Source organism: Podarcis gaigeae, assembly GCF_964106915.1.
Source record: "Podarcis gaigeae genome assembly, chromosome: 1".
In the NCBI taxonomy this organism is placed as follows: domain Eukaryota; kingdom Metazoa; phylum Chordata; class Lepidosauria; order Squamata; family Lacertidae; genus Podarcis; species Podarcis gaigeae.
Window position 1 is genome coordinate 106747027 of NC_139678.1, and position 286612 is coordinate 107033638.

General features: G+C 40.8%; 3 protein-coding genes and 1 long non-coding RNA gene across 11 annotated transcripts in view; 1 reads left to right on the forward strand and 3 right to left on the reverse strand.

Annotated features, from left to right (window-relative positions):
* Positions 1–10888: 10888 nt before the first annotated feature.
* PLA2R1 (phospholipase A2 receptor 1) lies at positions 10889–70206 on the reverse strand. The gene is made up of 30 exons (XM_083715722.1): positions 69384–70206; positions 66396–66779; positions 64561–64734; positions 62833–63006; positions 61139–61252; positions 60091–60234; positions 56972–57160; positions 55304–55461; positions 54183–54290; positions 47383–47492; positions 43375–43544; positions 40916–41133; positions 39727–39872; positions 38885–38969; positions 37197–37329; positions 36164–36199; positions 35538–35695; positions 33758–33822; positions 32912–33015; positions 28743–28885; positions 25907–26024; positions 23679–23803; positions 20353–20497; positions 18113–18351; positions 17337–17505; positions 16595–16735; positions 14852–14968; positions 13014–13190; positions 11484–11513; positions 10889–11372 (listed from the first exon to the last, which is right to left on the reverse strand). The coding sequence occupies exons 1-30, from the start codon at positions 69502–69504 to the stop codon at positions 11152–11154; spliced, it is 4416 nt and encodes a 1471-aa protein (XP_083571848.1). The 5' UTR covers positions 69505–70206; the 3' UTR covers positions 10889–11151.
* A 5137-nt stretch (positions 70207–75343) lies between these two features.
* On the reverse strand, positions 75344–143847 carry ITGB6 (integrin subunit beta 6). 5 transcript variants are annotated; one of them, XM_083707416.1, is made up of 18 exons: positions 142598–142772; positions 140526–140664; positions 118435–118506; positions 117878–117954; positions 117099–117178; positions 107814–108018; positions 105168–105414; positions 102186–102351; positions 101038–101199; positions 99922–100017; positions 93269–93358; positions 88463–88597; positions 86845–87265; positions 85364–85586; positions 82776–82873; positions 79554–79673; positions 78426–78592; positions 75344–76933 (listed from the first exon to the last, which is right to left on the reverse strand). In XM_083707416.1, the coding sequence occupies exons 4-18, from the start codon at positions 117936–117938 to the stop codon at positions 76835–76837; spliced, it is 2370 nt and encodes a 789-aa protein (XP_083563542.1). In that variant the 5' UTR covers positions 117939–117954; positions 118435–118506; positions 140526–140664; positions 142598–142772; the 3' UTR covers positions 75344–76834. The 5 variants fall into 5 exon arrangements, with proteins under 5 accessions (XP_083563542.1, XP_083563541.1, XP_083563540.1 ...); XM_083707415.1 differs by lacking the exon at positions 142598–142772 and adding an exon at positions 141992–142293; XM_083707414.1 differs by lacking the exon at positions 142598–142772 and adding an exon at positions 140772–141052.
* Positions 143848–153973: 10126 nt separating this feature from the next.
* On the reverse strand, positions 153974–272307 carry RBMS1 (RNA binding motif single stranded interacting protein 1). 4 transcript variants are annotated; one of them, XM_083711126.1, is made up of 14 exons: positions 271511–272307; positions 204040–204215; positions 189256–189314; positions 185535–185626; positions 176280–176437; positions 174882–174961; positions 167274–167380; positions 165705–165754; positions 165531–165624; positions 163079–163123; positions 159883–159993; positions 158541–158621; positions 158152–158236; positions 153974–156649 (listed from the first exon to the last, which is right to left on the reverse strand). In XM_083711126.1, exons 1-13 carry the CDS (start codon positions 271583–271585, stop codon positions 158159–158161), a joined length of 1206 nt encoding a protein of 401 aa, XP_083567252.1. In that variant the 5' UTR covers positions 271586–272307; the 3' UTR covers positions 153974–156649; positions 158152–158158. The 4 variants fall into 4 exon arrangements, with proteins under 4 accessions (XP_083567252.1, XP_083567253.1, XP_083567251.1 ...); XM_083711127.1 differs by having other exon boundaries at positions 167265–167380; positions 271511–272187; XM_083711125.1 differs by lacking the exon at positions 271511–272307 and adding an exon at positions 226892–228243.
* Positions 272308–285048: 12741 nt separating this feature from the next.
* Positions 285049–286612, forward strand: part of LOC310833997 — a 10637-nt gene continuing 9073 nt past the window's right edge. The window contains exons 1-2 of the long non-coding RNA XR_014559038.1: positions 285049–285090; positions 285209–285281. This is a non-coding gene — a long non-coding RNA (uncharacterized lncRNA). The remainder of the gene's footprint in view (positions 285091–285208; positions 285282–286612) is intronic.

Below are 286612 nucleotides of genomic sequence, written 5' to 3' on the forward strand. Positions count from 1 at the left end.
GTGGGGTCACTTTTGTATTCTGGTTTAATGGATCAATCTTAACTGTACAGTGGTACCTCAGGTTACCTACACTTCAGGTTACAGACTCCGCTAACCCAGAAATAGTGCTTCAGGTTAAGAACTTTTCTTCAGGATAAGAACAGAAATCGGGCTCCAGCGGCGCGGAAGCAGCGGGAGGCCCCATTAGCTAAAGTGGTGCTTCAGGTTAAGAACAGTTTCAGGTTAAGTACGGACCTCCGGAAGGAATTAAGTACTTAACCTGAGGTACCACTGTATAATCAGAGGTAAGTGCTGCTGAATTCAGTGGGGCTTGCTTCCAAGGAAGTGGAACCTAACTAGGATAATTTCCAAAATTAATTACAGAATTGCAGCATGCACAGTTCCAAGCTTGCCATCCGTTTCCCTATTTCAAGGGCAAGTTCAGTATTCAGCAGATACTAAACTTAAAAACAGCAGGGAGGAAACCTAGTGCAGCTTTTGTCTAATTTCCAGGCCAAGGTATGGGTTTCCTATGAAAGTACCATTACAGAGGGAGAATTCCTTCTTTGATTATTCCTCCACATCAGATTCTTCCCATGCATAGCCAGGTAGCATGGTCAAGAGTGAAGCATAAGGGTTGCCCCTTGTTTGGATAGTCAGAAGCCACAGGCCACATGGGAGGAACCCAACCAATAGTTTATCCTCACATTTGTAACACACCTTCCGGAAACTGAAATTCCTCACACACCCTCAGTGGTAATGCCAAAGTGGGCTATTATGGCTGGCCTACCAATAGTTCAGAATGTGGGGACGGCATTCTGGTCTTTTTACTGTTTTAATGACCCCTAGCATGGGGTTGGCCTTTTCCAAAGCTGCCACAAACTGAGTCCACACTGGGTCAATATATTCAGTGAGCTATCCACTACAACCCCAAGGTCTTGTTCCTGCTCAGTCACCACCAGTTTATATCCCATGGATCATTTTACACTTGCTTACACTGAGTTTCATTTGCCATTTTATGGCACATTCACTCCGTTTGGAGAAGCACCTTAAAGACCAACTAAGTTAGTTCTTGGTATGAGCTTTCGTGTGCATGCACACTTCTGTATCTGAAGAAGTGTGCATGCACACGAAAGCTCATACCAAGAACTAACTTAGTTGGTCTTTAAGGTTCTACTGGAAGGAATTTTTTTTGTTTTGACTATGGCAGACCAACACGGCTACCTATCTGTAACTCAGTTTGGAGAGTAAAGGCATTACCTGGGGGTACGTCTCCTTGAGCACACCACAGTGGGACCTTCTGAGTAAACATGCATAGGATTGCATTAAAATAGTATGGCTGCAACTGAGTAACTTGTTTGATCAAAGATTAACCTTTTGAGCAACTTATAAAGATGGTCATGATTATTTGGATAACTTGCATATGTGTGCGGGTGTGTACTTTTTTTGAGAGGGGGATAATATAAGTATAGGCTTAGATAAATGCCAGGTGACAGGTGTCATTTTGGTAAAAAAGACTCTTGTAGAGAGAAGGGCTTTGCTGTTCCAAGATGTAGCACATTCATTAATCATCTAAAAACAAAAAAGCGCAATATTCTACATGTCCACTCAAAAGTAAGGCTATATAACATTTACCAGCTTGAAATACAGCTAGGCCGTTCAATTTGGATCAAAGCTGGTTTTGGGGGAAGTGCATCAAAACACAGTATTTCATAAGAAATTACAGGATAGATACAGTCTATATATGGATTGTGGCTAATGCCATGTGTACAACTGCCATCCAAAACAGTGGTGGGAATACAATGGATGTACAGTGGTGCCTCGCAAGACGAAATTAATTCGTTCCGCAAGTCTTTTCGTCTTGTGAGTTTTTCGTCTTGCGAAGCACGGTTTCCCATAGGAATGCATTGAAAATCAATCAATGCGTTCCTATGGAAACCTCCTTCAGACCAGGTCCGGGGACAGTCTGTCCCCCGACCTCTTCTGAAGGCCGGCGGTGGGCGAAAGTCTTTGCTTCCCTCCCCCGCCTGCCTTCCCGGGACAGCGGAGACTTCTCCGCTGTCCTGGGCGATCTTAAAATGCTGGCGGGTGGCAGCGAAGGCTTCGCTGCTGTCCCCCAGCATTTTAAAATCGCCCCGGGACAGCGGAGGAATTCTCCGCTGTCCCGGGGCGATTTAAAAGCCCCCGGGAAGGCAGGCAGGGGGGACAAAGACTTTTGCCCCCTGCCCGCCTTCAGAAGAGGTCCTGGAGTCTTTGCTCCCCCCTGCCTGTCTTCCCGGGAGAGCGGAGAAACGCAGCGCGTCTCTCCGCTGTCCCGGACGGCTTTTGAAGGCAGGCGGGGGGGGCAAAGACTTTTCTCCCCCCCGCCTGCCTTCAAAAGCCATCCGGGATAGCGGGAAGCGCTTCCCTGCTATCCCGGACTGCTTTTAAAATGCTGGCGGTGGGGAGCAAAGCCTTTCGGCCCCCGCCGGCCTTCCTGGACCTCTTCTGAAGGCCGGAGGGGGGGAAAGGCTTTGCTCCCCACCGCCAGCATTTAAAAGAGGTCCCCGGAGATTTCCCTATGGGCTTTCTTCTTGCGAAGCAAGCCCATAGGGAAATTCGTTTTGTGAAGCGCCTCCAAAACGGAAAACCCTTTCGTCTTGCGAGGCGTTCGTCTTGTGGGGCACCACTGTACAGTAAACAGGACTGTGTATGCAGCTGCTATGTGTACACACTACTGCTTCCCAAAACCATGGATGGAGCCCACTGGGTGCAAAGCCAAAAGGGGTGTGTACAAAGCCTAAATCGCATTGAACAGTGGAGCTTACTCCCAGGTAAATGGACATTGTATTGCCATTTTAAGTTTCTTTACCCACTTACCCGAGAGTAAACATTATTGAACTCCGTGGGACTTCTGAATAGACATGTATTTAAAGCTATTGATTTTTTCATGTTCATATTTGTATAGTATTAGTCGGTTAATTTATTAAATGGATTGATTAATCATTTAATTGTTTTATCGATCAAAACAATTAAATCAACCGTGATTTCTGTAACAGGTTGAAGCCCTAACTGGAAGCTGTGCACCTTAAGAGGCAAGTCTAAATGTGCCAGGACTTTAGAATATGTTGGGTAATAATATTTTGGATAAAATGTCCCTTTTATGTCTCATAATTAGGGGTTGATAGCGAGACGGAAAAGAAGAACCCAGTCATTATATCTTTGTATCTAATAGGACAAACATTCTCCTCTGTGTGGAGCTCATAATAAGATAAAGCCCTGGAAACAGCTAGTTGCAGTGCTGTAAAATTGAATTACAGTAGGAGGGACTGTGGAGCACAAGGCTTGTTTACAGCATGCAGGGGATAATATTAAATATCTCTGCAAGGAACTAGATGACCATTTCCTAGGAAAACAGAGCTGTAATGAACAACTATTGTTGAACAGCAGGGCAAACAATCAAACTGAATGTAATTAGCAGCTCATATATGTGATATATAGAGCAATACGCAACATCATTCCAGCAGATGCAACAGGACTTTCTATTACTTACCTCCTGCAGCCCCCTAGAACTTTTCCTGTGGATTATTGGAATAAAAAGCTGGCTGCAACATACTAGATCTTCTGGTTTGACTGCGGCTTCTTAAATACACTTTGGAGTAAAGCATACCATCCTAAACAGGTTCCCTATATATTTCCCTATATATACTATTGCAAAAGCCTATCATTAGGGCTTAATTAGCAAACGTAGGAGTACTGGTGCTGAAGCTGGTCATTTTTTCTTAAATGGAAGCCCTGCTGCATAATCCAATCTATGCAAAACCTGGTTGTAGTTACGCAGTGGGGGGACTGGGCCCCCTTTACATGCTCAGTGTAATTCTTTTTGTTATTATTTTTCAAGCTCTAAAGTTGATGCTTGGCACCAAAAATTAGGTTGCTTGGGTGAGCCCTGGCTCACATTACTCCTTGCCTTTTACCTCTGTGTTCTGCTTAGCCTCATTTAACCTCAGTTCATCAGTGTCAACAGTATTATTAAAGCTCACTGTAGTATTGGTATGGTTTACAGTATGTCTCATCAAATCAAAGAAGGAAAAAGAACCATTTTTGTATTACTGAGATGACTTAGATGTAATTGCTCCAGTCCATCATCACTAATTGCTGTTGTCAGACACTACAGAGGAGCACAACAGGGGTAAGGAGGGAGAACTTATGCCTGAAGAAAGGAAAGGATGAAAATGAGATGACATTCAAAATATCAAGCATGAACGTGCAAGGAACTCAGGAATAAAGGAGACACTCTCTCTTTGGGAGTGATCGTGGGGAGTTTCTGCAACATTTTCCAGCAAGTCTTAACCTTACTAAGATATATATATACACAGAGGGAGACTTTTTATTTTTTCTTATGGCATTCAGTTCAGTTTTATTTATTTGAGCTATTGGACATAAGCAAAAATAAAATAAGATATGGAATTTAATCTAGCATCTACTAAATTCATAAAAAGAAACTGGGCAAAATGCCATTATTCATTTTACAAGCAATCAACTCCTATTCGGATACTGTGCAAAAAATAAATTATGTGATTTCCTAGAGACCATTAAATTACAGAACACAATAACCAATCTCAAATTTATTCATTTGCTTAAAACACTGTGCTTATTTAAATTACTGCTGCTATGTGCTTCGCATGAACAGGTATCTCTCTTTTGCAGCTGGTGACTCAGTTGGTTGAAAATAAATAAATAAGCAAATTCCAGTAGTAATTTAATTTAAAATGCATTTTTGATTTTCCATGGAATTTTATTTTCGTTTAATAATAATAATAATAATTTATTTATTTATTCATACCCCGCCCATAAAACCTACAGATAAGAAAATACATGTCCATCAATACAACAAGATACATAGTCACCTCTCTCTTTTTTTTGTTTTAACATTCATTTTAATCCCTGGAAAACATATCAAGAAAATTAGGCTTCCCAGATTATCTGTAATTTGCATATAATTTTGGAAATAAGTGATATGTGAAGTTTTGAAAGGGCAATTCAAAATTTTATTTCCCCCAAAGTAAAGCAATAAAACTTCACAGCTGAAGGACAGGACTATGTTTTTCCTATTCCCTTTGTTTTAAACGAGGCAGACAGTGCTGAAAAGAACTGAACCATTTATTGTAGCTTATTATTATACCTGTTTCACAATTACTGTACATTCTTTCTCTCTCTCCCACACCCACACCCACCCCATAGACTCACAGACACACAGAGCTAAACAAATCAGAGCCTGCATCTTTACAGACTAAATGTCCTCACCCTCTTGAATTTCATCAAGGCTTTCTGAAACAAAGGCTTTAAACAAATGATTTCATCTGCAGGGAGGCTCTTGAGAAGAGGCACCCTTGTGTATGCAACGCTACAACCAAGCTTTGCTATTTGCCCTTGGACATGGATTTTGTTGCTGCTGCAGTGAAGAGTTTTTATGGTAATGGTCAGGACCTTTGCACAAACACACAGAAAACCTTTTGATAAGAATTAATAGAAGCTAACTGTATAATCCTGATTTGCTTGCACAAAGTTTACAGTGATGTTAGATTATATCCGGTCTTTATTGAGCATACATGTTCTTAATCATTCATTCCAACCCATACTTTTCAATTAATTTCCATGTCATCTTCCAAAATGCAAAAGATCTGGCCTATTAAAGGTGCCTGGTTTATGTGTTTTACTGGTTTTTATGTTATGCCCAGTGTGGCAGAAATAGTCACACTGTCCTAAATCCACCACTGTTGCCGAGTGGAGCAAGCAGGGGAAGGAACCCCTGCCCCCAGTGTAAATATATATATATTCATATCTATACTTTTAGTACCAAGTACTCACATTCTCCCATTTGAGTTTTCTGGCAATGGCATCTTAACATTTCATTTATCTGCCTTGGTCATGCTGGTTGATGATCTCTCAGAGGCCTTTGACACCATCGACCATAACATCCTTCTGGACCGTTTAGAGGGGCTGGGAGCTGGGGGCACTGTTATACAGTGGTTCCGCTCCTTCCTCCTGGGTTGTGTCCAGAAAGTGGTGGTGGGGGGATGAGTGTTCAGACCCCTGGGCCCTCACTTGTGGGGTGCCTCAGGGCTCCGTCCTCTCTCCCATGCTTTTTAACATCTATATGAAGCTGCTGGGAGAGATCATCAGGGGGTTTGGATGGGTGTCCATCAATATGCAGATGATACCCAGCTCTACCTCTTTTAAATCAGAACCAGTGAAGGCGGTGAAGGTCCTGTGTGAGTGCCTGGAGGCAGTTGGAGGATGGATGGCGGCTAATGGATTGAGGTTGAATCCTGACAAGACAGAAGTACTGTTCTTGGGGGACAGGGGGTGGGCTGGTGTGGAGAACTCCCTGGTCCTGAATGGGTAGTTGTGCCCCTGAAGGACGAGGTGTGCAGCCTGGGAGTCATTTTGGACTCACAGCTGTCCATGGAGGCACAGGTCAATTCTGTATCCAGGGCAGCTGTCTACCAGCTCCATCTGGTATGCAGGCTGAGACCCTACCTGCCTGTAGACTGTCTCGCCAGAGTGGTGCATGCTGTAGTTATCTTCCACTTGGACTACTGCAATGTGCTCAATGTGGGGCTACCTTTGAAGGCGACCTGGAAACTACAACTGATCAGTAGCTACAACTGATGCAGTAGCTAGACTGGTGACTGGGGGCGGCCGCCGAGACCACATAACACCGATCTTGAAAGACCTACAGCTCCCAGCCCGTTTCTGAGCACAATTCGAAGTGTTGGTGTTGACCTTTAAACAGCCTCGGCCCAGTATACCTGAAGGAACACCTCCACCCCCATCGTTCTGCCCGGACGCTGAGGTCCAGCACCGAGGGCCTTCTGGCGGTTCCCTCACTGTGAGAAGCAAAGCTACAGGGAACCAGGCAGAGGGCCTTCTTGGTAGTGGCGCCCACCCTGTGAAACGCCTTCCCATCAGATGTCAAAGAGATAAACAACTACCTGACATTTAGAAGACATCTAAGGGAAATTTTTAATGTGTGATATTTTAATGTATTTTAAATCTTTGTTGGAAGCCACCCAGAGTGGCTGGGGAAACCCAGCCAGATGGGCGGGGTACAAATTATTATTATTATTATTATTATTAATCTTTAATTGTTCTTTTTGTATGCAGTTTTTCCTATGAACATTTGTTTCTATATACTCAGTTGCATGTTTAACTCAACCACGATTATGAAGACCTGAAGCTTTGCCATCAACGCTGCACAAGGATGGGATGCAATGCCTTTTGTGTATGAAAAGTGCTATGGAAATTATGACTAATTATGCTATGGAAATTATGACTAATTATGACTATTGAACAAACCTGTGATGTGGCTGTGGAAATAGGCAGGCATTTCTAACCTAAGTGTTTAAGAAATTCATGTTCCATCACATGTCAGTGTTAGTTGTGGAGGCTTCAGCTTGGTAGTGTGTTTGATGCTCAGTCAAGCATGACAGCATCAAGCCATTCAAAACGAAGAGCAGAAAAAACATCATTGAAATCTATATGTGAAGCGACGCTGATTACAGAATGCATCTTTTCTTTAGTTCACGAAGTCAGCATTTGTGGGGGACTCTCATAGCATCTGAAGCTCAATGACGTACCATAACATCCTAGTTTTCTGAATCTCAGTTCTGTTAGAATCTCCCAACTTTAACCTATGAAGAATGATCAGGTTCCCATCTAGGAAAATAAAAGGAAGAAAACGTGTTGATTTTTGCCTTGGGGCACTGGTTGTGTGTGTACAACTGCTGGGCACTTAAACTTCTGTTCTACAAATCAAAGCATCCCTTAACTAGAATTTTAATAACCATAGTCTTCTGGACTAAATATGAAGAAAAATAAAATTACACTTAGCCTTTCATCATCATCATCAAAACCTGTGCTATATTATGAAAATCATGGGTCCTGTATGAGGCAGCAGAGAGGGCCCTCATTAATTGGTAAATTTTCAGGGGGGGCAATAGTACACTGCCCCTGTGCTATATTATAAAAACCAAGGGCTCCAGGAGAGTGGTTTATTTTTTAGCCTATTTGGTCTGCAAACAATAAGTAGACAACTACTTCATTTTTGGCCAACTGTTAAGCACCTATTTGGACCAGCCATAAGTAGCTTCCGATATAGTCTGTTGTCATTACTCAATAAAATATTTGCCTTTCTATTCTGTCTTTAATAGAAATTAAGCTTTACTGAAAGCCTGAGACTCCACTTTTAATAAAAGTACATGGAGTTTTGAAGGTTTCATTCCCTAATAAGTCTTCTGCCTCTGTCCAACCACCTAGTTGCACACAGTGCAAGTAACTGCACTTTTTGCAACACAACATGTGAGCAAAATATCAACAAGTCAGTACACTGAAGGCCTGAATATAATCCAAGCAGTTTGCTCTGCCACTTTGGGGTGGAAAATACTCCAAACCTGCCCACCAAAAGTCAATGCAAAAAGGAGATAACATGGGCTGAAAAGGCGTAACACATAACTCCTTATACGCTGCAGCGTAAAGTGCCCCAAACTGTCAAAACATATAATAAATAAAACAATCAAAGAAGCCTGAAAGAGAGATGATGAAATCTTGTAAAGTGTAGTATATAGTGTAGCAGTCTTTATTTTTCAAATTAAACAACTTGCATACAAGTACATCATTGGTACAAGTCTGACATAAAAAATGGTTTTGGCAGGCATCTTAGTAAAAAGAGAAGAAGCTACTGTGCAATTTGGGTAAGAGCAAGGTGAAGAGAATATTTGTTATCGTTCAAGAGGAAATGCTTAGCTTTACAAGGCTTTTTAAAACCCTCAGTTTTGCATGTAGACAAAAAGCATTAAAGAACTCTGCTAGATCAGGCTAAAGTCCCATCTAGTCCAACATCCTGTTCTTACAGTGGCCAGAAGCCCATAAGTTGGATGTGTGACATAAAAGGTAAAGGTAAAGGGAGCCCTGACCATTAGGTTCAGTCGTGACTGACTCTGGGGTTGTGGTGCTCATCTCGTTTTATTGGCGGAGGGAGCCGGCGTACAGCTTCTGGGTCATGACTAAGCCGCTTCTGGCGAACCAGAGCAGCGCAGGGAAACACCTTTTACCTTACCAGCAGAGCGGTACCTATTTATCTACTTGCACTTTGACATGCTTTCGAACTGCTGGCTGGCAGGAGCAGGGACTGCTGAGCAACGGGAGCTCACCCCGTTGCGGGGATTTGAACTGCCAACCTTCTGATCGGCAAGGCCTAGGCTCTGTGGTTTAGATCACAGCGCCACCCACGTCCCATGTGTGACATAATTAATACTTATTATACAGAGGCATACTGCCTCCAGCAGTGGAGGCAGCATCCTCTATGAATTTGTCTAATCTGCTTTTGAAGCCATCTACATGGATAGCCATCAGTACATATTGGAGAGAGTTAAAGTACTTCTTCACATAACTCATAGTTATCTTCTCTGCCCTTGAACTTCCAATGGCCTTTGCGATTTGAGTACAATACAAGCATGTATAAACAACTAAGCAGGTGAAATCACCAATCTCAATTAAAATTTAAGAACTATACAATTTAAAACTCAATGCATTGTTGTGGCCCTTATTTTAGTTGGGGTTTCTAAAGAATTTTGCAGTTTTTGCTGTCGGGCTTGTTTTGGTTTCCAGTGAGAAAAGTCACATAATAATCAGCTGGACACTCTGACTGAGACAATAATAATGGAATGATTAACTCTTTATGTAAATCTCTGTATAAGGAGCAAGACAAAAGCACATCAACCAGTTTTAGCTCTGCCGCCTCCGCATGAAGACTTCTTCAGCTTCATTAGATGGTCCCAAGTTCTAGTATTATGAAAAAGGCTTATCCACTTTTCCCATACCACTCAAAGTTATATATGTCTATCATGAGCCCCGCCTTACTCACTTTCTTCCTCCAAAGAGCCCCGAAAGTTCACTTAGTAGATGCTAAGTCTTTGCCAACCTGCTGCTCTACAGATATTTTAGACTTCAACTCCCATCAGCCCTAGCCATGGTTTGTAGTCCCAAACATCTGGATTTATAGTCCAAAACACATGGAAGGCTGTGTGAACAGAGATTGAAGATCTGGGCATGTGAATACACGCTGTATAACAATAACATCTGCTTCCTTGTGAAAACACTGAATGACAAATATCTGTGGGTCCTATTGGATGTCACTGTGTCCTGAGATTTTAGCATTTGTGAAACTGACTTATGTGTAATCGATGTAGTCTTGAAATGATTCCTTCTCCTGCCAAACACATTAGTCAGTCTCTCCACAAAGGAAGTGGTAGTCAAGCAACATGCTTTAGAAGCAGCTTATCCAATATTTACTATACTTCTTATCTGATGAAATAGCAACACTTAAGTTGACCAGAAGAACAGCTTGGTCTGCAGTGGTTTCTTTCTTTTGCTTTCCCCCTCTTCCCTCTTGATGCAAACTTTTCTGCCTGGAGGACCCACTTCATTAGTACTTTACCACTAAAGCACAGGACATTAATTTCATGCGACATGCTGCTTAAGTGTTCTCATTTCCCATCTGGCTAGAACAATTATTATTCTGACTTGGAAGGCTATGTCTGTGACACATCTTCCTTAACTTGGGAATGTATAGTTCTCTGAGGAGAACAAATAAGAATGGAGCCCTTTAACCCCAGCGGTGTTATTTTTCGGGGTGGGAATGAGGAACTGTATTATATGAGAACAAGCTTTAGCAACCCAACTCTCTTGTTACAGTAGTCGCTTTGCAGTTTCAGAACTAATCAGTTTTTACAATTTCTGTTGAAATGGGCTAACCTTCTCCTCTTTCCTTCCTTGGAAGAAAGTGCCTCACTTCTCTAAAACCAAAAAGATAACTTGCTTTTGTATTGGTTTCTTTAGCTCAAGACATGTTTTCACACACATTATTATCAATAGCATCGTATCTGCTTCAAGTCTATGCACTACTTCCCCGAGTTTTCAGCCCCTATATAGGAATGAGCATATAACATGGTGTAGGCTGTAGCAGGTCCCTTCCATTCTTGATCAGTCAAAAGCTGATTACAAAAGGGTATAGGAACACAATGATCTGATCTTACATTGTGATAAGAACACGAAATTGATTTTACTTGTACAGGCTGAATATATAATATTTTGTATTAAATGAATGTGTTCTAGGTCCTTATTGCAGTATCACTGAATTTCATCGTTCTTCCCAAGATTGCAAATGAGGATGCTTTCTTCAATGGCTGGAGTGTCAGAGTTCGCTTCTTCTGGGCAAGCACTTCTCAGCTGCAGCATGCTTCTGAAGAGATGGGTGGGTTTGTTCAAGCACCGCCAACATGCAATTATAGCACTGGCGGCTATCACAAATGTCAATAATACCACCAAGACCAAAATTCTACGGTACGGTACTGGGAAAGGTGAAGAAGGAAAGAGGAGAAAACATCAAGTGAAATAACACTACGTTTTGTTTTAGCTTCAATTTCTCTGACTCAGATATAGCAAAGTTATTACAAACATACCTTTAACGGGCTGTACTGAAATTTCATAAGCTGAAAAATAATAACCCAGAATTGAACAGTGTACAAGAGTGGGCTTGCACAATTAACTGCTTAGTTATACACAGAAGATATTAGTCTGTAGTCATCAAGTCAAGTCTCACATTTAATAAATTCATCTACATGAAAAAAGAATTTGAGAACCAAGAAGCAAATCTGGCCAGGCAATAACATCAATACCTTAACTAAAAATGGTCCAGCTAAAGAACATTTTATCAACAATTAACGATTCATTCTTCTAGCAACAAAAATGCTTTTGATTTTTATTCACCTGTACATAAAGGGTTTAACCAACTAGCAATGCAGTTCTAATATTTACTTAGAATAGAAGTAATCACAACTGGGGGGACGCAGGTGGCGCTGTGGGTTAAAGCCTCAGCACCTAGGACTTGCCGATCGAAAGGTCGGCAGTTCGAATCCCTGCGGCGGGGTGCGCGCCCGCTGCTCGGTCCCAGCGCCTGCCAACCTAGCAGTTCGAAAGCACCTCCGGGTGCAAGTAGATAAATAGGGACCGCTTACCAGCGGGAAGGTAAACGGCGTTTCCGTGTGCGGCTCTGGCTCGCCAGATGCAGCTTTGTCACGCTGGCCACGTGACCCGGAAGTGTCTCCGGACAGCGCTGGCCCCTGGCCTCTTGAGTGAGATGGGCGCACAACCCCAGAGTCTGTCAAGACTGGCCCGTACGGGCAGGGGTACCTTTACCTTTACCTTTAATCACAACTGATTCAGTGGAAGTAATTGAAAGGGAATCCCACAGGAAAGTGATGAAGTAGTATGTTTCTTGCTCACTAACGGGAATCAATTTTCAGTATCCAACCAAGTGACGGAACCCCCCCCCCCCCACTCAAGGTATGTGATGGGATCAACAAAACTGATGCTGTGGGAAGCCGGGCTGCTGATGTGGCGGCGGCTCTGCCACTCCATAGAGCCCTGCTGACAGGAGGTGGGATTTTTACTGGTGCCAGTAATCTGATAACTGACAAAGTGTACGTTGGAAGGCTAGAATTTGAAGAGGAACTGACAGTGCCCTCAAACATCTCCTTTGGCAACCCCGCCTCCAGCTCTCTCAATTTTGTATTTTGAAATTTTTGTTTAGATCAGGGGTTGTTAACCTGGTCCCTACCACCCACTAGTGAGCGTTTCAGGATTCTAGGTGGGCAGTAGGGGGTTCTACAGCACAAGCTGAATCCTCTTCCCATCAAGCACTGGTGGGCAGTAAGGAAATTTTACCACCAAGTAAGATGCATTAGTGGGTGGTAGGTATAAAAAGGTTGACTACTCCTGGTTTAGATAGATGTGTTACTTGATTTGTTTGCTTTTTTTGTATGTGTGTACAGTTGGCTTGGCTTGTGGGGGTGGGGGTGGGGAATGGTCTGAGCATCACCTGTTTTTCTTCTGCAAAATGGGCCTTGACAGCTTTGCAGATTTCAAGTGCATTCCCCCAGGCCCAAAAAGATTGGGGACCCGCATATGTTGTTTTCAATGTGGAGTCATACCTGTGCTTCTTTTGCATACAAATCCTTTTTTATCTTGGCAGGTTGATGATTGCCAGACTCCATCTGTGGTCCTTAAGGCAACACAAACGTTTCCTGCCAGCTGACCTAGATCAGGTTCTTGGATGCCCCAGTTTGAATATTGAATGGGGGAACCATTAAACCACGTCATTGTATTGTCTATGGGCAAAAAAAATGTGGAAATCATTATACAGCTGTGCAGAGCAGAATGCAATTCTAGTTGTCACATTCCTTCCCAAATATTTGCTTACATCAGAACTGAATTTTTTTTTTGGGGGGGGTGTTTCTAAGAGCATCTGTGAGCAGAATACCATATTTCTGTTGCTTCCTGTATAAAAACTAAGCAGTTTTTTGGGGTCTGCAGTGGTGAGGGTAAGTTCCATCTAGCTTTAGCCGCCTCCAAGCAAGAATAAGAAGGTGTCCTCCTTGCCACAGAAGTTAAGCTATTTTGGAGGTGTTCATGGAATATTTATGAAAAATCAATTTCTTTGGGGATCTACCCTTATTTTTAAAAATGCAATATGTTGTTTATTTATTTATTTTAAAAAATATTGGTTTTTAAGTGTCTGCTGCTTACAGCCTTTGGGATGGAGTGGCTTACAACCCCAAAAAATAAAGTTATTTGTTTATTTCATAAACTTCATACATCACTTGATTGTAAAAATACAAAAAAAACCTCAAAGCAATTTACAAACGATCAAACAGTAAAACCAAAAAAAGTTCACAACTGTACTTGAAATAATAAACAAAATGAAGTGTTTCCTCTAAGTCCAAATGCATGTTTAATTCAGCTGCAGTACCATTACTGTGTGTTCTTCCAAAACTATTTTGGAATCATCCCACAAACCTTTAACAAGCCTATAAGAGCAGTTCAGCAGAAAGAAATTTCTAAATAAGATTTGTCAGTGTGCAAAACAGAAATGTTTCTGGGCTCTATGGTAATGGTACCTATAAGAATTCCAATTCATGTTAGGAACATTTAAGAACTTCGGCATAGGAACACTGACCCCACAAGACCCTTAAAATTGTATGTACTGATTATTACTCTTTCAAATTTGTAAATTTTATGACATTGTAACTTCCTCCCAGATTAGTCACAATGGAGTGTCAATTTTAAATAAATAAATAAATAAATAAATAAATAAATAAATAAATCCACAAATATGCCTTGACTTGTATTTCCTTCCCTTTTTAGTACTGGGAAGAAGGGTTGATCAGAATAGCTTATAGCAGGATGTGCTTCCTAGTCACTTCTGGATAAGATGTAATAATAATAACAACTCTGGGCGGCTTCCAACACATATAAAAACATAATAAAACACCAAAGACCTCCCGATACAGAGCTACCTTCTTCTAAAAGACATCTCCTTGACATCTGATGGGAGGGTGTTCCACAGGGAGAGCGCTACTGCCGAGAAGGCCCTTGGGGCTAGACCTCAGTGCCAGGGCTGAACAATGTGGGTGGAGATGCTCCTTCAGATATGGCAAGAAAAAGCCCAAGATGGAAGGAACAGCATTGACCAAGAGGTGTGGCAGGGTGTGTGTGGGGAAAACCCCTGGAGGAAACAACAACTCGTTTTCCTGCCAGACCATCCGTATTTCAAACACAGAGACATACTTATTAGTAGGTATTCAGACTGAGGAATTAGCTCATTACATAAGAAGAAATGCAACAGAAGCAAAGTGATCATGTAGCCAGAATGTGGCAGAGTGTCTTACCGATTACAGCGTATATGTTAACTAATGAGCCAAGCAACTTGCCCTGTAAAGACAGCTATACAGAAACGGATGGATGTATCTGATCAATTCCTTTTACTTACTCTCAGCAGCAAACTGGATATTCAGCCAAATCGTTTCAACTGAAGGCCCAGAAGAATGCAATTCTTCCAGAAGAAAAGCATTTTCATGTTCATCTTCAATAGTTAGAAGATTAGAACCTGAGGATGAAAGCCGAGAGAAAGAGAGAGATTCAGATTTACGCATGGTTTGCTTAAAAACCAACACTCTCTCACAACGCTATCTGAACTCTACGCATTGCTATCAAATGCAATGAGCAGACCATGCCAGTACATTGCCAGTTGCAATAGTTTCTAGTTTGTTTCCAGGCTCAATTCTTTGAAGTGCTAGTTTTTACTTTTAAAGTTAAGACCTGAGTGCCTAAAGGAATGCTTGCCCTCACATGTGCCTCATTGGAACCTAAGATCTTAACCAGAGACCTTCTCCGATTGGTCCCCACCAAGTGAAGTACAATGGGAGGTTACTAGTAATCAGCCCTTCATCCACTGAGGACAGACTCCCTGTGTGATGCTCACATTATGGAGGTTTGCCTATCTTAATGTCAGTCCAGCAGCAGGCAAAGACTTTCTTTTAAAACTTTCCATGTTTTAGCTTCAAATCTATGTTTTGTTTCTGTGTGCGCGCAAGCAAGTTAACACTTGCAAGTTAACACTTGTTTTATTGTTTTGTTTTTGTATTTCTTGACTACGTAAACTGCCCTGATAAGTCACTGAACGGTAGGGCATTAATACTCAAATATGAATGGCAGTACCCCCCCCCCCAATAAATCCTCAGCTACCTTCCATGATACTCGGAATCATTACTCAATATAATGGGTGCATCCTTAGATCAAGAAACAATGTCATATTAATTTAAGATGAGCAAGGCTGTAGAGTAGAGATGAGCAAGGCTGCACAATAATCCAAAGAGAAAGTTGCACGGGTCTGTTTCATTGCAATTTTCTCTTGCAGGCATGTGAAATTGTCAGGAATTTTTCCCTCCTTAGTAGCTTTGGGACCCGCGCACCAACAAAAAAGCCTAGCAAAAAAATTCCAAGCTAGGCCTTCTGATGATGTACTCTGGTATGGAAAAAAAACAAAATTACATGCACAGATTACATACTTCCTCATTCCAAAGCAGCACCAATAACCTTTCCATAGCTGTTTCCATAAATACAATGGTTCAGGTGTGCCCCGCTAGGCCAAACTGGAACTGGGCAGGTATAGCAGTAGACTATCCCTCCTAATCTCAGAAACAAACCACCTCCAGAAACGGAATAGTTTTTGTGTCTATACTAGTCATAACAATACTAACCAGATTCCCCCCCCCCCCCCGTAAGAGGAAATCTGCAGTAACAAGCAGGGGGTGGGGTGCAGAATTTTGGATGCATTCAACTCAAACATGATGCTGTGGATGGCTCCCCCCACCCACCCACCCACCTCAAAAAAGAGTGCTGAGACACTGCACAACCCATAAATTTGCTGGCACGGTATGGAAGTGCCCAATGTGCTGTTGCATGTAAATTGCCTAGTTAATTTTTATTTAAAAAATATTCAGAGTACAATGAATTAATAACATACATTAATGTGTGAAGTGGCCATGGACTCACTGCTTTGGCAGTACCAGAGATTTATCTAGCTTTTTCTGGACTGCATCCGCTATGCTGAACAACATCAAAACAGATCAATAGTCTTTGAAATAACTTCTCTGAAACTTTGAAAAGAACACTGACGATTAGGCGATGCAAGGCCATAAATCCTCTGCCAATTTTTCCACCAACAGATTACCTTGCTTTTTGCAGAATTCAAATGCTTCATCAAAGTCTGAGTTCTCTAAAACTGTGGAAAAGCTGTAGCAGCTCCTTTCAAATTTTATCCAAGGGACAGGTTTTTCATCACACAGTCCCTTATATTCAGTTGGCTTCTCCTCTGTGACAGAAGGAATAGTTTAGCCACAACAGAAAGGCAGAATTTGCTCTCCAGAGATCTAACAAATTCTGCAATAGCCTATTGAGACAAATATATTACATCAGCACCAGTCCTTTGTCTGTAGAAGAGTACTTGTGTACCTTATGCCTAGGGTACGTACATTACCAAAAACTGGAAGGAAATGGGGCAACTCTCTGCTTTTAAGTAATCTTTTGCTTTTTTTTAAAGGAACTTCCCCCAAGAACCATGAAGCATGCTGTGGGCTCATGACATAATATTTTCTACTCCTTCACTGTACTCTCTTATTTTTTTTATCAGCTTAGCCCCAGGCAGCCGAATCATCCCCTCACAAAGAACCAGCTCAACTGAGCAAACTGGTTGCACTTCTCATCGTATTTGGGGAAAGCTGTCTTCTTTCCTTAGGCAGACATGTTATTACAAAGTCTGACTATTTACAACACAAGTGAAATACATCTCAACATGGAGCATTTTAAACAAGGCCCTTTCCTCATTTTAACTTCCTTAAGAAGATGCCCAGAGGCCAGAATGGGCTCTTTGCTGAGAGGGTTTCAGTGTTTAATGTGAGAGAGAACCAGCTTACGGGGTGGAATATGGCAAACTGCCCCATTCAGAAGTCTCTCACAGTCAGTGCTCCTCCAGCGTCCGTCAATATCAATGTAGACACAGCTTCCAGAGGTCTGTGATTCCTCATCTCTCCAGAAAGTATGCGGAGGCTTGGTACCATCTGACCATTCAAAATTAAGGCCGTTCTGGGGGGGAAAATGTTTGCTTACCTCTGGCAGTTCACAAACTGATTTTTATTTTTTAACTCTTTCTTACAAAATTGCAGCCCATCCTCTCTCAGACAGACGTCTCTCCCAGTCCCAACTAGAGATGCCAGGGATGGAAGAAGAAGAGTTTGGATTTAATATCCCGCTTTATCACTACCCGAAGGAGTCTCAAAGCGGCTAACATTCTCCTTTCCCTTCCTCCCCCACAACAAACACTCTGTGAGGTGAGTGGGGCTGAGAGACTTCAGAGAAGTGTGACTGGCCCAAGGTCACCCAGCAGCTGCTTGTGGAGGAGCAGGGAATCGAACCCGGTTCCCCAGATTACGAGTCTATCGCTCTTAACCACTACACCACACTGGCTCTCAGTCCGAGGATAGACCCTCGGACCCTCATGCAATACAGGTGTTCTACCACTGAACTGCAGCCTCTCCCAGTATTTTTTAAAAAGGTACTTTTAGAGGCAAATGGTAATAAAGACACACAGAGTTTTATTTACAAACTCACTTAACATGTTCAGCCACTGAAAGGGTAAATTTTAACGTACTTGCTAAATCACAGCAAATGAGCAAATATTTTAAATACCTACATCTGAAGTGAATAATCCAATCCAATGGGCAAAGCCCAGTCGATTTACAATTACAGTGAGGAAGGCTTGGTGATAGTGGTCTGAAATGCTGACCAATTCAGCCCCATTTTCCTTGCAGGTTTTTAAAGCCATGTACCAAGTCATATTCCCACGGATTAATGTATATGTCTTGTTTGCATACTCTAAAGTATTTGGTACTGGGTACATCACGGAAGAGTGTATGACATTTCTAGACATATCTGTGAGAAAAATAAAATGAAAAATGAAGAGTTACCTGGAACGCCGTAGAAAACCTTTTCAGTTTAATGTATGCTATTAAGAAACTTACATTTTCAAACAGGATATAGCCATGTGTGAAAGTAATATAAATTAATCTATTAAAAGCAGCAAGGAAAAAACCCAAACAAAATAGATATTAGAGGATATTATGGTACATAATACTATTACCAGAACTTGTTTAAAATTCAGCCACTGGAGGAGTAAATAATAAAATTACATTTTTTGTTGGCTCAGTATTTGAAAACCTTGAAAGCACCAATCACTGCACAGACATGGACCAGAACTGAATAGTAGCATAAAGGAACCAGTTGTGCCTTTTCACTGACACTAGCACTGAGTGCTCACTGGAAGGACAGATCCTTGTAAGCATAATTAAAAGGCATAAGCCCCATACTAGCACACCACAGCTCAAGCTGTAAGTACTTTGAACACGCCTTGGAAGTCGAACATGCCATGCATGTTCCGTATTGAGTTTTCGGTTTTCAAACGTTTTGGAACTCGAACAGTCTTCTGGAATGGATTATGTTCGAAAACCAAGGTACCACTGTAAGGACAAGAGTTCTCCTTTGGTCTAGGGTGACATCTGCTACTAGTAAAAAATAAAACAAAATCATATGATGAAGCTTGAAGCAGTCTTGGGAAATGGGAAGAGTGAAAAGCTCAACCACTAATCTTAGCCAGTAGGACTGTAACATGCCCAAACATTCACTAGAGAGAAAACATTTCATGTTTCATTTCCAAAGAAGAGAGCAGAGATACAAATGTACCATTGCAGCTGGATGATCATAGGCCATTTTTGTCTCATAATACTGTTGTGTCTACTATTTCTTAAATTACTTACTAAAATTAACTCAGAGTAATTTATGACTCATATGGTATCTTAAAATATCATTTGCTTGTATTTTCTTTAAGATAACTCACTGGGGATTGACAGAACTGGGAGAAAAAAGGCACAGAAAGGAAAAAGAAGAGGTTCTATTTTTTGGCAGACCTTTAAAACCCCACTATGCCATTTGTTTAAAACCAAACCCTGTACATTCTCTCTTGATTGTAAGATAAAGCACTGGCGGAGGAAGAGGCGTCGGGGGAGCACACCATCCCTGGCAGCGTGATCCTGGCAGGGTGCCATCGCGGCTGTCCCCCTCCCACACTGGGCATCACGCCCCTATGGGCGGCACACCATGCTCCCAGGATGCGTGCCACGCCCCTACGGGCAGCGTGCCATGCCCCCAGGACTAGCACTGCCCCCGCCTGCTCTCCACCCCCGCCCCCGGTGCCGGAGCATGAATCTTCGCTACTGAGAAAAAGATCAGTCCCATGTCAAAAACTGCACCCCCTGAAAAGTAGCTCCACTCCAGGAGTCAACAGAGCCAAGAGAGATGTGTGGAAAGAGCAGCACCAACTAGCAGTTTATACTTTGCAGAATGGGAAGGGTGCTGGTCCATTCTCTTCCTGCTTCTCAGCCTTCTAAAATCCAATTACTAATTGTAGCAGTAAGCACTGAGGGTAGGGAAAATGCTTTCTGTGTTTTGCACAGTGCCAGGAACACTGTTGGAGCAAAATAATGTTAAATGTTAAATAGTACGCTAAATCCCATACTATGACTATTATACCCCCTGAAGTGCTAATATGTCTTGGAAATTTTCTTACACAGAAAACAAACAGAACATACATGCTTACAAAAACAAATGTTACATGATTTATGGTACTTCTTTTTTTTGCCTCTGAGGAGCACATGTGCAGCAATGGGTGTGTGCTCAGGACCTGCCCCCCACCACAAACACAAACACACCCTCGCTCAACAGATGTGCATATACTCATTCAACACACACAATAGTTTTTCAATCCTTTATCTACTTATCTGAGAGTAACCCCTGTAAATTCAGTAAGACTTAATTTGGAGTAGACATATATAAGTGCCTTTTTAGGGGTGGGTAAGTAGGAAAAAAATATTTTTTTACCTTGAGCCTTTTGGCAGATAAACCCATTACTTTTTCCACAGTTTTCTAGGTGCCATTTTCCCATTAAACTGAAGCTAGGTTTATTTAATATGGAAGCACATAGCGGAGCTTTTTCTTGGATTTCAGTACTGTGATCATGGTGATTCTGTAAACAATATGTTATGATGGAAATCATTGTGAGAACAAGACACACACATATACATATACATGCACACACACACACACACACACACACACACACATATGTGCCATATTAACAAAATGATCATCAGAAAAAATAGAGAAGATTACTCGGTAGATACAGTAATGAAAACACCCTGAACCTTTTATGAAAGAGCAATAGATTTCCCGGTACTTAAAAAATAAAAAGTTTAACCAACCAACTTTTGCAAAGTTGGTTGCTTGATAGGCAGCTATAAGGTATCTTCAAAGAGGACAATAAGAAAGTCTTTCTTTACATGGTTTCTAAATTCCAAAAGGAAGTAATAGAAGAGAACTCAAAATTACTAAAAAAGATGTACAATATTCTCACTGGTGAAATTGGCCAAAACATAAAAAAAATATTAAAATATATTAAAATGAACAGAGGGAGTGTTGGAGGTATAAAAAGGTTGAAGGGACCTTTTACCATATGTGGTGGGATTGTAAAAGTGTTAAGGTATATAGGGAAATTATATATAATGAATTAAAAAAAATGTTTAAAATAACATTTGTTAAGCAGCCAGAAGCCTTCCTGTTGGGTATTTTAGGACAAGATCTGCCGAAAGAGAAAAGAACACTATGTATGCTACGACAGCGGCAAGAATATTGACAGCACAGAACTGGGAGACTGGAGAAATTCCAACAAAAGAACAATGGCAAGAAAAACTGATGAATTACCGTATTTTTCGCTCTATAACACGCACCTGACCATAACACGCACATTGTTTTTAGAGGAGGAAAACAAGGGAAAAAACATTCTGAATGAAACAGTGGATGTATCATTTTTGGGCTTCATGCTGTGGCCACAGACATGTGATCTGATGGTGAATTTGGGGTGACCCAATGCCAAAATCCTGAGAATTCCTGTGGATCCATGCTTTGTAACCACGTTTTTGCACCATTGCAGCCCCAGGCAACAGTGGGTGCGTGATTTTGGGGGGGCAGGCTGTAGCCATGGACATGCTATGTGATCTGATGGTGAATTTGGGATGACCCAATGCAAAGATCCTGAGGATCCATGTGGATCCATGCTTTTTAACCACGTTTTTGCACCATTGCAGCCCCAGGCAACAGTGGGTGCGTGATTTTGGGGGGGCAGGCTGTAGCCATGGACATGCTATGTGATCTGATGGTGAATTTGGGGTGACCCAATGCAAAGATCCTGAGGATCTATGTGGATCTATGCTTTGTAACCACATTTTAAGTGGGGAGCGAAGGAAAAACAAAGAAGGGATATTAGAGGGGTGTGCAGAGAAGCAGCTGGCTAAGAATGCAGGAGAGGGATTTAACGAGTTGGAGAAAAGAAAGGCAAAAGTTTTCCCCCACCCAAGCCAGCCAGCCAGCCATCTCTCTCTCTCTCTCTCTCTCTCTCTCTCTCTCTCTCTCTCTCTCCCTCCCTCCCTCCCTCCCTCCCTCCCCCCCTCTCTCTCCCTCCCCCTCTCTCTCTCCCTTCCCCCCTCTCTCTCCCTCTACCCCAGCAGCAACGGAGCTTGCCTGGAGGGGAGGGGCTTTCCTTGCTCTTTGTTCCGTTTCAGCAAACACAGCAACGAAACAGAGGAGGGTGGGCAGTAAGACCCTGAGGCAGAATGCAGGAAAGCAGCCGCTTCCTCTTTTCAGTTTTCCCTTCTCCGTGAAGCGCCGCGATTTGATTTTTGCCTGGCGATTTGATTTTTGCCTGATTTTTCGGCTCCAGGGACCACACATTCGCTCTATAACACACACAGACATTTCCCCTTCCTTTTTAGGAGAAAAAATCTGCGTGTTATAGAGGGAAAAATACGGTATGTGGAGTTGGCGAAGCTGACAGACTTCGGGAAAAGGGCAATAGGGATTTTGAAAAAGATTGGGAACCTTTTATATTACATTTGCAGAAGCAAATAAAGAATATTGACCTGATGGTAGAATTTAAAAAACATCCACAACTTTATGGATAGGGAACAAATAATGTAATTAAAGGGAAAATATATTTGTAGAAAACAGCAGAATGAGGATAATAAGTCAGGAATGGAAGTTGAGGGAAGTCCAAAGGGGGGAAGGGAGAGGTGCTATGTAAATTGTATGCTATAAGTATATTTGTAATGAGAAAAAAGAAAATCAATAATTTTTTTTAAAAAAAACTTTAATGAAAATGCAGAGTAATAGTGAATATATGAAGGCCATGTTGAATCAGGCCAAAGGCAACTTATTCTATCATTGGCCCATGGGAAGCCAGCAAGCAGTATCCAAGAGCAACAGCACTCTTCTCACTTTTGATTCCCAGCAATGGGCATTCAGAGGCAGGCTGAATTTGATAGTGCAGGTAGAGCATAACCACTATGGCTAGTAGCCATTAATAGCCTTAACCCCCCTGTGCAATCCTGTCTACCAGCTGTCTACCAGCTCCATCTGGTATGCAGGCTGAGACCCTACCTGCCCACAGACTGCCTCGCCAGAGTGATGCATGCTCTAGTTATCTCCCGCTTGGACTACTACAATGAACTTTACATGGGGCTACCTCTGAAGGTAACCTGGAAACTTCAACTAATCTAGAACACAGCAGTCAGACTGGTGAGTGGGAGTGGCCGCCGAGACCATATAACACAGGTCCTGAAAGACCAACGTTGGCTCCCAGTACATTTCCGAGCACAATTCAAAGTGTTGGTGCTGCCCTTTAAAGCTCTAAACAGCCTCGGCCCAGTATACCTGAAGGAGCATCTCCACCCCCACAGTTCAGCCCAGATACTGAAGTCCAGCTCCAAGGGTCTTCTGGCAGTTTCCTCACTATGAGAAGTGAGGTTACAGGGAACCAGGCAGAGGGCCTTCTCGGTAGTGGCGCCAGCCTTGTGGAATGCCCTCCCATCAGATGTCAAGGAAATAAACAACGATCTGACATTTAGAAGACATCTGAAGGCAGCCCTGTTTAGGGAAGTTTCATCTTTTATTGTTCTTTTAATATTCTGCTGGAAGCCTCCCAGAGTGACTGGGGAAACCCAGCCAGATGGGCAGGGTATAAGTAATAAATTATTATTATCATTATGACAATGTTTATTAGAAAGGACTGAAAAGGAGGATACAAGAAAAAGCCAATGTCAAAAAACGCACAAACAAAAACTCCACACAAAGCTACTTTTAACACTTCCCTGCACTGCTTCTGCTGGATACCAGTTGGAATATTCCACCTCTTTCCCATTGGCCCATCTTTGGTAATCAGTACTCTGCAGACCAATCCAGACATTTGATTTATGCCCAAACAGATTCATTGTTATGAAAGCTAAACAAGGAAATCACAGTTAGAAATGAATCACCTGTAGGTATAAATCAAGCAATTGAAGATGACAGACTTTTTTTAACTCATTAAGAACAGAAGCAAAACAATTAAGTTAGTCTCTACTCAGTGGCACTTTACAGAGGCTGAAGTCACATGGAAGTGAGAAACGAAAAAACTACTGATTAAGTCAGTGGGAAATGACCTGATGTAATGCTCTGTTTTCTTTCCCCACCTACTCTGTGTTGTATTTTGACTCTTGTGCGTGCTACAACAGAGGCTAACACAGCTTGATCTATGCCTATTTACTCGAAAATAAGTCCTGGTGAATTAATTGAGCCTTAATTCTAGGTAACTGTTCCCACAATTGTGACCACCCACTTGAAGCTTTCTTTGGAAGGGAAATGAAGAAGTAGCTACAGCATTCTTCACCGCAGTCTAGTCCTCAGTTGTTCCACTATCTTTCCAAAAAGGTCATTTGCTCTGGCGGAAGCCAGAACAATAAATGCAGTCAAAACAATAGAACAAGAAATGAGGGCCCAATACGCGACAGACACAGACAACAGCAGCTTGTCATGCCAGGCACAGTTACATGGGAATAACTCAGGCTTACTTTCAAGTAACCTCCCTATATAGCTCTCTGTACCTCTGTCTCCTTCGTACTGTCAGTTTCCAAGTTTATTTGCAAAGGCTGAATGCAGTAGAATACTTTACTAATGCAAACACAATACAAGACTGGGTGATAGTGATAGTGTTTAGATCTGGCACCTTACCCTAGCAAGCACTGGCACTAGTTAGTTATCAGTATTTTGAAATGGGAAGTTTTTACTCGGTGCTATTTTTGCTCTTTTCAATATCAGGTTAGAACCCACCTCCTGTGAACAGAAGGCAGGTCTAAGGCCATTTCCTGTGTGAGGCAGGAATCCTTGATCCTCAAGTAATCAACGTTTAATTCTGGAGGAGGTTACGAGGGCAGCAACAAATGACATCCTCTTAAGGCCATGTTTTAGGCATCTGAAGATGTCTGAGATGGAGGAACGCCCATTTGCCCACATGGATGAAGTCCACAAGGCCATACAAAATCTATGCAGTGGTATGTTTCACTTCTTTTAGTGTGAGAGGTGACAGCAAGTCATCAGAACCCATGGACAGGATAACTTTAGCTACAGAACATGTTTTTAGGGAAGTCATACGGTCTTTGGAGAATATATGGGACAGATTTCAATCAAATCAGAAGAGGCTGGTATGCTTTCCTCCAAAACACTTCTGAGAGCTACGTATATCTATTTCTTAATGACATATTTATTCTCTTGGCCCCTGGCTGTTCCCAGGTGGAGAGAGTGAAGTGTCTGCCAGTCTGTGCAGTGTTAGGTTAGTACGTTTTCAGATACTACCCTAAGCCACATACTCCCAAACCTTCCCTTCCTATCTGGCTTAAAGGGAGGAAGTGCTGAAGCCGTTGGGTGTCTGCAGATTGTCTTTCTGATATTGTTTTGACATTGCCTTTTGATTTTTGCAGTTCTTAAAGAGCTCAGCAGGAATCTTGTTTTGCTGTCTGAGGCAGGAAGACAAATAGTCATCAAGTGTGTGTGTGTCCGTCCCAAATGCCAGAAAACAGTTTTAGCCCTGCTTTCTTTTCCCAAGAGATGGGACCTTTCCCAGAATGGAATGACTTCCAGTGTATGAAATGAGAATATCTTTTGACATCATTACTCCCCCCCCCCCCCGAAAATACATTTCTCCTCTTTTAACTACAGACTTCAAAGTACAGCTGGAAGAGAAGATCTGTAGTGGTAACTAAATGATGTGCAGTAGTATTTTACAGCCATAGTAGAAAACAACAAATATTTGAATCCAGCACAGAAAACTCACTCAGGTCATATTATTTTTAGTGTTGAAGGAATTGTATTTGGATCCTCTCAGTACCAATACTTAAGAATAGCTACTGAAGCTGTTACAACTCACTTGTGGTTTTATTTAAGGTGCACAGGTTATCTGTTGGTTAGGCCAACATAAAACAAACATAAAACATAAACATAAAACAAACATAAAACATAAAACAAACAAAAAATCTTTATAGTGCCGTTATGAAATGGTTCACTATTATACCTTGTTCAACTTCATTTTCAATTGAAACAAGCGATCCATCATAGTGACTGCAGAATGCTTGTGCAGAATTCCAGCTCTTCAGGAGGCCTGGGTCCTTTGGAATCTGCACCAGAAAGCACTGCTCAAAAAGGGAAATAGTTATTTAAATGGAGCCGTAACTCTTAATGGAGGGGAAGGGTATACTTTGACCTACTTTCTCACCTAGACCTTACTCTCTAGGGCAACCCATACATAATAATAGCCAACAACTCAGTGCTGTGGAAACAGTGGGTAGATAGAGGGATCACACAGCTCCCAACACAGAACAGCACATTTTAAACCTTGGCTACATTCCAGGAGGCGTTTAAGGTCCCCTCTGCTCTTGGTAGGAACTTGGCAATTTCCGCAACACAGTAGAAAGGGAAAATTTGGATCAGATGCACTAATGCAGGGATACACCAGACCTATTACTCATGGCACGTTCCTTGGCACTCTGCAGAAAACTTAACAAATGCTTCTGTTCCTTAGTATGTAATGCACTAAGCCCAGTCGTGAACTGAACCAGACAAAACTGGAACACATAACTGGAGACTTGCCTAGCAACAGCACAATGGACAAAAAGCTTTGTGCAGCGTTAAGGCAAGCCACCTGCGATATTAGACTGAGACTAATTCAACAACAACCACAACAAAAACACTGCATCGAGCCTACTGGACACCAGCACGCTTTCAACGCCTGGGCATTTTGCCCACAGACAAATGCTTCTCTGGCAGCCAAACGAAAAATTCATCATCACTGGAAATCCTGAGTCACACCAGTTATGGATGGTTGGATGCAGGACTTTTTTTTACAATTAGCGGCTCATGAGAAAATCTTGTTTTGCAAACAACATAAAAACCCATTCTTTCAAGAGATTTGGAGTGACTTTCTGCAGCTCTTCACCAAGTAGCTCACATCTTGCCACGAAAAGTGGGAGGCTTAGCATAGAAACAGCAGCCTTACCAATCTGCCATCTGCTTCACTGATAACGCAACAAAAGGTTGTTGCGTATTGATTTTGATCTTTACTTAATTCACTGCCCAGAACACATTTAACCACGAAATGATTGAAGAGATTAAGGAGTCAAATGGAGGGTGGAGAGGGAAAGACCAAACTATGCTATGGGAAAAGTGGGGGAACCCTAATAAACTGTCCATTAACCCCCACCCCCAAAAGTAAACTTGCACCATTAAAGACAAAGACAGATCACATGTGTTTTGGCCCTGAATAACCCATATAGGATTTGAGTTGCATGGCCTAGACAAGAGGAAGTTTGGAAAGAATGAAGAAAGGAAAATGAACAGGAGTGGCTGACGTATGTGTGTGTGTGTGTGCGCGCGCGCGCAGAGACCACCCTTCCAAATGTTGTGCTGTTCCACTTACCAGGATGGGGCAAGATTTAGGGCTAAGCAGGCACACTGGCAGGAGCCCCACAATGCTGGCCACTTCTGAAAACAAGTACATACTCTTGAGCGTATTAAGGTGGGGGAGGAAATACAAAAGAAACCCCACATTAGGAAAATAGATGAATAAGGAAGAATTAAGTGTACTTGGAAACAGAAAGCCACAAGGGAGAGAAATCTGACAGGGAAAAAAAGTGAAGTGATGAGCAACATTGGCTAGCGAGGCAGCTTGCCAAGGGAAACTGCTGACGGTGACTGTGTGAAGATTAGGTCAAGACAAAGGAGAATTAAAGTGCGTGTCTGTGTGGAAATTCCCACTATTACTTTTGGGTGCTAGGAGGAAGTGTTAGAGGCAGGAGAAATCTCAGCCAAAAAAACTCAGCCAAGTGCATAGTTGCAGCCTGAATGGTTGCTCCAGGTATGAGCTGCTGATTTTCCATGGTTCTGCCTGAGGTAACTCACCAAGGGCACATAAGAACAGCCTTTCTGGATCAGGCCAAAGGCCAATCTAGTCTAGCATTCTGTTCTCACAATGGCCAGTCAGATGTTCTATGGGAAGCCCATAAGCAGAATCTGAGTTTAACAGTGATTCTATAGCTGGGTTTAGAGTATCCTTCCATTTTGGAAATGCATGTCTTTTTGCTATGGAGGCTGTCCAGATTCACAGGCACAGTGTAAATCCAATTTCCAGGTTCTGCTGAATTAACTAGTTAGTTTCGCACTACAGTGGTATCTCAGGTTACATATGCTTCAGGTTACATACACGTCAGGTTACAGACTCCGCTAACCCAGAAATAGTGCTTCAGGTTAAGAACTTTGCTTCAGGATGAGAACAGAAATTGTGCTTCGGCAGCGTGGTGGCAGCGGGAGGCCCCATTAGCTAAAGTGGTGCTTCAGATTAAGAACAGTTTCAGGTTAAGTACGAACCTCCAGAACGAATTAAGTACTTAACCCGAGGTACCACTGTACTATGTTGACAGGGGTGCTTGCCACCTTCAGGAAGGTGGCCATTATTAGCTATAGCTGTAACGTATGATATCAAGGCCTCCCAGTTGTTTCATCTGCTCTCAACATTTGTCTTCCTTCTGACGAAATGGTCAGATTTTCCAATAAATCAGTAGTCATCAATATTTAGGGACAAACTGTAGAAACTGTACTTCTATTGGCTGCAAAATAATGCTTAATTCAAGCCTAATTTCAATGGGGAAGGGGAGAGAGAACCTGTGAGTATCAGGCAAAGCACGTATGCTTCTGCGGCTGACAAGTTGGTGAACTCTGCTACAAATCAATGGGAACAAATTATATATGAAAAACTTTCCTCTTAAACACTAGCAGCATCCAAATGCGCATTTATTTTTAAAAGTGTAGGTTAATATGCTCTGGCTTTTGTTGATTCAAACAAAGCAAGAAAGTACCTTGAATGCAAAATAAAGCCATCCTTTGGGGCAGACTCCTTGATTAGGCTGCTCCTTTTGTATTTCTCTCTCAATAATCCATATCTTTTTACGTTTGCAGATACAAGGTAGAGAATTGGTACAGCTTGCAAATCCCCACAACCCTAAGATAAAAATAAATAAATCAGAATACCTATTAATACTAAACTTACTGTGTAAACACAGATATAAAAACACTGGCTGTAAATTTGTTTTATACGTTATGATTTATGGGCAATGGTTATTGAGACTTATGTCCCTTCCAGAAGAACACTTATTTAATCCCAACTTATTTAATCAAACTATATTGCCATAAACAGCTGCTGATGCAACACTAAAAACGCATGAATAGTATTTACGTACTTCTGTTTTTGTTGAAAACTCAGTGTAAGAAACACAACAGGCTTGACTTTGTTCCAGAATCCTCTTTCTTGCAGCTAGTAATTACAAGGACAAAAAATGTAACATCTCCATGTCTGAAGCCTTGATTTTCACAAATGAAGCAACTTTGCTCTAAGCTCAATAATGTGGGAGCAAAAACTGGAAAAGGCCATTTCACAGTGCTCAAAACTTTCTCCAATATTAGGGCTTGTGGTTTTTTTTCCAAGGTTTAGTGTGGACCAACAACAATCATTGCTGGGATGAAAGAAGCTGCCATATGGTTTGTGGGGATGTTTCCTGAGCTCCCCAAGATTAGACTGTAAACTTTCTATTGTAGAAATAGTGATTCATTGTAGCAACAGTGTAATGCCATAGGTAAAACTGTAGGTTACAACATTATGTTTGCTGACTGGGAAAAGTTATGGACCACCGGTATGAAGTTTACGGCATGTAATGTCCTGAAAGAAAACATTATGAAAATGATATATAGGTGGTACATGACCCCAGTCAAGCTTGCAAAGATATACCATTTGCCTGATAATAAATGTTGGAAGTGTAAAGATGCTGAAGGATCATTCTTTCACCTCTGGTGGACTTGCCCTAGAGTGAAGGCCTTCTGGGAAATGATATATAATGAGATGAAAAAGGTATTTAACTATACCTTCCTTAAGAAACCAGAGGCCTTTCTCCTGGGCATTGTCGGCCAGAGTGTGCAAAAGAAGGATCGAACCTTTTTTATGTACGCCACAACAGCAGCAAGGATACTCATTGCTAAAAGCTGGAAAACTCAAGATTTGCCCACACTGGAAGACTGGCGGCTGCAACTGATGGACTATATGGAACTGGCTGAGATGACTGGCAGAATCCGAGACCTGGGAGAAGAACTGGTAGAGGAGGACTGGAAGAAATTTAAGGATTATCTACAAAAATATTGTAAATTGTATGAATGTTAAGAAAGATGTAAGATCTGTAACAATACGGCTCCAACAAATTGGTAATAAGGAACACAAATTTGAACCTAACTGAAAGAAAAGACAAATTTTGGATTAACAGTATTTTATAATTTATTTATATAATTAAATAATTATAATTATATAATTTATTTTATAATTAAGCTTCAATAAGAGAGTGGTTAAATTTCAAAATTTGAGATATTAATATTGGAAAATTTTATTATATAAATTAAAATAAGTTAATAATTTGCTGGCAAAATTTATGAGTTTAGAAAGCAGGAACAAGAGTCGTGAGGAAGTCCAAGGAGGTGTATGAAATGTGGATACCGGAAAATGTTATGCTACTATATGTCTTTATTGTTAAACAAAAATTTAATAAATATTATCATAGGTAAAACTGTAGAAGGGCAATGGCAGAAAGCAGTGGCGTAGCGTGGGTTGTCAGCACCCGGGGCAAGGCAAGTAATTTGCACCCCCTAACCCGTGGATTTGCACCCCCTAACCCTAACCCCCAGATGTTGCGCCCGGTGCGGCCGGCCCCCCTGCACCCCCCACGCTACGCCACTGGCAGAAAGAAGCACTTGGATCACGTCATTTGGGTTGTACTCTTAAGGCTGTGATCCTATGCGCATTTTCTTGAGCCTTAGGGCTCATCCACACTTCTGCTTGTACTGTGCCTAGACAGTATGGGTCCGAGTGGTTTTCTCCTTGCCCCACTCCTTTCCAGGGGAAAGGAACAAATAGATAGGAACAAAGGGCAATCCAGGCAAAACCCAAATTGCTGTTTGTTCTGACTGAGCAGTAAAGAGCAGCTTCCACCAGGGAAACGAAGTGATACAAGAGCAAGTGTGGATAAGTCCTATTGAGCACAGAAAGAGGCACTGTGGCAGCACTTACTATCATTCACATAAGTGCCATGCTAAGTAACTTTTGCTAATAGGGTGTTTCATCTGTTAGTAAAATGCCAATTTTTTGCTTGCTTGCTCACTTAAATTGGGCTGCAGAGCAACTGATTCCATACAGGAAAAGATTAAAAGAACAGGTATACAAAGAGAAAAGGGAGAAACAAAACAAAAGCATATGGCTTCTCGAGGATTTGCAGTCTGGATGACAAACACAGCACCTGTGGCCAGAAACACATCCTCAACACAGCTCTGGCCAGAAAAACAGATTTTTATATATTTTTGTTATGAAATGCATATGCATAATTTATCATGGAGGAAAAACCTGGCAGAAATGATATATCTACTGTGTTATCTGAGAATATATTGGGCTGGATCCAACCTAAATTAGACTGCATTCCTATTCCCCTACAATAAATTATGTAACAGAAATAGCTTCCTAAATATTTATTTTGCAGGAAACAGGTGTTTTCAACGAGACTTGCTTCAAAATGATGTGTTTTAGGATTTGTTTTGGGATACCAGTGATCAAAAGATAATACACACCCCATTTTTCTTTGCAAGTTACTTTGAAATGTGTGTTGTATAAAAGAGTTCTTTTTTCTCTAACCACATATGACTCAGTTTGATCTTGTATGTTATTCAGTAGCTTAGCCTTGAACTCCCAACCCAGCTTAAGTCATGTGCAGCTGCATATGACTGGTTGCACTAAAATGTAGATGATAATTCACACCTAGTATAAAGTAATACACAACATCAGAATTTGCATATGCACCTAATTTATGCATTATTGAACAAACAGTTGATATGCATACAGAAGCCTGCTTCCATGAGCAAATCTCCTTCAGTGCAATCTCATTTCAATGACTCACTGATGACTAGAAGCCCAAAGCTTAAGACAGGCTGTCAACATTTAAAGGCCAAGCATGGGGCATACAAACCCTGGGACACGGGAAACAGCAATACGTTGTTCAAATTATTAAATTATAAATTATAATTATCACCAGCTTTAACAGGAACAGATATTTTGGAACAGAATGAAAGCTACTTCAAAGAAAAGTTTCATTAAATATTAGAAATACACGAAATACAATCAATCCATCTCCTTTATTGACATAGGATAAAGTGCACCGTATACATGGATCAGAACACAACACAGTTAACGAAACATAGTAGGAGATACTTTAGGATAAAACTGTCCAGACACCGTGATGTACGAAAATGGCTCTTAGGACCTATGGTGATGTAATTTCATAGCGTCACTCGAAAATCTTGCCACATTCTCCACAATGTCATTACTACAATTGAAGATAAGGCACCCTGGGAGAGTCTGTGCGATAAATCGCCTCCTTCAATAAGGAGGTCAGATACTTATCGTATATTTTTGTACAAAATAGGCAATAAAATGAAATGTGTGTGATGGATTCCAGCTGTTTTGTGCCACAAAGGCAGTATCTTTCAGAGTATGGCATTTTCAAGAACCTACCTTGCAAAACTGCAGATGGTAAGATGTTAAAACTTGCGAGGGAAAGAGCTCTGCATAGTTGGGAATTGTAAAGCTGGTATAAATAAATAGTGTCCTGGCCAAATGTGGGTGGAATTCTCAACCTCAATGGGGAACAGATTTTGTTAGCTGCACTGCAAAGGGTTTGGAATTCAATCTCTAGGATTCTGCACTTGATTGTCTGGAGTGCTTCCAACTGTGGGAGCATAACCAGCGACTCAAGTGATAGGCCACACGTTCTGATTTTGCTCTAAATGCAAGCTAGCCATTTGGAGTGGTGGGATTCTGCCAGCATGAGGAAAGTTAAAGAAGACAGATTGGACATGAAATGTAGGCGGAGCCAGAATTTTATAGCAGTGAGCCACTATATATATATATATATATATATATATATATATATATATATTGTACCTGTTTGGGAAGAAATAAAACCACATTTCTCTCCTTCCGCATTCATAGGTCTTTCTTCATCTCCTCCCCAGTTTTCGTATAATAATGGTGAGCCGTCTGCCCATCTGTGTAGACATTTTAAGTATTTAGTTCTTTCACTGCAAATGACTGTCAAAAAACCCTTTATTCTAAATCTAGGGCATAGGCAGTCTGAAGGCAAGTTGAATCAATCTTGAGAAGCTAAGCATATGGATGGGAAACCACCCTGGAATTCCACTGAAGAAAGGGGAGAAATGACTGGAAAATATAATGCATTTTCTAGAACAATGACTTTGAATTCATTGATTTGCTTATCAATTAGTGGATTAAGATGTAATTAAATATATCTTTTTTTTTTTTAATAATAAAAATCCATGACTGAATGATTATTCAATACAAGTGTTAAAATGAGGGACAGGACCAGAGGAATCCAACTCTGTAACAGTCAAAGAAGCTGCAGCACTTGAAGATAATAGATTACCAGCATATTCTACAGTACAAATATTCCACCCCCCCGAATCTGTAACAAAGATCTAATCTAAAACAGGAGTTCTGTAAATTCAAAATAGAACAGATGACAGAAAAAGAATCCTTTCACCAGAAGCCAACTATAAGAAGACAGAAATAATTTGTTTAGGCTTTTTTGCGGGGGGGGGGGGTGTTCCTTCCCATCTCCCTCAAGAAGTCATACGAAAAAACCGTATTACACTTATATTTATAATCCAGAAGATATTATTGTAAGGGAAATGTCTTGAAGTCCAGATCTCTCTCCCTTGGTGTCAAATCTAAGCGTATTTTGTAAAATTGGACATAATAATTCAGTCTTACCGAAATCCTCCAGTAGCTATTTCTGAATGTAATGCAATCCACCAATCATTATTCATTTTTGATACCTGTAATTTTTTTTAAAAAAAACAATTAAAAAACAAAAACAAATGTTAGATGAATTTCTTGTTTGCTGGTATACAGATTTATCCAACTCCGTCTTACGTTATTTATGTTATACCAGTTCATTAAAATGAAAATATGGGAAACATTAAAATGAACGGCAGAAATAATGTATCAGCTCCAACTACCGCACAGTTGCACTCATTTCACACACTAGCAAGGTTATGTTTAAAATTCTACAAGGCAGGCTTAAGCAGTATGTGGACCAAGAACTCCCAGAAGTGCAAGCTGGATTTCGACGGGGCAGAGGAACCAGAGACCAAACTGCAAACATGCGCTGGATTATGGAGAAAGCTAGAGAGTTCCAGAAAAACATCTACTTCTGCTTCATTGACTATGCAAAAGCCTTTGACTGTGTCGACCACAGCAAACTATGGCAAATTCTTAAAGAAATGGGAGTGCCTGATCACCTCATCTGTCTCCTGAGAAATCTCTATGTTAGAACTGGATATGGAACAACTGATTGGTTCAAAATTGGGAAAGGAGTACAACATGGCTGTATATTGTATCCCTGTTTATTTAACTTATATGCAGAATTTATCATGCGAAAGGCTGGGCTGGATGAATCCCAAATTGGAATTAAGATTGCCGGAAGAAATATCAACAACTTCAGATATGCAGATGACACAACCTTGATGGCAGAAAGTGAGGAGGAATTAAAGAATCTTGGGCTCCATGATCACTGCAGATGGTGACAGCAGTCACGAAATTAAAAGATGCCTGCTTCTTGGGAGAAAAGCAATGACAAACCTAGACAGCATCTTAAAAAGCAGAGACATCACCTTGCCGACAAAGGTCTGTATAGTTAAAGCTATGGTTTTCCCAGTAGTGATGTATGGAAATGAGAGCTGGAGGAGCTGGAGGAGACTCTTGAGAGTCCCCTGGAGTGCAAGAAGATCAAACCTATCCATTCTTAAGTAAATCAGCCCTGAGTGCTCACTGGAAGGACAGATCCTGAAGTTGAGGCTCCAATACTTTGGCCACCTCATGAGAAGAGAAGACTCCTTGGAAAAGACCCTGATGTTGGGAAAGATGGAGGGCACAAGGAGAAGGGGACGACAGAGGACAAGATGGCTGGATAGTGTTCTTGAAGCTACAAACATGAGTTTAACCAAGCTGCAGGAGGCAGTGGAAGACAGGAGCGCCTGGTGTGCTCTGGTCCATGGGGTCATGGAGAGTCGGACACGACTAAATGACTAAACAACAGCAACAGCACCACCTCACAGTCGCCTCTGGCTTGACTTAACCGTCCAGGGACCCTTTACCTTTACATAGCGGTAGTAAGAACCTTTGGCCTGTGGGCCAAGTTAGGCTTGTCAGTCTTCCCATTTGATGCAGCCCAGCCACACCACCTACCCAGCCATTTGTCAAGAGAAGATACACAACAACAGCATTACAGCTGTCTTTTTCAGAGAGCACCTACACCATTAACTTGCCTCAGTCTCTGAAGAGAAAAGAAACTGCATTTCACTAGTTTGGAGTTACTATATATTTACATTTGTCACTATTATGTAGAGATGGCTACTATAAGAGTTGAACTATAAATGTCTTTCAAATATTTTAAAGTGTCTAATCCCCAGGTTGGTTTTTTTGGTAAGATGGAGGAGGCAGGGATAAATGCTGTTCCCTGAAAATGTAGAAAAATAACTGGTTATGTTACCTTTTTTATTCTGCTGTGGATAAATTCCTGTTCGTTGGAAGAATGTATTGTTGCTATATTACCACGGAGCCAGCCACAAACAAACTGAAAAGTGGACCAGTCTGAGGCGCTGTCATAAAAAAGGTACTCTGCTCCTTGATAATAAAACCACGATGGCTCTAAAAAATCAAGTTAAATATTATCTATTTGAATATGTACGTGGTGTACATATTTTATAGTTAATTCAGTTTTATTGCAGTGGAGCTGATGTTCCACAAAAGAAGCAAAATCCTTCTAGATCAGAACTTGCAGCATGTTTGGATAAAGATACACCCCTAGTGGTAAGATGTTGCTAAAACTGTTTAATTTGGGAGATGCTGCTGCAAGTACATTTTCAGATTACATACAAGACTTGTTTTTGTTTTGTTTTTTGAAGACATTTTGGTAATCCAAGGAAAATTTAAGTTAATACAACTGACTGATTTTATTCATGTCATTCAGAAACCTTTTTAAAATTATGTTCATTAATATGTATACAGTATTTCATAAAATGATACTGTTGCAGCATGTGTGGAATAAAACAAACAAACAAACAAACAAACAAACAAACAAACAAACAAACAAACCCTCCCCTCCCCACCTCATACCATGTATATACCACTGCGGAATCCTTGGTTTCACACCTGTAACAGAAACAATGAACAATTTGTGCCACTCATGCAATGGGCTTTCGCAGAAATTATTTAACTATAACCCTCCCTTTCTTAAGTATCTTTTGCTAGGATTTCATTACCAAATGCTCATCAACAAAGAAAACTTCCAACAAATGAACAATACAAGCAAGCTAAATATACTGCCTTGAAATCTTCAAATCCTGGTAACTGTGATTATGTTCTGCTGGTGCTACGAGTGAGGATGGATCCTGCCTGAGGACAAGATTAAGATTAAGGGGAAAAGGTAAAGGACCCCTGGATGGTTAAATCCAGTCAAAGATGGTTATGGGATTGCGGCGCTCATCTCGCTTTTCAGGCCGAGGGAGCCGGCGTTTGTCCACAGACAGCTTTCTGGGTCATGTCACCAGCAGGATTAAACTGCTGCTGGCGCAACGGAACACTGTGAGCCAGAGTGCACAGAAACGCCGTTTACTTTCCCACTGCAGTGGCACCTATTTATCTACTCACACTGGTATGCTTTCAAACTGCTGGGTTGGCAGAAGCTGGGATACAGCAACGGGAGCTCACCCCGTCACGCGGATTCGAACTGCTAACCTTCTGATTGGCAGGCCCAAGAGGCTCAGCGCCACCCGCATCCCTTAGCTCATCTAACCCAGTATTCTCTACTCTGTCAAGCAGTGTCTTTCCAGGATCGCAGGCATGTCTTTTCTTATACCTTGCTACCTCACCCTTTTGTATCTAGAGATTCTGGGGACTGAACCCAGGTCCTTCTGCCAGTAGGAACTGGTGAGGCAGGTCTGTTCACCTGCGTTCCTGGTGTCACACTCTGGATTGGATCCCCACTGACTTGCCGCCCATAGTGCATGACACTGGGAAGCCAGGGGAGCAGCTCAAATGTATTCTGCATGCAAGGTATGCGCTCTATACTGAGTCATCACCCCTCTTCTTTATAAAATAGTCATAGCCACATATAGTGAAATATAATTATTAAGCTAGGTTTTTTTACCTTTCGGTATTTTGCATATCCATTCACGCTCAGAACTACAGTGTAGCGGCAAGACTGTTCCATTAACTGTATACGCAGCACAGCTCCTCACATTATCTTCAATGTAATTGTTTTCTAAAAAAGCAGATGCAACCTGCCACAGAACAGTGCATTAAACTGAGTTATGATACACAGACAAAGATTAATACAATTAGTAAGGAAAAGACTTTTGGACAGGTTATGGTCCTTCTTTTTTTATGTATGGACCGTATTTGTTTATGGTCACCCTAAAGGACACGTCTCAAAGTGCACTGTACACTTGGCCACAGACACATGGATTGTGTCAGATAAGATGAGCATGTGTGTATAATAACATTATCTTTAAACTACATGGAAGCAGCAAGCAGGTAGAAATGAGTTTCCCACCTGTGTGATCCCTAAATATGAACAGCAACAAAAGCTGCGTGGTTTGTAATTCATCGTTGGTATATAGAGCAAGGGGTCCTCAACTTTTTTGGGCCCAGGGAAACATTTGGACAAGTGGGAAACGGTTGTGGTATAACAAAATATCAATTTAAAAGAAGAAAAATTGGGACAGGGTACTGAGGATGCTCAGAAACAACCCCCAAAGCAGGAAAAAACATCCCCATTCCCCAAACAAAACACAAACCCCATCAAAAGGCAGGCATCTCAACCAAATACCAAAAATCTCTCTTTTTAAAAAAACAACACACCAAACAAACCACAGGGGCAGGTACGTACCCAAGATGCTGAAGCATTTATGTCCCCAATGATACACCATGACCCTTATGTTTATTATTTTATAGTAGTCCAGTCATCTTAGTAGCCCTACGATAGTTTCCCGCTATCACTTTCATTCTGACTCTGCCATTTTAATTTCCCTTTGATTACATTATTTAAAATCACTTTCCTTAAGATATGATGTATCAAGGCAAGGGCTTGCCAATGTTTAAAGTGTAGTAAAAGATATAGGCTGCATTTGCGTGCAACACCAAATTCAAATGCATGAACATGCTGGCTCCCCTGGATGAGAACAGTTGCTTTGCTTTCTGCCAATCCTTTAAGCTCAGCAGGGCATGGCAGTTAGCCAAGGTTTGCCCTACCATTACAGTTTGTGGTGAGGAGGTAGCTTAACCACAATCTCATGTTTGGATGACACAGTAAGCTAAACCTTGGCTTAGCTGCCATTCTGAGCTAAAAGGACCAGGGAGGGGCAAAGTGAGTGTCAGCTCCTCTCTGGGAATCAGCAAATTTGTATGGACCATGTAAACTGTGGCTTGACTTACTGTGATGTGTGACCCAGACCACAGACTGAATCTTGTTTTAAATGGTCAGGAAGTTTATCAATTGGTGAAGCAGGCAGGTGTTCAGGAAAAACAAGTTGTACCTAATGGTAATTTTGACTTAGTGGAAAACTTTTCCTCTCATGCAACTCAGGCCATCCAACTTTCACTGATCCCACCTACCTTCTATAGCTTTTCTCCGATTCTATTCCATTGGATACTAGAACCTTTAGAACAGGGTTTTTTAGAGGTTGAATTGGTAAGATGGGTTAATGAAAATTGGTTTCCCTGCCTTGCATGAGCAGGAATGCTTTTTCATACAGCAAAGCCACCACTGGAAACAATCTAATTTGTTTTCTACTATTTAAAGCCCATTTCAATGTAATGAGGGGAAAAAATATTTACAGGCGTTCCATCAGACCATTCCCAGGATCCTCCGGCTAATGGGTTCCTTTTGTTGAGTCCAATCCAGAACTGTCTTTCTTCATCACTATGATTAAAAAACAAACAAACCCCAGAAGACAGATGAACACTGTTAGCCACTATTGTACCTTTGCACACATCAGAATAGGATGTGTGAACGGAGCTGAGGAAAATTGACTGAATTGTTTGATTCACTCCTGAGTTTTCTGAAAGGGTGACCCAATTCCTGACCTTTTGAAAACAGGAAGCAAACAGCATGCTACAAGCACATAGAGAAGCCTTAATTGGTTTTAAGGAAAAGAAGTTGCAATTTTTATTAGAGGAGCTTGTGAGTAAAGAAAGGCAGTGCTTCCTGATATTTTTACTATAAATCAGGAGTGGGAAATTTTGGCCCTCCAAATGTTGTTGGACTACAGTTTCCATCAGCCTTAGGCCATGCTAGCTGAGACTGATAGGAGTTGTAGTTCAGTAACATCTATCTGGAGGGCCAAAGGTTTTCCCATCTTTGCTCTACATATTACACCCAATCAGCTTTTCTTGGCATTATTTGTGGGCTGAAGTCGATTTTCTCAGATGCATGTGGTGTCATCCTTACTCAGTGTGCCAAAAGACCACAAAATGAGGAAGGTAAAGTCTTCCGGGTGAACGTTATTTTCTACAACTTACACACACTGTATGATTACAGCAGAAATATTCTAGTTTATTCTTAGATTAAATTCCAAGTTCAAAAGATCTGTATCTGAAAAGAAATCGAAGGAACAAACACTCATCTTATTTCCCCTCTCTTCTGCAGAAGAATCTTTGATAGTCAACGGAAGACTTACACATGAAACATGGTGTTCAAAAGTTTGCTCAAGAAATCCTCTTCAAAGGCATGTGTAAAACTAGCAAGATGTGCTCCAAAATCTTGACACAATGCTTCGGCTTCATCCCAAGCCCTTTTCATCAGTACTTTTTCACTGTGAAATACCTGTGCAATAAAACAAATACCCCCCAAATAGTTTAATTTGCACATTGTCAAAATACTATGGAGGGAAGAGAATACAGTGATACCTCATGATAAATACGCTTCAGGTTGAGCGCTTTTGGGTTGTGCTCTGCGATGACCTGGAAGTAACGGAGCGCGGTACTTCCAGGTTTCACCGCTTGCGCATGCGCAGATGGTCAAAATGACATCACGGGCATGCGCGGAAGCTGCGAAATGCGACCCGCGCATGCGCAGGCGTGCTGTCGCGTCTTATGTTCCATTCGGGATGCGAATGGGACTCTGGAACGGACCCCGTTCGCATCCCGAGGTACCACTGTATACAACATATACTAAAAAAAACTACAAGCCTGTTCTAGAATAAATAAATTTCTATCCTTTTGTTATCTACAAATATATCACTCCATGCTTTCCAACATTCCAAAACTGAAAAAGAGATGTGTGTATAAAATCTCCTGTCAAGTGTCACTGCCTGAGCTTGCCCCAACTATTATATGTGGCTAAAGGGTCTACTTTGCTTGCTGCATGTTGTATTCATTTACCCACTCTGCAATAGTATTGTCTAAAAGCTTAGGTGTTATTTGTTCTTTTTGGTAAAAGATACAGTATTAAAAAAACTCAAACTGCCTGACAATATTCTATCAAACTTCAAATATATATCTCAGCTTCTGCAGCACGTGTAACAGCAGGTTCTCCACTGCATAGTGCTTTAGCATTTATACCTATGTATTTAAATGCACATGAAACAAGTTGCATCGTTCCCAACTGAAGCCCTGGAGGGGTAGTTTGTTCCTGGAGAATGGCAACTTGAGCAATTCAAACTTACAGCACTTTAATAAGGCATCTCAGAAGTAAAAAATAGGAAGAATGTGTGGATGTTGTTTTCCCAGGAAAACCAGAACTGTCCATACTAAGTAGGGCCACTTGAACTTTGGGTCTGGCATATATTATACTGTTTATTACCCCATCATGGATTCCTAAGTTCATTTCATTTGAGTTTTCAGTGAGAAATTTGTCTCCCTTTTCACCTTATAACAGCTGAGCAGATTGTGGTCCGATTCCCATCCAAACATGCAAGAATTAAAAGTCTTCTCAAAATGTGATTCTTCATTAGGGTCATTTTCTCTTTGGTATTTAGCTTTTTGCTTACATAGTGACATAGCCTTGAAGCTTGTACAGTTTTTCACTTCCCAAACACCAAGAGGTCCCTTCTGTCGTTGCATAACAACACACCCTCCAGAATGCCCTATAGTGGGGTGGGGGTGGGGGTGGGGAGAGAAAGACATTTTAGCGTTGAGTATCATTTTTTTCTTTCCAAATGTGGAAAATTTTTTGTTGGTAGGTTTTTCCTTTCCAAAAGACAGAAGCAGAAGGAAGCCATTTTCAAATGCCATGCTTTTACTGTTACCAAATGTGATGTTTACATAGTATGACCACTTTTAATTTTAATAGCCATAAAATAAATACATAAATTTTGCTTTTTGTTACACCGGTTCTGAGTGATACCTAAGGCTTATTTCATTACATCAAACATTCAGTGGTACCTAAATAAATTTTGGAAATTTGAGCTTTATTACCTATTAAGTAAAAACACAAATTGTGGTGGGCAGGGAAAGAAAATTATTACTAATCCCTAATTGTAGCCATTAACTTATGATTCCCAAAATAATATCTAAATACCATAGTTTCACAAAAGGGAACAAAAATTGTTTTAGGAGTCCTAGAGGATAAGGATCAATACTTTCCTCCCCTATGCTTGGGAAAGTATCTAACCTTGTTATGCTTTGAGGGTTTGTCTGCATAACTGCTATAATTTAAGGCTGCAATCCTGTGCATGCTTAATATGAGAGACAGACAGAGAATTACTTTATACAATGGAACTCTTTTTAGATAAACTTACAGAATTACACTGAATGTCAGCAGTAAACTAATCTACAACACAATCTACACAATGCCTATGCATAAATAAGTCCTTTTGCATTAAATGTGGCTTACTCCCAGAGTAATGGAGTCACAATTGCAACCTTATTCAACAGTTTCATCTATAGTACATACACTGAAAACAACATCTGGGAACTGAAGTAGTCACCACTAGAACCAGATGGTTTAAGTTCTTATGCTACAAAAATATGCCAACTCATCCAAATAACTCAGTACCTGGCCATTATCAAGGCAGTGTGCCTTTTTGCCCTCCCCTACCTTTCCCTCTACTATCTCTGTCTGCTACAGACCTGATCCTGTTTTCCACTGGATTCAAGATTGATGTCTGAAACAGTGTTTGAGATATATTGTTTGGAGGTTCTGCAAGGTGCGCATGAAACTCAGAAATAACAACTTGCCCCCAAAGCAATTCCCTCTTGAGAAACCATAATATAGACAGCAGCTTTAGTTATCTGGGGGAAAGGATATAAGAAACACCAAATAACTAGGCTTTTGAAGTCTCTGAATATATTTCGCTATAGTCAACCAGCAGAGGTCACTGTTGAAGGACAAGAAGAACCCTCCTTCATAATAAACTAGGCAATGCTTGTCCTTCCGGCTATAAGAAATGAGTAAGTAAATGAAACTACAGAATGATGCAACTTTAAATCACTGTGCATTACTAAATGGGGACTGAGTACAAAGAGAGAGATGTTCGAAGGTCTGTCTCAAGTGGATAAATAGCAGCTTGGCAGATAACTTCAAAAGCCTACCAGCACAAAATATAGTTTTCAAGCCTTTTAGTTCTGCAAGTACTTACAAGGCAATTTTAATGGTGAAGCTGCTAGCAGACTATTTGCCCACAAGAGATTGCTAATCAGGTTAAGTGTATGAGCAGCTAGCTGTAAGAATGGAATCTGGAAATTAAGGCTGCAATTCTAAACACACTTTCGAGCCATGTGTTTTAAATGTCGGCTAGGACATTGTCTTCCAGATGCTGTCCTCCATTATGGGGACTGTAGTATGACGGAAGACCAGCCGTCATTAAATGGCGTTTAACATAGAAAAAAGACACAGAGAGGCAGCAGTAATCTCAGAATGGAGGGGCAGCTCCTTCGACTTCCCTCTTGTCCGGTAATTTTTATTCTCCTTTGTCTCTCTCAGCCTGCATGGCCGTCTGCCAATGTCTCACGTTACATCATCCGGTCATGGCTTTTACTACACCCATCACCATATAAGGTCAATGCATTCTATACATTGCAAGGCACAGAAATGCGGGTCACCGAGGTCAGGAGGCACCCTGCAGTATTACAAGCCTCTGCCGTGGCTTTATGACTCCCACAGTAGTACAGCAGCTGGAAGATACCATGAAGGCCATCCCTGGTATCTATCAGGCTATCAAACCCTTAGTTTGTTGTACTTGCAGGTTCCATTATCTTGAGGTAAATTTTAATGTTATACTCTGGCCCAAATTAAGAGAGCCTGGTAATAAGTGGAAAGTGAGGAAAAGTGGCACGTTTGCTTCAAGAATCAAATATTAACAATAGCTATAAAAGTTATAACTCACTAGGTTGATATTTTCCCCAGTTTGTATAGGTCAGACGATGAGGCTTCCCATCTGTATTTAGCCAAGTGTATTCTCCTGTATTGTTGAGGTCTTGCAGTGCTATCCAAAAATAAAGGTTATCCGTTTTCACCATGTTGTGAATCATACTGTTGAGAAAACCCTGTTCAAACCTTGAAAAAATATGAAATAAAAACAAGGTATTAGATTCCTTACATCGCAGTTCAAGAGGCACCCCCTAGTCATCCTTTTGAGCAATACAGAAAGAAGTATAGAATCCTGTTGAAAGTGAACAAATTACCGTACATAAGAACAGCAAGTGAAGCACATTAGGAGTCTGGTTTTTAATACTTCACTGGGGGCAAATGGTGGGCTGTGATGCAGAGGCAAGCCCCGCTAGAGGAAACTTGTAAGTTACTTCAAGAAAAACAATATGCCCGATCTCACCGGCTTAGATCTCTTGGAATGTACCGTAAGTTCAAACGGCCGCTTGCTCAGGACATGCCTCTTCTAACTGGCATCCTGCTCATGCCATGAGCATGCCGGCTTTCAGCTCTACAGTTCTACATGGAATCACAGAATCATAGAGTTGGAAGGGATCCCAAGGATCATCTAGTCCAACCCCCTGCAATGTAGGAATATGCAGCTGTCCCATATGGGGATAGAATCTGCAACCTTGGTGTCATCAGCACCATGCTGTAACCAACTGAGCTATCCATGACTTGGGCAACACACATTAAGAGGGCATCTCTTTCCCCAACTACAGTTATTCTTTTAAAGGTACAGAAGAGGGTTCTTTCAGTTGGCACGATTGGTGCATCATTCAAATAAGACTCTGCAGAAAGCCATCCCTGGTGGTTGTTCTACATCTCTGTAACATGCTCCCTACATAGGTTTGTGTTTACATGTGTGGAACATCTACCAGAAACAGTGCAAGACTATTTTTTAAAAAGAGATCTTGTCCTGCGACCTTGTGAGGCATGGAAAACAGAAATGTAAGATTGGCCCTTCTCCGTAAAGGTAAAGGTAAAGGTACCCCTGCCCGTACGGGCCAGTCTTGACAGACTCTGGGGTTGTGCGCCCATCTCACTTAAGAGGCCAGGGGCCAGCGCTGTCCGGAGACACTTCCGGGTCACGTGGCCAGCGTGACATCGCTGCTCTGGTGAGCCAGAGCCGCACACGGAAACGCCGTTTACCTTCCCGCTGGTAAGCGGTCCCTATTTATCTACTTGCACCCGGAGGTACTTTCGAACTGCTAGGTTGGCAGGCGCTGGGACCGAGCAGCGGGAGCGCACTCCGCCGCGGGGATTTGAACCGCCGACCTTTCGATCGGCAAGTCCTAGGCGCTGAGGCTTTTACCCACAGTGCCACCTGCATCCCGCCCTTCTCCGTAGTACTGCCTAAATTATTACTATGGAATTCACCACCCGGGGAGGTCAAGGGAGCCTCTGTACTTTGTGCACTTAGGTAGCAAGTTGAGGCCTGAACTAGACACAATGTTAAATGCATCCTTACATTTGCACCTGTTGTGGGAGCTGATAATTATTGGGATCTAAGCAGACAGGGGCAGGGAGGGGAAAGGATGGAACTCTTTCTTCCACCGGCTGCATTCCTGATGAAAAGCATTCCTTCAAAGCTGGTATTTGTGCTGGGAAGAAATTCTCAGTTGAGATCAATGGGGGAAGCAGGTTTCTTCCAGTGCAAATAATAGCTTCAAAGTAGAGTTGTTGGTTTTTTTAATTAAAAAAAAAAAAATCAGAACAGCAGCAGGGGAGGGAAGGGTTAAACTCTCCCTCCCCACCTGCTATGAATTACAGTGGTACCTTGGGTTACATACGCTTCAGGTTATATACGCTTCAGGTTACAGTCTCCGCTAACCCAGAAATAGTACTTCGGGTTAAGAACTTTGCTTCAGGATGAGAACAGAAATCACGTGGCGGCGGTGCGGCAGCAGTGGGAGACCCCATTAGCTAAAGTGGTATCTCAGGTTAAGAACAGTTTCAGGTTAAGAATGGACCTCCAGAATGAATTAAGTATGTAAGCAGAGGTACCACTGTAAACCTATGCACATTAAAAGCACAGAGCTTATACTGTATAAAAACGAGTTATCATAATCAACATAATGTTGATTCAGATGGACAAACAATGACCAGCCTGATGCCTCCAGAAAAGTTGCAACTGTTGGGGAAATTTTAAAGACTGGAGGCACTGGCAGAGGAAGAGGGGGGCGGGGGGAGCGCACCTCCCCTGGCACCATGATCCCGGTGGGGGGCCATCATGGCTGGCCCCCCATGCTGGGTGCCATGCCCCCAGGATGCACGCCAGCCATGCCACCATCTGCTCTCCACCCCCGGTGCCAGAGCATGAAGCTCTGCCACTGACTGGAGGTATCCCTCCCAGAGACCCAAAAGAAAAAGATGCAGACTGCAAGTGAAAAGATAGATTTTAACTGAATACAAACGTACGTAGGGTCAGCCTCCTGAAAAACCTGAGAGAGGCTGCAAAGAACCACATCCAAAGCAATGTTTCTTATATTGTTCCTATTCCTTTCCTATAGAGATTCCAACCCATAATCTTCATTCTAAACCAAGCAGAGATCCTTATGCTCTTTTGACTAGCTCACTCCAAGCTTGTCGTGATAATAATATGTAATCACACACTTCCATCCTTCAATGTTTGATTTAATTAATTACTGATTAATTATGCTATTCTTTACCTGTCTACAAACGCCTATTCTTAATAACTCATGATTAATATATCCATTCTCTACATTAACCTAAATTCAATGATACAGTCCCGCCTAGCCAATCACATTTCATGTATTCTCAACTTTTCATTCTTTTATGTTAGAATACGATATGTTTTCACATCAGAATGCATGATATGATTGAAATATACTGGGGTGTGTGTGTGCATTTCTATTAGGAGAGGTTGTTGAGAATTCATACATGGATGGCTAAGCAGCACTGCTAATGTCAAATGCGGAGTTTTAACAAGCAAAATGGAATCCTAACAGAGATAAAGGGAGTTGGGACATTATCCTTCACAAGCAGGGCATGAGGCCAGAATTCCTCCTCCAACTGGTATTCAAATGAACACCTCTGTTCCTAGAGGCTCAATTTAGCTACAATGGGGAACACGCACTGAAAATATCCTGTCTATAATTTTGTCAAAGCCACAAATATAACTAAGGCTGCAATCTTATACACACTTTCCAGGGAGTAAGTCCAAATGAACTTCATAGGACTCACTTCTGAGCAGACAGATTAAATTGAGTTGCCTTCAATGTAGTACTAAGGCAAACATTAAGTCTGTGAAAGGATTTCTCATTGCACACCAGTATACCCCCCCCCCCCGTTCCACCCATGTACCCTCTAGATCTGTTCTGGAGCAGATTTCAGGACAGCACAGGGCATGTGTGGGAGGAGGGCATGCAGGGGGGGCAAATCCCACTGTCCCAGCGCTAAACCCTGCAATAGTGTAAGTATTTAATTGAATACCTCTCATTGCCTGGGGTTTACTTCAATTTGAGAATAAAGAGTAACGAAGAAGAGTAAATCGCATCATCTAAGTAACCAGAGAAAACCTGTTACTGGTGTTATACATTTATTTTTTTTCTTATTGTTTCCATATGGCAAAACTGGGTTATTAAAACGAAGCGAACAATGTGAATAGTTTGCATCAAATAGCTGCATGTGAGCAAATGAGTATATATTTGTCAGGATTGTTAGCAAACACTCCCCGGCTTCCTGTAATAAAGATGGTGTAAATCAACCCTGAAGGAATTAAAATGTCAGAATTCTTGCATGCATGTCACTGAACATTTCAATCTAGCAAGTAACTGATTAATTCTATCCAGTTTTCATTTTGACTCGAGCAATAACAATCAGAACATTTTATTTCCGTCAGTTTTAGCTATTGATCCAGCATGGTTCTTCCACTTTCTTCTCCAGTGTCATAAGAGAATTAAAATACTGTTGTTGTTTTAAATTGTATGGTAGAATTAGGTACCTGTTCAATATTGTTGCAAGTGAAGGACAGTAATAGCCACTGGAGGAGTGTTCAAAGCTTCGAGGGGTTTTGTCCACATGGTAGCAATATCCACCGTGCCTTTCCCATCCCTTCAAAAACAAACGTTGGTTATTGTAACATATGGCATATTATATACTTGAAATTTATCTATACATAATTCTGGGATGCTACCCAAGTAGGTACCAGAGAGACTACTGAGGAAGGGAAGGAACATTGGAGAACCAATGACAGTCAGAGTAGGCAAGAATAGTCAACACCATGCCCTGCCGATGTCATTGGAAAATACCTCAGCTGGCAGAGCATGAGACTCTTAATCTCAAGGTCATGGGTTCGAGCCTCATGTTCGAGAAAAGATTCCTTCATTGCAGAGGTTGGACTAGATGACACTCATGGTCCCTTCCAAATCTACAATTCTATGATTCTATGACTACAACTCTAACTATCCCTGACTATTAGACATGCTGTACTAGGACAGATAGGGAGTTTACAACATCTGGAGTGCACCATGTTGGCGATCCCTAGAGTAGGTGATGCTAGCCTAGATGGGTAAAAAGTTTGAGCTGGCAAAATCGGCTTCTTTTGTTCCCTTTCTATACATGCATTTTACCCACTCATCATGCAAATATAATTCACACACACACACACACAGAGAGAGAGAGAGAGAGAGAGAGAGAGAGAGAGAGAGAACAGAATCCATGCATAGTGAAATCTATTCAGGATACAGTAATTTCAAGGGGAGAGTTAAGCAGAGCCTAGTGGAGAAATGATATACGCATTTAATCAGAAATAAGACTGACAGTTCAATGCGGCATGCTTTCGGGAAAATGTACATAGGATTGCAATGAAGTGTTTAACATTGACAGGATTGTGACCACACTGCACCTTGAGAAGAAAGTGTCAAGATTCAATGCAAATATCAGGATGATAAAGATGGGTATAAAGAGTGTGTGAGAAAGGTAGAAAATTGAGAGTTATTTAAAGAAGTTTGGCTGCTTAAAGCATTGAGAGCTGCTGAAGAATGTCAGGTCAGGGGATAAGTGTTTCATTATTTTATTTAATCACTCATTTAAACAATTTATATACCACTTAACTACAATAGTTTCTAAATGGTGAATAACAACAACAGCAGCAGCAGAAACAACAAAATATGCTACCCACCTGACTGGGTTGCCCCAGCCACTCTGGGCGGTTTCTAACAAATTAAAACATTAAGCGCAGTAAAACATCAAACATTAAAATCTTCTCTATACAGAAATATATTGAATCTGCTTACTGAACATCATGCTGGCTCAGTCTGTTATTACGGAAACCTATCCCAATCAAGGATTGGTGTGAACCTAACCCAAATGAGCTCTCTAGGTTTTCAGGTTCAGAATCAGGCTCAACTAAAGGAGCAAGGAGGGTGTATCAGTGTACCACCTCTCTGTTAGCAACACAGTCAATGGCTAACTTTGAGTGTGCTGGGCTTTCAAGACAGAATAAGGATTTAGTTTGGTGAAGACCTGTGGCTCAATGTTACAGCATCTGCTTTGCACACAGAAAGTCTGAGTCCACAGCATCTCCTAAATCCCTGGACAGCCTCTGGACCAGTGGACCAGCAGTTTCCTATATTCCTGTGATGTAAGTGTACTGACTAACTCACTGCCTAATAGTCTCTCTACCTGAGCTGATGGGAGTGGTTTTCAGTGTGGCGTTGAAGGCCCCAAGTCCTGCATTTTAATTCTCAGCTGGACATGGAATTATTGCTGGATTTATTAATGTTGTGGATATATGGGATGTTTTGTATTTAAAAAAAACTATTATCGCTGTTTAAAGTTGTGTTTTTATTTGTGTGTAAGCCAGCTGGAGAGCGTTCTTGCTCATAAAGATAAGCCTCTAAATTAGTTTAAATAAATAAATAAGCATCCCGGGAAGATTGCCATCCCAGCATACCCTGTCAGTGTCATGACCTCATTCACTAACAAGCCCTATAATTTGAAACAGCCTACAGCCAAACACTTAAGCATTATTAATTGTATCAAATGCATACTGAAATGTTATAGAAACTCGGTGAATTAGGGTAGACTTTACATAGGAACTGTGTTCAGTGCAGTAGGCTGTCAACCTCACACTGAAATAACAAGAAAACTATTATTGAATTAAATACTAGCCTTTGTATATTTTGAGAGAGAGAGATGGAGACCATTTTAAATTAAGGAAGGTAGAATTTACATCTGGCTGAACTATTTCTCTGAGTATTTTAAACTGAAACAACTAGAATTGCCAATGTAAGATTATACAGTAATTTCCCAATAATTCTGGTACCTCTGCCCAATTAGATAAACTTGCAGATAAAGGTCATTTTTTATGTGGATTGTAATACCGTCAAATTCTTATTATTCATTGCACAAATTTACCTTAACTCATCAAAGAGTAGTTCCATATTAACTTAATTTAATGTTACTAAACCTCCTTCTCCAATACTTAAATTAAATTATGTTTTGAATACTTACCTGCCTTTGATGATTTGTATGGATGAGGTCCTAGAAGGCTTTTATCCATGCTATTCTTTTACGTTTCTTACCAAACTTCACAACAGGTACCCCATTTCTTCAATGACTCTGGCAGGAAATTGTTAGTTTATGTGTTGCCTAGAAGGCTCTTCAATACTAAGAATCAGGACCCCAGTCTCTTATAGAAGTTGAAAGGCCTAAATCATTGCTTCCCAGTGACTGCAGTGAATGCTTCCCTGCTGTGAAAGAGAATGATAAAGCAATGCCCAAGTGGTAGTCCACATGTCTGGAGCCACTGAACTGTTAAGTCACTGGAGCTTGCTTCCAGTAATATGTTCGGTATAGTAATATTAAAGCAGCTTAACTAAACTTGGCTGAGGAATCACATTAGAAGGGACTGGTATTTTATTTAAGTTCTGGTGAGACAAAACTGTCTATCAATTATTTATTTCAGCTTACTTCTTTTAGATGAACTTCAAGGGTAATTCCAATTTTTGTTTGCAAATAATATCAATATTTTCTGACTTAAGGAAATAATCTTTCTTTAACTAAGTATGGGGCTGTATCTACTGTTGTCTTTGCTCTGGTAACCTCTAGGTTAGATTACTGCAATGTGTTATATGTAGGGCTGCCTCTAAAGACGTTTCAGAAACTTCAGCTGGTACAGAATTTGGCAGCCAGGTTGCTCACCAGGGCAAGATGGTTAGAGCATATTATACTGATCCTGGCCCAACTACACTGACTGCAATTAGTTTCCAGGCCCAATTCAAAGTGCTGGTTTTGACCTACAGCCTTAAATGGCTCAGGGCTGCAATATTTCAAGGACCACCTCTCTCCTTAGGAACCTATCCAGACCCTGCCCTGAGTTAATCATCTGAGGCCCTTATTGTGCACCTCCTTTATGAGAGCTCCGGACGATGGCAACATGAGAATGGCTTTTCTTCAGTGGCTCCCCTCTCTGTGGAATGGTCTCCCCAGGAGGTCCATCTGGAGCCTTCATTATACACCTTTAGTTGCCAGGCAAAAATGTTCCCCTGCAACCAGGGCTTTGGCTGATTAACATCTTATACCCCTTTTAAATGTGTTTGTGGGAGGAGGTGTGGGGAGGGGGTTTATTGGTTTGTGGTTTTCTTGTTCTTGTTTTTATTATATATTTTGTGTTTTTTATATTGTGATTTTATGTTGTGAACTGCCCTGAGATCTATGGATGAAGGGTGGCATATAAATTTTAACAACAACATCATATGTATTGGGGATTATGTAGAACCTTTATCTCAGTCATACTGTTATCATGAAACCACATCTAAAAGGTTTGTGCCTGTGAGTCCTACATTTTTCACAAAATATTTGATCCACAAAAGATAAAGGCATATACCGGTATCTGTTGTTACAAGAACTGATGATTCTTTATTTGCAGGTGTGGGTTACTTTCCAGCCACACCTGCAATTGAACATTTTTTCTCTTCCAGCACAGCTTGACTTCAAGCCAGGAATGCAAAGGAAAAATTTGGAGTGCAAGTTTGAGTGTGCTCTCAATTCTTCTTACATTTAGCAGCAGCATGAAGTTTCAAGCCACAGCTTGAACTTTCCTGCGCCTGACATTATATATGTCAGACCAGGGAAAGTTGGGTGTGGTTTGCCCCAAACAGACTAGTAAACCAACCTCCAAGGTCTGGTGGGCTGACGATTACCCACCAGTCAACTACTGGTGGACCTTATAAGAAACTGATCTGTTTAAGAGCCATTTACGATTCTGAATATTCCAAGTCACAGAATAGAGACACATGATGGTTGTACAACAACTAATTGTGTGAATCATCACCAAGTTATAAGTTTATCAGCTCAGTTCAATCAACTAATTCCTTTCCCTGGAATTCAATGGACCAAACTGGATTAACTGGTTACAGCATTGGCTACTTACATGAAATTCTGACATTTCAAATTGTAAGTATTGTGACCCTAGTTTAACCCAAATGTTGTCAGCTTCAAAAAGCAACATTTCTTCCTTTCTTCCTTGTCAAGCATCTGACAGCTCCATGATGCCATTCCAAAAGTTGGCTTAGGGAAAGTGCCTAGATAATCACTGCTTTAGTGTTTAGACAGCTAGCTTAAGGAATTTGACCTCAGTAACAAAACATTTGCCCTCTGTTAGCAGTTTATAGATTAGGAGAAGGGGGGAACAGTTTGTTGAATTAGTAATAAAATCACATGGCATATGGCCAACTGAGCAATGAGCACTTTGCTGCAGTGTCTAAGAAATATATAGAATCATCAATTTGTCAGAAATATCAAAATGATTTAAAAAAAAAACCCAACCAAAGCAAATAAGCAGGATAGTCTTCCAAGCACATATGCCTGAAGCCAAGAACAAATGACGGCACCGATGGGTTACGAACTTAGAGATACTGACATGTATCTCATAGTCACAAATGAAAACAAAATGGATCTGGATCTGGATCCTCCAATTTTTACTCTAAAATGTCAACTAAACTCCTGGCTAGCTGTGCATCGACATTAGAATTGAAGAAGGCGTTTCAGATTGGAATGGCGACATTCAGTATTATGAATGACAAATGGAGGCAGAGTTTTCAATAAGACATTCAGCCCAAAGGCTGCTTGTGAATGCAGGAGTTCTGGTACTCAAATGGGAGTTCATGCCAATGAATGGCTTCTCCCATTCAATGAAGTAACAGGGAAAGGCCCACATCCTCATTATGCACACAGAGCTGTCCAAATATTGCAGCAAATTAGAAAGAACATGCATGCTGGCAGACCTGTGCGCATGGCAGACCACCCGCAAGCAGGAAAATGAATGGGGTGTTGCTCCAAACGGTCTCACAAAGTTAGCAGCTAACTTCCAGAATGTTAAACTTTATCATCCCATTCAAAAATATATGTGACCCTTTACATTAACTTTATATTCAAAGACTAGGCAGAGGGCATATCAGCATATATGAAAATGAAGGTGAGAAATCAACTATTTATACCACTATGAGGGCTACCTGTGTTTCACTGGGTACTTCTAAGAGCCTCAGTTGTCTTGAATTTCAATATTTCAATATATTAAATGGTCACTGAATAACAACACTGATATATTTATAGACATCTTTCACATACACACCCCAAAGTAGAGAAAGCAAATGATATAAACTAATAATTTTCAAAAGAGGAAATTTAATAGCCAATTAATCCTAGTGCCCATGTATGGATAGAAGGTTAACACAACCTTCTGTGTTAAAGAAATAGTTGTTTTCAATCCTGTCATTCCTCTAGAAACAGTATAAAAGCCAGAGGCAAGATGAAACATCATAGAGCAGTTGTTATTTGTACAGATGGTCGACCAAAGTGCCGTGCCTTTTGATGTAGAAAGTTAGAAGAACTGCATTCAAAATCGCTGACAGAGCAAGTGACCCACAAAAGGAAAACTTCATGACCTCAATCCATAAGCGCTCCAACATGCTTACAGAGATTCTGCTTCAAAGTGCATGGAAAAGCCTGCCAATCAGGTGATCAGTGGTGCCTGCAAACCTGTTTTTGACTCAGACATGACTTTACCTGCCCTCCACCTGACGTCATATAGGATGATGTCATATATGACGATTTAGGGCAGGTGGCCATGGCTTGGCCAAACGGGGAGGCAAACCAGAGGCTGCCCACCCCTGGTGTATAGCAACACAACTTGTTTTTGAAACAGGAATTTTGTTAATGAAGCAGTGCTATGCATTATTAAAGGTAAAGGTAAAGGTACCCCTGCCCGTACGGGCCAGTCTTGACAGACTCTGGGGTTGTGCGCCCATCTCACTTAAGAGGCCAGGGGCCAGCGCTGTCCAGAGACACTTCCGGGTCACGTGGCCAGCGTGACATCGCTGCTCTGGTGAGCCAGAGCCGCACACGGAAACGCCGTTTACCTTCCCGCCAGTAAGCGGTCCCTATTTATCTACTTGCACTTTGAGGTGCTTTCGAACTGCTAGGTTGGCAGGCGCTGGGACCGAGCAGCGGGAGCGCACCCTGCCGCAGGGATTCGAACCGCCGACCTTTCGATCGGCAAGTCCTAGGCGCTGAGGCTTTAACCCACAGCGCCACCTGCGTCCCTGAAACATTATTACCTGAAAGTAAATCCCATTGGTCTCCGTAGGATTTGTTTCTGAACAAACATACATAAGATTAGACTGCAAATTGGGAAAAGGTGTGAAATTCTAAATATGCTTGAATTCCTATCCAGATATATTCAAACACTTCCAATATTTACTATTTTAAATGAGGCATAACTGTTTGGTTTAGACTTACTTCTGGGCAGCCTGATTCTTCCTCTGTAATGAGATTTCCAACAGTTCCTGCTCTTTTACAAATATAAAAATATATGTCTTTACAACTTTTAACTTTCCATCGTCCCTCCTAGTTAAAAACAAACAGGAAGAATTAATGAAGCTTAATATGTCATTATTTCAGGGGTGGTATTAGCTCAATGGGCTTATTCATAACATGGGAAGGAAAACTGGTGGTGGTGGTTTGTTTTTTTGTGTTTTTTAGAATATTAAAATACTTCGATTACAAGTAGAAGTTGTGCATTCTGCTAGTGTTTTTAGATCCCCCATAGAGTTTCATACTGTTAAGTGCATAAGTAGTCTCTACTTGACTAAGCAAATGTTCGTTAGATGTGACCTTAATCTGTATGTGTGTGTGTATGCACACACACATTAATAATAAATGTATTAAATAAAATACGATAAATTCATGTCAAGGCATTCGTATTTTAGCTTTCACTGCTTGTTTATTCTACCTATTTGCCTCTGGAATTGTCTCAAGGGCTTGATGAGCTATTCTGAAGTGTCAGAGTATTTCCCGATATTGTAACGGGTCAAAGCCAAACAGTGAAGAATTGTGTTTTTGCAAAATGTTTATCTCGGAGGACATTTCATCTACAGCCTGAGGACAGGGAAAAACTGAGTGGCCAAGTGTAAGGTTATGAGACTAGGAGAGGAGAATAGAAACCTAAAGGACAGGAAATATGAAATAGGAATAATGATTCTGAAAAAAAGAATAGGTAGAGCACTCAAAGCCCTGAGATAGTGCAGGAGGGGAAAGAATGGAACTGAAAAACCAGTGGGCCTACAGGGGAAGAAGGTTTAGCAAACAGCCTAAGGAGAGGAGAGCTGTGCCTTATTAACACACATTTGGACTGGAAAGACAAGGTAACTGTGGACGCATATTGTTCCATTATGATTTGCTGTGTGCATGAGAGCAGTCATTATATTACTTGAGAATCATCAAGCAAATTGAGCTCTCAGAATATTCTACTTCTGAGGCATTGCACACATAATGCAGCAAAACAAAACACACACAAACAGAAACATTTACAAAATATTATTATTTTTATATATAAAAAAGAGAATATAAATAAAACATACATATTGCTCAGCTGAAACACAAAGTTGATTTCCCCCCTGGTGGACATTTGGCTCTTGTTTGTGCCAGTAAGTGAAGGTTACCGGAGATCCATCAGACCATTCAAACTCAACTGGGGTCTTATGACTGCTCAGTCCAAGCCAAGTTTCTGTCACATTTTCTGTAGTATACAATTAAGTGCATTTTAAGATGATTTGGACATACCAGGTCATTTTCGACAGCACAATAAAAACACACACACAAAGTTGTCTCCATTTTAAGATGATTTGGACATACCAGGTCATTTTTGACAGCACAATAAAAACACACACACAAAGTTGTCTCCATATTTTAGTCTACTCTTTTGCAACCTAGACAGGCCCCTAATTTGATGCCCTGTCCTAACATGCAGGTGAACTAATGTTTCGAGGGCTGCCGTACGTCCGGAATTTCCCAGACACAGCTGGAATACGGCAGTCAGAAACAGTGCCTGGGCAGAAATTGCTGATCAGGCCAATCTAGTGTAGCATCCTCTGTTTGCCACAGAGGTCAATGGGGATGGCCTTTGGGAATATGAGGGCAATGCCACTCTTGCCATTGTTGCTCCCCAACAACTGGTGTTCAAAGGCACTGGAAATTCCTCATCCTGCTTTGAACTCAGCACATCAGCCTGGAACAAGGGCAGGGGAACATCTCAGCCTGAGGGCCACATTCACACCTGAGTAACCTTCCAAGGCTCACCTGCCAGCAGTGGGTGTGGGCAAAGGTAAAGGAGGCGGGATCAAAGTCACATACATACGCCAATCACACACCTCCCTCTACACATACATATCAGGATTTCCCTAAGGGGTAATTCAGTTTTGCTGATGTATTGCTCTGTGATTTATTTTGTGCTTGTTTTGTGAATGTAATTTAAACGGATTATATTATGCAGTTTACTGATATAATATTTTTAAATATATCTAGAGAGAGAGAGAGCACAAATAAAAATAAATAAATAATAAATGTCCCTTCCCTTTCTCTTTGTCTATCTTCTTCTTCTTTTCAATTTTTATTTGCATTTTCAAAAACATGCAAACAGAGAGCATATTTAACCCTCCTCCCCTTCCCCTGTGCCACTAACAGCTTCATACCAAATACAGCATGCATATATATACCATATGACTTCCCTTCCACACTTTCCTGGTTCCTTTGCTTTTCTACTACTCCATGTAATCCACATCTTTTTAACCATCCAATTTGTTATCTATTAAATACTCTATCTATTTCAACTCTGTTGGATTTACTGAAGACCTGCTAAGCTATGTATTCGTCTATACTGGTTCTTAAAATATTCAATAAACATTGTCCATTCTTCCTTATATTCCTTATCTCCATTTTCTCTTATCCTGTTCGTCAGATCAGCCTCTTCAGCATATTTGAACATTTTACGCTGCTATTCTTCCTTACACTGATATTGCTCCTGAGCTGCAGGTTAGAGGTTAGCGCAGGTATGCCCTCTTGGGGCTCCAAGCCTTTAGTAACTTCCTGATGATGCCAACTTCTGACACTGGCCTCCAATGGGTTTTTTCTATTGACTTTGGGTTGGATTGTCACACTTGACAGAAAGGAATTCAGAGTGGCTGCCTTTAAAAGGAAAATTGTCTGTACCTTAAACCAATGTTTAGTGCACATTAACTATGAGAACTCACCATATTCAAGAAGATTAATGAGCATCTCTGCATCAGCCAAAGAGGTTATGCTAATGAGTGTGCTATTATCATCCTGGCAGGAAAGCAAAGCTTCATTCCAGTTTTTTCCTTCTTTATAAAGTTTATAGCAGTAACGATTATATGGATACCAATTATAGTCACAGTCGGTAGGATAAAATTTCCATGAATCTTTTCAATTAAAATGTACAGAAACAAGGCTATATTAACCAAATGAATTCTTTCCTAGTCCTCATAAATCTATTTATGCAATATACATGCACATATATAATAGCTCTTTTCACTATTTCTTTTTTTTATGAAAAGAGAACACATTTGCCTAGCAAGAACTAGCCACAGTGCAAAAATGTGTTATATGAATATGTTTATGCATGCATAAGCACCCCCCACACACAAAGAAAGAAAATAAAATTGCCCTAAGAATGTTCAAGAAGTTCAGTCTTTGTGAATTCTGACATAATCTGACCCAAACCACACCTTCCAGCCTAATACGCAGATTGGAACATACGCTACAATCCTAACTCCATTTATTTCCAAGTAGACATAGTAAAGACTTTTTTTGCAAACCACTTTGAGGTTCTTTTACAGTCAAGTGGCATCTAAATTTTATGAATACATAAATAAAGAAAGACTGCCACCACAGTTACCCATCAACCTTTGAGCTTCCTGAACATTCCAATGCAGTTCTCACTCAATAAAAATATCAAAATGATTTAAAAACGCATGAGTTAAAAAAATAAATAAATTGGATTTTCATACAGATTTTTTTAAAACTTCAGGTTAATGTAGACTTATGGGTCAAACAGAACAGAAACAGACTGATTTACCTATACTGTTACCTTTCACTGAATGTACAGTAGTACCTCGGGTTACATACGCTTCAAGTTACATACGCTTCAGGTTACAGACTCCGCTAACCCAGAAATATTACCTCAGGTTAAGAACTTTGCTTCAGGATGAGAACATAAATCGTGCTCCAGCGGCGCAGCAGCAGCAGGAGGCCCCATTAGCTAAAGTGGTGATTCAGGTTAAGAACAGTTTCAGGTTAAGAACGGACCTCCGGAAAAAATTAAGTACTTAACCCGAGGTACCACTGTAATAGGGCATACTTCTGAATACTTTGTGTAAATAGTGTTCATTAACAACCAATGCATTACTAACAACATACAGGTCTCAGCTGTATTTGTCTATATTCTGGAGCAAGATCCTAACAGAAGGGTGGAGGACGTTTGGACCTCCAAATGCTGCTGACTCCCGCCAGCCCCAGCCAAAACGTCCAGTGGTCAGGGGTGATGTGAGTTATAATTCGGCCACATTTGGAGGGCCACAGGTTGCCCACCTCTGCCCTAACAGAATAAAGAAAATGTTGCTGAAATTAACATCTATTCTAAAATTATAAACCTATGTATGCTTTCACATTTTGGGTTCCATTAAAACTCCAGGGAAAGCTTTGTTAGTTTTAGAAAGCTTAAAGCATTGTAAAGGCTCACAAATTCTTTCAGAAGGGGAGAAAAAAAATCTGTTTGCTTGTTTGCATACAAAAACAACCTTCTCCGGAATCTGCATCAATAAGAGATACAGTGGTACCTCGGGTTAAGAATTTAATTTGTTCTGGAGGTTCGTTCTTAACCTGAAACTGTTCTTAACCTGAGGTAAAGTAAAGGTAAAGGGACCCCTGACCATTAGGTCCAGTCGTGACCAACTGTGGGGTTGCGGTGCTCATCTCGCTTTACTGGCTAGCATGACTAAGCCGCTTCAGGCGAACCAGAGCAGCGCACGGAAATGCTGTTTACCTTCCCGCCGGAGCGGTACCTATTTATCTACTAGCACTTTGACGTGCTTTCGAACTGCTAGGAGCAGGGACCAAGCAATGGGAGTTCACCCCGTTGCGAGGATTCGAACCGCCGACTTTCCGATCGGCAAGTTCTAGGCTCTGTGGTTTAACCCACAGCACCACCCACACTTTAGCTAATGGGGCCTCCAGCTGCCGCCACACAATTTCTTTTCTCATCCTGAGATAAAGTTCTTAACCCGAGGTACTACTTCCTGGTTACGAGTCTGTAACCCGAGGTACTACTGTAGTTGGCTCCCATTAGGGCTGGGCAGGGAAGAGAAACTGCAATGAGTATATCCCTTCTAATTTTGTGTTCTGCCATGCTCCCCACTGCAGCCATTTGGTGACTGGTGGTGGCTGCAGTACTCTCTCAAAAGTCTAACTGTACCTACTAGTCCAAAAAGCCTGGCGATCCTTGGACTATAATCTATAATAACACCACCTTGACAGGGCTGGGGAACTGCATCTGGCCAACTGGCTGTATCCTTATTGCCAAATCTTCCCCTGCAGGCCAAATCTGACAGGTAGGCAAAACTGCCCCCCCCGCATCAATCACGTGACATCACAATGCTGTTGCAATGTGACCTGATTCAGCCTGTACAGTTCAAAGTCAAACTGTGAGCAAAACAGTCTGCAAAGCACAGAAGATCAATTGGTTCATCAGCACTTGTGAAGCCCAACATCGGCACAATGTGCTTCCCAAGTGCCACTCAGTTGATTGTCGGTGCTTGAGAAGCCCAGTGGAGGGACCTTTGCCAACATTGCTGATCAGTTGTATTATGTATTATTTTATCAGGTGTAGGTGAAAGGAGAAGGCCGGGGGACGATGACGACGACTAACTTAGGCCTGCAGACTGGAGGTTTCCCACTCCTGCACAATGAAATGATAAAAAAATGAATAAATGGGATTCTATTCTCCACTACATGCAGAAAATGTTCTTCTGAAGAGCTAATTTCTCCTCTTTAAAATCTAATGAAATAGGTACTCTTTTTGCCCTCAGAATGGTAAAAGTGGGATTGTTAAGTGTTCGATTGCCTTCAAAGCTTATATGCCAATTTACAAACAAAGGGACCCTGAACAATGATTTATACTTGAAACTACCTTTCTCCTGAATTCAATTGGCATACTTACCACATCTTGTAATTCCCAAACACTCAAACTGCTTGAAGCCCGAGATGTGGAAAGTACATATGTCCCCCTTATTAAAAGTAGAAAGAGATATAAAAAGCCTCACAGATCAAATTACATTGCTGGTTAGAGACTCACCAAATGCTTCGTGTTCAGTAGCATTTAAATATTTTTTGCATACATATGGTAATCCAGATTCACATGGGTAACTTTGCCAGTCCTGCTGTATTTTTGAGTTAAACACTTTGCAGCGATGTTGCCCAAGAGAGCTGTCAGAAGGATCTGCAAACAGAATATTATTTTAGCACCATGTGTACAGTACAATACAATATGCAGTGGGTATTTTATATATATCTCTGTATCTAAAAACCTGACATTCTGCCCAATCAGCAAGATTCTCCAAGTCCAGAATGAGGACCAAGGAACAGAACCACATCTGGGCAGGCATGATTCTCAATGGCTTTCGTTTAGAAGCTATCAGGCAAGTTTAGCCTTCCATCTAAATGGTGTCCTGAAGTGCACCACTTACTTTATCCCATATTTTATTTTTAATTGTATTGTTTTATTTTTTAAAATAGAATTTACGTCCAACTGTTTTCCTCCAAGGAGCTCAAGGTGGTTCTTCCCCATCTTATTTAATCCCCACAATAACCCTGCGAGGCTTCATGGCCAAGTGTGGATTTGAACCCTGGACTCTCCCAGGTCCTAGTCTGAAACTGGCTCTTTTCAGTTTGGTGGCTGAAAAATTCTGTTCTTGGCAACTCTGAGGTCAGTGGATTAAATAACATTTTTAACTGTAACTGTTTTAAAAAGCTTTTTAAAAAAATTGTGGATGTGTTTGCCACTCTGGGTTCCTTCGAGAGAAAGGACAGGATATAAATTCAATCCATCTATTCATCCATCTATCCCGTAGTTTGTCCATTGCCAAACTACTGGATAGATGGGTGAATAGATGGATAGAATTTAAGCATTCTAAAACAGTTAAAACAGCATTCTAAAACAGTAATTTATTGCATGTGTATTAACTTCTTGCATCTACCAGTAATCAGGGGAACAGAAAACTCAGAACCTGGTCTTTCTAATGTTTATATTGGAACATACTATTGCCAGCTCGTATTTTGAGTTCAATAGCAATAGCCATAGAATCCTGGTGTTATAACAGAGCCAAGGATGAGGATCTGCGTACCTGATCGCCAGTTCACAAATGCCAAGGGTGCTCCATCTGACCATTGCCAGCCAGCGGCTCCATCCAGCTGATTTAAACCTGTCCACATCAGAACTTCCTTTGTGCCCACCTGTTCTGCAGTGTAACAAGAGATCTAGCTTGACATTCAGGTACCAGTTCAGCATTGCCCAATTTATACAGGAATTGCATCTCCAAGTTGGTGGGTTACTTTCTCCACCTTCCACTAGGGAGAATGAGACATCAGCAGGAGGTACAGGTAACAGCATTCTGCATTCATTACTGCCAGAGGAAACAAGAATCACTTTCAACTCCATTGGACATGCCCAGGTACCTCAAGATGCCAAGCAGTGTAACAGGGATGAGCCCATTGATTTCAAACACTTGGATGGAGCCTCCTTGCAGTGCCTGCTTGAAGTTAAAATCCCTATGCCCCCCTCGCAAATTATCTCCTATTATGTTTTTGCAATTTTCTTTCAAGATCAAATCAATATTATTTTGATTCATTATCCTGGGGCTCCTAAAAGGTGTGGGGCCAATAGGCCCGTGCCTGCTCTGCCTGTTTGATAATATGGCACTGCCTCCTTGCCTACGTGGGACAAGTGTAGTTCCTTCTTCCTCTCACCACTCCAGTTGAACATGTACTGCTAACCTCTCTCCTGGTATTAGTAAGTTTAGCTGCTGTCAGCCTTCCCCCCTTAGCCTCTCCCAACCAAGGAAAGGAAAAGAGTGCGCAGGGTGAGGGTGGGGAGATTAACCGTGGAAGGGGAAGTAGGAGCAGTCATATTGAAACTTTTAATATTATTTCATCACAAACTATAGATCCTCTTGCACACTAATGAATGTCTTCTGCCAAGTGCATGGGCTCATTCCTATTACCGTGCCCCCAACATATAGGAAGGCCAGGACACATCCAGTGCAGTAGACAAGGAGCAAGATGATCCCTATGTCCTATGATAGCCACCCACATGGATGAGCACAAAGTTCCTCGTGGGTTTACCTGCTGAACAAGGTTGTAGGAGAAGGGAATCTGGAAGGTAGGTGCAATTTAGGGTGTTTGGGGAGACGGTAGGATGGTTGAAAAAGTTTGAGAAGCACAGCTATGCCTCTTTGTGAATCACCTGTCATTCAGGATTACAATGACACGTTGCACACATAATGCTAAACCATAGTTTAGTGCTATGTAAATGAACAACAGTGATTTTCAAGCTTGTGTACTCCCTCATCCCCTAACAAGAGATTGAAAGCATCTCTTTTCTGTCACAAGCTAATTGTGGTTTTTCTTTATGGCTGAAAAGGACAAACTGTGGCTACTTTAAACTATGCACTGTTGAAACAAAACAGGATCAAGTTGTGATTTATGACGCTGGCTTGATTCAATAAACCATGTTAAATTAATCAGAATTCTCAGTTAAGACATAACAGAAACTCCAGTTACATGAAAACAGGAAGAGGAAGGGTTGTGCAATGGTTGAACATGGAAAAGAGGGGAGGGAGTATGTGAGCCCAAGGTTTGTTGCTGCTCTTTCATGTAGTGTTAAACTATGGTTTCACATTACATGTGAACTGGACCAATGAATTTTGCACAAATGGGGCTAGAGCAACTAGGATGAAATGTGAAATGGACAGCTCTCCTATTCTAGCCGCTGACAGAGTCAAATGAAAGGTTTCACTCACAAATATGGTTTCAAACCTACCACGTGGACCACTAATATACTTCTGTTCTGCCATATCTGTGATGCTTAGCAAATCTGCTCCTTGTCTCTGACATGCAACACGTGCCTCATTCCAAGAGAGAACAGAAAGAAGATTGAATTGGTAACAGATCTGAGTGTCTGCGTTCATCTCCCAAAAAATGTCACAGCCAGTCTCTGTGTGAAAAAAGAGAAAGAAATCAGTTAAAAACAGCATGATATTACAAAGCAATTAAGAAAGATAACACTCTGAGATAACAATCTAGCTTAATTAACACCAAATGAACAAATGGAACTGCTAGGACGCTATTATTACAAATTCGCTTTCAATGTTCTGGTGTCAAAACTATATCAGGAAGTAGGATGCACTCTGAAATTTAAAAGGAAAAGGAAAATCAACTTCACACATAGGACTGAATTCCTCCTGTCTTGATAATGTCAGTGAGTAATACAAGTTTTGACAATTAAGGAAACAGTCACTTGAATTGGTGAGCAGCATCTAATGAAACATTTACTTCCCCATCTTTCCTTTCTCACTGTCCATTTATTGGTCTGATCTCCACTGACCAATAGACACATAAATAGAGTTAGTAGACAGAGGTGCATATTAAGTAACATTTCTTTTGTTTAGAAGTGAATTGCTACATCATGCGGCAACTGCAGCTATGGACAATTAAACCCTCAGATTAGTAAGAACTGCAACAATAGATAAATTGATAAAAATTGCAAGTACTGTAGCAGGGGACACTGTTCAAAGGCAACATTTGTTTTCCTAGGGCATTTATATCCGAGGTGCACTTCAAAGCTTCTTCACTTCTTAAAAATCCTCCCCTTTCTTCTATCTTCTAGATTAAGACAGGAAAGAGACAAGATTCCTGCTGCATTTGCACATAAGGAAAACATGCTTGGTTCTTTAAAAACAACAAGTGGGAATTCCTTTTCAAAAGTTGTATCTTTCTTGCTAGGTGGTTATGGGGCTGCTAAATACTTGAACCTAAGATGTAAGGAATCGCTCTTATGTTTGCATATTGATGGAACTGGCTGAGGAAATAACAAATCTCATACAAAGATAACAACAACTTCTCTCCATGATGTCAGGAAGACTTTAATGAATTATTGGGGGGAGGAAGAGGAATAGAATCTGATCTGATGGAGTCAAAAGTTTATATTTTCATGTAGAATTATGGAAAACGTTTAATGAAATGAGCATGTAGTGTTGCATCGGAAGTCCATCTCCCTTGCTATGATAACAATTGAAAATATTGTATCAGCAAAAGGAAAAAGTACACATTGACACTTGAAAATCTTACTGATTTCAGTGGGGGAAGTGTGCACTTTTGTTTTCTTCCAGTGAAATCAATGGGATGTGCAAGTGTTTAACTTTGGCTGGATCATGTGTGAATGTTGTTCTTGCAAGCATAGTGTACTCCAATACTTTCTTTGAAAGTGGCCAACTAGAGAGAGGGAGAGAAAGAAAGCAGATGAATGCTGGCAAAATTTCTCACTTGGTTTTATGATAGTACAAGGCAGCTTTTACTAACCTGGTGCCCTTCAGTTGTTCATCCTAGCCAACAAAGCCATTGGTCATGAATAATAGGAACTGGAGTCCAAAAAGATCTGGAAGGCACCAAGTAGGCAATCCCTGCTATAAGGTATGGGACATACTGAATGTAGCATGTAAGATGTGACTATCTTGTTATTCATTAACTGTTGAAGAACACGAGCACATACCAGAATCTGGGCAAAGTCCCCATTTTTCATCTTGCTCATACTGACTTGTTGTGGCACACCAGGGATAGTCATCTTCTCTGGAATCTCTGATGCACTCATAGTGCCATTGATTGTTGTATTTAAATGGAAAAACACAAGGCGAGCCATGGGAATTTCCCAACAGGGTATATGTCTCTGCATGAAATAAAATACCGAGGATAAATCACTTAGAAAAAAATATATAGAAAGCAATAGGAAACCCTCTAATTTGTACTCCCCCAAATCTGGTATCACAACGGTCCTTTGATTTGGAATAGTAATCATACTTACATGAAAGGAAGTTCCTTTGAAATCAGTAGTACTTCAGAATAAATGCATTTGGGATTAGGATCGAATGTCAATAATGAAATATTTTCAACACCAAGGCTGTGAGTTACTGTAACTATATTTGTTTTTTCCATTCTTCTTGATATTATAATGTAGTAGAACAGCAGAAGTGACAATGAACTGCTTCAAAAATGCATCCATTTACAATCAGAAAAGATTTTCAACTGCTGTCATTATTTTAGTTTCATGGTTTTTAATTTTCAATAATAGCAAGACAAAATCGTAGAAGAATTATTATGTAGGTGTCATGGACAAAGAATGCCAGAGTTAGCTTACTTAAACCAGGACACCCACTCATATTTTTATTTGGTAGCAGTAGACTTGGCCTTTTAAAACGCATTACTACAACCATCATAGGATAACTAAGGATTAGAGATTACTCCACAAGACATCAAATCCAAATGATGCAATTGTGTCAGGATGTCATATACAGTACTTATACCAGTGTAAATTCATACAGCCTCCAAATTTAATGTATTTTAACATTAAAAAATAAGGGCCATATATTTGCATTGTTTCCCTATCAAATTCATACTTCTCCCCTCCGCCCTCAAACTTTTGGTATGGATTATGTCTTGATAGTAACAACTTGATTTGCAACAGAACATAGGAGGCAGCCTTACACAGACTCAGACCATAAGTACTGTCTTCACTGATCAGCAGTGCCTCTCTAAGGTTTCAGACAGGGGTCTAACCCAAGCCCCACCTGGAGAACTGAAGAGCTTATGGACACAAACCAAATGCTCCACCACCGAGCTATGATATTACAGTATTTTTATTTGGCCATTCATCTAGTTATAATGCATTGCAAATAGCTAATGGCTGCACCCCAAGACAAACAGTATATATTTATTGTAAAACTTATATTCACAGGTGGTCTTTCTGCAACATCAGAACACGTGGTGTATATTGAGCACAAAACTGTGCAGATCATTGATTCATAAATAGGTTTGTAATTGTGAATGCAGAATTGCAGGCTTCACACAGGAGCACGACTGGAACAAGTATCACGTAAGCCCAGTAATTGTTGGGCTTAGCCATGTGAAATAGATTGAGAATTAGGAGCATAAGCACATAGAAACTGGTGACTGTGGGAGTGCTTTGAAATTAGCAAGCTAAACAATATTTTTAAGAGCACAGCCACTTTTTTGAACTGAATTAATATTTGAGAAAGGTATCACACTGATAGCCTAGAGAGAGATCGAAGCCCTTTGCGGCAAATCAAACTCATGGCATGCATAACACACAAGAAACAGTCTTTGGAGTGCTTCTCCACGTAATGTGGGAATAGTTGGCTCAAGGTGTGTTTGCTTGCAAGCCACACACAACAAATGGCTTTCCTTAACCCATGTGATTGGATCCTGTTTCTGTTTGTTTTAGTCACTTGTAAAATGCTGTTTTGGGAAAAAAAAAACCTATTACCAGTAATATTAATGGAAGCATGGAAAGAAAGCAAATATTTATTTTACCTTTGAATGCATGTTCACAAAGATCCCCATCAAGAGACAGGAATTGTTTCCATCCATATGTTGAATTTCTTTTTGCCACAACAAATTTGCCACTCTCAAGTGCTAATTTGTACTGCGATGCACCAATCAACCCTTTTCCAAGGCAGCTCCACCACAGTGAGTGCTGAGCTGAATTGCATTCAGCCATGACCAATGGCTGCTCTTGGTTGCTGATACTGAGTCCTAGACAAGTGCTTAGGCCGATGTTGAAAAGATGCTGTTTAGAACCCCATTTCCATAACATGTATTTCGAAAGCTGAGTGCAGTCTTCAAGGATGAGCTTCGATGTCTCAGCTTTAACACATGTGTTGAGGGAATCACTTTGGATAATAAATATCCCTTTTTCTAGAACAAAAAAAGCTCAATTTCAGTTCATTACAATGACTGGGTTATTATCAATAACAGTGATAAGACATTCACAATGCAATCCCATGAATATCTACTCAGTAGTAAGCAGCACAGGAGTGCAACGGGTCTTACTCCCAGTTAATTATATATAGATTGAATGATTGCATGAAAATCCTTTGCTCATTCAAACTTACAACCAAACTTGCCCAGGAATGGCTTTTCCAAGCCTACTGAGTTTTCAGATAACCTTGGGTTTGAATCTGGTTACCCATTAATTTGAAAATCAAATTAATTAATTTTCCTACAAATTGATAGTCATGATTATTAATGAATTTATTATTAAGTACTGCAAAGTAAACTATGTCATACATTTATTACCTCAATATTCCAGGAGGAATGTCCTAACCTCCGAGACTATGTTTCCCCTGGTTCCCAGGTTACCTCTCTGTGGCAAATGGTAGGAGCAGGGATTGCCGCAGGACAAGAATCAGGCTTGTCAATATTTGTACGTTTTGTAGCATTTAAAAACATCTAGGCAAGTGCTCCTGCCAGAGAAGTCACCTCAGAACTATAACTTTAAAATTTAAAACTTTAAAAAAGGTGTTCCAGTTGTTAAAGATGTGTTGGGGAAGTACGCAAGTCCTTACCACTACAATCACACAGGTGCTAGCCAATAGGCACCTATGATTCTTGTGCAACGAGAGTGCACATATTTGTCAGAACTTGGATGCCTGCTAAAGTGAAAGTGTGGCATGTCTCGGCTACGCTGTCCTCTGTCTCAGAACAAGACAAGGAAAATGCTATTTCCTCACAACAGACATTTACCTGAGGGGGAAATATTAGGATTACTAGCTCTTCGTAAGCTAAAAACAGTGCATAAACCACATAATGAAATGATTGATTAGTGAGGCCCTCTAGTGAATGGCTAAGGGTGCTTCCAGTTGACCTGTTTATTGAACATTCATCCTGTTTTGTTTGCAGGGAGGTTAGGTGACAGAGCATCAAAGCAAGTGCTATCCCACACTTTCCACTGCATTTTTCCTGTCACTTTCCTTATTGCAAAAAGTCTCACCTTTTAAGGAAGCAGGTTTGAAGCACAAGGCCTCCCAATCAATTTTATCAGCACAACCTAACTTTGATAGTATACAATTGGATCCCACCTGAAAACGACATCCGTCTGGAATCACCCATACTATGCATTCCTAAGCTTGCTTATTCTGAAATCAGTTCTATAGAGGATTTCTTATTATTATTATCCTAACACTTAATGCAAAAATAATCTTCTAAGCAATTTACAAAGGCTAAGAACCACTACACAGGTGTAAAAATCTAAAAGGTAAAGGTAAAGGACCCCTGACAGTTAAGTCGCGAATGACTCTGGGATTGCGGCGCTCATCTCGCTTTACAGGTCGAGGCAGCAGGCGTTTGTCCTCAGACAGTTTTTCCGAGTCATGTGACCAGCATGACTAAGCCGCTTCTGGCAAAACCATAGCAGCGAATGGAAAGTAAAAATCTAAACAGCCATAATTTAAATACACAACGTAACAAAACAATTACAACTATACAGCTATTAAATAGGAGACTCAATGGTGCTTCCTGACTACTTAGGAATGCCTCCAGGCTATCACTATTTTGCAGGAGGGATTCAAACACATATCAGAACTTTGGATTTGTGCAATTAAAGTAAATTAAACACAGCTAATGTGGCGCTGTGGTCTAAACCACAGAGCCTAGGGCTTGCCAACTGGAAGGTCGGCGGTTCGAATCCCTGCGACGGGGTGAGCTCCCGTTGCTTGGTCCCAGCTCCTGCCAACCTAGCAGTTCGAAAGCACTTCAAAAACGGTGTTTCCACGTGCTGCTCTGGTTTCGCCAGAAGCGGCTTAGTCATGCTGGCCACATGACCCGGAAAAACTGTCTGAGGACAAACGCCTGCTGCCTCGACCTGTAAAGCGAGATGAGCGCCGCAATCCCAGAGTCATTCGCGACTTAACTGTCAGGGGTCCTTTACCTTTACCTTTTTTAAACACAGCAAACCCACTTAAAAAGACAAAGAACTTTTTGCGTTTCGGGAAGTGATGTGGGGAAATGCATTGAAAAGTGTGGGTTTAACAAACGATTAGCGGGCCAGGTGCTTCAGTCACCCCACAAACAAATCGGACTTAATGCTCACTGGAAACTAGATATACTCTAATCATCAGTGCACAAAGTAGTCAGGATGAATGAATGAATGTTGCTTGGAGGAGCCCTAAGCCTGTTTAGGATTGCAGGCCAACAGCACAACCCTACTCAGAAGTAAGCCCTGTCGAATTCAGTGAGTTTACTCCTAGGTTGGGCTGCAGTGCAGCCCAAGTTATTTGGAGTGACAGTGCCACTTAAGCACGATGCCAAGCGAGCGTGCAGCGGCCCCCCTGGACTGGAAGATTAACGCCGGGGGAACTTGACGGCTGACTCACTGTGATAATAGCTGGAAGGGAATCAAAGGGGAGAGGAGAGAGAGAGAGAGGAGACGCGCAGAAAAGAGCCGCCGCTTTCCATTCAGCGCCGTCCAAGGCAACTGCACTTTCCGAACAAAACCCCGGCCGCTCCGTCCAGCTGACTTACTCCAAAAGTAGGGCACTTGGTCGCGCGTCAAAGCGCCGAGCTCCTCTTCAGCCAAGCTGGAGCGAACTATCAGCATGGAGCAAGCCCAGACGAGCTGCAGCAGGGACTTGGCACGGGACATTTCCGCCGCGTTTTAAGAGAGGGGAAAACCTTCCCGCGGAGTTGGCAGGAGGAGGACAGCCCCCGTCCGGGAGCGCATGAATGGGGAGCGAGGGGAGGGAGAGCAGCTGCTTCTGTGGGGGTTTGCTGAGCAAGGCGGGAGGCGCTTCCCGCCCTTTCCGCCCGAGGGAGAAAAAACGCCGCAATTTCTTCTCTCTCGTTGCTGCAAGTTCCTCCCTCCCCTCCTGAGGGGAGGCGGATGTCAAGGAACCAGGCCGTGACCACGGCAGAAAGAAACAGGCAGGCCCTGCGGGGCGCTAAATAAATAAGCCACCTTTACGTTGGCAGAAGTAGCTAGAAAAATGGGGGACAGGCCACTCTGGTTGGCGGTGTTTTCCAGACGACGTGCTCCTCCTGGTTGGGTTGTGGGGAGGTTGCACTCGGACACGCAGTTCATTGCGGCTTTGGCGCTGCTGGCGCGCGCAAGAGTTTGGCATGCAAGTAGCAACGGGAGTTTGCTGAAACCACAACGGACTGGTGACGTGATGGAACGTAGGCTCAGCAGCTTCTCATTTGCAAAGCTAGCCCAGGGAGCAAGAGACAAGCATCTGAGCAAGAATCCTGCCCCACAACCATCTCCGGCGAAATTCCAGCTCCATAGGCGGAGATTGCTGCGTAAACAAAGGGCAACTTGCTTTGGCTCTTCTTATACAGCTTTAGTATCACTGGCGCCAACTAGTGACATTAACTAGGAACTCGCTCCTACTTGAAAAGCTACCAGATCACATGTACAGTATTCCTGGTTCCACATTCAGGGGCTGTTTTTTAAAATTTATTTGTCAGATTTATAGATTCCTCATTTCAAGGCGGATAATTGTGTTTCCTAGAAACGTTGGAAGCTGCCGTATAACTGGCCCATGCCATGGCTCTTCCTATCCAAGTCTCTGGCTAGTGGCATTTTGTATAGTTTGTAGCAGAATCGTAACAAAATTAAATCCTATTGAATTTCATGGGGCTTACTGTCAAGACAAGCCCCTAAGATTGCAGCCAGGTAAATTGCTAGGTGGCACTGGACTTAGTAACTAGGTGGAGTCAGGAGTTTCCATCTACTGTTCTCGAATACTGATGTGCATTCTATGGGCACTTCCAGATTTGTATTTTTTGGGTGGGATTCAACCGCATCCCTGAACATTGGTCATTTTTAAAATAAAAAAAATTATTAAAGATTTTCATGAAATACAAAAGAACATGCAATCTCACTTTTTTCTGTTCAGATTGTATAGTCTTTTGGTTACATTCAGTGTAGGCCATGTTGACGTGGTAGTTGGAGTCCTATAAACCTGGAGATCTCTGTCATGGGTGGCTTTTACTTATTATTGTTTATAAATTTATATACTAATGGCATTATAAGCAAGTTTCTGCAAATAACTTTCCCAGATATATTAATGTTTATATATACATCTCAGTATTAATAAATTAAAACTGCAGCACTAATAAACATGTATATGTTTGGGCTGTGAAGTGGTAAAGGTAAAGGTACCCCTGACTGTTAGGTCCAGTCGTGGACGACTCGGGTTGCGGCACTCATTTCGCTTTACTGGCTGAGGGAGCTGGTGTTTGTCCGCAGACAGCTTCCGGGTCATGTGGCCAGCATGACTAAGCCGCTTCTGGCAAACTAGAGCAGTGTGGTAAAAGGTAAAGGTAAAGGTACCCCTGCCCGTACGGGCCAGTCTTGACAGACTCTGGGGTTGTGCGCCCATCTCACTCAAGAGGCCAGGGGCCAGCGCTGTCCGGAGACACTTCCGGGTCACGTGGCCAGCGTGACATCGCTGCTCTGGCCAGAGCCAGATCCAGAGCCAGAGCCAGAGCCGCACACGGAAACGCCGTTTACCTTCCCGCTAGTAAGCGGTCCCTATGCGCTGTGGGTAAAAGCCTCAGCGCCTAGGGCTTGCCGATCGAAAGGTTGGCGGTTCGAATCCCCGCAGCGGGGTGCGCTCCCGTTGCTCGGTCCCAGCGCCTGCCAACCGAGCAATGTGGTAGCCTTGTGCAAATACATATAGATGAAGCTCTGGGTTTTTTATGGGTCTTCCAAGCAGGGAGGACTACAATTAACCCCTTGCTCCTTTCATATGCTCCTTCCATTCTCTCTCACACCTGCTCACACAGACAGATAACTGAGACTGACCTTAACTATTGACTTATGGTTGACTCTGATGGTTGGAAGGTTGGGCACGCATAAGGTTACAGAACATGTAGCAAGCGGACTGCCATGCTAGTCTGGTTCCCCTACAGATGCCAGATTCACATGTCATTGATTTCAGTGGGGTTAGACTTGCAGCGTGGAACAACCACTGACAATGGGGTTTGAGACACGTTTACACTGACTTTAACAGGGCTTACTGTACATGGATGAATGGGCAGCAAGGTGTAAGTGGATTATTCAACGGCTAGGGAAATTACAGGGAAAAACTGCTTCTATGTTTAGTCCAAATGATATTTGAGAGCTACCCAGAATTGATTCTTGGAAAGCAAAAATTATAAAAGATGTGTATTAGCATTTCTCACAGGTATGCTTAGGATCACAGCCAGGAAGCCCCCAATGTTTTGTGCCACAACAGTTAAAGCATTTTCATTACTTGGCAAGTTGTACAGGGATAGATTTCATTTGATTCACGTACCAGACCCATCTGCTTCCAGTGATAATTGCAGCTAAGAAGGGTATTTCACCCTCCCCCTAGCAAAATGGACCACATTGTTGGAAATATATTTGCTGACCACACGTCACCATGAAGAACTAGTTCTAGTCCACATATATTATTAAAAAAAATGGCAACATTCTGAAAAGTAGTGTTCTAAATAATAGAACAGATAATAATATATATTTTTTATTTATATCCCTCCCTCCCCAGCCAAAACTAGGCTCAGAGCTCTAGATACAACTTGCATAGCATAGCAGGAGCTTTCTGTGTTCATAATAATTTATTACTATCAATGTCATTTGAACAATGGGGTCTCATAAAAAGAAAGATATAATAAACACAATATACAGAAGTGCTTGGAATTATAACAAGGAAAACCACAAAACTAAAAATAGACTTGTGCCTAAGGGAGCTTGCTACAATTTAGAGATTACATCCATGGAGACAGAAGCAACCAAATCCCCACTCTCACTAAAATGCCAGGTTTTAGAGGCCCACCCAGAACCTTTTGAACTTTCCATAAAGCTTTGTGAGAGATGCATCCAGCAACCAGAGGTGGATTTAGGGCAGTGTGAGTGTTGCACTGGGCATGCAAAGCCTAATAAGCACTTGCCCAGCTTCTGGAAGGTGGTGTGGGGGTTCTGATAGGGTCCTCCTGCCTCATTTTCAAAGCTGGCCAAGTGCTTATTAGGCTTTGCATGCCCAGTGCAACACTCACACTGTCCTAAATCAATAACTCTTGCAGTAAAATATTTTAAAGTGATTTTTTTAAAGAGAGAGGGAGGGAGGGTGGGAGAAGATTGTTGTGGGAGGATATAAGAGAGCCAGCCAAAGTTGCAACTTTTATAACCAGGAACTTTGACTCTGTGGGAAACAACCCAGTGACGATATCCAATGTTAGGCCTTATCAAAGTAGACCTTTTGAATGTGGATTTAATTCTATCAGTTTCAATTGGTTTACTCTAAGTATGATAAACATTGGCTACCACCCTATGTAAGTAATCCAAAACAATGCACATTTTTTCTGACTCTGACTATACTGTGCAATAAAGGAAGACTCCTTGATCCATGTGGGTTATGTTCCATCCTTGCAGATAAAAAAATGTATCTGAGTAGGCTTCATAGCTTAGAAGCACACTCCAATACAATTTTTTTTTAAAAAAAAACAACTGTAAGGGTGAAACAAGCCCACACAGATCAAGGATTCTTCCCTTACCGCTCAGTATAGTCATAGTTAGAAAAAAAATCCAAATTTGTGAAAGCTTTTGGCAAGCTTTTGCTTTTTTATTATGCCTGGCATGTATAATCATGGTTCTTCTAAAGATATGTATCCATCTTTGCCAATTGGTGACAAAATGTTAAGACAGTGGAAAGATTTCAAAGTATGGACCATTTTCTGGAAATATAGAAAATGAAGATTTAGAGAGAGGTTGATTGTAGGTAGGTTCTGCTATAAATTACAGACCACGGATAGCCACTATAGAGCTAAATCAATTCCAGCTTTCATACCCCACTGTGAAATATAAGCAGACATTCCCATGGTGTGCTTGAGAAGTATGATAGAGTGGCAATATAGCTCCTGTCAAAGACAGAGAAGGAATGTGCTCTTCATCACAGCAGGATATTAGCAAGAAGGATAAATATATATATATATGAATTTATATTAGGGAAGGAAAATGAGAACCAACAGAGAAAAACCCTGCAATTTCTCCAATATTTTACAACAGTGTATATGAAAAATAATTATAATGCATATGTCTTCTCTATCCAACAATTACACATAATTGTGTAATAACCTGGAAAAGCAAGTTGACTACAAAAGACTACATTTATTTGAAAGTTCTTCATAAAGCAGATGCAAAAATGAGCAGCAATGCTTGAGTTAGAGCAATGTTTTAGGAAGTTGCAACATCATCATCTATGTCCAGAATTTGACCTGGGGTTATATAGGTATTATTATTGATATTTCCCAAAGTAATCAATAATGTAACCTCTTGGACAAAATAGGTTGGGGGAAGAAAAGAAAAGCAAAAACACTGTAGGAAAGCAAATGGAGGTCTATGGGGATTGCTGGGGATAACTGAACTCTTTAAAGCAATTTGAGAACTTCCAGAATTGGCAGTATTTGTAGAAAACCTAAGCATTGTAAAATAATGCAATCTTGCCTCTTCACAAAATGTTTAAGAAACTTGCATCTGCAAATAAGATGGAGTGACTTTACTTGAAAGGGAGTAGAGGGGTAATTAGTATCTCATATAAACTTTTTAATATTATGCTTATGTGGCAAAAATATCTGGTCTGAACCAGATAGCCTGAGCTGTGATACTCTATGTGTGATGGGATACCAGAGTATGCATCCAGAATGGTCATGTAATAAGGTTGTCCCTTGTAGAGAACTATATGCCTGAAATCCTGATTTGTGCAATCTTTTTATCCATGTTTGAGGGGAAAGAATAATGCAGACCTGTTTGCCCCATGTACAAGGCTCAACATTGGGCACCTTCAGCATTTGCATTGCAGAGTGTATGGGTACATGCCCACTCTTCTGTAGAGGTGACACAAGTCATTTTGATTTATATCTGATTAAGTCAGAGGTTCCAAAACTGTGGTCCATGGACTAGCTTAATTCAGGTGTTCTGTGGTGTAGTTCATGACTAAATGCCACTGACAGACTTGCCTTCTGTGAATCTGTCTAATCCCCATCATTTTAGACCACTGGCCATCACCACATCCTATGGTGAAGAATTCCTTATATTATGTGTCGTGGAAATTATGATATGCTTTTCCATGCTTCAGGAAAATCCAGGTGGCCATGTGAATTCAAGTGATGGTGGCGATACACACATGTAATTAAATATATATGTTAGATACTGCATAGGGATCCAAAGCCCTTTCTCGAACGTCAGTGTGATATGTGGTGGCCCTGAGATAAACATTGTGAAATTGTGACACACCCACACCCAAGTTACTTACAAAACAGCAGGAATCAGTACCAAATGTTGTGGCACATGGTGCACACAAATTATAATCTTTATGGGTCATAACCATGCTCAGGATATTTGACTTGTTATAGAATCTGAAAACCTGTGCAAAAGTGCTTGATTAGAAAAATTCTACTTACATATTAACATTTTAAAAAGGAAAGAAAAACTACTTAAAATGTCAGGTTTTAATTTTTTATTTATTTAATGCATGCCATTCACACAATATTTACATATTTAAAAAACCGTGTAACAAAATGCCCAAGGGAATCCAATGAATAAAATGTAGTTTTAGCCTCATTTAAGGTCCAGCCTTGGGTCAAAACTATTTCAGGAAACATAACTGTTCAGACATTTCCAGTGTCTTCACCAAGTACATTCATACTATGAATAACATAGTGAAAGTTTGCTCTGGGAGAAAAAAAAATCAAATACCACTTCATGGTAAAAAAAAAAAAAAAAAGACACCCCGCTTACAAGCCAGCTAAACCCTCCATCTTTTCTCTCACCTTCTAAAATGCAAGAGGCACTCTGCAAAAAGACTTCTTTTTTGTATAACTACATATACAAAACAACATTTTAAAGCAAATGTAAGTTCTATTTTGTGCAACAGGATTTACATCCTAGTAGCAGGGCAATCCTATACATATTTATATGCAGTAAGTGAGGCTTCCTTCTGAGTAGAGATATATAGGATTGCACTGTAAGTCTATTTAAAATTGCAGCCTTAGTTGTGGGGAATTTTATTAGCCAAACACAGAAACCTTTCCTAAGTCTGATTACTTTTAGTACTGGAATCTTTCACCATGTCAGAGCTTTAACGTTCACATCAGAGAAAGAAATTCAAGAGGTTTTGAAAGCAGTAGTGTTAAAATCTTGAGTTTATGTCATGTGGCTATTAACAGCATAGGAATCATGCCTCAAAAAAGTGGCAACTAACATCTTCCATGACTATTACTGCTTATGAGTAAAGCTACATTCTGTTTTGTCATTTGGACACAAATGCAATGATTAATGAACATGCAGCATTTTATTGAGATGGCTCACGTGTATTTTTTATAATGATCTGCTTTCTGAAGTGATTTGCAAAGGAATGAACATAGCTGCCATCTTTGTTGAGGTGAGTACGGAAGTTTCCATATGCACAATCTCTGTGTGTACACCTCAGAACACAGTGCATCCTAAGAGAGGTTTGGTTTCAGGCAGTGACACCAGTTTACTCTTGACAGGTCTCTCCAGCGTCTGGCTATGATGTTTCTGGCTGCTGAGAGTAGGTGGGTTTATAGTGCGCATGGGAATTATTATCTTGGAAGATGTTTAGTAGGGCCAGTTCTGGGATGACTCCTAATAGCTGTTTAGTTACTTTGCTTATTTGTTGTAGGACTGTTGTCCAGAAGGGTTGGATTGTGGGACATTCCCGCCACATGTGGAAGTATGTGCGTCTTCAGCATTTGGTTACTTCACATCCAGTTCTGAATTCTGATACAGAAAATGAGTTCTCATAGATCAAATTAAGCTATGACTACGGGTCTTCCAACCATGAAAAGCACATATTCTGTCATCCTAAACTATTGTACCACTATAGCATATTAATAATAAATTTTGAACAAATTTAGTAAATGTAACATTTTTTCAAACTATTCCCCTTCCGCCCCCAAAATCATCCAGGGTGCTAAAATATATCCGCAGCAGATCCAGGTTGTCTTTCCTTTTGCCTGTATGTAACATTTTTAAATGTTGTTGTTGAGCCTCTGTACAATGGGTTTATTCCCTAGAAAAGAGCGGGAAAATTGTATTCAGTAAACTACTTCATATTTGATTCTGTGGCTTTTTACTGCATTTGGTTTTTCAACAAAAACAGTTAATAAATAGATCTGTACTTAAATCTGATGTTAAATGAAAAATGCAAACAACTGAAGTAAAATATTTTGTATATTTCCCAAGAAATAACTTAGGCCGTCGAAGGGTCATGGTGATCCTATTTAGTTTCTATTTCTGCAGAAGTATAACAGAACAAGTTAGTCTATTTCACATAGAATTAGTAGTATACTATATTAGTTGTCCTGTGCTAAAAAATGCAATCTTTAACTAAATTTGTGCTTGTATATAACAAAGTAACTCCACTGAATGGGATTGTGGTGTCAAGCAATTCATTCCTCCTGCTCTTAATTGCTTGTTCGTGGAGCATCAATGATAAAACAAATTACAAGCTCTTCCTATTAATGGCAATTTAATTTGATATTGCTACAAGCATTGTTCTTCCTGGTGGAAAAGGCTTTTCACATGTCATACTTCACTATGTTTTATACGTGCATTGTTCCTTTTACCTCATAAACCCTATCTAGCTTCTAGCATCACAAGACATAGCCTCTCTTATAGATTGTGGGGCTTAGGTAGAGAAAAGCTCAGCATAGGTTGTTGGCTATCCAGTGTGATACTGGGCTTTAAAATTTAATTGTTACCTCAAAGCCAATTAGTAAGATGCACACACTGGAATTCCTTGCATGAGGAGGACGCCATTAAGCAGGGATAGAGAACCTCCATCAGCCCCAGTCAGCATGGCCAATGGTCAGGGATGGTGAGAGTGCAACAACATCTGGAGGAGTGGAGGCAGAGGGGTGGAACACAGATTCTCCATATGAAGCTGCTAGGGTTTGGGGTGAGGGCTGAATCTCCTCAGCCATAATGCCATTGCCACTTGCCCTTAGCAGTTTGGCCAGGGAGAGCCTGCCTCTACACACTCAAGAAATGGGCAGGGAAGTTTTCCAGTAAGCTGCAACACAGAGCTAGAGAAACTGTATGTGCTTCTGTCCCTCTCAGATATGGTGGTACAATTCCATTGGGAAGTAAACTCAGGAGGAGTCAGACATCTACTGGGTTGAAAGCAGCACATGCCTTTGTTGCATGCTGCCTTCTATATAGATGTTAATAAGTTCTGCCTGGGTCAAATTGATCTTCAGTTTAATAAATATTTATTAAAAAAAACAAAACAAATTGATCTTCAGATGTGAATACCGGTATATTTACTCCTTACTTTAGATACTTTCAGGAAAGAACTATGATGTTTCCTTGCGTATTCTGAAATATCCTTATTTTAGACATTTCAACAATTTTAATGCCACTATGTTCAGGTATGTCTTGGTGAGTCAGTGGAGTACACTGCAGAACATTCAGTTTTTCTTGAAACACAAAACCTACCCAAAACATGTGGCAGCTGCCATTTTGCAACTGAATAAAGTAAAGAACTATGGAATTTTACGTACTGTTTGCCATTTGGCCTTCGATCTCTCTGCTTCAAAATTAGCAACTTCTTTGCGGTCATGAAATGAAACAAACAGTTTCCATATGCAAAGCAAGACAACCCCAGTGAGGGAGATAGCAATCGAAAGACCCAGCACAATCATTGTAATATTTGGAGGTTGTGGACAGGCTGTAAAAAGAAAGGAAAACCCACATATATGGTTACGAATTAGGCTACACATTTGAAAAGATGCCCTGAGTGGTTTAGTTCTGTATGCTTTTCATGTAAAGACTGGCATCCTAACCCAGATCCCAGTGAAACAACAAGGGATGTTATGTATGCTGGCTGCCTCATTCACTTCATTTCATGAGGAAATTCTGCATGCATGAAGGAATGCACATGTGGAGCGCCACCTACCATTCAAATGAATAGGACAAACTTTGGGAGCATCCACAGTAAATCAGATGATACATAGCTGAAAATAAACTTAGCATTGTCAGCCAGGCTGGTTTCTTTTCCATATTGCTTCTTATCAATGGTTGTGTAAGAAACGAATATCTTAGGTGCACTTTCTTAGCTCATTGAAGAACAGTCTCTCTATAACTTATTGGCTTCGAGACTGAAAACTGGACCTCCTCTTCAGCTCCCTGTACCCCTGAAAAGCTTCTTTGGTTGGGGGTCAGTGGATTCTCCTGAACGCTGTGGAAATTTCAGAGGCAGTTTTAGGGCACTGCGACTGGTGTGGTGACACTACTACAACAGAACATGAGAGGTGGAGTACACTGATTTTTTTGCGTTGCACAAGGTGCCACTGAAATTTGAGAGCCCCAAGTCTTCCACTGGTGGAATGGAGCATTTCCAGAGAGTGTTACCCAAAATATGGTTGAGCTCCACTTGCACATGATGCAACTGTTCAATTTTGGCCAATTTGCTCTCCACTGCCCCCAACCTCAGCATAGGAAAATGTGAGAGCATTTTCAGGTAGATAGTAGAAAGGATAGGAATGGAAAATGGTAAAAACCCCTTCTGAGAGCGTCCTCCTCCCTGCAGTTCTCAGGATCCAATCCAAATTTCCAGGCCAACTTTTAAAAGTATATATACTTGTTAGTAGTGTATGTAAGAAATTATTTACCAAACCCAGGTTGCCTACCTTTTTGATTTATGCTACGAATGGTTGTTTTCCCCTGTTCATCAGCTGCCATTTGAAATGTGATAGCACATTCATTTTCTCCAAGTAACAAACAAGGAACAAATTTATCTTCCATGATATCTGTGGGGGAAAACACTTTTTTTCAGGTCAAAAACCATTCATCATGCAGTAACCATGCAGATTAAAGGATTTATATCACAAGGCTGTTTTCAACAGGCACTAAGGAAGGAAGCTAAAATACTTAAAAGAATTTCACACAATACTTCTACCACTAAAAGGGTTCCCCCCTCCCCGTTTTTGTTACACTTTGCACTTAGGTTTCAGTTGAGAAGGTCCAGGTGTTGTCAATCTGCATTGACCATCAAGAGCACCCAACAAGTCTGCTGTAATTTGAAATTCAATGAATTGGAAATACTTCCAAGAGAGATGTCACAGCTATTTAGGGAATATAATAGCCCTGATTATAGTACAAAGTAAATAATATGTTCTCTTTGTTTTATTGCTACTGGTTGTATGTCTAGACTGTGTTTCAATGCATAGCATGTTCACTTCTCAGAAAAAGAAAGGAAGGATACTGATCCTTTTCAAAGGAGCTGCCGCATATTGCTTCCAGAATGTTGTTATAAAGATTAAGGTAAAGTGCATTTCAATAGTGATTAAATCAAAATATTATGAAAAGAACTGAAGCTTTTGGAGAATTCTAATGTTGCTCACTGAAAAATAGATAAAAATGAATCTAAAATTAACCTAAGATTTTCCTATTTGTATTTGCCTCTGTGCATTTAATATGATTCTGCAAAAAAATGTTTTCACCTAAATAGGAAAACGTTTATGCCCCTTCAAGAGCCTAGAAGGCATGGGTTTTGTGTGAAGAACTGTGACTGACCACGAAAAGGAAGAACAATGGAATATGAATCAGTTCACTTTAATGTACCTACAGGTGCTAAATGTCAAGTCTACAATCCACAAACTATTTTCAAAAAAGCAGTAATAATGGTCCTCATGGAAGTTCCTCTGAAATCTACAGCCACACCATGTAAAGTACCATATTGGTGTAATTGGCAGAAACAAACAGTTTGCTGAAAGATTCCGCTTGCCCTCCAAACAACCTTATTTATAAGTACTTATTTCGTAGTAACTTCCATTGAACTTCAATGGGTTTGCTTCCAAGTAAAATGCATATAATTGCTGTGCATATCTTGACAGTGGGGCAGAGGATAGAAGGAGGGAAGGACAAGTCAAAGATAACAAGGTGGGTATAATTGTAACTGAAAACACTACAACTTTGAAAAAGTTGAATGCCCATGTATGACCATTCTCTGGGCCTAAATGAGGCCTAAGTGAAGACAGGCTCTTCCCATACCAATGCAGAAAAATGGCAGGAGAATGCTTCTCCCCACAAGCGTCATGAGTTAGGTTGTGCATATGCACTTCCCTCATCATAGCACTGGAATAGCATGTTAGCTATTAGTCTTGCTGAAATTGTGGTGGATTCATGGAAAGTAAGCAGAGTTTTCGTTCCACTAAGGCTGCATACCCAGCACACTGAAAGCACATGGCTTCCCCTAAAGAATCTTTGAACTGTAGTGTAAGGGTGCACACTTAAACTACAGTTCTCAGGATTCTTTAGGGGAAGCCATGTGCCTTCAATGTATGTAAAAGAAATCCTCTGCACAAATTCTCACATGTATAGGGATCCTTTTACAGTGCTTTGCTTTGCTTCCCTTCACCCAATTCTCTGCTACCAAGAAATATACTGTTGCCTTTTTTAAAAAAAAATTATAATAATGATGTTGGTACAGAATGTAAACATCAGTTTATTGTTTCTATCTGAAAAGCCTTTCATTTGTTCCTAGCAATTTGGGGCAACCATCGTCAAGATGCTGGTCTACTAAAAACACCTCATTTAGGCGTTTGACCTAATTATTATATCTGTGAGGTTATGTCTGTGAAGTGTTTACAGCACCCCAGATGATCTTACTTGATCTCAAGAACTACAGTTTTGTCTGTTATTCATATTTGTTGTGGGTGAGAATAGAGTTGACAAATGACTTCATGTCACCCCTGCTTTTAGAGAAGCTCTACTTCTTGGTCAGCTATTTGACATCAGTTCTGCCGCTGGGGTCAACAATGAGTCTGGGTTGTAAACCGGAAAGAGAAATTGCCTCTCTTCCTGCTTTAAAGAATTTAACAATTCCTATCCAAGTTTGAGGATGAAAGGTGAAAATTCTTTCAAGAAGGGCCCTTCTCCTGTACCTTTAACAAATTTAGCAGGCGAAACTTTTTGTAGCACAGAAATCATTGTGTGAGATAAAGAAGTCCCAGAATATTGTCTGTAGGCACCTTCTGCTGCTAAACAGTTCTGGATAAGGGGCAGTCTCCTGCCTCAGAGCAAAATAATTTTTAAAAGCTTCATGTGGTTAATTTCCCTGCATCAAGTTGCAGTTAAAAGAAAGGCACAGGAGTACCTGCTAAAACATTGCCAGCCCTGAACCTGAAATTGTTGTAGCTCTTTTTTGTTTGACTAGTGCTAGTGTCAGGGAGCTCATCTATTGTCAGCATTTCTTTATTTTGCAAACAAAGCCCATAAACATCTACTCTTTTCATCTTCCTTCACATTGGATCACATTGCTGTAAACTGAGATAATCAGTTCTGTTGTCAGCATAATGAATTTGTTGCATACATTTAGTTGCGTAAACATTTGACCTTGAACACCAGAATTTACTCTCTGCACACTAAATCAGGTAGACATATAAGTCATATGCCTGATGTATTTATCCTATGTATACGTCTAAAATATTATATATTTAATGCTAAGATTTCTGACATGAATTCTTAGAGCAAGATGCAATAGAATAAAATAACCAAATACATATTAACAGTTAAAAACATACAATCCAATCTATACTTTATATTGAATAAGCTACCCCCACTTCCTGAAGGAAGACCTTAGATCAGGGATGAGCAACCTGAGGCCCTCCAGACGTTGTTGGACTATAACTCCCATCACTCCTGCCCACTGGCCATGCTGGCTAAGGCTGATGGAAGCTGAAGTCCCACAACATGTGGAGGGTCACAGAGATTCTTCACTTCTACAATAAAATAACAGAATGACTTGAAAAATACAAGCAGCAGCATGTAATAAATACTACTGGGGATAAATAAGCCTACAACCAACGGTGCCTAAGCAATACATTTAAATAAATAAATGTACTACATACCTTCTCCACTACTGACAGTCGCATCAACCAATTTACATTTCTCAGCGCACTCTTCCTGAGACTGATCATTAGACGCTAAATAGCATTCTACGCAGCTCCTGAGAAAAAATGATTCAACAGCTCATCAATCTCTGTCAGTTACAAGGCACCAGGAACAAAAGGGAATACATATGTAGTGTTCATTTTCAAAAGTAACTTACAAAAGATCTACATGGGTATAATAAGTAGTACTTAGCAGTGTTATGTGTATTGCATTTAAAAACTCTGAAGAAATATCCTGCAGTTAAGTCTTTTCCTGCACTTCCCCCTTCCTTCTTCAAGCTCTCATTGGATATAAAACACAAGAGGGCAACATTATCCATGTATAGCAGCTTTCAAACTGTGTGTTGCGACACATTAGTGTGTTGGCTGCAGTGTGTAGATGTGTCACGCAAGCACTCCCCACACTCCTCCCAGGGCTGGAAAAGGGTTAGCTTAACATGAAGAGCTCTGATGTACAACATCAATGAAAACCTTGAGTAAACCTGAGGCTTGATTAGCATTATGTGCTCTCTACAGAGCTTTCCTTAGGCTTAGTCCAGAGGCTGCAGCTGAATGTGGTGGCAAGATTGCTAACTGGAGTGATTGATTGTTGACACATAACAGTTGTGTTATGGGATCAGCACTGGCCGCTATGAGGCCAGTTGCAGCTATTGGTCTATAAAGCCCAAGGGCATACCCAGGCTGTCACCTGCCAAGGGCACAGACTCGGGGGTTGCAAAAATCATGCCTCTCCACTCCGACCTGGAGTGACTAGGAGCTCACCTGCCCACCCACATGCTTCCTTGCTGCTCTTCTGCTGCTCTGGGTGGAAGGGTGAGGCATGTAGTCTCTTCTGGGCACCTCCACAGCAGGGCTCCAAGAGTGCAAGTGGTGGGAAGGGCATCGATACAGCTCCTTGCCAAGGGTGCAAGGGAGCCTAGGTATGCCTCTGATAAAGCCCTTAACAACTTGAGACCATGGCACCCAAGAAATAAATAGTTACTAAAAAATGCCTTGGTTTTGATTATGGTTTTTTGGAGTTTTTTGCTTGTTTACACGGACTATTGTTGTAGAACAGAAATTTGCTCTAGAATGGGATATATAATTTCGATTTGACATATAGATAAAGGCTGCAGGTGCAATGTATAATTTTAACTACTTAAACCTCATTAAAATCCAAGGGACTAAAGTGTGCCTGACTTTGGGTCGGGTATGGCCTATGACTTTAGCCTTTAGTCATAATCAAAACTGGGTTCCTAATAGACCCTCCCCAAGTGTAGCATCATGATAAAAGGGAAGAAAGAAAAAGAAACCCTGTTTCTTCTCTTAACGGAAGTCGCTAGCATATTAGTCACATTTCTTAAAAGGTACAAATGAAAATATTAGTTAAAATTAAATGTGTTTGTTGATTTAACTGATGGCTAGAAATGACATAATTAAATTCATTGAAGAATTATGCGCAAAGAAAAAACGTATCTGAATTGATCTAACACCCACACAAGTTAGTGGAAAGGTTGTTAATTATTCATCTGCAATTGAAGCCAGGTCTGAGCTTCCTAGTTAAAGAACGTAATGAATGACGTTCATGAAAGAAATTTACATGTATTTTCATACAACCTACCAGAAAAATGACTAATCTAACGATAATTTGAACTGGAGTTCAAGGAGTGCAACTTAGTCCTATGAGTAATTCTGCCAGCAAATATGTGTTTCATACAGGTCACAATGATCACTCTGCTTGCAAAAGCCATTATATGGGGCATTGCCTTGATGTTGCAATCCAAACCATGGCACAGCAACAGTAGTGACTAATTTTTATTTTAATAGTTGTTTTCCCCACTTTGGTGTTTGCCACCCTGGGCTCCTTTGGGAGGACTGGTGGGATAGAAATTGAATAATAATAACCAGTGCTTTGGGGGGGGGGAGTAAAAAGCTAGAAGTGCTGGTACTCTTTACCAGTGAATACCAGCATAAAAAGCAGCAGCAGCAGCAGCAACAACAACAACGGGACATTGAAAGTAAGAAAAATAGATCAGGAAATAAAAGGTAACAGGTAAAGGTAAAGGACCCCAAACAGTTAAGTCCAGTCAAAGGCGACTATGGGGTGTGGCTCTCATCTCGCTTCAGGCCGAGGGAGCCGTCGTTTGTCCACAGACAGGTTTCCGGGTCATGTGGCCAGCATAACTAAACCACTTCTGGCATGATGGAACACTATGACAGAAGCCAGAGTGCAGGGAAATGCTGTTTACCTTCCTGCCACAGTGGTACCTATTTATCTACTTGCATAGGCGTGCTTTCGAACTGCTAGGTTGGCAGAAGCTGGGACAAAGCAACGGGAGCTCACCCCATCGTGCGGATTCGAACTGCCAACCCTCCGATCAGCAAGCCCAAGAGGCTCAGTGGTTTAGACCACAGCACCACCTGCTCCTTTTATATCAGGAAATACAGTAAATACACCAGACACAGCTGGAATGGTAAACAAAACTCAGCACCCTTGAAATATTGCTATACTTTTGGACATGCGACAGAAAAAGACATTTCCAGACATTTAAAGGCGTATAATTTACCGTTTAGAAGTGCAAGGGTCGGCATAGGGTGAGTATTTTTCACACGTGCTTCCTGAAACCCCGGGATTTGTGCACACACATTTTCCACACATGCATTCACCTCTCCCACTGCAGATTGTGCCGTCAGCAGAAGCACAGCTATTGGTGTCAGTGGTGCAGTTACAGTATTCACCCGTCCAGCCACTGTGGCATCTACACTGACCACAGTCACAGTTGCCGTTGCCTAAGGAAAGTCATGGAGGTTAGTTCTTGTTTTGATTTCTGTTCTCCCCCAAGCCAAGGTCTCAAAGCCCAGAATAATTTGATCAATCATTATGCCCCTCAAATATCTCTGTAATTTGCAACCTTTCCCTCTTAATCCCCACAAAGCTGCCTCAAATGTTGACCGTGGAGTTTGGGGATGATAAATCCAAGAATTAATATAATTTGAAGAAATTCAGATAGCTGCTACAGTATTATAGCACTTTCATTAAAGGTAAAGGTAAAGGTACCCCTGCCCGTACGGGCCAGTCTTGACAGACTCTAGGGTTGTGTGCTCATCTCACTCTAGAGGCCAGGAGCCAGTGCTGTTCGCAGACACTTCCGGGTCACGTGGCCAGCGTGACGAAGCTGCTCCAGCGAACAGACACCAGAGCAGCACATGGAAACGCCGTTTACCTTCCCGCTATACAGCGGTACCTATTTATCTACTTGCACGTAAGGGTGCTTTCGAACTGCTAGGTGGGCAGGAGCTGGGACCGAACAACGGGATTCGAACCGCCGACCATGCGATCGGCAAGCCCTAGGCACTGAGGTTTTACCCCTCAGCGCCACCCGCGTCCCTAGCAACTTTCATTAGGACCAGCTAAAATGGCAAAGTACTGAGCTAGATTTTTAGGTTCGAAGGGTTGATGTTTCACAGACAAACTCCCTGACAATACCAATCCTATTGTGTTTATTCAGAAGTATGTCACATGGGGCTTAGGGTACATCTTAGTAAATGTGTTTAGGTCATAGGGTTGCGATATTTTGAAGAGCAAAAAAGAGGATGCTATGATGACTCTCATTTTAAATACCCCTACTATAGGGAGGTTATAGAAGCTGTGATATATTGCTGAGGGGGGCAGGAGAAGAGAAGAGGAAAGCAAGTCTTCAACCAGCAGTTATGTCTATGTCTCAACCAGAAAGTATAGTCAGAGACATTTTGGCATTTTTTTTATAAAAACGACCCAGACAGAAATGTTACCCCTGAAAAAGAGGGTGTGTCCTGGAAAAAGAGGACACATGACAACCCTAGTTTAGGACTGCAGCAGTAGTCTGCAAGAGCTCCTTGAACCATGTTAAGAACAATCAATATGAATTTTTAAATGGATACTGTTTTAAACTTGAATACTGCTTATACTTGAATACTGTTTTTGAAATAGAGCATATATTCAATTTTCAACTTCTATTCTATTTTATTATTTATAATTTTTAAAAATGGCAGTATGCAGTGGACTTACCTGCACATAGCAGTCCTCTAAATCTCCCACAAGAGAAACTGTCACATTCACAAAATGACCCATAAATATGTCCATATGCCGATGGGTGGCAAATGCACTGTCCACAAAAGCAGTCACCTCTTCCACTACAAGAGGTCTCCTCTGGAGAACTTTTGCAGGAACCTGTACTCAGTGAGTCTTTTTCACCACATTCACAGTGAGGACCCATGTAGCCTGGGTTGCAGGTGCACACCCCACATTCAAAATAACCGTGTCCGCCATTGCACTTGAAGCTGTTCATTTCAGCTTCCTTCTGACAATTGCAGCTGCATTCTGACTGGATCTCAATTTCCAGAGCTTCATTCAAGCCCACCGGCTTTATTATGACGTTCTTTGGACTTTTCCCACAAGCAGATAGGCTTAAAGTCACATTGAAACTGACCTAGGAAAGGAGGAGGGGCATCTGTATTTAACCATTCATTGCTGCAGTGTACAAAAACGCAAAAGAACAAATATTAAAAATATAAGCTAACAAAATCATCAAAGTCTAAGTATTCAAGAGAGCAGTTCCATTAGTGCAAGGATTTTTGTTCATGTAACAGAACTTCCCTTTCCTCTCCTTTCCCTATGTGTTCCCATGCCCTACCTAAATTTGCTTTGGAGCGTTTTCGGGAATTCCAGAACAGATTTAGGAAATTGGAGTGGTACGTGGAGAGAGGGGAAGTTGTATTGTGCAGTCAAACATCTTTGAACTAACAGAACTATTTTATTGGATATCACTCTAACATTTTATTAGAGCACGAGTTTACACAGATTAGAATCCACCACCCCCACCAAATGCAGCTGATGGGAAGCAGAAAGAGAATGAAATCCCTGACTAAAGATGTTTTACCATGTGATGCTGTCTTTGGCTTGGGGAAAATTCATTGTTTTATTGCATTGTAATGTAGTTTCTTTGGTTTTATTGTTCGTTATTATATACATGTTGTATTTGTTATTTTGTAAACTGCTTAGAAACTGGCTTAAGTATTAAGCAGTATATAAATTTAAATAATAACAACAACAGTACAAACTTTGGCATGTCTACTTCGAAGTAAGCCCCATACAACACAATCATAAGCACATATTTTTACAAGGAATAAGCAATTGCTTAGGGACTTACATCTGAGCAAACATGCATAAACATTGCACTGCACACAATGGAAAACACAAGAAGGAAGCATTCGCTTTTATGCAATTTTAAAATCAATTTAACATAATATCCAGTAGGAGAACTCTTTTTTCTTTTTCTTTTTTTAAAAAGAAGAAAACTATAATTGGAAGCAAAGAAAAGAAAATTCTGTTACAGCATTAAGTCAATTCCAGCTCAATCCATTGTCGGAATTCTCTGACACTGAGCTCCGAGGACTGTGCAAAACATTCTGCATGCAGGAACTTCACAGGGAACTCTGTGAATTGCAGCTCTGTGAGGGGAATAGGGGCTTCATAACAACTTTCAGCTGATTTGAGTTGTAGCCCACAACATCTGGAAGGCACCAAGTTGGGGAAGGCTGCTACACACCTTGACTGCTCCTTAGAATAAAGGTTATAATCAGATTTACAATGAGAAACATGATTTATGAAATCAGAACCTACTTACCACCTCTCCCACTTGAATGTGAGAGCATTTCCTTTGGTGTGGAAAAGCAGTGTTGTTGTTACAAATGGCAGTGAAAGCAAGGTTTACCCCATCTGTGTCTCCCAACACCTCCAGCTCGATTTCTGACCGGAGTGCCTTAAAGGACATAATGATTGGAACAATGTCATTTCATTTGGGAAACTAACATCCTGGGAGGCCGTTTCCAAGTTGCCCTGCCAAGTGAAGTTCAGCAGGTGGTTGTGGAAGAGAGGGTCTTCTCAGTATGTGGAATGCCTTCCACAGAGAGGAGCTCACATGGAACTTCATTTGACTTCATTTAAGTACCCACTGAATATCTTTTTTATTTTCCCAGGACTTTTAAAACACATTTAAGTTTTTCGCAAGCAGGATTTGAACTATGAGCAACAGAAGGGATTGAAGATTACAGTGGTTTTGTTAAGGTTTAAGAGATAGAAGACAGTGTGCAGCAGAGGGAGAGAAACAGAAACACAATGAAAAAAGGGGTGGGAAGTAAAAAAAAAAGTTTTTGTTATGTATTGAAATTTATGTATGAAATTTTGGAAAATTTAATAAAAAAAAACTTCAGAAACGAATTAAAACCCATTTAAGTTTTAAGATGGTATTAATCTCTCTCACTCACGTTTTTATGCTGTACAGTATTATGTTTTTAATTATTTATGTACCGTTTTTTTCCTAGACTGCCTTTTGTCCCAAAGGATCTCAGGGCAGTGCACAACACGTCTAAAAAACATTGAAAATCAAAATGCCAATAAAAACAACTTTGCAACTAAGATATTTCAGCTGCAATTTAAAATAAACTCAAGCAACCTGCAGTGCTCACCCAAATGCTTGTAAAAAGAGATGTTTTCAGTTGCCTTGTAAAAATTATTAGTGAACGGGGTAGGCATGAAGTTTTATTTTTCTAAATGGGGTTCAAATTTGGGCCTGTACCAAACTGGGCAGCCTCAAAGTGCTTGAGGCTGGGCTATTTTCAGAAGTACAAAATCAAAGTCTGAACCAAATTTTCTGATTGGTACCCTCATTCCCTTACAGACATTTGCAGGAAAATGGGTAGGTTGCAGGTGATGAATCCCTTGTCTGTTGCTTCTGTATGAATGAATGACTGAAAAGAGCTTTGGATTAGGTAGGAGGATATCTATTAATTTAGTCTGAAAGAGTAATGATTGTGAAAATAGCTTGAGGTGTGCAATGGCATCTTCCGCTTGAGAAATGCTCTGGAGGGTAGGACTCAAACCAATGGCTTCAAGTTACAAGAAAGGAGATTCTGACTAAAAGTTAGGAAAAACGTTCTGACAATAAGAGTTGTTCGACAGTAGAACAGTCTCTCTGGGAGGTTGTGGACTCTCTTCCTTGGAGGTTTTTAAGCAGAGGTTGAATGACCATCTGTCATGGGTGCTTTAGCAGAGTGAGATTCCTGCATTGCAGGGGGCTGGAGTAGATGACCCTTAGGGTCTCTTCCAACTCAGCAATTCTCTGAAATAAAGATTGATAATACAATTTTTTCAGTGTCTGAAATCTGGGTGATTCTAATCACAGGCTGATCTGTTATACCTTTATCTTTATAAAGAATTTTCTTCTAGCCCTGGTCACATTGCAAACATTCAGAGTGGGCAAAGTTAACTTCCAAATGTAATTTATTTGGTGTTACAGTGAGAAAAGACAATGGATGAACACTAGGTTGAATTTAAATGAATTATGCCTGAATGATCTTAGTGACCCTCAGGTGAAAGCCTTGAAGGTTTCTAAGATACATGAGCAAGCATGCAATAGGAAAATGTTGCTCAGCGAGTCTTGCAACATTTCATTTTATAGCTGAAATATGCAAAACCTGTGTTTGCAGTTTAACTTACTTCTCTTCAGTCTTATATATATTAACTGCTAAAGAGAGTCAACTGCTGGTAAAGTGGTTTCCGTGTGGTCTTATTTAATAGCTTTGTGTTCCAGTGCCAGTCTTTACTTCACATAGACTTTGACTAAAATGTCTGCTTTGAAGACACAAAACATCACTTCAGATTTTTGTGTGTGCAGTTTTTAACCTCTCAAGGCACGTACTGACATGCTCGCTGGAGGCTGTGACTTACGTTGGAAGGGAATAGGAGAACGTCTTACAACAAATATTTTGACAGCTCTCTCATATGCTCACTTCCTCTGAAGAATTTAAAAGCCAACACATCTGTGAATAATAATAACTTAGAGCTTTCCACTTTAAAATTGTGGCAGAAATCCAAGGACTCAAGAAACTTCAGCATGATTATCCTTCTGAGGGCAAATGACAATTATGATTCCTTCCCCACCCCCCTTTGAGCACACTGAGGCGGAATGGTGAAGTTATTTTTCTTGGGACAAATACATTACTGAATTACATAGTACTGCTGGTGACAGGGGGTTGCAGAATGGGGGCAGGGGAAAAAGCACCAATATTTTTGTAGTAAGAATTACATTTGGCAGTGAAGTGAAATTAAATATATTATCCTGTTGTGATGGAAGCACCGCACAGTCAGGCAATCAAGAGCAAGCACCCCATGGGTTCATACAGTATCGTCCTCCTTCCTTCTTATGGTACCATTGCCTTTTCCATTAACACTATGATTGGCATAGGAGCCAACTCCTAGGGACCGAGTTCCCTATGGCCACCCTAAATTGTGTGTGTGTGCCATGTCATGTGATCAGTTATGTGGGTGGGGCTTACCTGCCCCATAACATTTAATTCAGGTTGCCATCCCTGATATTTGGTATTACACCAGGATCGGCATTTTCACTAACCATAGTTAAACCAAACTACACTTTGCAAACCCACTTCTAACCACAGTTGCAAATTTTCTATTTTATTTTACTTTTATAAAACAGATCTGGTATAGAAATAATTGCTTATATACCTTTATGAACAGAATCCTATGTAAGTATTTTCTCACAGCAGAGTTGGTGTGATCTGATCATTCAAAGTAGTGATTCCTAAAGTCACATTTACATACTCTAGGCCATGGGATGGCAAACTAAGGCCCGGGGGCCGGATCCAGCCCAATCACCTTCTAAATCCGGCCTGCGGACGGTCCGGGAATCAGCGTGTTTTTACATGAGTAGAATTTGTCATGTTATTTAAAATGCATCTCTGGGTTATTTGTGGGGCCTACCTGGTGTTTTTACACAAGTATAATGTGTACTTTTATTTAAAATGCATCTCTGGGTTATTTGTGGGGTATAGGAATTTGTTTGTTGTTGTTGCTGTTTTTCAAAATACAGTCCAGCCCCACACAAGGTCTGAGGGACAGTGGACCGGCCCCCTGCTGAAACAGTTTGCTGACCCCTGCCTAGGCTTCTAAAAATTGTTACACTTTTCTGTCAGGGATGGAGTAAAGATAAAAAAATACTTGTTTCTTATTTTAAAGGCCTTTTGGTTGGAGGTACATGGGTTTATTATTTGGTAGGAACTGAGTTTTAAGGCTGTATTTTAGGGGAAGGAATGAAGCTCATACAGTGGTACCTCGCAAGACGAAATTAATTCATTCTGCAAGTTTATTCATCTTGCGAATTTTTCGTCTTGCGAAGCAAAAAAAAGTTTTTTTAAAAAAGTTTAAAAATCACCAAAGTGTACAGTACTGTACATACATTTTCTAAGTCAAGTCGCAACTGCACCTCTTCAAGCAATGCACCCTGGGTATTAACGGTTTTAAGAAAAAGGAAACAAACTTGCAAGACGTTTTCGTCTTGCGAAGCAAGCCCATAGGGAAATTCGTCTTGCGAAGCAACTCAAAAAACGAAAAACTCTTTCGTCTTGCGAGTTTTTCGTCTTACGAGGTATTCGTCTTGCGAGGTACCACTGTAATTTGTATTAGGTCCATTTCCTGGCATGTGCAGGTAGGGTAGGGCTAGGAGAGACTCTTGCCTGAACCCTTCAAGAGCCACTGACAGTAAATGTCAACAATACTGAGCTAGATGAAACAATGGTTTGACTTGGTATAAGGCAGATTCCTACATTCCTGTCATGCATATCAGTTGCCATGCACACCTCTACTTGTTTTGATATACATCTGTACATAATGGGTATTACGAAAAACACCACAAGTACTTTCTGCTCCAAAGGAAAGTGATCTCATAAGTTGCTTGGAACTTTCCATTTCCCAGGAAAGTGTGGAATTTGAAATGAAATAAGATTATTCAAAGTTGCAAGTAGCTGAATAAAGAATAGTAACCGAAAGCACATGTTTATAGATGGAGCTATGAACTGTGCCTATAATCTAAGCAAATGACTCTGACTGTTTGCAATATATGTTTTTCCAGTTTTATCTTTCTCACTGGCTAAATGTGGACAGAAACAAAGGGAAAGCTACACCATTAAAACACACACACCCTAAAAACACTATTACTGTGTTTTAATTACTTTATTGTACACTGCTTTGAGAGCATTGGGGGCATCAGTCAAATAGGAGCTTATATATTTGACAAATATTGTCAAAACCATAATTTACTGACTGCATTCTACTTCTTAAGAAGTCTTGGGTGGCAGTAGGGGGCATAATAATCACATAGCTAAAGCAAGGCAAACTGTTCATCAATAATATAATTCTTGCATTTATCTATTACATCTTTTTTGATTCTGGAACTTTTCTCTGTGTGGTTTCTTTGTTTGACATCTGTGCATAACAAATGTTTCACACACCAAAAAAAGAGTGTGACCAAATTTTTATTTGCACCAAATCACTATGTTTCCACAGGCATTCAGAACTACTACTACTACTACTAGTGCCACTATTATTATTCCTGATAAGCATTCATATATATTCATACCTTATATGCATCAATGATCAACTGAAGAACATTTCCAGAATCCATCTGGAGTTTTCCAACAGTAGCTCCAGGAATAAGATTAGCATAGTTCTGCAAAACACAATTATGGTCACAAAAATTATAATAAGGTAATCTATAATTGGTGAAAACGAACATGTTTCTTGAATGCTTTTCATGAAACCCCTTTTGACTTCCCCTTTCCTGCCTCCAGCTTCCTGTAAAACCCCAGAATCTGCTCCAAACCTTCTGGAGCAGATTGGTGTGAGTGTGTGTGTATGTGCAGAAAACTGGATGGGGAGGTTCGGAAGGTGTGTTGTGTGAGCATAAGTGGGATATTGTCTTATATGTTTCAATAGGATTATCAATTTACAGGTTAAAGCAAAAGGCAAGTATAATGTAGGATTCTCCATCGATGGGTTACCACTCTGCAGTATTTTCTCTCCACCCCACTGCCACCATCCTTCTCTCCTTAGTTGGGTGCTGATGCTGGAGAAAGTGCTTGGCGTTGCAAGGAAGTGAGACAACATAAGGAGAAGAGCTTTTTCTTTTTAAAGTCCAGAGTGTATGTTGGCCATTATAGGATTTACCGTATATCTGCACATTACAGATACAGTGGTACCTCAGGTTAAGTACTTAATTCATTCTGGAGGTCCGTTCTTAACCCGAAACTGTTCTTAACCTGAAGCACCACTTTAGCTAATGGGGCCTCCCACTGCTGCCACCACGCTCCCAAAGCAAGATTTCTGTTCTCATCCTGAAGCAAAGTTCTTAACCCAAGGTACTATTTCTGGGTTAGTGGAGTCTGTAACCTGAAGCGTATGTAACCTGAAGCGTATGTAACCTGTGGTACCACTGGACAGGAAATGCAGAAAGCATCTGTGTAGTGTCATGTGTAAAGCTGCCCTAAATGTATCTAAGAACTCTGACCATTTGATTTATTCATACTTCTCTTGTGCTCTGTACTGCTGAGAGCATTATGATCCTGCTGACCTACCATAACATTTTAGCAATGCAACGGAAATATTTCATGCCTTATGTTTACAGTGCAAAGTCAGCAGGATTAAATATATTTCACATTCTAGCAGGCAGATGCAGTTGACAAATACTTGTGCCCAGGTACTCTGGAAGATGATTCTTAGAGTGTATTGGCATTACATTTCAGGAAAAAAAGACAGTTCATAGATTGTAAGTCAGAAATTGTGAAGTCAGACTCTGAAATAGTGCAGTCTTTTCCTGGCACATTGCCAAACTACAGCATGACATAACTCATTAGGGATCACTTTATTTCCATCAGTGCAATCTCACTGAATAGAAATCCATTACTGGAAGAAATAATATTGGAATATATTCAAAGCTATTTAAGAAAATGGGACAGGTGGAAAAAGAATCATGTTGTAATAGGCCTGTTTTTAATATTTTGTTTTGCTACATCCTGGTTCACCCATAACACAAAACCGTGATTTGTTTAGCCAAAGTGTGGCTTGTTTGGATGTCCAAACTGAACCCAGCGGATTAAATGTGGTTTGCTTTATGGCAACTAATCACCATATGAATCATGTCTTTTAAAGACAATCTTTTACTATTGTATCCAAACTCAATAAACTTGTTTAACCACGGTTTGGCCACCCCACCTTGGACACTTGCCAAACTACAGGCATAAATAAGGCAGCAGCACTAAGAGCACAAACCAAGCTTTGGAGAAACCAATACAGTCGTACCTTACAAGTCGAACATTTTGGCTCCTGAAAGCCTCAAACCCGGAAGTGAGTGTTCCGGTTTGCGAACATTCTTTGGAACCTGAATGTTCAACACAGCTTCCATGGCTTCCGATTGGATGCAGGCGCTTCCTGCAGCCAATCAGAAGCCGCGCCTTGGTTTCCGAATGTTTTGGAAGTTGAACGGACTTCCAGAATGGATTCCGTTCAACTTCCGATATATGACTGTAATGGCTTCTTTGCTTTTCTGTGAGACCACATGTGATTAATAGAACAAACCACGTTTTAAAGAAACCATGGCTTGGCCTTATGTTCAAACACAGCTATTATGTGTGACTCTAGTGTCCAGGATCCAAAGAAATGCACAACTAATTTCACCTGCCTAGGAGATGTTAAATTAGTTTCTTTGAACAGGGGCCCCACTGGTTGCATCTGGAAATTCACTTTTGAAATTGAGGGGAACTTCAAAAGCAGAGTATGATATATTAGACAGACCCAGGGTTTAAGGAGTAAAACACAAAGTGTCTTTTGGAACATGCATCCCCTTGGACATATCTAAAACTGCAATCTCAGCTCTAAATGAAATTATTTCTGAATAAGCATACATAGGATCAGGCTGTATCTCTTTACATCTTGGCCAATATAGGTATATGTCACTCCAGATAATTACCAGTCTCAGAATATACCGCTGGTATTTGTTATTTCTCTTTAAAACAGAGTACACATTGTTGCTGAATGACATTTCAACTAAAACACAACAAAGAACATAATGTCTAAAAGCAACTAAGTAACAGTAAGAGGATACAGTACAACTTGAATAACCAACCTACATAGAGCAGAAAGAAAGCGGGGGGCGGGGGGAGGAATCATGCCACTCACACAACTGAAGCAATGAGCAGGTAAATAATTAGAGTTTGAGCAAGCACAGTGAATTCAGGAAGCTGTAATTACCAGTAGATTTTTAAACTAGCACACCCCAATACACAATTAGAGAACAGTGAAACAGGATAACTGAATCTAAGTGTATAAATAAATAGAGCTGATTTGAACAAGTTTGTAACATGCCTGGAATGCAATGCTTTTGATTTAAATGACAGAACAGAACTTCCAGGATGAATTAATGATAGATTCAAGCCCTGCTATGCTGGATAAGTGGAAGTTGTAATAATTATGTGGACTACTGCAATGTGGGTTAGATGGGACTGCTTTTGAGGGTGGTCCAGAAACTTCATTTCATTAAGACCATAGCTGCAAGATTGCTAATTGGGCTTGGGGAGGGAAGGGGGAAATGAGCATATTAATCGCTGTTTGCCAGCTCACTGGCTCACTGTGTTTCCAAATCAATTCAGGCTCAGGGTTTTGACCGTTAAGGCTACAGTGGTACCTCTGGATACGAACGGGATCCGTTCCGGAGCCTTGTTCGCATCCAGAAGCAAACGTAAGTAGCGATGGCACGTCTGCGCACACGCGTGTTGCTTTTCGCCACTTCTGCACATGCGAGTGTGACGTCATTTTGAGCATCTGTTCATGCGCAAGCGGCGAAACCCGGAAGTAATGTGCTCCGTTACTTCTGGGTTGCTGCGGAGCGCAACCTGAACGCGCTCAACCCGAAGCGCATTCAACCCGAGGTATGACTGTATTCACGACTTGGGAACAGGGTACTTCTAGGATCACTTGTTTCCATATGCACATATGCAGATCTTAAGATCTTCTTCTGAGACTGCTTCTTCAGGTGAGGTGCTATTGGACAGAGGATCTTTTTAGTGGTGGCACCTTGGTTATGTAACATTCTCTCCAGAAAGGCTTGTCTCGTACCTACCTTGATGCCATTTTGGCACTATAAAAATACTTCATTCTTTTGTTTTTAAAAATTCTCCTAGACCTTTAAATCTGTTCCAACTTAAAATTAATTTTTCCTGGGCTGTGCATTTTAAAAATGTTGTTCTTGGTGGTTTTATGGATTTATGTTTGCATTTCAGATTTGTTTTTACTATATAGCTATAAACCCCTCTGAGAACATGTTTATAGATTGCATATACATATTTTAAAAATACTAATTTTATAATATCTATCTATCTAAATAGTATATATTTTAATGCAAACAAATGAAAAGGATTTCTGTTAACTGTAGCATAACACCACTCTCAGTCATTCCACAGAAAACATAACCCTCTATTTGTGATGCCAGTTATTTCAAGCTGTTAGATCTAATCTTGGGGGCTTTTACCATACTTGTATTCCAGTCTATTTGTACGGGAGATTTGTATGAGAAGGGGGCTGCAGCTTAGACCAGCATTCTCTCTAAAGATGCCCTTCTTTATATGTATGGAAATCTTGTCTGTGTGCAATACTAATTGACTGACACTTGCTGGAAACTGAGCTTTTGGAGGTAGACATTCCTGTTTGTATTCATACATGGTGGTCCAAATCTGTTCACATAGATACAGTGAGGGCTTCCATTGTGTATCTCCACATATGGAGTGACATCTAGGGTCAAACTGCACCTGCAATTGTGTCTAACTAAATAATGAGTCCCTTGTTCAGCAAAAAATCTTAATTCTAATGATACACGAATTGCAGAGTTCAGTTTCTTACAGGGCAAGCCTACTATTCATATATGGGTTGCTGGGACAAAGAATAGGCATGGGCATAGGGGCACTAGCAGTGGGCATGGGGTGCCAGGTGAGATTTGATGGTGGAACAACCACCAAAGCTATTGTTATGCTGTTTCACTGTGGGCCGGGGAGGTTTTGGGGGCAGCTTTAATTACCCACTGGGATAGCTCAGTCAGTAGAGTATAGGACTCTTTATCTCAGGGTCATGCTTAATCTCAGGGTCATGGGTTTGAGCCCCATACTGGGCAAAAAGATGCCTTCATTGCAGGAGGGTGGCCCAGATGACCCTTGTGGTCCCTTCCAACTCTACAGTTCTATGATTCTACACCAGCCCTTGGACTAACATAAGAGTCCTACCATTTATGCAGGTATGCTGGGGAAATTACAGTGCTTTGGATGCGGCATCTTTATGCCTGCCCACAACACATCTCATTTTCACCCACCCCACTAGTGGAGCTTTCCTTTAGTGTGTCTGGGGGCTTCCAGCTAAGAAAGTGTTGGCTCTCCACAGTGCACCTCTGTCTCTGTTGGTGGAGCAGCACTTAGCCTTACTTCCTGAAGCCTCTCAGCTGCACAAGTTCAGGCTCAATAACCTGCAGCTTTGAGGCGACTGGAGTCATTTGTCTCCTGGTTTAAAGTAACAAGTTTGTCTTTATGCTTATGGTTTATTGAAACAAGCCAGGATCAGAAACCATGGTTTGATCTTGTGGCTCCAGTAATCCATAGTTTAACTACAGTTTGTGATTTGGAAACAACACCTCATAGTTTGAGTCAAGAAGCAGATACAGTGGTACCTCGGGTTACATACGCTTCAGGTTACAGACTCCTCTAACCCAGAAATAGTACCTCGGGTTAAGAACTTTGCTCCAGGATGAGAACAGAAATTGTGCTCTGGCGGTGCGGCGGCAGCAGGAGGCCCAATTAGCTAAAGTGGTGCTTCAGGTTAAGAACAGTTTCAGGTTAAGAACAGACCTCTGGAACGAATTAAGTACTTAACCTGAGGTACCACTGTACTTACGATCTCCTTCTCCAGGTTGCACAGAAGCGAGGAGCATTCAAGCTCAAAGTTTCAGAAGCCTTATTCCTCTAAGGCGGGAGATACTTGCAATGTTTGAGGGACAGATCTGGTCCCTGCTCTTCTTCCCTCCCCTCCTCAGTCATCAGATCATTCAGAATGCCTCTCCTCAGGTGATCTGCACAGGTTAACTGAGAAGGGGGCTGTGTGTACACAAGTGTGTGCACACCCACCACTGGCACGCACACACATATTCTCCCTCTCTCACACACATTAAAATGTCATTATATAAATAATATAAATGTATCTTCTTGTGCCTCCTCCACGTGAGGTCCAGAGGGTGGCAACATGAGAATGGGCCTTTTCTGTAGTGGCTCCCCGTTTGTGGAACGCTCTCCCCCAGGGAGGTTCGCCTGGTGCCTTCATTATATATTTTTAGGCGACAGGCGACAACATTCCTCTTCAACCAGGCCTTTGGCTGATTAATATTTTACAGTCTTTTAAATGTGTTTGCGGGAGGGAGGGATAAAATAAAATATGGTACATAATCTGCAACAGAAGCTATAATGTCTTTGGTACAGGGATATTAGTGCTGTGAGACAAGGGGAAGCCTTCTAAGCCACACATGACATTATTATGGAGCAGAAATGTGGTCTGGACTGTGTTGTTCAGAAAGCATTCATTGCTTGGGCTGAGCATTATATCCAGGGGAACACAGGACTTTCAGAACTGAAGGGAAAATATTGAGTGGATATGTTTTTAGATAAGGAGTCCCTGGCTTCCGTTCAGTCTCTGCAGTATTATTTCATCCTGAAACACTAACCACCTCTCAATGACGGCAAAATTCCATTTTCCTTTGGAATGCTACATCCCTCACTATCTGAGTGGGCTACCACTCTTGTTATAAAAAGCATCACGTTTCAGAATCTCTTCATCAGTTTTATCCTTGTATCAGAGTTCTCAAGTGACTTCCTCTGTTCATTGGGAACATTATACCAAGTTTTATAATGTATGAACCCCTATTCTATTGTTATACTTTCTATGGCATTTTTGTTCCCCTCTTCTTAAAAACACTACCTCTATTTTTTGTGTCTTGTAGAGCATGCAGTTCTTCTGCTAAATAAGTCTTGGTTCCATATTTTTAGTGTCGAATTAGACTAAGTGCCTATGTGTGCTGAATCTATGCTACTATAAAAGAGATTAGGAACCTTAATTAGAGGATGTTGGAAGCTTTACAGTGCTTTTTGTACTGATGTGCCATCTTAACACACATGAAAAGGAGGATCAAGTAAGAAATATGTCTCTTACCTTATACAAAGGAACCTGTTCCTTTGTCACTGCAAAAATTAATAAAATGTTGTTTTGCACAATCTTGTCTATCAATTGTCCCAAACTTGGATATTCCTGAAGACAAACATAAAGAAAAATAAATCAAGCAAAAGTTAAACTTTAAATCAAAAACATGGCTTTGCTGTCTTTTGGCTTATCAAAAGAAGATGGTAGCACAGAAGAGTCTAGAAACTGAGGCCTCTGTGTGCTCATCTCTGGATTAGTTGGACCTATGTATATTCTTAATACATGCCTCTGGTGAAAAGTTGCATTTGTTTTATTTTACAGTCCTGCACATGGCTCTTCAACACCAGGCCAACGCATGCTAATATATCCAGTGATGTGTTGCCAAACATGTATCTACAGGCATTCAAAAAAACAACAAAAAACTTCACGTGTTAAAAATGTCTTTGTGTTGAAGTCCTAATAAAAAAAACTACAGAAACCATGCCTGTAATAAAACAGGTGACAACTCAAAACTCAAGTAGCACATCTTATTATATGAGTTGCTACAGAGCTGCCCTAATGGGATTAATACAGTGCCATTTACCAAAGAAATCCAGGGCTCTGCATATTTAAAAAAGGGCTGATACACTGATGTGAAGAGAGGTGGTTGCTTTCCACACTCCTGAAAAGGAATGTGTGTTCCGTGGTATAGTCTGAAGTCAGGTGAGACCACCACCTTCCTGAAGTGAAGTAGGACTGGGTCTGGTCAGTGTCTGGATGGGTGATCACATGCATGCTGCCTTAGATTCCACAACAGTAGAGAGGTGGGATAACAGGCAGGCAGGCAGGCAGGCAGGCAGGCAGGCAAAAAATAAAATAAATTAAAATAAAATAAATAAAATAAATAAAATAAATAAAATAAATAAAATAAATAAAATAAAATAAAATAAAATAAAATAAAAGTTTTAGTTCTCAGATGGATTCCTGCCCCTCCCCCCGGCATTCTATGATCTAAGTATCTCCGATAGTGTTATTCAAATTCAGTTGGGAATGGCCCCAATAGTCCTTTCATTTGTTTTCTCTGAATGTGCACATTGCACATACAATTTATTTATAGAAGAGTAAAGTGTAAAACCTGAAGCATATTACCAAAACAGTTGACATGGAATACTCATTATTATGATCCAAGTGGCATTCTCCATCATTTGGAATTACAATTCCTGCCAGTTTGCTATCCATCCCGAAATGGGAATCGGCATCACTCACAAAGACCAACAGATGCAATGAGTCGTTCCTCCACCCAATTTTTTCCTGCAATAAAAATGTAAACAGATTATGGTAGCAGATACATTGCTAATGTATGAGTACAGCACTTCTGTATCATTGTCTTGCTTCATAACAGTCTATGCTCTAGTGACCTTCCATCTGGGCTATACAAACACACTATGTGGGGTTGCCCTTAAGCTGTAGCTAGTGCAGAATGCAGCTGCCAGATGAGTGAGTGGTATGGGGCAGCCCAATGGGATCATGTATGACCAGTCCTGAATGTACTGTGCTGGCTGCTGGCAAGCTATCAAGCCCATTTCAGAGTTTTAGTACTAGCTGGGATGGGCAAATCTGTCAATTTTGTTTCTTTTTTTCCTAGTAAGCTTTTCACATAAACCTGTGTTGTTGTTGTATTAATGCCCTCATGAAAATTCATCGGAATTATAGTGCGGATATCTTCCAATACACACATTTTTGCAAATAAATCTTGCCGAATATAATGCATTTTGAATGCTATTTGTATTCATATATGCACTTATATGCACACTTTACCCTAGTATTGGCATTTTTGTATATATTACTTGAGTGGAGAACTGCAACGCAACATTCAGAGAAGTGGAAATTTTGAAGGATGGCTGTGTTTCAGTTCACATATTGTTTCGGAAAGTACAAAATTTGCAGTTTCTCCTTTAAATGCAAACTGAATCAAATTTCTTCTCCATCCCTAGTACTAGCATGTGGAATCCTAAACAGCTTGGGACCCAAATACCCAAAAGGTCTTCTCCCTAATACTAACCATTTCAGGCCTTACAGTACAGTCAGCATCAGAGGCCCTCTTGATGGTACCACCTGCTACCAGATGCTGCTGAGAGGACTTTCTTGGCACCTTGAATTCATCAGCGTTTATAAAGTGGAAGTTAAGATTTCAGTCCTGCTCATGTTAGTTAAACTTGGACTCTGTGGGAAGTGGTTTACTATGGTGAACACAGCAACAGAACTTACCTAAAGAGTTTTGATTTAGATTTCCTTACCTTACACACAGCTGCCTGCATAATTGCATCAAATCCTCCCTCTGGAGTATCTATATTAGCACTGATTTTCTGTTCTTTCACAATTTCGTTGAACCTTTCAGCATCATTTGTCAATGACAGAATGTGCTTGTATCCAAATGTTGGAGAGCAGTCATGTGGGACACTTCTGCAGATACAGACACACAATTAATGCAGCAGATCACATGAAAATTCTTATTAATGAAAGATACAGCATGGCACTTTGCTATTTACAATGTTCTACTGTGGAACTTTATTTACCCGCAAATGCTTAGAGCAGTGTTTCCCAACCTTGTGCCTCCAGATGTTTTTGGCCTACAACTCCCATCATCCCTGACCACTGGTCTTGCTAGCTAGGGATGATGGGAGTTGTAGGCCAAAAACATCTGGAGGCACAAGGTTGGGAAACACTGGCTTAGAGATTGGCATACACTCAGTAATAGCTTAAAAAAGGCTTGTAGTCTTTGTAAAGATGCTTTCAGCTTCTACACTCTAGCTATATGACAAAAACAGATCTTTTAAATGTTCTTACGGTGTTTATTTGATCAGAAGTGAAATGTATAATGATCCCATAAAGCAGGGTGCTACAGAGACTTCACAAGACTTGACTGTTACAGAGTCTCAGTATTCTACAACTGCAGTGGGATTTAAATTCATCTGTTCCAGACCAACACATCAATTATCCATCAGCCCAAAAACATCCCCCCAGCCTTATAATTTGTTAAAGCTCTCATAATTCACAACTAATGCTATAAAAATGATCACTACCTCCAACTGAGGCAAAATATGCTCAAAAATGTTCAAGAATTAACATCCAAACCAGATTGTACCAAATTCAGGTACGGACAGATTCCAAATAGCAGGGAGAAAGGGGTCAAAACTATGAAAGCAGTGAAACAAATCTACTCAGGTTATGTTAAAAGCAGAAAATGTAGTTGGTATCAGTGGAATTGCTTCTAGAGAGACAAGGGGTAAAAGTCTAACTCAAGAAGGAGGAGGCAACACACAGATGTGAGGCAACCAACACATTGCATCAAATCCCCCAGATTCCCAACAAAAATGGAAATGGCTGCAGAAATTGCAGGCCTTCACTTATTCATCCCATGTCTGGAACGGAGATCAATCCAGTGAATATGATCAGTATTCACTGTTGTGACTTTCAGACTGTGAATAATACATATAAGATTACGTTTTCCCCCCCATTATTTTTGCTCTGCACTAAAATAAATGGGGTGGAATAACATAATAGTTACATTTGGCCATATTCATTTAAGGCACTGCACAAGCAGAAGCCAGTATAAAGATGATGATGATTTATTAGATTTATATACCTCCCTTCATCATAAGATTTCAGGGTGGTTCACAGAATAAAATACAAGATAAAAACAAGCAAATAATTAAAAACAAAACAGCGAAACAATACCCACCCTCCCCACAGACACATTTAAAAGGCTCTAGAATATGAATTAGCCCAAGGCCTAGTTGAAGAAGAATGTTTCCATCTGGCACCTAAAAATAGACACTAAAGGCACCAGGTGAACCGCCATGGGGAGAGCATCCCACAAACAGGGAGCCACAACAGAGAAGGCCTGTTCTCATGTTGCTACCCTCTGGGCCTCATGTGGAGGAGACACACCAAGAAGGGCCTCAGATGATGAATGCAGAGTCTGAGTCAGTTTATATGGGGGAGAGGTGGTCCTTGAGGTATTGCGGTCTTGATTCTTGCAAGTGTAATGGGACTTCCCCACACCTCTGCTCTTCCTATGAGCCCCCATGCCCTTCCCAAATCTGTTCTAGAGGATCATGAGAACACTCAGAATAGTTTAGGGGGTGGGGAGGAGAGAGAAGATAGTTCTATCAGGCTAGCAGAAATTTTTGTGCTGATGGAACAATCTCCTTAGCGGTATGCTGAACACAAACCATAATCAAATAAATAAATAAATAAATACCTAAGTTACAAAATTTTGCTACAGTGGACAGCAAGACAAATAACATGATTTTTGGCAGAAGCTGATCTACAGGGTAATGGAAACAGTGCTGCATGTGATGAATACAGGGAGGAACGAAAAATGGTGCCTTCCTATATCCTAACGTCTCTGTCTGTCTGTCTAGTTTTATTTTATTCTTTTAAGTGTCATATTTAACAAATAAAAAGATAGATTAGAAAATGGCTGAAAAAATATGCACACTGTCACCTCACATTGAGAACAAAATAGCCACCAGTTCTTCCTTCTAAAATTAAACAAACAGTATGATCAAAGTCCTCCAAATGCCCAAGTAGGTATCCACATGAAATTGGCATGCATAAAAATACGTTCAAATGTAACAAAGGTGGTAAGGTCCTCAAATCACTGTGCAATGGACGGTGGGTATTTATCCTTCCAGGATTGAAGTATAAGTCTATTGGCAAACATAAGGGCTCACAACATCTACTTTTGTTCTATCTGTCTATCTGTCTGTCTACACACAAATACATATTCATGTATAATTGTTTGATTAAAATTTAAAAAATAAAAGTAATCTGAAAGATAATTTTTTCAGGTGTCAATCCAATGGTCCTTAGGAAGGCCTCTAAGAAACTACAGGATGTTTCAGAGACTGTCTCTCCAAGGTTAGAGACAGAGACTTACCTGTGGAGACTTTGCTCACCACCATGGAAACCTCAGCAGCCTTTGCTTTACTGAGCTAAGGGTTTAGGAAAATAAGGTTCATCTGCCTTTGGTTCTCCTTCCTCCCACACTTTTAGATTGCTCTGCCCACATTTTTATTGTTTTCAATTCATGTAACACAAGTAAAAGGTGAAATACTGATACCCCAAGAAAATAGCAACTAAAGAGACTGGAGCCCCCTTGAAAATGAAGGTAACTGGCTACCCTGCCTCCTAGACCCAAATTAAATTCTACCCCTGAAAAGGACAGAAATCTGATCCAAAATGTATTTGAATTAGATGTTTTTGCTACTCACTGGCAAGGATTCTTGATTTCTTCTGGCACGGTGTTAATGAATGGTGAAACTGGTTTTTCTACAAAAGACCCAAAACCCAGCTGAAAGTTACTTGTCAGTTTAGACATTTCTTTTGACAAGGTAGAACCCAGTTCCTTAATGGTTTCCAGATCATCATGCATGGAAGCTGAAAGATCCATGAGGTAGTAGAGGTCAACTGGATAATCTTCAGTCTGACGAACATTGATTTGTATCGTTTCTTCATTTCCTTGTGAAACCACAGGGGAAACAGAAAAGAAATTAACACAGCTGTCGTTAGAGAGTGAAAAGGGAAATGCAATATTGACTGGAACTGTTGATTCTTGTTGCCTCACAGTATTCTTTTTCTGGTCCTTTGTAACAAAGAAGTGTTCCCAGCAGTATTACTAGCCATCACAATGTGCTAAAAGACATACTTACAGTGTGATTCTAATGGTGTCTACACAAGAATAAGCCCAAATAATTCAACAGGTCTACTCCCAGATAAGTGGAGATTGCAGCCTAAGTCTTGATTCACACATTATGCTTGTTGTATAGGATGTTCCTGGGCATGGATAAAATCATCTCAAGCAACATGGGTGCTGCTTTATACAAGCCACAAACACAAAAGTCAATGTACTTTGGGTTCACTGTGGCAACCATGTCATAAGAAAAACATTTTATGTTGGAAGTGTAGAAAGCCGATTGTTAATTACCAGCATTCATGTAAACTTCTTAATAAAACATGGGGGAATAGCCTTGGGAACTTTGGAAAAATCATTTGACGGGATGCATTCCTGACATTGCCCTCATATAGAACCTCCTACTCATCAGTTTCTGTACCCTTTCTATCTCTGGACACATCTGAGATGAGCTGAGGAGTTTTACATTCTGAAATTCAGAAGCTCATAATGAGCCCCTACAGCCACATTTCCAAGCAGAGTTCTTACCAACCCCCCTAAGAAGGCTCCAAAAATGCAAGCAGATGTGTTGATTCATCATATGTGCATTACATTTACACCACACATTTCAGTTTCTGATTACTTTGTAAATGGGAAGCTGTGTTAGAAAGGCGGTTCTCACTGCCACATCAAGATTTTAACTGAATTAGCACCCAGTTTTTCTTCTTTCCGATGTAAAACTTTAAATCCCATTTCAAAATATTATCCTCTTATAGTAGGAACACTCACCTTCCGTGGTGGGTAGTGTTGCGGCCGGGCATCCAGACCCTTGCGGTGATCTGGCTTGGGGGCAAGGGATTGATGCCCCCTTGCGCCAACCCCGGCCACGTCACCCCCACCTGATTGTAGCTCTCACAAAGAATAAAAAATGCGTTGGCTCCTCTTGTGTTAGCTGCAGGGCTGGCCTGTCAATGAGGCAGACTGGGGGAGCACCTCAGGTGGCAGAATCCAAGGGGCACCTCTATAGGCACCTCGACAGGTATGCCCCCTAGTGCCAGACAAGTGAGGAGAAGTGGTTGTGGTGGCTTCTGGGTTCCGGCAAGATCTTGCAAGAGCCCTTTGTGTGATCTTGCTAGGCTCTCTTGTGATCTTGTCAGAAGCCACAGCCACACGACCCCACTAAGTGAAGCTTCGGTGGGGACAGAGTGTGGTGCCATGCACACTGATAGTGCTACATGAATTATAAAAGAAAATATTGAGATCTGGCCTGATTCCATATTTATGGTAATTTAAGAAAGTTGACAAAGCAGTATAAGAGCCACGTGTGAAAAGCATAGATAGGAAAACTGTCTGAGTAGGCAAAAGCCAACAAAAAGAAGCATGTTGGTTATGCTAATTTCTCAATGGGAGGAATTCAAGCAAATTTCAGGGGGCTCATGGGAGGAAAGCTCCACTGAGCAAGCCAAAATCTATGCGTGTTTTCTGCTGATGGGACTCATTAGTTGAATCCCACCGATCATTATCCTGGAGATTCATCTGAAGCCTGTGAATAGTGTGAGGCAGTTACATATGAAGGTTGGTTTATGTGATCTCAGCTACAGCTTTCACCAACTGCCACTGCTGCTGTGGAGTACAATTACCAAATTTATTTATAAAATGTGCTGTGATCATTTCCAAGCTTTTAGGAAACAAACAAACAATTGACCTGTATCTGTAACAATCTTACAAATGTTGGGGAGATATGATTTTAGGTGATATCGGTGGAAATTCTTAATTCTTTATATTTCTTACCTATCCTTCATCGTTAGTTCCCAGGGCTGATTACAGCAATTTAAAAGCACAATTTAAAAATTAGTTAAAATAATTTGCAATCAGAAAAATAGGGCGAGTCCTTAAAAAAATGCTGGTTTTGTGCCATGTGAATGTTGCAGTAGAAGAAATACAAGGAAATAAATCTTCCCCTGCACAGATGCTTGGCGGGGGTGGGGCAGGGGCGGGACTTCCCAGAAGCTCATCCACCTTACACATCTTTATGTGTTCTTTCATAACTTCCATTTTTAAGAAGCCTAAATATGTTTCCTCAGAAGTAAATTCCTCTAAGTTCAGCGCAACTCTGGTAAGCAAGTTTAGGATTGCAACCTAAATATGTCACATCTCACATCCTGATATTTAATATGAACAAATGGAAGCTATCTACAAAGCTACAAAATGATTTTAAAAAATAGCATTTATGAACAATACAACTTACCTGGCCGCAATAGGATCGTTAGCTTTTGAGGAGAAATCTGTGTAACATCTGAGTTGTTTTCCTGCGGCCCTTCACTAAGAGGCTTGTTTTTGTGAATTAGCACTTCAGAAGTAGGAAATTCAATGAAATTCAGTTGGCATCCTTTCGAAATAAGCTCTTCAGGAGTGCCACACCTTCTAAGAATTTCAGATGGATCAGTAAAATTCTATAAGAAACAAAGAGTGCAAGAACAGAGTGCAATGCAACACTATATGATACCAATTCTGCAAATGACTGAAGGCATAGCATAATATTTTTTATATAAGTTATGTCACAAATCCCTATTTGTAAGTGGGGATACACAGGACACAGTGCAATTATGACTTACTTTGAAACTTTTGTGTGCAAAAGGGGTGTACTTATAATTGACTTTTTCAATAGATTAGTCTCTTTCTCCTGCACTTTAGCCTTCCAGCAACAAGGATGCACACTTATTAAGCAGGGGGAAAAAATCAATGCAATAGAGTCATTGCTTATAATGTCATAGTCATACATTCCATTACACCCATCACCAATATTTTCAGCAGTATATAATTTAATACACATTACAGAGAATAGAATTTGTGGTCAGGGAGTCTCTGCCCAAAATGATGATGTGCATCTAGTTCTCAAGATATGCAAAAATTCTGATTGCCAGAAACTGCAAGTCAAAACTAAGGATGGGTCATTGAACAAACATTGTGTGTTGAGTGCATTTTGAGGCATCATAACTAAAGAAGGCATTTTGGAATAGATGAAAATATGAGCCAGTATAGCATTCCAAATGCCTTTCCAGTACGGTACTTGCATTCAAAAACTGCTGTTTACCCAAGGGGGAAGTTTTGAAATCATTTAAAAATGTATTTTTTCGCTGTCTTATAAAGCCTTGACACACAATGGTGTCTTTTGCAAATAAACTGAAGATGTCAGAAGAAGCTGTTTCCCCTTGCAAGTCCCTTTCAAATGCCACCCAGAGTATGATGGGGTTATCCTAGTACAAAAATATTTTTAACAACTACTTTGTTACATGCATTGGGACGCAGGTGGCGCTGTGGGTTAAAGCCTCAGCGCCTAGGACTTGCCAATCGAAAGGTCGGCGGTTCGAATCCCTGCGGCGGGGTGCGCTCCCGCTGCTCGGTCCCAGCGCCTGCCAACCTAGCAGTTCGAAAGCACCTCCGGGTGCAAGTAGATAAATAGGGACCGCTTACCAGCGGGAAGGTAAACGGCGTTTCCGTGTGCGGCTCTGGCTCGCCAGAGCAGCGATGTCACGCTGGCCACGTGACCCGGAAGTGTCTCCGGACAGCGCTGGCCCCTGGCCTCTTGAGTGAGATGGGCGCACAACCCCAGAGTCTGTCAAGACTGGCCCATACGGGCAGGGGTACCTTTACCTTTACCTTGTTACATGCAAAATGTCAAAGGGACCAGTTACAATTAGACTCAATAATAATTCTATTGGGTGAACTAAGGGAAACAAATGAAATCAGTTGGGTAACATTAGTGACGTCGACCTTCTGGATTTCCTTACAAAATTTCAGATTATATGTCTACAGGAGACATGGTGTTTAGATCTCCATGTTCCTTTTCTTCAGGGATACGATGCCTTTGCTACCCCTGCGATAAAACCAAATCTCCGAGGCCGACCTAGTGGTGGCTTAGTCACTTTTGTTTCCATCAAGCTAAAGTGCAAGGTCCGGCAACAGCAGTGGGCGAAGAGTAACAACCTACAAATCCTACTTATCTCTAGCAGTGAAGGAGGTGACTTCCTCTGCTTTAATATATATATCCCTCCCATAGGTACCCCTTCCCAGTCGTCACAAATCTGGGAAGATTTAGAGCTATGTTTGGAGAAGGCTGAACTAGAATTCCCTGGCATGGATATCCTGCCGGCAGGTGATTTCAACGCCAGGAGAGGAAACGACTTTAATACGTACTGTTCTAAATCTCAGTTACTGCCAGAGGCAGATTGGTTTATTCCCTGGTCCTCTGACGATAAGGTCTTGAATAAGGAAGGCATTACATTAATGGAGATTGCCTTCAAACATAATTTGTTTAATTTGCATGGTACCCATATGGATAGGTCAGGGGGTTTCTTTTCTTTCCTTGGGCCTAGAGGTGCGAGCGTTATTGATTATATCCTGGTCTCCCCAAAACTTTTGGAGAGGTCACAGGGCTTTAGGACTTTCAACAGAACTGAGAGTGATCACCTCCCTATCTCAATCTCACTAATCCCCCGCGGTTTGGAGGATCCGCAATACCGTAATCACTGTGCAGACCCACCTCCAACTCTGGCCCTTCGTAGGCGTAAATGGAACAGCGACCTGGAACTCAAAATCAAACTACACCTGCATTCACCTGACTTATTGGCCTTGAGAGACCAATGCATTTTATCAAATTCTGACCCATTTTTAACATTTCAGCAGGTCTCAGAGTCGCTCCTCCCACTACTTACGAACTCCAACCCTCCCAAACAACAAAATAACTCGAGGGCCTGGTTCGACAAAGACTGTAGGAATATAAGATCTTTGCTTAGGAAATTACAAAATAAGGTAAAACAGGAAGGGACCCTGTCCTCAGTGGAAAACCTGCACAGGTGGCGCTCTCATTATAAAAATACTCTAAAATTTAAGAAATCCCTCTATAGAAAGGAATAATGGGAGGCTCTCGACAAGGCGATCAAATCGCGGGACGATAAAAAGTTCTGGGAAATAATTGCTCAGGGAGTCTCACCCAAAGGGAAAATTGTAACCAATAGTATCTCATCTAACTTATGGTACCAACACTTTTCCCGGCTATACACAGCTCCAAACATTGCTAAACCGAGCCAGTTTCCTCCTATTAAAAACGATCTATTAATGGGCTGGGAACCTGTTACCGAATCAGAATGCTTACAGCTAATTAATACACTCAAGAATGGCAAAGCTCCCGGTGAAGATATGATTCCTCCTGAGGTGCTTAAACTAAATGCCCAGTGGTGGGCTGCTTTTTTGGCCCAACTTTTCACGGCAATAAATGATACATGCAAAATCCCAGAAAATTGGAAACTGAGCCTGGTAGCCCCCATCTATAAGAAGGGAGACCCCCAAGACCCCTCAAATTATCGCCCCATAAGTCTCCTGGACATTGTGTATAAACTTTATACTCGCCACCTGCTAAACAAATTGGTTGATTGGGCTGACCACTCTAACTTGTTTAATCCGGAATAGGCAGGGTTTAGAAAGGGCCATAGTACAATAGGCCACTGTTTGGTATTACAGACAATGATAGATAAGTATACAAAGACATATAAGAGCAAACTTTTTGTGGCTTTCGTAGATCTCACATCCGCTTTTGACTCAATCTGTAGGGACAAATTATGGCAAAAACTATATGGCACAGATATTGATAGACGACTCCTCAAAATACTTAGAGAGTTACATTCAGACACCACAGTTAAAATTAGAACTGGGATGTCAGGCAACTATACTGACCCTCTGCCACTGGGGAAAGGGGTTAAACAGGGCTGTTTGTTAGCACCGTTCCTTTTTAATTTTTATATAAATGACATTGTTCAACATATGGCAAAGTATAAGTCATCAGCTCCTGCCCTGGAAGGCAAACACCTGAACATACTGCTATATGCTGATGACATGGCGGTCATGGCACTCACTCGAAGGGGCCTACTCAGCATGCTGGAGGGGCTCGCAGCTTATTGTTCTCAAAACTCTCTAAAGATAAACTATGATAAAACAAAAATTGTGGTGTTTACTAGAGCTCGACATACATTTAGATGGTCTCTAGATGAACACAAAATTGAACAATGTCTCCTCTTTAAATATCTTGGTATCACCTTCCAAGCCACATCTAGCTGGCTTGCCCACTTCAAGACTGTAGCCCTTCTAACACGTAGAACAACTGGTGCTCTGCTCAGCTTTTTTTATTCGAGGGGAGGGCAACTGGTGATCCCGGCACTAAAAATTTTTGTTGGAAAAGTGATTCCACAGATGTTATACGGAGTAGAACTCTGGGGTTGGAATCAGAAGCTGTTAGAACGGCTTGAAATCTTCCAAAATTTTTATCTCAGAAGAATTCTAGGCCTCCCTCAGAGTACTCCGGCAGCTCTCCTAAGAGTGGAAGTAGGATTACCTTCTGTGTCTGCCAGGGCACACTTAAGATTCCTGCGTTTTTTTACCAACCTCATAGATGCCCCGAACACCTTATTGGCTAAACAAGCCTTTGTATCATTACAAAATAACACTACTTGGCATAAAAGTCTATCAGACATTCTATCCAGATACAACCTACCTGAGTTAAATACTCTCAAATTGTGGAGCGCTGATAAAGTTCGGGAATGGATCTTTGAAAAAGACGCCTTTATGGACTCCACCAAGATAAAGAACTCTGGGTTTTCCTACTGGCTCCCCCAAGTAAAAGCAGTCAAAATCTGTGCCAACTACTTGGTCGAGATCACTGACCCCACCCTTCGGAGAGCTTTTACTATGGCACGGTTTCAAACATTGCCAACTGCCTACCTGACCGGTAGATACACAAAAACCCCAGTAGAACATCGTCTATGTCCTTGCCTTATGAGAATTAAAGAGGACCTTACACATTATTTCCTCTATTGCCCCATTTATTCGGGCTTTAGAGATGCATTGCTGCAAATTATACCCAACTCTATAACCAGTCCTGAAGATAGAGTAAAATTTTTGTTAGTTGATGCAAACCCACGCATTACCCATGTGGTAGCGGTCTTTGTGATGAAGGCCATGAAAGCCAGGGAAAGATTTATGAACGACAATGTAAAGACCCCTCCATCGTCTGTTTGACTCGCTGCTCATTTTCCCTCCTTTTCTATTTTGTGGGAAGAAGGTTTTGTCGGCATAGTATGTAATGAATTTTAACAATTTTTAACTACTGTAGTGTTGATTTTTGTGCACAGGCATGGTCCTCACAATAAACGAATTTGTTGTTGTTGTTGTATTATTGATTATTTGTTGTTTCTTATTACCAGTGAGACTTTGGGTAATTGGGAAGTGTCTTATATACCCTTTATCTCAGAATGGATAAATAGCTTATGGCTAAATTAGGAGGAAAAAAAGATGTGATAATTAGAAAAAGATAATTTGACAAAATTAATAACTTTCACATATTATGGTTTCCTTTTTTGTGAAATATCGCATGACGTATAATAATGTAAGTAAGCTGGAAATAGATCTGAAATGATAAGCATGCAATCATTTCAAAAATAGTTTGTCCAGTTATGTCATCAGTTTAGGATTTTTTGAAGGATCTGATAGTAAGCATTAGTGTGACCCAGCAGTCCACTTACAGGCCTCTTCTAGAAAAGTCACTGGAAAAAAACCAATTCTGATATAACCTCTTCCATGTTGGGAAGGGTGAGTTGGGGTACTGTATATTCTCAGGAATCATTCTAAAGAAGGAGGAATACATTTTTTGTAACATATTTTTATCCTTGTAATTTTTAAAGTAAATTGTATAAGTGTTTCAAAATTCAGAGATAATAATAATAACAACAAAAAAAGAGTGTGCTAAGTGCAAATAAGTGCAATTCCTGTGTTAATGTTAGGTGAGGTGATGGTGCTTCTAGAGACTACCATCTCTAAACTTCCATTAGCTTTTACTCTTCTAGTTGCTGATGTGAAAATGAAAAGCATGTAGAGTGTGATTGTGGGAGTTGCACATCTGACCCAGTTCCCTGATGTAAGACTCACCCTCCCCACCAAGTCTCACCCCTGCCATCCATGTGTTAGCATGGGCATCTATGTCAGGGATGCCTTTGCACTTTTACCCCTTTATGCAAAGGTTTCCATGGATCTTGAGCCAACTGCCTGAAGGTTTGCCTGCCTCAGATAGCTATTCTAACACATGTATGGTGGTGGCTGGGCTGGGGAATCATGTGCCATAGTGGGTGGGTCAAAAGTGCAGCCCACAGTCCCTCTATATTCACTTTTCCTCTTTATTCAAGTAACTTACAAAGAGGGCTTCTGAGTGGGCCATTTTTGTTCCACTGCCCAAATGAAAGTTCTGGATTGGACAAGTCTCTGTGATTGCCATATATCTGTCAACCATTAAAAAAACCAAAACTGTCTTAAGCACATTTGCCCCCTCAAGTCATGCAATTTCAGATAGGCAACTGAATAAATAATAGAGCATGGCTATTTTAAATCTACAAATATAAGATCTGCCTTTGCAGTCCTCCCTGAGAATATACCATAACAGTATCAATACAGACTTTTCAGTGCTTCCGTCTTCAACATAATTTCTCGAAAGATTGCTATTCCTCATATTTCCATGAAAACCAAACTTAGTTTATTAATATATTCAAAGGGGATGTTGGCTTATTTTTAATTTGGCAAACAAGCTTTCACAGCCAAAGCAGTATATATAAAAATCACCTACTGCTACGAAATGCTTAGAGACAACAGCATATGATCATCTCCAGAAAAACACTCTGAATCTGCTGACTTTTTTAAAAAAAAGAAAGATGCATTACCACGTCAGCCCATATTTTAAGGATGCTTAGACTCAGTATTTTTAGCCAACAGTCTGTGCTGGTGATTGTAGACAAAAAAGAGGTAGGGGAAAGAAAGAAAAAGAAAAGGCAAAGGACATGCTCAGGAAAAAAATTGCAAACAGAAACAATAGTTTAGTGTCTTTTGGGGGATTAACTAAAAGTCACCAGCTATGCACACAACTATTCCTCAAGCTTGATATTCAACACAAAGCAAAGGTTTCAGATAAGACTTCCATTCCTACACTTGTGTTGTGCCTGGGAAAGCTTTGATGAATCTAGGGGGGCTCCTTTACAAACATCGCTGAATCTGCACTTGACTGGACTGATTCCAATGTTTTTGCAAAGCAAGCAGGCTTTCTATTTTTTATTTTTTTACATTTTTATTGCTTTTTATATTTCATGACAATTCAAGTTCTATGAAATGCAAAATGTAATCCAATAAATTCCAGTATAATAAATAAAAGAGATATACTTAAAAATCGAATAGCATCTAACACAGTGAACTACAACAAGCAGAAAAATGATTAAGTGGTCTGCCAAGACCATTAATTTACATGCATTTTGTGAGGGGGGAAAGCATTGGTCTAGTTGGATTAGAGATGGATGAACCTGTTAATTCTGGTTTCCCTCAGTTTTCATTTCCCCAATCTTAAATTCAGTTCTGTACCCCTCCACAACAATTTGCAATTATCTGCTTTTAAAAAGCATTTTCATGAAAATTCAGCATTTGTGTATGCTTAAATGCTAATATATGCATTTTATGCACATGTACATGTAGCATTTGCTTACGCATAGTTGTACAGATTTTTTTAAAAAACCACTGGCACTTTTAAAAGTTTGAAATGCTGTATAGAAGAAACCGAGGAACTGAAGAACTGATAGGCTGCTTCTCCCCTCTCTTTGCTTAATCAATGCGGTTTCTAGTTCTTTCTCAGAATGCCATCCCATACAAAAGGAGTATTCTGAAAGTGAATATTTAGTTCACTTTCAGGAACAAACAAAAATATAAAGGTTTGGGATATTCCAAGAAAATCCAAACAATGGAACATTGATGCACAGTAGAACATAATTTCTTCATTGGAAACTTCTGAACACAAGAAATAGTTTCACAGACTGTTTTCTCTAAGTACTGTATATGTTGTGAAAATAATGCCTGATGCAGTTACTTAGAAACTGCCATTCAAGGCCAAAGGTACTAATTTTCTGCAGTTCTGAGCATGTACAATTCCGCATAGAACTCGATATGTGGCACAATATTTGCATTCCTCACAAACTCAGCTTTTGCTTCCAAAGAAAAGGAGGAGTGCAATTCAGTCAACGTTAAGCACATTCAGTTCCTTTTGATTTCGATGCTTGAATGTTAACCACATGGCCAAATCTCCCCATCAAAGTAGACAGCACTTTAAGGTTATAATCCTATACCCATTTGCCAAGCAGTAAGCTCCACTGAACTCAATGGGATATACTTTTGAGCTGATACACATTGGATTACACTGTAAAATTCTTAGCTGTGGCTGATCCATGACTGAGGTTCAAGTTCTCTTAACTGTGGACAGTCATTTGAAAACATGCAGACTGTACACTAAGAGCCTAGAGGGGCCACTCAATAGATCTTTTCATGTAGTTGTTGCAGTGTGTGAAAATTTTCTCTTCAAGAACAAATTCAAAACATATTTTCAGCCTTGGCTGGCCCTATCATTAGGCATAGTGAGGAAGGTCATGAAAGGTCAACCATTTTCTTTCAATTAAATAATAATAATAATAATAATAATAATAATAATAATAATAATAACAACAACAACAACAACAATAATTGCACTCCTTCTTTTCTTTGGAAGCAAAAGCTGAGTTTGTGAGGAATGCAAATATTGTCCCACATATCGAGTTCTATGTGGAATTGTACATGCTCAGAATTGCAGAAAATTAGTACCTTTGGCCTTGAATGACAGTTTCTAAGTAACTGCATTATTATTATTATTATTATTATTATTATTATTATTATTATTATTATTTACTGCCAGGAGCAGGGTGGAGTGGACTTTTTGGGGTTTTTTCTTTAAGCACCAAAATGACTTGGCTAGCCATGAGTACTAAGCACCTTGCCTTAAGGGGGCATTTGCCCCCTGTCTGTCAACGAAGAGTTTCGGGTCAATCCTGTTTTTGCCCTTACTAGATCTACACACTTTTTCTTTAGCTGGGTTCTGAAACATAGTTCCCCTTCCCTTCCAGATAGATTTGTGTTATATCTTCTTACCAACAGGCTTTTGCTTCATGTCATTTATCCATCTCTCTGTTTCTGTCACCATATTTCTTTTTTGCCAAAAACTTTCAAATTCTGCAAAATCTCAGAAAATGTATACACTGAGCAATCCTTAGGAAAATACTTTTCTACGCTATTAATACGCAATGCCTCTTTTTGCTAAAAATCTAATAAATGCTTTGGATTTGTGTTTCTCAAGCAGCAGCTCTCCATGCCACACATCAGATTATTTTTTGAAATGGAGGGGAATGTAAACAACCTAGTTTGTGTGGTAGATTAGCGTTTAGGGCTGGGGACCAGCTACTTAAAAGAAGTCAAATATTTTACTGGGTGTGCTCAAGCCCTTAGTTTCTGAAATAAATCTTTTGATTCAGCTTCTGAATTTCTTCCCTCAGGGCAGGATTAGAATCAGAGCGGAGAGTTGGACAGACTCTTTTCATACCAACTTCAAGTACTGGTGTTTCTTTAAAATATTTCAGATAATTCACTTTACCTCTTGAAAGCACCATCCACAATGCGGTCCAGAAAGCAAACACTCTTCACAATTCACTGCACTCCCTGGATTACAATTCCCTGCATATAGAAATAAAGGAAATATAATAGATCAGAACACAGCATAATTATTGCAGATAACAAAATGTTCTGGGTATTGTTCCAACCTCACCAAACACAGCCTGCCAGTGTACCCTTTCCACCCTTTGAACTGAATGTCTTTCGATATTCAAAACGGTGACCAAAAAGTGCCGTGAAATTGAAGTCATTGTGAAACAAAATTACGTCGAAGCATAGTCTTGACTGAAATGAATATCCAGTTTTTCCCATGGTGACAACTGGCAAAAAGAAAGATTTGTAAAAAGAATTTTTTTGTATGAATCAGTCATTGTGTTTCATGTACTTGATTTCTATCATTCCTGATTCAGCTGGATCATCAGCTCTTTGTGCACCAGACATTTTCTACTGCTGCTACTTTTCTGGATATTTATTTGTGCTGTAAGTTCAAAATGTATTAGGTTCTATAAAACGTAACAGAATCACAGATGCAATGTAAATTCTTGCACTATTCATTTGTAAAATTAAGCAGTCCTTAGGATTACATTCCATACATAGCCTCGGTAACAGGAACGAAACTCAGTTCAAAACAGCTACACGATAGTCAAGTGGAAAGATACAGCTGCATGCATAACAGGACTAGTATACTCGTTTAAAAAAAGTTTTTAAAAGAGCAGGATAGGACATTTTTCCAAAAGTTAATACATCACCTGTGAGCCTTACCTTGTACATAGTTAATTCTTTGCAGGAATAGGAAAAAAAGGCAAAGCAATTCAATCCCCATTCGCTTTCAGATCTGGCTGCACATACAAAACATATCAAAATTAATTATGTCCAGCGTAATGAGCCCAGTGCAGAAACTTTATGAGAACTTAACGATTGAGAACTTCAGTCCAGGCAGGTTTTAGAAGAAATATTCTCAGTTACCAGAACACTACATTAACATAAACAAGGCAACAATACAGTGTGCCACCTGGATAGGTGAACTGCAAGCTGTGCCTAAGGGCTATCAGCATGGTTATGGAATTCTTTATCTTACTTCCTTGTTTCCCTTATAAGGAAGACAGGTATATAGTCAGAAGAAGGTGGGGGAATTCATACAGGTACAGTCCTGAGTTCCTGGTTGCTGTTTTTAATTCACAGACTTAGCCTTACAGAGCTCATTAGGAACCCATGGATGTTGGAATATAGTGCCTTTAGAGTTGATATACAGGCCCAGTATTGTTTTTCAAAGATGTTCCCTATGTTAACTGAATGGTGGAATTATTTGGGTAAAATACCTGGAGTGGAGGTGTATAAATCCCATTTTTTCCTCAACTTCCTTGTTGGATATGAACCTTGTAAAACCAGTTCTGAAAAGGGAAAAAAGTATATGTCATCACTGTGTAATCCTAACCAGCAATGTTGGAAGTTGTGATTAAATTTGCAGAGAATGTTGAACTTTGCATTAGAAGGATAAAACGAGCAAAAGCAAATGTGTGTGGCTAAAAAGTAAAAACTATTATGAGACAAATCTGAATGTCAGCTTGCTGGAATACATTTTGAAATATAATCACTAAGCTTACTAAAATGTTGGCTGGCTAAGGCCCTTGATGTCAGGGACATCAAGCAGCATAGGAGCTATTTTACCTCAGTGGGATTTTGTGTGTGTGGAGGTTTCTCTCTGCATGGCTGTGACAGACCCGTTTTGGCTGGGAAAGACACCTCTCACATATTTATGAGATTTACATACTCACACAAGCAGCATGGGAAATCAACTCCTGTGCCATTTTGTGTGCACGCTCACCAGTATCAACTATCTCACACCCTTTGATCGGCAGGTGACGCCTTGGTGGTGGTGAGGCCACTCTGGGCTGCATGGTAGGTATTAGCTCATGACAGGGCCTTTTCAGTGCCTGTTCCCTGTTTGTGGAATGCCTTCCCTAGTGAGGTGCAGCTGCCTCTCATTGATTTTCATGCATAATTTAAAAATCTTTCTATTTACCCAGGCATTTGATAGCTGAAATACACTGTTCCTGAGTCTCTGAGATCACTGTTCATAGAATGTATTAGCTGTTCACAAATTGCTTTTAAAAATGTTTTACTATTGATGTCTCAGACCTTTGGAATCGCAGACAGAGGAGGGATGCTGTATTAAAGCCTTTTGGAAATCACTCTTTGAAACAGCTTCCCCTTTAAAGGTTTTTCAAGTATTGAGAAGGCCCAGATGGGAACATGGGAGCTGTCTTAAAGCTCTTTGCAAAAGTGCTCTTTGAAGCAGCAACCGCTCCTTTTAACATTACTCAAGCAATGTTTAAAGGATAGGAGATGCTGCTTCAAAGAATGTTTTGCATGGATTCTGACAGGTAGTTGGGGCAGCCCACCTAGCCAACATGTGTCATAATGACATGTGCCCCTACCCACCTGTCAAATTTGTGTTTTATTCTGTAAAGAAAGCATACTTTGGGAATGAATGAAACAATGTGGACATGAAAGAAAGTACTTAAACTAACATAATCCAGTCTGTCCAGTGTCAGGCTAACAGTAACAACAAGCTTCTCCTTTTCCCATCCCCATGCTGAACTGGAAGCCCTCCCCAGGAGAGATAGTCAGCATTTCTTCCTCTGATTGCTTAAAAACAGTGATTAAGTGTCCTTAGCTATGGTGCTGCCTGTCACATGCTGAAGCTTTAGAATTGCCTCCACAATTTGCTTTCTAACTTTTGTTAGCAATGTTCAATTGACTTTTTTATTTATTTAAATAAAAGCTAAGTGTCTGGGGCCTGGTATAAGTGTATCCCTCTGTCAGTGTCCCTGAGAAAGAGAGGAATCATACCTTCTACTTGGCCTGTGAAAGGACCTTCCATGTGAACCATTTACAGACCTTTGGTCAAATGTAAGAGTGAATAAATAGATTCCATTTTAGTCATCTCTCAGTGCATTCAAATTATGCAGATTAAGACATGAAAGGGCTGGGTTATGCAATACTGGAAAGGCCTAATTTGGCCCTGTGCATGGAGCAGGTGCACTAGACTTATCTCTGCTGACCATAGATCTTTGAAGAGACCTATATGCATAGCATCCTACGTGCATAGGCCAAGATCATGTGGTTGATTGATGGATTTTTATCTGGAAATTGACTGCACAATTTTGGCCTAGACAAAAAAACATATTTTGTGCATATAAGGGTGAATTTGAGTTCAGTTTTGCTGTCTTGCTTATACAATAAGCTCACTGATGTCCCCTGCCCCACTCTCACATACTGCTTCTCCTAGTGCCATGCCCTTCTGACTTAGGGAAGCAGCAAGAAATGTCAAGTTTCATGTTGTTAGGAAAACTATTATTTATCAGGAAATCTCCATTTAATTTTCCACAACTGATAAAACTTTATCCCTCCTGACATTCTATGTAACGTATTAATTGAAAGTATCACTTGGGGGCAACATTTGCATCATTGCTGAATATATGTGGCATACTGTTTGCAAAATAGTTTCAATCAATCTTGTAATCCAACCCACAGAGAGGAGTGGCAGTTCCTAGCAAAGGAGTGTCTTACCGTCTCCAATTTTTCACGCTTTAAAAAAAGCTTTCCAATAAACCACACAGCATGTGTTGTGTGTCTGTTGCTAGAGCTGTGCCAGAGCATCTACTCTTTTCTGCTTTGGATAAAGCTATAACCAACCAAATGGAGGCTTCTCTGCATTTATAGTTTAGACCTTCTGTTCATTTGACCGCAACAGTCCCTGTTTGAGAGGATCATTTGACAACAAGAAACCAAGCCTTTAGTGTCATTGGCCCAGTACTGTGGAATACTCTGCTAAGAGAGATTCAGCAAGCGCCTTCTATTTCAACCTCTAAACACCTGCATTAATGTTTGATGTTTTATCATGTTTTTTATATTCTGTTGGGAGCCAACCAGAGTGGCTGGAGAAACCCAGCCAGATGGGCGGTGTATAAATAATAAATTGTTGTTATTATTAATATTATTATGAAAACATTTTTATTCTGCCAAGTCTATGCAGGAATTAAGAAGATATCTTTCCAGAATACTTAACTGATGTTTGATTTCAATTCTGATTTCATTTTTTCATGTGGTTTTTACGGTATGATTTTATGCAATATTGTAAACCGCTTTTATATTTTTCTGTGAAATAGTGGTATACAATTTTTTAAATAAATAAATAAAATATCCCCACTTTTCTGTTATCTGAGGGGCACTATTTTCTGAAATAGAAATGGGAAACCTAGGGCACACTTACTCTTACAGCTGAAAACATTCACATTTAGAGTGCCTCCTTGGCCCAGGACATTTTGCTGCCTGAGGCAAAGGACAGGATGACACTCCTACATACTGTGTTCAGAAGCTGGCATTTAAATCTTACTTTAATACACTGCCAGTGTCCTCTGCTGCAACTGAGGACAGCAGGCTAGTTTAGGGGTATGCAAGGCAAGTTGTGGGGCACACACAGCTGTGTCCTCCAACACCTTACCACTGCCCCTCCCCACAGCATCTGCTGCCTGAGGCAAGCACAACATTGTGTCTAATGGTTGAGCCAGCCCTGCCTCAAAGGAGACTACCCTTTTCTGTTTCTGCTTGTCGGTATTCTGGTTGTCCCTGTTAATTAGAAGATGCACAGCAGACGGTCTCTTTCGAGGTGAGGTAATGCCTCAGAAGAGCTATGTATGCTCCCATCATACTTGGCAGAGAGATGGAATTACCCTCAAACAGATGAGCAAACCCTGAGCAGTACATCATGCAGATACACTGGTGAGGAGAGGGCAAGGCACCCTCTGTGGGAGCAGTACTATTGGGCCACACAAGATATTTTTGTGTGTGGCAGACTAGCATATTCCTCACATTATGGGGATTTTGGGGCCTGTTTGGTGTGCTAAGCACATCAAAGGCACAAGTCTCTTTGCTTAACATCTCACGATAACTATATGCAGTGCTTTTCCCCTGGGGGTACGCACACCCCTAAACATTTTGTGAATTTAAGTTTGGCCTCATTGAGGGGCGGTATTTCAATATGAGTAAGAAAATGAGGGTACCCCTAAACATTTTTTTTAGAAAAAAAGCGCTGACTATATGAAACAAAAATGTGCTCTCTTTCACTCTCACACACTTTAAATATATCCCTGAACGAATCAAAGAACAGGATTTTAGATTTTGCTGAAGCACAACTTCCTGAAAACTTTTGTCTCATCCCCAATTGACATCTGAAACAATATCCTTGCTATTTTAGCTCACCCCCGCCCAACATTAAGCTCCAGTCAGCTGCTTTATTACAATGCTATTTATGTCCCTTTCCCAGGCTAGAGGCCTTGACTCACCTGTTACCTGAATGGTGAGAGCTATGCCCTTCAGATGATAACTACTGTTCCCTGCATTAAGAGCCTGAATTTATCTGATTAGGCATGAGTAGGAGTCATGGTGAAGTCAGGACACTCAGTGGATCATTTGGGAGGAAAACCCCTTTCACTGCAAGCCATTTCCTTTCTATGGTACTCCTGCTAAGCATTCATTCACTCACTCATGCTTTCATCACTGGCTATATTTATACCCAACTAATGACTCGCAATGCACTTTACCATAAAAAACAAACAAACCAATTTGCAATTAAAATTATTCATGGCATGGAGAACGTGGATAGAGAAACCCCCTCCCTCCCAACACTAGAACTCATGGGCATCCAATGAAGTGGAATATCAGAAGATTCCAGACAGATAAATGAAAGATCTCCATCGTGAAGCACATTCTTTAACAATGGAATTTGTACTCACAGGAAACAGTGGTGGCCATATACCTAGATGGAGTTAAAGGAGAATTAGACAAATTCATGGTGGAGAGAGCTTTTGAAGGCTACTAGTCATGATGTTTATGCTCTGCCTCCACAGTTGGAGGCAGTAATGTTTCTGAATACCATTTGCTGGAAACCACAGGAGGGGAGAGTGCTCTTGTACTCAGGGTCATGCTTGTGGTTTTTCCTCAGGCATCTACTTGGCCACCGTGTTTTTAATTATGCCATTTGTGTAATTTATGAGAATTGCTTCAATGTTTTTCTTAAATGTGGGCTATATCTTTACAATTACTTTCTTGCTTTTAAAAAAAATAAAGTGCCCTGTGAATGTTTTCGGTGAAGGGACAGTTCAAAAAATGGCTAAATAATCAAACGAAGAAATAAATACGTTCCACTGCTGCGAATACTATGGGTTCTTTTGATTCCCTGAGATGAAGTGGCAGGGAGTATAGAAGAGAAGAAATGGAGCAGAAAGGGGGACAAACTTCACATCGCTCTTCACTGGTGAAAGAAAATAGCCAGACATGCAAATGGGATTGACATCTGACCAGGAAAGAAAGAAAGAAAGAAAGAAAGAAAGAAAGAAAGAAAGAAAGAAAGAAAGAAAGAAATGGTATGTTAAAAAACAACAGCAAAGCTTTCAGGCCAGGAAGGTAAATAAGTGGCTAATTTTTGAATAGCTGAATATATTATGTGTAGAGGCAACTTTTCTGTTGTGGCACAGAGCTAAGCCTACCTAAGGCAGCCCTGAACTGGATGTCATGAAAGGGCAGAAGATAGTTAGTTATTTAATATATTATTGTTGTCTTTGTGCTGCCAGGGTGATGGAGTGATGCATGTGGAATTTACTGGTTCAGACTTGGCTAGGCTCTGGTGCTCTGTGCCTTGACTGGAGGGGATGGAGTGCTATTTACTCCTCCTCAGGCAGCAAAGAGTCTTAGGCTGGCTATAATACAGACCCACCACAGACAACTGGGTGCCGACTCGGGAGAAGAGAGAAATCTGATTCATTTGCAAGTGAAAGGCAAACTTAACTAATTTGCACATTCCAAAACAACAAGAGAACTGAAATACATACATCCTTCAAAACTGGCATCTCTCTGAATTTTGAAGTGCATGTTCCCAGCCAACTAATGGGTACCAAAATAAGATAAAATGTGCCTATATGTGGAAATGGTGAACAAAAATGTTGCTGAATTTTCACAAGGAATAAAAATAAAATCACAAACTTATGTGAAATGTGGAAGACTGGAAAAACGAGAAACTCACATTGACGGATTCACCTACCCTTAAGATTGACCCCAGTTGCAGCTCCCTCTGAACTCTGCCCCCGTTCAATTACCAACATAGTTTTGATTTCAAGAGTTAATAGCTTTATATGCAAGGGAGTTTACTCCACAAGTCCTAAAGATGACTATTGGAGGAAATATGACTCACAACATCTCTCAAATGGTTCCCTAGGCTGCTTGTAGTGAGGTGCAGTGACATGCCATATTCAGATTGAAAAATCACGTCCTCACCCTCGGTAAACACAAGGCGAGTAATCATAAGGGGTAAGAAGCAGGGGCAGGGGGGGAGCAAGAAAGTAAGCAAACTGAAGAGCGTTTTTAGTTTACATTTATGAGTCACAGTACAATGGCTTCAAAATCATGGAATCATAAAGTTGGACCCAGAGGTTTCTGTAGTTGAAGTTGAAACCTCTGCAATGCAAGAATATGCAGGTGGCCTGAATGGCGATCAAACCTTGGCAGGAAATGGCAGCTTGTCTTCTACTGATTTTAAAGTCAGAAGGGCATTTGCTATTTTGCTTAGAGAAATAATATATTAGGGTGTTTTGTGTGTGTGTGTGTGTGTGTGTGTGTGTGTGTATGCCGGTAACTGTTCTGCAGCAGGTTATCAACAGTTCAAAAATATTCCTCAGAAGCCACGGTGTATGGAATGACAGGCTGTGCACTACTTACATTTTATGTTATATGCATGCTTAATCTGTCCACATCAGTTCTGAAAAAAGGAAGTCATAGTGCCCCAATCCAAATCAGAAGCCTGCACCAATTTACTTCCCTTTACTCCGTACACACTACCATGCACCCTCAACAATAAAGAGGAGCAACCATAGGAGAGCAAAGAACTGTAGGTGGGTGTTTGTGGGTCAGCATGGAAGTGTTGTTGATGTTTGTTAATGAACTATGTTGTATATCATCTTGAGCTCCTTTGGGAGGAAGGGAGCTAGATAGATATAATAAATAAATAAATACATCAAGGGAGGCGAGAGGCATCCATTACCTGCCAGTTATTCTCTTCCCAGATCCCAGTTGGGTTCTCTAGATGGGAGGGAGCTTATACCTAGGATAATGTCAACTCCTGACAACTTGCCCTAAAATGTGAATATGACATTCTTCAATTGCACAAATAAGGAGAAACAGGGCAGTGGGTGACCAGGGTCAGGGATGAGAAAATAATGACTGTTTGAATGTATGTATCATATGATGTGCAGTGTAATAAGATACATGCTTACTCAGAAATAAGACCTATTGAGAAAGCCTCCCTAGAGTGGCAATGTAATTCACAGGATTTCAGGACTAGGAAGTGGCTCCTTAAAGTTCATCTTGGGGCTTAAAGGTAACATTCAGCAATACTCCTTAAGCATGACAAGAGCTGAAAGCCACCAGCACTTTTGGTTGGATTCAGATTTAATCAAGTAGCACATATTAGTGCATGAGTTGTGGGTAGTTAGATCACTGGACAGGAGATTACAAGGCTTGGTAAAGACAACGAGGGGAGGAATTATTGAATGTTATCAGCGTATAGCAAACCTGCCAGCGCAAAGTGTAGACTCACTAAACCACAGGCAGACATGTGCTTGTCATGTGCAGTCCCAAGGACTACTTCACTGACCTGTGGGTGCTGTTAGTTCCACCTAACCCTTCTGGGGCCATTTGTGCCCACACATGAAAGGCATGGGGCTCACTCATAAAGGGTAGAGAGGAAAATGACTCTCCTACCTGTGAGAATACTGTGTTCCAGTGTTTCTTTCTATTGTATTACTGTATTATTATTTCTTAATGTGTGCATACACCAAAGAATTACAGTATATGAATTTCAAGCTAGTAAAGAACTTAAGCAATTGAATCATGTATTTTAAAATATTTATATCCTGCCTTTCAACTCTAATAAAATAAAAATTATATTTCACATATATTTGCATGTGTGAAACAGTCATCATACAGAAATCTCAGTAACTACCACATAAATGATAGATTTTTAAAGGATTTACTCTATTGTGGTAAATGGCAGGTTTTTGGACAAGAATTGTTTCATGGGAAAATGAGGAGATTAAATTGCCATGCATGGGCTTACTGTAAAACAAAAGGATTGCCGACAGTATAACTTCTCCAAGTGGCAGAAAGACTCATATTTAGCAGCAGTTTAGGGTACGGGTGGTGAATCTCAGGCTTTCAGGCCAAATTTGGCCCACAAGGCCATTTCTGTCAAGCCATGTCAAGCCCCACACCTGATGGTCATACGTGGGGAGCAGGGAGAGGTGCACAATCAGGAGTCTTAAAGTGCTGATGGAGGGTAGAACAAAAGTCTACTAGATCAACTATGCTAGTGAGTTCTCCATGGTTAAATTGCTCATGCAACTGATGCCTGCAAAAACCAGGCTTTGGCTCCACAGCACATCAGTTAATTTTGGAACATCAAAGTGCCCTATCTGCTGATGTCATTGTTTCCCCCCCTTTTCTGCTGATGTCATTGTGATGCCAGGTGATTGACAGGTGGCCAGCAAGGCTAGATTAAATAAAAAGTTCCTCACTCCTGGTGTAGAGCTTGGGGAGTTTGCCCTTATAATTATAGTTGCTGTAGTCTTTTCCAGTGATCTGATGCACTGTTTCTTTTGGCCACCCAACACACTGCTCCATCCTGGACACCTGGGACACTGAAGCACTGCTGGATGAACGGCAGAGAAGAGTCCTTCTTATGCTGTTTTAGAAAACAGCTTGATATACAGGCTGTGTTTATATAAAGTGCTGCCATCTCCTGGTAACATAACTATTTGGCAGGCAAAAATATTACACTGTGGCCTTTGAAGTTTTAGAAATTCAAACTTTGGATTTTACAGACATGACTTACACAATCTTGTGATGTTCAAGCACCTTTTATACATTATGCTTGACTAAGACTTCACGACCTTGGAACGGCCTTTCAAACATTGCTAAAGGAAGTAATGGAGACAAGAATGGTGAATCCAATTCTAAAAGAAAGAAGGGTACAAATAAACTCTCTCCTGCGGGCTTTCATTTTTTATTTTTTGTTAGTGAAAGAATCCTAAAAATTGGAAAGGGTTTAAGAAATAATATATTATCTTCATTATACAATGTGTAAATGTCAGGATAGACTCTTTAGGTTTGCACAGTGACTAAAGTAATGGGGTGAAGGGAGAAATTAGTTCTTGAGCCTTGATTATTTGGTTAGATAGATAGCATGAGTGCTGAATTTCTGTACAGACACACATTAACATATCACATCATGAGTACTTCCTACACCAACCTCTCCTTCCCCATCCCCACCTTGCCTCAGTGTGTCCCTGTCCCAGCTACACCCCTCAATGGGATCCTCTTTCTCCTCCCCTTTGTGCTGTCATGACAATCATGACAATCAGTAACTGTATATTACAACCCCCCTAAACCACCATGCATTTTCCTGGGGGTGGGTGGGTTTCCTGACCCACTCAGGGCCAAATTTTGGGTGTGTGTGAAGAGGTCATATGTGGGGAGGAGAGGGAGGAAGCCCCAGGCTTCTGCTGACTCTTGGATCACAATATGTGAAGGGAGGTAGGAAGAGGACCAATTCCCTTTGGGTCTTGTTTGTCCCCACAGTGCCAAACGATGGCTATTGTGTCCTGTAGCACATCCCTACAGCATCTGAAAAGAACTATTTTCTTCAAGGGTGATGTCCAAACCGGTACCAATGATCAGGAATCAGCACTGGTAACCACATTCATGTAGGGTGACAATAATACTATAACTCACCAAGACTGATCCCCTGTTTTTTGTTGATTGTTGTTAGCCGCCCTGAGCCCGGCTTCGGCTGGGGAGGGCGGGATATAAATAAAATTTATTATTATTATTATTATCTTTTATTTTCAACCTCTTATTTCATTTTCAGCTACTCCACCACTACAGGTGCTGGTTTCTTTGCTTTGTAAAGCTTCCAGTTATAAACAACAGCATATTAACTCAATATCTTTTCCTCTTGTATGAAGCAAAATGTTGCTGTTTTTAAAGTTCATTGGTTTGCTCTTTGGACAAATATGCTCAAGCACATGGCTAGGTAGGTCACCTGGGTGTTTATGACACATCTCTTAATGCAATGGAAAGCACAGACAATATTATCTTTGTCTGGCATGTTCTTTGTGCTACTTTGTGTGCTCCAGGCAATGTGACGAACATTCCTGAAGCTGGTAGGTCTAGCCAGGGGATTTCCTAGGTTTCGTTTATTGTTGTCTTTAAAAAAATTCCTCAGGTAGCTGAAATCATTCTTGCCTTCCCCTACTTGCCCAAAGATCAAGTACAAATTAATAGCTTGACAAAAAGGGCCTTTGCCATACCAGAATGTAACAACGGTGTGTTTTGCATTGTTTGGTACTTAAAATAATGCTATTTGGCTGCCCCCATTTTGGCTGCTGCTTTTTCTCAATTACTGAGAATTAGCTGCACTAAAAAAAAAGTGGAAAACTGGTTGTTATAAGAAAAAGTGCATGATTGATTATTTCTCTCTGAGGCCGAAGGAAGAGATATAAGACTCGATGGGAAATACTGGTCAGCTGCTGGAAAGTAGCTGACCGCGTAGTAGTTCACTGCTCCCAAAAATGAGAGCTGCAGCAAGTACACAAACACAGTGGAACAAAGTAAAAAAAATCCCTTCCAGTAGCACCTTAGAGACCAACTAAGTTTGTTATTGGTATGAGCTTTTGTGTGCATGCACACTTCTTCAGATACATGCACACAAAAGCTCATACCAGTAACAAACTTAGTTGGTCTCTAAGGTGCTACTGGAAGGAATTTGTTTATTTTGTTTCAACTACGGCAGACCAACACGGCTACCTACCTGTAAACAGAGCGGAAGTATCCAGTGTGGTAGCAGGAAAGTGGCTATAATAGGTGTATTGTTTGCATGTTCAGGGTGCCCAATGGAAGCCTCTGGAAAAGCTTCCATGTGGCTTTCAAAAGAGAATCGGATAAATTCAGGGAGTTTAGCTGCACTAAAAAATTAAATTCAGGGAGTGGTATTCTATCTTCACTGTTGACGGCAGTATGCATCAGTATACTAGTTGCTGGGAATCATAAGTTGGGGATTTCCATAAATATCTGTGTCACCTTGCTGGCTGATTTTTTTCTGCTGCTGCTTTCTTTGGCAACTCTGCTCCTCCCTGCGCACCTTCTTGTCCTAGCTAGCTGTTCCTTTCCTCCTCAACCCCTGAGCAGAGTACATACCCTCAAAAGAAGCCCATTTCAAAAGGACTCACTTCTGCATTGCTACAGGTATGAAAAAGGGAGGAGGTAGTTTGCTGTTTGCTGCCACCCCTCACCTGCTGCCACCATACCCTCAAACATTTCTCCAATTTAAATAAGGACGTTCCAAGGAAAACATTCCGGGATCAAATCAGAAACTGGGACGGCTTATGTAAATCCATGACTGTCCCTGGAAAATAGGGACACTTGGAGGATCTGCTGCCTGCAGCATGTGCCCCTCTTTTACCACCTCCACCCCCCCTGATCTGGCCTGGGTAGATGCCATATGGAATGCTGCCTATTGTCCCTGGCACAGAGAAGCTTTTTAAGTGAATTCCTCTGTGACACCAACATTGTACAAATTGACTTTGTGGAATTCATAAGGGATAAAGTGGAGACATGCAAAGGATGGCATGGGGTAGAGGCTGGTGGGTGGGACTGGAAGGAGAGAGGAGCTCAAAAGATGGGTCAGTGCCATAAGTATGAAATATTTTAGTTTGATCATTTCTGGCACCTGATGTTCTGGTCTAGTGCACTTCCAGTTTAGTCAATGGAATGCAATTCAGCCCAAACCACTATGTGGGTGAACAGTTACAACCCACAACAGCTGCAGTTTCTTCAAGAACAAAAACCTTTGACCGATTAATTCTTTCCCAGGTTTCTGACTCAGTAAGGCACAAAAAGCTAAAGCCTTTATCCACCTGTTTCCTATGTAAAAGAGATCAGGAATTTTATCATTGGAACTTTCTGCAAGTCTGAAGATAAATCTGTTTTTGGTGTTCATTTTTTTTAAAGCAATAATAGGCTTAATCACCAAAATGATAACAATCTGAATAAAGAACTTGAAGTCTTGACTGACTTACAGTACATGGTTGCATTTTTGTGGCCAGGCTTCTGTCTCAAGATATATGCCTTTATAATGATCACCAAGACTGCTAATTTATACACACAAATAAGGATAATGACTTTGGATTTTATAATAACCTCAGTCCAGTATATCTGAAGGAGCATCTCCACCCCCTTCGTTCTGCCCGGGCACTGAGGTCCAGCACCGAGGGCCTTTTGGCGATTCCCTCACTGTGAGAAGCCAAGTTACAGGGAACCAGGCAGAGGGCCTTCTCGGTAGTGGTGCCCTCCCTGTGGAACGCCCTCCCACCGATGTCAAAGAGAACAACAACTACCAGACTTTTAGAAGACATCTGAAGACAGCCCTGTTTAGGGAAGCTTTTAATGTTTGATGTATTACAGTATTTTAATATTTTGTTGGAAGCTGCCCAGAGTGGCAGGGGAAACCCAGCAAGATGGGTGGGGTATAAATAATAAATTATTATTATTATTATTATTATTATTATTATTATTATTATTATAACATGGGACAAGTTTTAAACAGAAGAGGTATCAATAGAAAAAAATAACTAGTGAAAAGCTATGGTAAAAATATGGTCCTTTTTCAACTTGATTATTGTTTTCAACAAATATTGAAATTGTTTTCAACAATTATTGTTCAATTGTTCAACATTTCTCCTGAAAGTATTTAAGGCACTTCTGATTAATGATTAGCTGATACTATACAGAAAATCAATACAAAACCAGCACACTGTTGTTGTTTTTAACATAAGACATAGAATAAAGGCAACCAGTTGAGTCAATCATAACTTTTGGTTTAACATTTCACAAATAATATGATGCAATGGTTTGGGATGTTGTTGCTGCCCTGGACTCATACAATTAAATTGCATGCAACTCATTTGTTTGCATTTATAATCTAAAATATATAGAATCTGATAAAACCCCAGGTGCTTTCTGGCTCCCATTGCTTCCTTTTCTACCTCACAGCATTCTTAGTGTGGCTCATGTCACTTCACTGCCACAACCATACTCCCCATTGGACTTGGCCAACTCTGTCACTTTCACCTGGATAATCCAGTTTCTCATTTCCTGCCAATTTGACCATGATTACCTAGGAGAAGACAGGGAGATAAGGTTGCAGAGCTGCACTGGAACTGCTCAGGTCCCAAGCTGCAGTTTGGTCACTCCTGGGAATGTTGAAGATATTTTTAAAAACCTTAAGTTGCATTAACATGTTCGTTGCATATGTGAAGACCACTTGAGTACCCACCCTCTGTCAGCTGATATTCTTTCTTTGGGAAGCAGCATACTTCCAGGCATCAAGATATTTCCTAGTTCTTAACCTTTGCTTCCTTTTCACCCTCAAAGAAAGAAATCAATCATTTCTGTGTCGTTTACAGAGGGGTGGGGCAACAGGCGCTATTGCAGATGCCGTTGTCTGTTCATTTGGCTGATTTTCCAGCATCCTTAACTTTCACTCCAGAATACACCTGAAATTCTTGAGTGGTGCTGCAGTGGTAGAGGACATGCCTGGATGTCTCGGGGTGGCTGGCTGTGGTTGCTAGTAGCCATAAAGCAGGGGTGGAGAGCTCCCCCTGCTAATGAGTCCCACCAAGCCTTTCCATTTGGACCATGAGGCCATTTTGGGCAAGCCATGCCCACCAAAATATACACCTGATGTCATATATTAATTACCAGTAATTCTGCTGAATTCCCATGGTGCGACTGGCAAGACCTGACAGAGCAGCTCACACTGCCCCCATTTTGAAGATGTTAATGCCAAGATACTCATTACTTTTGCAAAGTAAAAAGGGAAATACCTCTTGGGGAAGGTTCCCCCCCCTTTCTATACACACATCAGCAAAATTTCATTACTTAGGCACTTCAGTGATCTGGCACCATGTGCCAAATTCATGGACTGCCAGGTTGCAGGCATTTTGAATGCCGTCAGCACTAGAAGGCAGTCTGGGTTATGCTGTCTTGCTTCTTACACTGATTTCCTACATCAACATAGCTGCTGAATCATCCCTACTTAACAACATTCTGTCTGTTATAAAAAGAGTCAGTCAACTAGAGTTAATGTTCAGCCTGATTAATAGGAAATAAATGTCTGAATAGCCAACATAGATAAAATATAATGAGTTCTCCTTTTATTTATGTTCAAGAAAGAATATTAGACATCTGAGTCAGTTTCTATGGAAGACAAATGTGATTTTTGTACTTTTGTTTGCATAGAAAAGGTTCAGACATGAGATCATTTTATAAATACATAATGACTGTCATGATGTTTTCAGTACCCTCTGCAATTGCTATTTTTCAGAATATTCTTTTGTGGACTAATGATTTACTATAATATCTGTGCTGCAGAGAGGGGCATCTTTTAGGTCCCTGAGTTTAAGCAGCGAAAAGTGCTAATTTCATGGTCTAATGTTAACATACATATTGTATTGAAATACATTGATATAAGTTTGCTTGACTCTGGGTGAAACCCACCACTGCTCTTCTGCTTGTGGAATGGCTTTTGATCCAGCAGATGTGTTAACATAAGAGAAGGGGATGAGTTTTTTAAAGTGTGTTTTAAGCACCAATATACTTTATACATAGCATAAAAACGACAGCCACTTAAAAACTGCTCCAGAGGGCTAGAGGACCATCCAGAACTGTGTGGAAAGGGTTGCAGGGAAAATCAGGGAAAACCACTTCCCCTTCTCTAATGTCTGCAGATGTTTCCACTTGATCAAAAGATGTTCTGAGAATGGATTTCACTGGATTTCACCCTCTGCATTGGATTGTGACTAGTACATACCACTTACAATGCAATACTTTTTTCTAAGGCTTTATCCACACAATTCCACAGAGTATACATGAGCTGCATTTTTGCTCCTTTGTGTTCCTGTCTTCATCTCATAAAATACCATATCAAATCTCCATGGAGTAAGAAACAGGCCAGAGGAAAGATACCTTGCTGTGATGCTTTATCAGTTCACATCTTCTGTCTAAGGTGAAACTGATAAGCCTTGTTCTATATGCCTGGAAGACTGTTGTATCAAGAAGGGGGGAAAGATAATCCAAATATCAAAAGTGGAAAGGAAAAGATCTAGGAAGAGATTGGGTATGGGGAGAGGCGATGTTGTTACTATTTGCTGCTTCTAAAGAGTTAGGGGAAGGATGATAGGATATGCTCAATGCATCCTTGAATAACAGTTAACAGCTAAGGCACAGAGGATTGCTTGGCTATACAGAAGAAGCTATGTAACTCATCACTACTGATATCATGGGCCTAAATACCTCCCACTCATACTTGGGCAAGCCAACCGGCACAGCGGCAGTGGTTGGATGGAATTCTGTGTATCTAATATGTGTTCTAATACTGCTTGGGATATGCTTCCACTTCCTGCCCAGCGTCTGCTGGAGGAACAGCTTCCAATATATTGCTCCATCTATATGAAACGATATGAAATCATGGAAAATTCTAATATCCTAACTTTTTCATGCATGCATAGCTCATTTAAATGGAACGGGGATGAAGTTGAAGTATAGCTGCCATTCGTAGGTTGGCCAAAATATAGTTTGACAGACTGGAAATAATTCAAGTACCAATGGAATCTGATAGATATCCTGGATAAATAACCTGCCATATGTTTTCTAGTTAACAGGTAATTTCCACTGGACATGCTTGGTGCTGCCTTAAATTATTTTCTAAGGCGGGTTGGGGAACCTCAAGCTCACCAGGTGTTGGTGGACTATAACCCTCCTACTGCCACCTGTGGCTGATGGGAGCTGGAGTCCAACAATATCTGGGAGGCAGCAGGTTCACCACCTCTGGCTATAATGCTTGCCAAGCTATAATACAACTGACAGTCTGTTAAACATTACTAACTCTTGTCTATATCAACATACATTCATTTTATATAATGGGTTTCCCAAAGAGATAACAAAAGGTGACACAACTGCTAGGAGATCTACATGCAAATGAATAAATAAATATATATTAGTGTGTTTGGAGGAGTGCCCTCTAGTGTATCATAGGGCAATAAATTCAACTTTAACTCCATTTTTTTGTAGCAGTAAAATGTTCTGACTTTACATGGTTGGCATTCCACATCCCAAACTTATCATGCTGTCTAGAAATTTGGGGATATTTTTTCTTGATATATTAGACATAAGAAGGGAGTGCCATAACAGCTCCTTCCTCTTGTATTAAAGACAAATGATCTCTTCTGCACCCTGTTCCCTATTCAACATAGGAAACAGTGGGAGGAAAGTTAGTGCATAGAAAAAACAAATACATCACTGAGGTGGGAAAATGCTTGAGCATCTGTTAAGTTTTCTAAAGTTATGAACCTTTGAATATTGGATGTTATGCTTGGGCAGTTTATGCAGATGTGCATTCTATGACTATCCCTAGGCTACTCCATCAACATCTCTGAGTGCAGTGCAATGCTAGGGGTTCCTTCATCTCTGTTTTCACAGATGTGCTCACACACATTAATATTCACTCTCAGGTCCCTGTGTCTATTGGACCTTCCCTTACGCCATCTGTAGGGGCATAGTTATTGTTCAGAACAGCATGGAGGCCAGATCTGACAATGTTATTTATGTGTTCAAAAGGCTGCCATGTGCTCTTTGTACCTCTTAGTTCAGGGCCCAGGGAGGCTGGGGAAAGGGGTGAACATATTTGTAATAGCCATGGCAGCTGATCGAGGTAGCAAAGAGGAATTCTTTTTGGGAGGTGGGGAGCTTTAGGAATATAGGAAGCTGTCTTATACAAAGTCAGATAATTTGTTCATCTATCCCAGTATTTTCCACATTGTCTGGCAGTGACTCTCCTGAGTTTCAGATAGGGGACATCCCATTCATATCTGGAGATGTTGGGGATTGAAGCTGGGATTTTCTGCAAGCAAAGCAGATGCTCTACCTCGGAGCCTTTCCTATGGCAAGCGTTAAGAACCCTGTTTTGGACATGCTTCATATTAAATTGCACTCCCCGCCCCCCCAAGCTACTGAGGAGTGGGGAAAAAATGAATGACCAGGGAAATGCAACAAAGAAGCAAAGGCAAGCAAAGAAATGCAAAGCAGTTTAAGAACAGAAAAAGAAGAGAAGAAACAAGTTTAAAAGGTCTGATTGTGCTTGCCCAGCAACTTAAGTACTTTGATGGTAATGCAAAAATAGAGGCCAACATGCACAACCTATGTTATGGTGGTGAATGCTGGGCTGGAATGCACTTGTTGCCAAAAGTCATGGTGTGCAGGCCCATGAGGCAGCAGGGTACACTTGCTCCGGGCCTCAGAGGCTAAGCTGGGCAGGGGGCCTTGCCAGGGGCCTGCTGGACTTACGCTGTTGATTTTATAACTTTATTCTAACAATATTCATGCCATGGGCCTCAGACAAGCTCTGCACGGTCTTGATGGGGTAGGTGGGTGACAGTGGGTACATCAGCCTGAACCCTATTTATTCTCTCTCTTTTTAGTCATCAGAAGCCATTGCTAAGTGCAGTTGCTTCAGCCTAGATCACGCTGACCTAAGATGAAGCCTGTAACATGGTGAAGCATTAAAGAGATGCTTCTTCATAGATGTTAAGCTATGGGTGTGACCACACACAGCTTATTATAGGGAAGGCCAGGCGAACAGCGGAATGCCAGGCAAAGCAAAGTTTTTGAGCTGTTCTGAAACAGTGGGGCTAGGCATGGCAGTAAACATTCTACTTGTGTGATTCTAGTGGTGTTTCTGAGACAAAATGGTTGCTCAACTTGCTTTTAGGCTTTGTTTCAGCCATTGATTTATTTTCATAAAATTTATATACCACTTGATTGTAAAAACCAAAAAAGCAAAGCGGTTTGCAAAAAGAATAAAACAATAAAGTTATTAATAAAAACAAAGCTTTTTTAAAAAATGAAACCAGCAGTAAACTAAAGGCACACCTGCATCCTGTATTTCTGGGACGGCTTTTTAATGCTATAACTTAGCTCTGGAACATGGGAAGAAATAAAATGGAAGAGTGTGACGCTGATCCCATTTCTCATGTATGACTAACCACAGCCAACACCCACACATCTAGGACTCAGAACTTTCCAGGTTCAGGGATGGTTTCCTGGTATTAGAGATCCTCCTGGCACCTCTTATTTTAGAAATGAAGCACTGCTTGGCATGTGATGCCATTAATTGAAATTGAAATCTGACAAGGGCTCAAGCGTCTCCAGGAAAAAATGCTTTTGGCAGTTTCACTTCATGACTCATGCTGTGTGTATGAGATTATATTCATGTCATGATAGCATGCCATGATATTTAGGTTGTACAAATGTCAGTGGGGTTGTAGGTATAGTATAATTAAACAGAAAGGACTGGCTGGTACATATACGATCAATCACAATGCAAAATCCAGGCAGGATGGAACAGTTAAACACATACTTATATCTCCCCCTTATCAAGCAACTCACTATTGGTGGGAATATACCCTCAGAAGAAAATCAAAGTTAAGCCCACTGAAGCCCATTTATTTTAATGGAAGAAGTAAGAGGGTGCTTAAATCTCTCCTGTGAAAATGGCTTAAAAGCCTTTGGCCTTGATGTTTGTTCATCAGCGATTTGGACTGGTCCTCTGGAGCTACTGGGGCACAGCCCTCCAATTGAAAATTCCAAGTATTTTAAAAATATATATCCTCAATGTCTAAACATAACTGTTCTCCTGTCCCATACACATATTATATGATGAAACCAGTGCTTCTATATCGGTCTGCTAGGATGATTGTAGGACAAAAGAGTTAATATGTAATCAGTTTATTTGGCCTGCCCAGATAGTTTAGCTTGCAGTTATCTTCTATAATCCTCAGATTAAATGGTTTGAAAAACTGGAGCAGCAAAAATAATAAATACAGCAGCATTGAAGTTAGGCACATTTCTACTTCCAAGCCAATAGTTTCAAAGGAGCCTCCTTTCCCATTATCTGTGGAATGGAACTCACACCCTCCACTCACAATCTCATTGCTATCTCAAATACAAGGTAGTTTGCAAAGTGCAGGATTTCCTCATATCTTTAAGTTCTCTCTTGAGACACAGTGAAGCAGGAGCACATACTGAACACAACAAAATTGTGTTTGTGGGCTTTTACCTAACGCAAATTCTAATCTGAAATTGTAGTGGAAGTATCTTCAAGAAAGTAGTATATGTCACTGTCTCTCAGATTAAGCATTTATTGTCAGTGCAGCCCACTCCTAAAAAATCTTTGCTTGGAGGTACATACATCCAGTGGGACTTTCCCTTTAAGAAAGAGGACAACATAATATGCACAAGAGTTTTCCCCAGTTACTGTATAACAAACCAGAATTATGGGACTATATTATCAAATCCGTATGGGGCATGGCATTGCAAATCATGTCCATCCCATCCATTTGCCATGCCATCCCACAGTGTTTTTCCATAAAAGTCCATTTGTTAATGGCGATTGCCAATAGAGTACATAAGAAAATATTGCCAAGTTTTATGGAATTTGTTTTTGGGTTTTGTAAAGTCCGGGGCAGAGACACTGGGCTGATCACACATTGAAGTGGAGTACTATTTCTAGATAAGAGTCTGGTCTCATGAGACAATGCTTATGTTTTTCAATACATAAATCTAGAGCCATTTCATCTTAGTGTGCAATACAAAATGACAAGTGAGTTTGCTCAAGAATGCTTATGAAATACAAAGATGTACTCTCTCTTTTTATAGTATATTTTAATTTTTTTAAAAAGGGGTATCTTAGTGCCTTCCTTGTATAAAGTATTCAAAAAGCCAGTGGACAAACAAGCATTCAGAGGCAATGAAAGCTGTCCTGACTGAGCCTCAACACCCTGCTGTGGGAAGCATCTCAGTATTACGCAAATGTAAGCAGTACACAAACAAGGGGGTGATTTTCCTTTCCTAATATTGCTCCTTTCTGGGCACATGATTGCCTACTGCTTTCAGTTCTATACATGGGCCTCATAGATCCTCATGCAACGCTGAAGGCTAATATTCTAACGAGTCTACAAAATAGTTCATTTTGGTATAGCAGTGGTGGGAAACCTTTGGCTCTTCAGATGTCATTTCAACTCCCATCAGCCCCAGCCAGCATGGTCAATGGTCAGGGGTGGTGGGAGTTGGAGTCCATCAACATATGGAGGGCCAAAGTTTCCCCTTCATGATCGTATAGCTTTGTATAGTCTTCCAAGCACATCGTGTAAGTTTAAGGATTTCTGACATATGTCATAATTGGGGTGGGGGGAAATAACAGGTAATTATTTTCAAAATGGGAAAACCTAAATTATATACAAACATTTCCCTTTTCTACTTAGAGGCTTATATGGATCAATTTGAATCAGAGAGAGAAAAGCCAGAACCAAAATATTCAACTCCCCAGGTGGAAGTCAGAAAACTAGGCAGTTCTATTCATATTGCCTAGTAAACGCTATCAAAGTTGGCTGGATTTCATCAGTGTCATTCAAAATACAGGCCAAAATATTTTAGTCCAGCTGTTGTCAGATGCTGAATCTGACCAGTGTCATGGATCCTATAGGCCTCAAATACATCCATATCACAAGCTGATAGTTCACATACCAAGTAGATTATTCTTATTTGGTTCAGCTCCATCTGGTACATAGGCTGAGACCCTATCTGCCTGCGGACTGTCTCGCCAGAGTGGTGCATGCTCTGGTTATCTCCCGCTTGGACTACTGCAATGCACTCTACGTGGGGCTACCTTTGAAGGTGACTCGGAAACTACAATTAATTCAGAATGCGGCAGCTAGACTGGTGACTGGGAGCGGCCGCCGAGACCATATAACACCGGTCTTGAAAGGCCTACATTGGCTCCCAGTATGTTTCCGAGCACAATTCAAAGTGTTGGTGTTGACCTTTAAAGCCCTAAACGGCCTCGGTCCAGTATACCTGAAGGAGCGTCTCCACCCCCATCATTCTGCCCGGACGCTGAGGTCCAGCGCCGAGGGCCTTCTGGCGGTTCCCTCATTGCGAGAAGCAAAGCTACAGCGAACCAAGCAGAGGGCCTTCTCGGTAGTGGCGCCCGCCCTGTGGAACGCCCTTCCAGCAGATGTCAAAGCGATAAACAACTACTTGACATTCAGAAGACATCTTAAGGCAGCCCTGTTCAGGGAAGTTTTTAACGTGTGATATTTTACTGTATTTTTGGTTTTTATGGAAGCCGCTCAGAGTGGCTGGGAGGCCCAGCCAGATGGGCGGGGTATAAATAATAAATTATCATAATATTATTATTATTTGGTTATTTAGATTTATATCACACTGTATAAAAGATCAGGGCAGCGAGACCAGTTCCTTATCATATATATTATCATTTTTTAAAAAATATATATTTATTAAGATTTTTAAACATAAATGCAAAAATAATGAACAATGTAACATATATCATAACATAATTTCTTAACTTCTTTGGACTCCCTCACGTCTCCCGCTCCCACTTGCATCGTTGTCAATTCTTGCCCGCAATTTATCATCTTGTTTACATTCTTGTGTCCCATTCATTTAGAATATAATCTAATAATTCTCCCAAAGGTTTATGATTTTTCCTCAATCTCACTTATCATCCTAATTGCATCTAATTTAGTGGTGCTCAATTATTTATGATCTAGCCTCCATCTTAACATTCAACCAAATTACAGTGCTTTTTTAAATAAATCTTAAATTTCTTCCAATCTTCTTCAACCTTCTCTTCTCCCAGGTCTCGGATTCTGCCGGTCATCTCGGCTAGTTCCATATAGTCTATCAGTTGCCCTTATCATATATATTATCAAAACCACCTTAGTGAGATAATTTGCGTAGTGTTGTGTGTGTGTGTGTGTGTGTGTGTGTGAATGAAGTGCTACTTCAATGTGTGTGGAAGCAGCAGCAGAGGTAACATTTTGTGGAGGCAAAGAATATTTTCAGGTAGCACATCTGTGTATAGAACTTGTGTTTCTCGAGTGTGGATTTTTTTCTGGAGTCTGTGGACCATCTTAGACAACATCTCCCTAGACTGAAAGCACTTTATCATGAGAAAATGTGTAACATGCTATGTAGATAACCACATGTAGCGAGTGGACATGTGTATGCATAAAAACGGAAATGTGATCTCATTACACATTATGATCTACATGTTAAAATCTTAAGCATTTTAACCTAAGGTTACCAGATTTTTTTCAATGAAGCCGGCATCTAGGCATCTGTACTGTGAGTTTATTAGCCATGCATTTATCAAAGGACTTACCTTTCAAGGTGGGCAGGTCTTTCATTTTGGAAAGTGCCGAATTACATTAGCTGGGTCCATTATCAATCGTTTTCAGCAGACATATCATTTATCCTTGGCCTAGGAATGAACAGGTTCCCAGCATTATCATATCAGCATTCTAGAAGTAAAGAGAAAGGCCCCATTTAATTTTCTTCCTGCCGGCTAGAAGGAAAATGTTTTATAAAGCACATTAAATGAAAAATAAAAATAAATAAAGGAGACTACCACAAAGAGCAGGGAGTAGGGAACGACAGAATGCCTGGTTGATTTACAAGTGCTTGTGTGAGAAAAGGTTAAAATTAGATTGACGAGCAAATGTGTTCGCAGACTGCTGGCTGACAAATGGCAGAGCTATGCCAATGTATTACTTATGCAAGAGATGTAGCGGAAGTATGCAGGAGGATCATATCGGTGCATTAGTCAAATGCATACAAACCCACTGTAAACATAGAATGTTTGGGCGGGCACAACAGACGTCTATTGGAGATGTATTCTGTTGGGTTTTATTTAACAGCAATGAGTAACTAGATGAGTTGAACTGGACAGAAAGATTACTCATGTTTTGTGGACAAGTGAAGAAGGATGGCTTTGTTATCCTATCAATGGCAAAATTTTCCTTGGATGAATTTCCCAGCAGTTTGCAGATAACCCACTTCCACTGAACAGCTGATTAATAGTCCTTAGAGAATCCCAGGTTAAAGGGACACAGAACACATATAGACTGACCAGGGTCTGGCATATTCCATGTGTTTGTCCTTTCAGCGTACACACACACACACACACACACACACACACACACACTACAACAACAACAACATAAGAACAAACACAGAATATTCTGTGTGCTATTTTACTAAATAGAATCTGTAGGTCTACTTGCTGTTCAATCTGTTTGCATGATCAAGGCTACCTGCTATCACTATTTCACACCAGGAAAGTGTCCAGAATATAGAAATGGCACAATCTTTGCCCTGAAGGAGTAAGAATGTAAGAGCCCACTTCTTAGTTATGTGCCAAAGAAAATCAGAAGAGCCTTGCTTGTTCAGGCTGAAGGCCCATCTAGTCCACCATCATTTTCTCATGGTGGCTAACCAGTTGCCCATGGGAAGCCCGTTAACTGGACATGAACACAATAGCGCAACAGCACTCCTACCGTTTCTCTTCAGCAACTAGTATTTAGAGGCATATTGCTTCTGACAGTAGAGATATAGTAAGGTCATTGATAGCCTTATCTTCTATGAATTTTTAAAGTCACCCAAGGTGGTGGCCATCACTACAGCTTGCAGGAACAAATTCCATAGTTTAAAAATGTGCTGCTTAATGCATAGGTTATGGTGTGCTTATAAAGCAGAAGGGCTGATCAAACAACCATGTTAATCATCTCCTTGAAGAGGAGAGTTGGACACCCCCCCCCCAAAGAACATTAAACTGCCTTAGTTACTCACCACTGCAGAATCAATGCCATTATTCCTGGTAATGTCCTGAACACCAAGCAATTCTCCTGTCCCACATTCTGCACTCTGCCGGTATAAATGGCTGACATTATCCTTCTATGTAGGTGAAAGTACTATTGCTTTCTATGACACTGTGCTGTGGCACCATTCACAAACACTCTTGACACAGCAGATATAAATCGAGGAGCTGGCTTATGCAATAAGACCCATTGATTTACAGTGCCTTCGTTTTTGAAGTGTTGTGACTCACAACTGCCAAACTAAGTCATATTTCAACAATGAATGCATAATACCCCCCCTCTCTCACACACACCAGCCACCATGCCTCCTCTTGATCAGGAGTGTGATGTGTTGAGTTTAATCTTTCCTCAGGTGCCACAATCCTGCCAAAAAATAAAGCCTGAAGCTGCTAGTCCCACTTGGGAAGGACAGTGAATTCTTCTTTGTTCAATGCATTAAAATATAGCTGTCCTGGAATGCAAAATCCAGGCCAGAAGATATGGATTATTATATTTTTTGGCTAGGGCTGATGGTAGTGGCAGCCCAAAACATCTGGATAGGGAAGGTTGGCATAAGCACCAGTGGCCAGATAATCACCAGATACATCACATACCCCCTTTTTGGGGAAGATGCTGGAGAGCATTGTGGTGGGGCAGCTGCAAGCATTCTTACACAGATCATATTGCAATTAAACTTTAGTTCCCAATTACAGAGCTATTTGGAAGAGAACCTGGGTCGTTTGACCCTTGAATTATTTCCCTTTTCCCTCCTGTAAGAACTACACAAGACACTCTCTTTTAAAGTTTAAATAACATATAACTTTTGCTTAGTGTACATGCACTTGCCGATTAAAATACAGTGGTACCTCAGGTTAAGTACTTAATTCGTTCCGGAGGTCTGTTCTTAACCTGAAACAGTTCTTAACCTGAAGCACCACTTTAGCTAATGGGGCCTCCTGCTGCTACTGCGCCACCGGAGCACGATTTCTGTTCTCATCCTGAAGCAAAGTTCTTAACCTGAAGCACTATTTCTGGGTTAGCAGAGTCCATAACCTGAAGCGTATGTAACCTGAAGCAAATGTAATCTGAGGTACCACTGTATATACAATGCAGATAGGTGTTACTTATGTTGCTAATACATCGTACATAGATTGTATCTAAGATAAATAGGGACTAACTCTGAGGCGGACAGCAGCATAACATAGGGCTGCAATATTTTAAGAAGTGAAAATCCAGATACAAAAGTTGTTGAGCTTTTAATCTTTTTTAAAATTAAGTTTTTAAACTATCCCCCCCCCCAACACTTCCAAAATGGGCTGCCATACGCCCAGGTTTTCCCAGATGTCTTTAGCCAGTTCTTGAAAATTCCTCTTGGACGCCATTTTTGATGGATGAATCCTGGCTATGTCCAGGAAATTCTGAACGTATGGCAGCCCTAGCATAACAGAACGTACTGGCTGCTCTAACTGTTAATAGCTGCCATAACTGTACTAACTGAAATAACTGCCTCAGTTGTATGACATCACAGAGTTCTATAGCCCTTGTGAACATTAACTTAGCACTTTGGATACTTTCATACCACAGATTATATAGATCCATACCAATCAGGGTGCAGTCCTGGCCATTGGGCTGAGTTGGTCTTGGTCACCTTGATGGATGACCTTTGCATAAAGCAGGACAAGTAGAGCATGGCTTTCCTCCTGCTTCTTGAACTCTCACCTGCTTTTGTTCCCACTGACCATGGCCTTTTCCTGGACCTGCTCTGGGTAATAGGAATTGTGTTACAGTAATTCCAATTCTACCTCTGGGACCGAATTCAGACAGCAGCATTAGGAGAGTGCTTTTGGCTTCACTGGCAGCTACGTTATGGTGCTATTTACTATCTACATAAAGCTGTTGGAGGCAGTCATTAGGAATGCTGGGGCAAGGTGCCATCAATATGCTGAATCAGAGGCTGCAGATAAAAAATTGTCTGAGAACTTGGTCCGTTGTCTACCCTGAGTTAGGCTGCACTCACCTTGAAGGAGAAAGTTTGCAGTTGGGTGCACTTCTGGGTCCATTTAGCAGCTTTAATTTACATGACAGCGATGGCTATTCCTGGACTGGGAAAGACTGGCCATGATAGCTAATGCATTGGCTAATTCAAGACTGCATTCCTGCAGGGCACTCCAGGTGGGGCTTCCCTTGTGCTTGATCCGGAAGTTGCAGTTGGTGCAGCATGATTGCAGATAGGTGTGTGACCTTATATAACACCTGTGCTTAGACCTGATTGTTTATTTGCTACTGGACCAAGTTAAAGGTGTTACGATTAGCATAGGAAACCTTTAACAACTTAGGACCAGTTTACCTGCAAGATCACCTTACCTCACATGTGCTCTTTCGACCACTTCAGTCAGTGGAATTTGCACTCTTACAGGTGGTATATAATACTCAATCCACATTTATAAGAAGTCAATCTTTTAGTACGGCGACACACACTTTGGAACTCCCTGCCTATTGGCACCAGGCAGTTGCCTTCACTGCACTCTTTTCTGTGCCTGCTAAAAACATTTTTCTTTAGACAAGCCTATCCAGATATGTAGAAAGTTTACATGTGATTTAATCTATGTTTGACTTATCACTAATGTTTTAAATAGCTGTTTTTAACTATCTGTTCCAGCTGATGATTTTATTGTTTCACTCTACTTGTAACTTGGAGGGCGGTTGTTGGGTTTTTTAAATGCAATCAAGAGGTAAACAAATGTTATTCAATGAATATGTAACTGCAATTCTAAAATCATTTAACATTTGTATGCTGCCCTGTAGGAGAAGGTTATCTGAGAATCATATAGTAAATATTAAAAAAAATCTCTCACAAACACACACCAATATAGTGGTTATTGCCTATTAAATTGCCCATCCTGTTTGGAAACTAAACAACTCACAATGGTGTGAACATCCTAAAAGGTATTTCCTCCATGGAGACCTAGGCATAAAGTTGATCAAGCCTTGGGATGAATCTAGGGACATGGCCAACTTGCCTGGGACATTGAGAGAGGCATCCATGAAATTGGTAGAGAATTTGGGGCTTAAGGAGGTGGCAGAGGGTGATATCCCTTGTGTAAAACTCAAAAGAAGAGGCCACACTTTCAAGAGAAGGGCCCTCTCTGGGATCTTCAGAAATGGGGGTCCATTGGGTGCTTACTGCAGCTACTGCCAAGCATTGCCCCAAGTTCAAATTGTGGGTTTCTTCTTCTTCAAAGAAGTAACCCTGACTTGTAGGGCTTTGTCTGTCTTCCCCATAGTGGGGCAGTCAAAAACCCTCACTTCACAGATCAGAACAGAGGTAAGAAAGGAACAGGAATAAAAAAGGCAGGAAAGTGTGAGGAAACTGAGGGCATTTTTTTTAAAAAAAAAAAACACAGTAAGAGAAAACAGATAAACAGCTACTGGAGACAACAAATAAGGACAAAAGACTTGAAATAAAAAAGGAGAAAAACAACAACTGGTAGGGCAGTGCTATTTTTCTAGAAAAAGAGGTTTCGGATCTTACCACAAATGCCTCCCTTGAACTCTTAGAATGACAATGGCGCCTACCTGAAAGGTTCTGGCAAGTTCCGGCTGAAAAAAAGCCCTGAGGGAGCAGGTAGGGAGCAGATTGAAGGAGAGAGAATCCAAATGGGATGTTGCTCTGAGATGAGACAGGAAACGGGCAGAGCCTCAACACGAAGAGAGCAGAAAAGTCTTCTGGAGAAGTTTGTGGCTTAACTTTACAGTGGTACCTCAGGTTAAGTACTTAATTCATTCTGGAGGTCCATTCTTAACCTGAAGCTGTTCTTAACTTGAAGCAGCACTTTAGCTAATGGGGCCTCCTGCTGCCGCCACACCGCCGGAGCATGATTTCTGTTCTCATCCTGAAGCAAAGTTCTTAACCCGAGGTACTATTTCTGGGTTAGCGGAGTATGTAACCTGAAGCGTATGTAACCTGAAGCGTATGTAACCCGAGGTACCACTGTACTTGTTTTAATGGTGCAATGTGCTTTATTTTGCCTTATCTTAACTTGTCTTGTTTTCATAATGTCTTTGGCTACACCAATAAGTAATATTTGAGTGCAAGCATATAAGTTTGTGGCGTTTTCCTGCCTCCAAGGTGCAGAGCAGGCAATGCAACATACTTGGAGCCCTCCTTCATCCACCGGTGAATGTGTGTGTAGTGCAAGAAAAGACCATTGCTGCAATCGTGCCCTTTGTGCAACTGTTTTGTCTGTCCAACTCCCAAAGTTGTGAAACGTAGTAGATGTGCATTATGGTGCATAAGAAGCATGTTCTATGGTTGCAAATTTTATGAAATTTATTCTCATAGGTAATTCCCAATCATGACCATTGCATTGTTATGCAAGGTTTTAACTGTTTATATAATGGAACAATATGTTGCTTTATGATCTTAAAAAATATGAGGCCGAAGAAACCCCAAAACATGACTCTTGTTAGTTTAATACTTCACATTATTGAGTCCAATGGATATAGTGTTACCAAGAAAGGAAAGTTCTCAGTGGTTTTGTTTTGTTTTTATTTTACAAAACATCTAAATGGTGTCATGCTTAAAACTATCCCACATATATTTTATTTTTGTGGCTTTCTTCAGATGCAGCTGACTCTAGAATGGTAGCAGTCCTTTTTTTTAAATTGATGGAAAATAAATGCATTGAAATGCTGGGAAATTATTTACAATTTTATCTAGAATTATATATTGCATTTCATAGGAATTATATATTGCATTTCATAGGAATTATATATTGATCAGTTTCAAGAATCATATGACTAATATACTGTGCAGATCTTGATGGGTGCAAGAGATTGTACAAGACAAGAGGACAGTTCCAAAAGTATGCCTTTTAATGAAGGTTTGGATTTGTTTGCACGCCAATACTAAGGGTCATACTAGGCAGTATGTTAAATGATAAATGATGAAGCACTGTGGGAGGGTATCATAACTGAGGTCAGAATAATAATCCTCAAAGCCAAATTGGTAAGTGTACCTCAGCATAAATACCATAATAAGAAAATCCAGTTTTGCTGGCTCATAATGAAGGTTTGTGTTTTTTAAACTTTGTAGGTTGGGGTTGTCTTTTGGGAAGGGCCTGGCAGTGCCATCATTGCAGAAGCCTAGGAGATGGGTAACTCACCAGGGGTCCTTCTCAGCTATCTCCCCCAAATTTCAGCTGATCCTAACTTTGGTTATTTTTTGTGTGTGCCAGCTAAAGACTCTTCTCTGCATGGGTGTCCTCTCCAATTCTCTGCATGTGCATTCAGAAGTAAGCCCCGCTGAGTTCAATAGGAATTACTCCCAGGGATATCTGTATAGAGTTGCAGTCAAAAATGTTAATTCATGCGTGGCCATTATTGCATCTCTCAGCATTGTGTTACATATGCATACACAATACCATTTTTGTCAGTCCATCCATGTAATCAGTGTTTAAGAACAGATAAATCACCCAAGCTCCAGGAAAAATGTTAATTTCCACTCCACTTTTAGCATCTCCTTGAAAGGAATTGATACTTTGGTGTCATATGGAGCTGACATATTTTGGTGGTGGCGAGGGTGGGATATTTGTAACTTTTGGGCATCAGTTAATTCAGCTCTCCAACCTATTTGCATTTGACAGCCCAGCATTAAATAGTAAGAGAAGAATGTGAAAGCTTATTTATCATAACCACTAGAGGGCCATTTTTGGCTTTTATTTTTATCAGTCTGAGAAGTGTGGGATTTAACTTACACAAGGACAAAAAACCTTGCCAACTTGCCTGGTTTTAATTTTACACTCACAATGCACTAGAGCTGAAATGATATGGGGAGTGGGGGCTGCTCACATTATCCAAATTTGCATTTCCTTACTACAGTTCTAATTCCTCTTCCTCAATTAATTAATCACCCTTTACATATGTGTCAAAGCAATTTACAAGCATAATACAAAACCAGCTAAGTTTTAGATACAGTAAAAAAGTCTGATGTTTAAAAATGTTTTAAAAAACCATTCAAAGAGAACATCTAATTAGAAGTGACCCTCTCCTCCATATTACGAGTTATAAAAGAAATAGAATTATTAACTCTAAGGAGTTGATAATTATCACTATTGCCTGAAAATTCATCAAGAGGTTTCACCAGCTTTTTAAAAGATATCACTGAAAGCTAGACTTTCAAAATGCAGAACTGTTAAAGGTTGCTGTATTCCAAAATCAGTGCAAAATATCTAGTATGAGTGTTCCAAAAGTATCCTGAATTAGAGAACACAATATCTGTTGCTTTTGTGTATGTTTCCGCTAAGAGAAAGCCTGGGATACTGATGAATATGATCTCCTTGAGTCAGTTCAGAATTGGCTTGATATTTACTAGCTTGTGAAGTATGGGCTGTAGCTCAGTGGTTAAAGCACATGCCAGAGGTCCTAAGTTGAGTTGCTAGCGTCTCCAGGAAGTGTTGGGAAAGTACTCTGGAGAGGCTCTGCCAGGCAGTGTAGGCCAGGGGTTGGCAAAGTTTTTGTGGCTTGGGCTGGTTCATGGTCCTGCAGACGCCGTGGTGGGCAGGAGTGTGCACGCACACACGCATGCACGAACACTACTTCCGGTGCTCCTTCCAGTGCAGAATAGGTGTGTTCAGCTTCCCATTGGCTGCAGGAGCTTCCTGCAGCCAATGGAAAGCCGGCCAGCATCTCGGAAGGCGGCCTCCGCTCTGCTCTGCGCTGGTTTAGCACGGCGCACAGGAGCCAACCGAGCAGGCTACGGCAGTCCCCGAGCGGGCGGTGGAGGTCCATGGGCCTTAGGTTGCCAACCTACTGTAGGCAATAGTGAGTTAGATTGATTTGGTATACAGGTAGCTTGCTATGTTTCTTCCCATGACTTGCAACTAGGCTTTTACTGATGGGGCCATCCCCTGAATGAGGTTTTACACCAGTGGCTACAGACCATTATGGCTATGTTCTACCTCCACTGTTGGTGGCAGCATGGGTTAAAGCCTCAGCGCCTAGGACTTGCCGATCGAAAGGTCAGCGGTTCGAATCCCTGCGGCGGGGTGCGCTCCCGCTGCTCGGTCCCAGCGCCTGCCAACCTAGCAGTTCGAAAGCACCTCCGGGTGCAAGTAGATAAATAGGGACCGCTTACCAGCGGGAAGGTAAACGGCGTTTCCGTGTGCGGCTCTGGCTCGCCAGATGCAGCTTTGTCACGCTGGCCACGTGACCCGGAAGTGTCTCCGGACAGCGCTGGCCCCTGGCCTCTTGAGTGAGATGGGCGCACAACCCCAGAGTCTGTCAAGACTGGCCCGTACGGGCAGGGGTACCTTTACCTTTACCTTTAGAGTGCTATTTTGCTCAGGTCCTGCTTTGGGTCTTCCAGTAGGCATCTGGTTGGCCACTGTGAGACCAGGATGCTTGAATCAGTATTGGCCTGATTCAGCAGGCTCTCCTTGTGTTCACTCATGGTACATTCCTATCAGGAGAAAGGGAGGAGGCAATGTTCACGCATTCTCCCCTCCTCTTACTGGCAAAAAATGCCTAGCCTTTCTTCTGCCAGCAAGTTCCTCCACCAGATCTTAGTCCCATCCATGAACGGAAGAAGCCCTGGTTAGGATCAGAGCCTATGTTCTTCTGAGCATCCCATCTATTTCTAAGAGTTCTCTCCTGGTTTGGTGCATGCAGATTGCTGGCGCTTTGCATGTGTGCCTTATTACATTGTTCTCTGGGAGTTGTTGTTCCCAGCAACAGCCGGAGTTGAGAACTGCTGAGGAATTCACCAGTATCCCTTGCCAAAACAAATATCCTGAGAGCAGTACAGTCTCTCTGTGTGTGTGTGTAAAGATCTGGAGTGGGGGCATAGCAACCACATACATTTCTTTAAAAGAAGTAATTGGAGGAGTTGCTCAAAACAGAGATACTCACTGTGCAAAGGCTATTTGAGTGGATGGTTGATCACTGTGAAAGTAAGGGGCTAAACAGTTAAGAACATCATAGCCAACTTGCTGTTGGCTTTGTAGTTTACAGAGCATCACAGCAATCAGCGAGAGCTTCCTTGTGAGGAGGGAGGTAATATTCAGAGCAGCCTGGCTTTTAGCCTTAAATGCTATTGCTTGTGTGAAGAATCTTGCTTTATGCATTCTGAACCAGAAAACAACTTAAAATGATGCTTGATTCATATTATATCTGAGCATTCTGGGTAGTTATGGGTGCAATTCTGGAATTTTATATATTGCTCTGGATGTAGCCACAATGATAGCCATATGTACAAAGGGATGTCATGATAGCAGAAACATAAGACAAGAAAACTTTTAGAGATTTGGTATATTTCCATTATTTTATAAGATGATTTTTATTTTCTAGATACCAGTATTATTCCTGGGTAGCAGTGGGGTATGTTGTTCTTTTATTGCATAGAGGTGTTGTAATGGTTTTCATATTGTGAATGCTATTGTGAGTCTAGTGAATTAAATAATTGATTTTAACAGCCTGTATATCATCATCTGGACATATGACCTTAACAGGTGTAAAATACAATTCCTCCATACCGACATGAAAATCTTATAAATCAAAACATTGTGAAGATTTCAGGTAATCTCTTCACAGGTTCAGCGAGGAAAGGGCAAGGATTAACAGTTTTATTAATATCATGTTTAATGGTAAATTAATAGAGCATTTGTGTGCGTTGACAATGGGCTGAAGCCCAAGATACAGAGGCTGTGTAGGAGAAAGAGAAGGGCCTTCTCAATGGCAGCCCCCTGGTTGCAGAATGCCTTTCCCAGGAAGCTTTTCCTGGCACATACTTCATACTTTTTATTTTCTTGGGCCTTTTAAAGATTTAAATCTTTAAACCAGCTTTATTGCTAACATCCTAACATCTCCATTTTGTGATGGTGCTTTTTGCCTTTAGGAGGATTTTATGGTCTGCTGTAGTGTGATTTCTGCTGAAGTTTCTTGTGGTGTTAAGCTAGTTTTACGGGAACCATTATTTTGTTCTGCTTTGGTGCCCAGAGACCCTCAGTTATTTGGCATTTGAGATATAATGTAATGTAATAATCTAATTACTATTTTTATTGAAGCAGTCCACTTTGCAGTATATGATATAATTTGATGACAATCCTGTGTTATTTATTATTTCAGGATCAAGTCAGAAAAAATATGTCCTTTAAATTAGTTAAGCTGTTTCAAAAATTGTTCTAAATATATGTCACCAAGGCAACCTTTTCCCTCCAATTAAGGATGGATGCCTCAAGCTTCTGAAGGCAGTGGAAGGTAACAATGTTCTGTATAAAAACTACATTTTAGTCTCCTCCCCGACAGGTATTGAAATATATATTCCAGATATATAAATGGACAAGTAACATATTGTTTGCATATTAACGAAATGAAGTTGCCCTCTAGTGGCTAATGAGAGTAAAGCCATTGAAATCCCATTCCCTTCTGGGAAAGATAATGGATTTGTTCCATGTCTGTTCCCCCTTCCCCCTCCCCAACCCTGGTCCCAAAATAGCTCAGAGGAAAATTCTGTGGCTGCTACTAAAATGAAGACACTTCTGGGATAAGCAGCCCTAAAGGCAAAGAGGACCTTTAGAGCAGAGCATTTGTACATTTGCCCTCAACTCCCCCATTTTTATGTTCAGGAATTCAGAGCAGCTTTCATAAAGGATCTTTCTCTTTGTGCATAACTAGTGCTGGTCATGTGACTGCCATCTGGAATCAATGAGGATCCCATTCACTGGCTGAAATACAGGCGGTGGTGTGTTCTTTTTGTCCTGAACTGTTTTCCCAGAGATAACTGGTGGATTATTTCATCAGCAAAATATTTTCAGGAAGGGAATTGACTGGAACTGATCAGAAGCTCCTTCCCCCACACCCTTTCAGACTGAAGCAATATCCTCCCACCAGCAAATCCCTCACTTCTAACGTTGCCCTTAAGAATGCAATGTGAATAATCAGTGTTGGAGTCAAAGATTTCAACAAAGCACAAATATGAACACTTAACGGTTGGGAGAGCCACTGAGAATATACAAAATAAATTCCCTTCCCCTCTAATGGACAACTCACACTTCACGCGGCAGCCGAGTTTTGTATTATATTAGATATCCTGATGTTGTGAACAGAGGGGATACAGGGAGCCACTGCATACAGTATGTGGGCCAGGATCCATTCTTGGCCAATGATCTCAGAAATGTGTCTGCTATACATTTGCAGACAAATGCTTTCCTGTAACATATTATGGGCATCTACTAGGAGATGTACAATGGACAAGTATCTAATTCTAAGGCTCCAACATGGCACCTATGAACACATTGACATCCTAAACATCCTCTTGGTGCCCACCAAGTCCTCCTACCCTTCCATATTTTTTTTAAAAAAGCATGGAGGGTTTTTCCCTCCTATTGTTTTTTTTAAGCTGGAAAGTCCCCCAAACATGTTTTATTTATCCTGGAGAGAAATAGACATTTTGCCTCTTGGTGAAAGAAGGGAACTGAGAAAAGGTTCGGGGCATTTCCAGTTCTTCTTCTTTGAAATGGGTGCCCACAAGAGTTTCGAAATGTGCCCCCCCCTTTAGATACCCTAAAGTTGGGTATCCCTAATCTGTTTGTTGAAGAAAGTGTGAAAAAGTGTGTGATATACTCCTTTGGTCCATTCATCCAGGCGGTACCACCTTGTATCATTTCAAGGCACTTATCTTTTTGTCTTGGTGGCATTAAGAAGAGAAGAAGAGTTGAGTTTGGATTTGATATCTGGCTTTATCGCTACCCTAAGGAGTCTCAAAGCAGCTCACAATCTCCTTCCACTTCCTCCCCCACAACAGACACTCTGTGAGGTGAGTGGGGCTGAGAGACCAGCCCAAGGTCACCCAGTAGCTGCATGTGGAGGAGTGGAGTTACGAACCCGGTTCACCAAATTACGAGTCTACTGCTCCTAACCACTACACCACACTGGCTCTTAAGACATTGTGGAATGTCTCAAATGAGTCCTTGGGGAGAATCTTGATTCTCATGGAATGAAAAGGTTTTAACTCACCCTGTGGCTGATAGAATGAAAAATGGACAAGAAGCTGAGTTCCGCAGAAGCAGTACGTTAATCTTTCCTGTCCTGACCCACTGATGAATTTAACAGGCTTAAAAAGTAAATAAAGGAATATACAGAGATCTAAATGCATCCAAAACCCATGCCCATGAATTTCCTACTCCCCATCACCCAATTGTCTTAGCCAGATCCCATTATAGGCCAAGCATGGAGATAAAATCTTTTAATGGCAAGATGCTTCTGTGGAAGGGTTATCTACTGACAGGGAGCAACTGTCCTATCAAGCCAGTTCTTATAGGCGGCACAGGCAATTCGCCAGGGCTCGCTTCAGGTCACTAGATAACTTCCCTCACACACTTTCCTAAAGCAAGCCTGACTGAATTTGTGCTCTGATCGGATCTGATCTGACAGCTAAGGGACTGCCACAGAGAGTGCCCTTTCTTGGGCCTTCCTATATACAAGGGATCATATGTCCTGGTGCAAGGAACAAGTTCTCTGAAGTTACCACCCAGAGTAGAGGCTTGCCAAGTGAGCTAAAGTTGAAAGAACTCCTCCTACATATTTGGCCAACATCCTTTGATGTGCTTTTTACTATTGTAAGATAAATAGGAAACACTGTCACTATTTTAGATGAGGTTAGAATTATGTGAGAGGCTTATTGATACCATATATTCCAAAAAATTGCTGGGTCTGGAATGGAAGGACACTGAAGAGACAAATGCTCCTTGTTTCATTTATGGCAGCTGGTCGTTTATGTTAGTTACATTATGTAGCATTTCTTCCTTGAGAATAATATATTACAGTTTGAGAAAGTTACTATTCATTTCAATAAAGCCTACGTAAATTCACCTGAGAAAGAAGTAATATTTTTTCTTAGCCCCCCCCCCCATTTTCTTTTCAATTATAAAGTTCAGCAGCTTGTTTCCACCCACTGTTAAAAAACACACATAAAAAGTTTATATTTTGATCTTTTTTATTCAAAAGTTTTCAAAAGAAACAAAACAGAAAAAAACTAATGATCTAATCAAATTTACAGTTCAAAAATGTCTTTTGGCATTTAACAACAAGTCCTAGGAAACAAAATGACAGAGTATCTTGAACCGGACAAATAAGTTACCACTGGCAAGTTTGTGGCACTAGTAAAACAAAAATAAAAAAATTAACTCTCTTGATCATATAGATATCTCTATGAAAATCTTTTTTTTTCAATCTGTACAAAAGGTCTTTCTTCATAAATTATTTTTTTTATAATTTAATGGCTGTCTACTATGTGATGTTTAAGTAACTGATTATTTCTTTATGTACAGAGGTTACATTTTGCAAATCTTACCCAGATAATGAGTATGGCACTTAGTTCAGACTTTTCTAGCAGCTTCTATTCCCTCCCTCTAACCCTAATGCTTAGCTAATTGAAATAAAACATCAAGTAGCAAATATCTGCCTGCCCCCACATCTTCTCCCCCACATCTGGAAATACACCAGCTATAGGGAATGAGTTGCAAGAAGTCTGAACTTTGACAAAGCAGTCAATTCCAGGGAGCATAGAACCAATAATACCACAACTTTTAAAACTTTTTTTTTAAAAAAACAAAAGAACAAAAACAAAAAGAAACAAACACATTTCTTATGACTATGTAATTTACTAGAATCTACACTTCTCAGAGCAGCATTGACTTTTGAAACTATGAAATGTCACTGACATCTGTACTTGAATACTCACATAAAATTTAAAAACTTTAAAAAAAAATAAGTGAAAAGAAAGAATTGCTTAGGCCTAGCTCCTGAGCTAGGATGATTTGGTCTGTGGTAACAGGGAGGGCCAGCAACCTGTCCCATTACAAAAGGAAATAAGCCTTGAGGTAGATAACTGATCATACACAGCTGACCAGACAAGTACACAGTTTTGGAAGACAACTTAATTTACCGTTTGATTTAATACACATGCGATCATAATAAAATGAGCTTTAATAGCAGTGAGTTTTATCATCTAATATGTAAAAAGTACAAATAACAGTGTATTTGTTAAATCAGGAATTTCATAGTTTCAAAATTGTATTTTCTTCTTCTTCTTCTTTACACTTAACACTTGTAGTGATGATGTAAAGTGTGGCACTGCTTGGATCCAAGTCTTCCTTCATGCTTTTTGTTTGTTTGTTTGTGTCCATACATCAATTAAAAATTATAAAACCTAAATGCAAATGTACAAAAAAAGGCACATTCTTCTAACCGCAAACTGGTCCGGCAACAAAATTAAAAGAGTACAGAAGACATAACTGCTGAGACAAAATCAGAATTATTGGTTACTGGCTCTTTGTTCTTTGGTAAAGTTACCTTTAAAAAGTGCCAAGTCTTTATTTACCTAATATAGAGAGCTAGTACCCAATCTAGTATGTTTTCTACTTACATCTCAGCTTATGTTTTGAAAAAAGTCTTTTAGCTTCCGCCTTTGCTGTAAAAGCAAACGCTTCTATTTGCTATTTTCTCTGCACAGCATCATTCTAAAGCACTATTCATTACTAGAAAGGAAGGACAGAAACATTCTGTGGATTCCCCATCCCCAAAACTCCCCCACCCTAAAACTAGAACATCAATTATCTTCTGGAAAAAGGCAAAAAGATTTTTTTTTTTTTACATTGCATCATACAGCAGAGTTCCTAACTAGCAGAGGAAAACTAATTGGCATAAGGCCTTACAAACAATTTATCCTATTAAAATTTCCCCAGTCAGAAAATGTGTTTCACACAAAACATTTCCCTACCCCCCAATCCTGTATTTCACAACCTTACATTATTATGTGAGGGGAAACAAAATCATTAAAAACACCTACTACACATTTTTAAAAAGCCAATTTTTTCAGCAATTTTAATCGACTACCTGTTAAAAGCCCTATCCTGCTGTTTTACAAGGCATAATAGACCAGCTCATTTGGTCAAAAGCATTCTACACCATTAGTTTGGACTACGTACTGAAACAGCTACAGCATTAAAAGAGTTAAGGCAAATTGGAATTGATAGAAAAAGGATAAGACACTTCACACTACCTTAAAAGAAAAAGAGAGAGAGAGAGAGAGAGAGAGAGAGAGAGAAAGCTATGAAAATAGACCCTACAACTGCAACACTGCACTATAGCGACACTCACACGGCAAGCACAGAACATCGGCATGGATGTTTTTACTAGTTTAAACTTCAAAAAACAAAAACGAAATCTTAATACGGTTAAAAAAAAACACAAAAACAAACCAAGAGACTGATTCTGTCATGCACATGAACATGTCTCCATTGCAATCTGCGCATGGACAGATCCCCCCCATTTATTTAATTATTTACCTTTATTTTATTTTATTTTTTGCGTCGTTAATACTTGATAAAAAATTTCTTACTAAAATAAACCTGTTCAAGGGGGGGGAGGGGGAGGGAAACAGCTACTAGGATGAATTTAAGGATTTTTTTTCTTTTTCTTTATGCACCTTATAGAACTTATAGCAAAAATAGTTTCAGTTGATTTCATTATAAATAACGTTTTCAAGAACCTGTGCAAAACTGTCAATAATTTCTAAAGCACAATTGATCAGTAAAATCCATGATTGTTTCAGCCTTTGCATCCTTCTCCAGGCGAGGTCAACAACACATTTCTGAAAAGGATAGAAAAAGAAAAAGTAGAATTCAGTTATACTCTTCTGATTCATAGTATTTATAGCCTGTGTGACCTGACTATGCAAGTCTAGAAATAGAAAAAAGCAGATAACTACATATTTTTTGTGCCTGTGTATGTACAGGCAGATTTCTGCATGTGGTTACTTTTGCCAAAGGGTTTGTACTTCTGGTTCCTGGGACTGCATAAAGCATATACAATGGAGAAGCTATACTGATCTGAGCATAGAGGAAGGAGACATCCTTTTCCACATCAATATCATCCACTTAATTTATTACCTCCACTTCACCCTAAGATTTCAGGGTGCATTACAACAATTTAAAACACATCACAAGCTTTTAAAAACAACTTACAATCACAAATGCAGGCTGGATCCTTCAAATAGGCCTTATGTGCAGGGCAGAGGATGTTGTTGTGGGGCAGATTCATGACCAAGTTACAATAAGATAAGGTTTTCAAAAAGACTCAAGTTCCTCAGGGTCAACACTCAAATGTATTGAAGATACATTGAATATTGATGTTAGTTCAGATTGCAGTTGCGAGATAACTAAGTGACACTGGGCATTAGGGTCATGCCCACCATTAGGATCATGCCCATCATCACCATGCCAGTTGCAGTTGTACCCATCCATTTCCAGGTCCAATTCAAAGAACTGACTTTGACCTTTAAAAGTCCTTTGTGACTTAGGATGAGGATACTTGAAGGGCCACTTGCTTCCATATGTGCGTGCCTGTAGCTACAGCTAAGATGCTCTGCAGGTTCTCTTGCCTTGTGAGGCAAGGTCAGCAGCCTTCTCTGTGGTGGTGCTCTCTGGCCTCCCTAGAGAGATCTGCCTGGCACCTACTTTGTTGTCCTCCTATTCACAGGCACAGACTTTCCTATAGGATTGTGCTTCTCTTTGCCACTAACTCGTTAAAGTACTGCTGCTATCTTCAATTAGCAATGAAGTATCTCATGTATGAAGCAATGAATCCGCCCAGAGTGGCTGGGACAATCCAGTCAGATGGGTAGGGTACAAGTAAAAAAATTTATTATTTGAATAACAAATGTATGATATTTAGGTGGTGCCTTTATCTTAAAAGCTTATTGTAAAAAATGTTTTAATGTATATGGGGATGGGTCAGTGGTCCAATGAAAATTATAGATCCAGTAGCTCAGTGCACTAAACAATTCGCTGCAACAACCATAATCAGAGAACTTGGTAAATCACATTATCTGGAGTTGTTAAGTCACTTTTATAATACGTTTGACAAACTGATAGTTCATACAAGCCAACTTTGGTAAGTCACAGATATTCTGAAGATGTTCAATGTACCAAGTGTACGGCATCTATGGAACATGCATGCAGCTTCTCAATTTGTTGCATTATTAAGTGAACGTCAAAAAGGATCCAGAAAATGGTTGGAAGTGTCTGAATATACTACATGAAGAGTATTTTCCCTCCAATTAATTTTTTCAAAGAAATATGAAAGCAACTTTACCTCACAATTACTTGTTTTGCTGATAAGTATATGGCGAATGATCATTGGACGTCTCTACTGTAACTTGCTGTTGACCACTGGCTTCCTGTAAGAAAAGAAATTATAAGTAGGAGACACACAGCATCTAATTATTAGCTGTGATATTACAAAGGGTAAATTTGCCTTGAGGTTTATCATTGACTGCCTGTGCATCTTCCATAGTTTATATCCCTTCCTGAAGAGCACTTGGGGGGTGGGGGTGGCAGATACAGGATTCGTACCAATGACATCTTTTGCTTATTGCAGCACTGATGTCATTTCAGCAAGTTACATTTATTGAAACATTATGTACGATGTAAATGATGGATTTTAACTAAAAGACTCTCTCATTAATTAAAAAGAAAAACTACCTCGACTGGAACAGCTGCTGTCTGAACATGTGTGTACTGGGGTATGTAGGCTCCTTGCATAGCTGTTGTGGCAGGCATGTACTGCAAAGGAAAAAGAGATTAATGTATTCAGCTAAATGAAACTAATACACACAACAGATGGTTCGACCCAAAACAAATGTGAAAGGATCGGAGATAAGCCACTAGTAAAGGTAAAGGTAAAGGGACCCCTGACCATTAGGTCCAGTCGTGACCGACTCTGGGGTTGCGGCGCTCATCTCGCTTTATTGGCCGAGAGAGCCAGCGTAGAGCTTCCGGGTCATATGGCCAGCATGACTAAACCGCTTCTGGCGAACCAGAGCAGCACACGGAAATGCTGTTTACCTTCCCGCCAGAGCAGTACCTATTTATCTACTTGCACTTTGATGTGCTTTCAAACTGCTAGGTTATAAGGAGCAGGGACTGAGCAACGGGAGCTCACCCCGTCACGGGGATTCGAACCGCTGACCTTCTGATCGGCAAGTCCTAGGTTCTGTGGTTTAACCCACAGCACCACCCATGTCCCTAAGCCACTAGTAGTGTTCCACAAATGCTTTCAAAAGTGTGATCTAATAAACAGGTTGCACAACACTTCCTTTACATGAGGTTGCACAGAAAAGACCATCTTTGAATTTCACTTTTCTTATGCAGCATTCCAGCAACATAATGCAGCCCTTCAATGATGCATGCCCTCCACATGCATTAGCGTGTCTTTGGATACCACCCAAATAATTTAAAACACATAGAAAGCCCAACAGCATTGGTTTTTGTTTTTGCTTTAGGATGTAAGAAGAAAAGGAATTGGGTCTTCTCAAAATTGCTGCTAAGAGTGATATTTCTAAAGACACTGGCAATACATCTTCCTTTAGGACAGAGGGTCCATTTGGCAATGCCAATTCTTATCTCCAGCCTAGGGACAAGGAGATGACAGGATGATTTATGCTGTGATCCAAAAACATACATCCACAGTAGTGTTATCAGCATTGACAGTTCAGATCACACATTTTGGTGGAGAACCTCATCCAAGTCCCACATCCCCTCTTTTCTGATTGATAAAGGAAGATCGGTAAGATTCAGCCTTACACTGCTCAAAGCTGTCAATAGTAGCCAAGTTTTACTTCTTTAATATTAAAAGTAAAATTTCCCCAAGTGACTAAGATGCATTGCAATAGAAAATGGATTTATAATGCACATGCAATTACTGGTCAGTGAAAACAAAATGTGACAGATGGAATACTCTAAATGTCTTTCCTATGGGCAGAATATATAGTAAATATGTCAGTTTTTTCTGGGTGTTATTATTATTATTAGAATTGCCACGTACTGTTCCAGTACTGCCCAATGAAAGGTGACTCATCTGCTGTGTCAGTGGACTTATCATTGATGCAGGCTGCAGTGACATGGTGTGGTCCATGGAAGGAGTTAATACAGTACCCTGTAAGAGCGGGGGGAAATTGTTTCAGATTAAAGCAGTAAAGTTGTACACAGCTTCTGTTGGTTTACATTTTACTGACACATGTTCAATTTTTCTTTTGTAAAGGTGCATGCAATTGAAACACTTCATTGATAGCAAAACATGGTTATGTGACAAATACAGTAATAGTAAGATCCATCTATGAGTCAGAAAAGACTTTAGGGTACACATGAAATCCTGCACCTATGAATCACTCTAGTTTGTGTTTTTCGCCAAGAACCCATGTGATTTGTAGCAGAAAAAATTCTACTCTGAACTGCAGCTCCCTTATGAAACTACAGTTCATTCATGGGATAACGTCTTACAGTGATGTCAGTCTAACCCTCTCAGTGCCTAGAGATTCTAGTTATCAGGGGTTCCCCTACTGAAATGAATGGGAAAAAACAAAACTAGCAAAGCTAATTGGGATCCAATCTATCACCAGGAACTTCATTATCGTGTATAAAATTCCATGTTTTGCAGTTGCATCTCATTGGATTTCTCCCCCCTCCCCGCAGTCCTTGAAATATTCTCACTTCCCTGCTTGTTTATATCTCAAGACAAACACTTGTTACAAAGCACTGCATGGGTCTGTTGTGCCAGAGAACAAAATTTTATCCTAGGGGATTAATTCTGCTCCAAGTTGGCTTTATCTTAACACTCTCATGATGCAAACAAACAACATTGTTTTTATTTATTTATAACATTCTTCCAGGGGAAAAGAACACTATTAGGGTATTGAAATACATTGAACCCCTTCCAGTGATTTTATTAGGCGCCTAATATTTCCCTTAGGTATTTTTGTTGTTTCTTCCCACCCACCACCCCACTACCCCCGATTATGAACCTACTATTTCACCAACCCTCACCTCCATTTTACTTCCTCCAGGATTTCCTGATATCCCACAAAAGAATTTGAGTTCAGTTTGAGGGGTTCAACATACTCCAAAAGGTTTTGCGTTAAGACTATGTGTTTGGAATGCAATGCTAACAAAGTTTTCTTTTATATTAAACTGGAGAAATTTTGGAATCAGCTATTAAAGTTATTCCCAGCTAGGACTTTAAAGGAGATTGATGTTATACTGGGCACTGTACAGAAGAATATGGGCTCTGCCCAGTTTCACCGAAGCAGATATCTGACTGCACAAGCTTCTTTGCCTAATTACCAGCAATTTCTCCTGACACATTCCAAGTATTCAGTGGCTCCTCTGACACTCAGGAGAGGTTTGCAGGTGGTTGATGTGTTGCGTGTGTTCTGCAGTGGGTAAGGAGCAGGAAAGCCCGTCCCCTATTTTTGTAATGCTGGATTCAGCCTACTACGTTCCAAGTATGGGCATGGATTTTAACTGGTATTGAGAAAATCAGTTGCAATCACACCTCCTTTATCATTTTACCTTGTGAAAAATTCAGCAGCCAGTGACAGACTGCAGGCAACCCAAAACATGCATGGTGATTTGTTATCCATGGCTTAAACTTGCTTTTCTTTAAGTACCCAACTTAAAGTACCCCCCAACCACCTTAATCTGGAGCAGCTCTCAAAGAGTAAGGGAATGAAGAACTATGACCTCCATGTCCTTCCTGCCTATGTGCTTTCCTGAAGAATCTGGCTGGCCAGTGTGAGAAGCAAGATGCCGAACTAGATGGACCTTTGGTCTAATCTGGCTGGACTCTTTATGTTCTGCCTATAGGATTTTTTTCTGACCAAGTCATTTGAGAACTGCAGACTGTACTGGGGTAAGGAATTAAAACACAAGCATTGTGTTCCACAAATACTGGGGGGTGGGGGGATATCCCTGCCCCATAGGTTGCAAGTTTCTTTAAATTAAATTCAGTGTCAAAAATGTGCACATAGAAAAAGTCAAACCCTAACCTTTAGAGACCACAGACAGGGAGCTTTTGTGTGTCAGAACTATACATCTGTGGGAGGCTTACATGATGCAGCATAATAGCCCAGCAATCTCAGTGCCTTGTCTTTAACTGCTTTGCTTTCGATTTGCATATTGTTTATTATTTTGGAACATTTGTTAAGTGCTATCATTGCACTTGTGAGAGATGAATCCAGCTATTCTAATTATTCTAATAGGAAGTATCAAGAGAATCTAAGTGTCCAAGACAATTGCATTTGCTTTCATATGTAGAAAAGGCATAATCAAAGATGATTCGGATTTTGATAGCTGTACGGAGATCAACACCAATACTTTGTCTATGCTAGATTCTAAAGTGCTATTGTTTGCAAGCCGTGACACTGCATACATTAACACAAGAAACCTTTATGTGTATTGTCATTGCTGTATGAATACTGTTCTCTTTTGCATCTGCCATGCAGCAGTACAATGTAGGAGATTAAGAGGCATGTATAGTCTGTGCGATATTTATATGTTAATGGAGCTTTGTTCCTCCCCTGCTCTGTACAGGTGCGTGCATATGCTTCTTCAACAAGAAACTCTTAATTACCTTGGCTCTTTTACCTGGGGAAGGACTGTAGCTTACTAGTAGAGCAATTGCTTTACATGCCAGAAATCCAAGGTTGGATCTCCAGGATCTCCAGGTAGGACTGGGAGAGACCCTGACCTGGAGAGCCATTGCTAGTCAGTGTAGACAATACTAGAAGGACCAAGCAGCTTTTTGTTTACATTAACCTCTTCTTTACCTCTGTCTTTTAATCAAAATTTGACTTCTAACTTCCATGAGCCCCAACCAACACAGCCAATGGTCAGAAATGATGGAAGTTGTCATCCACAATATCTGCAGAGCCACAGGTTCCTGGCCCCCATTGCACAGCTTTCCCTCTCCCCCCTCTACTACTCCCAGTTATTACTTCATTCCATTGGATGTTGCCAGAATCAATTCAATAGACACCCATCAAGATTCTACTGTTCACGCTAGGAAGACTTGGCATAAGACTAGGCTATCTATTATTGGGCTGCAGAAAGCCATACCAGTTGGATATTATTTAGTGTGGGCATTAAGAAATAGCGCCCACCAGAGAAAGAAATAACTAATGAAAATGAGGAACAAATAAGAATATTGATCCTAAGCTGACATAGGTGAAAGTATGCAAACTTACAGGATGCTGCATTATATATGGTTGAGGCTGCATCCATGAAGGGCTCTGTAGATAATGAAAAGGTTTTGTTTTGTTAAGAAAACAATATTCACAACTTTAATGTATATATTACACACATTTCAAAGCATCATGCTTTCATCTTAACTCATTGTTCTGGCCTTCATTACTGCCTACAAGTGCTAAGAATTGCAATAACCCTTTTTGAAGCACAAGAATGGGAAAAGCCTGAATTAAATCACAGCCTTCTCCTTTCTTTTATTAAGTGCACCCCCCCCCCCAAAAAAAAATATTATGCACAGACAATTTCAACAGAAGCTCTGAGGATCTGAGATGGTGGTAGTATGGCACAGAGAGTAAAGAGAGAAATCTCCAGTTCCTCAAGTTCACTCTTAGGAAGAACTGGAATGAAAAGTATGATCAGTTCAATATTCACGTTTACTCAGCATGCAGCAAGCCGAACACTGACAATCCTATTCCGACATCACAAAGACAGCCAGAGTACAGGATGTGATCTTCTCTGTGTGCTTTTCTCAGAGAGCATGGAGAGGGAGTGGTTCTGCTAAGTGGTAACATCTGTTTCCTCTCTCTCCAACTGACTGAGATTTGCATTATCAGAGATGGCTTGAGCCCTGGTAGAATGCCCAACTGCGATGGCAGGTTAACTGCAGAAGATTCTCATAAATATGCTCAGCAGCTATTCTGCTTTTATTTTTGAAGGGAGGGGGAAATCTTCCGCAAAAGTAACAGCTAGTTGGGAAAAGTAGAGATTCAAGAAACTAGGGGAAATTGTTCCTTAGGTCTGATAAGGAACAGCTGGAAATTGGGAGGCGGGGTAATGGAGAAGAAGCTATTCCACAACATACAACTGCAGCCATAGATCCTTCTTCATTTGGATAACTAAACAAGAGTGTTTAAATGCTGCTTTCCTTTTCCAATAAGTACTGATTAGAATTAGAACAACATACTGAGTTGGCAGTTTGGTAGGTTTAGAGACTGACTGGAAAACCAAGTGTAAGTAAAATTTGCCTTTTAAAAAAAAATCAAACTGAGGACCTGAAGTAAGAGGAGAGTTGTGATGCATCCTTCTACCACTCCCTCCTGTACCTAGCTCTGGGAAGGTTAGTGGAGAAGTGGAGAGGCAGAGGCTCTGTTCTTTGATCTCACCCATGACTTTTCACTGCATGTTCTCTTGAGCCCTCCTATTCTGTTGCTTTTGGGATCTTGCAGGCAGGAGAATTCTGGGGAAGTGGCTAACATACCCAAATGAGATGTGATGCAGATGTCCCCAGAGTCCCTTCTCTGTATGGAAGCTCCAGTGAGGGCAGGGGGGTTTACCGTCCTCTTTGTGACCAGCCCAGCATTCAGCCTATCCTAACCCTGAGGAGAGCCGCAGGATCTTGTGTTGGCTGAACAAAGCTCTCTTCCCTGAAACCAGAACAGTTTCCTCTTCTAATGGGCCAAGTGTTAACACACACAACTTTGACCTTTGCTACCAGAAATATTTCCTGGAAGCATGAGGGGAAGTGTGCATGGACAACCTTCACCCACAGCAGTTCAACCCACTTCCCAAACCATGCCTCTTTCCCATGCTCAGTGTCTTTAGAAAGAGAAAGACAAAGAGACTCACAAAGGGACTCAAGAGAGGTTTAGAGTAAATGGAGTAGCAGGATTCCCCTTACCACTTCCCACCTATTTCTCCTAATCTAGCGGCCTATAAATCCTGGGGAGGCTGGTAAAGTGTCCTGAGAACACATGGGATGTAGGGTCAGACCTCCACAGAAACCGCCTGTGAAGAGTTTGGGGCTAGAAGGGGAGCTTGCTCACCACCCTCATCGACTCTGAGCCACTGTAGCAACTTGTCTTGGTATCAGGGAATGAACACAAGCTCTCTCTCCCCCTTCATTGCCAAATCCTCTATGTGTGGGGTACTGAGCTGAGTCAAAGGAAAGCAAACAGCAGGACATTTGCTTCCTTGCAACCATCCATCTCTCCCCATTGAGACTGGCTGAGGTCTTTCGCTTTAGCTCTTCAGAGTGTCCCTGCACCTCCAGGCAGTGTGTATTTAAAACTGCTGGCCTGAACCAGGTTTTGGGGGGAGCTTACTGTGCACTTGCAGGATATGTTTGAAAGTGGTAAGCAAGCTCTCTTTCACAGAAGCTTGTCTTGCCATTACTCATCTCCTCACTGAAAAAAAGATAATGACATCTGCCTTAGCAGTAAAATTAAGCAGACAAGCTTCTATTTCATCATACTCCACACACTGATTTCTGTTCTACAGGAAACCAATACTTCAAAAGCAAGTTTCTTGTGTTTCCCTTTCTGTCTCCGGCTGTTTTATACATAGAATGACAAAAATGGTAAGGTATTGCATTCCACAAAGCCTTCATGTGAGCTCTACACAAATTCCTACCAAGTATTTTAATAGCTTATCCTTCCATCTTGAAATACAGACCTGGTATGCAGAAACTGGAGAAGCAATATATGGCGTGATCGACGTCTGAGTGATCATTCTGTTTGTTGCAATACTGTATGGCGAATGATAAAATCTAAAAGCACAAACACCTTTATTAATACCTTTAAAAGGGTACCATGGAATAACTTATATTTATTGTCTGATTGTACATACCCATTTTGTAAAGCAGCTGTAGTTGGATCATACGTAAGTGTCATTCCAGCCTTTAGGAAAGGGATAAAACATATACTCAATGAAAAAATTGGCTACCACTCCAAACCAAAACATTAGCACTAGCCCATCTGTCTGAAATAGTCAAAGTTGCCAGTACTGCCTTATGTTTTGTGAAATTTTGTTGGCACAAGTGATATGCAGTAAGTAACCTGTTTTGGATCTCCCTTATGCATTAAAAGATTATGGACCCAATCCAGAAGCTTCTTGCAAGGACATGGAGCTTCTGAATACACAAGGGCTTCCTCATTCCCTACAACACCAGGAGAGTTTTGCTTCTATTACGTTGCAATGGCCACTCTGCAATTATACACCAAAGTACCATTGGACCCATGTGTGTATCCACTGTATAATTTTTTATTATTTTTATGTGCACCACTAAGAAACTTTTGTAATTAAGCGGCTTATAAATACCTTAAATAAAGAAAGTACCATCTCTTTTGAGAAGCTGTTGGTAAGATGTGCCTTGATGAAAACTCTAAAAGGCCCAGCTTACATGCATGTAAAACAGTGTGCAGGAACACAGCTGAGATGTTAAATTATGTGCAGTAAGTTCTAGAGCAGTGGTTGTCAACCTGTGGGTCCCCAGATGTTGTTGGACTACAACTCCCATCATCCCTGAGCTCTAGCCTTGCTAGGTAGGGGTGATGGGAGTTGTAGTTCAACAACATTGGGGGACCCACAGGTTGAGAAAGGCTGTTCTAGAGTGATGTACTAGCAGTGGGGCAGTATTTGCAGCCATTTTATTGGGTCGCCCAACTGGCTCCAGTGTTATTTGCCTTCAGACACCAGGTTAAAAGCTGGTTTTAAAAATAAAGACTATTGGGTCAGTGAATCTTGCTTTTCTAAAGCAGATGATTTTCTGCTTCCCTGGATTTCCCCTGATTAATTATATCATGCTGATTTGGTTATAGATAGTTAACTATTTATCTACTGACTTTGCTAGTGTTTGTGAGCTACTATGTATTATTTAAGAAAAGTCAGCCTTAAACACACACACACACACACACACACACACACACACACAGCAAAAGAAAATACATTCATATAAAATATTTACAATGGGTTGCATTCATATAATTACAATGGGTTGTACTCAACATAGGACTAAGGAGATAGAAATGTGTGTGCTCATGGAATTATCTCCCCTCCCTTCCTATAGTGCACTGTTCTGGTAGTTTTCCAGTTCCTCAAGAACAGATTCAGGGAGGGTGTGTAGGGGGAGAAGTACTGCTGGCGGGAATTCCCATTGCACTCATGGGAACCCTAGCACTGGTTTCCGCTAACACAATAGGTTGGTTGAATATGGCCCAATATTTTAAACAGTGCATTTAAATATGTCAAGCAACGAAGCGGAATGAAGGATTGTAATATTCCATTGAACAATGCAGGAGGACACCAAGGCAGCACATCTCTTTGTGACTATTATTTTTTTAATGCACATCCATAGACACACACACACACACACACACACACTAACTAAAGGTTGAGAGGAGGACTTACAAGTCTCACCTCGCCTTCTCGGTGCCATGCTCTTCCATTCTGTATATATTTGTTCTGATTCTGTCTCTTTTTTTGTCCTCCATCTGCAAACTTGCACAACAAAGGTTCTGCAGGAGCTAAAACAACAACAAAACAAACCATTTAGGAATAGTCTACATAATAACCTTTGTGATATAAAAATAAAGTGCATTTCAAAAGTTGTCACTTGTGAAAAGATGTTACATAGTAGGTTTCCCCCAAATTATTTTGCTTGGAAGCCATAACATTCAGATACATGCTTAGTGCCCAGTGTTTTCATGCATTCCCAAACATCCTGATTGCAAAGATTTGCTATGTTTTAGTAGATACAAGCACTCCAACACACCTACATGTGACATTTCTTCATTATTTCAACAAAGGGCCATAGCTGAAAAAGGATGGATACATAGAGCTGCTGCATTAATTGATGTAATTTGGAAAGCCTGATTTCTTTAGGAGCTCCACAGATGCATCAGAGCACAATGAGCTGTAGACTGAAGGAAGGGTCTGCAGTGTGGAATCTGTTTTGATGTTATGATCAAAAAAATAATCTGACAAATGATTTACACTAGGGGTCAGGAAACTTTTTCAGCAGGGGGCCGGTCTACTGTCCCTTGGACCTTGTGGGGGGCTGAAAAAAATAATAATGAATGAATTCCTATGCACACTGGGAAGAATGGGGTGGGGGAAGGGCAGGTGTAATAAAATAAAATAGTGTGCATTAAAGCAGGGTGGGGAAGGCTCCTCAACAGACAAGCTCACCCACTACCATGCTGCTCATCCTCCCGCCACCCCCCAAAACATACACACACACAGACCCACACACAGACCCACAATCGCCCCACAGAGAAAAGGGAAGCAAGTTCAATATGCAGAGAACAGCCGAGGCGAAGGAGAGATGGCAGCTCTGGGGAAGCAGCACCAGGGGGGGGGGTGGAGCTGGAAGAAGAGGCAAGGGGGGCAAGTAGTCCCCCCCCCAGCCCTAGCCACCTTCCCGGTTTGTCGCCTGCCTCATTTGCCGAAGGGTTGGCAGCGGTGGCATGAAACAGGCTTCCTCCCCGCCTAGAGAAAGAGCTGCTGCCGCCACCACTTTTTGTGAGGTGGGTAGGCAGAGTGAGCTCATCCACTCTGGTCTCTGGCCCACAGGAGCACTAGGGCGGCGGCGGCGATGGCGATGGGAAGAAGATTATTATTATTACTACTACTACTATTTCCCCAATGGCCTGACTTAGAGGGAGAACAAGAGGGGAAAGGCTGGTGGGAAAGCAGAGAGAAAGAGAGGAAAGAGGATTTTTGTCCTTCCACCAACTAACTCCCCATGCGCACTCAGCTTCTGGGGGCACAAAACAATACAAATACTAATAACAATATTAATGATATCGGGGTAAGTGAGCAAGCAAAAGCCACTGAGGTAAACCAGGCACGGCGTTTGAGTGCCAGAGCCACCACTGCTTGGCCTCTTCCTCCTGCTGCGATTGCCGAGAGTCTCGGCTTTGTGGCGGGTGGTGGGTTCTTAAATGGCCGGGTGGGCCTGATCTGGCCCAGAGACGTAGTTTGCCAACCCCTGGTTTACAGAGAATTCTCCTCTCATTATACGTTTCTGGTTACAGATGTGCTATATACGAAGTCACACCTACGTGCTCTGTCACTTCATTGCTAACAGCTAGTCCAACTCAACTTCATCCAAAAATACTGTATCTGAGACAAAAGTAGTTTTCTTTGCCTATGGTATTAAGTCTACTTTGGCTTATTCACTCATGCACTTAAGTGATTGAGATGCATGTGTGCAATGGCCCTAATGAAACCAATGGGGTTTACTTCCAAACAAACAGCTTTAGGGCTGAGGTCAGTCACTTAAATGACTTAAATGACATTTAAACCTGTGTGGGAAGACCTAGGATTGGCACCAAATGGCCATAAAAAAGCTACATGTTTATTGTGCTACTTTATGCAACACATGAAAGAAACTAGTTAGATACAGGTATTCACTGAACATTATTTACGTAGGTGCTCTGGTTGGATTACTTATATACATTTTTAAATGAGGACACTATAAATTGCTCTCAGGACACACAATATATGTTCTGGCATGCTTCCGAAGCCAGCAGAATCTTGGAAGGCTAACTCTGAGCTCTGCATTCAAAAGAAAAAGTGGCAAGTTATGAGCAGAAGCCACTTGAATTCATTTCTATGGTTTCCATGTCTGGTCCTTTCGTTAAATGAAAACACCCTTTGAGTGTTTCAACAGCATCCCTTTACTTACATATTGTTCCAGTACCACAGATTTCTACAGAAAAGGGTTCTCTGAGAGAGTAAATTACTTTTGACAACCATGCAACTAATGGTTAAGGGCATAGATACAAAGATGCTGCAAAAGGGTTGAGTGCTTTTTTAACTCTTTCAAGTTTGAGTGCTTTTTAAACAATTTCCACTGCGCAAGCCAGAAAGGTGACTTTCAGCGTTTTCTGTCTTGTTCTATACAAGTATCATATTGCATGATGAGCTAGTGGTGGCTTTTACATAATCTGATAACATATGCAGGTAACCCATGCAAGTATTATTCCGATTTTACAGACATGAAACCCAGGCTGAAGAATTTCCATGTCCAAGTCAAGCGCTCATGTTCTTCATTATAGTTCTTGTTCTATTTTTGAAGTTTAACACAGGACAATTTCAGGAGTGGCAATGCTTGTCTCAGTCATACCCCATTACCTAAATGCACCACCTGCATCTGGCTGAAATAGAGTCCTTCTCTCTTTTTCCTTGTTATCCCTAATCACTGAGTGGAAATGCTGTTATAGTCATGGCTTCTCACACTTTTTGCTAATAATTTCGTTCCTCACAAATCTACAGTTAGGTAATATCCTAGACAGACAAAGATGCCTACAGAAATGTGCTGCTTTACGAAATATACAACCCATGTTAGAATTGTGTATGTCAGAAGGATTAAAAACAAAACTCAGATCATGGATGGGTGGCACAGAATCAAACAATCAGCTTGAATGTTCCAAGGTGTGGTTTTGACAGCATTGTGAGTTGCACTTAAAATGGTAACTCACATTCTTATGTGCTGTTTGAATCAGCAATGTATACTTGGGCTTTCAAACAAATATTTGATGATGTTCCCCACTAAATGTGCCTGAGTAAAATTAGCAATCACAGGGTAAGAGGACAAGCCCTTTATGGATTGACTTTTCTCACAGTGGAAGGAATTTCCCCGCAAGGACCTGTAGTAGGAGCAGTGCCTCCACACTTGTTAATAAATGATCCACATAAGAAGTGAGGCAGACAAGTCTGCATATGGCACAGAATTATTCAGGGTGGTTAAAACCAGAAAGAGAGTGCAAAAAAAGGGATTGCAAGCGGTTCCAAAAGTGAATGTCTAAACTGAGTGAATGGGCATTAAAATGGCAAATGCGATTCAAGATAGGTAAGTGCAAGAAGGTGAGCACTGAAGCAAAAAATTTACTAACCCCACATTGATGGGGGTATGGGATGGTGGTGAATGATCAGGACAGGGATGAGGTTGTTCTTATTTATTATATTTGTTAATCACGTTTCTAACATTGATTGTGATGAATTAATTGTTCAATGAAAATGTCAAACCAGTGTGGCAGTTATGAAAAATGCTAATTCTATGTTAGGGATCATTTGAAAGGCATCGAAAAATAAAATTTGGCACTATTGTAATGCCTTTATTCAAATCTATGGTATAACTTCACCTGAAATACGGTGTACAATTTGGATCAGAAAGGATACTGTAGAGCTGGAAAAAGTGCAGAAAACGGAAAACCAAAATGGCTGCAACTGGGCTAGTCCCACTATGAGGAAAAGTTACAATATCTTTTTTGGAAGAGGCAGGGGAGGGAGTAAAGTGGGAAATGATACAGGCATTTAAAAAATCATGTACGCTATGGAGAAAGCAGGTACGAGCTACGTTTTTCTCCCACTCATACAGTATTAGGCCCCTGAGTCATCTAATGAAGATGACTGTTGGGATATTCAAGATGGAAAAAATGAAGCGCTTCTTCACACAGCACACAGTTAAAACTTATGGAATTTGCTACCATGAGCTAATGAAGGATAATGCAATGGCTGCTAGTCAAGTTGGAGGGAAAAGATTGAGGCAAAAATATCCTAGCTCCACATATACATGGATGATGGTGAGTGAGTGATGACTGATGGGGGAAGAATAGCAGGAGAGAGCCGTTGGGCTCCAATGCTTGCAGACTTCCCTTAGGCATCTGGTTGGCCTCTGAAGGAAACAGGATGTAATCCAAAACATCCGGAGAGCATCAGGTAGTGGAAGGCTGCTTTAATGTTACCTTGTAGCTACCACAGGCTGTGCCTAAGACTATGGCAGGAAGTGTAATCTTCAGAGTCAATCTGTTTGTGCGCTCTGAAGTTTTAACGTAGTGTTTCCACATACAAATTTACAAAAAAACCTACTAAAACTAAGTATGCGTGTATTTTTTTACCAGCTGGTCTAGTCTCCTTGAGTCTGTTTGCACAAGAATTTCCTGACCTGCTTCACACAATCCAGGAGGCCCGACCTCCTTTCTTATAAAACTATTTAGCTATTCCATTTTCAGTTCCAAACTCTCGTTATTTTAGCTAAGCTGCGCTATGACAGCATGCTTTTCTTAAACAGATGTTCCTCCTCCTCCCACACCTATTCCATTGCCATCTTCTGGATTCTCCGTCCATTACGACATTTCCCCCATCCAACTGAAATTTGCCAATTTACCCTAGTTTCTTGGCGTTGCAAACATTCTCATGCTGCAGATTATTCCTTGCCCTTTACCTGGGAAGAGCTTTGCTAATGGTGCGTCTCCTGAACTTGGAAGTGAAGCAATGCCTGCCTCTCTCACAAAGCCAAGAAACAAAGTGAAGGTCAAATCAGACAGATGACTGAAGACACACATAGGACTCCAGTAACATAACAAGGTCAGCTGAAGGCACATGTAATTATGAGGAAAGGAATGTGGTGTAGTGGGAAATGGCTTTGACGACCTGCTCTGAGAAGATGTTCATGCTGGGTAGCATACATTATGTGGTGGTCAGGGGAGATCCCGTAGGCCTCCATGTGGGATCACCTGCAAGAGCTAAGTCAACCACAAATAACCAACCATTCAAAATTATGCTGCAAGTTCTATAACATCTGGGAAAGTGCTATAGTTCAGTGGTAGAGCATTTGCTTTGCCTGCAGGGAAGTCCCAGGTTCAACCCTCGGTACCTTCAGTGCTTTGAAGCATTAGCCATGTCCCTCCGAATGGTGATACTAACCTCAACCCAGATTTGTCACTAAGTCTGCTGCTATTTGTATAGCTCCACCCAAATGGCCTCTAAAGGCAGCAGAGTCTGTTAAAGGTTAGTTCCTGTAACATGAGAACTGAGAGTTTCTTAGTAATGGTAGGAGTATGGCACAGCAAAGGTTAATTTACCTTGTCCCATCAAACTGTCTACAGTGGTACCTCGGGTTAAGTACTTAATTCGTTCCGGAGGTCCGTTCTTAACCTGAAACTGTTCTTAACCTGAAGCACCACTTTAGCTAATGGGGCCTCCTGCTGCTGCCACGCTGCCGGAGCACAATTTCTGTTCTCATCCTGAAGCAAAGTTCTTAACCTGAAGCACTATTTCTGGATTAGTGGAGTCTGTAACCTGAAGCGTATGTGACCTGAAGCGTATGTAACCTGAGGTACCACTGTCTGCTGGTCAGAGTCAGGCTGCTCAAAAGTGGCTGGTTGCTAAGTCAGCCCAGTTACCCAAACAACAGGTGTTTGGAGTAACATGGGAAAAGGAAGTATATTATCTTTCTCTTTTTTTGCACTGGGGGCATCCTGGGAAATTCTACATTGAAACACCATTTTGAAGAATGTGTGGCTACCACCCACATCAGAGGGGAGGGGGAGAGGGAGAGAAAAAAAACATGGGATATATAGTCTGAAGGTACATGAGGTCACGACCTTGCTGAAGTTCAGCCGGTCTGAGGATGGCCACTGCCTGGATGAACAAGCACCAGGGAATCACATGTATGCAGCCTTGGGCTCCATGATGAAACAAAGACAGGATATAAATGTAAGAAAAATAAATAAATGTGAATACCCTACCTTTGATTTCTTTCTTCACATGAATTCTGCCATGCATGCTACTATGTCTATTCTTTCTTATAGGACACAATTTTACTATCCCCAGAAAGTCAAAGAAAAGCACTATTTATTGTATAGTAAATTTCCTCTCTCACTCTGTTATTGTCTTCTGTCTTTCTGGTCATATTAATTTAGTCCTATCTAGCAATAATCTGCTACTCCCTGGCAGAGGCTGATAGTAAAAGGGTGTCAACTCTTGGCTTCAAAAGAGCCCATAATAAGAAGTGCAATCAATTATCATGAGCTGACAGCTTTCCATCATAAGATGGGTTGGGAGTCTCACAGCAGCAAATGAATAAATTAAGCTGCATTAGGAGAACACCTCATGGACCTTTTTTGTTTACTTGCTAATTTTTTTGCACCAGAAAGGCGCAAGTTAATTTAGACAGGAAGAGGGGGATCTAAAATTATCATCTTCATTTGGTATTTGGGTATCAGGTTTTCTCATCGAGGTTCATTCACCTTCAGCGCTATTGAACAAGCTTGCAAAGCCACAGGAAAAAGGGGACTAATTAAAAATAGAAGCCTTATTTGTTCCCCTCCCTGCACACCTTATCTAGAACTATTTACAGCTGTTGGGAGGACCTGTGCCCGAAGCTTCAGAGCAATCCTTGTAAAGCAGCAGAATGCTACAATACTCAGAGTAGCAATGGCCTATATTCAGGGTCTTCAGTGTCCAGACTCACATGGTTTTCCAGAAAATGGGATAATGCTTGACTACAAACACAGTAGTTGGATCACTGGAGTCAGTGGCGTAGCGTGGGTTGTCAGCACCCGGGGCACGGCAAGTAATTTGCAACCCCTAACCCGTGGATTTGCGCCCCCTGACCCTAACCCCCAGATGTTGCGCCCGGTGCGGCCGGTCCCCCCTGCACCCCCCACGCTACGCCACTGACTGGAGTCAACAGCACCCTTAATCTCTCTGCCCATACTCAGCAGCAGACTGGAGCTGTGTAATACAAATTCAGAGAGCTACCTTCCCTTGTCAGAGTTACAGTATTCTCAGAGCTTCTCCTATTATATGCAAACCTCTATAATGTAAAGAAAATGCTGCTGTGATCACAGAAATACTACCAGCTATGCCCACTTGCTCAGTTCACAAGTTGCATGTGTCCTCATGAAAGCATTCCGGCAATGATGACTTGGATGGTCAAGTAAAGGTGTGTGAATTTGTATTGGGTCTAGAAGCCCACTAGCCCACAGGGGAAGGACTCAAGGGAAAGGTAAGAAAGAAGAGATGTTTCTGCATTCCTGAAATTTCTTCCTCGACCCCCCCAAGGGCCTGAACAGCACAGAGTGTCCTTCTTCAGGGCTCCAGACAGTATGTAACGGGGATATTGTAGTGCTGTTCACGCTCCTTTTAGAGGTGGTGTTATGCAGGTGCAGCTTGCATAATCTAGTTACAGGAATCATTAGATTGTAAAATTTTCAGAAGAATACTTAGACCTACCTGAAACTCCTGGGGGTGTTTTAATAAATTTCCCATTAAAATGAGCAATTACTGCTTCACATTTTTCTGTCGATTCCATCCTGTGTAAAAGACAAAAAAAGAGATAACTGTGTAATATTGACTTGCACATGTTTTGCTTTCTTATTAGGTCACAATGACAAAGCCTCCAGCCCAGTCCAGTCGTAATGACAAAACAAGGCTTGGGCAGTATGTGGATAAACATATGACTTGTGCACTCCCTCCATCCCTTTGTGCACTGTGATGTCTTTCCTCATGGCTTGCTGGCCATTGTTTGCCAACACATGCAAAGCAGGCCAACTGCAGTTTTCTGACAAAAAGGGAGGCAGTGAATCTTAGTAGATGAACCCAAAGCTTGTTCCTGTAGTGCCAAACCAGGGAGAGAGGCCATAGTTCAGTGGTATAACACGTGCTTTGAATGTAGTGTGTTTCTGGTTCACTTCCCAGAATTTATGGCTGGAAAATCTCCTTGAGAGATGCTATTGGTCAATATTGAGATGGATGGACCAGTGATCTGACTCATTATAAAGAAGCTTCCTATGGTTTGGAATTATGTCTGTGTCCATATCTGTCTATCTCACTGTCTCTCCCCGGCTCGTCCTACAAGCTCTATGCAGTGGTTGCACATTTTTGTATGTGTGCGAGAAGGATGCTTTAATTGTGTGTTTTGAAAAAATAAATTTGGGGTAAGATTTATGCTTCCCCCCAATCATCGTTCCACTATTAAAGACTGAAAGTAAACATTCAAATGGCAGTGTTTTTCTCATTGCACATTGGAACTATCTAAAAAGCAAATTCAACTTGTCTTGGGTATGAATACAGTTTTCCTTATTTAGTCTAACAGGTTTCTTGTGTGTAATTACTAATCGAATTCAACTTTGTATATTACCTTTGTATGGATATGGCAATACTGGGTAATTATTTCTGAGTACTCATTGTGTAAGAACCCTTAAAATAACTGAGCCAATTAAAAACATGCAAAGAATAAGACAGCAATATTAGGATTGGAATAGAAGGCAACTAACAACTTGTTTGATTTTAGTTTAATACTGTATTGTCTAATAAGTCAATATTGCCCTTGTGTCAGTCGTGTCCCATCTTTTAATTGCAAGAGAGCAATAAAATTCAAATTGCACCTTAAAGCAAAGGTGGTGTGAAAACCCATTAGTTACAGTACTAATAGGTGCATGCCATGCATCCTTGATTATTATTAGACCCATCAATATTTTGGTTAAATGATCAGTCCTACCATCTTTGTTTTGAGTTTCTTGTCATGGTAAGATACTGTTTTCCATTGCTAAGCACCTTCATTTTACTTTAACTATAATTGTTCTGAAGATACTATTCATGAAGCGATATAAAAGACAGCTACCATCGTACCTTGCAAAGCCAACCCCACGACTTGTGCCATTGGAATCACGAAGTATTCTTGTAGAGATAACTTGCCCAAAAGGTTTCAGCATATTCTCCAGCTCTTGTTCATCCATTGAAAGTGGCAAATTGGAAATATATAGATTAGTTGGATCCTGCTCTTGTTGCTGAAAAAAAAAGCAATAAAAATAATAATATTACTTTTCAGAAGAATATTGGAAATTTTGAACATAAAATTGTACCCATGAGACTTACTTTGCTGAGAAAGTCTCCACAATAAAGTGGTGCCAACAGTAGTCGAAGCTAAATGTGTAATTTTGAAGTCACTGAATAGCAGTCTCTCAAGACTTCCCTAGGAGATCAATGAAACTAGAGAAATGGCTGTGGCCAAAATGTATGATTACATCTATTCATCGTTACTATCATTCACAGAATAAGCTCTTCCTTCTTCTGACAACATAAGCCATTATCATCTCTAGAATTACATTCATGGGAAAATAAATAGATAAAAAGGAATGTATTTGCTGCACAATGGAAGGGCTTTTGCCATGCTGGATCCTGCATCCCTGAAAAAATTGTCCCAATTTTAATCAGTTAGCTAAGATGATTCACATGAAAGTCTACAACAGATCACAAGGCCTATTTCAAAAGTTCTGAAGAATAAAGTGGCTTTGCTCAGAGTTGGTCAAAAACCCGTGGCTTGGGTTCAAAGATTCTGATGTGCAAGTAGGAGACCCTTCTGCCCATAGGTTTTCTGTTGCCAATTTCCCCTCTAGAAATCCATCTCAGGACTCCTATCCAACCCCCTGAAGCTAGCGAGGACTGCTGTAGACAGAAAGGGAATCTGTATGTTTGCACTGGAGTATTTGGCTCTAACTTGTTTTACAAATCTTGTTCAAGTGAGCTTGAGATAAATCAGAGCATGTATGATCAGGAGCTCTTTTTCTGCCTCCTGAAGGCCTTCCATATTTATTCCTGAAGGCCTTTCTGCCTTCCATATTTATATACACTATCTCATTCTCTCTTTGACAGGGAAGACTAAGAAGTCGTTGGCTCTATTTTAACATTATATAAAGATGCAGATTATGAATAAACAGATGACATCAGAATAGTACAAACACCCCAAAGCAGTAACAAATTTAAAGTGAGGGCAACTTCCATGCATGATCAGGCTCTGAGAATCCATTTAGCAAAGACTCACGAGAAGCACATGCTTCTCAAAGGCGAGACAATGAAACTGAATATACAATACAAAATTATTCAGAAAGCATATGTGTCACCTCAGCAATTTGTAGCAGGTCCTAGCTAGTAAAAAGAAAGAAAGAATAACACAGCAATGCTTTTAGGTAGAGGATGCTTTTCGGCCTAACCAAAAAATACATCAGGCAGCAACACAGCAGTGGGCTTCTCCATGATGGCACCCACTTTATGCAATACAAAAGGCACCAACAGTGGTTTGTCTCAGTTACCTTTTAAATACCTTTTTTTTTTTTGATAAGCATTCCCAGATAATTGATACCAGCTTTTATTTCACCTTCCACACTGCATGGTGAATGTTTTATGATATTTTATAATACTGTTGTCCTGTTTCTGTAAAGATTTTTGAGATTATGTATCAAAATGTGCATGCTATGTTTCTGTTTTGAAGGGACTGCATTGTTTTATTGCATTTATTATAGTTATGTTTAATACCGCACCACGTTGAATAATAAATATAAGTAGTAAACTGGTCCTTGCAAAAGAAGAACTCCTGTGTTGGGCTTCCGCTAACAAAAAGCTTTCGAGTCTGTTGAATTCACTTATTTGCTTTTCCTCGAGCATATCAAAACAAGGCTGATTTTAAGTTAGTGTTCTTTTGTATGTATGCATGTTATTCTTCCTTAGGCACTCAAGGGATTAAGTATCTAATAAGCATAAAACTATGTTCAGCATTTATTAAGAAATGGGGACAGCCAGCCGTGAGCATCGGCTTGAGCAGGGCAGGGGTGGCAGATGGGGGTGGTGTGTTGGACAGAAGAGCAGTAACTGGAGGTCCTGCATGGTGTAAAACTCCCAGTCATCATCTGAAACTAATTAACAAAAACTCCCTGTGTGTAGAACTGTTCCTAACATGCAAGGGGGGGGGGGAGCCCCAACAACTTGGCAGCATGATAAAACATCTGTTTTTTCTTCCATTGCAAAGGGTCACGGCTAACAGACAGCCATTCAGAAAACATGTGACTGTATGGAAGACCCTTTTGGCAAAAGGGATTCGATCCTAGCTGGCCTGCCTTCCCATGGAAGCAGTGCTCATGTGTATTACTGAAGATGCACCCACAGTTAAATGTAAAACTATTCAGCTTCAGCTGCAGTGCTGTCAGTTACTGCTCTGACCCATTCAGCAAATGGGTTGAACTAGGCATCCATATATGGCTATATTTCTGGTCTGGAACAGCCACAAAAATGCATCAGTAAAAAAGAACTCCCAAGTCTACATTAGTAAGCTAATTATCAGGGTCCTCTCTCTAAAAAAAATAAAATAAATTAGCATGCTTATTGTTTTTGTTCATTGATCTCAAGGAACTATTTAAAGGTACTTTGTTACAATGAATGCTGTTGTAATGCTAACAGCACGGTTAATTGTTTAATCATATGGTTTTCGTCTTCACGCACATCCTGTTTTTCCTTTTAAAAAGTACATGAAGCATGAAGTTGAAATAATTGTGCTCCAAGACCGCTTAGAACACAGAGCTCACCCTTGAAATCACAATCTCTATAATTAGAAGTCCCCCTCCCGAACAAGTTGAAATACTAAGCCTCTTAAAAAAAAAAAAAATGGTTGTATTTATTTAGTTTGGAATGGTGCCTCGTGTTGCCTATATTGTGCAATAGGTGCACAAAATAGGGGAAAAGATCAGCAGAGGCAGAAAACATCATAATTACAACAAAATTCATATGTTGTAGAAATTTTTATGGATGAATTGCAGCCACTGTGGATATACCTCCATGGCCTTTGAGGTCTGTGGCTGAATCCTTCATTTATGTTCCCAAATTTGTAGAGCCAACTTGTAATATAAAGCTGGGCCTTTTTTTCTAGTTATCATGGAGTCTACATTATGTAATTCTCTGTCTGGGAACAGTGGCTATGTAGCCTCCTCTCATAGCTTCTGCTGATATATTGTCATGCTTAGAATAAAGCAATTGAAATTGATGGGTCTTATATTAGCCACAACTAACTTACTGATTTCAGTAGGTCTACTGTAAGCAAGGCTGGATCCGATCCAATCTGGCTGCTGTCATATAGGTGTCCCCCTCCTCCCACTTAATATTTTAAAAATTAACTGTTGCTTTAACAACTTTTGTTATGTTTTAATATACTTGCAAGCAGCTTTGCATTTTCTTTGCTCTGCAGAAAGGCTGTGACCCCCCCCCCCAGGAAGTTCCAGAAGATTAGTGGGGCTTATTGCAGATTTCCTTAAAAGACCATGTTAGTAGAAGCTCTCAGTATGCTGGGAGCACCAAAACAATATCCCAACACATCGGGACCACCATATGTATTTATCTAGCTCTCTTTGAAAGCTGGAGAGAGAAACAGGGAACACAGATCCATTATGTTCCTTGGGGATCACTTCCCAGTAAGTGGATATAGAACTGCAGCTTTAAACTAGTTAGAGAAAGGGGGAATTAAAACCAAAAACAAGAAACACACCTTGCATTATCTAGTCAAATATAAAAAATGCCAACAGAAGCATAGTTAACATTGTATGGCAACATTTTCAGTAGGCATGATTAATAATCCTTTCTGGTTCATAGAACTTGATTACATTGCAATGGCAGGGGAGAAAGTGCCATGTATATCATGGTTCAGTATGTTACTTGCTTCCCAACAAGGGATATATATAGGTAGTGAAGTGAAATGATGCTCATGTAACTCTTTCAAAAAATTGCCACCTGAGGAAAGATTGCGCCCCCATCCCCCAAATGATCTAAGTATTGCCGGAGGAAACATGTGTAGCAACCCACAATAATATGGTAGTCTTTGGCACATTAGTGCAACTATGACCAAATTATTCCTCAGCTTGCAACTCAGTGCTGACAATCACAATCTAGTACCTCATTCATTCATTCATTCATTCATTCACTGCATTCACATATGCCTTTCTGTGTGGGCACCCAAGGCAGCTTAAGATACTAAAGGACTAAAACAAAGTTAGCCCGATGGGAGGGGACAGTCCCACTGGAGCCGGCCCTAATGTTGTCTGTGCCTGCCTCCCTAGCCTCTTCTTCCTCCCCACAGGGCAGATAGTGCCGGAAGAGAAGTCTTAACCTCATAGAGCTTAGCACAAGATTCCTCGATTCAATTCCATCACGGAACTTTCAGCACTGCTACTAGAAAGCTTCACTGAAACAGAAAAATGGTGTGCCATTCATACTGGTCTTAAATCTATGTATGAACACAAAAGACAGTTTCTACTTCCTGATTATAGTGGCATTCAAACAAGACAAGCAGCGTGGCTGAAAGGGGCCTTTATTTTTCGCCAGACTATGGTTCCTAGAACATAGCTGAGCAAATCTGAAACAGCGTTTCTTTTCAATTCATGAAATGGAGACATTCCTAAGTGCCTTTTGGATAAGAGGACAACCCTTTGTATGAAGATGTTCAGGGCTTTGTTAAGAAAGCAATGCAATGAGACCTTTTAGAAGCTCCACGTGTATTCCACTAACCTTATCTGAGAGGACCACAAAAAGCCAAAAGCATTCATGGGGGGAAAATAAAAATAAATACTTTTCATTTTGTAAGAGGAACTCTCAATTAATTAAATCAATGGGCATATACTGTAGGCATGTATAGGTGTTCAGACCTCATTTTAACATTGCACTGAGCTCATAGAAATTAGGTGGAGTAGGCAAACTAACACAATCAACTTAAGAAGTACACTTGAGTTCACGTAATCCAAGAGACCAAGCAGTGGTCCAGAGTAAGTATGTTGTAAGAGACATCTCACTCTACTATCTATGGTGATGTTCTGGTGTTTAAGTAAATATAATTGTGTGTGTATGTCATGATATTAGAGTAATTAAGGTAAATGTGTAGGTAATTATGGTATTTAAATTAAGGTATGTGTTAGGCTGGGAGAAGGAGAGAGTTCTTGGAATGCTGGAAGTGAGTGGTGACTGAATAAGAGTTTGAGAGGGAGCCTCAACACTGGTGTGAGCCTGTTCAGAGAATAAGTTGAGTTTCAGACTGGGTGGTAGTTGGAGTGAGAACTGGAGGTGTTTAGAGTGTGTTTGGGTGGTGGTAGCAAGGGTTGGCATAATAGAATAGTATTAGTGCTACATAACCATTGCTTTATGTGTAACAAAGGGGAGGGAATAAAACATAACAGAAACCATACCCTTCTGTGCACTAAGTGATCACATAACTTCTGTTTTAATAAAATTACTGTATTGCACCACATGCCACTTATTTGGCTACATTACAGATGGGAAGGATGCAGGTACATTGTATGTGGGGTGGCAGTAAGATTAAAGGGAGTTTACAGAAAGCCATTCGAAGCCCAGCTCAGAGCTGTACCTTTTGCAAAGAGTGAGAAGGTGGTAGAGGGGATTAAGAAGATTAGTCCGTCAGGTGACAAAAGCAACATAAGAAGAGGACAAAAAATAACCATAAATGAAACTGCTAAGGGTCTCATAAGCAATTTATTTATAAAAGCAAACATACTGTATATTTTAAGATGATTACACAGCACACCCAGATATCAAGACACAGCATCAATAGCCCTTATTCAAAATAGGAAATGTTTTGTGGAAGAGCAAACACATTAAGATGTCATCTCCTGAACCCTTTCATTTATATAACAATGTTGTCAGCTGCCTAACTTTATAGCGCTAACCCCTTTAACCAGCCAACATAACGGTAAATAACGGTCCCTTGCATTACACAAAAAATTAAGCTTACCTATGGGCTAAAACTACATTTCCTTCTTGATGCAGGTTAGTAAACATAGTGCTCAGTCTACAGCAGACTAGATGCACAGGTTCTAGGCTAGTGTTCTCTGTGACATGTTATCTTTCTGTGTGAGATTTTCAAAATAAGCAAGCAAAGGAACATTGAAGCTTGTAAGCTTCTGTCTGCAATGGTTCAAACCATACACAGGTTTATACTCTCCATCAGACTAGGTCCAGGCCACTATATAATCTAGAAAATGTGGTCTCTGCATGCCTGAACCAGGATGACATCTCTAGTTAGCCAACTCTGCTATTCACATGTGAAGTACATTTCCCTGTCTCTCCCCTTTGCTGACTGAAACTCTGCTCATTCCAAATACTATGGAATTAGATGCTTATCACTCATCATATGTAATAAGGGTGATGAAATTATAGTCACATTGCCTTTTGAGTTTTATAAGTGGACCCCATCAGCACATACACATAGTTCAGAGCACTGTTGCCTTTTCAGATTTCTATCCTCTTGTATTTCCAACTTCCGTTTGAAATTTAAGAGCATAACCATGAACAAATTGCTGCTTTTAAAAGCATCACCACCCAAATTCACACAAAGAGGGCTCATTAACATTGGAGAGAAATGTGCACTATTTCCAGTTTTTGTTTTGTGTGTTCCTCTCACCCGTCACGTGCCTAGATATTAAATATTATGACACCACCATTAACACAGAGACCCACAGAACAGCCATAATGCAAGAAAGTCAAGTAAGAACAAGTGTGCATGCATGTGATAAAATGTGCATTAAGTAATAGACATATGGTTTTCATTTTGCTGTCCTGGAACTAATCCAAGGACATTTCAGGTTATTAGCTCCACTGTTCCTCAGTGGAGAATTTGGAAAAATATTGCCTAAGCTGAAAAAAGCCACCCTGGTTTATACATTACTCAAGAAGAAGCAGAACGGACAAGAAAGCTGTGCCAGATTTGTTTCATATTTAATCATTCTGAGGGGCTCTCACATTATTTAGTCACTTGAATATTTTAGAAAGTACTATGTTTTCAAACTTAAAAGGATAGACTTTAAAGAATGATAGCAATATATGTATGTGCAGAAGACCTGCATCACTCATAGTTTACAATAGTTCCTATTATTGACAGCTGCCTGTATTATAATCTGTCACAACTGGACAAAGATAAGGACCCAGGCAGCAAAAGACTGGAGGCTCAAAACATGGGAAATAGTAAATACAATAAAATTAACTAACCTTGTGGAAAGGTGGGATATGTCTATAATATATTAGTGCACCAGAGTACAGGAGTACATACTTTTCAGGATGTTGCAAGTCACTTAAGAAATTATATATATTCTGTTTAGGTAAACAGTATTGTTGGAATAGATTTGCTATTACAATGTGTTGGCAGCTGATGACCACGCATCCCAGAGAGTTTTGTTGCCTTTATATCCCTATCATTATATCTCTATCATTAATGTATCTCTTTTGTTGTAATTATATTTTGACTGACTTGTAGCTGGATAACAACAAGAGCAACGACCATACCAATGGCTCCCACTTGCTGGTCTTATGAAAGTTTGACATACAAATAAAGACTATTTGAACTGCTCTATTCTAACTCTGCAAAGATTCACACTCTTCAGTCATTTTCTACTTCTTTCATTTCATATGCCGTTAATGCAGAGAGGTAAGCACTGAATTACCATTGTAAGTAGGGAAGTATGCTTTAGAAAAATTAAGTGTTTTGCTGCTATAATCAAAACAAAATTTTCCAGGAAATGGCAGGGACTTTCTATTTAATGAAGTTCAGATTCTGAAGAAAGTTTATTCCTGCCCCCCGCTGTTCAGTTCTTTCCACAAGAGTGCTCGTTCTCCTAATTTATATGCATTCTGTTGGCAACCTTTGGCCTTTATAAAATAGCAACATTTGTAGCATTACTCAGGCTGACTTGAGTTTTATCAGATTACGATTCTTTTGGTGGCTGAAATGGCTGATTCTAGATCAGCAGAACCTGACAAAAATCCCGCAATTTATTTTTTAGTGAGTGAATCATGCCTGACATTTGGCTTCCTCCATCTCCAAAGCAAGCCATTTTTCTAGTCCAAGTTCCATGTGCTAGGCCACAGTATGTGATGGCTGGAGTTGCAACTATTTACAAGAATTTGCCACTCACTGGTTTTATTTGCAAGCATCTTCATATTGGAGTACTGAATGACCTCAGAACACTGGTTGTCATACTGTAGAGCTTGGTCTTTTGGTTCCTGATTAACTTGCATATTATGCGCATAACCAAGTCAACATACCTTTCTTTTAAGGGGAGTAAGAAGGGCGATGGGTAAATAGGCCTTAATGTGGACAATTGCACTTCCCCCCCAAAACATAAATACAGCATAAACAGCAGAGTTGAAAACTGTTGTGTTCCATCTTTTGAAAACAAGAAACAATGCATGTTTCATTGTCATAACAAGCTGCTGAGAATATGTGCCTGGTAGTGACATATTTTTTGTCTTGATGGTTAGCTTAGTAATACAAGTGGTACCTGCTGAGCATTTTGTCTTCATTGGGCTGTTTGGAGATTTCATCTTCCCTTACTTTTCTTCCTAAAGGTTTGTTGTTGCAACCTTGGGGTTTCCACTCCTCTACTGATAACCTCCTTTCTCTGCGTTGTTGTGCTGTTTTGGCTACATTCAGCGGCGTAGCGTGGGGGGTGCAGGGGGGCATCTGGGGGTTAGGGTTAGGGGGCGCAAATTACTTGCCTTGCCCCGGGTGCTGACAACCCACGCTACGCCACTGGCTACATTAATCAACAACACTCATGGCTGCAGACTGGAATTAGAGGGGAAGATTCCAGGCATGCTCTGTAAGGTAGCCAAAAGAGGTGACTACTTCCTGAGTAAAGTATTTAGTTTCTCTTCAAGTGACAAATTGTCATCGCTATAGATTTATGGTAACAAAATCTAACTACCCCAGGAGTAGTACTGTCAAAAGTCATCCTAGGTGATGGTTTAAGACCTTGCCCCATGAGCATGTTTTGTTTTTTTAAATGATGGAGGACTTCAAGTACACATGAGAATGTCCATTATGAGAAGGCATTGATGAGAGGGCATTGATTTCATGCCAGGAAGGATCCACTATCACCAGAGTGTAGAGCAGGGGTGAAGAATATGTGGCTCCCCAGGTGTTGCTGGACTATAACTCTTTTCTTATCCCCAGCCAATATGGTCTAGCAGTGAGGGATGATGGGAGTTAAAAAGTCCAACAATAACTGGAGGCCATAGGTTTCTGAGGTTACTCTCCGAATGATCCAAATGCATTTATCTTACCTTTGCCATCTGTGCTTGGACTCCAGTGGCCTTCAGAGCGGATACTGCTTTCTGAGCTGCGGCTGGACTGTCAAAGTCTACAAAACCATAACCTGGAATTTAAAACATCGCTTATTTATTGGGTAAGAAAAGCTGAAGTGTTCACTTCCTATTTCATCTGAAAGCTTAAGGGCAATGACTTATAACATGCATGTTTTATTTCATCCTCATAACCATCCCCTGAAAAATGAGGATGAGGAAATAGTGTCTATGAAAGCACACTCTGCATCGTTTTCCGGAGCTTCCAAAAGGCTTTTTTTTCTTTAACTGTTACTACTGCACAATTCACTAGAAAAGAGATGTTGTCTTAGTTTGAAACATTTCATATTGCAAAAAAACAAATATCTGAGACGTTTGTTTGGTTTTGGTTTTTTATTGGCACATGCTCCATTTACTGCCTATAATGATTCCTTGTTCAGTGCCATATATAAGGCTATCACTTGTAGCCTTTTACAAAAATTGTATATGCACATTATTTGTACATCTACTGAATATACAATATACAATGGGCATTCATCCATTAATGGTGATATCTCATCATGAAGAGAATGGCCAAATGTATTTAGCCCATATTTGTTGCTAACCCTTATCTGCACTGAAATATGACTGCAATACCACTAAATACTACAATCTGCTTATCCAGACTTTTTTTTTAAAAAACCATGCTATTCTTGGGTTGGTTCATACTTGCACCATGCCATGGTTCAATGCTTATGTTGGCAAGCTTCTGAGAGATTCAGCAAAGAGTAGGGTCTGCATGCTCCCCATCACCCACATGGCCAAGACTAGTTTGAAAGAACTATGGGTGAGCAACATGCTTGAACCAAGAATCCTGGTTTAAAACAAGCAACAGACTGTTACAACAAGCCAGCTTCATAAACCATGGTTTGAAGTTGGCTTATTTAGCAACTAATCATTGGTTGTTGTAAACTGGGGTGTAATACGAAGCGGATATTCTTTGAAACTAAAAGTAAATTAGGAAGATACAGCCATGCAGGAAGATGTGAAGAAGAGGATGTGTCTGAGCTCATTAAAGCTTGCTCATGGTTTTTAGTGCTTTGTGCAGACCAGCAGATTTTCACTACATGCAGTTAAATTAAAAGGAGGAATGCATGCTGTCTGCTTGGGTGGACACTCTCATCACAGTCATCCTAGATGGGAATCCAGAAATCTTTATTAAACCCAGCCAAGGAATAGATGGCAACTGGGAGTGCACCCATATACTAAATTAAAGAGATTGTTTTGCATCTTCTTATATGTTCTTTATTGATGATGGTCATAGTGGTAAAACAGAGGAGATTAAGCAGTCTTTTTGGTGGTGGCACACATAACCTTCCCTGAGCAATAAGGCATATGCCAATGCTAGTTCAGTTGCTGAATACCTTTTTATTTACTTTCGCCTTTGTTGTTACAAGTTTTAATTTATTTGGAATATAGATTGTGTTTGGATTTGGATTTTATTGTGCATTGTATTGCTTTTTACTGTGGTGCATTTCCCCAACTATCAGAAATGTTTGAAATTAAGTTTTTGATTAAAAGGGAGAAAGTAAACAAAGCCCTTTTTATATGCCTTGAATATGACATTTAAAGAAATGCAAAGCTTTACTTTGATATTTTTTTTAAAAAAATCACAGTAGATAGTATCCAACAAAGTAGATCTATTAGTGCAAAGATTTTCATTGGTTCAATGGAACTTTCTCTCCATATCTTCACCTAGGGTGACATTCCCAACTTTGTTCTGGAGCATTGCGGGAAGTCCCAGAACAGATTTAGGGAGTGCACAGGGATAAGAGTGGGAGGTGAATTTTCACTGTGCAGTCCAAAGTCCTTGTGCTTACAGAGATACTTCACTGGATACCCCCAATATTTAGAATATTTTATATATATATTCTAAACAAAATATGATATAATATATATTTAATATATTTAGATATTGTAAGTAAGATTACGTTTTATTCTCTTTCTTAAGAAAAATGAAGACACTATGTTGTTTCCACTGCAGTCGTAACCTTGGTTTTCGAACAGCTTAGTTCTCGAAAATTTTGGCTCCCAAATGCCACAAACCAGGAAGTGACTGTTCCTGCTTGCGAACTATTTTCAGAAGTTGAACGTCCAATGGGGCCTCTGTGGCTTCCGATTCTCTGCAGGAGCTTCCTACAGCCACTCAGAACCTGTGCTTTGGTTTTTGGAAGTTGAACGGACTTCCGGAACAGATTCCGTCCGACTTCCAAGGTACGACTGTAGTGGCCTTCTGCAAATGGAGTCTTTCCATTCGCAGAAGAGTCTTTGTTCTAGCATATGCCTTTGTTAATGAAAGAGAGAGACGGCTTGTGCAGCTTCTACCTTCCTTCTGCACTCATCTTCCACACTGTTCTGGATGGTCCCCACAACCTCCTGGGAAGAGACCCCTCACATGAAATGAGGGATTGCTGCACAGCAATTAAGTACAAAACAATCCAATAAAGAAGAAGGATAACATATGCCAACTGTAGTAAGCAGGACTCATTTGACTAGTATCAAAGGCCTGCGGAAGCTTGAGTAAGTAGAAGCTCACTACAGTTGCCTGCTGTATGTTGATGGGAAGGTCATTCCACAGGCTGGGGACCACCACGGAAAAGGTACTTTGTCATCCTAACACTGCAATCCTATACATGTTTATTCAGGTGAAGTCCCTGGGACAGTCCCACAAATGGGTATAGGACTGCAGCCTAATTCAGTTTAAGTAATTCCTGTTTTCAAACATTGGATACATCTGAGCATTAAGTTTAGCATCAGCATGAAAATAATGTGGACAAATCCAATTAACAGAATCTCTTTTGAGATTAAAATCCTCTGTACGTGTTCTGAAATAACTGGCTTTTTACCACTAGCCTTTGAGTAAAATGTTTGGGTTCGGTTAATGATGAGCTTTCACTTTCTTTGTTCTTGCTTGTCAACTTTGTCCCTAATCGCAGAGGGAGTCAATATTAGCCTTGCTACTTGGCAGATGCTTTCCTGTGCTTAAGAGTGGTGTTCCTCCCCTTTTGGAAAGAGGGGCTGCAACCTGATATGTCAGTGTTTGCCATTACGTTCCACCCACCACTCATTCTGTTAGGAAATGATCTAATCATAATTACACTGAAGGTCACCAAACTAAATTAATGCACCCGGTGTCTCAGAAAGAAGTTTATTGTTTCTCCCCCAGCTATAATTATGTCAGTGAAAATGAAACCCTTCCCCCCCCCCCGCTCCATTATATTCAAAAAGAAACAGAACACAAATACAATTAGAGGATTGGAACATGCAATTAAGAACTGCTTAACACTACTTCGTTCTAATTAATAAAGCCAATTTACACAATATGTAATCTTTTCAGATACTTTCTGCCGTCAAATGGTCCTTTGTAAAGAGTTCTGATCTCGGCAGGCTAAGGGGGGTGGTGGAAGCATTTCAAACCTCCCTTTCTTCTTTGAAGCTGAGGCTAAATGGCAAACAGTGCCATGCATGTTAAATTTGACTGAAGTCATCTGAAGTTTTGGCACCCTGTTTGTAGGGCTGGGTACATTCCAGATCTACTAGGGAACAAATGCTCCAGAGTAATGCATGGCAAGACCATTTGTGTGTGTGTGTGTGTGTGTGTTTTTAAAGCAAATTTTAAAGGATATTAAATCAAAAATTGAAAAAGAATTAACAAGGAACATACCTTTGCATTTGTTTGTCGTTTTATCCAGAATAGCTTTCGTAGACACAATTTTCCCATATCTAAATTTTTTTTTCATAAAAGGAAGAAAGCAGAAGTTACGCTTACAAAATTCCAGCACTAAGAATGAAACTGCAGTACTACTGTGCAACCCTGCACTTGTGAAAATACATTTACTCAATTGCTTTAACCTCCAAAAAGGAAACAAAAGTACTGCCCAACAACCCAATCCTACCCGTGGCTGCAGTGACCTGAGTTCACAACAGGGCTTTGCATCAGACCAGCCCACTGTGCCTACTTTCTATTAAACAGAAGGTGGGGGAACTGCATGCTTCAACTCCTTTATATTATGTAATACTGCATTTGTGGACCAGAACAGCTGGATTCCATCCTTTGTCCTTAAATTTTATCTGTAGCACTCCAAAGCATTTCATTTTGGATTTTTTGTTCCCATTTTTCAGAATTGATACTTGAGAGTAGTAGAGAGATGGTATAGTCCACAACATTTGGAGGGAATGTCTACCCCTGGTATAGACATTATGTAGCTAGAAGGAAAAATGGTCCGACTTGATAGAAGGAAAAGCCCTTCTTATGTTCCATCAATTAGATCTGGGCTCTGATCAGAGTGAAGCCTGCAGAGTTTTACGTGCTCTAAGACATGTGTTTCATATGGCTGTTGCATGAAAGCTGCACTTTAGGTTTATAGTACACTGCAATAAGGTACAGTAATACAACACAGCATAAAAATGTCCTTTATTTCCTGATAAATTTATTTATCAAGGAATATGCAGACAAAAAATATGAACTCACAGTAAGAACTCCTCCATTGCATTCCTGCAACACAAACCTGTGTTTTCAGGACTACAAGCTAATAAACTTTTAAAAAAAATATTTTATCTAGTGGCATAATACCCACTTTCAAGTTTTCCGAGGGTGATGAAGGCCAGTAATACAGGGGTGGTAGTTTCCTTTCAGATGCTAGGTGCAGATGTATAAAATTTATAGAAATTTTGAAACCAGGGGGGCATTTTTTTCCTGGTTTGTGGGGGGGAAGGAATGGAAATCTTAGAGAAAATAGGAAAATATGCATTTTTAACACCATTTACAAATCAAAAGCCACTTGGTTTCTCATAACATTATCATGTTTGGAAAGTAAAAGTAAAGTTCATTTATACAACACTTACAATTAAAAATTCCTTATTTTTCCCCTACATTAAAACAAATTATTGTATTTTGGAATACATAATAATTGGAACACACAGTCTCCACAGTGCCAAGCAGACATAAAGCATTCATTGCCCTAAAAAAGAGGGTTTTATTCTGGATTGTTCTGTTTCATGTTTGAATGTGTTGTAAACTGCTTTGAGATTTGTTCTTTAAAATATAAAGCAGTACAGAAATGAAATGAATAATAATAATAATAATAATAATAATAATAATAAAGTCCACCGCAAAACCAAAACAAACAAAAATGGCACCTAGACATTCCATTATGGCGACTTTAACCTATGTTCATGGTGCCATTTTGCGCATATACATCTGGAGATGATGAATGAACTAGAGAGGAGATGGATCATTCTGAAACACTTTTTGGACTTACACATACTTCTTGCTTTAAAAAAAAAAATTCTTCAAAGGAGCAGCACACATTCCTAAGAGGAAACTGTGCCCTTTTTGGAGGGTGGGAGACTGGAGGCAAGAGGTGCCAGGTCAGCAGCAGCTGCTGACTATCTCAATGCACCCCACATGGACCTGGACTTACTATGTCATAGTTCCATGCCCACATGGGATGCTGCTGGCCAATAAGCAGCTGTGTGCCTGCACCATGGTGACCTATCTGCCCTCCACCACTGCTCAAGTCACCAACTGGTAATGTCATGTCTACATCGTCAGCTACCGCCTCTCATTTCTGCTAACATTATCTCACATAAGAAAAGCTCTGCTGGATCAAGCCAATGGCCCATCTAGTCCTGCATGCTGTTTGTACAGCAACCAAACAGATGCATGTTGGAAACTAGCAAGCAGGATTCGAGCAGGAGAGAACTCTCCCCCCTCCCTTTGGTTTCCAGCAACCGATTTTCACAAGCATTTCTGCCTCCAACCATGGCTGGTGCCTAGCGGCTGACCTGGAACTGGTGCAGACCAGAGGAATCTGACTGTTCAGTGTCGCTCAGAAGTAATGTTTTAAGTATATTTAAAAATGGCTTTGTTGAAACCCTACAAACCTATACAATAAATCAAATCAAATATCTGGCCAGCATCTTTTTTTCACAGATGGTAGTACATATGTTCTCAAAAAATTAATAGCCAATTTCTTTGGAAGATTCTATCACTATCTATCTTCTCTGCACAGAATGTGTTGGTTTTGAGAAGAGTAGAAAATCCATGTATTTTGTTTTCCTACCCCTAGACACTTGGAATTTCTTCCAACCTCTAGTATTTTTCATGAGTTCCCTGCTACCATAAACAAGTATGATTACATCCCACCTTTCTCTTCAGTTAGTTTTTTAAAAATAAGTTGGAAGGAAAACAACATGATCTACGTCTATTAAAGATTATTATACAAACCACATTCCCAATCATCACAGCAATACTTTTATTTAACTCGGCACATTCAGTCTTGAAGCAGCTTTATACAAATACAAAAAATAAAGTAAAATCATCATCATGAAATATTTTACGGTGGTGTGGATCCTTAACAGTCAACGATGATTACAGTCTTACCTTGGAAGTCAAATGGAATCCGTTCCAGAAGTCCATTCAACTTCCAAAATGTTTGAAAACCAAACTGCGGCTTCTGCAGCCAATCAGAAGCTGCGGAAGCCCCACTTCCAGTTAGGAAGGGAGGAGGGAGAGCGCAAACAAAGCAGGAGAAAGGAGGCCTGCAAATTATCTGCAAATTATCTGTTCAGCTGAGCTACCCCCTGGGAAGCTGTCAAGTCTCCACCTTTTGTTCACAGGTATATTGCCTTGTCAAAACACTTATCACAATGTTATTTCAATACGGTATTCAACAATATGGCGATTTATCACACAGCCCTAGTGTGTGTACTAGGATTTATTACATATGCATTCTCTATCTGTTCTTTCATTTATTCCCCTATAGACAACATTTTCACACCTCTTCTTGAGCTTCATAATTATATATTTTTTTCCTCTATAAATCTTTATGGACTGTTTCACATTCTACAACCTTTTCAATAAAAAAGGGGAAGGGAAGGCTGTATAGTTAAGTAAACTTTCTACTACATGTAACACAATAGAACAGCAGCATAAGCAACTCTTTCTGCTCTGTTCAAGTCCAGATCACTTTTAAGTAACATCACTCAAGGTACTTTACTTTAAATTAAATACTTTAATAAGCATAGTGTCTTGGAATGTGTTCATCACACAAGAAATACAAGTCAAACCAGTTTCTCTTCACTTGAAAAAAAAAGTGAATGGGAAGCCACATCCCTGCACTATTCCTTTTGCAATGGAAGTATCTACACAAGAACAACAAATGCAGACTTCAATAACTCATGCTCAAATCCTCCAAGGGAAACATTTTGTCAAGTCAGGTGTATGTAGCATGTGGCTGGAATACTATGGCATATTATCACCCCACCTTTCCTCTAAGAAGTTCAATGTGAGGTAGTTGGGGTTCTCTCTTGTTAACCACAGCAACTACCCTATGAGGCAAGTAGGTTGAGTCACTGCAATTTATCCAAGGCCACCCAGTGAGCTTGATAGCTCAAGCAAGAATTTCATCTGAGCTACAAAACAACAAACTCTAACCACTGCAGCACATGCAGAAGCTGGCCTGTTGCACATAGTATTTCAAGGAACATGTAAGAAATGTAAGCAACTCTAAAGACTCAACTCTCACTCTTTGCTTTTTTGCTATCAGCCGCATGTGCTAAAATGGACAGAACTCACCCTATTTTGTTTATGCAGTGTTCAATTTATTCTATTCACTTTCAAACTACATTTTGTAAGTCTGTCATTCTCAGTTACCTTCACCAGTGTCAATGATCTTCACCAGTGTCAATGACCTTTCATAAGTATGTCCTCCGCCCTCAGGAAAAGTCAGAGGAGAGTCACACTTTGTGCACTCTTATGTGGGAATAAACCACACCAAATATAATAGGACTTATTTCACTGTTAATTGGTACTCTTAATCAAAATCAGCATTAATGCAAAGAGAATGGGATCTTGGAATTCCCATTACGGAACAAACATGGCTCCCCATATTTCATTCTATTAAGACAATGCCATTAAGTCTGCAAATACAGTATAAACTGTTGCTTCAGTGGTTCTTAGAACACCAGTGCAACTTAATAGGATATCCTCAATCATTCAATTCAAATGCTAGAATGTAAGGCATCTGGAGCAGATCATCTTCATATCTGATGGGGATGCCAACAGGCTCAGGTGTACGAGCAACAAATACTGCGTCATATCTCAAGATAGCATCTCTCACATTTGGTTCATATCCTACTGATATCATTTAATGTGACAAAGACAGATTTACCAAGCCCTATGAAACTGTTCATGAAACTCATTGATTTCTGTTAAGACAATTATGGGCAAGACATTGGAAACATTCCCAATCAACCACAATTTGGGAATGGTTATTGAAACATGTTAATACTGGGCTGCAATGGATAAATTAACCAAAGAGGTGCACAGGAAAGAAGGCTTGCAACAAACAATCAGAGGAGAAGATAAGGATAGAATTTTACGAATTAATGATAAGATTATGGATAGCACTGAGCAAATGGCATTCCAATGCGAGTGCCAATTCATTATTATGAAGTATGTGTATATATGTGTATAAATGACAAAGATGCCATTTTCCCAAAGATGGATAATTTAGGACAGAGAAATAGACTAGGCCTATAACTATAGATAATGGGGATGCTATTCCTTTAGGGAAAGTGGACAAAGCATTCTGGAAGCATGAGAGGAGGAGCAGAAGCAAAGACAGAAGTTCAGTCTCATTCAAAGTACTGACATCAGTGTCAAAGCATGACCCTGCATGTGTTTTCCCAAAAGGCTCTGTAGTGCTGGAGGAAAGGGATACAACGAGATGTGCATCCCACTGTGATAGGAATGTCCACATCACCTGGTGGCCAGCAGCGTTAGTAGAACTTCAAAAGCAAAGTAGAATTTTATTCTGGAGTGTTTTGACATATGCTTGCATGTACCTGTGAGATGACTTTGTTCAAAGACCTGAAGAGGGCCCAATTATTTTCACAACATAAAAATAATTATATCCTTTAAAAAAATGTTTTAAATTGTGCTTCTGTGTTACTATGAAGCTTGACCCTTCAGGGACCAGGTAAATCTAACTTTATGCTTCATGGTTTCAAAGAAAATTAAAGTTCATGGTTGTTTTCTATGAAGTACTTATGCATACTAATAATTTAATTCAGTTATTAAATGTGTATACAGCCCTTCATCCGAAGACCACAGAGCGGTTCACAACACAAAAACACAAAATACACAACAAAAAAACCCAAAATCAGCCATATTAAGATTTATAAGTTAGAAGAATGAATTCTCTTGCACTGTGTCACCCAATGGCCATGTTTGCACATCATGGGAAGTCATACACCATGAAGTAGTGCATATAAGTGAATTGTATCCACTCTGGTCCTTCCTATTAGCTTGCAAAGGAAACAAAGTCTGGCTTAGCAGTATGTCTAAATTGAAACAAACCTTGATCAAAGAACAAAATTTGGCTTACCAATCATGGTTTAAGGCTTACTGTGATGTGTGAATGCAGCCAATGCATTTGCTGGTTGTTTCATAACAATTTGTGTCAGTGCCAGATTTCTTTTGCTAACCCATCTTTGGATCCAGCCCATGACATTTAAATTGTCTTGTGTATGCAAAGCTTGCTATGGAAAAGTTCAGCTGTGCAATAATTTTGGCATAGGAAATGAAATGAAGGCTATGCAAACAAGAGGAAAGGAGGGAAATGCTTTAGAAGTCAGGAAATGTTTCTTTCCTCCTGTTTGTAGAGACTGGGTACCAGCCTGTGTAGTCCAAAATCCAACCGGAAATGCAGTAACCCACACATTATTTTAGCCTTGAACAGGGATTTTTTTGGTCAAAATTAAACTTAGTTGTTTCAATATGGGGAGTGCATTTTGATATACTAATAGAAGAATAGGGAATTAAGTGTATTATGGCTGTGTCATCTCTAGGACATTTTGAATAAACACATCAAAGTGCATTTCCTAATCATGACTATAAGATCTGTTACTGGTTTACAGAGAGGAAAGCAACAGTTTTAGTTACAGAAGTTTCAATGTTAAAGTTTCCACCAGACAGAAGACAGAGCCTGGCAAGACAGATCAAAGCATCCTTTAATTATTTTAAGAATATTGTCTTCCATGAAAACATGTGATACGACACCACGCTCTAGTCATTGGGCTGGATCCAAGGGACTATGAGTAGAAGGAAAATAGTAACTGGCTCTGTTCTGCAACACTCAAACAGATCACAAAGTGGGAGCAACTATGGCTCAGTGGCACAGTGCATGCTCTACAAGAAGAACATCCCAAGTTGAATCCCCAGCATTTAGAGTTATAAGAAGGGAACTCGCCAGAACTGAGTTCTGGCACCTCTCAGATGGGCATCATTGTCATTATAAGAGAACAAGAGAGACATTCATGGTGAGTTCTGACACCTCTTTTTCTAGAAAAATAGCACTGGTTGTAAGGCTCAGGTAACAGGTGATAGGAAAGACCTCTGTCCAACTGTGGGATGCCACAAGCCATGGGAATATTGCCATGTATACACCAAGAACAAGCACACACACTTCCTGTGAGAACAGAAATAATTTTGTTTTCTTTATAAAGCAAGGCCAAAAGGTTAAGCTAATCATGAATTTACTGTGTTTCACAGTAATGTGCAGAACACAGACAAATGAAAAATCCAACAAAATAAATCAGACCCAAGCTTGCAGGCGACCCTTTACTGACCAAGGATCTCTGGTAATGAATAGGCATAGCAAGGTCAATAGTATAGATAGATACCTAAAGAGGGCCAATTACACTGAACAGTGAATTGTGAAAAATTAATGTGGCATTCATACAAGCAAAATTCATAGTTTGCTTTTTGTGATTTAGCAAGAGGAAAGTATAGCAATCACTAAGCTCAAAATTTGATTACTTTGGCCTGGTGATGGTGCAATGTTCTTTTTGTCTAACCATGTTTAGGAGACTGGGATCATCTCATCTGAGAGCAACACACGTGCTATTCTTCTACCTCTCATTACTATTGGTCTTGAAACATACAAGAAAGAACATGAGTAGGTTTAATTGGGACAGAAGAGTAATTGAGGCCCTTATATTCCTATGCTCTTCTACTTAACCATTGTAAATTAAGTCAATTACCCTCCTAAACAATGGTCTGAAATCCATTATATGGGGTGGAAACTTTTCCATTACTGTAGTTTTCCATAGGAAAATATTCCACCTTCAAAACTGATCACACTAACATTATACACACAATACAAATTGAGCAAATAGAAAAGATACAGTATCTAAAAATCAAAGTTGTAATTCTTTTTTCATCGCTTCATTTTCCCTCTTAAAATCTAACTGCACACCAATGAGTTGACTTTAACATTATTCCAATGAAGTAACAATATTCCAATATTTAACATATTCCAATGAAGTAACAATAACTACTAAGCCAAGCTCTGACTTTCTTTCTAGTAGCACCTCCCCCCCCCCCAATGCTGTGCAGCAGACTGGTTGGAGCAACATGGGAAGCGGCCTTATACCCAGTCAAACCATTGAGTCCATCTAGGTCAGCACAGTCTACACTGGTTGGGACTGGCTCTCTAGGGGACATTCCTAGCCCTACCTTAGAGATGCCAGGGATTAATCGTGGAGCCTTCTGCAAGTGGTTGTTTTATCACAGACTTATGGTCTTTCTTCAAACTTGGAGAGTGCCTCTGATTCAACAGGAGAAACTAAGGCTAGCATAAAACACGAGGGAAACCACGAGGGAGAACACAGAAGTGCCTGAACACACCTAAGTGACTATCCTTTTAAAGTACAGTGGTACCTCGGGTTAAGAACTTAATTTGTTCTGGAGGTCCGTTCTTAACCTGAAACTGTTCTTAACCTGAGCTACCACTTTAGCTGATGGGGCCTCCCGCTGCTGCCATGCAATTTCTGTTCTCATCCTGAAGCAAAGCTCTTAACCCGAGGTACTATTTCTGGATTAGCAGAGTCTATAATCTGAAGCATCTGTAACCTGAAGCGTCTGTAACCCAAGGTACCACTGTATGTCATTCCCCCCTTTTAAAAGGCTAAGTTAGTTATTAGAATCCCAGTATTCTGCCTGCCCCATCAGAAGGTATTAAAAAGTAAAGAACAGTAGATCACCAGGACAAGATAACCAAAGGTTACAAATATCTATTAATATGTATATAGCAGGTGTGGGGAGCCTATGGCCCTCCAGATATTGTTGGACCTCCAACTCCCATCAATCCTACTCTGCACAGGTAATGGTCAAGGATGATGGGAATTGCAATCCAAAAATTATATGGAGGGTCAGTTTCCCACCCTGGTGTGTGGAGCCTGCTTCCCTTCTGCAAGGGGAATTCCCAAGCCTCCACCAATACTGAACTGAACAGTAAACGTGGCCTCAGAAACAAGCCAGGTTTAATGTACCTGCCAGCCCCAACTCCCTGATGATAGAGGGGAGGAATATGTTTATCTTCAGAGCAAAAAGCTATTGTGCTCCCAGCTGGCTTTATACTTATCTTGGCTTCCTCATCTCAGAGGTGAGTCCTCCCAGGTTGGTCACCCCAGCTCTAACACCATATCCATTTAAGACTATCTGCTGCTTCGCCTTCCCTTCTCCCACCAGGCCTAATAGGAAGCATTACCTTTCTGAGAATTGGAGTGATCCCTGAAGTTGTTTTATCCAGGGACTTCTGGGGTTAATGCCTAACCATAACATATCAAATGAAGCAACAAACAAACAAGCTTAATGGATAAGCCCAGTTAGGAGCACCCTACTGGGAAAAGGCCACAGTAATTTCAGAGGAGAGAACAACAAGAGGTTGCTTCTCTCTTGAATCTTACTGCCCAGTATAATCGCTCAGCCAAGACTTCAAAGCAAGCACTTCAATATTAGCTGCAACACTGAATAAGACTATATTTAAATACATTAATCAAGATCAAAACAGGATCCTTGCCAAGTGGTAACAATTTACACCACAAAGGAATTCATTCCTTGGGTTATTTGAATTAAAAAAGATCAACATTTCCTCCTCTTATTCAAGAATTAGAAAGAGCTGTCATTAAATTGGGGGGAGGGGGAGAAATTATTGTTATTATTAAACTAAAGGCATTAAAGATGCATAATAAGAATGATAAAATTAAAAGTACTGGAATAATTTAAATAAATCCTTCCTCTAAAGGCTTAATCAATGGTTAGGTTTCTGAAATAGTTAATGTTGAAAGGCCATCAAATAGCGGAGTCTCATTCCTACAACATTGCTTAGCATCTTTGTTCAGCAAGCATAGCCATTATGCTCTTGGGTCCTATTATCCCCAACCACCTGATGAGAGCTGCAGTCCAACAACATCTGGAAAGTGCCATGTGAGCTAATCCTGCTGTGTAGGATATTTTTTAAAAAATAAAATAATGCAAACATGCATTACTTAAAGAGTGTGGCTTAGCAGCAAATCACAGATTCAAAGTCCTAGATTCAATCCTTGGCATCTCTAGATGGGACTGTGGAAAACTCCTGTCTCAAATGCTGCAGAACAGCTGCCTGTTGCTGTAGACAACACTGAGCTAGATGGCTCTAGTAGTATAAGGTAGTTAGATGCATTCTCTGTAAGGCAGCTTCTTCCTATGTTCCTACAACATAGCAGTGTGCACTTTTTCCTTTTGATGCACAAGGCATGTTAATGAATTGCAAAGAGTATGCCAGGAACATGTTCAGATATTAATGCAGAAAGATTTTTTTTATTTCTTGTGCTGGAGGAGACTCTTGAGAGTCCCATGGACTGCAAGAAGATCAAACCTATCCATTCTTAAGGAAATCAGCCCTGAGTGCTCACTGGAAGGACAGATCATGAAGCTGAGGCTCCAATACTTTGGTCACCTCATGAGAAGAGAAGACTCCCTGGAAAAGACCCTGATGTTGAGGAAGATGGAGGGCACAAGGAGAAGGGGACAACAGAGGCTGAGATGGTTGGACACTGTTCTTGAAGCTATAAGCATGAGTTTGACCAAACTGCGGGAGGCAGTGAAAGAGAGGAGTGCCTGGCGTGCTCTGGTCCATGGGGTCACGAAGAGTCGGATACGACTAAACAACTAAACAACAACAATGTATTAGGCACAAAGGGAAGGATCTTTCTATATCTCCATTTCCCAGACCAGAGAATAGGATAAGTGCACACAGATCTGCTAATCAGCTGAGGTACCTCACTTTCTAACTAGTATCTTTTTTTGCCACCGAGAAAGTAAGAAAGTGTGATTGATTCACTGCTGGCCCTTCAGTAATCCAAGATCCAGCAAGGAGAAGATTCATAGATCTGCAGCCCTGCCCATCAGTGGCTGTTGTTTGGAGGGAGGAGAAAAAAGAGTTTAATTCCCAACTGCATCCATGTCCTCCTTTTTTAAGGACAGCCAGTGGGAGACATGGTGCAGTGAGAAGATGATGTTGAAGCAAATATCTGTGCTAGTGGGGACAAACAATGCATTTGTGCATAAAACTCAACACTGAATACTTTCTTCCCCGTGTTCTTCTGATAGAATGAGGATCTTGCCAGTTCAGAGACATGTGCATACTTCGTGAGTAAGAAGAGGTGGGTGCCATGCCACTAAAGGTGCAGCATTATGAGGCTTAACTGTAAGATTACTACACCAATCCATTAAGAACAGTAGCAAGATTGGCGATGGTGATCATTATGATTAGGGTTACTTACTCAGTTGAAACTAGCAACATGTTAGCCCAAATGGAATGCACATTCTCTGCACCATGATCTCCTCTACACAAAATACTCAGTCATGACTTGAAGGAACAAGATCTTATTGATGGGGCTCACAAGAATGGAAATAGCACAGAAAGCAGAGGAAACTGTCAGTCAGGTCTTCTGTGCTCTTCTTGCCAATAAAGCATTTAAATCTTGCTACATGCGTCTTTCCTCATATCAACTGAAAAAAATCAGTGGTACCAAGCCAAGCTGCCATTGTTTTTGGCATACATTTTAAAACCTGCTTTGCTGGTTTCCCATGCTTATGGCTAAGTTTGTAACAAATATTCAGTGTTTATCTTAATTTTGCTTACTTTAACTTTTTACATGCCACTTTTTCAGCTGTTATGAGTGGCCAAAATCAGCTTAGAGCTAAACTACTTGAATGCAGTAATGATAAGGAGGTAAGAAGCAATGCAGCATGTATAATATTCCAAAGAAGAAATGGGAAAGCAAAGTACATTGACAAACACCAGCTGGGCATATAAGCCTGCTGATACAAACCAGTTTTCACTGCCATAGTAGGAGCCAAACCATAATCAAGGGCAATGTGTTTCATAATCTGGAAATTACTATGGATAAGGCCCTCTTTGGCATCACCACCAACTAAGCCTCTTACTTGTATTATAGACGGCAAGAGAGACCTGTAACAATGGCAATGTGAAGTACTTTTCATAAGGGTTCTAGGTAGTCAAGCAACAATACCTTCTTTCAGGACACACCATTTCATAGTAACTACTATCTCAGAACTATGCATTCATGAAATTGGGAGGCAAATGAGGAAAACCTAAGGTTATTAATTTAGTTACCCAAGCAGAAATGAAGACAATCCATCTAATTAAACAATGATGTAGAAATACCTGCAAGCTTATTGGTGCTACTCAAATTTACAAAAAATAGGCTACATGTGTAGCAGAAAAGCTTATTGCTGGACTGTTACATCTAAATGTTTTGCACATAAAGCCATCAACTCAGCTACCTCTTGGATTATGCTGGAACTACAAAAAAAGAGTTTTGCTTCCTTGGTACTAAAGTGTTCAACTTTCTAAGGCTAAATGTGCATCTTTCTGAAGTTCAAGTAGGGTTATAAAGGCATAATTCCAAAAGATTTACAGTCTCTTTGCTTCATGTATCACAAAGCTAGTCTTTAAGAGACCGTGGTCCATTATTACATCAATCCTGGAAGAGGACTGTGATCTGCAGCCGTAATTATATCACTAATTTTATTATCATAAGAACAGCTGCTTTTCTAATTGCAGTTCAGTTTAATGTCTATGTGTGGCAGCCATAACAGCAACATTATAGGAAGAGAAAGAACTTGAGCAAGAACTCTGTTTCTGATTTTTTATTATATATGCTTGCCAGGATTTTTAAAAATAAACAAATCAAATAGATTTTGAATAGAATATTCAAAGCTAGATATGTCAACCATGTTTCAGCAGCAGGAGGGCCACTTAAGAACAGAACACCACTTAATACTAAAAATAAAAATGTGCCCCCCCCCAAAAAAGTTTTCTTTTGGAGTATCTCCAACCAATGGACTCCTGACACAGGCATACTGGTAAGTTACACTGCTTCTTACAGTGTGGGGTTGTAAAGATAACAGAGGACGTCAGGTTTTAGCAGCAGTCTAGTGTTCTTACCACAAATGGTTTTGCTCTGTGGTGGTGAACCTGTGGCCCTCCAGATATTGTTGGACTCCAACTCCCATCAGCCCCAGCTAGGATTGTTAGGGATGATGGGAGCTGAAGTTCAACATCACCATCTCTACTCTATGACACCCAACTATAGAATGAATGGGGGCCAGCCAAGAAAAGGCCATCATCACAAAAAAGTGCTATGCATAAGAATTCCTATCCTTGGATCAAAGTACAACATGTTCTTAAGTTCTGAACCATGGACTTGTATAGGTATTCACCTCATCCATCTTTTGCTTCAGTGAGATGCTCATAGTTCAGTAATATCCACCCCCCTCCCCCTGGGAAGCATTTGTATGATAAATTTGAAAATGCAAAACACTAGCTGCAAATCACCTCAACAAAAAGTCCAATTGAGCACAATCCTCAAATCATTCCGTAGTCTCTCAAAGAGCAGGGGGAGGACTTGGCTGTCCTAAAGCAAAACAACACTGGTACATTTGTGTTTCAAAATAGGGCAACCTATTGAAAACAGAGTCCTGTCTCCCCACTTACAGCGAGAGCTCCACTAATGCCATCTGAAAACACCTGCTCTCCCAAGCGAGTGTTTGACATACACTATACAGAAGTCTGTTCCAATCTGGCAGGAAAAGCACAAGCTGTACACCCGTTAGAAAGAACAGATGAATAGATGTGAGGAATAGAAGATACCCAAAGAGGAAACAGACTGGCAATAAGAAATGGTCTCCCCAGGAAAAGTACTTTCCCCACATTAATCTGTTAAAAAAGCACCCAAAGCAGCACAAAAAAGAATGCAAACATTATAACTTTACTGCTACGAATAAGGAGGTAAAAAACACAACACGCCTGTAATTAGATAAGAGCTCTCTCAAGTAACTTCCCAAAAGAAGTTCTTCCCAAAAGAAGAAAATAATCGTCAGAATACAAACATGTTCAAGTTTATCACTGCCAGTAGCACTATGCCAAAACCGAGATGAATGCAGTGGACGAAGCAAGAAGGGGCAGAAACAAATGGACACAGAACTAAGAGCGACACAAATATGGCAAAAGCTCCTTCTGAAACCGGAAGAAGAATCCAGAACAGAAATACAAATGAACAGTTTAGGTGTAATTTTTAAAGTCAAACTGGAAAGATTTGTATCACTTTGCACCTCTTGCCAAGTACAGGGTGCTGTGGTATCAAACCACTTTGTATGTTATTGCTGCTAAAAGCACATTAATAAGGCAGGGAACAACATTGTCCAAAGAGAAATTTAGCGGAAGAACTTGGCTTGTGCTTAACTTTCCAAAATCCATAAAATTAATACAGTGACAACTTGGCAAAGGCCAGCTAGTTTTTATCTTCTTGAACCGTTTGCTTCTAGTTGTTCAGGACCATGTTGAAAGAAGTTAGCTTTCATAGACCCACATATGTTGCCTGCAGTGACCCAAGCCTCATGCACCTATCTGGATATCTTTTATTAGAGAAATCTGGGCCTGTTCTATCTACACAGTTGCCATTTGATTCAGTGATAAACTTAAAGGGTTGGATCCAAATAACTGTGAGTGGAAGGTAAACAGCCACTAGCACTGCTCCACAAATGCCCATCCAAGAACTTGAACATATAGTGCTATAATATGTAGGTTCTCTTATCGTTGTTATGCTTCCAAGTTCACAAGCTTTTGTGCTTATACAAAAGAGCGTAATTGGATTTAGTCAAACTTTTTTTCGTACAACACTGTAGTATGAGGTGTAAAAGACATCCCTCCAATAAGGAGAATATACATTCTTGCATATGAGGCACAATATCCTAAAAAAGACCCCAACACAATATCCTAAAAAAGAACAGCACAAATATTTTACTAGTTTTTATTCAAATGATCCCTCTTAAAGTTTGCAAACAACAGCCTTATATTTATATTTATATACGAGGAAGAAGTTTTTGCAAGTGAACAGCTCCATAACACAAGTTGCTGTACAGCATACAGGTGATGCATATGGGCAGCTTCAACCATTTTGACTTACTACTCTTCAGTATTTATTCATTCATTCATTTATTTAGGGGTTGTTTGCATGCCCTGCACAAAATCACTTAAAGCACCTTCTCACTTTAGCAACATATCCCTCAATTTTCAAAATGTATACTTACGGTTGGCATAGTTTTACTAAGTCCTGGTCAGTGGTGTTTGGTGGCAGACCTCGGATATAAAGATTTGTTTTGCTTAATTGATCCCAACCTGAGTTGCTGCTGCTGCTGTTGTTGCTATTGCTGCTGGTGATGATGGGGCTAGGAGGAGCCATTGGATGGGCAGGCACGATGGGCTGCTGAAAAATAAAGCAAGAACAGAGGAGCTCATTCAGGACATACAGTCTGAACTGCACAGCACCTTGATTCATCCTGGGAAAAGTTCTGATGCTATTACTCCGTGGTACAAATATCCCTGCTTCCACAGCACCTTGGAAGCCTACAGAGCAAGTCACTCAAAGCATGCAAGGAGACGACACACGTATTATGGTGCAAATACATCATATTGCCCTTTCACAGGGTGGCATATAGTACAAGGTAGAATGTTTCTCTTTAAACAGACAAGCACAACTGAAGATGTAGAGAACATAAACTTCTTATCATCAGCATGTCTCTCTTTGACCAGGCTAAAGCCTCCAACTTAAAATAAGGCTGTCAAATCAGTATGAGCTGACTATATCTACAGCTTGTGTCTACCCTAAACATACTGCACTATGTCATATCATGGAAAGTTATCCACTCCTTTGTGCAGGGGGAAGGGAGAAGAAATTTTTCAGGTAGAGGCAATGTACATGTTTGGTAATGTATTACCGTATTTAAGTTCAAACACACTGAATGGCTTAGTCCTCATTGAAAATATGTACATAACTGAATTTACAACAATTATTCTTTATTAATTTACTTCTCCTTTTTGTTACTGCTCTGCGGCTTTCTCACTCACCCATCAAGATCTAGCTGTAAGCTCCTTGAAGCAAGAGTTGACATTTTTAGTTCTGTTGCATTAAACTATGTACATTTATGGCATCCATTATTATAAGTGTACTGGATTACCAACCATAGAGAACAGGGGTCAGCAAACTTTTTCAGCAGGGGGCCGGTCCACTGTCCCTCAGACCTTGGAGAGGGGCAGACTATATATTTTTTTTTGGGGGGGACGAATTCCTATGCCCCACAAATAACCCAGAGATGCATTTTAAATAAAAGGACACATTCTACTCATGTAAAAATATGCTGATTCCCAGACCGTCCATGGGCCGGATTGAGAAAGCGACTGGGCCGCATCCGGCCCCCAGGCCTTGGTTTGCTTACCCCTGATATAGAATAACAAGTCTTGCTGAAGCAAAACCAGCATGGCTTTTGCAAGGGTAATCTGCCCTGCCTCCTGGATATGGAGAAAATTCTTAGCAACAGCTAGCCAAAGTTATGGAGTAAGCTGGTTAGCATATGTCTATGTTGTTTTCTTCTGTTGGATTCTGGATCTCATAATCTGTTTACTCCAAATAGGTTTAAGCTTCAAAGTTAGTAATATGCTTTTTCTATGTTTTCTCTGGTCAGAATAATCATCCCAGCAGCAAAGCCAGAAAGAACAATCTCTCTGTTAACAAATATATTAGCTGGTAGCAGTGAAAACCCCGATATAAGAACTGATTCCCTTGTTTCTGACTGTTACCACACACGTCCTCAAGGTCTGGGTTTGAGTAATACTAGAGTGACTTTCCTCCCCCAAACACAAATACTATGTTAAATGCATAAAATCAGGTCAGAGGCTGTACTGGACCTTAACTATATAGTTACAGTTTTCATAGTGTCATATTTCTAATATTCTGTAGTGATGTATATAAGCAGAACTACACAATTATATTATTAGCCAACTTTTTAATAGTCCCTGTGATGTTTGCTTTCGTGCTCTTTTTAGGATACGTATATTTTAAACAGTTGAATAAAATATACAATGCAATATGAATGTGAATGATCTTCACACCCACAGACAAGAAGAGCAGGCATCAAATTAGGTCATATTTTCTGCATGTGTTCCTAGTTATAAAATTAACTTGGATTTTTAATGTTGAAACAAAGAATGTATATATAAACCACTCAGCATATTAAAGGCAACCACTATTTCTACAGCAATATTTATATTACCAAATGAGGGAAAACGTTTAGAGGACGAGCCAAATGTTCCAACCAAAATTAAGCAGTTTTAAGCTCAAAGGAAAGAGTAAAGAAGATGCATAAATCACTCCGACTTAAATGAATGAAACCAAGAGTTTGACTGGAGTTGGACTGTGCCCTAGACTTGAGATCTTCAAAAACACTGGTGCTTGGAAGTCTAAGCCAGCTGCACAGACAAAGCATGAACGTTTGGCAATGGAAAAACTGAAAGTCTTAATTCCAAGGGTACCAAACACATTGTTCATAAGTACTGTTTTAAACAATGTTTAGGTACTGTCTGAAGCCTGCAAAGACCTAGTGGCTTAGTGCTTTGCCCTAAGAGAGGAGACTGTTAAAAATGACATATTTCAACTCAATTAAATGCTTATGGACACTATGGGCAGAATAGCTCCACTGGTGGAAGCCTGCACAAGGGCTTCCATTAGTGCAATGGGGCTTCCCCTGGTTTCCTCAACTTGTACCCAAGACGCCCCCCCCCCAACAAAAAATGGCTTGGGAGAACTCTCAGAGTAGTGTATGTTGGAATGGGGGATCATTCCATCTGGCAAGCTGAAAAGTGTGTGCTGACAGAATGATTGTTGTAACTGCTATGCTGAATTTCTCCCATGGCTACTTAAAATTTGAGAAGCACTGATATATGCACCTAAAGCTAAAGCATCCTATGGACATTTCTATGGCATATACTGTACAAATAGCAGCTGAAAGCCAATTGCTTTGATAATTGAACCCAAGTAAGTGGGATAAAGTATAAGAAATTAGAACCAGTTTCTACTGTAAAAAGGTAAAGGGACCCCTGACCATTAGGTCCAGTCACGGACGACTCTGGGGTTGCGGCGCTTTACTGGCCGAGGGAGCTGGCATACAGCCCTACTCAATTGTTGAAGTGGGCATGGAAATTTCTAATACTTCAGGCACCTCTCCCCGCCTTTCCACAGCACAGCAGTCAGCCATACATTTCATTTTTAAATATCTCAAGAAATATTTGTAGCCATGGGATGGTGGTTGGAATGTCATAACACGGTTTCATTAAGATGAAAGAATTTTGTTCCAAAAAATCATCTACAAAGAGATATACAAAGTAAATCTGAGTCCTGTTTCAACACTAGTGAGGCCGATTTGCAGAAGAGCCTTATCCAAAATAACACGTGCAATAAATTGGAGGATGGGAGCATTAGGACACACAATAGGGCAGGAGTGGGAAGACTCTGTCAATATTATCCTATATTATCCCAAGTCCCACTTTGTGGAAAGCGCCTAGTTAATATTGATGAACTGCATAATCAAGGAAAAGGAGTCATCTGCATAGTGCAGCAGCCCCTTGGTACTGCAGCAAGAGTCCGCTAACCACCGCTGGGCACTGCTGGTAGAGGGACTCGCTCCACCATCAGTGTCCAGCACATAGAAGAACAAGCTGCATGACACTGGGGCAAATGCAGCTCATTTCCCCCTCTGTGCACTGCCGGGTCGGGACCAATGCAGCTCCTTCCTCTGCCTAACAGTTATCTTGTCCAGTACACATTTTACTGGCTTCCCTGCAATATGAGGGATTTTGTCAAAAGCCTTCATGAAATCAAGATACAACCCTCTAGCTTCTGTTAAGAAAAAGAAAGCTTCTCCTTTTACATAGGGGCATTGCTACAATTAGGGGCCAAAGCAGATAGTGAGGCAGCTGTATAGATCCAGCGCCGAGGGCCTTCTGGTGGTTCCCTCATTGCGAGAAGTGAGGTTACAGGGAACCAGACAGAGGGCCTTCTTGGTAGTGGCGGCCGCCCTGTGGAACGCCCTCCCTTCGGATGTGAAGGAAATAAGCAGCTATCCTATCTTTAAAAGACATCTGAAGACAGCCCTGTTTAGGGAAGTTTTTAATATTTAATGCTGTATTGTTTTTAACACTTGATTGGGAGCCGCCCAGAGTGGCTGGGGAGACTCAGCCAGATGGGCGGGGTAAAAATAAATTATTATTATTAATTATTATTATTAATTATTAATTATTATTTAAACACAGACCTGCCCTCCCGCAAAGCGTAGGTAACCCATTGCCCTCGAACCTTATTTTATGCAGGTCATTGAGGAAAAAGGGGGGAGGGGGATGACAGAAGAGAGAAACGGATTTTGACTCTGCCCACCACCATGGTGCAGCCTCCAACAGATTCTATCAGAAGTAGCACGACCCATAGCAAAGATTGCCTGATCCTGTTGTGGAATGGGTGCTGGATTTTAGAGCCATGTACCCAGGGAGGACACACCCTTCTTCCACTACGCAGTGGCTCAGCTCCCTTCATTTTTCTCCTAGCAGGGAATCAGATGCCAAAAGTGATCCTGGTTGAGAGAAAAATTATCAAGACAGCCGAGCTGCAGTGACATAAACCTCAGGAGGGGGATGGTTCAGATCTCCTAATTTGGACAACCCTTTTGCTTAAGACACATGCCCCCTTTTAAACTATTGAGGAGGACCATGTTATATTAAACACACAGGAGTGCCCTAGTTTGGCCTTTGAACAGAAGCAGCCTGTCTTAAGGATGCATCTTCCTGTACAAGACATGCAATGCAATCCTATGCTTATTTGCTTAGAGGTTTTACAGTGCTATCCTATGCATAACTTGCTTGGAAGTAAGTCTCACTGGTCTAAATGAAGCCAACTTCCTACCAGTGTTAGAAACTCAGATAAATAATTTAATCGCCAAATGGCACCTTAAGCCTAGGGTTATGGTCACCACAATGAAATGTCTAGGCACAGGTTGTTGGGGTTTTTTTGCGATTGAAACTACTATTACTATTATTATTATTTATTTTCATTTCTATACTGCTTTATACTTTAAAGAACAAATCTTTAGAACACATTAAAACAGAAAATAAAACAATCCAGAACAAAAGAAATTCAAGCTTCAAGGTAAATATTTCAGATCCTTCTCTAAGTGAATTTTTGCTTTCCCCAGTCGCCAACTTGGCATCCAGGGATTGCCACATGATTGCAATTGGACCTATGCCAGTCACAAAATGTGCCTGGTGCCTGGCTAGTTTCTAGCACTGCTTCCTACATAGGGTGCACAAGATTGCCACTCTGTACCCTGAACTGTGGTCTAGAGGTCTAACAATATTCTCAGCATGCTTCACAGTATGCCATTCATTTCCAGGGTTTTAAAGCCACAGCAGTTAAAAATGTAAGAAAACCATCACACATTTGTAGTAAAGCTAAGACCTCAGACACAATTATGCTCTGTATACCTAACCTGCAATAGATGTTAGGAGGATGCGCCAGACTTAACTTGTCACTAGAGTGAGGCCACCTTCTTCCAAAAAGAAAGAAGGCAATGTTAGATGTCCAGATGTAATAGATTCACTAAGTTAGCTGAGTTAATTAGCCAATGATTTATGGCTCCTGCCCCTTACTAGGGAATTAAATCTGAAATGTAGCATACTAGCATGGACAGATAGTAATCTACCATTCTCCAAAGCAAATGCTAGTTTATTACATTTAATAAGCTGAATATAAAGGCTAATTGTATTTTCTTAACTTTGGTAAGGAGATTGTTTTCAGTACCCAAGTAATCTAATGTATGATTTGGTTGAAGGAGAGTCTGCACTATGAGGAAATCATCTCAGAAGGAAGTACTAGCTGAATATTTGGATGATCTGAACAATCTTGCCATTGGCATTCAGCTTGCGACAAGGAATTAAATGTGAAGTATCAGCTTTAATCCACTTAACTGCCGTGCCTTTCATTAAGCCAGTGTCTTGACGTACAAAGACCAGCAGGTATAGTTTTAAAATATAAGATGAGATGAAGCGTTTTGCCCAAGATACCTAAATTAGTGTGAGTGTCTGCATGTCCAAAATGCCTCTGAATTTGAGAACAAAGGTCTGAAGTAAAGTAGTAATTGCCCTTCACTTAAATGCTGCCAGATCACTTCATCAGTTTACGCTGTTTGGTATGAAACTAAGGGTTTTCAAATATAGCTTGACTTAACACGTGGGCAGCAGAGGTGTGGTTTTTCAAAAGCTTCATGGCAAAGTGAGACCTTAAGCTTGGGTTGCCCAACACTTCATCCTGCGCTCTAACCACTACAATTCACAGTAACTACTTCCTGCTAGAAAGCATTTTTAAGAACTGAAAGAAGTAGTAACAACTTTACTCTAGTAACTTTTTATCCAATTGTTCTGATGCAGATTTCAAGTGTTGTTTTTGTTTAAAAAATGTTTTGGGATTGTTGGTTTGTTTTAAAAATAGAGGAGGAGGAGGAGGAGCACCCCCCTTTAGGGTCTACTTATGAAGCAGTGTTTACATTAGGGCTGAAAGGTTTAACACGTTTAAAGATAAACCAACTAAATCCTTAACCACAGATATGCCAAGCACCCTCGTTGTCCAAGGACAGACTACCACATTGGATACTCACTAGTATGGAACTAAGAGGAACCTGTGTGAGCAGAAAGCACTCCTGTGTTTTATTTATTTGTCCAAGTTTTTTCATGTTCTTTTCCTGATTTCCATAGGCTCATGTCTCCTCTCCCTGCAGCAGCAGCCTCATATGTGAGTGCAGAGTGGAGAAAATCCCTGTGTTGTGAGTTGAAAGCCACTCGTGATTTATAGGATTCCAATTCAGTTGCCCCCTGTACCTCACAGTCCATGCTTTATTAAGCTGTCACCTAGCACAGCTTCAAATTATTAGAATTTATTTTATTTGTATTTGGCTCATTTAGAAAAAAAAGGTGTAAACCATTTAATTAAAAAAAACTAAGCTGTGTACATAAAATAATATAAAACATAAAATAATATAAAATAATATAAAAAATAATATAAAATAAAAATAATATAAAAATAATATAAAATTAGCAAAGTTTTTTTTAAAACAAAACAAAACAGGTATACATCACCAAATATTCTAATTGACCAGCTTCTAGAGAGCATAGTAGTCACATTTGTCTGCTTCAGCCTTGTTATATCTTAAAGACTAATGGATTTATTATGGCAGAAGCTTTTGTGGACTACAGTCTACTTGTAGAATTCCCACTGCTACTGGGAGCAATTTGAAGCACTCTCCACTTGGCAGGTGTTGCAAATTCAATGGTCACCAAGAAAGGGGAGGTTTGCGTGCCATGCAAATTTTCAAAATTTCAAAGGAATTGTATGGCATGGATACAGAGTTCCTGATGAGTAGAACTTTGCTTGTGGAATGCTGCTGGAGGAGGATGGGACAGAAGATTTTCAGTGAGTCCTCTTGCAGTGCCCTGTAAAACCTTATTATCCAGAGGGTTGAGCAACTCTTAGGAACAGAGTGAGAGATGGTGTACAGGACTGCAGGGGGGGGGTATGGTGTGTGTGTGTGTGTCGGGGGGGTGAATGGCCTCTCTTGTCTTCTTCCCCTGGGAATTGCTGCTGGATCTCAACCTCTTCTGTTCATAGAAGGGACATTTGCCAGCCTTGAGGGTTTATTTAAAGAGATTGAGTCTAAGGATGCAATTCTATCTCCAATTACCTGGGAGTATGTCCCACTGAATTAAGTAGATACGTTTCTGAAAAGATATGGTTAGGATTTCCCTGTAAGATGGCTATCAAAACACAAATAAAAACACTCTTAAAATGCTAACATCAAATACTATTTAAAAACTAACGCCAACAATAAAAACAGCAGATTAAAAACCAGAAGGAAAGCAGCCACAACACAAGACAAACAGCAGAAATAAAAGTATTCATTAAAGGAGAAAATACATATGCCTTAAATAGTGCTTACTGCACCACCAAATATGGTGCCACCTGAGGGTCCCTGGGGATGGCACAACCAGGGTGGTTGCCATTTTTGCAGGTGGCAACACTTCCAGGGGGCAGTGGCGTAGCGTGGGGGGTGCAGGGGGGCCGGCCGCACCGGGCGCAACATCTGGGGGGCGCGCTCGCACTCGCAGCTCTCTGTCCCTACTAAAATCCACGGGTTAGGGGGCGCAAATCCACAGGTTAGGGGGCGCAAATTCCTTGCCTTGCCCCGGGTGCTGACAACCCACGCTACGCCACTGCCAGGGGGGCCTTGGATTCAGATCTTAATAATCAAGCAAGCTCTATAGAGCTAGGTGGTCCTTCAGATACTGCATATTAACAACAGTATTGTAGAGTTGGAAGGGACCACAAGAGTCATCTTGTCCAATCCCCTGCAATGCAGGAACCTTTCTGTCCAACATGAACAGAAAGCTTGAACCCATGACTCTGGATTTGAATATTGCATGCTCTGCCAACTGAGCTACGTTGAGCTCAAAGCGGCTCACAATAGCATTAAAAAACAAACATTGCAACCACTGTAATATCAAAAACAGCATAAAGCAAACAACAACAAATTCATCAAAACAATTAATACAATTTAACAAAGTTATAGTAATGCGTCACTGAGGAAGTTATAGGAACAAATAGGCTGGCAAAGGTTTTGTGCATAGGTGCAATTTCATATCTGTATATTCACAAAATTATTTTCCCACCTCCAAGCACGAACAAAACAGAAACAAGCCAGATCCTGTGTTAGCCAGAAAATCCATTTGTGGTCTAATCCTGTGACAAAACAACCTAGCAACAATCCCAGCACCACCAATACTATAGGCTGGGTTTGCCAAAGAAGCAGATGCATCTTATAATAGATATCCTTGGCACACAATTTTTGCTTCATAATGGCCGTTTTAAGAGGAAAGAGAAGAATAACAGGATGTACATGTAGTTTGAGGAGGCCAGTCATTCATAGAAAATGTACTAAAAAAAAAAGTACACTAATGCAGGACTATTTGTAGTTGTCATACAGCTTTCCCACTAATGACTTGTACAGTGTGGCTCATGCTATGTGAATTCTTTCAGAGACAATTCCAACACAAACTTCACAGATAAGATACTCTGAATCAATCATGTTTGTTTGTACTGAACATGGAACCTTTGCCTCTTCCTGATGGGCACAGAAAAGGCTATTATGCTTTTGCCATTTTTCTGAAAGAAAATCTGTTCCAGTTACTCAGAACTATCAGGGAATGGTAAATATTTGTGCTGAATTTCACATTAGGCAGCTGTAACAAGATTTTAACTTTAGCAAAACTGTCATCGGTTCTACAGCAGAGTGCCTGAACCAAATTTTTGTCAATTTCAACATGTCTTCCTGATGCACACTAAATGCTAAAATACTTTTTTCCAACTTCCATTCTCTTAAGAGATGGTGGAGCATTATATTTTGTTCCATTTACATTTAAATCTTGGATCCAGAGTCAAACGCAAAGAACATGAAATATTGTAGACAACATGTCATAGAGATGTCTCCAACACTTTCTGGCAGATGTATCTTAAATAAAGGCTTTAATAGTTATGTTAGTCATGTATTACAAAAAATTATCCATCATTTCACTGGCAGTGTACTGTTTTTATGGGAAAGCTGGTTGCTCAAAAGAGTTTGCATAGCTTGGAATTTTTGCTCTCCTTACAAATACTGTACTATAAATTTCTTAAATGAAATCGTGTAGCTTCTAAAATGTGATATGACTGGATGTGGTACTATTATTTTTAGGTCTGACTTTTATTTTGTTTTTTGGTGCTAACTAAAAATTCCAAATTTTTAAAACTCTCCTCCCTTGGTGATGTCTTTTTTTTTTCCAAAAAGGCATTGCAACAATTCCTCTTGCCTCTGAAATTATGAACCACAAAGAAGAAGAAGAAGAAGAGGAGGAGGAGGAGGAGGAGGAGGAGGAGGAGTTTGGATTTGATATCCCGCCTTTCACTCCCTTTAAGGAGTCTCAAAGCGGCTAACATTCTCCTTTCCCTTCCTCCCCCACAGCAAACACTCTGTGAGGTGAGTGGGGCTGAGAGACTTCAAAGAAGTGTGACTGGCCCAAGGTCACCCAGCAGCTGCATGTGGAGGAGCGGAGACGCGAACCCGGTTCCCCAGATTACGAGACTAACCACTACACCACACTGGCTCTCTGCAAAGCTTCAAATTCTGCACAAAGATACCATTCCAAACAGCACCATGCACCAGCTCCTTTTTTAATGAATGGGTTTTGTGAGAGAATAAGTCATTGATGGAATGCACCATAAAATTAGAAGAACCTTGCCAAATATTAGTGACAACCTGAGCCACGTTAGTTGAAAATTTACCCCAAATTTTGTTATGTCAGCCACTATTTGGTAATTGTTCCAGTTATTATCCAGTTTTCAGAAATGCTTCTTAACTGTTCTGAAGACATTGTTTAGGTGACTATACCTCAACATGTTCTGCATACGAGCACAGATTGCTTGAAATTTATCATTCACTTGAATAAATTATTTAGTATTCAAATTTCAAGAAACACACTTGGGAAGTTACAGAATAGTTACTTTGGTTCAGAGACCTTGTGCATGTGATTTGAAAATGCACTACCTGAAGCAAAAACACACTAAGCAATCAGCTGAGTAGAAGCAGATGGGGATGTTGTGATCTTATTAGCACCAAACAAGTCTTGTATACATCTGTGAACTGCACACGGATGCAAATGTGATTCCCAGATGTATTAGGGGGGGAAATGATGTAGCAACCAGAGTGTCCCTGTAATCACAGAAGTCTTTGCATCTGCCATCTCCAAAGCACGGCATACTGCTTCAGCTTGCTGTATCACTGTGCATATACTTATCCTTTTTTGTAGTAGGTATTTATCACAAATTAATAAAACTTTACTTTATTTTACTTTTTATTAAATTTCTATACTGCCCATCACACAAAGATCACAGAGCGGTTTACAATATAAAGGTAAAGGTACCCCTGCCCGTACGGGCCAGTCTTGCCAGACTCTAGGGTTGTGCGCTCATCTCACTCTATAGGCCGGGAGCCAGCGCTGTCCACAGACACTTCCGGGTCACGTGGCCAGCGTGACAAGCTGCATCTGGTGAGCCAGCGCAGCACACGGAACGCCGTTTACCTTCCCGCTGGTAAGCTGTCCCTATTTATCTACTTGCACCCGGGGTGCTTTCCAACTGCTAGGTTGGCAGGCGCTGAGACCAAATGACGGGAGTGCACCCCGCCGCGGGGATTCGAACCGCCAACCATGCGATCGGCAAGTCCTAGGCGCTGAGGTTTTACCCACAGCACCACCCGCATCCCTGGTTTACAATATAGAAGCACAAAAAATATATAGCATAATAACAAACAAAAACAATACCCCCCACCACATAGTTTTAAAGGCCATAGATTGATAAATTAGCCTAAAGCCTGGGAGAAGAGGAATGTTTTAGCCTGCCACCCAAAGATATGTAATGAAAGCAGCAGCGAGCATCCCTGGGGAGAGCATTCCACAAATGGGAATCCACTGCAAGAAAGGCCCACTCTCATGTCGGTGGTGCTTTCTGGACCTCTTGTGGAGGAGGTACACAAGGAAGGGTCTCAGATGATGATCACAGGGACTGGAAAGGTGCATATGAGAAGAGGTGGTCCTTGAAGTATTGTGGTCCTGAGTTGTTCATGGCTTTGTAGGTCAAAATCAGCACTTTGAATTGGGCCTGAAAAATAATTGGCAGCCAGTGCAGTCAGCCCATAGTTGGCATTCTATGCTTAAACCATCTTGCCCCAGTGAGCAACCTGGCTGGTGAATTCTGCACCAGATAAAGTTTCTGAACCATCTCCAGAGGCAGCCCCATGTATAACACATTGCAGTAATCTAACCTAGTGGTTACTAAAGCATAGACAACATAGGGTAGGCTCTCCCTCTCTAGATATCGGCACAGCTGGGCGACCAGCTGGGCCATCAGCCAGGTACAGCTGTGTACCTGGTCCTTCAGAGGGACTGCAACCCCATCAATAACAGGCATCCTCCCATCCATGCAGTCTAGGGAACTACTGACTAACTGACTGACTCAGTCTTATCAGGATTTATCTTCAGTTCACCAGCTCTCATCTAGTCCATTACTGAAGCAAGACAACCCCACTCAGTGGTTTCATGTAGATGTTAAACAGTATAGGGGATAAAATCAATCCCTGAGGAACCCCACACTGAAGGCCCCACGAAACTGAAAAGCACCACCCAAGCATCACCCTCTGGAAACACCCATCCAAGTAAGGCCAGAACCACTGCAATTTGGTGCCACCCACCCCTAACTCATCAACAACCGCTCCAGAAGGAAACCATTGATGATGGCATCAAAAGCCAGTGAGAGGTTGAGGAGAATTAACAAGGGCACATTTTCCCTGTCTCTCTCTCGACAGTGCAGTACTACCTGAGAGAACATTGGGATAAAGCCAAATATCATTAAACTGTAGGCACCATCTACAGGCTTTGGCACCATCTACAGCTTCACCAATATATGTTAAGGAATTTATGAAAGAAACAATGGGTAGGAGGGAAAGTAACTTATTTAGATATTGCGACTTGTTCAGAAGTAAGCATCTCCTTATCATGAAACATTAGAAATAAGCTTCAAGAAATGGGTAGTGGTTTATTTGTCCTCTGGCCCCTCAGCAGGTTACCTCCAGAGGCTTTGGAATAGATTATTTCCCAGTGGAGGACCAGAACCTGTGGATTCGATCCAATATACACATCCAGTTAAAAATACATGTGCCAAAACTCTTAGGCAATATGACCTTCATTAATGACCAACAGATTTTTCAATCAATATTTAGTAAAAGGAGGCAGTTTCAGCAAAAACTTATTCAGTGTTAATTAACTTGGAACTTCTCTACCAAAAAGTTTCAGAATACCCGTGAAAAGGATTAGAGGATAATGATTACTGATGAAGATGGGTGGTGTACCTTTGGTTCTTTTACACTGGCAGTTTATCATTCTTATTTCACACTGCTCTTTAGCAAGGCAGACTAAAAACAAAATTTAAAAGATTTTGATTAATCAAACAAACAAACAGAAGCACTTGCTACAATGAACAAGAAATTCTAATATAATATATATGTAATACAAACAGACCAGAAGCAAATCTCAGTGAGATCAACTTGTCCCTCAATTAACTAGGTACAAGGAAGCAATTACTCTGAAGTGGCTGGGTTCATACTTTGGCCAAGCCACACAGGGGACCTAGTTGCTCAGGGATAAGCAGCCAGAAGCACAAAACAAGCTCTAGATACAAATATTCAGCAAGAAGCCGGTGTGTCAGACAATCCACATGATCCCAACACTTGCCTCAAAACTGTGGTCAGTTGTGGTTTGAAGCTTTACATCATCTGATGCAAATAAAGAAAACCAGAAATTCTAGAATACCATATTGAAACCAAGTCAGCCTCATAAATCCTTTCAATAAGTGCAGTTTCTAGGCTACCTCAACCTTCATTAGAATATTTAGCTACTCCAACATTGATTAGCCAACGTATTATAAATGTACAAGGACAGCTTTGTCACCTAATCAAAGGGTATACTTATAGTCTTCCAAAGAATGAATTAGTGCCCTATCACCATTGCATAAGTTACCATACCTGCTGCTCCTACCCATCTTCCAGTAACAACACAACTACGTACGTCCATCAAGAATTGCAAATCTAATTATGTAATTGCACCATGTTTTCCATTAAAGCACCTCAACAACTATATGTGGACTCCCAGAAGTTGTCAGACTCCAACTCTAATCAGCACCACTCAGCATGGTCAATGGTGAGGGATAATGGGAGTTGTTGCCCACCAACGTCTAGAAGGCAAAGGTTCACCATCCCTGCTACAGGTCTTTTTTGACAGGCTAAAATATAGTAATATAAGCAATAACAGGTCATTGCAAGAGTCAGGGGCCATGGAAATCAGTTATATATGCCATGTTATCACCTGCTAAGCATAAAGGATGTGCATTGGGGAGAGTTTAACTTGTCTTGGAAAACACATACTTCATGCTGCAAATTTCCTGAACAAAAACACGCCACTTTCAGACCTCAGTCTGAAGAGAAGTTTTCGCTGGCAGGAGGCTGAAGGTTTCCTCACATGTGTAGTGAATACATCATAGTCCAGGACTGTCCTGTCTTCTGTTTTGCAACCCAACAGAGCTCTTAACATACTATTAAAGGACAGTGACAGTGTTGTAAAGGGGGAGAAGGAAGGACGTCAATTGTCAGGCATAATACATTGTGAGTGAAATTGTAACTATACAAGAGAAGCTTCTATGTTACCAAGTAGACTAGCCTGGCAACTAGTACCAAGAAAGGATTTCCATCAGGTAGCACTGAAGGAGCTTTTGTAATCTGGACGGAGACACAGTTCCCTGCCACCCTGCCCAAACAAAACAGGCCTTCAAATCCACCACAAAATTGCTAACAGAATTATGTCTTTGCAGACAGGTTAGTAATTATTATTTATGACATGGCAACTTTTGTTGGCATATTGGCAATGATTCAATTAAGTCATAATGAACGAGTGTACCAATGACTGCTCTGCACATGTGAACACTATCTCCTTCTGGCTTTCCAAATACCGCAAATGTTAAGGGCATTATGTATTTTAGCTGAGTCTTCGTCTTGTTAGGATATTGACGTTCCATGTTAAACTGGTTTTTTAAAGTTACAGTTTTTGTGTGAAGCAGAATAAAGTCAAAATTGGCTAACACCTAGCTCAGACTCAACGAACAGTCTGCACTGTCTAAAATTGCCAAATTGTTCAGATGCTCTTAAAGCAATTTAAACATATATTTTAATCTGGCTCCTTGCTATCTTTTCTTACATCTCACCAGAACAAGACTGAGTAGGTATTTTAGGAGGAGAGGATAGCGTAAGCATAAATGCAGCTGTAGAACAACACTAATTAAACCTGTACTAGGCTTGCAGCATTCTAGTTAATAGACAGTGCCGGTCTTACACTCCCTGCTGAATTAACAAATGGTTCTCCACCCACTTCTCTCATCTGTGTGCAGCACATCCCTTCCCTTTCCTGTTGCATCAGGAAACTGCAAATTGAGACGGTTCTGCACGGTGCAGCTAAATTTACCACACTGCAATGCAAGCATCTAACTTATCCTTCCCCTATGGCAATGGCTCCAACCTCTTGTTTGAATTTAGTCAAGTGCAAAACCCCAGGCAAATTTCCTTAAGGAGAAAACATTCGTTATTTTGGAGAGAGAGAAATTCATATGGAAATACATTCTTTTGTTTTGAGATTTTTTTTCTCTGGAGACTCTCCCTCCATAAAGTGAAAACAGCTGCTTGAGAGAGCAAGACAGAGGCCTCCTATACATGAAAACTTTATTGACTGTTGTTAGCTATGGCTGTATTTCACACTGTGGTACACATCCTTGCTTCTTAGATATATTGGGATTTGCTTCATACAAGAGAAGTCTATTTATCCACCTAGCTCGGTATTATTGTGATTGAAAATAGTTTGCCAAGGTCTCAGGCAGGGATTTTGCCCATCAACTGCTACCTAGAAATACCAGGTACTGAACCTGGGACTTTCCACATGCAATGCATGAGATCTCCTACCAAGCTAGGACCATGCACAACTAATTACCGTATTTGTCACTCCATAAGACAAACTTTTTTCCTCCTAAAAAGTAAGGGGAAATGTCTGTGCATCTTATGAAGTGAATGGCGTGGAGGAGGCACGGACGGGGAGCCATGGCAAGTTGACTTGTATGAAGTTCTACACATTTCTAGCAGCCTCAGTTACTGCTCTTTTGTCACCAGTTACAATCTTCTGTGCCATGGAACTGCATATACCATCCATAAAGATATACCACCAGCACAGTTGTAGGATCCCTTGGTAACTGGGGAAAGGGGAGGGGAGGGAAGAACAAGAAGGCATGCTGTATTTTCTAAGAACTATATAGCTCTTAATCTCCATGTTTTTAAAATCTTGGGAGTTTCAAATAATGGCATGCCAAACAAACAGAAAAATGACCAGCTTTTGTCATCCAATTCCAGCTATAACAATAATACTAAGCAGCAGGTTTTGCTAACATGCTTCTAAGGCAGGTACAAGGGTGATTTAGGCTACAATCCTAAACTTGCTTGTCTAGAAGTAAGTGCTACAGAACTCAGCAGGATTCAGTTCCATCCATTAGTAGCCACAGTGTTGCAATGTACATTAGGTCACCTTGCTTGGTTTTAAGATATCGATTTCAAACCACTAAAAATGAAAGCCAACATTATTCCGTTTTCTCCTCCCAATGCACTTTCAAACGCCTGTCCTAAAAAATGCAAGGAGAGGGCACTTCATGATATATGTATTTCACTGCTGTGTTTGGCAAGCCTATGGAAGCTGGTCAGCCAAATTTATGGTTTGCTAGTAAAACAATCTTTCTAAGTACATTTGCACACATGTTAAGATTCATGCCTTATAAAGTGTGAATAAAGTAGTGTCAGAAATAGTCTACAGTAAAGATGTTTTGACAGATGCTCATAGAGGAAAACAAATGTGAGCATCTCCTGAACAGAATGACAATTTACAATCTACCTGAAGAATTGGAAGAATTTCAAGAAAGGGAGCTACTAACTCAATGTATTAAAAACGGGTAGAAAAGCAAGCAGTGACTGAAAAAAGGACCAAGACAGGACCACCACTATAACCTACTGCAAATGTGCACACTTTAGACCAATGGTAGTTGTCCTGTCAAGGACAGAGAGTGCTTTTGTCACATCCAGCTGTTCAAAAGAAAGAGGAATTTATTGAATCTTTCAATGTATTTTATGCTGTTGCCAGAAATGTATGTCATGGGCATGAAGACCAACTGTGATCCACATGCATCATGCTTAAATGTTACAGGTGGGATAGGGATCATTTGTTGTGTGTGTTTGGTGGGATTTCAGTACCAAGTTTAATATGTTCATCAACCATGACAACGTGTGTGACTAATTGGTCAGGACTCCTTGTTATGCTTCATCAATATATCAGTATACTAAAAATGTGCAACAGATTTTTCCACTAATCAAAAATAAGTGGAGAATAAGTAGAGTGAAATCAGTACACCCAGATAAAAGTATTTTCAAAATGTAATGTTTTGCTGCAATTATACTAAAGATATGATATGAGAGGCTGGCAAAATTATATTATCAGCCATAGGACATACCAGTACATGGCAGAAAATAAAGCAATTCAAATATGTCTACAGCTTAGTAGCAGAGTGCAGCAATATTCCCCTACCCACTGTGGCTAGCAACTGATATTCAGATGCATACTACCCCCAAAACTGGAGATAATTTAGCCATCCTGAGTAGGGCCATTGAAAGCCTTGTCCTCCGTTAATTTGTTTAATTTCCTTTTAAAACCATCTCAGAAAGCGGTCATCCCCCCAACTCATGGAAGTGCATTCCATAGCTATAAACTTTGCACTGTGTGAGAAAATATTTTCCTTTTGTTTCTCTGGAATTCAATGACTGATCCCTAAATTCTAGTGAAATGAGAGGAGGAGAAACACTTCTCTCTATCCACTTTCCCCCACATCATGATTTTGTACTTCTGCCTAATACGTCACTGAACATAAAAGGGAAAAGAAAGTAGGGTATAGAACCTTCTACCACATAAAAAAGAAATGTCTGATATATCAGATACATTTCAAAACAATAGTCAATAGTCCATCTTGACATTTTCCTTTGGCACCGTTCTGTTTCTGACTTTTGACTGAAGTCTTTTGCCAGTAACCCACTGCCAGTAAGACTAGACAATAATGGGATAGATGGACAAAACAGCCTGACTTGATTTAAAGCAACTTCATTCAGTTAAGATTTGGAACAATAATATGTTTAGATCTGTTCTTTAGAATGGAGAGGAATGCCACATTCTAAATTACCTACATCGGAATTCAGGATAGAGCATTAGAGCTGCAAGAAGTACAATATCTGTGAGTTATAAAGGATTCATGTTTAGATATATTTTTTCTATCTATTTCTCCAGTCTGGGCTTTAGGAGAACTATCCCGAAGGTTACACTTTATGTTTAAAAAGAAAAGAAAAGAAAGAATTGCAAGCAGATGATGAAACATAAATAATTCCACTTCATGCCCACATTGGAAACTACAACAGGCCATAGCTTCAAGTGCAAAGCACTTCATGTACATATGCAGAAACACATGCGTATGCAATTATTGCAAGCCATAAGAAACATTATTCTGTACCTAGAACTACTCTGTGTGCAGAAAATTGATATCTGAAGTATCTTTTACTCCACAAATCCCATTTTTAATAGGATTATTCCTGAGTAAATTAATTGTGGACTGATGCCTAAATGTTAATCCAGAAGGCATTTGTATACACATGCTTTTCCAAGTTCAAATGCAACTATAAAAATTTTTTTAGGATCAAAGTGTGCTGGTGGGGGTGCTTTTTAGTTTCCTGCAAATTACTGAGCTAAAATGCATCACCAAGCTTTTCCCTCTCCCTTGTATAAGACTTCGCCTTTCATATCTCTATACCGTCACTATCTACCCACATTAGAAAAAAATATAAAAATTGAAGAAGGAATTTTACAACGGCAAACAGATATGATAATTGATGCTATACTTTAAAATCAACATGTTGAGAATCAGACACCGTGCATTTTAAACTTGGGTCACCATGTAGCTTTTTTCTTTTTACCACTTCTAAGCAAAAAAAAAAAAAAAAAAAAAAGCCAGTTTTAGCCAAATTTAAAATTTATAATACAAATCCTATTGTGAACAGACCTGGGATCAAGAGTTTTGTGTGTCAGCCACTAAACAAGGCCAAGCACTGCATCAGTGTTAAATTCCTCACATGCAGCTACGCCCAGTTAATCTGCTTGAAAGCAGCAAACTATGTAAATCTACTTATGCTAGTGAGATAAACATTACAGTCATCAAAAATGTAACAACATGCAACAAGAATGACTGTTACTTGGCAAAAGTGGATGTTGGGGAGGGGAGCTAAACACCTCACAAAACAGGTTGTCTTACAACCAACTCATTTTCAAGCAGTACTGACTGGCCACACACACACACACACACACACACACCCCAACTTCCTCCCCTAGTCAAGTTTCTCCACCAGCTCTGCAGAGGCACAAATTGCATACAGAATCGACAGCAAACCATGCTTTCCTAAGGAAAGCTTAGATCAGTTTTTGCTTTCACATCTGCAATTCAAATGCATTTGAGAAGCCGCTCTCTTGTCTCACACTAAGATTCACAAGAAACAAAATTCCAGGCTAAATTTGCATCACCTGTGAAAACACCCCAATTCTCTATTCATATAGCAATACCCAGGAGTCTCAAAGAAATGTCTCTGATTTATACAAAGCAAGAAGGAAAAAGCAGATTGCATAAACAGGTTTCTGAAACGGTTAAGACAAAAAACGTATTTGGTAAAAGAGTTAAAATTTGATAGTGCTCCAAGGTAGCCTCTTTGTTGGTAAAATGCCCTTTCAATTTTAGATATTGTCTAAAGTAAAGCATCAATAACTTTTAAAGACATCACTGCTCTTGCTTGGAAGATTATGATTCGCATTTCAACTGTGTTCCATTATTCTGTATTACCTAGCCACAGTTTCCAACGTAATTCTGACCTGAGCAAAAGAGGACTTCAGCATGCTCCATTCTGACCACGATGCAGGAAAATCCTGTTTAAACAGATGACTTCAGAGTTCAGTGTTCACTGTTCACCATAACAGTAGAATACAGGAAAAGATTAGGCACCACCTATCTCTTTCTGACCTGAAAAAAGAGAGATCTAGCTGACTGGCTCCTATGACTAATGTAGACGAGAAGCAGAAAGCAGTATAGCAGGTCTTTACTCAAAGTACTGTAATTATATATTCTTCTGTAACGTGAACAGGTTATTTAAGCAGCAATACACTCATGTGCATATGGAAGACACATGAACATTTTTTCAACGTTTTGAAATTAATGCACAATTTCTTTCTACAAAAGTTGTCAAGAAGGTGTCTTTCCTTTGCCTTATGCATTGTCCCAAGGTTGTCCAGGCTCTAGGACCTAGTGACAGCCCATCCTTCTCTACCTCTTCAGTGGGAGTAAGCCCTCTGAGCTGAAAGGAACTTCATGTTGAGTAGACATGTATGGGACTACCCTGTGACATATACTAAGAGCGCCTCAATGATAGTTCAAAAGATTTTGGAACCCAGACTTTATTATCTTGTAGAACGATATCAAAATAACATATAGGGTTTTTTGTTTGTTTGTTTGAACTCTTATTATTTTGTCTGATCAACAACAAAAGCATATGTGTTTTTATGATATATGCTTCATGAAAAGGCACATTTATGCTCTATTATGACTTATAGTTATTTAAAAAGGGATATAATGTGACAATAATGTATTGAATTTTATTGGATTTTTCTAACTTTAATGAAAAAACTGGGAAACATACTGGAGCGGGGTGTGTGTGTTTGTGTGTAACATGTGCTGAAAAGCTTAACATGGGTCATTAAATTTTCTATTTTAAAACATTAGGATAATTTTAGGGTGAAATAAGAATATCTGCACATTAAAAACCAGACAACCACTTTTTAAAAATCACCTAGATTCATAAAGACATCTGCAAAAATGACATCACGAAAAGCACTTTTGAGTGACGAGGAGCCACAGTTGTCCCCAATTAAAATCAATAGGAGCTTAGGCAGGCAAGAATGCAGGCACACTCAGCCTTCCCTGTGTGAGAAGTGTTTCACCAAAGAATGGCTTGACACCAATAAAAGGAATCTTTGGTACCCAGGGTCTTAGGACCACATAATGACCACACATTCGTTTTTTCCGCTCCCCATTGAAAAAGAAGTCTGTTTGTTTTTCTGATTCAGTCAGCCCTTTTAGCTCTTTGAATTCAAGGAGTGCACTGTGAAAAGAAGAGCATCTTATCAGTGTGTTCCAGACCAGCAGGCCGACTCACATCCGCATGCAAAACATACACCCCTTCCAAGTGAAAGGCTTGCCCTCTGCACTCCCCCCCCAACTCCGCCTTTCATCACCAACAGCCCATGGTGCCACTGACAAATCAATGAACACACAAGACTCCAAAAAGTGCCTGGCTTAATTAACTAGCTTTTCAGACTCCAACACTCCCTAAGTATTTGTTTACATAGTATTTGCAGACCAAATAATGCTATCCTTTACTGTACCATCTACACGGTAATAGTTCTCTATTAAAAAGTGAGAGGATACCAGCTAACCAACAGTATCCACTAACTATTAGAACTAATGAAATTTACCAACACTTACAAATTAAGGCTTTAAAATTTGGCAAAACATGAAAAAAATAGGGTTTTCATCGTTCAAAGTACTTTATGAAATTCACAATATCCTCAAAAACTATTGGTGAGGTGGCTTTAAAAATTAAATCAGTACTCCATGAAATCCTTGGCAGAAGTATATATTGTACAGTAACTATTCTCTGCCTACAATAAAGTCAAAGACATTTTATTTATTTATTTTATTCATTAAATTTATAGGTCACTCTTCATTGTAAGATTTCAGGGTGGTTCGCAGAATAAAATACAGGACAAAAACCTGTAAATAAGTAAAATGAAACAGCAAAACAATACCCCCTATGCCTGTAAAGTTACAATAATTAACTTATTTAACCACTTACATTGGTGTAATCTCACTGAAGTCATCACAGACACTGATTCACTTCCTTTAAGCTACTGAGAACAGGCCCAACTCCCCACCACAAGAAAACCATGAGTTCTTATTTTCTAACCCAATTTCTTCCTGATCACCTCTAAAAGAGGATTCACAAACACGCACACACACAATACATACATAACCAAACAAAGAAACACCCAACAGCAAAAGAACTTTGTGGAAGGCAGCAAAATAAAAAATGAATGAACCACAACTGCTTCATAATGAACAACGTAGCGCTCAGAAGATTGTTGAAGGAGGCATTTCCAACTGCCATCTTATTTTTAAAAGCAGGTTATTGGTGCAACAACCATTGTACAAACTCTGCCTACTACGATGTCCTTTTTCGGCATAATTAAATCAGCATGTCAGACTGGGGCAGATTCATCCTATTTATTAGAATCCAATTTTCCTACAGTCTGAGACAGGATGGAGAAGGAAGTGGGCGGGAAACAAATCCATAAGAATTTTGCATCTAGTTACCCCTTAACACGTTTTAAACATTATTCCTTAAGATTAAAGAATGGCTATGGGAGTAATTACACATGTTTTTACCTTACATATTATTATTATTATTATTATTATTATTATTATTCTAAAAGAGTGTCTTATCCCAAATGTATTTTGTTTTGTTTTTTACCTGGGGGGATATTTCCCACAAGTACGGGCCATCAAGACCCGCGACCGCACTATTGGGGGGGGGGTGGCTTTTTATTTTAATTTAAGGATATAAGTGGAGTCGCTTCGCGTTAAGGGGTTCCCACTCCTTCTTGGCTGTTTCAATAAAAACGGAAACGGTCGGTCTCAAAGTACCGATTTCCAAATCATGTTGTCGCAGGCTCTAGAAAGCCAAAAGGAAAAAAAGAAAGAATGGGGGAGGGGAGCCAAAGAGGGGGAAAAAAACCCCTAACTTGTTGCTCGGAGCCTGATAGGGAGTTCCCCCTGGGCTGCAGTGGTTGTACCACCTAGGAAAGTTGCCCAATCTGGCACCTCCTGCTCAACCCAATTACGACGAGGCAAAAGATGTCCTTTCTTAATTCTCCAGGGGTGGGGTGGGAAGGAGAGAGAAGGTTAAGGAAGATCGCACGTGACATAAACTTAAAAGAGACACGGACTTCTTGTCTATAGCCCCCCCTCCCCCCGGGCGGTGGGGGTGGGGTGGCCCGAAGACGCTTCCTCCGCAGACTGCTCGAGAGCAAGCCCCGACGCCTCCAAGTCCCCACCCCTCTTCCCTTCCCCGAGACCTCCCCCGCCTCTCCCCCTGCCATACCCACCCACAAATATTATAACGCGATTCCCCACCCCCCACCCCCGTTTACCTGCTTTCTATAAGGAGTCCTGCCGCCGCCCGCAGAGCTGCTGCTGCTGCTGCTGCTGTTGGGGAAAATCATTGCCCAGCCAAACAGCGGGCCTCCCCTCCGCCCGGGAAGCAACTTTGGAGGCAACTTGGCCGGCGCGCGATTCAGGGAGGCGGCCGCGGGGAAGTGCCTCTCCCTCGCCGGCTGCTGGGACTGGGCTCCTCTTCTGCTGCCGCTGGCTGGCTCAACGCCTCTGCCGCCGCCGCCGCCTCCACCCTCTTCTTCTCCCTTGGCTGAGTCTCTCATGCAACGCTGCTGCTGCTGCCGCCGCTGCTGCTGCGCGTCCTCCTTCCCCTCTCCCGGGATCCCTGGCGGCTGCAAAGCCAGGCTGAACGCAGACAATCAGCCCAGCCTGCCAGCCATAAAAGTCACTTCATTGATCGATCTACTACGATCCGCGGCGGCGACTTCTGCACCTACTATCGGCCTCAACCACCGCCCAGAGAGGGAGAGAGAAACGCACACACACAGAGGCTGAGAGCGCGCAACCGAAGAGGAGGGAGGAGGTGGGGGGGAAGGAACAGCCCAGTGCAGGCACCGCGCCGCCTCCACGCCTCCAAGCTGCAGCGGCGACAGTGAAGTCTTGGGCACTCGGCGCCGCTTGCCTTTGTCCCCCGAGGGGCGGGCTGCTCCCCCGAGCGCGCGGGGTTCTGCGCCGGCAGGAGGCGCCGGCCGCTCCCTTCCCCCCTGCCCGTCCCGCCGAATGGTTGGTTCTGCCTCCTGCATACCGCGCATTCCTCGGGGCAGCCAGTCAGTCGGCGCGCTCGGCCGCCCCTCGCCTCTTTGCGCGCACCAGCGGCAGCAGCGCTGCTCTCTACGTGCCGGCCCAAGAGCTCTCCGGTGGCGGGCGGGGGAGAAGGGATCGAGCGAGTGTGTGGGAAGGGGAACCCAGAGAGCCCCCCAGCGACACCTTCGTCTACCTTGGAGAACAAAGAAACCCAAATTTGGCCAAAGGACTCGCGCTCTTCCCCGCCGTAAATCTCACGGGGAAAGCGCGAAATGTCTGCGGGTCTCTTGGAGAGGGAAACGAGAGAAACTGCCAAGGGAGTGCGCCCTCCCAAGCCTTTCGCGTTGCGTTTTCGCCTACGAGCCCCGTAGTGGGCGCGGAAAACCGCGCACCATTTTACTTTCTGTGTTCAAGGAGAGGCCCAGTTGTCAGTGGCCGACTCCAGCTTCTTGCAGATGGCTTGGAAAGGGCCCAGCCTTCACGAAGGCGCAGCCAGGACGCTTCCCGTCTTCCCAAACACTTTAGGTCACAGGGAGAAAGCTACTTTTACCAACAGGCACAGAAGCCAGAGAATTAATTCGCGCTCCGCTCACTGCAGAGTTTGGCACGAACTTTTCGACTCGTGCCACATCAAGGGACGAAACTAAAACGCGCCTCTCTCCACCCCACCTCCCTACCCCAATGTCCCCGGGGAGACTGCAAGCTACCCTAGTGGCAGAGGAAAGAATGTGCGTGCGTAAAAACTTGACAGAGGACTCCAAAGCTTGTGCCAAAGCCTTGTGATCTCCAGTAATATGATACCCGACACAGGCGCGTACAGAGATTGTGAAACTGCTATTAAAGCGCCAAACCCCGCTCTTCAAGTAACTGCGTTCTTATTAACTACGAGATCAACTTTTTAAAATGACCTAATTTTCGTATATGGAGCGGCCCGCCCAATAGCAGTCAGGCGGCCAACAACAGTCAGCCCAATAAAACGACGAATATCTGTAAAGTAGACGCACTGGTTTTTATGTCCCCTTAAGTTGCTTCGCTGTGGATTTGATTTGTTGAATGAACAACGAAAATGAGAGATATTCTGGAATCTTAATTTGGGAGTAGGAGCTTAAAAATCTACTTGTATCTTCCCTCTAAAAGTAACTCCCAACAGAAAACAACAACAGTAGTATGGCTTATACGTTCGTAATGGCTACAAAATTGGATGATTAGATTGCAGACAACCACAAACGTGAATAAGATTCTGCAGAGTAAGAGGATCATAGGTTGCAACCTTGTTTCTTTTCTTTTCTCTGGGGGCACTGATTGACTATGGCTGCAAAGTCTAGACTTAAATGTTACACAGGAACATTACTTTGTTTCAACATGGTAACCCTGCGCCCAAAAAGTCTTTCTAGCCTGGGAATGTAGGAGGAAACAAGCCAGTTTTTAAAAGCATGTTGGCTTTACAAGAATAAAAACTGCATTTTTACCACCTGGCCCTATACGTGTTTACTTGGATGTAAGACACTGTGTTAAATGGTATTCACTCCACATTTTAAGTGTGCACAAGAGTACCACGCTGATACTTAGATGAGCTGCCCGATTTATGCCCATCTTGGGTAGGGGGGGGGAACCTAGGTTTTTCTCATTCACCACTACCCCATATATTACACAACTGAGCAATTATGGAAACTTCAGGTTTTGACAACTTGGGAACTGTCCACTCATTTGCCAGTTACCATTAACAATGAAGAGTCACAAGCACTGGCTCCTGTTTAACTTGCTATCTGTGCAACTGAAAACATGCCACAACTAAACAGCAAATAAATGAAGAACTCCTAAATATGGAATTTACACTTCTGTTCTAAAATTAAACTTGACCTTTGAATGATAATGTAGCGCATCATCTGCTTGCTTCTAAACAATGACTATATGCCCTTATGGGAATAGTCTCCACACCTTAATTTTATTATAGTATCACATACGGATGACCTGAGCCGATAGATGCATTTCCAGTGAGACAGAAAAGGAAACAGAGTTTTGCTGCACAGCCCTACGCAGTGGTGCATCATGACATGGTTTCTTCTACTATACAGTGGACGCTCGCGTCGCGCACGTGATCCGTGCAGGATGCATGTTTGCAACCTGCAGTGTTCACAACCTGCAGTGGCGCGTCTGCGCACGCATGGGTTGCGATTCGGTGCACATGCGCAAAGTGTGATTTAGCGCTTCTGCGCATGTGCGGCTGCCAAAACCCGGCAATAACCCGTTTCGGTACTTCCGGATTTTGGCGGGTGTGTAACCCAAAAAAACACAACCTGAAATGGCTGTAACCCGAGGTATGACTGTACTGGCAAGTCAAGCAATGCTGACACATTAGCACGGCACTTAGCCTTAGTTTTATACACCTTTTTCCTCATCACTGAAATAAGGGAAAGAGATAGATGGGATGAGGCCACAGTGAGGAAGTCCTCATAAAGAGTGAACCTGCATAATATCTAAAAGTAATTTGGAACATTAGGGTAACCTTTACTAATCTAATATTTGGTAGGATGATGTTACAAGAAGATTTAAATTGAAAGTGGTGTTTGGTTCCTAATCCCACATGCTGCCAGCACTCTTACCTCATTTTGTAAATTGCATAGCTCTAGGCTTGAAGTGTGTGATTTTTTATTATTATTAAAAAAAAGCTTTCTAAGATTATTAATTGTGACTTATTTACAGTATGGTACAATTTGTGACCTGACACTAGTTCAACGATTCTTGGTTACTGTGAATTGTGATACATTGTTTTTCATGAATTGTTTGTATTCTGTGTTGAATCACTTACAGTGGTACCTCGGGTTAAGTACTTAATTCATTCCGGAGGTCTGTTCTTAACCTGAAACTGCTCTTAACCTGAAGCACCACTTTAGCTAATGGGGCCTCCTGCTGCTGCCGCACCGCCAAAGCACGATTTCTGCTCTCATCCTGAAGCAAAGTTCTTAACCAGAGGTACTATTTCTGGGTTAGCGGAGTCTGTAACCTGAAGTGTATGTAAGCTGAGGTACCACTGTATAATTGTTGTTTAGCCCTGAATTATTTTGTTGTATGTTACCTTAGTATGATGTGAATCAGAGGCAGTATATACATATTTGAAATGAATACAAAAAAGTAAAGAAACACATTTTGCTGCTTTTTGCTATTCTTATGAGTACAGCTTAGAATTTGGAAAAATGCAGCTACAGCTCATGGTTTGTTGCAAGCAAGATGAATCATTTTATCTCCACACCATTAAAAATGATGCCTGCAAATCAAGTTCTGTTAAAAGTCTAGGACACTTCTTAAGTCTATTTGGCAACTAAACTTTCACTGAAAGCCAACACTCCACTAGCCAACCATTGGCCTAGACATGCTGCAGAGCCTTATACCTACTGAACAAGTTGGTTCAACAACTTGGAATAATTTATTTTATTTCTTTCATTCATTCGGTTTGTACACTGCCCTTCCTCCATAGAGGAAAGAGGAATATGGGTACCAGGATAATAAATATCAATATGTGATACTGAGGAAGGCAATCTTTTAGGTACTTGGGTCCCAAGTCTTTTAGGGCTTTGTATGCTAGTATTATGGGACGCAGGTGGTGCTGTCGGTTAAACCACAGAGCCTAGGACTTGCCGATCAGAAGGCTGGAGGTTCAAATCCCCGCCATGGGGTGAGCTCCCATTGCTCGGTCCCTGCTCCTGCCAACCTAGCAGTTCGAAAGCACGTCAACGTGCAAGTAGATAAATAGGTACTGCTCCAGTGGGAAGGTAAATGGCGTTTCCGTGAGCTGTTCTGGTTCGCCAGAAGCAGCTTTGTCATGCTGGCCACATGACCCAGAAGCTGTACGCCGGCTCCCTCGGCCAATAAAGTGAGATGAGCACCGCAACCCCAGAGTCGGCCACAACTGGACCTAATGGTCAGGGGTCCCTTTACCCTTTACCTTTATGCTAGTATTGGGCCCAGTAACTCATTGGCAGCTTTCATGGTCCGTGGTACATGGCCCTATCAGACTTCCCCTCTTACCAACCTAGCAGTCACATTCTGCACGAGCTGCAGACTCCAGACCACTTCAAGGGGAGTCCCACACAGAGTGCACTGCAGTAGTCCAAGTGGGAGATCATGAGAACATCGGCAGCTAAGGCCAAGCAGTCTTGATCCAGGAACAGCTGTAGCTGCCAAACCAGTCTAAGCAGGGCATAAACATTCCTAGCTACAGAAGCCATTATGACTCTAGTGAGAAAACTGGAACCCAGGAATAGTCCCATATTATGTAATAAATAGAACAACTGCTCCATTGCTTGACATGCTACCAATTCTGCAGGCATATCTGTGTTGCAAATTAAGCTACACATCTGCACTGCAGACTCAGCTATCACAGTTTATTTAAACTTGCAGCTCTTTGAATTGATATTGACCTCAAAAGTGCCACTCCCAGGCTTCTTTGGGGTTCACATGCTAGTCAAAATATATGCTCACATTGTTTCCAAATTGACTGAAATTTGTAGTGCAGCAGGTCTGTGTAGGTTATGCTTCATACACAAACATTCTGTTCCATGTTCTACATACATCTTCATTCGTATGTCTAATACAAAGGTTTTGCCTTTTTTTTAAGCTGCAAATTTTTTTCCTATGCTCCCTCATCAGCAAAAATTGTCCTTATTTTAATGCACAAAGAAATTCTTCCTCGATATCAACAATATTGCACTTGTTTGGCAAATGTTAGTAATCAGGTAAAGACTTGACAACTGTGACCAGTTTCCTCTGTTCTTATTTACACCTGCCAAATGCCTTTCTCTTTCTCCCTCGCCAGCCTGACAATATTTCTGTGTTCAAGGTCTCTCGAGTAGACCAATCACCCTGGAATAGTTCCATAATATGGGTGTGATGTGTGGCAGTTTTAAAGGTGAGTAGTAGTGTTGTTTCCATTTGTAATGAAAAGTTAGTTTTCTCAACTCTTCCCCCTCCCCAAACCCTGAGACAATGAGCCCAGCCACCTTTTATTCACAGTCGCATAAGCACTACACTACAGCATGGCCATAAACTTGTACGTTCAACCGCTGAACTATACACCCAATATGTAGCAATGGAGATTTATGTTACTGCTTTATGAATGAACACTGTTTTATGAATGGACTCTGTATTTTGTGAATTACCTAAAAGCCACCAATAGGGAGTTCTAGAATCTGACAGCTAACCAACTGGGTACTACCAAACAGCGACCCCTATTGTTGAAAGCAGGTAACCAGCAGGGAATGCTGCAGCTCAGCCTTTGCACTGTTGACTGAACACCCCCTGCTGTGCAGATAATGGAGAAAGCTCGTAAATTGTATCCCTTCTGGCATCCTGGTGCCAACTCTATTATGCTGGTGTAAACCCTGGTGCACCAGAAGCACAGAATAGTAGCAAATAAAATCTGGTCATACATCAGCGACTGATAAGACTTGTCAACCAGTTCATCTAAAGTCTTCCTAAATTATAAATCTCCAAAATACAGGCCAAAAGAGATGAGGTCTGGGAAGAGTGAGGCATACAATGGGCACCACCAGTGAAAAGGCCCTGCTCTGTGTAACTCCTGCCTTGTCATTTGATAGAGTGCCCACTTGCCCTCCTTCTTGACATGGAATGCTCTCTATTGGAGTCTCCAGGTCCAGTACAAAGACCATAAGAAGGAAGAGCAGGGACCTTGAAGTTCCCAACAGCTGTTAAACAAGCAAGCAAGCACACAGGTCACCTTTGTCACAGTCAGGATGCCTATGTCCTGGCCAGGCCTGCACCCAGTCTTGTTTTTATACAACCTTGTTTGTCCACAGTAAACAAAATTATATTATCAACATATACAAGCAGAAAAGTTGTTTCCCTTCATTTGCAAGGAATCATATAAAACAAAGTGGCACTAATAAAGAAAAGTTCCAGGGTGGCAACAGAAAGCAAACTAAAAATGCTTTTGCAGTTCATCAAAACTATCCAGCAATATCAAATTATAGGAAAACTGGCGCTATTAACAGTAATCCTTCTAGTTGGTTAATTGGTTTGGCAACTTCCATGCACATGACATGTGATGCTACTTATTTCCTCCAAGAGTTAATAATAATTAATCACAGGCAGCTACAGGAGAGCTATGAGATTCAGGTGAGGGTCAGATGCCTTGTCAATCCCAGCAGGTATATAAAAGGACGACCCGCCTGCGGTTTGCCTACCATTCTCCTAAAGAGGAGAAGCCTAGCATGGAAGACTTGTGTATAGTACGCAGATCTGATCTGAAAGGGCCACAAAAGGTATGCTGAAGAGTTTGCTAAAACAGTCATAGGAGATACACCTGTTGTTAGTAACTCAGAGAAGGTCTGGGAACCTTCAAGCTTCCAAAAGGTCCAAAGTTTAGCCTCAGAGGATGCTGAGCCATGATTAAATGCCATGAAGGCTGAACTTGATTTCTTCTGTTAAAGGGCCAGCCTGTAAACAATACGACTAATCACCTTTAAAGATAGCTGACAACAAGATTTCACAAATGTGTGCTCAAATGAATTCTACCAAAGCTGCTTCTCTAAACATAAGAATACATGGCTTAGAGATCAACCTGTCATATACAGCTACTGCAGCAAAGCAATCCCATCATGTGGATTTTGACTGTATTTATTATTCATTTGGCAACACTATGGTCCATGATGACATTTTGCTCTATTGTAAAGTGAAAGGGTAGTTGAGCTGTTCTTACTACAGAAAGTTTATCATCATCATCAAACCTTTTATTGGCATCACATAGAGGCAAAAAAGTCTAACGTTACATCTCTAGGTCTCCAGGAAGATCAGACGTCTGCAATGTGTTTCTGCGACAAAAAACCAAATAAAGATATTTAGCCACTAACTTGGTGAGCTGCTGATCATTCCCCAGTAAGAGAAAATGTATGACCTCCAACTCTGATTTCCATTTGGGGATGCAGAGTTGATCTAGAAACTGCTGACAGAGATCAGCATATAGTTTACATTTAAGAACCATATGAGTAACAGTTTCCAGCAGGTGGTCTTCACATGGGCAAATTCTTTCTCCTTCCACCATTCCCAAGAACCTACCCCAAAGGAGGTTTGATGGGTATGAATTAAACCTGGCCAGCAAAAATGCCCTTCTTTCTTGGGGGACAAGCAGAAATTCAAGATAATTATAATTAGTTTCATATGTCCAAGAAAGCTGAAAGTAAAGAGGGCAGAAAGTTTATAAACCTTAATGTCCTAACCTGATCTTATCTCAGCAAATGCCTGTTTCCAGTGTCACACTTGCTGAAATAGTGGGACCAAGATTGTCCTTAGTGGAGCACTTGCGAAGACAATCAATTGGCAACCACTAGCTTTCAGTTTTGGATCCCATCTTGCGTAGGGAGAGCACTGCAGGGAAAGGTTTACAGTAAGTGTTTTACTCTCAGTTCTCTGTAAACGTTTTACACACTCAGAATTACAAGAGAAACATGGGATTGGGATCCCAGTGCTTACCTTATGTAATGCCTAATGTAGACTAAGCTTTCAGACAGACCCCCCCAAAAAAAAATTGTGAAGAAAGGGGTGCGTGATATGAGCATTGATGCTTGATAATAGCTGGCAAGAAGTAGGAGTAAAAACAAATTTTGAGATTCTTTGTGTAAAGAACATCACTGAAGGGATAAAACTTGAAATGAAAAAAACAAAACAAACAAACCTAACTTATTGATACAGATCTGTTACTCTCTGTGATTGTAATTTGTATCACCATTATGCAAATTTAAAAATTGCATGATTGTGCACAAAAACTACAAGTAGTGTTAAAAACAGTGGTTCTATCAATATTAATTAATGGTACTTTTTACAGTGGCGATAATGTTTCCGGATGGCTCCTAAAACCAATAAAACGTTCACTATCTGAAAGCAAAGACACTCCAGAGGGCAGCTGCATAATGCCTATTGGAACAAAAACGTTGTGGCATTTTTCTGCAACTGTATTTGGCTCTCCAACTTTGGATTATAGCATTGTGCCAGTCCATGAAATGTTTTTCAACTGCTGTATTCAGTTTTATTAGAATGAGTTTATTTAGTTTTTGTGTTTTATTTATACATGTAAGCAATCCTTGCTCTGAACAAGACAGTGCAACAATGTTTAAAATAAAGAAACAAATAACAAAAGGCAGCAAAGGGAATACTTCAATAAGTTTGCACCCATTCAGTTTTGTTATAATTTGGCGCATCATCATGGATACACATCTATCATTAACATTGCATTAATTATAGACTAATCATAATAATCTTCTATTAATATCCAGAGAGGTGACAAAAATTTACCAGACAGACTCTCAGGGTAGGTATTTAACAAAATAAATATGTATTGAGTGTTTTATTTCAATAGAGGTGTAAGTACTTTTAACAAACAATCTCTTTTCAACGTTTTTAAATGTACTCTCATACTGCTTTGAGGTACAGTGGTACCTCTGGTTACGAACTTAATTCGTTCTGGAGGTCCATTCTTAACCTGAAACCGTTCTTAACCTGAGATACCACTTTAGCTAATGGGGCCTCCCGCTGCCACTGTGCCGCCGGCACGTGATTTCTGTTATCATTCTGAGGTAAAGTTCTTAACCCGAGGTACTACTTCCGGGTTAGCGGAGTCTGTAACCCGAAGTGTTTGTAATCTGAGGTGTTTGTAACCTGAGGTACCACTGTACTCTGGCTGCATCCAGATGTAACATCAAATCATGGTTTGGCATTATGTCTAAACTTTGCCAACTTAAAAACCATGTATTGCAAGGTGCTGTTTAGGCCCGGTCCTTCTATTAGGCAGAATGAGTCAAGCTGCCTTAGGCAACAGATTTGGGATACCATGAAACAGCAACAAAATGCTATTTAATTTTATTTCTTATTGCATTTTTATTGCTAGGGAAGAGTAGAAGTGCATGGGGTTTTTTTCCTGGTCCCAGAATAATTTGGTGAGCCTTGAGTTTTCTATAGCTTGCTTTGGTAGGAGGGATGGGAGCCATTTGCTGCCCTGACATCAGACAGGTGAAGAAGACCCATGATTACATGTGCCAAGATAGGCTGTGAATCTGCAAGATGCAAAGCTCTCCCATTCCTCTGGCATGCCTACAGAATGGGTGACAAATTACATTTGCCTTGGTATAGTCTTCTCCCTTCCATGGAGTCTATGAAGACACATCATTATTAAGGGCATTGAGGGAATCAGTTCACACAAATCCTTTCTGCCCTGCTGGGAGAAGCTTAGAAGGGCTTGGCTATGGTGGACTCTCTACCTTCGGTTCTCTCTTTATCACTCCCTTTCGGTTGCTAACTGTGGTTGCTGTTATGCCTGAATTCACAAGCTATGGTTAGTGTAACCTCCACCACAATAGGCTGCTGCACCATAGTTATAGAAAACTGAGTTCTGAGCAGTTGGAAGACTTATGCAGTCAAGCAGCTTTAAACCATGGTTTGCCTGCTGTGAGTTGTATCCAATGAAGTCATCCCATTTGGGCAAGGAGTTCAATATGTGCAGCAGATCTTCCACTCTTCCTCTCATTTCCCACCCAAAATCTGTGCTGGGTTTCCCCTCCAACCCCCAAGAACAGATTTGCAGGATGTGTGTGGGAAGAGAATGGAGGTTCCACTGCACAAGTTGAAGTGCTTGTATGAATAGGACCACTTCATTGGATACAATCTTGTATGCCTAGAACAGGCATAGGCAAACTCGGACCCCCAGATGTTTTGGGACTACAATTCCCATCATCCCTAGCTAAGAGGATCAGGGGTCAGGGATGATGGGAGTTGTAGTCCCAAAACATCTGGAGGGCAGAGTTTGCCTATGCCTGGCCTTGAAACTCAAACTGTAGAATAGTTTGGGTTGTAGAGTAGTTTCCCCCCTGTGCTGAGCCACTGTTGCTTTTAAGGATAGCGAGATTAACAAAACTGGAACATCTATTCCTATTATTATCCAGGCTAAAGCTTGGGGTAAAATAAGTTGAATCAGTAAGGGTTGAATCAGAATTCTCGTTTTACTTTCTATAAGTAGATGACGATAATATCTACTTCTTATACAGTTTATTCCAAGCAGCTACCTCTCGCTGCTGCAGATTGTACTACAGAGGGAACAGAATGCATAAGAATCATGTTGTATCATGTCAGCCGAGTTTTATAAAGCTAAAGTGAAAAATAATTTTGAATCCAAGAAATGCCAGCTTGTTCAATGAATAGAGAATAATCTACTTGTGGTTTTCAAGACCCCTAAGAAACAATTCCAATGAGCAGATGGGAAAAAGAAGCTTCCTTAAGTCTCACAACTATTTTTTTGGTCTTGCTGTTGTGCCTTTAATAATAAAAAGTAGTCATATACATAGAGTGGAATTCAATATTGTGCTATGTTGAATGTTCTGTCTGCACAAGCATATCAGTTGGCCAGACAGAATGAGCAGGGGGAGGAGAGGGGGAAAGCCTTCTTGTGCAAGTGGAAGCCCTTCCGCTGATGGAGTTCGTTAGGTGAATCCTGCCCAAAGAAACTGAAGTGAATTTTTTATGAACTAAAGTAATTCAATTTATGTGGGTCAGGCTGGTGTTATAAGGTGCAAGAGTGGGGCCAGTGAGCAAGGATCAGGATGAGTCTTTTTCCATTTTATAGTGAGGCAGAGGTTTACACTGACTGTCACTAGAGGTGATATTATGAGTGGCACCATCAACACCCTGCTTTCAGAAGGGAGTCTTCAGAGCATCCTAATCTCTCCATTGCAATGGATTGAGGGTTAAGATGGCTCTGCTGGCCCTAATCTTTCTGAGTTTATTGTTTAAGGTAAAAGCAAAACTTGAAGAATTGTTACTTGAGGAACACAAAACTGCTTTCCCATGTTCTGTAAACCTCAGTTCCAGAATCATATACAGGCTTAATTCAATTGCATTTTAATGCATCTTAACTCATAGGTAAGTGTGTTTATTATTTTCAGCTTCTGGTATATTTCATAAATTTACAATATAAATAATATGGACTAGTTTTTGAGCAAATTCAGTAGTTTTTATCCCACCCCCACCACGGTGCATCTTAAAGGGCACTGAGTACTGATGCAACTTACCAGACATCAATAACTGTTGCTTTACAACCCTGTTTGTTGCAGTTCTATTCAAGCCTCAGCAAAATAAATGGAGCTTGCACTGCAGCAGTGGAATATGAATTGCCCACTATATCTGTCAAAGATTAAAGCACATTCTAAAGAGCATATTAATAAAACAATGGTGATAGAGGAGCCATTAAGCAACAGACTAGATTATAAATTATTTTTCTGTGTAGATCTTCCTTTTCTATGAGTCTTGGGGAGTAAGCAGTATTTTTACACCTGTTTCACTTTTCAGCAAGACCAGTTCCATAGTCATTTTTTAATTCTCTTAATTTATTTACTTAACAAAAGGTATATATTACTTGTATGCAACAAAAACTTAAAGCAGTGTATCACAAAAAACACACCATGAAAACTATCAATACCAAATAAATGTTAATCCTTAGTTATTTCTTTTATTTTTCTTGCAAAAAAGCACTAAATCCTTTTATGTTACAGCTAGTAAATGTATTAGTTTTACAATGCAATCCTAATACTGATAATTAAGTCTCATTGGGACCAATGGGGCTTACTCCCTTGAGTTTGGTCCCACTCATAACTGAACCATTTCAGGCAATCCACCAGCATAACTTTACTGGTTCATCATATCTGTCCCCACATTTTCTGTAAGCTTATTTTTAATGGCGCATCCATTCTTCCGCTAGCATAGTGGAGCTTCCAGCAAATGCTATAGGTTCTCCACCAGCAGATATTCATTATAGGATTATGCCTTAAATCTGTAAACTATTATTGCAAACTACTTACTTATGACAGATGGACTACTTAAAAAAAACACCCCACCATGCACACCACAAAAATCAAGCTAAAATCTGTAGCTGGCTGGAGATGCAGCATGATTTTTTAATACAGCGCCAGAGCAATCCTATGCATGTTTACCCCACTGGATTCAGTTGGGCTTACTCCTTAGTCAACATGCTTAGGATTTGAGTTTGGAATGTTGGTGTTTCAATGCCTTCACTGAATACACCAAAAAACAACTTGTTTTTAAAAGGTTTTTTTATTTAAAAAAGTGCATGTCTGGGTGTAGATTGAAGAAAAAATGGGAAGCATATTTAAAACGTATGAATCCTTAGCTCTAAAAATGGTGACATTAAGTATTTCCACAGTGAACTGTTTATAAGAAATTACCTCAGCAGGGTGCACGTGTTCATTTTCATAATCAGGCTCCCCTACTCTACAGTATTATACTGTATTCCAAAGAAGTTTGCATACTAAGTTGAATTTCACTCTTTCCAGGAAATGATTTTAGTCCAGATTGAATACAGCTGTAAAAGGGTTTGTCATTGTCAATAAATATAGGCCGAAAATGTTTCACAAGCAGCTGATGCTTGCTTCTGTGAAACATACACATACCAGCACATGTACTAACAGAGAGAATAATAATATATTTCTAAAAGAACCTTAGAACCCCATTCTTCTGGGGGCTGCAGAAAATTCATTACCTTTCCGAACAAATAATACAAATACCATAAAAGGTTTTTTTTTTAAATGTTCTGTACCAGATATTTTCATGTTGTTTTCTAACTCCAAAGAGTTCCAAAATAATGGGGAGATATATGCTGTTGTGGGACACAGGTGGCGCTGTGGGTTAAGCCACAGAGCCTAGGACTTGCCGATCAGAAGGTCGGCAGTTCGAATCCCCGTGATGGAGTGAGCTTGTTCCCTGCTCCTGCCAACCTAGCACGTCAAAGAGCAAGTAGATAAATAGGTATCGCTCTGGCAGGAAGGTGCACTGCTCTGGTTCGCCAGAAGCGGCTTAGTCATGCTGGCCACATGACCCGGAAGCTGTCCCTTTACCTTTACCTTTATATGCTGTTGTTGGCATCCATCTGTCTTGAGAGACAATGGAGTGCACCTCTGGGGGTGAAGTCAAGCTGCTGCATCACCAGCACCAAAGTGGAGCGAGCCTGGGCAGTGTGTATGGAGGTCCTGAGCTGCCCAGATGACAAGACCCCTCTTGACCTCGCTCAGAGAGCCGAGCAATGTTTGGCAGCAGCTTGGCTGCAGGAGTTGCCGGAAAGAAGAGTACAAGGTGCCATCCAACTGTCTTAAGGACTCCACTTTGGATTTGTGTAGGGTTTACTCCTTAGCCTTTTCTTCTCCCAAAGATATCCCACAAGGCAGTGGAGGTTTAGAACCACAGTTTTCCTTCTCCTAGATGGGCAAGCTTCCCAAGTTGATGAGCCCCATCTGCCCCACACTTCCCACTGCGGTATGTGCAGAAACCACCTTCTTGACCGTTGGACCCACTATTGGTCTTGTCTGCTCAACCAGCCAGAGACCCATCAGCTACCCTCATCTTGTTTAGCTGGCCAGATATAGATATAGATATAGATATAGATATAGATATAGATATAGATGATATAGATATAGATATAGATATATAGATGATATAGATATAGATGATATAGATATATAGATGATATAGATATAGATATAGATAGATATAGATTATATGCAGGTTTTGGTGTCCTCGGGTGTCTTCCCGTGTAAAAGTTGGGGTGTCTAGGCGACGTTTCGACGAGGTCTCACTCGTCATCTTCAGGCTGGTGCTTTCGGCTTCTTGTTACTGGAACAGAGCGGGATCTCAATGTTTGAGATCCTATAAATACTGTAGAGGGGGTGTGGTGTCTAGCCTCCAATGTTCTGGGCAGAGAGGAAGTTCCCAGGCTAGTGTGCCTTTTCTTCTTTTGTTCCTTAATTACTTGAGAGATACCTTGAGTGATTTCTTGAGTGATATCCTGAGTACCACTTAGGTGGGTCGTTAGGTGTGGATTAGTTGCTAAAGTCTTTGTGTCTTGACCTCTTGAACTTTGTGAAGAGTTTTCCTGAGAAGATGGCTGTATTGCACTTAGTTGTGCTTTGGCTTGGCTTCGTGTATAGGGGCGAGCTGTGGTTTTGTGGCTTGTGTCAGCCAGATCTGTGTAGGGATTGCAGGGGGGTGCAGCATCCGGAGGTGCCACCATGGATTGGCTACTGGATGGTGTCAGTAATTCATCTGTGGAGAGGGTCTGGGTTTGGGTCTGGTGTGGTTGATTGGTGTTGGCGTTCTGTGTGTTCTGTTCCAGTAACAAGAAGCCGAAAGCACCAGCCTGAAGATGACGAGTGAGACCTCGTCGAAACGTCGCCTAGACACCCCAACTTTTACACGGGAAGACACCCGAGGACACCAAAACCTGCATTCCTGTACCCGTGAAAATCTACGAAAGCATATAGATTATATAGATATATTTATTGTTCTGCCTCATATTCTAGTACGGAATATCACACTTCTACCCTTAAAAAAAAACACCATTCTGTGTTCTCTTGCATGTGTGTACAAATGCACCCTGGCAAAGACTGGGGCCTTCAGAGAGGAAATGCTGCTAATTACTAACACAGGATGTAATTGAGACCACAAGAGACACACATTCTGTTTTAACTGTTGAGTATGTGGGGGGACAGGACCCAACACTCTGGTTGTTTCATTGAAACAATTAAAATAATCTCATACTCTTGTTCTAATGCTACACAAATACATATTTTAAGTCTGTGTGACATCTAGTCATTTCTGCTGGCCTATATTTTTGTAATAGTCCCTCTGCACCACCCAACCAGGCCTGGTTTTTATTTTTATTTTAAAGGTATACTGACTGGATACAAGGAAGCAGTATCCTCTTTAGAATCCAATGCCCAAAGTGAACATTTCACCTTACTGCACAGTAAGGCCAGTCTTGCACTTTATCTTCCTAGAAACCTTGTTGTGCTGGGAATTTAGGACTGGAAAAACGAGAATCTGAAAATCTGGGTTTCCACAACCACCCTTAATTCACTTGCCTCAGAGAAGCAGAGTTGGGTGTCCGTAGCTTACTGACAACACTTTGTCCAGGTCTCCCAATTACCACACCCAACAACAAATTACTGGTTAAACAGCAGTACCATGGTACCCCACGGAATCCCACAGCATAGTTGCCAGGGGGCAACAAGAAGGCCCCAGTACTGTTCGCAAAAACCAACCCTGCATATAGGAATGGGTCCACTGAAGATCAGTGTTTTCCTAATTAACCTCCCACATACAGGCATTGTGCCAGACAATGGGTAGGCAAACTAAGGCCCAATCGCCTTCTCAATACAGCCCACAGATGGTCCAGGAATCAGCATGTTTTTACATGAGTAGAATGTGTGCTTTCATTTAAAATGCATCTCTGGGTTATTTGTGGGGCATAGGAATTCGTTCTTTTTTTCTTCTTCCAAAATATAGTCTGGCCCCCCACAAGGTCTGAGGGACAGTGGACAGGCTCCCTACTGAAAAAGTTTGATGACCCCTGTGCCAGACTCACCCAGCTGTCAAATACATTACAATTCACAGGCCGTCAATGATTCTACTGGACACTAAAAACTATATTTAATTCACTTATTTATATATTGCCATATCATCATAAAAAAATCAGAGTGGTCTACAGCAACAATATATATGCAGTAAAAACCACGTAAAAATGTTAACATCGCAGACCAACTAAGGAAATGTGCTTTCTTTATTGCCTGCATGAGCATGGCAGCATAGAAAAGTTTTGATGGGGTGTTTAAGTGGTAAAACACAAGGCTTTTGTGGAAACCTTGCTTTCTACCTTAAAAAAGGGGGAGGAGAAGGTCCATGCATTAGTTAATGCAGCATCATATATACCTCCATGATATAAAAAGCTTGATGTGCCTTATCACCCTGTTTTCAATGCATGCATTTTGAGCTGCTGGAAACAAAATTGCCACACTGCTGCAATCCCAGTGGTTGTTTTGCTTCTTTTCTTTTCTTTTCTTTTCTTGAGTGGGGGAAGTTAAACATAAACTTTGTTAGCCAAAGATTTGCTTCAAACCTGGCACACAGCTATCTTAGTAATTAAAATATTGACTTTGGGCAAAAGGCCATAAAGTGTATGATTAAAATGTTTATGAGCACCTCTTATCAAATGACACACCAACACAGCATACATTGTACATTTCTGTGCCTCACTTGTTGTGATTTGTTTCTATTTGATCATGCTTCCTTAAACCCAAAAAACCCAAACATTTATTTATTTATTTAAAATATGTATATAATCCTATTCATAAAAAAAAATCAGAGATGTTTATTACAGCAATACATAAAACCTTATAGTAAAAACCACATAAGAAAAGTAAAATAAGAAATCAGCTAACTATTGCAGAAATATGTATTCTTAATGGTCTGCATAGGTCTGGCAGAACAGAAAAACTTTCAGCTAGCATTTGAAAGTTGAAACAGGAGGCACTTGCTGAATTTCCATTGGCAAAGTATTCCACAATACTGGGTCCGTGCCACTAAAGGCTCCATTTACTGTATTGTCGTCGTCAAAAGAGGAATGACGTTGCTGCAGATGACCTCAGTGATCAAGCTGGGTTAGAAGGGTTCAGGCACTCCCTGGGGTACCCTAGACCCAAGTTGTTCAGGGCTTTGTCCATTAATACAACGACCTTGAACCTGGCTCGTTCTGTTCTGTTTGTTTGCACTATGAAAGATTCCAAGACATTCCACCCCTGCAAGAATCAGTGCTGCTGCTGAACAAGGGGAACCAATGCACACTGTACAAAGCTCTTGGTTTATATACAATGAAAGGCATGGACAGACACAGCCAAGGAAAATGCCAGCAAGTCGGCAGGCAATTCAGTTATTCTAGCTGCTGGATAGTTCCGAGGAGGAGGAGGTAGTGGGTGCTGGTGGTGCTGGTTTGGGATTCCTTGTCCAGGGGTGGGGGTGGGGAACAGCCCCTTCAACCTCCATCTTGGTCAATAGCAAAGTGTGGAGGACTCACAGATTGCAACCTTAGAAAAATACCACCTGACCCCTTCAACAAATTCATATGGTGACAGACAGCCACTATAGTGAAGAAAGTTTCCCCATACTTGCCTCTTTTAAGCAGAGTATATAAAGAGTACATGAGCATGTGTACTACATATAAATAGTATAAAAAACAAAGATTTAGATAAATGTATTTATTCATCAGTTTTGTGTCTTGTTCTTTCTATCAAGGAATACATATCATTCTCTCTTTCTCCAGACATGCAGGCTAGGCTGAGAGATTGTCAACTCCCCACTGAGCTTCATGGCAGAGTAGGGATTTCAACCAGTCAATGCCCAAAATCCATCCACTGTGACTGTGCTATGTTGGTTCTCAATGTGAATAAATAATCTCATGGTACCACCATTCCTCTAAGTCAGCTTGCTTGCACAACAGATTTCCACTTGCACAATGGGACTTCCCTTTCCTCTTTCCTCCCACAACCCCCTCAATATATTAAGGAGAGGTCAACAGAAGGTAGACCAGGATTTACAGGTAGATTGGATGGTGACTGGAAGTCGATTAGCAAGGATTTGTAGCTCCCAGTTGTTGAACAATGGCAACAAAATGCTCCCCCACCAAATTATGCTCCTGAAAGGAAGCAGGGTGGGGTCCAGAAGTGTTTTTTGTTTGTTTGTTTGAAAGGAATGTGAACTACAAACAAATGCCTGGGCTCAGGATTTTTTAAAATTCTAAGTGTATCATTTTGCACCTGGCTCCTGTGTTTAGTGGATTTCAGGGTTCTAGCAGAAACTAAGTAGATGCCAGAAGCCTGAAGTATGCCTGCCCTTGGTTAGGATATGCAGAGTTTTCTCCCTCCTATGCAATTTCTCAACATGAGAAATGAGCTTAAAGCATTTGTTCTCTAAGGAAGGGCAATGAGGGATCAGCCCTTACACGCCATTTCTGATGTAACCATTTTGTTTGTGGAGGGCCTTTGCCAATAACTCATATGATGAAAACAGTAACATCACAAAATGCCATACCACTTTTAACAAGCAAGCCGATCTGTGTGCATTACCAACCAAAATACAGCAATGTTGGGTACTATGGAAAGGGTCACGAGAAGCCTGTGGTGTGCTAATTTTTGACTGTATTTGTATTTTGTCATTTTAGAATTGTGTACCATTCAGGTGACATGCTTTATTAATGCAATGATTTAAATAATTCTTGAATTTTCATTTTTAAAGCCACCAGGATGGTCATATTGGGGTTTCTCTCCTATAAACAGATAGTGATTTCTCCCCTGGTACTGGAGGAGAGGAAGGTATTTAGTCATTTATTTTGTTGTGCTGTTCTTATTGCACTATAATGGGTTGTTCTTAACATTTTATTATAAGTCGCCTAAAGACTGTGACAGTAGGCACCCAATTGGTTCAAGTTACAAGAAATGAGATTTCCAACTAAACATCAGGAAGAACTTTCTGAAAGTAAGAGCTGTTTGACAGCAAAACAAACTCCCAGAAGAGGTGGTGGAGTCTCCTTCCTTGGAGATTTTTAAGCAGAGTTTGGATGGGGGGTAGGACTAGATGACCCTTGGTACCTTTAAACTTGACAGTTCTGTGATTCTGTTATTCTAAATCCCCAGCCTTTTCATCCCCTTAAACTAGGTGGAGTTACCACAAAAGTGCTGTGCTCCAAAGAGAGGAAATCACTCTTCCCTTTAGAGTAGGCAGAGGCACCACAGGAAAAGTTGGAACATAACCCTGCTCTTGTAATGGTTACAAGAACCAAGAAGTCAGGAGCAATTTCTACTTACTAAGTATTGTTAGGCAGGTAAGTTAAATGGTGTTAAGGGTTTAATAAACTGATGGAAATGCTTATAGTTTCAGGGAATGCCAACCTTTTCCATGGTTTTTTAAAGGGTCAAGTGTAAGCTCAGTGTTACTATTTTGATCACAGTGGTCACTTGCAAGAGCACTTCCATGGACAAAAATAGTAACATTAGAAGCAGCCAGCAGCACCACCATGCGTGCCATCCAAGGCACATAGAGAAACATTTTCCTTCTCTTTATTCTCCTGCAAAACCAGTGCCAGCACTCCATTTACGTGCCGCAGGAATACAATACATTGTATTCAATACAATATACATTTTGGAAAATACAATATACATTTTGAAAAACAGGGTAATACATTGTACTTTTGGAAAACAGGGTAACTCCCATGGTAGAAAATATTAAGGGGCACATACATTATCCCATGATTCCAAAGGTCTATCTAGTTAAGCATCTTGTTCTTACAGAAGCCATCCAGATACCTATGGGATCTCAAGCATGGCCTGAGTGCAGCAGCACTCTTCCCACTTACGATTCCAGCAGCAGGTATACAGAGACTAGAGGCAGAACAAAGCCATCACAGCTAGTAGCCATTGATACACCTATCCTCCGCAAATCTGCTAATCCTCACTTAGAGCCATCCAAGATGGTGGCTGTTACTACAACCTGCTTAGCTGTGCGAAGTCCTTCCTTTGGTCTGTCCAAATCTTACAACATTGGATGGTCCTGAATACTAGCATTATAAAAAAGGGAGAAAATTTTTGCCAACTTTCTCCACATCATGCACGAACTTATTCAATTATACCATGTCCCCCATTATGTGCCTCCCCTCCAAAACCCCCCTAAGAATCCCCAATAGTTGTTACCTTTTCTCATAGTGGACTTGCTTCACTTCCTTAAACATTTTGGTTATCCTTTTATGAAACTTTTCCAGTTCTACAATAATCATTTGGAGATGTGGTGATCCAAATTGTGCACAGTATTTAAAGTGTTGACGCCCGAGATATTTGTATAATGGCATTGTGCTTTTGGCAGTGTTATTTTCAATCCCTTTCCTGATGATCCATAGCATTGAATCTGGCTTTTTACAGCTGCCACTTGTGGGGTTTACATCTTCATGGAGCTATCTACTACAGTCCCAAGGTTCAGACCCCATTAATGTACAGTGGTACCTCGTGTTAAGAACTTAATTCGTACTGGAGGTCCGTTCTTAACCTGAAACTGTTCTTAGCCTGAGGTACCACTTTAACTAATGGGGCCTCCCACTGCCGCTGCCACTGCACAATTTCTGTTCTCATCTTGAAGCAAAGTTCTTAACCCAAGGTACTATTTCTGGGTTAGCAGAGTCTGTAACCTGAAGCGTCTGTAACCCGAGGTACCAATGTATATGTTAATGGGGAGGGCTGCCCCAGTGTGCATACTTTTGCATTTGCTTACATTGAAGCACATTTGCCATTTTCCTGCTTATTTATCCAGGTTTCAGGGATTTTTTTTGGAGATCCCCACACTCCTTTTTTTTTTGTCTTAACAATCTTGGGGAATTTGGCATCCTAAATAAACTTGGCTACCTCACTGCTCTCCTCTTAGATCATTTATGAACAAGTTTAAAAGCTCATGTTTGTCCCAATACTAATCTTTGAGAGAATCTTTTTTCTACTTCCCTCCATTGGGAAAACTGTCCAGTTATGCTTCCTGTTCCTCAGCCAGGATGACATCTGAACTTGGCCAAAGAGTGCTCTTATTTTACAGAGTAAGAGTGGAGGATGCATGTTTTTGTTAAGTTCTTATTAAGTAAATAAAAAAGTTAGGTTTACCCCTCAAGGCATTACTTTGGCTATTATGGGTACTACACTTTTTGTGTTATTCATAGTAGCATAAAGGAGTGGGCGGGAATGCGGGTGTACACTAAACTGGAAGACAATGGGGTTGACTTGGTGATAATGTCTGAAAAGTTTCATTAACAATATGGTCTGTTGCTTGATTAGTGCTGCTGATCTGAGTTTTTTTTAAATAATAATAATAATTTTGTGGTTGCTTTAAGAATTGGTTTAATAGCATTGTGCATGTTTTATGGTGTTAGTCACCTTGTGCTCCTGTTAAAATGAACAGTTGGATCTAAAAATAATATAATAAATACATAAATATGTCAAACTGTACAACCTCTACTGCTATTTTTCTTTATTGTTAAAAATGTCTGTCTTTTCAATTGCTAGCAAAGGTATTAAAAGTTAAATTCAATCAACTCTAATCTTGCTGCTAAGATCTATTTTGCAGTGTTGTTGTTTTTTTAATTTTAATTTTAATTTTTGTTTGTGTTTGCAAAGCTTCTGAAAAATGCACTGCTGCAGGAAAGGTTGGCAAGTAGTACCTTGAGTGTAGGAGGAAAGGAACCATTCCTTTGGCACTGTGCCCCACTGAGTACCCAAAGCGGACCATTATCTCACACAGTTACAGAGTCTGCCATAGCCTTTCTAAATAGTAACTGCAGATATGAAGCTCAGCATTCTAGGCTTCATTTCCATTAAACCCAGAAAGAAATTTACAAATGCTTCTGGTGTGGATTTTCAGTTATGTCTTGTTTCTGTATAGAACAGATCCATGTCAGACTAAATATCACTTACTTGCTTCTCCTGCCAAAAAGCAAATGACCCACCTTTGCCCACAGGCCATAATGGCAGAGAAACACAATCTGTATGCACAACGTCCTGGGTTTAATCTGTAGCATCTCTGGGTTCTGAGATTTGCCAGGCTAGGAGAGACCTTGGAGAAATGCTGCCAGTCAAAATATACGGCTTTGGGACCTGTGGTCTGATTCAGTACTAGAAAGATAAACAACAGGAGGCAAATGATATATTCCAGAGTTGGGAAGCCTGTCCCTCTTGTTGGACATTCATTCATTTAAATTGATACATCACTTGATTATTTTTAAAACCCTCAAAGCAGTTTATAAAACAACAGCAACAACAACAACAACAACTACCATCATCTCTGACCACTGGGCATGCTGGTAGGGGGCAGGTGGGAGTCAGTATGTCCATTATCTGGAGAGCTACAGGTTCTGTACTCCTTATAATCTTATAATAAGGTGATTAGATAGATAGACAGACAGACAGACAGACACATAGATAGATAGATGATATAGATAGATAGATAGATAGATGATAGATAGATGATAGATAGATAGATAGATAGATAGATAGATAGATGATAGATGATAGATAGATGATAGATAGATAGATAGATGATAGATGATAGATAGATAGATGATAGATAGATACATAGATAGATAGATGATAGATATGCATTATATCTTGACACTCTTTGGGTCAAAACACATTCTTTGTGTTTTTAACTTAGAAGAGTGGTGGATCTTGGCATCTCAAATTTCTGTGGCACCCTGTGTGATGCCAGAATCTGGTGGCCCCTGCCTCTCGCCTTCCATTGGGTGTCATTGCTGCAGCACCTGCTGCAGTGCCCCAGAAGCTTAGCGCCCGGTACAACCAAACTGATTGCACTCTCCTAGATCCGCCTTTGCTGAGAAGGATAAAGGATGATGGAGAAGAAGAGTTGCTATCTGTTTCTTTGCATTTTCAAAATCTTCTGACAATTTCCCCACTATATTAGAAACATTTACTAAGAGCAAGAAACTGAGTCCCCATCCACATTTACAATAGCAGATTTAAGTGCACAGTTGTGGTTATCATCTTCAACAACTTAAGAAGTACATAAATAATACTCAGGTTGTTCACAAGATTTTGCCTCTTATTTAAAATATGGGAAACTGCTCTCGGTTTCATTCACTGGAAATAAATTACTCTGAATCTGGTTAGACTTACTTTCATGTTAACAGACATATACAAAGAAAAACATTGTTTGTGATAGAACTGAGGTTTTCATTCATTTTACTGTAGGCTAAGAACAATATAAGTCTTTCTCCCTCCCTCCCTCTCTGTATCTTACTTTGCTGTGCATCCTTAAGAATCCATATTATTTTTGTGCAACCCAACTCTTCTATCCTTGCTTTAATGATTTTCTTCCTTGGTGTAGTATGTTGGACATGGATACACTCTCTCTCTCACAAACGTATATATCTTATTACATCCCACTTTCATGTTAAAAATTTGCAACCAAAAGCTTGCAACACAGCAATAAGAACAATTTTTTTAAAAACCACAATCCACAAAACATCAGTAAAATAGAAGAATAAAAGACAACATACCTAAAGCTGAGAGCAAGTAAGAAATGAATTACAATTAAAAGTCTGGGCATTTTTTTAATCTTCCCACCTGATTCTTAATATTGGGTGCTCAAAGACTAGATAGTGATCATTAGACTAGTGTTCATTATACATTTTCAGCTGCAGCAACATTATGTAGTTTCTGACTTCTTGGCTTGATGGAGTAAATTCAGAGAGGAGGGGAATAGGCAGATAACAAATAAAAAGAGCTCCTTGCAACCTGAGAAAGATGTTCTTTCCCACTGTATTGTACTCTGATACACACTACACACTGTCTCTCAGATAAACTTAGTCTTCCACTAAGAAAGGTTTGGGCACATTAATTAAAACAAGCATTGTTTAAAGTCATTATGGTTCTGCCCCCTCAAATGAATCATTCTATCTAGTCATGTCCAATCTATTAACTAAGACACAACAAAACATTTCCCTAACTTTTGTAACTCGTTCTTCAGCCTGGTTTCTGTTTTCCTGAGTTGCAGCCCTCAACAGGTTCCACTCCTATGTTTGCTAGTAAGGTAAAGGTAAAGGTACCCCTGCCCGTACGGGCCAGTCTTGACAGACTCTGGGGTTGTGCGCCCATCTCACTCAAGAGGCCAGGGGCCAGCGCTGTCCGGAGACACTTCCGGGTCACGTGGCCAGCGTGACATCGCTGCTCTGGCGAGCCAGAGCCGCACACGGAAACGCCGTTTACCTTCCCGCTGGTAAGCGGTCCCTATTTATCTACTTGCACCCGGAGGTGCTTTCGAACTGCTAGGTTGGCAGGCGCTGGGACCGAGCAGCGGGAGCGCACCCCGCGGCAGGGATTCGAACCGCCGACCTTTCGATCGGCAAGTCCTAGGCGCTGAGGCTTTAACCCACAGATTAATTACAGAAACAAGGCAGCTTCTTATCTACACAGGATGAAGGATAATAATGCAAAGGAGTGCTGCTGTGCAGATACCAGTGAGTGTCATTTAGGATGCAATCCTAAACACACTTATCCGGAAGTCAGTATCTTTGAACTCAGTGGGAATTAGTTCTGAGCGGGCCTGAATAGGAATGTTGTGCTGTAAGTCTCTTAAATAAAAGACTTCTGGTGAGAGACTTCATTAAGAAAGATGAAAGGTGGTAATAGTTACACTTTCTTGGAGTATTGTTTTATCAATTCTTGTTTGCTGCCTTGGGCTCCTTTGGGATATAAATTTAATAATAAATGAATAGATAGATAGATAGATAGATAGATAGATAGATAGATAGATAAATAAATAAATAATGTGGCTCTAGCACATCCTAGCGCATTAACTGGGGAAATAGGTAATTATTTGAAATTAATTAATTAATAATTCTCATTTTGATCTCTAGGGCCAAACAGGTCATAATATTAATTAATGAATTTTGTTTATAATTGATTCTTCTCTGGTTCACAGGCTATATATTTGTTTTTTGGGGAACATATTGAATCTCAGTTCAGCCCTTTAGAAAAGCTCGCAAACCATGAGAATTTAATTCTCAATATTCTGAATTGCTTATATAATTCAATTCAAAAGTCATAGTTCTGTCACCAGCACATGCATTCTCCATTAAAATCAATTCAATCTCACAGAAATGAGGAAGAAGAATTATAGGGTATAACCTCACCATTAATTTTTGTGCAGAATCTGCCATTTCCTCTTTATAAACAGCCAGTGGCTAATATGCCTAAGACTTAATGTTCTCATATCCTGGTTTGATTTACAACTCTACTTCTGGGGGTTTGTATAGGAAATCTGACACTTCACAAAATAGATATCAGTAGGACTGTCAGCTGTCAACACTGCTGGAAAAGAACTTAATTAAAGAATCTTGAATAGAACATTAATACTTTGCCCAAATAGTCCTGTATTTTATATTACTGAGGAACTCTTGGGAATAAAGGGAAAATGTGCTGAACATTTAATTATATTTGATAAGGTCTAGTGGGGTGGAGCAAAAGAATAAAGCATTAATTTTGCAATATATGTAGTAGATGAGCATTGCCTGCAGACCTACAGACCAGCTAACAAATGCAACCATACATCCACAAGCCTGGCGTATAAATCCATTAGTATTTCATAGTATTGTGCATAGTGTTGCATTACTTGATTTCTAGCTTCTGTTCCATCATATCTAAAACTTTATTCTCTGTGTACTCAGGAAGCATAGGAAACAGTTACAGATTACTGCTTTCTGCTCCTGTTTATGTGAAAAGTTCCAAGAACGGCTATCATATGAGTACAATGGAGGTCTTTTAGCAGTGTGCTGACACGAGAGAGTCATGGAACTATGTTGTTTAATTGTGTATTCTCCAGTGCTAGGCAACTCTCCAAAACCTTATTGTAAACATTGTATAAGATTTGCCAGGATCAGCACAATAACGGAACTCATGCCTTTATATGCCTAACCAAAAGTGACAGTTACTTCTTCTTTAGCATTTACATTTCTCTTACTCTGGATTGCAGACTGTGACTTTATGCCTTTGACTGACCTTTCCATGGACATGATTAAAACCTGCCATTTACAGCTCCAGCCTCATACCAAGCTCATATACTGGCATATTTTTTAAAATAATAATAACAATACAGAAACACTCATCAGTTAACTTGGAATTGCCTGCCTTTTTACTCCCCCAAAATATTCATTTGTATGGTAATATATGACAACAAGCAATAGATTAAAGGTGAACATGCATATTTTGCAATCATTTTGTGCACATTTCTACTGCAGTCAAAAATGTGCAGTTCTTTCTCAATGTGCTTGTTTGCCGTGTTTATGACTAGTGTTCACCCACATTTGAATATTATCACTATTAACTACAGTGGCGTATAGTTACGGTGTTATGGGACAAAGAGTATAGTGCAGAAATAACAAAGACAATTTACTGTTCAAAGAATGTGATTTATATAGTTCAAATTTCCATTGTATAGTTGCTAAATTAACTACAGAAAATAATAATAATAATCATCATCATCATCTAGTGTGGGTAGTACCCCAAAATATCTACCATCTATAGCCAGAATAAATCAGACTTTACTTTCTCCTGCATCTAACGATTGCATGTTACAAATGCCAATCACAGTGCATTTTAATATAAATAAGAAACCAATCTCTCATCTTTCAACTTTTTACATGATGTCTTGATTGAAATAATCCAATTTATATGGAGGTTTTCAGTTACAAAGACAGACCATCTCAGGCTCTGAAAGGTACAAGGAAAAACAAAAAGGAACTACATGGTATGATCTGCAGCTATTCTCACAATTAAATGTTTTAGAGTTGTGTGGTTGACTGGCAATTTATAAAGAAACAACAAGAGAAAGCATCCAACTGGTAAAAAGTTGTTCCCAACCAGGTCAAAAAATGTTTGCCTATCTTAGATTTTGCAGTGCAGTATCTTCTTTTAAAACCAAAATTGCGAAAGTCAAAATTTTCATTGGCACCCAGTCTCTGGTTTTGACATATTATTCTTTCCCCCCTCTTTCAGTGAACAACTCATGCATTATTTCTGTCTTATTCAAGAAGTCCATTGCCAAAGAGCCAGAACCATTCACTAAAGAGCAGTTATGTCCATTTTGACTACCTCAAAAAAGATAACTGATTATATATATATATAAATGATTAAATGAAAGCAAGACTTGTTTATAACAAATGGTATTTGCAGTGAAATATTGCTATAATGTACCATCACCTCTAAACAGGAGTGTTTCTGTTCCGGGTTCCAGCCCTGTAGTCTTCACCAGGGATACAGAGACTCAGGCAAGCCAATTCACTTGTCTTCCTCACCCCAGTTTTTTTGTTTTCTTTTTCCAGCTGACTTTCAACATTCCATGTTGTGCTTTGAGACCAGTCCTGTTGGCGTTCATCCACCATTCCTTTAAGTGTGCCATTAGATGAATGATTTATGCAACATTGGTAAGAACTATCAATTTGACAAAAGGCACAATGTTCATAACCCCGTTATCATATGCTTAATATATCAGTATCTAAAACATTTACATTTGATAATTCTCTGTCCCATGTTATAATTTATCTAGGAATATCTATAAACCTTTTGAACTGCAGGACATATACATGTGCTTTAGGTTCACAGAGTCTTCCTTCGGTAATTTTGTTCTGCCTTGTGTGCCACTGCAAGCCTTTAAGACATGGGTAGAGTTGCACTGGGCAAAACTGCAGCTTTAGAGCAAACTTTTCACATGACCAGTTTTCCATCTGTAGAAAGCCACCATGAGAGTGGGAGAAAAATAAGCTATTATGGGCATCCAACATTGATGGTCTGGTTCGGCTCTCAGGAAATCCTATCAGCTGGAGAAGCATCATCATTGGCATAACTGTCAAGTGTCCCTTATTTGAAGGGGCAGTCCCTTATCCCAGCACCATGTCCTGCTGCTGTCCCTTACTGATGGATGTCCCTTAAATGTTCATTAAATGATGTCCCTTAAATTTCAAAGGAAGCAGCTCCTCTCCCTCCCTCCCTCCCTGCCGGCCAGGGAGGAGAGAGGCTCCAACTGTGTTGCTTGGCTGTGTTGCTCACCCAATAAGAAGTCTAAGAACGACTGGGGGTGGAGCTTGCATGCCTTGTGTGTGGCTAGTTAATGCAAGCTGAGGGGTTTTTTGAATGCTGGACGCCATTTTGTTGCACGTGCTGCTGCAAACTTTGCAGTGCAAAGCCAGGCTGAGGAGCCATCTTAAGTTGAGGCTGCATAGGCCTTGTAGTGCATGTGATTCAGATTCTATTCAGTTGAACCTCTGGTTACAAAGTTGGTTGGACAGTGTTCTCGAAGCTACCAGCATGAGTTGGACCAGACTGCAGGAGGACAGGAAGGCTGGAGTGCCTGGAACAGGTGAGGCTGCCGGTCCCTTATTTTGGCTGCTGGTCCCTTATTTTCAAGGCTGCTGGTCCCTTATTTTCAAATCTGTAAGTTGACAGCTATGATCATTGGCCAATATGTAACCCTTGTATCCCAAATGTTAAGGGGTCTGTGTCATACCCGGACAGGTGCTAGAGAGTCTGTGGACCTAGAATCCCAGGCCTGCACTCCTGCCTGAATCCTTTGTGCTGTCTGCCCATTGGCTCAATAGGCAAAATCACTCCAAATAATGGGAAGGAAGGGGCTAAATAGTATGCTTGGCAGTGGCACTCTGTCATATTTTGAGATTTGACTTGTAGTCCACTTGATAAAAACAATAGTAGGTTAAGCTATCTGTCAAAAACTTTCTATGCATGAATCTGGTCTACCAAGACAACAAACAAGATGGACTAGTAATAGGATTCTTCTTGTCAGTAACCCCCTGTTATCGGTTAAATTGATATATTAGATTTGCTGATCTCATAGCAAATAATTGATACAATGTCTTTCCAAGCTGATGGGTGAATGCTAATGGCAATTAAAAATGAGGATTCATTTTCTTCCTGAAAGAAGTTTACTTTAAAGGCATCCTTTTTACTGGCAGTACAACTAAAATTGTAACACTACATATTAATCATGCCATGTACTTATTCATTTCACTCATCCTTGCAACCTAAGCTTCCTATTAAGTATATGACTTTCAGAAGAAAGAACTAGAGAGCATTCATTATTCACATAGTGCAATATGTTTCCTTGAAAAGGACTGTTTAAATCATTCCCACTGCATCGTTTGATTTGAATTCCCTGTAACATGCTCGTCATGGGACACATTCCATTCTTATGACGTGCTTCATTGATGAAATATGTATGCTTCTTAGCATCATGATGAATTCTGTCCTTTCAAAGAAATTATGCTCAATATTGTTCATATGTGGCTAATATTGTACCTTTGATTATTCACATACATTGGTGGTGCTGCCCCACTGATATGCTCCTTGCCATTTCCATTTGCTCAACCTACTTTACAGAGGACAACCCTCTATCTGAAGGGCTATCAGAGGACCTTCATAACCTTCTGGAATAGGTTATGAAGATCACTGGCTGGTCTTTTTAGGAAAGTTTAGAGCTCCAGGCAGGTGTGATCCACAGGGAGAAATAACTAAGAAGTTGAAGAAGCCATATGTAGTGGAACAATGGGGTTGACCCAGCACACTCAGTTCAAAAACTCTTTCAAAGTTCAGAATGCTATCTGAGGGAGCTCTGATTCACAAAGAATCCCTGCCCACTGAAGTAAAAAGGACCCAAATAATACAAGTGGAATTCCAATACGGGACTACTAATGAGAAAAGAGGGGTCCATAATGGAAGTAATACAGGGTATAAATGAAAGAAAATGAATCAATATATTTTTGCAACGAGAGCATACTTTTCCTGTCATGTGCCGGCAGCATGAAACACCTTATGAAAACTAAGATGTCTCTTTCTTAGAGAAAAACGTAAGAATGGTAATCAAATAAAAGATGTTTTTACAAGCTTCACTGAATCACAACAAGAGGTGCTGAAGCCCCCAAGACATTCCATGAACTTCCACAAAACGTGGACCCAGATTTATTCTTGCAAGTCGTTTATTGGATCAGGAACTGCAGGCCTACAGTTCTGCACCCAATGCACTTCAGAATGCATACCTTACTGTAGATACATACTCAGTAGCTGCACTGCTTTCAATGGGATGCACCGAGACCACAAAAATCAGTAACAGAATATATTTCTTGGTTTTCTTACTCAGAAAGGAACCACCATCTAACAACAACAACAACAACAAAAACAATTTATTATTTATACCCCATCCATCTGGCTGGATTTCCCCAGCCACTCTGGGTGGCTCCCAACAGAATTAAAAGTACAATAAACCATCAAACATTAAAAACTTCCCTAAACAGGGCTGCCTTCAGGTGTCTTCTAAAAGTCAGATAGTTGTTTATTTCCCTGACATCTGTTGGGAGTGCGTTCCACAGGGTGGGCTCCACCACTGAGAAAGCCCTCTGCCTGGTTCCCTGTAACCTCACTTCTCGCAGGGAGGGAACTGCCAGAAGGCCCTCGGCACTGGACCTCAGTGTCTGGACTGAATGTTAGGGGTGGAGACACTCCTTAAACATCTCAGTGCAAACTGAAGTGCTGCAAAAGTATAACTTTTACATAGCCCTGCCCACTTAAATCATAGGATGCTGCCTTATATTGTGTCAAACCATCTGGTCTAGTATTGTCAGAAATGTCTAGCAGTGGCTCTCCAGGGTCTATCCCAGCTAGAGATGCTAGAGACTGAACCTGAAAACTTCTTCATGAAAGCAGCTGATCTACCCACTGACCTACCGCCATTCCCTTGTGGCAGCAAGTGTGAATATTGTGCATATTACGGATAATGTACATATTGTGAATTGCACAAATGGAGCTAAAAATGCAAGTTACTATTATGACACCTTAGCTGAGATATTTGTTCCCTCTTGTCTGTTTGCAAATGTATTGTGTCAAGTTGGAAACTGAATACAGTGGTACCTCGGGTTAAGTACTTAATTCGTTCTGGAGATCTGTTCTTAACCTGAAACTGTTCTTAACCTGAAGCACCACTTTAACTAATGGGGCCTCCTGCTGCCGCTGGGCCGCCAGAGTTCGATTTCTGTTCTCATCCTGAAGCAAAGTTCTTAACCCGAGGTAGTATTTCTGGGTTAGCAGAGTCTGTAACCTCAAGCGTCTGTAACCTGAGGTACCACTGTATACAGAGGGTGGATGACCAGTGCTGCACTTTCAAAATTGTATGAAAAGTATTTAATGGAGTTAATTTAACTTCCAGAAACATACTGTTGCTGTGCTAGGTAACTGTTTACTGATCATCTGTTTAATCAAACTATAAAGGTATGATCCCTAGCTCCTTGGGATTGCATTCGCACCCAATATATAGTTATAGAGAAGCAATATTAGTATACTTTTAGAAGCCTTCTGTTTTCGTTTTCATTTACATATTCACTAAATTATGTTTTCCATTATTTAAGTTTAAAATATCCCTAGATACAGGTTTTTCATTCTGTGCCACTCTTCCGAAGTTTCATTTATTTATTATTTTAAACCCTGCTTCAGCTTCCTTGTTTTTAAACAAAAGACATGACAGACACAGATGGAGTGTTGCCTTTGTGTGCACTGGCTATGATGCTTCTTTCTTTCTTTCTTTCTTTCTTTCTTTCTTTCTTTCTTTCTTCCTTCCTTCCTTCCTTCCTTCCTTCCTTCCTTCCTTCCTTCCTTTCTTTCTTTCTTTCTTTCTTTCTCTCTCTCTGGGGCAAGGAGACACTTCACCTTGGCAGAATCAGGTGACAAACTCCAGCACTAGATAGTGACAGACCTATTTGGCAAGTATAAACCAAATTTGTTCTCACTAAACAATAAAAACAGCAGCAGCATACTTTAAGGCTGTATGCTTCAAAGACTGTGTGGAAGGTCGCTGGCAGAAGAGCTGTTCCATTGTGCATTAGAACCACACAAAGGAGAATCATAGTCCCACTCGCACCCATGAAGATTATGTATACAGTACTGTAGGGGCATGAAAAGAACATTTTTTAAAAAACTGTGGCAAGCTTGGGACCCTCTTTGATCTGCACTGCTACAAGAAATTAGGAGCAATATTGGAAGTCAGTCCTGTAGACACAGTAATAGCTATCCTTATTTTGTTGTGTTATCCTTGATTTTCATAGATCTTTTAAAAACAACATTGGTTTTAAAACAGAAAAGGTCCCTGTTTTACAGGTGCTAAACTAGTACTTAGAGGCAGGTATGGGCTGTATGAGGGCTAGTAAACCAAATATGAATCTCTAGAGGGAAGACATGTAGGTGAGTGATTGTCAGGTAGGCAGCCTGTTCTGGATGGTGACACACTCCCCCTGAAAGAACACGTACATATTCTGGTGGTACTCCTTGATTCAACTCTGTCACTGGAGGCTTAAGTAGCTTCAGTGGCACAGGTTACCTTTGTCCAGGTCTGGCTGAGTCACCAGCTATGGCCTTCCTAAACAGAGATTACCAGAGCAGTAGGTCTTGGTTTAATAGGTTATCTGTTCTCTGTATTACTGTAATATACTTTAGGCTGCTTTTGAAAATGGTCTGGATGCTAAAATTAATGTAAAATACAGCTGTGAGGATGTTGCCTGGGGCAGTAGCTGGGATCGTATAACACCGTTGGGTGCCTATAAATGTCTTGACTGCATTGAAGGTACTGCTATTGACTTAGAAAGCCCAAAACAACATGGGACCTAGGTAGCTGAAGGAGCATGTCTCCCTCTCCCTTATATTTAGGCATGAAGTCCTTCTCAAGACACTATGCAGCAGACAGAGCAAGTATATTCTGTGGTGACATGAAATAGGCCCTAGACTCTAGATTAGAGTCCACAGCCTACAGAGTGATCTAATTCAGCAGGTTTATTTTACTTGTATTTAGAAAACAAAGCTGAAAACTTTGAAACTGCCAAATTTGTGTATTACTGTACATGCGGTTGGCATTGATTCATAGCTACTAATGAATTTATGAAGCAAAAAATAAAAAATAAAAAATGTTCTGCACAAAAACGAAGCCCTGGAAAATTTCCCATAAAATTTCCTGCCTCAAATCATTGTGACTAGAGGGCCAGAAATATCTTGGATGGATGGATAAATAAAAAAATAAAACAGAAAAATAAAAATAAAATTCTAGAATAGTAACCAACAGCCATATCAATTTAGTACTCCTGCTGTGCTTGCAGCCTGCTAATGGTGATGTAACATCAAGACCCAGACATACAGCTATCTAGCCAACATACTCAGAACATAGGCTTCCAGCCTTATAGCACAATCCTAAGCATCCCAAGTCCCGTTCAGTTACATGGAGCTTACTTTTTCTCTACATTTAGAGGATGGGGTGTTCCTGATTTAAAGCAATAAAACCATTTAAAAACCTTCAAGGCAGCTCACAATATTTGCTAAAACACTACAAGACAACCCAACAAAAATTGAGAGGATAATAGAAGAAAAAAGTTCACAAAGTCAACACATGCCATTGTTCCATCAGTGCAAGGATTTCTCCTGATGCAATGGAACAATCTACCACCTCAGTCCTCCACACACACTCTCAATTTGTTCTGGGATTTCTCATCTACCCTCCAGAACCAATTTGGGGGTTGTGTGGGGTGCACATGGAGGCAGGAAAGGTGTGTGTGTGTGTGTGTAAAATATCCTTGAGCTAGTGTTAATCCTTGTACTAGTGCAAAAATTCAGTTGGATACCACCCCATTGTATATCACCTCATTTTTGAAATTAGGAGGTCATTGAATTGTTGTTAACCTATCTTTTTCATTTGTTTAACAGTTCTTCTTATATGCAAAAAAAAATACTTAGTAATTTAAGACCTCACAACAACATACAGTTCTTCCATAGGAGGCACATCTTATAGCTGGCAAACCGTAGCACATTGTAGCACGACAATGACATGTTGTCATAGATAGATTTGTTTAAACAGACAAAGTGAGTTACTTCCAAAGCTTTCTCCACCTTTTAAAAAGACCTACATTTTAAGAATATTTCTGTAGCATTTTGACTCTTGTGCTTTCATGTCCTGAGGTAGCAGAAACAAACAAGGAAATCCTAAATATAAACTACAGGACATGCTCTCCACATATGGACAAATTCTCATAGCACATCTGGAATGGTTCACTCTATCTATGAAACCTTTGAAAGGTCCCTGTGTCTGTGCACATTTCACCCACTTTTGGAAGAATAAGAGGTTTCAAAACATGGAAATTCAGCTGGTCTTCTAGCTCAGTGTTTCCCAACCTTGGATCTCCAGCTGTTTTTGGACTACAACTCCCATGATCCCTAGCTAGAAAGATCAATGGTCAGGGATGATGGGAATTGTAGTCTGAAAACAGCTGGAGACCAAAGGTTGGGAAACACTGTTCTAGCTAACCAAAACATCTTTTTGAAAGGTAAAACTGAGATTCTCTTCCACTGTCACAAAGATTTGTGTCCAGCTATACGTGTATACTGGTATTTGTTCATTTCTGTGTCCCTCCCTGCAGTCATTCCTGATTCCCATATCAAGTATGCATTGCAGTCATTGTCTTCCAGCCCTCCAAAGAAGCAGGTGTTCATTTTCTTGTTTGCTCTTCCTGAATTATGATTATGTTCTGGTCATGTAGTTTCCTTGAGTGCTGCAGAAACATCTATAACCCAAGTGAGTGCATGTGGTGCCACTTGAAAGTGTTATACAAATATTAATATTTTTATGCTGACAGCCATTCACATATTTCTCAGGCCAAAGGCCTACAGCCAACAAGGTCTAATCATATGCCCTGAAGGAAGATGTAGTTCTATGAAGTGTAGGTTCACATGTTGACAAACCCAGGCTCAGAGCACTTCACATGCATTATCTAGTTGTAATCCTTACAATGGAGGTCAACAGCAACTCCCATATTGCAGGTGGGGAAATGGATGCTTAGGGAGATGCTTAGGCTTGCCCAAGATCACCTAATAAGTTCATGGCAGAGATGAGATTCAACCTGGGGAATTCCAGGTTCATAAGTTAGTCTATTTAACCACTATTTAACCACGGAGGTGATCAGTTACTCTTTATGAGAGGGGGTGGCTCTTGCCTGTTTGAAGGAGGCAGTGGTAAAACCACTCCTTAAGAAACCTTCACTAGATTCGGAAAACCTAACTACCAGCCAGTTGCTAATCCCCCTTTCCTGAGCAAAGTTCTGAAGAGAGTGGCTGCAGACCAGATCCAGTTACTCTTCGAAGAAACTGATTTTCTGGATCCATTTCAATCAGGGTTTTGGCCCGGTTTTGGCACAGAAACTGCTTTGGTTGCCCTGTATAATGACCTCTGTTGATTCTCCTTGACCTCTCAGTGGCTTTCGATACCATTGACCATGCTATCCTTCTGGAGCAACTGTCTGAACTAGGGGTGGGTGGCACTGCTTTGCAGTGGTTCCAGTCCTACTTGGATGGTCATTCCCAGAGGGTGTTGCTTGGGGAATGCTTTTCAGCTCCATGGAACCTCCAATGTGGGGTTCCACAGGGCTCAATCCTCTCCCCTTGTTGTTTAACATCTACATGAAACCGCTGGGTGGGGTTATCCAGTGGTCTGGATTACGTGGTCAGCAGCATGCTGATGACACTCAGCGCTATTTCTCCTTTACATTTGCAGGTGAGGCAGTGGAAGTGCTGGACCAGTGTCTTCCCTTGGTGATGGATTGGATGAGAGCCAACAAACTGAAACTCAATCCAGATAAGACTGAGACACTATTAGTGGATGGTTCCCTAGACTGGATGGGTGGGAGTTCACTTGCTCTTGATGCAAGTTACACTTCCTCTGAAGGAGCAGGTTCATAGCTTGGGAGTACTACTGGATCCTTTGCTGTCACTCAAAGTTCACGTGGCCTCAGTGGCCTGGAGTGCCTTCCATCAGCTTCAGCTGGTGGCCTAGCTATGCGCCCTATCTGGACAGGAATAGCCTAACTACTGTTGTCTATGCTCAGATAACCTCAAGGTTAGATTACTGCAATAAGTTATACATAACCTCTTGGCCTCTGAAGATGGTTCGGAAACTTCACCTAGTGCAGAATTCAATGGCCAGGTTGTTCACTGGAGCAAGATGGTTTGAACATATTACACTGATCCTGGTCTGACTGCACTGGCTACCATTTAGTCCCTGTGGAACGCCCTCCTAATAATAATAATAATAATAATAATAATAATAATAATTGACAGAATTATAGAAACTGCGTGAGAAGATGGATGGAACTGGTGTGCAGGCTAGTTGTACTCAAGCCTGATCTCTGTGTGGTTGCTTTGAAATGATCACTAGCTGGGACTGATGGGAATTGTAGTCCAAAACATATTGAGGGGAACAAGTTTGGGGTAGGCTGCAGTAAGGTCCCCAGTGTGTAGTCACCATACCATGGAGAGGAAACTCATCCAGAGGGAGCAAAAAGCTGTACATGCAGGTTCAGATCATGGATACAACACTCTTCACAGCTCCATAAGATGTATGATAGAGGATAGAGCAGCTCCAAAACATGAAATCAAGAGAGCTCACATAGAACTGAATGTCTCATTTAAAATAAAAGAATAACCCAAGAACAATCAATGCCTGTTTTCTCAAACTTATCACAGGAATAACAAAAGATATATTAGGGGACCAAACTAGAAAAGACACACAAGATCCAAGGTCAGCTCTCCTGACATTTCTATCAGGATTTGTTCTGTGGTACTGAAGGGGTCAGTAATCTATTCCTCATGTCATTCTTCAAATTCAAATGCCTACACACTACAAATGCTATGTGTGAGGAAAATGTGTAAGTTTCCCTGCACTGCAACAGAGTAATATTACCAATGGGGTTTGCCTTTTACAGCATTTTAATTTTTTTTCAGTGAGGAGACAATATTTCTATCCATGAGGAAGAATATTTACTTTGGGGGGACAGTATTAAGTCTATGAAGGACAATGGTTAAAACAGTCATTACTAAAGTTCTTTCGGGGAAACATTCACTGTTTAAAGTAGTATCAGATGTATGGTGTGAATATGGCCTATGTCAAGTTAAAAATGTGACTGTTTTAAGAGTTTGCAGTAGTGTAGGTTGCCGTTGGCTCCTTTAGCTGCATCATTTCAATTTATTCCAAGTTTCTGGAGAAGTGGTGAAGTGCTGTTTTCAACCATTCAGTCCTGGATGATAAATTTCTTGAATCTCTTACAATGTATATGTTTTCTGGCTCTTGTATCTGGGCCTGTATCGACATTTTTTGTTTATATATCATTAGATAAATATGTCCTAGCAGTTCTTAATTTCCCCCCAAAATGACTTAAGAAAAAATGATACATGGATTTTGCATACTAATATGATATAACAATCAACATTTGTTTGGAATCACCAAATAATATTCACATATGACCAACTAGCCAACAACAAACCATGACTTAAGGTCAGCTACTGATCATGGCTTGCTAGAGAGCAACATATCACTCTTCCTGGTTTAGATATAATGGGAAGCTAAGTCTTCTGGGTTTGCTCCTCCACTAGCGCAAATGTTATAAGCAAAGTGGGAGCGATTTAGCAGTGTGCACTAGCAAGCTGCTCGTTCACAATAAACCATGATTAGCCTTAAAGTTTGATTCACCCTACAGGAGAAAACAGATACCATGCAGATAAGTTGTGCTGAACTAGGCATCATTGTTGTGAAATCCCATCATTCTAACACTTCCCAGAACCAAAGAGTTTGGCTAAAACTTAGTAGTCTAGTTACTTCAAATCTGACAGTTGTGTGGGAAGCTCAAGTTTTATGTTTCGGCTGGCCAAAGGCAGGGTATCTTTTATATCCTATATTCATTTTACAGTATGCAACAGCCAGCTTAAAAAAAGCTGCATTCGCACAACACCTTTGTTTCACAATTTTGTTTTGTTATTAAGCTAAGGGCGGGTGGGGAGGACCACTAGAACTACATCTTCAGAATGTTTTTATGGTGTTGTAAATCACCCTGAGTGTCGTGGCTGCAATTGGAGTCCAGAGTTTAAATTCTCTTTAACAGAATTAATAAATAAATTTAGAGACAGAAAATAACAAAAAGGAACCCTTTTTTTTTTTAAAGGGCATTTATCCTAAGCCAGTTTTCTTACCCTTTTAAAGAATAAGGTAGAAGTGGGATTCTACACATAAATTGAAATATATACACCTTTTTGCACACACCAGCTGCCTAAACATTGTTAACTCACAGGAAGCACCTTGTTCAAAATGTTGCTTAACCTTAGAAATTGCTCTTTTTACTTTTTTTTTAAATCCTGCATCATTTATCGTTGTATTTCTAAAGTTGCCTTGAAACCAATATTGAAGCATAGTATAGAAAGATATGCAGGTATGCAAATGAAAAGTGGGGCAATTCCTCCCTTCCACCTGCTGCTTTCTAACTCTGTGCTTTACACAGTGAGCCATTGGAGAACACTGCCATCAATGTGTGTCTGTGAATTCCCTTGTTGCATGACACTAATTAGGTTTTTGCAGTTCTTATCATGGAAAAGTGGATATTATGCTACTATGGGAACTGTGGATAAGCAAAGCCAGCTTGCTATGGAAATGATAGATGATAACCTAGTAGATATTTCGTTGCATATGCTGACACTTTGAAAATGTCTCAGATTTTAGGAAGTGTTTTGGAGAACATTTTAAGAAAGCAGACTTCTGTTTTCAGGCCTATTAGTTTCATCAGTGTTAAACAACTAAATATACATGCGTTAAATGGAGGTAGAGCATATGATTTATTCACTTATTCAATGGGATTTGAAAGTCCTTGAAAACTGTGAACCTGGTGTTTTAGGAACCCCTTCCAGAGCAGGTTGAATACCATTCTCTTGGTGGACGGACCATCAACCAAGATTGCATGGTCCCACAAGAGAATTTGGCTTATTTATTTGTTTCATTCACTTATTTTTTCAGGCCACTGTATAGAGTACAGCTTAGGCTGTCGATATACAAAGGTTGGTCAACCACTGTTATAGAATCATAGAATTGGAAGAGACCACAAGGGCCATCGAGTCCAACCCCCTGCCAAGCAGGAAACACCATCAGAGCACTCCTGTTATTCATTCTGGTATACAGTGGTACCTCAGTTTAAGTACTTAATTCATTCCGGAGGTCTGTTCTTAACCTGAAACTGTTCTTAACCTGAAGCACCACTTTAGCTAATGGGGCCTCCTGCTGCTGCCGCACCGCCAAAGCACGATTTCTGCTCTCATCCTGAAGCAAAGTTCTTAATCAGAGGTACTATTTATGAGTTAGCGGAGTCTGTAACCTGAAGCGTATGTAAGCCAAGGTACCACTGTATAATTGTTGTTTAGCCCTGAATTATTTTGTTGTACGTTACTTTAGTATGATGTGAATCAGAGGCAGTATATACATATTCGAAATGAATACAAAAAAGTAAAGAAACACATTTTGCTGCTTTTTGCTATTCTTATGAGTACAGCTTAGAATTTGGAAAAATGCAGCTACAGCTCATGGTTTGTTGCAAGCAAGACGAATCATTTTATCTCCACACCATTAAAAATGATGCCTGCAAATCAAGTTCTGTTAAAAGTCTAGGACACTTCTTAAGACTATTTGGCAACTAAACTTTCACTGAAAGCCAACACTCCACTAGCCAACCATTGGCCTAGACATGCTCATCCTGAAGCTAAGTTCTTAACCTGAAGCACTATTTTTGGGTTAGCGGAGTCTATAACCTGAAGCGTATGTAACCTGAAGCATATGTAACCTGAGGTACCACTGTATATGATATCTTGACATAGCTGCTATTTCACTCCTACATCCACAATAATGACCATGAGAGAAAAGTACATTGTGTTATCTTTACAATCTGTTAGCACAGGGCCATATCCATTTTTGTAATACTTAAATACTATGCACATGTGCAGTTGGAACATATTCAAATAATATTTATGGTATACAGTCAGGCTTCCAGCCACTAAATTACAGCTAAAATGAATTGTGGATTTTCCTTGGAAAATCTTAATATAGATCTAACATCAAACTCACAAATTTTCCACATATCATACAAATGCTACAAGAGCATTCTTATAGGAATTCCAGAACAAAATTCAGTCCTGCTGTTCCGAAGTTTATTATACCACCAAGCAAGCACACTAAAGAAGAAGAGTGTTGGTATTTAAGTTACTGTGTTTGAATGTGCCTCCTTATTCCAAGTATCAGGTACTTCACAGTATTAACAGGAATAAACAACTATATTTAAAGTGTTCTCAAAGCAAAATGTTATAGCATAACCAGTAGAGTTTGTTTATGTACCATTCATGATCTGGAGATAAGGGCAAAATTAAAGTTTCATAAACCACACGGCAACATTTTGTAATACTTTCACCCAGGAGAGGCTATATTAAGAAACATGGTCAATACTTTATTACGACTAGGTAAAAAGCTATTGTATTTGCCTGCATTCCAGATGGTTTAGCCACTGTCATGAAGTTCTGAATTCAACAAAATGAAAGGAGAACTTATAGTATTCATCATTAATATTTCTGCACTTGCATTGTATTACAACTTTTGCTTCGCACAGCAGGTCAGCTGTGCAAATATGCATGTTAAAATGGCCTCTGTTTTATATGAATGTGGACACAGCCTTAACATTGCAGTTATCACCTGCTAATCATGTCTCCATTGTAAAACCAGATCATTTATTCTCCAGGAATATAAATAGTATGGGCAGGGTCCAGCCAAAGCTAAGTGATACAGTGATACAGATATAAGTGTTTTCCCCTGGAAATATGTAGTACTTAAAAGAGTTTAACTTCGGCTGAATGATCACCTATGAAATCTAACCAAAAACTTATTACAAAATAAATTGTCTCTATTTATAGCAACAGACAGAGGAGAATTCTTATTCAAAATCTATTCTATACATGATAGCTCTTTCTATTTTGAGAAGAGTCATTGTGTCCTTGATCCACAAAATTTACCATCTAAATGTGGAGTAGGGAAAAGAGATGGAATCACAGCTACTTACACTACTCTGTGCTTTCATCGTATGACTATATTGCAGAAATAATGAGAATGTTTCATGACTAACTGCAATGAACACATTAAAAATGAAGATTGGGTCGTTTAAATTGCTTCATGCATTTTGAATCTGATGAATTCATTTACAGTCATTAAAATATCATATAGGGATATTTGACCTTACAACCCCATTTGGGTTGGGTTTTTTTTTTTTTTGGTTTATAATGAATATTTTTGCTAGCTTAAAGATGGGGATCTTTAATCTAATTCCAGTAGCTTGTAAATTCACTTCTTTTGATGGCTGTGTAATTTTTATTTAAATCTGCTTTAAAGAAAAATCCTATTATATCACATTATTTCTAAATGTGCTATATAAAACCTGTGGAGCACTTCTATTGCTGCCGTGTAACAAAACCTGAAGCCACTTGAACTACTGGAGTATTTAAACCTATTTGGGTGAGTGTGCGCTTTTAAGCTAAATTACAGGGCAAATGAGCTTTTGTGTATGGAAACAATTTGCCCACATGTCCAGGCCAGATTTATGTAGAGACAAGAAATTGCTTACTTATTCCACTGAATTATACAAAGTAGCTGTCTGCCCTTTTTCAATTGGAACCATCTATAAATTGTTTTTATTTTCTCCCTCTCCCCTTAAAAAAGAAAAAAAGAAAAAAGAAAACAAAGAGCAGGATGTCACTAAATCAGGAAATTTGGATATAATCATCAAATCTAGCAGTTCATATATGTAGGTCAAATTGACGTGTGAGCTTCCCTTATGAAACAAAGACTAATGTGATTTCAGACCATAATTTCATAGGAGTAACTGCAATACATGTTTTGAAGAAGTCATTGACTATAGAATAAATCAATATTAAATACTTTATACAGGAAGCATACTTTCAGAAGATGGTCCTTGAGGCTTTTCTCTAGATGATATCCTAATTACAAGTGCAAGCTTATTACAGTTTATCTTTCCCTTCAATTATTTACAGGGCAAAAAAGGCAAGAGGTACTGCATTAGCTATATTAAAATATTGTGTGCTTTCTTTCTCTATTATTAATAACATACAAAAATAGCTCAGGCAAATATTCCCGTGCAAAAGTGTGCTTTCCCCACCTGAGCTCATTCATTTATTATTCATATTGTTATGTGCAGAAAAGTAAAACAGAAAAGAAAAACACACCAAACCCTTTAGGCTTCTACTCTGCATTACTGAAATAATGAAGGGTGCACTTCAGTCATAAACCATAACACTTGGTAATAAATGATTCTGTTGTCTCATATGCATGCGTTGGCTTAAACCTGAGTTGACACAGAGCTTCTAAGCACCAACCATATTCCAATGCCTACTATGGTTTCTATTCAAAATATCCAAAAGTGTTGATACATTTAGTAAGACAACAACAACAACTTGAGGTTACTTTTTATGAAATGCAGCTAATCTGTAGCAACGTGATGTGAAAATAATGTGATTGCTAACAGATAAGAATTTGCCAAGCTCAAACTGCTGCTGCCAAAGACACCAAGGCAGAGAGAGTTCAGAGATCCATGTTTCTCAAAACAGGAGGCCAAGGGTTCCCAATATAGCTGCTAGGAGAAGTGCGAGTTCCTTCCCATTCCCTCTTATCATAGGCTCAGCACTCCGCCTACTAGCCACAGCCTGGTCACTGCTCCATTTTATAATTTACAGGCTTAGGTGGCTTGCCTCTAAGAGAAGCAAGATACTATTTCGATAACTAGCATGTGAACTCTTCTAGTTTGTATAAATGCTAAGATTTGTGGACTTTGGGGATACCCATGTGAACACTAGCAGTCTCAGATTAATTTAATGAATGTCTGAGAACATATGTAAATACACACACACACACACACACACACACACACACAATTAGTAGGTGCTAACAGTCCTATTTCAGTGATTGTCAACATTCACCTGCCTATATGTAAGTTTTAAGACAATTTGTCTGAGACTGTCAATGTTCACAACTGAATCTTCACATTCATCACATTTTGGACGGTTGCATTTTGGATGGTCCGTTAGCTAGAAAACCATTACTGTATAATAATTGTCAAAGTTCACATATGATACAATTTGTGTATTGTGTGCAATGCTGGTAGCTGGAGAACATTTGGGATGCCAAATATTCCAGACAGTTGATGCAACCAGCCCTGAATTTGCCAGTTTGCAGCATGATGTACTGCCTGGCCTTAGGGATTCCACAGGCATCCATAGTCACAGACATGAGCATAACAAGAGATGTCAAATGCACTTGAACAGAAAAACAAAACAAAACAGCAAACAACAAATCCATCTGCAATCAAACTAGCTTCGAGTGCTGTACTTTCACTGAAAGAGATTCCTCTGACTCTCGTCATCCAGTGATGAGAGATAAATGAGAGTTAAATCTGAGCTTCATTAAAATGTAAACCACAGCTACTGACAACTGATTTCATTTTTAACAGTCTGGCTAACATTTTAAATTTCTGAAAGCAAACTTTCAAATGCACACCATCACCGTCATTTTAAAAAGGGTTTTCTGTTGCAATCCAGCTGTTTTCAGACTTGAAAGTATCTTTAAGGTCAGCTGCAAGTTACAATGCACTTATAACAAGGGGGAAAGGCAACAGAATGTGGATGAGGGCTGGCTAAACTTGATCCCATTTTGTTACTGCACAGAACAGAGATGGAAGGAGCGGAAATGGGGAAGGCTTCACTTAAATCCCCAAGGGAAGTCCCAAAGCCCAGGGGCAGCGAAATGCCCATCTCCGCACTGATCTCTATTTAGCATTGTGGAAGGGGAGAAAAGAGCGTTGTCAGCTGAGGATACATCTCAGAAGGAGGCAGAAAAGAAAAGAAAAGAAAAAGAAAAGAAGAAGGAATGTTCTCTGGATGAAGGAAGGCAGCGTGAGGAAAAGGGGAGGGGTGAACAGGAGGGGAGAGAGAAGACAGCTGAAGACAAGGAGAAAACAGAGGAGGAGAAGGGTCAAGAGTGGCTGATAGACATGAGAAAGGAGGGAAGCCTGGGAGATGGCAGCAAGGCAAGAGATGGGCACAGAGAGGCAGCTCTTGCAGTTCAGTGACCCAGCCAGCTTCAGAGGGGAAAGCCCGACACTCATTTCTTTCTTTCTCTCCCAAACACACGCAAATATATATATATATCCTGAGAGGGAGCAGAGGAGAGGCAGAGCCAGGAAAGGGGCTGCAGGCTCTTTCCTGTATGTGTGTGTGTGTGTGTGTGTGTGTGTGTGACTGTAACCTGATGCCATCCCCAAGAGCCTTCCCCCTCCCCCTTCCCCCAGAGCACCCCCTCCCTCCCTCCCTCCCTCCCTCCTCCTTCCCGGCTATAGTTAGCAAGCCTGCAAAACTGCAGCCCAGCCCTGCCCTGCCGCCCCCCTGTGCCCTTCCCTGGCAAGGGAAAAAGAAGAAGAAGAAGAAGGCGGAGGAGAGAGGGAGAGCAGCCCGGCGGCAGTACCGTACCTTAGCCTGCAGATACTGGGGGTAGTAGTAGGTGGTGTACTGGGGGTACATCTGCTGTTTCCACACTTTGCCCATGAAGCTGGAATAAGGGAGCCCGCAGCGCAGGGATGAGGGAGGGCACTTGACAAGGGGAGGGGAAGTGGGGGGGGGGAGAGAGAGGAAAGAGAAGGAGACGGAGAAAGGAAGGCGCGGGAGGGGGGGGGGAAGAGGCTCGCTCTCTCGCTCTCCCTTGCGCGCGCGCTCTCCCGCTCTCCCTCCAAATGTCCCTGGCTCGGCTGCTTTCTTCCTGGCGGCGGTAGCTGCGGGGCTCCTCCTTCCTCGGCTGAGCCCAGACCTTCCTCCTCCTGCTGTCCTGAAAGGCGGCGGCGGCGGCGGCGGCAAGAAAGAGGCTGCAGAGGGCACCGAGGACGACACCAGAGCGCTCTCTTCTTCTCCCTCACACTCGCGCGCGCGCGCGTGTGTGTATGCGCGAGGGGGAGGGCGCGCGCTCGCGCGAGGGCCGGGAGTCGCCTCTCTCTCTCGCTCGCTCACTCGCCTCAGCAGCCCAGGCACGACCAGGGAACAGACGGCGCTACCACCACCAGCGCCCGGCCGGTTGGGAAGAGTCCTGCGCGCGGGCGCGCGAAGTGGGGTGTGTGTGTTTGTGTGTCGCTGACTGGAAAGCCGAGGGTGTCGTGCCCGCTGTGTGGCAGTGCCAAGGGGTGGAAAGGAAAGGGCCGGGGTGAAAGAGAGAGAGCGTGGGGGTGGAAGAGAAGAGGCGAGGAGCAGAGAGGCGCGCGGGGAGGGCAAGGTGGGCGGCGCTTAATCCCGCCGAGGGTGGGACGGGCTTCCAGTACTACTGACTTGGGGGAAGCGCGCGCGGCGAGCGCTCCGGAGTAGCGTCCAGCCGGTCGTCGTGAGGGGAGCTCCGAGAGGCAGCCGGGCCACCAAGCGGCGGGAGCCGACTCACTCAGGGTTGCTTCGAAGGGGCACAGCAGCGTTGGCGCCCGGTGCTCTCCGGCTGCTGGACGTTGGAAAGCGAGAACTCAAAGAAAGGAGAGGAACGGAGCACCTGCCTCCTGGGATTCCTGGCTGCTCAGCTGCCTCCCCGGGCCATTTTTGGAGAATTGAACGAGCCTCGCATTGTTCCTTGCAGAGCACGTTCGCTGCGCTGCTAGGGGCCACTTGACTGTTTTTTTGAAAGTTTATTTTGTTTGGTTTTGTTTTAGTTTGGTTTTTCAGGAACACACACACAGGGGTGCCTCGACTGTACATTATCAACAAAGGCATCACAGAGCAGGAGGGAACCCCCCCCCAAAAAAAAAAACCCCGTTTCGGTGGGTTATATAATGCTCATTCTTGCATCTCATTTCCCAAGCGAAATTCTGGAGGAATTGAAGGGTGTCATATTCTCCATTCTGTAACATAGTTGACTTTCTACCCTCATTTAAGTTGCTCCTGGATACATTTGTGTCTATCTAGACTACATCTGACATTGTACCATTAAGTATATATATAAAATGCAGTAAAAGAAGTACAAGCCTGATAGGAGCAGAAGTTGTTCATAATTCTGACCTTGACTCTTGGCAGCTTGGTTCTCCCATTCAGTTTTCCAGTTCTTCCCATTTCTGGCTTCCAGAACTCATGCTGAGTTAGCTTCTCTGTGCAATTCCTTGTTTCAGGGTTGATCCTCTTCACCTAATAATCACCTGTTATAGTAACAGCAGTTGTCACTTGGAAAGAGTAAAGGAAAGTGCAATTCATAATGAAGTATGTCACGCAGCATAGAAACAAATGTTTCTGTGTCGTCTTAAAAATTAACATAGGATTTAATAGCGTTCTTCTTCTCAACAACAGAGAAGCCTGGGCTGACACATCATCAACATTTTTGGTACCACAACTAAAGAGGCAGGGAAATGCAGGCACATTTAGGCTGCAGTCCTATGGACACGTACATGAGAACAAGCTCCCATTACACCTTAACTTCGATGTACAGAATCTGACTTCTGGAATCTTTGGAGAAAAATTACAAATATGATGATTTAGAATGTGCTTCATATTTATTACTGCTATTAACAACATTTCCAAGTTGTGATCAACTTCAACCCTTGAGGTGGTGTTCAACGATATATATGGAAACATAGTTAGAACATGGTGCTGATAAAGCCAAGGTTGCAGGTTTGGTCCCTGTAAGGGACAGCTGCATGTTCCTGCATTGCAAGGAGTTGGACTGGATGCTCCTCAGGCTCCCTTCCAACTCTGTGATTCTGTGAAATACATCATATACATAACAAAGCATTAAAATGCAGGAAGGAAATCTTCAGATGGAGGGCAGTATATAAACACAATAAATAATAATAGCAATAGTAATAAATGCAACTGAAAAATGAGGGCTTCTGTTTCCAGTGTTCAGAGGTGAGTGCAAATGCTTATGCGAACAAAACATGACTTGACACTAGGCAAAACTCCCCGAGAAGAAAATTTCACAGTGAGGTGCCACCACTGGAAAGGCCCTCTCTGATCACTACCTGCCTGGTCTCAGAGAATAGTGGAACTCAGAAAGAGACATTTGAGGAAAATCTTATGTGGGATGCTCATATTGAATAAAGGTTTCCATAAGAAATTTAGGTCTCACTCCAAGTCTTATAAATTTTGAGGCTGCAGTCCTATATCCCTTTTCATGGAAGAAAGACATACTGAACTCAATGAGATTGCTGCTGAGTAAGGATGTTATAGGACTAATGTGAATGTCAAAATCAGCTGTTTTAAGACTGATGAGATACATTCTCAATATGTTCTCCGATGCCTTTTGTACTATATATAATGTCCACTCACTCAAGGCAGCCCCATGTACGCACAACACTTTTCAGTAGCTCAAATGCAATGCTATCAGAGCTTGGATAACTGGCCAGGTTTATGTCTTCAGCAGCTGCCCTCTGCAGTTTTGGCAGGACACTTAAATATTGTATTTAATTTGAAGTTTTGTGGTTGTATTATATGGGGGTGGAATACCTGATTTAGCTCACTGCTTGTGGATTTTTCATATTTATGAGGAAAATAAGTCACAATATCTGGTGCCTAGTTTATGGTATTGATTACTAATTAGACAAACAGCAACTTTGCTTTTGTTGATAAGCAGAAGCAAGCATATACCGGTAACTGAAAAGATGGGTTCCTTTGCTTGTGCAGTAATGTATGTATGTATGTATGTATGTACAGTTTTAATGGTTGAATTCCAGGTATTTTAATTCCATGGGCCATCTGTAAATTTTGTTTGATTTTTGCTATAATCAATGTATAATACCAACCAGTTTTCTCCTGGTGAAATGTAGTATAGTAGTGTATGCAGAATGCTTTCACTCATGTATTCAGATGTGCTTTATTAAGGATTCTTGCTAAGTAGCAACAATGATCCATCCCCCACATCCTCACCATGATCTTCACACTCACAGCATTAGAACAGCATGTCTCTATGGCTGGCATTTACAAAGGTCAGCAGATGTACAGTGCTATGTCTGAATGGGTTCCATGGAACTTCATGGAGAAATATGTGGAGGGCATGAAGCATGTTTAGAATTAGAAAGGGTTAGACTTTGCAAGGTCAGAATATCTTTCTGAAGAAGAAAATGTTATAGTATTTAATATAATAAAGCAGATATGCTTCCTGTAAAACCTGCCAAAATTCAATGTTAGGTAGTCAAAACCAAACACAATCCCTTTTACCACTTAATATAATTTCAGCTGAATTGTAGGCTATGTACACATCACTGGCTTAAAACATAGTAAGGTGCTTTGTGCATGTGTATGTATATGTGTGAGAGAGTGAGAGAGGGGGAAGTGTCTTATTGCATTTCAAGACACATTTTTATGCTGCTGTATCCACCAGGGATAGTCAGGGATGTTTTCACCTGATTCACATCACCTGTTTCTCTATGCTTGCAATAGGGCAGGCATAGGCAAACCTCCAGATGTTTGGGACTACAATTCCCATCATCCCTGACCACTGGTCCTGTTAGTCCCAAACATCTGGAGGGCTGGAGTGTGCATCCCCAAACCCCTATTCAGTGAAAGCATCTTTTACACACCCCACCTTAACTGCATCTTATGTTTTCAAATTGGATGGAAGCTGGTTTGTGGGGAAACATATCAATCAGCAGTATTTCTTAGGAATCTACAAGATACAAATGGATTGTGGCTAACACCACGCGTACTCGGCTTCAAACACCAGCAGTGGGAGCCGGTGTTAACAGTAATGTGTGCACTGTCTAAATCTGCAATGTTGTAGTCATTGTAAACTTGAAGCCAGACAAGGATGTCCTTATCAATCCATTTTATAGTGTCACCGGAACACTGTCTTCCCTTCCCTTAACAGTGATGTTTTCCTCTTCCTGACAAGGCCTTATAAAGTAATCCATGTTTAATGATGGGATCTCTACTGCTTCCTCAAGAAACAGTTAAGCAAGAAACAAAGAGTTATGCTTTCCCCCCATTTCATTGCCACCAAACACTACCTTTTACAATTATTTTTCCTCTGCGGTGGAGTCTACACCAATGAATACATATACTGGTACCTGCCATTTCATTTGAAGGAAACTCAGATCCACAGAACATTATGCTGTAATAAATTTGTTAGTCTTCAAGGTGCTACAAGAGTCTTCGTATTTTCTTTTCCGGGCTGCAACAGCTAACACACCTACCTCCAGAAAGGAATGATTGTTATGCTCTGCAAGTCAGGCATTTGAAAATTCATGCTTCTTTTCCTTATTTAGCAAAGCCACAGCCAGTTGTCTGTTCTTCTGTTGTGCTAGGATTTGTCTTTCTTTCCCAGGCATCTTTGACTCTCCCCACTCCTTGCTTTGTTTTTCAACCTACCAAGCAGGACAGCTGGGGAAAAAAAAATGAGGATGACCGTCTATCCCCTGCCTACATAAATATTTGACTGATAGCACAGCATCGTTCCTTGCCATTTCCCCTTCCACTGGAAGTAGTCCCCTGTGTAAAAGAGAAGGCTAGGGTTTTTTCTTTCTTTCTTTGTTTGTTTCAAACTTATTTCTCCTATCACTTCTGGCCTTAAAAACAAAACTGAAGGCAGTAGACTGGCAGAACATGGATCTGATTTTGGTCCCAAGAGAATTTGTGGATTCTGGGAATTGTTTCTGTGGATGAAAACATCCTTTGCTGCAATACTAATCTTACATCTTAATAGCAAACTCATCATCCAAGTGTAGATCCTCATGTAGCCATAACAGCACCATCCACACACCAGAGGGTGGTATCAGCAGGCTCTGTGGGAAGCCACAGTTTTGCAAAGGCAGAAAAAGTCATTAGGGGATAAAACGCTAAGAAGGGAGAATATATGTTTATTAAAAAGTAGCTCAATGAGGACTGAGTGTTGAGGAGGGGGGAACTGGGAAAAAGGGGGGGGGGAGAAAGAATGAATGATTGGCTGGGGGGAAACCCTGAACAGGATAATTTTGCAATATAACATTTTGTTGCAGGTCCCAGTTGATTAAATTCATGTTTAGAGAACTGCAATGGATACCAGTTTTGTTACCTTCCAAGATTATGTGAGTGTAGGGCATTTCTATAAGATCGAATCTATGGGCACCTGTCCATAGTGCCTCCTTTCTTGAACTGCTTGATATTCAGATCTCTACAGACCTCTTGGATAGCTAGAACATCAAATCTAATGTTAGAATCATTTGCAGCTCAAATGGTCCATGCTGTCAAATTGGATGGGAGTTTTGTCTCCTAAAGAGATTGCATGCTGTCAAGGTCACGTGTATAATTTCATGAAACATGGGTCTGTTTTGTATAAGAAAAGGTACAATCCATCCAAAGTTAAACACTTTTATATCCTACAGATTTCAATGGGATAGTTTATCATCCAAGTAAATCTCTTGAATTTAAGTGAACAGGACATAAAAGCACAACTTTAGATGGATCGTGCCTTTAATCTTTATTTTAAAAAATTAAAATCCAACCCAATATGACGTGGCAAGCATTCAGTTTACACAGGGGTCATGAAAATAGAGAACATTTTCTTGCGGGACATACAATTGCACTAAGAAACAGATCTTACAATTCATATAAGTATAATCAACACCTGTCTATTACACAATCAAAACACCTGCCAAGTGAAAAGATGGTTAATTATTTTTCCCAGTGAATGTGCAGTTTAAAATAAATCTTGGTAACTTCAACAGCCATTTACAAATGTTAATCAAGGAATCAGACTATGGTTAAAAATGACAAGTTGGTTTAAAGGGGACTGTTGTAACCCTCTTTGGCACATAGCAAACCTTGTTTTCCTCCAGGACTGCAGGTCTTTCCATTGTCCAAGGAGGAGTGAGGAGGTACAGATGCTGGGCAAATGAGGGCAAACTTAGTTTACCATTACTTACCATTACTTGTGAACCAGTGCTTATGGTTTGTTTGCCTTTGACAAACCTTAGTTTACCAGGTTGGGCAGAAGGTAAGCAAGCAATGGTAAGACAGCCTCTGGTTACCCCCGACACCTCAGTGTGCTGAAGAACAGAGTAGGGGAGGAGTGAAGTTCAGTCTTTTGAGCAGTGCAGATCAGCTTACTGCTCATTCACATGAAACCATAATTTAAACTATGGTCTGATGTGACATGTGAAACAAGTCAGCGGCAGAATGTAGATACACAAAATATTTCCCCAGCCCTTATCTTAGATTCTATTTTTGATCATTTGGAAATATGTGGACGAGGATCCAAAGAACTAAATATCTTGTTCCATGACCCAAAAAGAACTTTGTGACTGTGTTCCTCAAACAGCAGTTGGCCCATACCACGCAGCAATTTGCTTTTGAACTGAAGAGAGCTTGAAAAGGGAGTTTATGATATACCATGAGTGTCTAATGTGCAAACAAAAAAGGTTGTAAAATAATCCCAATGTGCATACCTAAACTCTTGGGTGTGACTAAAGTAGTTCTTTGGATCCTGGCCATAAATATTTGGGCCACAATCCAAATGCAGAGTTAAGTGCACTTGGGCCAACTCATTTCAATGGGCGTAAGTGCAGAAGAATCTTAACCTGGTGTCCTTTGAAAGCAATGGAATAACTTAAGCTACATGGCGTTGAGTTGAAGTGTCTGTGGCTCCAGTCCAGCTGTCCTTGGCTTCAGAAAGATCTCTTCAACCTGGGTGAATGGGCATTAAAATGGCAGAAGTGGTTCAATGTTAGTAAATGCTAAGTTGAGAACATGGGTTTCAAAATAAAAAATCAAACTTTACATATATACTGATTGGGTCTGAGTTGAAGGTGAGTGACCAGGGAAGGGATCTTGATAGGCATCAACAACACAGAAGGCTTCACCCCGGTATGGCTCCCCTTTATCACATACACAGCCCAACAGGACAACGACAATAATCCACCAACAGCATACAAATCAATATGGCTAACCTGATCCAAAACACCCACCCACCTCACTCACACACGAAAACAAAGATCACCACAGCCAATCACAAGCAAACAATCACACCCTAAGCCAACCCCAACCTCTCTCACCACCAAAGGAACACAAGTGAACAACACAAGCAACGCTGACACCAAACTCTACATACATTAAACATAATAGAAACACCGCCACCCGACCCCACCCCCATCCATCCTCCCTCTCCCACCCCCCCCTTTCTTTTTTCTTTCTGTTTTCTTCTCCCCCTAATGCCTCAACAAATGAAACGGATTTGTAAAAACGTTACATGGAAGAAGAAGAAGAAAAAAAAAACGAGGCACTACACTTCTGTAAAACAAGAAAATCCTTAATAAAATATTTAAAAATAAAAATAATAAAAATAATAAAAAAAAACACAGAAGGCTCAAGACCAATCCCTTCAAGTTAATACCAAGAGTGCGAACATGCATTAGCCTTTAATGTGTGCAGCTGTGAGCAAAATGCATTGTTTTGGATATGCCATTAGCAGTTGTACACATAAATAAAAGTAACAGTTTTGGAGGAGCATGTATTCCATCCCTGGTATCTGAAGTACTTAGAACACAAAGCTCAGTTTGTACTTAGAACACAAAGCTAGATTGTAGCCAGTTTCTACGTATATGGAAAGCCTCTCTTATGCTTTACAATTATACTAATTAAAAGGAAAACAGATTAGAATCACACCAATACCCATGTATCACTTCCGGGTCGGCGCCATCGCCGAATGGCGGGCTCCCTCCGAGCTCCGGAGGGAGCCGGCTTGGCAGGGGCTGGGTCCTACCGCACCGGCGATGCGGGGACCCTTAAAAACCACGGCCAGATTGAGGCCGTGGACATGGAGACTCGGCTGGCACCGTTAGCGCCCTCCCGACTCGTGAAGGAGCCTTTTTAAAGGCTACGGATCGGGTGCCGGGGAGAAGCGTGGTGCTTTGAGTCCTCTGCTATCCCTGCCGAGCGCAGCCGCATGCCATCCGGCGGAGAGCGCTGACTTCTTCTATTGAAAATTCGGCTCTAAAGAAGAACCCGTGAGTAATTGGAATATGGATTAAAAAAAGGGGGATAAATTTTTTAAAATTCGGAGCGAACGGGGGAGGTGGAAAAAAGGAAGTCAGCCTACCCCTAAATTGTAGAAGAGCCAAAACAAAGGACTGGATAACTAAGATCGAGTGTAACCTTATCTTGCCGAATCAGCAACTTCGCGAGGGAAAATTATAAGATTGAGCTGGAGGAGAAAAGTGGAATTGTCTTTAAAAGCAACCCCCCCCGGAATCCCTGGAGCGATTTGTGAAACTGCCTGGAGAAAAGTGATGGAGGTTTTGACAGCTGTCAAAGAGCTGTCAAAAAGGAAGATTAAAATAGAGACTTTGTTATGAGGACTTTGCCGGTTATATTTGTTACAAATTGAATACAAATTGTTTTAAATATTGGTCAACAAGCTACTTGGTCTGGTGGATGTGATTCTGGAAGGGAACTTTGTTACTGCAATCCACCTAGAGGAGTCGAGGGACATTGCATGTGTTTTTCACAGGAAATGTGAACAGTTGAATGGAACTTTCAATCTCCTGGGAAACTGCAGGAATGGAACACTATTTTGTCTACAGAGGTCTACACACTACAGGAAACAATGGAACTATTTGTTGGAAAATGAAAGGAACATGATGTAATGCTTTGCTTCATGAATAACAAACCTCTGCAGAGACACTAGAAACTTTTGGAAAAAGAACATTTCTGTGGGGAACAGAGAAATAAAAAGGAGGAGAATGATTGATAAGAACAAGGAAACAACAAGAACTGGACAGAACTGGGGGAACATTTGGGATATTCAGGTTTGACAAGCTTATGGATATAAAATTGGAGTTTTTACTCCTGGATATAAAAACCTGGATAGAAGAAATGGGCCCTTATTTGATAGACTCCTTCTACGATTGGACATCCGTAATTAAAGACTGGCAAAGAACCGGAGGGACATAGTGTAATGTGGGAACTCCAGGAAAATATTAGAAGTGGAGGGATAAGTGAAACGCAAAGGGGAAAGAGGGGAGGGAAAATTGGAATCCAAAGGCTGTAAAATTATTATTTATATTTATCTTATTTTTATCTGTACTATGTTTGAAAGGGGGAAACCCGTGGAAGGGTATAGATCGATCTTAGGGAATGAGAATTTGGATAAATTGGGTTATTGACGAAGAGTGTAATTTGGGGATAAGAATTTGTTGAATTTAATTGCTTATTTGGAAGATTTGGAATACAAGAGGGGGTAGGGAGGGGAAGTCCTAGTTATTGGCAATAGATTGGATTTAATTTGTTATGATTTGTTCTAATTTGGAAAACCTTAATAAAAATTATTATAAAAAATAAAAAAATAAAAATAAAAATAATAAAAATAATAAAAAAAAACACAGAAGGCTCAAGACCAATCCCTTCAAGTTAATACCAAGAGTGCGAACATGCATTAGCCTTTAATGTGTGCAGCTGTGAGCAAAATGCATTGTTTTGGATATGCCATTAGCAGTTGTACACATAAATAAAAGTAACAGTTTTGGAGGAGCATGTATTCCATCCCTGGTATCTGAAGTACTTAGAACACAAAGCTCAGTTTGTACTTAGAACACAAAGCTAGATTGTAGCCAGTTTCTACGTATATGGAAAGCCTCTCTTATGCTTTACAATTATACTAATTAAAAGGAAAACAGATTAGAATCACACCAATACCCATGTGCTAATTAAATGTGGCAAAGGCTGATCTGTTTCCTTTTTCATCTCTCTGTGATAACAAAATAGTAACAATGCCTCACCACTGTAATGTACAATGAATTTCCTCCCACATTCACCCATACAACATATCTTCTGTTATTGTTTGGTCTTGTGTCTTTTGTTACTTTTTCTATTTGCTCCTAAGATAATTCCATTCCCCCCCCCCCCACGGACCAAAATAAATCTTCTTGAATGAGTTGGTCTTACATTTGTCTCTTTAAACCAATGAGGTAATACATGAAATTGATATTAAACAGTAACAGGAAGGGGGGAAAGGAAGATACTATAAGAGAAGCCAGAGCTTGCAATGTTAGCACATATTTAAATTCCACAGATGTCCATAGGATTTCAGCTGCCTGTGTACAGCATTGCAGCCAAAATGAGATGTGTGACAGCTGGAGTATTCCAGAACATCTGGATGGCAGGAGGTTGGACCTAGATCTTCCTCTTGTAGGTCCACAAATATGTAAACATTGTACACGTTATTCCAAACCTACAAGCACACACATTGTGTTGCAAGGACCACACCCTTAACAGATCAGAAGCATTTCAGATACTATTTCAGAAATATAAGACTGCATTTTTTATTCTTAAAAAGTCAACCAGGCTGCGAAATAGTTTTCCTAGCATGTCATAAGGAGCCCTAGCTAACAGATTTTCGACTGAATACTCTTTAAAATTTGGTCAGACAGCCAGCATATTAAAGGCTGAATAGTTCCACCCTACCTCACCCATCCTTGCGACCAAATCAAAAATAACAAACACTGTATTTGTTCAAATCCCAAATCAGTAAAGTGGAGTCAGCGCAGGGAGAGGGGAAACCCACCAATGCTCACTTCAGATCCAAGTGGGAAAGTGTAAGTAGAGTTTTCTCCTCCCAACTGAGTGCCCAGGGGAGAGCCAGACTACACAGCTGCTCTAATGAGTACAGACCAGAGCCAGAAAGTCTTTCCCATAGCAGAACTTGCAAGAGAGCAAAGACTACTCTAAGAACACCACACTGTTCTGCACTTAGAGTGCCTCATGCTTTTCTCAAATGCAGGAGTTCTGACGGCTTTTGCTCCATTGTAAGAATCTCAGCTTTCCTTTTCAAAGAAGCACATTAGAAGACCACTCAGGCCTATTCACAACAATGAATGTTTATCCTCATGGTTCTTATTACCAGGCCAGGCCCTGTCATTAGGCAGGGTGAGGCGGCTGCCTTAGGCAGTGTATGCTTTTGTCTGGCTTGAATGAGCCCTTCAGCTGTGATCAGGCCACCTGCTTGCCTGGAAGGAGTAGGGAGAGAGGTGTGATATGTGTGCCTGCACAGAAGTCAACTCCTAGGGGCTGAGAGGGCTTCTGCCCTTCCAATAAAATATTTGAGGGGGACAAGGGCCCCCAAGTTAATGCGCATTGCCATTCAAATTGTGTACATGCACCGAGTCATGTGATGGATTATGTGGGGCGAGGCTTACCTGCCCCCCCATATTTTATTCAAATTGGCCCTTGTGCGTGTGTGCAAAGAAACTTCTGCATGGCTGGAATCAGTGGCGTAGCGTGGGGGGTGCAGGGGTGGCCGACCGCACCGGGCGCAACATCTGGGGGGGCGCTCGCACTCGCAGCTCTCTGCCCCTACTAAAATCCACGGGTTAGGGGGCACAAATTACTTGCCTTGCCCCGGGTGCTGACAACCCACGCTACGCCACTGGCTGGAATGTGCCTGATTGTACAAAGGTAAGATTCACAACCATTACTCTGCCCACTTTTGCATCTGGCTAAGCCCACCACTGGTTTGCGGCCCTCTGGAAGGCTGCCCATGAGGGATTGTGGCCCTTGGGATACAAAATGTGACAAAAGGATGGATGATCTGATGATTTGGGGGTTGGAGACAGACAGTGGGGGAAATTATGTTTATCTTCATGTTGTGAATGACTATATCTGCATGTATGTGTGTGTGTGTGTGTGTGTGTGACAGAGAGAGAGAGAGAGAGAGAGAGAGAGAGAGAGACTCTTACATACGCACACTAGGCAGTCTCACACACAGAACAGAGAGACATACCACATCCTGAAAGAATCGTGGTGACTGAACTTGTTAAGGGTGCTGGGAACTGTAGCTCTGTGGGGCATAAAAAGAAATACAAAATACAAACAAAATATCTCCTTTGACTCCCCACCCCCTTGTGGATCCTTATGCTATGATTTTATATGCTTGTTGTCTTTGTCCATGGAGTTTTCTTGGCAGGGATACTGGAGTGGCTTGCCGATTCCTGCTTAAGAGTCTCTCAAGAGACTCTTGAGAGTCCCATGGACTGCAAGAAGATCAAATCTCTCCATTCTGAAGGAAATCAGCCCTGAGTGCTCACTGGAAGGACAGATCGTGAAGCTGAGGCTCCAATACTTTGGCCACCTCATGAAAAGAGAAGACTCCCTGGAAAAGACCCTGATGTTGGGAAAGACGGAGGGCACAAGGAGAAGGGGACGACAGAGGTCGAGATGGTTGGACAGTGTTCTCGAAGCTACCAGCATGAGTTTGATCAAACTGTGGGAGGCAGTGGAAGACAGGAGTGCCTGGTGTGCTCTGGTTCATGGGGTCACGAAGAGTCGGACACGACTAAACGACTAAACAATAACAACAACAATGTTATTATTTTCCCCCTGAATCTCCATAGTTCAGATTTTAACTACAAGTTTTCTGTCAATCCTAGTAATGAATGTAATTTTGTCTGTTGCGGCTTTCAGTCTGGTTATGCCCACTGCTGGAACGCAGCCTTCAGAGGCTTGCCAATAGTAAACATGGCACTTGGGCCCTCAAAGGTTCACCATCGCTGCTTAAATGATTCAATGAATGTATTTTTCACAGAACACAGTATGCCACAAAATCTGCCCTATATTGTTAATATTTTGAATATAAAATTAGAAAGACCAGAAGTTTCAAGTTCTCAATAATCATTTTTTCACAAATATACCTTACTGGAAACAACATTTGTTGTCGTCATCAATGCTGTTTTTAATTTAACTTTTAGGGTTGCTCCATTGGTTGGCTTTGACGCTGGGAACATTGCAAACCTGTCAGAAAATATTTTTAGCACTTCCTGATTTTGTCATAGGGCTCAAAAATGTTTTGTTTTTCATCTTTTTAAGTGTGCTTCTAATTCCTAGGAAACGTCATGTACAGAAAGTCAAGTAAGCAAATAAAATTCAGTGGCCTCCAAGAAGATTCAAATATAAATGGATGTTTTGCAGTGCGTGTGTGTGTTTTAGATTATTATTTTGCGCAAACTGTCTCTCAGTCTCTAGCTTGTCAGCAAAGGGTTTCGCAAGCATATTTCCATAACAGGCCTATCTTGAAGGCAAACCAGCAATGTGGAATACCTAACCCAGCTTGTGTTCTGTTGCAACTAAAAACAGTAAGTACATTTAAAACAAAGTGGAGCTGATAACACAACTAAGACAACAAACAATGCACTATTTTATAGTCTTACCTACATATTTCATATGCACAATAATGCAATTGTTATCCTCTAGGCTACTGAATGAGTTATTTCTACAAGGAAATGATGAAAACCTGTTTCCCAGGCACAAGAATCTTTTTCTACCTGTAAGATTGCTGCTGATTGACTTCCAGGCTTTTAGGGAAAACAAAACAAAAATGCATGGTGAAATTATCACATACTGCTTAAGGGAAGCTATCAAGAGAGTTTAAATAATGGTTGACAAAAAAAAACCTGAGAATCAAATATTAAATTCCTAACAAGGTTTTTTTGTTTGTTTTGTTACTTTGACTATCCGGAGTTAGATAGATAGATAGATAGATAGATAGATAGATAGATAGATAGATAGATTTTATTTTATTTTATTTTAGAGCTGCTTTTCTGAACAATTGCTACCTATGTTCAACATCAGCATAGTTTTAAGACACGATACCACAATATCAACAGTTGGGAAATGATGGTACAAAAAGATATGTTACTGAAGCACATGGGTGCCAGCCATATTGTAGAAGTGAGATCATTCCAGAGTAGGCACCACCACAGAGAAGGCCGCTTTCTGTGTTGCTGCATGATGGAGTTCTGAAGGTTATGGTACATCTAACAGGACCTTCTCTGAAGATCTTTGTGATCAGGTAGCTCTATATGGGGGAAGGTGCCTGTCTGAATCAGGAGCTATGTGAGAGCCAGGAAGAGGAGGATCCTCTTATAGGAATATAGCCTCTCAGTCTAGAGTTAGGAACATATGAAGCTGCCTTATACCTAGTAAAACCATTGGTCCATCTAGCTCAGGATTGTCTAGAGTGATTGGTAGCTGCTCTCCAGGGTTTCAGACAGGATACCTACCTTGAGATGCCAGACTTTGAACCTGGGACCTTCTGTATACGAAACAGGAGTCCTACTGCTGAGTAGAAAGCCACTGTTCTCTCTCAGCCTCAGATCCTCATCTGCAATGTGATAATAATAACACCAATTCACTTTTCTTTACTGTTGTGAGGATCGCTGAGATAATATCTGTGAAGTGCTTTGAACAGTTGAAAGTGATAGGTGAATTATGTCAGTTATATGAGTTAAGTATTTATTAACCAACACTAAAAAAAAAATCCCCAAATGCTTAACATTACATGACAGGCATAGTTGCCACTGCAATTATCCAGTTGTTGGCTTATATGTTGTTGTACCAGTGTGCACCAGTCTTTCAAGCTTTTCTTAAATGGCTTTTGAGGTGCCACATTTTGTAATGGAGCACAAATCTTTTTGTCCACAAATAGTAAATAACAGACATGTGAGTCTGCATCCTAAGTTGTGTGTCTTAAAGTACTGCTCTAGCCTGACCACAGACATTCCAGCATCATGCTGCACATCCCCATGGACACCATAGCTTTATTTTCACCACTAGAGCAACTAATTCCATGAGCACTCAGTTGAAAAGGTGTGAAAG

What these genes read in the sequence shown, in the direction of transcription:
- PLA2R1 (XM_083715722.1), bottom strand. Translation starts at nt 69,504, where the DNA reads ATGTCCCGTGCCAAGTCCCTGCTGCAGCTCGTCTGGGCTTGCTCCATG. An exon ending in GTATATTAGTGGTCCACGTG is followed by an intron (nt 61,253 to 62,832) that starts GTAGGTTTGAAA and finishes GTTACACTGCAG; the next exon opens with AACAGGTGGGCACAAAGGAA. An exon ending in GATATGCAAAATACCGAAAG is followed by an intron (nt 36,200 to 37,196) that starts GTAAAAAAACCT and finishes TTTCTGTTACAG; the next exon opens with GTGTGAAACCAAGGATTCCG.
- ITGB6 (XM_083707418.1), bottom strand. Translation starts at nt 117,938, where the DNA reads ATGGGGATTGAATTGCTTTGCCTTTTTTTCCTATTCCTGCAAAGAATT. An exon ending in TGCAGGCAGCTGTGTGTAAG is followed by an intron (nt 101,200 to 102,185) that starts GTAAGGAAATCT and finishes TTTTTATTGCAG; the next exon opens with GAAAAAATTGGGTGGAGGAA. An exon ending in GACTGTCAGTAGTGGAGAAG is followed by an intron (nt 79,674 to 82,775) that starts GTATGTAGTACA and finishes TTTCCCCCACAG; the next exon opens with ATATCATGGAAGATAAATTT.
- RBMS1 (XM_083711124.1), bottom strand. Translation starts at nt 227,176, where the DNA reads ATGAGAGACTCAGCCAAGGGAGAAGAAGAGGGTGGAGGCGGCGGCGGC. An exon ending in ACAGCTGCTTTACAAAATGG is followed by an intron (nt 165,625 to 165,704) that starts GTATGTACAATC and finishes TTGTGCTTTTAG; the next exon opens with ATTTTATCATTCGCCATACA. An exon ending in CATTGGGCAGTACTGGAACA is followed by an intron (nt 158,622 to 159,882) that starts GTACGTGGCAAT and finishes TTTCCTTTGCAG; the next exon opens with TACATGCCTGCCACAACAGC.